This window comes from Phacochoerus africanus, chromosome 12, assembly GCF_016906955.1.
Source record: "Phacochoerus africanus isolate WHEZ1 chromosome 12, ROS_Pafr_v1, whole genome shotgun sequence".
NCBI classification, from domain to species: Eukaryota; Metazoa; Chordata; class Mammalia; order Artiodactyla; family Suidae; genus Phacochoerus; species Phacochoerus africanus.
Genome location: NC_062555.1, coordinates 70,038,703 through 70,321,154, shown reverse-complemented (window position 1 = coordinate 70,321,154; position 282,452 = coordinate 70,038,703). Strand labels below are relative to the sequence as shown.

Genomic DNA, 282,452 nt, shown 5'->3' with positions numbered 1-282,452 from the left:
TCCCACGTTGCTGTGGCTGTGGTGTAGGCTGGCAGCTGTAGCTCTGATTCGACCCCTAGTCTGGGAACTTCCATATGCTGTGGGTGTGGCCCTAAAAAGACAAAAATAAAAAATAAAAAAATGACAAATTCTTTTTAAGCATATATTTTAATGTATTCTTAAAAAGATTGTATATATTCCTTTTTAAATAGAATCAATGAATATATTCATTATAATCTAAGAATGTAATTCCAAGTACAGCATTTTATGTGGAAATTATTTAGTTGTAGTGATATTTTGAGAATCCTTTTAAAAAATCATTTTCTAGGAGTTCCTGTCACGGTGCAGCGGAAACGAATCCAACTAGGAACCATGAGGTTTCAGGTTCGATCCCTGGCCTTGCTCAGTGGGTCAAGGATCCGGCATTGCCGTGAGCTATGGTGTAGGTGGCAGACTCGGCTTGGATCCTGTGTTGCTGTGGCTCTGGCGTAGGCCGGCAGCTATAGCTCCAGTTGGACCCCTAGCCTGGGAACCTCCATAGGCTTCGGGTGCAGCCCTAAAAAGCAAAAAAAATTTAAAAAATTAAAAAATCATTTTCTAGTTTGCCAACAGTTTAACATTTGGGGTGGGTTGTTTTGACAAACTTTTGAGTAAAACATCAACCTTATTTCGTTGATTTCTAAACTCTGAGGTTGATGGCATTTCTTTCTGGCTGCGAGGGTATTAACAGCTTTTGAATTTTTCAGTGGCTTTTCAGTGGCTTTTTCGTTTTGGCTTCGCAGCAGCATTTCACGGAATGTTCATTTTGTCACAGTTAGGCTTGAAGGATGACATCATCTTTATAATATCTAGAAAAGACTCTCTTATGTCTAGTGACTAAAACTTTAGTTTCATGGTTTAATGCTGAGGAAGGATCTGGAACAACCATTTCACTGCGGAACAGTGGCTACTAACTGGTCAAACTACAAAATCAAGGCTGACATGCCATTTGGGGCTTTTAGGAAGGAGTGGTAAAAATGCCTAAAGATTAGAAAAAGAATAAAAACAAATTTCAGCAAGTGGCAGAGACGACCTTGCCATGAGTGCTGAAATACAGAAGTTCAGGCATTCGAACGTCTACGGCCAACATAAAGGAGTTTATCTGTGGGGAAGTGTGTCTGTATTTGAGGAGTACTTTCGAGAAGAACACAGTCCAGCATATATCATAAGAATTGCAAATCCGTCTAATTGGTTTGGGGGCTTTTTTTTCTTTCCAAAGTGGCTTTTGGTGACTTGGCCCCATGTCCTGTGTTGGGCTCTGGCCGCCCTGCTTCTGACCAAGCCTGCGGGCTGCTTTGGAAAGCAAAGGACACAGGCCTGGCTCAGTGGCCAAGTCCCATGGGGGTTGGGTTGCATCTGCAGCCCGGGAAGGGGGTCTTCCTTTGCGAGGGCGGCTGGGCCACTGGGATGCAGCCCTTTTGGGAGGGGGGGGTGGGGGGGCGAGGAGGAGGAAGGGACATCGTGTCCTGAGCCACTCACCTTGACCTTCTAAAATGTACCACAAGGAGGAGCACACACGCTCCACAGAGAAGCAGGGCGCACGGCGTGGAGACGGCCACTGGAAAGAGAGCAGAACTGAGCTGGCATCGCGCTCGAAGGCCCGGCCTTTCCGAGCCTCTGAAAGCTCTTTACACTTGACCCCCTGCAGAGGGACGCAGATGCCTTCCCACCAGCTCACAGCACCAACAGCCCCCGAGGCCACGCCGCCGAGTCTGTTCCACATCCGGGCAGCAAGCCCACTCCCTTCCCACCCCCGCGGCCAATCCAGGTCCCCGTTCAGGTCCTCCTCCTCCTCGTCCTTCCCGATCCGGTGACACGGGTGATGGGGCAGGGATGGGGTGAGGCAGGAGGATAGCAGCGGATACATCAAAGTCAGGACAACAGACAGGGCCCTCGCCAGGCGCCCCCTTTCCTTCACCTCACATGGTCCTGATTTAGAAACAGCTTGCGGTGCCATTTCAGTCCACTTTCCTCTTTGCGGGTTGTCTGCAACTTTGTGGGTCGCGGGGGGGGGGGGAGCGGAAAGAGCAGATGCTGCAGTGGGGAGAGAGTGTCGTAGTGGCTCAGGCAGACGGGGAACAGGTGTTTTGACTGAGTTGAAAGGACCAGCTTGGGGGTGGGGCCCAGCCACTCGGGCACTGGAGGCTATTAGGAGAGTAGGAGCCTCGTGTGGGCATAAGAAGGCTGAGCCCGAGGCAGGGAGACCTTCTGTCAGTCTTAAGCTCCAGGCAGATTTGGCCAGTTTGCCTTAAATTTAAAAAAATTCTTAGTTTTTATATGTATATATATATTTATTTATTTATTAATCTTTTTAGGTCCACTCCCGCGGCATATGGAGGTTCCCAGGCTAGAGGGCTAATCAGAGCTTTAGCTGCCGGCTTGCACCAGAGCCACAGCAACGCCAGATCCGAGCCGCATCTGTGACCTATACCACAGCTCATGGCAATGCCGGATCCTTAACCCACTGAGCAATGCCAGGGACCGAACCCGAAACCTCATGGTTCCTAGTCGGATTCATTTCCACTGCGCCACGACTGGAACTCCAAACATTCTTAATTTTTAAAGTATAATTGACTTACAGTATTGTATCAATTTCTGCTATACAGCATAGTGACTCAGTCATAACTATATATACATTTTTTTTTTCTCATACTATCTTCCATCATGGTCTATCTCAAGAGACTGGATATAGTTCCCAGTGCTGTGCAGCAGGACCTCATTGCTTCTCCATTCTAAATGTCACAGTTTGCATCTATAACCCCAAACTCTCCGTCCGTCCCACTCCCGCCCCCTCCCCTTTGGCAACCAAAGTCTGATTTTTATCTGTGCGTCTGTTTCTTTTCTGTTGATAGGTTCATCTGTGCTGTATTTTAGAGTCCACATATAAGTGGTATCATATGGTATTTGTCTTTCTCTGCCCTAAATTAAAAAAAAAAACAAATTTAAAAAATTGAAATAAAAATAAAAAATGGAGACACAGTTAAAGGTTAAGGTAAATTAAAAAATCAAAACGTTTTTACGTTTAAAAATTAAAATTTAAGAAATACTGTGAGGTCTCCCTGCAAAAATCACCTACAGGCCATGACCATCTGGGGACCCAGGCGTCTCTCTGTGGACCAGGAGGCACCTCCATCTCCTGGACCGTTAAGCTCTTTGGATCTGCACCTACACGACAGCACGCAGCCCGTGCACAAGGATGCGTCACCCATGGCTCGGCCTTCAGATACTGCTCGACCGGAAATTATAAGGAGGAGAGGAAGCACCTGGATTCCCTGCAGGTGGAGAGGAGACCGTCCAGTTTTGCCTCCAGGGCAGCTGTTAACATGTAACGGAAGCGGTAGAGAAGACACCTCTTTGTCGCTCTGATGCCACTGCTAGAAATGGATTCTAAGGAAATGGGAACTATGTCAACAGGAGTATTCCCTGAACCACTGTTGGAAATAACTTTTCAAATGTTAATCAAAATCTGATCAGTAGAAAATTAGTTGGACAAAATGTGGCACACCCCTACACTGGAATAGTCTCCAGCCTTTTAAAGCTATGAAATCTGGAAACAGTGGAAACAAATCTGACTAGGAACCATGAGGTTGCAGGTTCGATCCCTGGCCTCACTCAGTGGGTTGAGGATCTGGCGTTGCCGTGGCTGCGGTTGGAGCTCTGATTGGACCCCTCGCCTTGGGAACCTCCATATGCTGCGGGTGCAGCCCTAAAAAAGACCAGAAACAAAAGCAAAAAAGAACAACCATGGAATTGGAGTTTGTTAACATAGAAAGATGTCTATAATAGAAGTGGAAAAAGCTGATTGAGAGAAACGAATCAAAAAATAATTTCCCATCATGGCTCAGTGGAAAGGAGCCTGAGGACATGAATATCCCGTTGTGGCTCTGACGGTTAAGAACCCGACCAGTATCCATGAGAACACAGGTTTGACCCTTGGCCTGGCTCAGCGGGGTAAGGACCCAGCGTTGCCGTGAACTGTGGTGTATGTAGGTCGCAGACGCGGCTTGAATCCTGCGTTGCTGTGGCTGTGGTGGAGACCAGCAGCTGTAGCTCCGATTCGCCCCTCCTAGCCTGGGAACTTCCATATGCCATGGCTTCGGCCCTAATAAAAGGCCAAACATACAAAAACAAAGTCTGAGTTTTTCTTCCCCTGCTATCTTCGCAATGATCCTACTCATCAGAAGAGAAACTAAAGTTACGAAAACAAACCACCCACTGAAAATAAGCCTAGAAGAGTCACTCCGAAAGAAACAACAGAAAACAGGGGACTATGAAAGTTCTTTTCCGACTTAGCATTAGCCATCGTTAGGAGCAAGAGACAAGGTTTCAGTGGCGAGGTTGTCCCCTCGTGGTGGACGAACCGCGTGGCCCGCATTTACTGTACACGGAGGGGTTTATTGGAAAAGGCGAGCTGATGTTAACTGCAGTTCCACTTTCACAGTGCGGCTTCCTGTCTCTAATTAATGTGAATAAAAGCGGCAGACGCGAACGCAGTGAGACGGGGGCTCCTGGAGCCAATGTGAGAACAAAGCACTTGGAAGTCAACCTCTCGCAGCCAAACCCCCGACCTGCTCCCCGGTTATATCCTGGCACATTTGGTAAAGCAATTGAAACCAGAATCACCAAGGCCATGGATGAGGAGAGCAACCGCCACACCCCCCAGCCTTTTCTGTTTCCCGAGGGGTCCATGGGTTGGAGAAAAAGGAAAAGGATTTGGTGAAACAGAGAGGAAGTGTGTGGGGGGAGGGGGGGTGGCGGCCCAGGAGAGGGAGGAAGGAGGGTTATTGTGCTCAGGAGGCCACCGTGACTGCAACCTGCAGCCATGTGTCTGCGGTGGAGGGGTGACAAGGTGGCCAGGGGCCGCTGGTCTCTGTGGCTGATGCAGGGTCCTTTGGGACGGCAGGGAGGGGCCTCACGACCTCAGCCCGGCCATCATCACAAAGGCCACAACTAACAAACGCAGGAGAGGGTGTGGAGAAAAGGGAGCCCTCCGACACGGCTGGTAGGAATGGAAATTGGTGCAGCCCCTGGGGCACATACTATGGAGGTTCCTCGGAAAACTCAAAAGAGAGCTACCGTAGGATCCAGCAGTCCCACTCCTGGGCATGTGTTGGGAAAAAAAAAACCAGAAATAACTAATTTGAAAAGATGCACGGCAACGTCCATAGCAGCCCTGTTTACAATCAGCCAGGACAGGGAAGCAGTCCGAGTGTCCACTGAGGGATGAATGAAGGGGTGTGTGTGTGTGTGTGTGTGTGTGTGAGAGAGATATCAGTCATAAAGAATGAAATAATGCCATTTGCAGCAGCAGGGGTGGAGCTCGAGATTATCATACTAGGTGAAGTAAGTCAAACAGAAAGACAGCTATCTTATACCACTTATATGTGGAATCTAAATAAAAAAATCACAAATGAATACATAGGGGGAACAGAAACAAGATCACAGATACAGAAAGCAAACTTGTGTTTACCAAAGGAGAGAGGAAGGGGGATGCATACATTAGGAGCATGGGATTAACAGATACAAAGTACTACATATGAAATAGATAAGCAGCAAGGACCTACTCTTTAGCACCCGGAATTGTAACCACTATCTTGCACTAATGTTCAGGCATATGATCTCCAAAAACACTGCATCACTATGCTGTATACCTGAAATGAACATAACATTGTAAATCAGCTATACTTCAGGTTTTATGTAGTTTTTTTTCGGGCCACACCCTCGGCTTATAGAAGTTCCCAGGCCAGGGGTCGAATTGGAGCTGCAGCTGCCGGCCTACTTCACAGCCACAGCAACGAGGGATCTGAGCCACGTCTGCAACCTACACCACAGCTCACGGCAACGCCGGATCCTCAACCCACTGAGCAAGGCCAGGGACCGAACCCGTGACCTCATGGTTCCTAGTCGGATTCGTTAACCTCTGAGCCATGACAGGAACTCCTGTTTTCATTTTTTTAAAAAAACTATATTTCCATGGTTCTTTGCACAGAAGTGTCTCTTTTGCTCAGTCTCTCCCTTTCCTGTCTTTCTTTCATTCGTATAAACACGCTTCCATTTTCCTCCCTACACTCGATGAAACTTTCTCTTCGCCCTAACGTGTGGGTCTTCTGTGACTTTTACGCTGAGAAACTCGAATTCTCGCTGCTGAGCGAATGGTACAAACTCTTGGTGAAAGATGAACATAGTTTATGGCAGAACCTCATTTAATGACGGCTGCTGCCACTTGTGGTTTTCTCATGGGTCCGGACAACAGTCTCGCCCCGCTTAGCAGAACTGAACAGCCGGACAGGGAGGCCCTTTCTCTAAGGCACCAACTCCGTTTTCCATGCCAGTAGCCTGGCAGTGAGAAGCTATCGACGTTAAGCAGTCAAGCCAGAATTCTGTAAACGGGGGACCGTGTAACTTAATCGTGACGGAGATGGCTTTGAGAGTGACAGAGGAAGATGCTGATGACCATGGGCTGGGACAGCAGGCACAGGCCAGGACTGCCCAGCACCCTGGCACCGGGGATCCCTGAGCGTAAACGCCACCAGGACAAAGGAAGATACTCACCGGCCACCACTGCTCTGGGACTGAGTCGTGCACCTGTAGAGAAGAGAATGCAGCGCAGTGATTGCTGTGGTCCCAGGCGCGCAGTTCTCACTAAGCAGGGGAGATCCTGGGCAATTTTGCTCCCGCCTTAAAGCCTGGAGAGATTCACGCTGGCAAAACCAACCTCGCTTTAGCACAGAATGGGGGGCATTTGTTTAATGCCAGGCCATGCTTCAGAATAGATGCGCCCTTACGGCTGATGCAGCTTGCTCACCCCCCAGCCCCCGCTGGCCCCTGCTCGCCCCCCGCACTTGTGACTCCAGGTTGCAGGAAGCTTTCTCTATATCCTCCTGTATCCGGAGGAGGCAAGCATCACTGGGACTCTCGGCAAAGGCTCTGCCATGCGGGTTAATACATGTGTTGGCAACAGGTTTTCTCTTCCGGCCGAGCCGAGCTGGGTGGAGCACAGACCAGAGACCAGAGTGAGGAGGCTGGGGCTGTGTCGCGTCCTCCTGACTTGGGTGCCATGCCCCGCCCCCGGCTCGCTCCAGACCCGCACCCGTCTCAGAAGCAGCCCCCGGGAGCTGCCCTCGCCACAAGCAGGCAAAGCCAGCACTAACCAGCGTGTTCCGGGGCCATGGCTGTTGTCTGAGACGGGGCTTGGGGGGGCGCGTTACTGACTACGCCTGTGGTTCCTGCGGGAGGAGGTTTTGACGGCATCAGCCTGGAGCCTGGTCCAGGAGTAGACACTGTGGGGTCTGACTTGGAAGTCAAAGCTGGCTCTGCAGGGAAGGGCAAGACACGGTCAAGGAGAATGGTGAGAACAGGGCCTCAGCCTGGGGCGGAGGGCGGCCCTAACTAGCACCTGCTCGGCCCAGCCTGCCCCGCCCCCGCCCCCACGTTGCTCCAGGCTCTTGGGGAAAATCCCTTGCGTGGGTGACATCATCATCCTTCTGGAACACTCGAGGATTTAGGATTCTTCATCACGGGGCACATAACCTAAAGATCCCAAGGGTCTGAGCAGAAGCCGGCACCAGAAGGTACAGACTGAAAAAGGCACGTGGCACACCTGAGAGCCGGCTCTGCTGGACGAGTGGACCCGCGCCTGCCAGAGACCCCCGGGATGCTGGTTTTCGTTCATTTCTCACACGTTTGGGCAAAACGTCTGAAATAAGGGGAACCTGAGATTCGGCCCACCTTACCTTTAGACAGAGACTGGGAGTGGAGGGCGAGTCCTGGCTCGGCCCCCATCTCGGGGAGGGTGGGTGGCCTGCCTTGCATTTTAGGTCTTAGCTTCCCTGTCCCTAACTGGCCGAGAGCCATCCCAAACTGTAAGGTGCGGTGGTGCAACTCTGCTGTCCTCTTTCCTTGCAAAATGGGTGAGCGAGCGTGGCTGTGACCCGCATCCTGGGCTGTCCTGCCACACGTCCCGGGCGCCTCCCCGCGCGCCTCAGTCCCTTTCACCCTTGTTGGGATCTTGCAGGGCCCAGGAGCTCTGCAGATATGCCCCCTGCAGAGCGCGCCCACCCGGAGAGGGCCCTTGAACCAGGTGTGACTGGGATCAAAGGGGCTTCTGGGATTACCCCACACGTACACGTGGCCAGTGGCCCAGCCCCTCCTGTCTGCCGCCGGCATGGTAACCGGGAGTCAACGCTGCTCTGGCCTCTCCGTCCGCCCTTCTGCACTGGTTCCCAGCCTTGGCCACCCAAGCATCCTCAGGCCACCCAGAGCTCCCAGGAGATCCCAGTGAGCCTGCACTGTTAAGAACCAGCTGGGGAGGGGGGGCGGCCTGAGCAGGCTCATGCACACAGCAGGGTGGCTCCGCCTGGCGGGGAAGGGAGGGATGGGGACTGGGAAGGGCCCCACACGGGGTAAGGGGGTAATGGGCCACAGGAAATCAAGAGTCGAGAGAGGGCATCTGAGGATACAGGGCACGTTGTCTCAGGATACTGAGCATCCAGGAGCTCAGATTTTCTTCACTTCAGGATGGTGCTGGGGAAGTTGGGGTAGAGTTTGCTTTTTTCTCTTTTTTTGGCTGCCCTGCGGCATATAGAGTCCTGGGCCGGGATCAGATCTGAGCCATAGTTGTGACCTAAGCTGCAGATGTGGCAACACCAGATCCTTAACCCACTGAGCCAGGCGGGTAATCGAGCCTGCGTTCCAGCACTCCCAAGATGCCACCGATCCCGCTGCGCCACAGTGGGAACTCTAGGGTAGAGTTTACTTAAGAAACGCAGAACCCTGGCAGCTTCACGCCTGCGTCTGTACTGATGCAGTCGCAGTGGGGGCTGCTGGGAGCCAGCTCGGCACGGGGCCCTCCCAGTTGGGCATCCAGCAGAGGCACTGTCTTTTCAAGGCTGCTCAGACAGGGCCTGCCCCCCCCCCCCCGCCCCCGGAACACAGGGCAGATGTGTTCACGCCAGCAGTGAAACACTCAGCTTCCCTGCACAGGCTTCCCCCTCAGCGACGTGCACTGCCTGTACCAGCATCTGTTTAGGTCTGTTTAAGGGGCGTGGGGACTGGGGACGTGGCGAAAGATGCCGATGGTCCTGCTGCCTGCTGTGCCGGGTGAGAATGTCCTCCATCTGTGATCCAGGAGGGTCATTTTTCTGCCAGCGCCCACGAGACGCAGGAAGGCTCATGTTGAAGGCAGGCCAAACCTCAGACCCTCCCCGGTTCTTGAGGCTGTATGTCTACAGCAGTATGTGATCTGGCTTATTTAGAGTGGCGTTGAAACCGTTATTAATTATGCACACATGCAGCGCGCCTATCAGGAAACTTTGGTCTAAAAGGGAAAATGAGGTGTTCCTGTTGTGGCTCAGCGGGTTAAGAACTCAGCTAGTATCCGTGAGGATGCCGGTTCGGTCCCTGGCCTTGCTCAGTGGGTTAAGGATCTGGCATGGCTGTGGCTGCGGGGTAGGCCGGCAGCTGTGGCCCCGATTTGACCCCCTATCCCGGGAACGTCCATATGCCACGGGTGTGGCCCTAAAAAAGCCCAAAAGAGACGGGGGAATGAAACTAGCATCCAGTCTCATTCTTGGCTTGAAGAAGAGCTGCATGTTCTTCCTGAAGTCTGCGGTGGGACTCGGGCAGGGGTCCACGAAGCTGAAGCCTCTCTGGGGACCTAGCGGCAGCAGGGACAGGGGTCCTGAGAACGTCTCCCACATTCCTACCTTTTCCAGAAGGGGTGGGGCTCTCCGGCTCTGGGGCCACCCCTGCCGGGGATGCCGGGGATGCCGTGGAGGCTGGCCTTTGGCGAGTCAGGGCGGGGTCTCCTGGAGAGAGGACAACCACACAGCATTTACGATCCCGAGGGTGGGAGCTGGGGTGGCTTCAGAACTGGATGTAGATAAAACACAAACAGGCAAATGGAGAATGGACATGGCCGGCTTCTCGGGCGGGGCCGGAAGCACAAGACGTAAAGAGTGTGTCTCTGTTTTCCACTCCGCAATTCCCACGCGCGCGCAAACAAACCGCCAGCAGTTGCTCTCTAGGCTTTTGGAGAAGTGACGTCTTTCCATTTTGGGCTGGAATGATAGTGACATCAGCCCAGCTTTACAACGCCGGCTGTGGCCCAGGAAAGTAGCTGATCACTCGGTGGACTGCTCTTGGCCCCAGAGGTCGGGGGAGTGAGGGAGGCGGTTGGTGGTGGTAAGAGGTGGGGTCTTGGGGGCATGAGACCTAAAGCTCCCCCCACCACCGCCGTGTTGAGTCCTAAAGCCTCTGATTCTGGGCCCCGCCCCCTTCTTTCCTCTTCCATCCCCCACAACCTGCCCCATTCCGTTCAGAGCCTGAAGCTCTTCTCTGTCCTCGAGTCACTCACCCAAAGGAACTGGAATTTGAAGGGACAGTCAGGTTCCCAATGGTGGAGAGCCTCTATTTTTGCCCCTGGATGACAGGTTCTGGGGGGGAGTCCTCCGTACTCATCCCTGTCCTCACCCCGCAGTTACTGCTCATACCTGTGCTCACCTGGCTCATCCCTGCAACGGCACGGGATGCCCTGTCACCCTGTTCCCAGCCGAGAGACGCCTCTGCACAGGCGCAGGGCCGCCCGACCTCTGATGGTGCATGATGGCCAGGCAGGGGGAGGGCAAGGGGCAGGGGGCATCCAGCCCGACAGAGACCATGGGAGAATCTGGCTTTTCAAGGAGTCCACAGCCGCGAGTTTGCTGTTGAACGGCCTTGTTGGTTGGCCTTCCCAGAGAGGACCTGTGACAAAGTATCACAGGTGGACACACACCACGTGTGCAGTAAATGTTTGCTAAGTCATAATTCTTGTGAAAGACGGTGGGTCAGTCTCTCTCTTTTGTAGAGTAAGGGGCTTCGTGTGCCTGAAAAATAGCACGATCCGCTTCCACTCGAGATTGTTTGGTGTCTGGCGAGATTATCCGGTTATGGATGGTTAAAGAAAAATGGGAGTTCCTATTGCTGTGGCTGTGGTGTAGGCCAGCAGCTGCAGCTCCAACTGGACCCCTGGCCTGGGAACTTCCATATGCCGCAGGTGTGGACCTGAAAGGCAATAACGATAATAATAATAATAAAAAAAAGAAAAGAAAGAAAAATGGACTCTGATGACTTTCCCTCACACTTGGTCTGAGGTGCTGGCTGGACCCCAGATGCAATAACTGGGCCAAAGGGGTCTCTGCTCTGTGCGTCTCCGCAGCCCTCCCCAAGCCGGGTACCACTGGCCAAGCTGGGTGTGATTTCCCTGCAGCCTGTCTGCCAGGGAGGAGTTGGGAAAGCTCTCTGGGAATCAGGCATGCTGGGAGCACATGCTTTTTTTTCTTTTCTTTTCTTTCTTTTTTTTTGTTTGTTTGTTTGCTTTTTAGGCATATGGAGGTTCCCAGGCTAGGGGTCGAATTGGAGCTACAGCTGCCGGCCTACACCACAGCCACAGCAACACCAGATCCTTTACCCACCGAGCAAGGCCAGGGGTTGAACCTGCAACCTCATGGTTCCTAGCTGGATTCGTTTCTGCTGAGCCACAACGGGAGCTCCAGAGAGCATATACTTTTGTCTGTGGCTGAATTCTTGCTACTATGGTCTTAAAGCATTGTTGCTAATGCTAGTTAATACGTACCAGATTTCGCTTAATCCTCCTACAACCCACAGGGTTGGCATCAGGTCCAGTTTTTATATGAGGACCCAAGGGTTCCGAGATGTTAAGGCCCTCGCCCGAGATCTCATGGAGGGTAGGTGGCAGAGTCAGGATTTGAACCTGGAACTGTGTGTGACCCCAATGCCCATGCATCCCCCTTCCCAGAGGTGGTGTTTAGAGGCACACTGGTTTACTGGGCCTCAGACCTCAACCCGGATCTCGAGGCCCCTCACACTGCAGCTGCGCACACTGCAGTTCTGCTCTCTGCATGGCCGTGGCGAAGGGGACAGTGGGACAGTGCAGGGACAGCTACTCACTGATGCACTTGAGGTTGGGAGTGGTCCAGTGGGCCACGTTCATGGTCTCGTTGAACACGCACTCCGTCAGGCTGGACGTCCCCGCTTTCCGCTTGAACCCAGCGTTGCAAACATACCGCTCCCTGGAGTTGAGGGTGTAACTCTTGACCCGGATGTCTGCATGCTCCACGGACGTGGGAGGCGGGCACGTGACGCCTGCAAAAGTGCGAGTAACAGGGGAGTGGCCGACGGCTTCAGCCCGCTCGCGGGGGGCCAGAGTCTGGCTTATCCCAGGGGTCTTGGGGGTGCCCCCAGATTCTAAGCCCATAGAAGGTGTTGAATATGAGCGCTCGCCGTTAGAAGCTCTCCAGGAGCTTTGCCTTAAGTGCCAGCCATCCAGCTTACCTAAAGACCGGGGGTCACCAGGGAGGACCCCCTCGCCCCCTACTCCCATCAGTCTCCAACCCCCGCCAACGTCTCTTGCCTGAACAACAATAGCCCACGATTCCTCTCCCTACCAGCCTTTAATCCATGTCCACCAGGCAGCCAGCATCCTCTTGAGAGATGCATAGTCGTGACATAACTCTTCCCAGCTGCCCGCTGCTCTTAGATTAAGAGGTGCAATCCTGAAGAAGTCTTATTATTATTACTATTATTACTGTTTGTTTTTCAGGGCCACACCTGTGGCATAGGGAGGTTCCCAGGCCAGGGGTCGAATCGGAGCTGCAGCTGCCGGCCTACAGCACAGTCACAGCAACGCCAGATCCTCAACCCACTGAGCGAGGCCCGGGATCGAACCCCCATGTTCATGGACACTAGTCGGGTTCATAACCCCCTGAACCACAACGGGAACTCCCTGCAGAAGCTTGAAGGCTCCACTGGGCCTGGCCCTGCTTCTCTAGCCAGCCTCTGCCCCACTGGCCTTGGTCCCCCGACGCCTCCCCCAACCCCACACTTGGCTGGCCACCTCCTGCCACCCTTCCCAGCTTGGCTCAATGTCACAGCCTCAGGAGAGCCCTCCCTCACCCCCACAGTGGGCAGGGTCTCAGATTTCCACGTCCTTTCCTCTGCAGTTGCTGTCACAGTTGTATTTACGATGTTGAGGCAAGATATTGAACGTACGTCTCACCATCTGCATGGCACGCTTGGGTGGGCGGCCCGAGCCCAGCACCTGGCAGGTGCTCACCAACCTCTTGTTCAAAGAGTGAAGGTTGACCTCTCTTCCTCAACAGCAGGCTTCAGTCTGACCTTCTCGTATAAGCGAGTTCAGCCTGCTTCCTGGGTACACGTGTAATCAGCTTATCTAATGCCCCATAGGCCTCGGCTTTTGTGACAGCTGGAGTTGGACTCAGACTCTAAAACTTCAGCTAAAATCCTGGCCGTGGGGCTCCGAGCTGCGCAAGCGGCAGGTTTCACACGTCAGCCTCCGGGGCGCACTGGCCTCAGAAGAAAAGGAGGGACTGAGAGGCTGGCCGTTTCCATTTCAAGGGCCCGTGTTTGTTATTGACTTTTTCTTGTTGTTAAGTTTTGCTGATCATTTCGCTTTCCTGTATAAAGGCGTGTGACATAAATATTAAAGCAGCTCGCCTTCAGTGAATTGAAAGAGTACTTGGGACTTCCTCCCTACGTGATATAAGCACAAAACTTGCAAAAAAGAAAAGCTTTTTGCTTTGCTAGGCAAAAATGAAATTGGTATTATTTGTCATGCAAAATGCTCTGGATCCCAGGAAAGCATCTATTCATAAGGCCTTGATAGTAGTTGAAATAATATCCTCCTGGGCACCAATTTTGTAGACTGGGGTTCTAGAAAGAAACCCCCAGAGGGTCTTTAGTTCATAAAAGGGGCATACCCAGCCCGTGTATTGCTTTATAGGTTTCCTCCAAACTATAGCCTTGGTTAAGAAGGGGTCTCATCTAAAGCCGGAAACAAAGGGTCTCTTGCCCCTCAAGTTAACAAGCAAGGTTTTCTTTAGCTACTTGAAACAGTCGTGTGATTTTCTGATGCTCTTTTTCGTATTAACTCAGTATATGGGTGGGGAGGGCCAGGAGCTGGTTTCTAGGCCAGGCCTTGCATGAGGCAGTGGAGGGAGCTGAGAGTGGGCTGTGATGGACAGAAACTCCTGTGGAGGGAAGTTCCCCAGCAGCACTTCCCATTGTCCTGGAGCTTGAAGGGATGTCGAGAAAATGCTGCCCCCCCCATCCCCCCCCCCCCGCCGCTCCATGGTTGTAGAGTGTGTGTCTGTGCTGAGCGGCTCACTGGCCGGGTGCTTGGCTGCCCACCACTGCGTGAGGCGCGGGCTTCGGGGTTCCAGGTCGGGAAACCTGCCTAAGTCTCTGGGGAGCACAGCTGGGACATCAAGAAGGTTGGTGATAAGCAAAGTGAGTCAGGGGGAAACTGAATATAGTGGCCGTTTTATTCCCAGACTAGAGGAGAAAGGCCCCCTCGTTACCTCTGTGCCAGGGGTCAGCAAACTAGGACCCAGGCACCAAATCCGGCCCGCCATCTACTTCTGTCAATAAAGTTTTATTGGCACACAGCCTTACTCATTCATCTAGGTATCGCTCTCTTAAAGTAGCTGCTTTCAGCCTGCAGTGGTAGAGCTGAGTTGTTGCAAGGGAGATCTAAATTATTTACTCTCTGACCTGTTACCGGAACAGCTTGCCCTGTGCTATGTGGCCCTGAGACGAGCCACTGCCCTTCTTTCCAGGACCTGTTGCCCGGTGAGTCAGCGCAGAACCAGTGCAGCCCTCAGGGTAATTGAGGTTGACAAAAGTATCACACCCTTTTAAAAAAGTCACATGAAGAGAAAAACCTTTCTACCTGGCAAAACTCAAAAGTCAAAAGGCAGATGACAAAATGACAAACAAACAAACAAAAACAAACAAAACAAAACAAAAAAACAAAGACACCTCCTATCATATAGGACTAAAATCTCCCATGTGAAGAGCTCCTGAAAATCAATGAAAAGACACCAAAACCCTGGAAAAACAGGAAAAGGATAGGCAAGGGCAGCTCACAAAAAAAGGAAGTACAAGTGGCTCTTAAATAGAGAACAAGATACCCAGCCTCATCCACGATGAAGGAAATGGGAGCTACGACTACACGGGCAGCACGGTGAGCTCCCGAGCTGGAAAAGAGCCACGAGCTGGTCAGTAGGCCATGGCTTCCCTGTCGCTCACACAGCCCCTGGGGAGGGCATATTTGCATCTAAGTCCACATGCTTTTTGACCCCGCAGTTCCGCTTCTAGGGTCTATCCCACAGCTCTCTCAGCATTTCCTTGAAAGGCCGTTACAACACACACCTTTAAGCCCAGCAACTGCACTTCTAAGGACTTGCCTCCTGGCAAATTCATGATGTCAGTGTGTGTACAGTTATCTGTTGCAACAGCCAGTATCTGCCAGTCACCTTGTAGGAGTCGAAGCAAGTTCCAGTATAAATTTCAGCACGGACGCACAATGAGGTACTACCCAGCTCTTTACAGCAGGCACAGAAAGCTCTTTATATGCTGATGCGGAGAGAGCCCAAGACACTGTCAGGTCCAGAAGAAGAGGAACAGACCACTCGGCGTTACATGCTACCCTCAGTGAAAAAAGAAGCAATACCTGTAACCCAACTTTTCTATTCCTACACGTACAATCTCCCAAAGCATACATGAGAAACTCTTGAGAGACAAGGTGGGAGAGACGGCCACTGGATGCCTTTTTATACTTTCTTCAGTTTTTGGCCACCCCACGGCACATGGCGTTCCCAGGTCAGGCATCACATCCGAGCCACAGTTGCAACGTACGACGCACCTGCGGCGTGAAGCAATGCCAGCACCTTAACCCACTGTGCTGCGGCTGGGATCGAACCTGCGTCCCAGCGCTCCAGAGGCGCCGTCAACCTGTGGCACCACAGTGGCAGCTCCTGTTCTAATACTTTTCCATGGGATCTGATGCCCCCACTTCCATCTCAGAAATGGGGTGTGTATGTGTGTGTTTGCCTTGGCAGCACCACACTGCAAAATCTTAAATTAAATCTTAAAAACGTTGCTACCCACCTCTTCAGTCTTCCTCGGTGGTGCTTTGCTCTATGTTAACAAAGCTGGGAAAATCCTTCGAGGTGGAGGGGGCGGCGGAGTGGAGAGGAACGACCATAAAACTCAATTCTGGACACATCTGACGGTAGACCAGAATGAATAGTCCCATAAAATACTAGACTCTGCTCGAGAATAACAGGTTCCTTCCTTCCGAGGGAGCCTGAGTCAACCTTGGACCTTTGGACCTCTCAGGTGACACCCCTGGTGACTGGACACTCTCCACCCAGCCGCACGCCAGGAACTCCAGAGATCAAGAGGCGTGGGGACCCCAGGGGAGGAGGCTAGGCAGAGACTGGGTTTAGTGGGTAGGAGAGTATCTAACCGGTGTCTCCTCGCCTTCCCCCTCCTTCCTCCCACCACGTCCGCTCTTTGGACTTAAGAGCATCCTTGTCTTGGGCCTGGAGGAGCTTGTGAGACCATAGCATCAAGTGCTGAACCTCTGCGGGGCGGATGGCATCTGTCACGCGTTATCCTGAAACCTCACAAGGAGGGTCCTTAACCCACTGTGCCGGGCTGGGGAGCGAACCAGCATCCCAGCGCTCCGGAGACCACTCACACAGTGATTCACAGGACCAGTCCATCTCCTTGGGATCGAAAAGACAGCTTGCTCAAAGCTACTTTTGTCTTTTTGTGACTGATTTATTTCACGCAGCGTAACGTTCTTAGCGGACTCCATATCATAGCACGTCGCAAAATCTCCTTTTTAAAAAGCTGAATAATAGTCAGTGTATGTTCATACCACATTTTGATGATCTGTTCACACTTGGATGGCCTCCAGGTTTTAGTTGTTGTTGAATAATGCTGCTCTGAACATGGGTGTACAAATATCTTTTTGAGATCCTGCTTTGAATTCTTTGGGGTATGTAGCTAGAGTGGACTTGCTGGAACATATGGCAAGTCTATTGTTATTTATTTATTTATTTTTTTTTTAGGAACTGCCAGACTGTTTTCCACAGTGAATGTGCAAACTTACACTCCCATCAACAGTGCACAAGGGTTCCAATTTTCTATATCCTTGTAAACACTTTCTTTATGTATTTATTGCTTTTCAGGGCCGCACCCGCAGCATATGGAAGTTCCCAGGCTAGGGGTCAAATCCAAGCTACTGCTGCTGGCCTATATCACAGCCACAGCAACCCTGGATCCGAGCCATGTCTGCAACCTATACCACAGCTCACAGTAACACCGGCTCCTTAACCCACTGAGCCAGGCCAGGGATCGAACCCACATCCTCATGGATACTAGTCGGATTTGTTTCCCATGAGCCACAACAGGAACTCCAACTCTTTTTTTTCATAATAGTAATCCTAATAGGTAAGAGATGTATCTCACTGAAATTCTGATTTGCCTTTTCCTAATGGTTAGTGGTGCTGAGAATCTTTTCACGTGCTCATTGGCCATTTTTATATCTTCTTTGGAAAAATGTATATTCAAGTCCTTTACCAGTTTTTGAATAGGGCTGTTTGTTTCTTTGTTGTTGAGTTTTAGGAAACTACATATCCTAGATATTAACCCCTCATCATATATTTGATATGCAAATATTTTCTCCCATTTTGTGGGTTAATCTTTTCCTCTCTTGATAGGGCCTTTAATGCAAAAAATTTTGAAATGTTCATAAGGTCCAATTTATCTATTTTTTCTTTTATTACCTGTGCCTTCGGTGTCAAAGCCAAGAAATCATTGCCAAATCCAGTGTCATGAAGTTTTGTCCTATGGTTTCTTTTTCTTTTTTTTTTGTCTTTTTGCCTTTTCTAGGGGCCACGCCCGTGGCATATGGAGATTCCCAGGCTAGGGGTCTAACTGAAGCTGTAGCCACTGGCCTACACCAGAGCCACAGCAACGTGGGATCCGAGCCGCATCTGCAACCTACACCACAGCTCCCTCAATACTGGATCCTTAACCCACTGAGCAAGGGCAGGGACCGAACCCGCAACCTCATGGTTCCTAGTCGGATTTGTCAACCACTGCGCCACGAAGGGAACTCCTGTCCTATGGTTTCTTAATTTTAAGAATTCCATTATTTTAGATCTTATTGATCCAATTGGAGTTAATTTTTGTGTATGGTGTGAAGTAAGGGTCCAGCTTCATTCTTTGGCATACGGATGTCCAGTTTTCCCAGCATCGCTTGATTAAAAAACTCTCCTTTTCCCAATTGAATAATCTTGGCATCCTTGTCAAAGATCACTTGGCAGTATATGCAGTGGTTTGCTTCTAGGCTATTCTATTCCACTGGCCTGTCTTTATCAGCATGACGCCGTTTTGATTACTGTTGCGTTATAGTAAGCTTTAAAATCAGGAAGTGTGTCTTCCAGTTTCCTTTTTCCAGATTGTTTTGACTATTCAGGGCCCCTTGAGATTCCATGTGAATTTTAAGATGGGTTTTTTTCTATTTCCACAAAAAAATCATTAGGATTTTGAAAGGGAATATATTGAATCTGCAGATCACTTTGGGTAGTGTCAACATTTTAACAATCTTAATTCTTTCAATCCATGAATATGGGATGTGTTTGCATCTATTTATATCTTCTTCAGTTTCTTTCAGCATATTTTGTAGTTTTCACTGTACAGTTCTCTCACTTCCTTAAGTTTATCTCTAAGTATTTTATTCTTTTTGATGCTACTGTAAATGGAATTGTTTTTGTAATTTCCTCTTCAAATTGTTGTTAGAATATAGGAATGCAACTGATTTTCATGTGTTTACTTTGTATTCTGCTACTTTGCTGAGTCCATTTATTACTTCAAACATTTTAATGTGGGTGCGTGTATAACCTTTAGAGTTTTCTGCATATAAGATTGTACCTTTTGCGAATAGAGATAATTTTATTTCTTCCCAACGTGGATGCCTTTTATTTGTTTTCCTTGACTAACTGTTCTAATACTGTTGAGTAGAAGTAGTGAAAGCCGGCATCCTTTCCTTGCTCCTGACCTTAGAGGAAAAGCTTTCAGTCTTTCACCATTGAGTATAATGTTCCTTGTGGGTTTTCATATATAGCTTTTATTATATTGAGGTGGTTTTATTCTATTCCTAGTATTTTGAGTGTTTTATTATGAAAGGGCAGTGAATTTTGTCAGATTCTTTTTCTGCATCAGTCGATATGATAATGTGGTGTTTTCCCTTTTTTCTGTTAATGCGGTATATTGCGTTATCAATTTTCATATGTTGAACCATTCTTGCATTCCAGGAATAAACCCACCTGGTCATGGTTTATAATGTTTTTTGACATATGCCAAATTCAGTTTGTTAGGATTTTGTTAAGAATTTTCACATCAATGTCCACAAGGGATATTGGTATGTGCTTTTCTTTCTTTATTCCGTCCTTGTCTGACTTTGGTATCAGGGAAATCCTGGACTCAGGGCTAGGAAGTGTTCACTCTTCAACTTTTTGGAAAAAATTTGAGAAGGATGGATAATAGATCTTCTTTTTTTTTTTTTTTTTTGTCTTTTTGCCATTTCTTGGGCCGCTCCCGTGGCATATGGAGGTTCCCAGGCTAGGGGTCTAATCGGAGCCATAGCTGCCAGCCTAAGCCAGAGCCACAGCAACGTGGGATCCGAGCCGTGTCTGTGACCTACACCACAGCTCACAGCAACACTGGATCCTTAACCCACTGAGCAAGGCCAGGGATTGAACCTGCAACCTCATGGTTCCTAGTCGGATTCGTTAACCACTGCGCCACCACGGGAACTCCTAGATCTTTAATGTTGAATAGAATTCACTAGTGAAGCCACTGGGCCCAGGGCTTTTCATGAGATTTTCCTTTATTATTGACTCACTCTCCTTGCTAGTTACAGGTTTATTCAAATGTTCTATTTCTTCATAATTTAGTCTTGAGGAGTTCCCGTCGTGGCGCAGTGGTTAACGAATCCGACTAGGAACCATGAGGTTGCAGGTTCGATCCCTGGCCTTGCTCAGTGGGTTAACGATCTGGCGTTGCCATGAGCTGTGGTGTAGGTTGCAGACGTGGCTCGGATCCCGTGTTGCTGTGGCTCTGGCATAGGCTGGTGGCTACAGCTCCGATTAGACCCCTAGCCTGGGAACCTCCATATGCCACAGGAGCGACCCAAGAAATAGCAAAAAGACAAAAAAAAAAATTAGTTTTGGTAGGTTTTGGATTTCTAGGAATTTGTCAGTTTCATTTCAGTTATCCAATTTGTTGTCATACAATTATCTATTATATTCTCTCACTCCTTTTTATTTCTGTAAAATTGACAGTAATGTGTCCACTTTCTTCTCTGACTTTAGAATTTGAGTTGGCTGGTTTTTAATTAGCCCATCTATCTAAAGGTTAGTCCTTTTGTTGATCTTTTCAAAGAACTAACTTTTGATTTCACTGATTTTCTGTATTTTACTATTCTCTATTTCATTTATCTCTGCTCTGATCTTTACTATTTTTTTCCTCTGCCAGCATTGGAATTATTTTGTTCTTTTTCTAGTTCCTTGAGGCATAAACTTAGGTTGTTGATTTGAAATCTTTCTTTCTCTTCTCTCTCTCTCTTTTTTTTTTTTTTGGCCACCCCTAGGCATATGGAAGTTCCCAGGCTAGGAGTCAAACTGGAGCTTCAGCTGCCAGCCTAGGCCACAGCCACAGCAATGCCAGATCCAAGCCGTGTCTGTGACCTACATCACAGCTCATGGCAACACTGGATCCTTAACCCACTGAGAGGGCCAGGGATCGAACCTGCAACCTCACAGATACTAGTTGAATTTGTTCCCACTGAGCCGCAATGGGAACAGATCGTTGTTCATTTTCCCTTTTTTCTGCCTGCTTTTGGATTGATTATTATTATTATTCCATTTTATCATGACTATTGGCTTATCGTATGTACCACCTTCAGTTATCTTTAGTGGTTTCCAAGAAGTTTAAAACATACATTTTTATTTTATCATGGGCTACCTTCAGATAATATTATAGCAGCTCACATTTATTTGAGAAACGTACCAACGCATACTTACACTTTCTCCCTATCTCTTTCTGTCATACACTTTACGTTCATGTATTCTATAAGCCCACAATACTTTGCTACTATTTTTGCTTTAAACAATTAAGTATCTTTTAGAGTGATGAAAAGGAACAAATATATTTTATTTACCTCCATTTTCACCATCTTCAGCGTTTTCTCTTTGTAGATCCAAAGTTTCTGTTTAGGATTATATTCCTTTTACCTAAAGAAATTCCTCTGAGGTTTCTTGTAACACAAGTCTGCTAGCCGTGAATCATTTCATCTTTTGTTTGTTAGAGAAAATCTTTATTTTGCTTTCATTTTTGAAAGTTACTTTTCCTGGTTATTAGAATTCTGGCTTTACAGTTTTTGTTTGTTTTGTTTTGTTTTGACACTGTAAAGATGCCACTTCATTCTTTTAATGTCTTGCAGCGTTTCTGATGAGAGGTCTATGTAATTCTTATCTTTGTTCCTCTGTGTATAATTTATCTTTATTCTGTATCATTATTTTCTCTTTATCTTTGCTTTTCAGCAGTTTGAATCTGATTTGTGTAGGAATGAGTTTTTGGCAGTTTTGTTTTGTTTTGTAGGGATGGCATTTATCATGCTTGGTGTTTTCTGAGCTTCCTGCATCTGTGACTGAATACCTTTTATAAAATTGGGGAAATTCCCAACTATATCTCCTCAAATATTTCTTCTGCCCCATTCTTTTTCGTTTCTGTAATTCTGATTACACATATATTAGTCTCCTTTCTATTGTACCACAGGTCTTGGATATTCTGTTTTATGGGGATTTTTTCTCTCTCATTTTTTTATCTTTGTGTTTCTGTTACAGCAATTTGTATATATATGTATTTACCGCATCACAGCTTAGCTTCGTGTGAAATTGCACCACTTCACGTATATAGTGTATGAACTTTAAACAATACGCTTTCATTTCTCTCCTCCCAACTTTTGTACTATTGTCATACATTTTATTTCTACATATATTATAAACACAACACATGATTATTATTTTTGCCATAAATAATTAATTACATATTTTATTTGCTATGGGTTTTAAAAGACGTTTGCTGTATTATTAAGCATGTCTAGATTTTTTTTTTTTTTCCCCAGCAGGAGAGTTTTTCAGAATATCTATGCTGTCATTTTGCTGAAAAAGGAAGTCTATTCCCCGTTGTGATCAGTCCTCAAAGGTAGATGAATCCATGGATACTTGGGATGTGAACGCCTAAGGGTATATCAATATACAGCAGCCAACCCAATCGGCCACGTGATGGCTAGTAACCAACTTTACAAAGCCAGACCCTCTCACGAGTGCACTGGAGACAATACGTTTGCGTGTATCAAGAACTTTTCAGTTTAGAGGCCTTAACCACATCTTTTGCTACTTCAGTTATAATCTCTCTCTTCTTTCGGAACGTGGGTCCCTAGATAGTCAGCGTAGGCGAGTCTCAACTTGGTTACAACACTGTCACCTCCTGAAGGTGGGAACAGATCTCTCTGGTGCTTTCTCCACACTAAGTCCACTATGTGATGGGTGTTTCCTGAAGTTAGCCAGTGGCTTATGAATCTCTAGAGCGGAATGCATGAAGCAATGGAATTGGGAGAAAAATGTAAGATTCTGGGATTTTCAAAACTCTTAAGTGGCCAACAAATACACCTAACAAGTCCTAACAGTCATTTAAATGAAGTCACCAAAATAGTTGTTAGGGCCACACCCCTTTCTGTTCTCCAGAGCCTATGAATCACACTTTTTTTTTTTTTTTGTCTTTTTGCTATTTCTTTGGGCCGCTCCAGCGGCATATGGAGGTTCCCAGGCTAGGGGTCGAATCGGAGCTGTAGCCACCGGCCTATGCCAGAGCCACAGCAACACGGGATCTGAGCCGCATCTGCAACCTACACCACAGCTCATGGCAATGCCAGATCCTTAACCCACTGAGCAAGGGCAGGGACCGAACCCGCAACCTCATGGTTCCTAGTCGGATTCATTAACCACTGCGCCACAACGGGAACTCCACTTTTTTTTTTTTTTTAATCAAGTCCGTATGCACAGTCTAATATGAGTAAGCAGTCCTGGCCTAGTTTCGTATCCAGAGTTCAGAAGTTATCCAGTTAGCAGGCCCCACCCATTCTTTAAAGAAAGTCAGAATCCATTCCAGTATTTTCTTTCTCTTATTCTACCATCTGAACACCTACAGCATGCTGAATGTGGTAGGATACAAAGAAATACAGGATATAATTTCTGCCCTCAAGAAGCTCATTATGTAGCCAAGACATGGAAGCAACCTAAAGGTCCATTGACAGAAGGCTAGATAAAGATGTGGTGCATATATACAATGGAATACTACTCATCCATAAAGAAGAATGAAGTAATGCCATTTGCAGCAACATGGAAGGACCTAGAGATTAGAATACTAAGTAAGTCATTCAGAGAAAGACAAATATCCTATGATATTCCTTATATGTGGGATCTAAAAAAGGATAGAAATTAACTTATTTGTAAGAAAGAGACTCACAGACATAGAAATCAAACTTTTGGTTACCAAAGGGGAAAAGGTGGGAGGAATAAATTAGGAGTTTGGGATTAACAGATACAAACTCCTATATATAAAATTGATAAATAAGAAGGGCCTACTGTACAGCACGGGGTGCTATAGTCAATATCTTGTAATAACCTACAATGAAAAAGAATATGAAAAAGATACATATATATGAGTCACCATGATATACACCAGCAACTAACACAACATTGTATATCAACTAAATTTTTTTCCAAGTAAAAAAAAAAAGCAGCTCATTGCAACACTGGTGCATCAAAAACGCAAGGGCCTCTCTGTGTTTGCTTTAATCCACTTTCCCTGATTACCTTTCTAGCTGCAGTGCCCATCACACCAACACGTTTCCTTTTGGTACTCGGTGTAGATACCAGCCATAACCAGGTCACTGTCCCTAACTCATCACGCCTATGTTTTCTCTCTGAGGCTCATGAACTGAGCTTCCCAGCCCACCTTTCACATAGAAGTAGGTGGAGTCATCATAGTTCAAATTCTTTTATGACTTTTGAAGGCTTTGGAAGCCTTGAGTGGCTCTAGGTGAAAGAGCAAACAAAAGGGAAAAAATGAAACACACTCTTCTTGTCGGGCTCAAGAGGAAATCTGTCCCCTCCTATCTCCCTCACCGACACTGCCTTGGTTCAGGATTTCATCACCATTTACTGGAACAACTGCAAAAGCCTCCAACTTAGCTTCCTGCCTCCTCTTGACTGCAGAATACTCTACACCGTCTTTCCAAGAGTAGCTTTCCGCCCTGCAGCTCCAACAGGGTCTTCTCTGCCAGCCAGAGCCCTTAATGTGCTTCCCACCAGGAAGAAGGAAATGGAGTCTTTCCAAGTAGAAAAAAACACTCACATAACACCAATCATGTATAATGGGCAACATGGATATGACTCCAAGAGTTTATACTAGGGGCTTTATACTTTTTTTTTGGCCACCCTGAGGCATATGGAATTCCTGGGCCAGGGATCAGATCCTAGCCACAGTTGCGACCCAAGCTGCAGCTATGGCAACGCCGGATCTTTAATCCACTGTGCAGGGGCCAGGGATGGAACCCACATCCCAGAGCTTCTGGATCCCATTGTGCCACAGCGGGAGCTCCTACATTTCTTTACCCAGTTCCATACTCATTGGTAAAATAAATTTGAATAGAGTGATTTAGCCAATACAATCTAGTGGAAGTGATGATTTGATTGAAAAAGAATATCCTCAAACATTTCTGCCATTTTTATTTTATTTACTTATTTTTTGTCTTTTTGTCCTTTTAGGACCATACCCGCGGCGTATGGACGTTCCCAGGCTAGGGGTCTAATTGCAGTTGCAGCCACCAGCCTCCACCACAGCCACAGCAACGCCAGATCCGAGCGGCGTCTGCGACCTACACCACAGCTCGTGGCAATGCCAGATCCTTAACCCACTGAGCGCGGCCAGGGATCAAATCCGAATCCTCATGGACACTCACTGGGTTTGTTGCTGCTGAGCCACAGCGGGAACTCCTAGAACGTCAGACATCTTGAAACAATCTACATATCCAACCACTGGGAGGTAACTAATGCCTACAAAACAGCACCAGCAATAAGGAATTGCTTAAACAGATTTTTAAAGGATTTATAAACTGTATGTATAGAAGGGGAAAATGTTACATGCCGTGAGCCCCATTGGAACAATTTGCAAAATTTATAAAGCCACAAAAACATTGTGAAACAAGATCAGCCATAATTAACTAAAAAGTGAATTTGAAAAAAAGCTCCAAAATTCTATATCTTTTCTGCATTGTTTCCTGTGTAGTTTTATTTATTTATTTATTTATTTATTGCTATTTCTTTGGGCCGCTTCTGCGGCATATGGAGGTTCCCAGGCTAGGGGTTGAATCGGAGCTGTAGCCACCGGCCTACGCCAGAGCCACAGCAACGCGGGATCCGAGCCGCGTCTGCAACCCACACCACAGCTCACGGCAACGCCGGATCGTTAACCCACTGAGCAAGGGCAGGGACCGAACCTGCAACCTCATGGTTCCTAGTCGGATTCGTTAACCACTGCGCCACGACGGGAACTCCCCTGTGTAGTTTTATTTATTTACTTTTATTACAAAAGCAATTCAAATCATAACAGAAAAAATTTAAATATTAGGCAGAGAACTACACACAAACACACACATGACATATAATATCTCTACTCATTGACAACTACTTCTAGATCTTCTAGTAAAAACTGAATCATATAATTGAAAGCTGCCAATTTTATTTATGCATTCCTCCACGGTTGGACATTTGAGTTGATTTCAGCAATCCCAAGTCTGTACATTTAACTTTCTATCACTTTTTCACTATCAGCAGCAGCACAAAGCAATAACTAGATAAAAATGACTTGAAAAAGAAAGATTTTGGCAAAACTCCCCAGAATTCTGGAAAACGGTTTAAAAAAAAAAAACAGTTAAAGACACAGGTTTTACAACCACCCCCAAGTACTCTAGCGCCCTGCTCCACAAAACCCAGCTGGTGAGCAGGGACCTGTATCTTCAAACAAATCATCACCTTCTCTGCTGCTTTGGACAGAACACCTGCAGCCTTTCAGGGTCTGAGGATCTTTAAGAAGCAAATGACTTCCTCTCCAAGATGGTAGGGTTCCCCTCCGAGGCAGGCCTTTAGAATAAGGACGAATGACACCTTGCTGTGCCTGGGAGAGCTGGAAGCCAGGAGGAACAGACCCGAGACTGTATTACTGACGCAGCTAGTCATAAGGAAGGTGCTGCCGTCTGTAACTCCTGACCAGGACCATCCTCCCAGCTGGCAGGTCCAGAAGTCTCTGTCCACTTTCCCTCCAAGCGCCCCGAGAAACACCAGGCGCCCTCTGCTCTGTCAGCTCTCTGTTCGTCTTTACACTAGGACCGCCACGCTGATGGCTGTAATTTTATACGTGTCAAAGTCAGAGGCCCTCATCCTCCAGCTCAGTTCCTTTTCAAAGTTGTCTTGGCTCTACCAGGGCGTTTTCATCTCCATGTGCATTTTGGAGCCCATCTGTCAATTTCTGTAAGAAAGCCTATTGGCATTTTTTTCTAATTTGAAAAAGTTTTTATTGAAATCCAGTTGATTTAAAATGTGGTGTTCGTTTCAGGTGTACGGCAAAGTGATTCAGTTATGTGTATTTGCATATATATTCTTTTTTCATTCTCTGCCATTATAGGTTATGATAGGATATTGAGTATGGTTCGTTCCCTGAGCTGTACAGGAGGTCCTTGCTGGTTATCTGTTTTATATACGGTAGTGTGTATACGTTAATCCCAAACTCCTAATTTATCCCTCTCCTCGCCTCCATAAATTTGGTCACCATAAGTTTATTTTCTATGTCTGTGAGTCTATTTGCATTAATTAATTAATTTATTTTTGGCACACCCGTGGCATGCAGAAGTTCTCAGGCCAGGGATCAAACCCACACCACAGCTGTAGCCAGAGCCACCAGTGACAATGCCAGGTCTTTAACCCCCTGAGCTAGGAGGGAACTCCCTATTTGTTTTCTAAACAAGTTTATTTGTATCCTTTTTTTCAGATTCCACATATAAGCGATATCATATGATATGTGTCTTTCTATGGCTTATTTCACTTAGTATGAGAATCTCTATGTCCATCCCTGTGGCTGCAAATGGCATTATTTTGTTCTTTTCTATGGCTGAGTAGTATTCCATTGTATACATGTACCACATCTTTTTTATTCATTCATCTATTGACGGACGCTTAGATTGCTTCCATGTCTTGGCTATTGTAAATGATGCTGCTAGGAACACCGGAGTGCACGTATCTTTTCAAATTATTGTTTTTCTCTGGATGTATGCCCAGGAGTGGGCTTGCAGGATCACATGGTAGCTTTATGGGAGAACTGACACCTTGACAATATTGCTTTGTCCAGTCCATAAACACGATATATATCCATTTATTTAGACTGTCTTAAATTTCTCTCAGCAGTGGTTTGTGGTTTTCAGTGTATAGATCTTTCTCATCTTTTGCCAGACTCACCCCTAAGTATCTCATAGTTTTTGATGCTATTGAAAATGATACTGCTTTTAAAAATTTTTTCAATTTCCAATTGCTCAGTGCTCATGAATAGAAATATAATTGATTTTCATGTACTGACATTTTGTCTACAACACAGATCATATTTCCAACCAATTGTGCTAGAACAGGTGGTTAGCCACGGGCAATAAAATCCAAAAGCAAATCAGTACAAGACCTTCAGCCCATACTTCCCATTATATGAAAAGTTAACTCAGAATGAATCACAGACCTCAACATAAAACCTAAGCAACACACCTTCTAGAAGTAAACATAGAAGAAAACCTTTACGAGTTTAAGTAAAGATTTCTTAAATATGACACTGAAAGCACAATACACAAAAGAGCAAAGTAATAAGCTGAACATCATCAAAACTAAAATTTTATGCTCTTTATCAGACACTTATGAGAATGAAAAGACAAGCTACATACTCTGAGAAAATATTTGCAAATCACATATCTGACAAAAGACTTTTATCTAGGATGTATACACAACTCTCAAAATTCAATAATAATTCAACAACTCAATTTTTTAAAGGGCACAATGGTTAAGCAGACATTTTACCAAATAATTTTTTTTTTTTTTTTTTGCTTTTTAGGGCTGCACCCACGGCAAATGGGCATATGGAACCTCCCAGCCTAGGGGTCAAATAAAAGCTGCAGCTGCCCGCCTACACCATAGCCACGGCAATGCTAGATCTGAGCTGCATCTGCATCTGGCAACACCAGGTCCTCAACGCACTGAGCGAGGCCAGGGATTGAACCCGCATCCTCATGGATACTAGTCGGATTCATTTCTGCTGCGCCACCACGGGAACTCCCCATAGAAGATATATTGATGGCAAATAAGCACCAGAAGAGATGCTCAACATCCTTAGTTACTCGGAAAATGCCAAGTAAAACTATGAGAGGTCACTACACATCTATTAGAATGGAAGCAATTAAAAAGACAGACCAACCACACACACACACACACACACACACACACTGTTTTTGGTAACTGTGAGACGGTGAATGGGCTAATAATCTTACGGTGATAATCGTTTCAGGGTATGTGCAACCATCAAATCATCACCTGTATACTTAAACCTGCACAATGTTATATGTCAATTACACAGATCTCAGCAAAGCTGGAAAAAAATTAAAATTTTAAAAGGTTGAAGAAAATAAGACTGACCATACCCAGTGCTGTTGCCAGTGTGGTGACGGAACTCACACAGGGCTCGCGGGAATGCCAGACAATACCGTTACTTCGGAAGAAGTGTGGACACTTTCTTTAAAAATTGAACATACACCCGTCATGTGACCCAGCCATTCCATCTCTATCCATTTTCTCCGTGCAAGAGAAACAAAGATCTATGTCCACATGAAAACCTCTCTGCGAATGTTCAGGAAGCCGTCATTGGAAGCGTCAACCCAAAGAAATGTCCTTTAAGTGAATGGATGAAAAAACTGCGGTATCCATGCAGCGGAACGACAGAGAAGAATGGACTGCTGATGCAAGTTACAAGGCCAGAGACGTCTCCAAATAATTATGAGTGAAAGGAGCCAGACAAGGAAGAGTGCACACTGCATGATTCTGTTTATATAAAATTCTAGGGGACGCAACAAATCAACAGTGACAGAAAGCAGATGGTGGCTGCCTGGGAGACAGGGCTGGGTGGGAGGTCAGGATAAGGCTGCACATAGGGAAGCTTTTGGTGGCGAACGCATGTTTACTCTCTTGATCTTGACGATGGTTTGGTGACTGTACCCATTTTCCTCTAAACTTATCAAGTCGTGCAATTTAAATGTGTACGGTTTACTATCTGTCAATCACACCGCAGTGGAGCCGTTGAAGAAAAACTAACATGAGGAACTAAAGCATGGCAGCAATGCCTTCGTGAGGTCAAAGAGCCGAGCTGTGGTTGATGAGTTTTAGAAGGCGTCCTGCACCTTGAAGCAGAGGGCTCATCTTTTGCCAGGTTCCGGCTAAAGCTGCATTTCACTTTCACATTGTTCAGGAGCTTGCCCCAGGGCTCTGGCTGGCTGGCCTTCTCCCCTGGGGTCATGTGTGACACTGGCTAGCCAGCAGGAAAGAAGTGACCAGCTCACAATGGTAACTCAGATTCTCAGATAAGAGGTGGAGCCTGCCTTGGGCGGGCGGGCAGCGCTGGGGTGGGGTGGGATTCAGATATAACCTCAGGAAAATAAAACTTCACGGAAAGCCTGTAGTGCTATGGGGTTCACAGCAGGCCAGCCAGTCACAGCTGTGGATGGATGGCTCTGATGGAGTAATGAGCAGACTGGCCGGATGGGTGTACGTTGTTAGGAGTCTTGCCTTAAACACACACGCGCACACACACACACACACACAGATCATGGGATCACGTATCCCTCAGAGAGTCACAGATGGTCTCTGGGATCCCTAGCCCCAAAATTATATGCAACTTTTCCAAGTACGTGCATTCATGATTTTTTTCTGGGGAGAGGGTTCGTAGCTTTCTTCAGACCCTCTGAAAACTCCCCAACTGCAAAACGATGAAGGCGCGCCAATGCGGATAAAGCCATACCCACCTCTTCTCTCTCCTCCCTCTTGTCTGGCTCCGGGAGGAAAACCTACGACGTAGGGGCAGACATTCAAGTCTTGCGGTTGAAATGATATCCATGCGACCTCATGTTCTTCCCAAACACACCCAGCCGTCGCCAGCCTCATTCTCCGTCCCCACGCCCCGCGCGCCCTCACGGTTTCCGAAGGCTGAAGACGTGGGGGTTGTTGTCAGGTCCGCCAGGTATGCAACCTGCCCGACCCGTTTGCTCTCCCCGGGGAGCAGGCGGTGAGCACCCCGTGCCACCACCCACCCGTAAAACTCGCTTGGGTCTGAGGGTAGAGACTGACCATTTTCCTCGGACCCCGTGGAAACAGTTTAACGCGCGCACGGCTTTCGTCTCGGGGTTCAAGCGTTTCTCGGAATTGCTGTAAAACTCCCAACTCCCAGCCCGTATTGCAATCCTGGTTTCTTCCCTTTGCCTCCGAAACTGGGGAAAACGTAGAATGAAAGAAATCCTGGCCACTCGCTCCTTGCTTTGCTTGACCAGACGAGTCGGGGCGCGGGACCCCGGGCCGACGGTCCCCGCGTCCCTCCACGTGTCCCCGGCGCGCGGGCGCAGCCCCGTGTCCTCGGGGCCGCCCCCTGCGCGCCCCCCGCCAGCCGCGCACTCCCCACCTGGTGTCGCCGGCGACCGGGGCAGCTGCAGCAGCAGCAGCAGCAGCAGCAGCAGCGGCACGGGGAGCGCGCCGGCCCCGCAGCCCCGGAGCGGCCCGGCCATGGCCCGACCTTGGCTGCGCCCCCGCCGGCCGCCTCCCGGGCTCGCCCGGGCCGGGACGTCCCGCCGCCAGCGCGCGCAGATGCCGACTCCCCGGAGGAGGCGGCGGGCGCAACTCTGGGACCCGCCGTCCCGCGAGCCGCATTTGCTTTCGCTTTTGCTTTAGCCCCCGACAGCTGGAGAGAGGTGAGAAGCAGTGACAGATCCGTGACTCAGCATCCCCACCCCCTCCCCTGGAAAAAGCCCCGGCGGCGCCTTGACCCCCGCGCCGCCGCCTGGGTCCCCGCTGCGTCGCCGGCGCGCGGGGCGTGGTCCCGGTCTGTGCCCTGCGGAGGCCCGGGTCCTCCCCGAGCTTTGCCCTCCTCGCCGCTGGTGACCGCAGCAGCCCTTTTCGTCCCGTGTCCCCGCGCGGAGGGAGTGGGCGAAGCTCCGGGGGAGCAAACTCGTTCCGTAAAGGGCTGCTGAGCTTCGCTGCCTTCGGCTCCACGCGGTCACCCCCCCGCGCCCCCCCCCACTCCTACCTCGTCCCCCCCCACCCCTACCTCGTCCCCTCCTGTGGCTCTGATTTCGACTGTCCTGGACTAAGGGCTGGCGGGCAAGAGGCCCTGAGCTCTGCCTTTCCAGGCTGGTGACTGTGAGTGACAGCGGGGGTGTCCCCGCGGCGCGGCTGGTCTGGTCACCTGCCCAGAGCGCAGACCTGGCCTCCTGCCTCAACCTTCACCGGCTCCCGGCACTGCCACTTTCCTCACTCACTGCATCTTTCTTCTCCAAGAAAATTTAAAATATTTGAAGGGGGAGCGGTAGGGAGGACCCGACAAATTTCACCTCCGTGCCTTAGTGTCTTTCTTGCCTTAGAGGAGTCTGCCCGGTCTGCCTGCCATCCTACTGGTTGGCAGGTGGCTCTTTTTCTTTCTTGGGGGTCTCCAATTAAGGCTGAGGTGGTTGAGAACCGGGTGTGTAGTGAGAAAACTCCAGGGGCACGATTAGAAATCCCCAGCTCTAGGGGTGAAATTAGGCAAGACAGGGCGTCTCTGGGCCACAAGTAACATCCTGCCTAACTGGAAGGACAGTAGCACAACCAGGAAATGTCACTGATGCAACCCAGGCGTCACTCAGATTCTGTCCGTTTTCCATGCATTCATTGCACTGTGTCTGTTTAGTTCTGGGCACTTCCGTCACCATGGAGATGTCTGTGACCCCCACTGTCAAGATGGGGGACATTTCTGTCCCCAGGATCCCTCCAGCTACTAGTCTTTTAGAGCCACACCCACCGTCAGCTCTCACCGTCTCCCTAAGCCCTGGCCACCACGCCTCTTTCTCCATCTCTGTGCACCTGCCATCTGGGTGTTATTTAGATGGGATGGTGCAGTGTGTGACCTCTGGAGGTCACAGCTTTTTACACTGTCTCACTCTCTTGCCATCCAGTCCAGTTGCTTGCTGTGTGTCCGTGGTTTGTTCCTTTTTTCCGGGCAGTGCTGATGGTTTCTTTTTGAAAACACGTGGGTCTCAGACAACCCTGTGCTTTCGTAATGGCTGTGAGTTTCCTAGAGCTGCCATTACAGAGGACCAAGAATTAGGCGGCTTTCGGCAGAGGAGTTGATTCTCTCGCTGTTCTGGAGGCCAGGAGTCCGGGATCGGGGTGTCACACTGCTCTCTCCCAAGGCCCTTGGGGAAGATCCTTGCCTCTTCCATCTTCCGGTGTTTGCCAGCAATTCCTAGTGTCTCTGGGCTTGCAGGTGCATCACTGCAGTCACGTGGCCGGCTTCTCCCTGGGCTGCCCTCTGAGCCTGTCTGTGTGCAAACGTCTCCTTTTTATATGGACACCAGTCATACCCTGTTCAGACCTCGTTTTCCCTTGATGAACCTAAGGTCACTTTCTGAGTTGCGCAGGATTAGGGCTTCCATATACGTTTTTAGGGTGACACACTTCCACCTGTGACAATACGGCCTCTTTATTTCTGAGAACAAGAAATTTCCAAGACCCGTTTTCTCAGGCCGAATGGCCTGGCTGCAGAACAGCTGGATTCCCAGGGTACAGTGTCCATGCCTCAGGGGTGACTCGGGTCGGGTTCTCTCGAAGGCTCCAAATCAGAGGGCCCATGTGGGGTCTTCAGCCTTAGGCTGTGCTCTGGTGGGGGGTGGACAGGGGACCCTAGGGACCCTCAGGGCCACCGAGAAGGGGAGGCTGAGGATCGAAGCTAATGGATTATTCTCCACCCCCTCTTCCTCCTCCTTGCTATGGGATCTTAACTTTTTAAAGTAAGATATAATTCATATAACAGCACATTCACCTTTATTTATTCATTCATTTATCTATCTATCTTTTTTTTTTTTTGTCTTTTTGCCTTTTCTAGGGCCGCTCCCGCGGCACATGGAGGTTACCAGGCTAAGGGGCCAATCAGAGCTGTAGCCACCGGCCTACACCACAGCCACAGCAACGTGGGATCCAAGCCTTGTCTGCGACCTACACCACAGCTCACGGCAACGCCGGATCCTTAACCCACGGAGCAAGGCTGGGGACCGAACCCACAACCTCATGGTTCCTAGTCAGATTCGTTAACCACCACACCACGACGGGAACTTTGTCATTTATCTATCTTTTGAGGGCCGCACCTGCAGCATATGGAAGCTCCCCACCTAGGGGTCGAATCAGTGGGACAGCCTCCAGCCTAGGCCCCAGCCACAGCCACCCCAGATCCGAGCCTTGTCTGCAACCTGCGCGGCATCCGAGTAGGATTCGTGATTGCTAAGCCACAGCAGGAACTCCAATTCAGCACTTTAGCGTGTGTACTGCAGTGGTTTTCATTGACAGTATTGTACAGCCACCACCACCGTCGAAGTCCAGAATACTGCCATCGCCCCTGAAAGAAACCCAGCATCTGTTGGGAGTCACCCTCAACTTCCCCTCTTCTTAGTCCCTGGTAACTTCTAATCTCCTTTCCTTCCCCATGGATTTGCCCTTTCCATTGTATATATATATACCACATCTTCTTAATCCATTCATCTGTCGATGGGCATTTAGGTTGTTTCCATGTCTTGGCTATTGCGAATAGTGCTGCAATGAACGTATGGGTGCATGTATCTTTTTCGAGGAAAGTTTTATCCGGATATATGCCCAGGAGTGGGATTGCTGGGTCATATGGGTAGTTCCGTATTTAGTTTTCTGGGGTACCTCATACTGTTTGGAACATTTGCTTTTTATTTGTATTGCAGTAACACGATTTAGAGCATGGCGTAAGTTTCATTTATAAAACTTCACATTTCTACTGCTGTCTACCCGACAGCATGCTCCCCACTACAAATTTAGTTCCTATTCGTTACCAAATAGTTGATGCCTTGATGCATTTGACCCTCCCCCATCCCTTCTGCTCTGGGAACCGCTGTTCTGTTTTCTGGTTCTACATGTCTGTTTGTGTTTGATTTGGAACAAACTTTGTTCCAAACTTTGATGTTTTAATTGACTTTGAAGCCACGTTCGCTCCAGTTCTGCATATATGGGAATAATAGGGCCCACGCCTTAGGGTGGTTGTGAAAATTAAAAGAGTTCCTGAAAGCATTTTGAGCAGTGTCCGGCCTGTAACAAATGCCCCATACGTGTTACATGTATGAGACACATTTTGTGATATTTAATATATTGTCCTTTGTAAACTGCCTAGGATCAATGTAGAGCGTTGTCAGCTAAAAATGTTAAGTCGAAGTTAAGGGTGGAGGAAGAATTGGGAGGAATATTATCTGTGATGCTAACCCAGCCATCTGCCAAGGCAAGGTGCCAGATGTGGTGAGAAGCCGAGCTGGCATCATGGATTAAGAACATGCAGATTATGGGCGCTCCTGTTGTGGCTCAGGGGGTTATGAACCCAACTAGTATCCACGAGGATGCGGGTTCAGTCCCTGGCCTCACTCAGTGGGTAAAGTATCCAGCATTGCCTCGAGCTGTGGTGCAGGTTGCAGATGCAGCTTGGATCTGGCGTTGCTGTGGCTGTGGTGTAGGCCGGCAGCTACAGCTCTGATTCGACCCCTAGCTTGGGACTCTCCATGTGCCATGAGTGCAGCCCTAAAAAGGCAAAAAGCAAAAAAAAAAAAGAGAGAGAGAGTATGCAGATTATGACCTGTGGAGTGAGGTGCACCGGCCCTGGGTGGGTGGGCAGGTGGCTCGTTCCGCATCCTGGCTCCTACTCTTGGCGGGGTTGGGGGGGGGTGGGGGGGGCATGGGGTCGTTTTGATCGAAGGCCAGGTTTCCATATACTCCCATCAAGGAAGTGGAGTCGCAGGTGTATTACTACTTACAGATCGCAGAAGCCAGCGGGCGCCACGAGCCCGGGGAAGGACAGCCCTCCGTCCCAGGTGGCCGCGAGCAGGAGAGGGACAGCAGGGCAGCGGGCAGCCGTTCCTCATGGGGTGGTCAGGCGGAGGTCACTAGCTTATGACAGCCTTGAGTGCAAGAGCTTATTTTAAAAGGTTCCCCAGGCAAAGCAAAGGCAAAGCTCATACTTGTGGCAGCACCCTCAGTTCAGGCCCTCATCTAAATGTCCAGAGGCGGTGGCGGCGGCGGGAGAAGGGGTGTCATTCAGGCAGCGGCCCAGGAAGTGAAGTTGTTTGTCTCAAGTTTCTTTCCCTCATTGCACCAAACCACCAGGAAGATGGATGGAGGGGCTGCAGGAACAGATGGCGAGGTTGGAAACTCCACCCTGGGTGGAGGGCCCACAGCTGGGACCCAGGTTCCCACTTCTGCTGTCACCTCGCATGCAAGGCGACAGCCAACTCCGAGGATGGGCTTGAAAAGCAAACCGCCCCAAGATGAATCAGCTTTAGTGCCACTTTCAGTTACAGCATGACCATCCCCCACTGACCTCTGTTCAGCAGGAGCCCAGCTTGGCCTGTCACCCTGGGGACGCTTCTTTCATTTTCTCAATATACATCTGTTCCCTCTTCTGCCCCCAGCCTGCCTCCACCACCCTTCTCTCAGTTCCTGGTGAGAGAGGCTTGGAAGGGCTCTCATGAGCCTCCTGCTTTGTCCCTAAGTGACTCAGGATGAAACCAAGGAAGAAAGGGGCAGAAGCTTAGGGTTTTAGCAATGCAAACCCAAGACTGATCTGGGAATCTCAAAGCCAGAAGTGCCTAAGGGCCAGATGGCGGGGTTAGTGGGCAGAGAGGAAGAGGTGGGAGCTCTTGATGACTAAGGGGGTGGCCTGTGTCCAGTGCCCCTGGACTTTTAATTTGTGAAGAAATATTGAAAATATAGGTCCTTGTGTGGTATCTCCTGCTTTGAAAAGTGTGACTATGGGAGTTCCCGTTGTGGCTCAGTGGGTTACCAGCCCAACTAGTATCCATGAGGATGTGGGCTCCATCCTGGCCTCATTCAGTGGGTCAAGGATCTGGCATTGCCATGAGCTGTGGTGTAGGTTGCAAATGCAACTCGGATCCCCCGTTGCTGTGGCTGTGGTGCAGGCTGGCAGCTGCAGTTCCAATTTGACCCCTAGCCTGGGAACTTCCATATGCCACAGATGCGGCCCAAAAAAAGAAAAGGAAAAGAAAATAGTGATTATTGTGGTTTTTTTTTTTTAAGGGCCACACCCATGGCATATGGAAGTTCCCATACACCCCAGCTCATGGCAATGCCAGATCCTTAACCCACTGAGCGAGGCCAGAGATCAAACCCTCATCCTCATGGATACTAGTCAGGTTCATTTCTGCTGAGCCACAACAGGAATTCCTGCAATTTTTTTTGGTCGTAAGAACTTACAGATTCTGAGTTGTTAGGATGCATCCTAATAGTTGTGAAGATAGGAAGTAACCCAAGTGGCCATCAGTAGGAAGCAGTTGTATAATTTAACATGCATCCAAGAGAATATAATGCAGTTACAAAAAAAATCTTTTTCTATGAATGTGTAAAAGATCTCCATATTAAGACAGCAAATAGCCAAACCGCAGGCAAAGCTGTGCATAGTATATGCTGCCTCTTAGGTGAGGAAGGAAAAAATAAGGCTATGTTTACATTTGCTTGTGGGTTTTTTGTTTTTTGTTTTTTTGCCTTTTCTAGGGCCACACCCGTGGCATATGGAGGTTCTCTGGCTAGGGGTCTAATTGGAGCTGTAGACACCGGCCTACACCACAGCCACAGCAATGTCAGGTCTGAGCAGCGTCTTCGACCTACACCACAGCTCCCGGCCATGCCAGATCCTTAACCCACTGAGCGAGGCCAGGGATCACACCCGGAACCTCATGGTTCCTAGTTGGATTCGTTAACCACTGAGCCACGACGGGAACTCCGCATTTGCTTGTGTTCGCCCCCTTGTTCAGTAACACCCTGGAAAAGCACACGAGAAAGCAAGAAATGTGCTTCCCTATGGGGTTGGTACCTGGGGATCCTTCAGTCTATACCTTTATTTATTCAATTATTTATTTTGCTTTTTAGGACCCTACCTGCTGCACATGGAGGTTCCCAGGCTAGGGATCAAATTGGAGCTACAGCTGCCAGCCTACCCAACAGCCACAGCTGTATGGATTCTGAGGCGCATCTGCGACTTACACCAGAGCTTATGGCAACACCGGATCCTTAACCCACTGAGCGAGGCCAGGGATCGAACCCACAACCTCATGGTTCAGAGTCATTAACCACTGAGCCATGACAGGAACCTTCTCATGAAGACTTTAAATATCTGCTAAGTACGAGGGGGCAGTGAATTTTGGGTTCCAAACACCTACTTCCTTCCAGAGAAACTTTGGATTCATAAACCACTGGAAGGGAATCCTGGAAGGGAATCCCACACAGGGACTTCCACAGGCAGAGTCTTCTTGAGGAGAACACGGTTTGACCTCACGTCAAGACTGAAGCATGTTCTTGCCTCTTGAACCAAATAAAAACATTGTTTGACCATTAAGAAAGGACTCTGACCTTGGGCGAGTTCGTTAAGAACCGTGGGGCAATATTCCTGTTGGACCAGAATTGTATTTGGAAAATAACTAATGTGCTTTTCTCTCTTGTGCTTCTGAGACCGCAGAAGGGTCTGGGAAGTCCACGTGTTTTGGGGGGCGCGGGGAGATGGGAATTTGGGTTGTTATGGGAGAAACGCTAAGGAAGGACTGAGCTACCAAAGGTCAGCGATTCTAAAACTTACTTTTGCCCCATGTTTTTAACATTTCTAAAGCGTATACATTTTACAGCCTGCAGGGTGTCACGGGTTCAGCGGTAGTTCCTTCCTTCCTTCCTTCCTTCCTCTCTCTTTCTTTTGTTTTTGGCTTTTTAGGACTGCACCTGCAACGTACGAAAGTTCCCAGATAAGGGTCAAATCAGAGGTGCAGCTGCCAGCCTACGCCACAGCCACAGCAATGTCAGATCCGAGCTGCAGCTGCGACCCACACCACAGCTCACGGCAACGCCAGATCCTTAACCCACTGAGCAAGGCCAGGGATCAAACCCGCAACCTCATGGTTCCTAGTCGGATTCGTTAACAACTGCTGTGGCTTCTTTTGCTCATCATGTTTTTTTGAGGTTTTTTTCTTTGTATATCAGTAGTTCATTCCTTTTTCATTGCTGGGTAGGATTCCATTGTTGGAATATATAATTCGTTCTTTCTCCTGCTGGTACACAGGCTGTTTGCAGTTTTGGGTAATTATTAATAAAGCTTCTGTGAACATTTTTTTTTCTTACAAATATTGTGTACCTGTGTGCATATATAGGTATTTTGTGCATATATAAAATTACATTTAGGAGTTCCAGTCGTGGCTCAGCAGAAACAAATCTGACTAGTATCCATGAGGACACAGGTTCGATCCCTGGCCCTGCTCAATGGGTTAAGGATGTGGCGTTGCCATGAGCTATGGTGTAGGTCACAGACAAGGCTTGTATCTGGCGTGGCTGTGGCTGTGGCTGTAGCCAGCAGCTATAGCTCTGATTCGACCCCTAGCCTGGGAACCTCCATATGCCACGGGTACGGCCCTAAAAATATGAAAAACAACAACAACATGCAATTATACAATTATATATGTATTATTCGTGTATACATTTATAGTATCTATATTAAATTATATATGTATACATATTACATATTGCATATGCATATTTAATACATACATATACATATGCATATACATTTACGCATATGTGTAAATTTATAGGTATATAGTAAATTTCTCTTTCTAGGAGTAGAATTGCTAAGCTACATGGTAGGATATGTTTAAAATAGGTTTTTCTTTGCTTTTAAATGACTGATCATTATCCTAAGACTGGAGATAATGTTTGTTTTGTTTTGTTTTTTTCTGGCCGCACCTGCAGCATGTGGAAGTTCCCAGGTCAGGGATTGAATCCAAGCCGCAGCTGCAACCTTCGCCACAGCTGCAGCCATGCTGAGTTTAAATTAACCCACTTGCACCGGACCAGGGATCGAACCCGTGCTTCTGAGAGTGACCCAAGCTACTGCAGTGGGATTCTTAATCCACTGTGTCACAGTGGAAACTCCCTGATGGTCACGTTTATAGGCACCGTGAGTTGAACTCTTTCTAGGTGTCCAAGGTGTTAATATTTTCATGCTAACCTTTCGCTCAAACAGCAAAGGAACCAGGAGTTCCCATTGTAGTGCAGTGGTTAACGAATTTGACTAGGAACCGTGAGGTGACGGGTTCGATCCCTGGCCTTGCTCAGTGGGTTAAGAATCGGGCATTGCCGTGAGCTGTGGTGTAGGTTGCAGACGCGGCTCGGATCCCGCATTGCTGTGGCTCTGGCGTAGGCCGGCGGCTACAGCTCTGATTGCACCCCTAGCCTGGGAACCTCCATATGCCGCGGGAGCGGCCCTAGAAAAGGCAAAAAGACCAAAACAAAACAAAACAAAACCAGCAAAGGAACCAATACACGCATTTTACCAGCTCAGACTTGGAGGATCGGGAGGTTAGGTAAGATTTCCAAGGCCACACAGCTAGCCGGTGACAGGGGACGGTTTGACCTCACCAGCATCGCACGAAACACTTTCTAGTGTGCTTCATGAACTATCCCACGGTAGGATTTCTAAGCCGAGGAATAAAGAGATAGGCTTGAGGTCAGATTACGGTCTGGAGAAAGGATGCTGCCTTTGATGCCGCCTCTAGCATAGCAAGTGTGACGTTTGGTGGCTGTAGCTTCTGAGAGTTTTACATACAAGGAATTAGGGGGACTGTGGGCCCGGTCTTGCCCAGGAGATGTGATATGGCAGATAGGGAGGCAGGTGCAGGACAGGGTCAGGTGTGTGGAAGAGCTGAAGGGCCACTGCCTTCTTCAGCCGGGACTTGGCTAAGACGTGCCTCTTGATGTCCCTCCACCGGCAGATGCTCAGCCAGTGTTTCCCCCCCCCCCCCCCCCCCCCCCCCCCAGCTGCGGTGTGTCCAGGAGCAGAGAGGCCCTGCATGCTTGCGGCCCAGTGCATAGCTTCCAGTCTGGCCAGGGAGCTTTCCAGCAGGCTGACAGTGGTGAGGGGAGGTGCCTGCATGGGTTCCATGGTCACAGGACCCCCAGAATGGGCTATGAGTCTGGTAGGAGCCAAGAGGGGTCTGGGTCTGCAGGGAAGAGCCAGCGGGGGTGGTAACTGGACCTCGAGAGACCAGGTCACTGTTTATGCCTGATGCAGCCTCGGCTGAGAAGTCCAGCTGGACAGCTGGCCTCAGGGTCTGGAGAAAGTGAAGGACCAGGCTCTTGCCAGGGCCCCGAAGTCCAGAGCCTCTTCCTCTGCCCACACTACCTGGAACCATCTAGGGCAAGACGCAGAGGGAGGGAGAGGATATTTCAGAAACTGAGCGTCATTCATTCATTCGTTCATTTATTTTTGGCCACACCTCCTGCATGCAGAAGTTCCCAGGCCAGGGATCGAACCCGAGCCGCAACACCGAGCCGCAACAGTCAGAACACTAAATCCTTAACCGCTAGACCACCAGGAAACTCCTGAACCTTTTTGTTTAGGAAAAACTGAACTGCTCACAGGGATTATTTCAATCGGACAGGACATTTTGTTTGCTTAGTTTTTTTTCCTGCCCACAAGTGGGTGAGGCCTGATTCATTGTAGATTAAACGGAAGCTGCAATCTCCGTGCATCTCTGAGTGGCAGTGTATGGGTCAGAATCGGCCAAGCTGGGCTCAGTGACACACAGCCCCCACATACTAGTGGCTTATAGCGTGCACGTTCGTTTCCTTTTGGAGCTACATTTTATCCCAGTTTGTGCTGAGATCTGAAGCAACTCACACAGCCAGGCCTGAGTGCGAAAAGGGTGGTTCTGCACGGGGTTGGGGAGCCCGCTGAGAGCTCGTGAGCCCTTGTACCCATTAGAGGTGTCGTGTGCCCCCTGTACTTACGGCTTATTTATTCTCTAATATCATTGCCTCTGAGGAGCCCAGCACAGGTTTGTCAGCTTGCAGTGACTGAGACATCTCTCTGGAGGGTGCTATTGGGGGGAGGAGAGGAAGAGCCTGCACACCCCTCCGGTGTAGTTTGGGGAGTGAAGCTGCCATCTGATTCCTCCAGGGAAAGCGAGCAGACAGCCACCCTCGCAGGACCCGGGGGGCAGAAGCCTTGCAGATTCGTGACCTTACTTTCTGACTCAGCCTCTGACCTGCCCGGTGCCCTGGGTCCCATCTCGGCCACTCCCTGCCTTTCCTCCGTCCATGCCAGTAAGCTCTCCATCGCCAATTCCATCAGAGTTTAGTTTAAAATTCCTCCCAGGATTCTACTGCCTTTTTCCTCCTTGGGAGCTCAGGCAGCTGGGATTCTCAGGGTGGGGGTGGGGGGTTGTTGAGGGGGGTGTTACAATTGGCCACACACAGGAGGGGGCGTCCCACCCTGAATCGGAAGTCCCCAGGTGCTGAGTGGGGACTCCCTGTTCCAGGCCCAGCAGCTGGCAACCTGCAAGCCTGTGGGTGCCAATGGGTCCTGGCCTTGGCTCCCTCCCTGCGCCCAGTCTCCTTCCTTGCTGAAGCCTGGCGAGTGTGCCCATCTGTCCTCGCCTGCAGTCCACCCCTCACACCCACGTGGACACCTGGGGACATTTGGGTCCTGTTCAGGGCACATTCGCCCTGGGGGAGCTCAGAGCTTAGACCATCTGTGGTAACTCTCCCTGGCTTTTCCCTTGATGGTGCAGGATTTGTGTTTGGCTGCTGTTCTCAAAATATCTAGACTCTCCTAGGCTCTTAAAAAAAAAAAAAAAAAGGCTTTATTTATTCATTTTTAGTTTAGTTGTTTTTTTTTGGGGGGGGGTGCCAGAGCCGGGGATCAAACCCATGTCACAGTGGCGACCCAAGCCACTGCAGTGAAACGCCTGATCTTTCACCTGCTGAGTCACGGGAGAACTCCAGAAACAGCTTGATTGAGGTATCTTTGATGTATAAAAATTACATACACTGAAGATGTCCAATTTGATGTTTTGATACATGCACATGTCACGAAAAGCTTCCCGGGATCACTCTGACGAATGTCTCTGTCACGCTATGTAGCTGCCCAGGTTCTCGGGTCTCGATTTAATGGGGTGCTTGGATCAGAACCTGCTCCCTCTGCAGAGCCCTGGGCAGGGGAAGGGGGAGGCACTGAGCTAGACACCCCTCCCCCTTTTCCCTGACACCAAGGCTGGCAGGGCTGAGCTGGCGGGGCTGGTGGGGCTGGCGGGGAGACTGGGCATCGGGAGGGAAGCCAGTTCTCCTGGCCAGGTCTCCCACCTTCTTTGTCCCGCACCTGGTGGATGCTCTTTGAACCAGCAGATTAGCATCCGGTGACTTTGTTTTCCTGAGTCCAAGCGTAGGTGGTTGTAGGGACTCAGAACACGGTTTGGTGTCTGACTTTCTCACTTCCCCAGGGGTAATACTTTATGTGTCAGCGTCTCACATGGCCCTGAAGTCTGCTGTTTGCAGGTGTTCCCTAGAGAGTGGTGCTGCCGATTTGTGAAGTGAGAATGTGGGGAGCTTAACGTCCAGGGACCCCGGCACAAGTTTCATGCCATCTTCTGAATCTGCACAGACGGGAAGTCCTGCTCACCTGGCTTCACTGCTGGAGTTCACACCTCTCTGGGCGAGTCAGGTGAACCCTTCGGGCCCTGGCTGTGAGTGAGAACTTGATGCTAAGACGAGCTGGAGGTCTGAGCGGAGGATGCAGGGTTCACGGAGGATGCAGTGAGAGTCTAGGGCACGTGGAACTTGTTTTAGTGCAAATGCCGTTCTGCCAGCTGGCTGCTGGAGACTCCCAAAGGTATCTGAGTGAGCTAGTGTGTGTGTGTGTGTGTGTGTGTGTGTGTGTCTGTGAGTGTGTGCAGGACTGAAATTCTACACTATCAGGTGGGGCAAGAAACAAGGAACTATGGGTTATTACCAACAGCGTGGTCCCACCAGAACCTACTGGCTGGTGAGACCAGAAGACATTTCAGTCAGAGACCAGTCCCCTAAAACACCTGCAATCCAGCCAGGAATTTTAAAAAGAGGTGAACTTTTTAGAAAATTTTGTGTGTGGGGGGTTAATTGGTGTACAGCACATGTTTGAAGGGCACAACTGCTAAGTTTTGACGTGTCTGCCCCTGTAGAACCACAGCCATACAGTGCCCCTTGGTAATCCTCTCTCTGCCCCTGCCTGTCCCTCCCCTGACCGTCTGCTTTCTGTCACTGTACATTAGTTTGCATTTTATAGGAATTTACATAAAGTAAATGGAATCAAACAGTAAGTACTTTAAAAAATTGTGGTAGGAAGTTATAACACAAAATCTACCGTTTTAACCCTTTTTGAATTCCTGGCCTTAAGCCTGTCCATCTTCAGAACTCCCTTCATCTTGCAGAATTGAAATGCTGTAGCCATGAAACAATGACTCACCATCCCCCAGCCCCTGCAGCCCTGACAGCCCCCATTCCACCTTCTGTCTATGATTTTGCTCCTCCAAATACCTCATGTTCGTAGAATCAGACAGCGGTTGTCTTTTCGTGATTGGCTTATTTCATTAGCACAATGTCGTCAAGATTCATCCATGTTGTTGCATATTGCAAAATTTCCTCCCTTTCTAAGTCTGGAAACTATTCCACTGTGTATAAAGACCACATCTTATTTATCCATTCATCTGCGGATGCACACTGGGGTTGCTTCCATGTTTTAGCTGTTATGAATAATGCTGCCATGAACATGGGTGTACAGATAGCTTTTTGAGACCCTGATTTTTATTCTTTGGGGTATATACTCAGAAGTGGAATCACCAAATCATAGGGTAGCTCTTTTTTTAGTTTTTTGAGCAACAGTGGCTACACCATTTTACATTCCTACTAATGGTCTACCAGGCTTTCAATTTCTCCACTTCTTTGCCACCGCTTGTTATTTTCTGTGTGTTTGTTTTTGTCTTGTGTCTTTTTTAGAGCTACACCCATGGCATATGGAGGTTCCCAGGCCAGGGGTCTACTCGGAGCTGTTGCTACCGGCCTACGCCAGAGCCACAGCCACACCAGATCTGAGCTGCATCTGCAACCTACACCACAGCTCACGGCAATGCCAGATCCTTAACTCACTGATCAAGGCCAGGGATTGAACCCACAACCTCATGGTTCCTAGTTGGATTGTTTCTACTGTGCCACAATGGGAACTCCTATTTCTGTTTTTTGATAGCAGCCATCCTGATGGGTGTGAGGTAGCATCTCATTGTACTGTTGATTTGCATTTCCCTAAGATGTTGACTCTCTTTTCACGTGCGAGGGCTTTTTTGTTTTGTTTTGTTTTGTTTTGTTTTGTCTTTTCCCCCTTTATGTTTTATTTTGCATACATGGTTTCTTTTTAATCTTTTCCGGAAGTCACAGATATTTTTTTTCCCAAGTCTTTTATTCTCCTCTGTGTTTTACTTTGGTTGGTTTCTATTGCTGTCTCTTCAAGTTCACTAATCTTTTCTTCTGCAGTGTTTAATCTGCTGTTAATCCCTATCTAGTGGATTTTTAGTCTGAGATTTAAAGTTTCATATGTAGAAATTTGATTTGGGTCTTTTAAAAAAATATCTTCCATGTCTCCACTTAACATGTATTATCTTTCCTCTAGCTTTTTAAACACATGGAATAAAGTTTTTGTTGCTGTTTTAATGTGCTTGGCTAATTCTAACCTTTCTCTCAGTTCCACTTTGGTTTTGATTGACCGTTACTCCTTGTGAGTCATACAGGTTCCTGCTTATTTGCATAGCTGTATATCTTGACTGGATCATAGATTTTATCTGGCTGGCTGCTGGGTATTTTTTACTTTCCTGTAAGCATTCTCGAGCTTAGTTCCGGGGTACAGTTAATTGCTTGGATACGCTTTGATCCTTTTGGGTCTTGCTTTGAAGCTGTGTCAGGCAGGATTTGCAGTCTAGGGGTGGCCCCTCTGAGCCCTCCCATGAATAATGGGATTAGGTGTTGCTTCAGGCTGGCTGGTCGAAACAGGCATTACTGTTGACGCCCATGTGAGCTGTGTGTTTTTCCTCCAGTTCTTTAGGGCAGCTCTTTTCCTGGCCTGAGTAGTTTCCTCTCATGCACTGGATGGTCAGCACTCTGCTGAAATGAAGAACACTAAAGCAGTCTTTCCAGAACCTGCAGGTTTCATGTTCACTCCCGGTACTGCTCTTTCCTCAGTGTCCTTGCTGTGACTGGTCTGGGTCTCCCTGGACACTCAGCCCCCTCTCCAAATCATCGCGTTTGCTGGTCTCTGAGGGGGTCCCTTCTCCCTGCCCCACACCTGAGACTTCCTCAGGGCGGCAAGCCAGGGCCAGCATAGGCTCACCTCATTTGCTTCTCATTCCTTAGGGATTAATGTCCTTCACTGCCTCACATTCAATGTCTTGAAAAGTGTTATCTCATCCCCCCCCCCCCCATTTTTTAGTTGTTTTGGGAATGGGGACTAAACTTAGTCCCTATTCCTCCATCTTGGCCAGAAATGGGAACCTAAGCGACACATTTTATACAGGGATCTGGTTACAGAGTGTCCAAAGGGCTAAAGTAGCAAAACGGAAAAGGTTTGTATTGCAGGAAGCCAGGTCTGGAAGAACCAGGGGAGGAGGTGATGTTACTTGAGACCAGGAGTATTCTTAGGGCTGACCCTGGAGGAAACTCGGCTGCCCCTGAAATCGGTGCTGCGGGAACCACATATATTTTTGGACCCTGTAATGGCAGCCAACTGCTGCTCTCCTTACCGGGGCTGCTGAGCCCACAGCCATCTCTGGCTGATGGAGATGCCACTAGACGCAGACAGGAAGGAGTATGGCTTCTCTTTTTTCATCTGTCCTCCAAACTCTTTCTAGAACTTCCCATTAACCACCTTAGCCTGCGGCTGGGACAAGAGCATCTGGGAAGTGTCGTTGGCAAAGATTCAGCCCCTAACAGTAGAGAACAGGGCATGGAAAGACAGGGAGGTGCCAGCACATCTCCTGCTGCATCTTCTACTCTTTACGGATTAATGGTACTGCTTCCTCGTTCACCACTTTGCTCTAAAGCATTTACTCCGCTGACGATTTCAAACACTATATAACTTCTCTCTTAGGTTCTGTTCCTTTGAGGTAGTCTAAAGTGCTGAAGCTAAACTTTCCCTTCCAAGCCAAGTAGTGGAAAGCCCTTAGCCATCCACCTTACCTGACTGCATGAAGGCAGTTCTTAGCCTGTTTTTCCACATGGAATAGCCTCTGATCCCACCCTCAAATCAGTAGAATAACTCATATATGAAGGATAACTTATTATAGATGAAGAGGACACGGGTTTGCACTGCACTCCTTCAAAAGAGGAATGAAATAACAAAGAGATTGGCAGTGAACATTTCAGCAGCTCTCTCTTTCTGATTCCTGACTTAACCTGAAATCCCCACCTGCCAGAAGCATCCCCATCTGAGCCCACACTCTTGGAAAAGCCTTCAGGGACATTGCAAATGAACTACACTCATTCTCTAAAGATGAGTAAGGAAGTTGTCCAATTAGTACAGAGAATCGATGCCGTTTCCTCAGATATACTTGTTTGCCTTCTAGAGGGAAACATTTTTAGGTGATGTTTATGGAACAGAAAACGTGTATTTACTTGGAAGCCTGCTTACATGTTGAATGCTAATTCTTGTCCTATTTTCCATTGAAAATATTTTGACACCGATATGACTGTATGAGCCAAATTCGAGGGAGGGGCACGAGTATGTCTGATGTCGGTGGGGGTGGATGATGGCTGTGGGATGCTGGTACAGATGTGCTCTAAGGAGGGCAGAGGCACAGCACCTAAAGGGAGGGTATCTGTGTCTTAGGTGCAGAGCAAGAGTCAGCAGCCCTGGTGTGGTCTCTCCTTGGTGCTCAACATCCAGACTCCTTTGGTTTTATTTTCCCATCAAACTTAACTTGTAGTTTCTCTCTCACTGGTGGTTCTAACTCCCAGCACCAAGGCCACCTGTCAGCCGTGGCAGAGGTGAAGAAGGGGCAGGCACACCTCTTCTCTTCAAGGGCACATTCTGGAAACCGCTCACTTTACGACACTCCTGTCCCATTGGTCAAATTGGTCACGTGGTCACACTTAGCTGCAAGGGAGCCTGGCAAACATAATCCTTAGCTGTGTTCCACTAAAACCAGGGGCTTTTGTGACCAATGGAAGGGTGGATTTAGGGGGGCATGGCAGTCTGTCAGGATGGCTTGTTGTCCGTGGTTGTTTTAAATTCTCCATCTGATCATCCCAACATCTCTGCCATTTCTTTTTCTCCTTTTGGCTTTTTAGGGCTGCACCCATGGCATATGGAAGTTCCCAGGCTAGGCGTCGAATTGGTGCAGCAGCTGCTGGCCTGCACCACAGCCACAGCAACATGAGATCTGAGCCTCGTCCACAACCTACACCACAGCTCATGGCAATGCCATATCTCCACCCCACTGGGCAAGGTCAGGGATCGAACCTGTGTCCTCATGGATGCTAGTGGGATTCATTTCCACTGTGCCACAGCTGGAACTCCCTGTTTCTGCCACTTCCGGATTTGGTTCTGATGCTGGCTCTGTCTCTTCAAACTGCATTTTCAGCCTTTTAGTATGCCTTGTAATTTGTGGTTGAAAGCTGGACAGATACACTAGATAAAAGTCACTGAAATCAGCTGACCTTTGGTGTGGGGCTTTGTGTTTATCTGCGTAAGAATGAGGTTGTGTTTGGTGTTTGCTGTATGTGGTGTCAGAGGCTGGAATCACCTCTCTGGTGGTGTTTCTATCTCTGCGGTTTCCCTGGATTTTCTCTGGAGACTTTTTTTTTTTTTTTTTGGTTGTGCTCATTGGTATGTGGAACTTCCTGGGCCAGGGATCAAACTCATACCACAGCAGGGGCCTGAGCCCCTGCAGTGACAACACCAGATCCTTAACCCACTGAACCACAAGGGAACTCCTAGACTTTTTCTTAAATAGGGTCTGAGAGGTGTGGTTCTCTGTTATCACACAGGAGCCCGGCCGATGTGGTGAGGCACTGGGACGTTGTTCTCTCCTGCGATGACGGGTCAGGCTTGGTGTTTTCGTGAGCCTGTGGCTGTGCCTCTCTGCCCCACCCCTCAGGTGGGACGTGGGGTGGGGGCAGAGTTGTTATTTCCTTACCCCATGTGCAAGGCCAGAGCTGGTGTTAGTTGGGCGTCTCCCTTCCCCTGGTGGATTAGGTTCTCTTAAAATCCAGGATAACTAGGAAAGCCGTGTCTCCCGAGGCCAAGCCTTGTTAAGGACCACCGAGCATCCAGTGTGTCTCAATAGTGGCTCCCCCGCCCCCACCCCCACTGCAAGCAGGGGGGGGGGTTTCTTTGACTTTCACCATGAGCACCTGGCACCTCCTGGAGGTAAAACTCATGGACCACGTGTAGGGGCTCCTGTGACTGGACCCCTGGAGTTTTTGCACCCAGGTGCATCCACGCTGAGCTGCCAGCAGTCACAGGATTAGGTCTCCCTGAGCAGGGGCTGGTTCTGGGCATCCGCTCCAGGAAAAAGCTGTGATTCTCTGTGTCCACCTGCCTGTCACTTCAACTTGGGGCAGAGGTTTGCCCTGTGACTTCAGTGTTCTCACGGACCTGGGAAGGGTCATTGATGTGCAGTTTGTTTAGGGTTTTTTTCTCATTAAGAAGGGAGTTATGGCTTCTTTATGTCAGACTGGACACTGACAATCATAATGAGTATCTGTAAACAGAAACACATTCATCCCAAATCACCTAGTTATTTGGGAGTTCCTGTTGTGGCTCAGAGGGTTAAAAACCTGACTAGTATCCATGAGGATGCGGGTTCGATCCCTGGCCCCACTCAGTCGGTTATGGATCCAGCATTGCCACAAACTGTCGCATAGGTCACAGACGCGCTCGGATCTGGCGTTGCTGTGTAGGCTGAAAATGTGTCTCGGATCCTGCGTTGCTGTGGCTAGGGTACAGGCCAGTGGCTGCAGCTCCAATTTGACTCCTAGCCTGGGAATTTCCACATACGGCAGATGCGTCCCCAACAACCTAGTGATTTGAAAAGTCTGGCCAACAGCATCACTGATGCCGAGATCAATGGCTGCCCATTGTGGAGAAGTAGGAAAACCCGCAGCCAGTCGAATGGAACGTGATGACTGCATGTTGGGGGCCGTCGGACACAGCCCCGATATGAAAAGGACTGACAGTCATCTATAAGTTAGCCGAGCGAGTGCCAGCCATTAAAAACCGAAACCAACTCAAGGCAGTTCTAGTAACTTATCAATAGCAGCCTTCTTCCTGGAAGCTATGCAAATTTCATAGTTCTCAGTAGAATCCTGAATTTGAGTCTTGAGTAGACCTTAGCAATATGTTAAAATATGTTAATTTTGGTTTTTGAAAAAAATTATTCGGAGTCTCATACTAACTGACCTAACAGAAGACTCGAAAGCACGTCACCATGGAAACGTCGGGAAGACCCGAGTCCTCCACCGTGAGCTCTGGGGACCCTTCTTTGAGAGTCGAGACGGGAACCAGCTGTGCTCAGATAGTTACTCTCAGGACCTCTTTTTCTGTCTTAATTGGGGTGAAATTCACCGAACATACAATTAGCCGTCATAACCAGTTCAGTGGCATCTGGCATATTCACAACACTGCTGTGCTTCCCCCCCTCATCTTTAAAATCTGTACTGGAGTTCCCGTCACGGCGCAGCGGAAATGAATCCCACTAGGAACCAAGAGGTTGCAGGTTCAATCCCTGGCCTCGCTCCGTGGGTTAAGGCTCCAGTGTTGCCATGAACTGCGGTGTAGGTCACAGATGCAGCTCGGCTCTGGTGTGGCTGTGGTGTAGACCAGCAGCTGTAGCTCCGATTTGACCCCTAGCCTGGAAACCTCCATATTTCGCAGGTGTGGCCCTAAAAAGCAAAAATAAACAAATACCAATAAAAATAAAATCTTTATTGAAGTGTGTAGTTAATGTACAAGGTTGTGATTCCCTTCTGCTGCACAACAGAGTGATTCCGTGACACGCGTACACACAGCCATTCTCTTTCAGATTCTTTTCCCACACAGATTATCACTGTTTTTTTTTTGTTTTTTTGTTTTTTTTTAATCTCAGAAGATCAGGTGGAGTTCTCTGTGCTAGGCAGCAGGCCCCTGGTGGCCAGTCATTCAGAAAAACACCCTGTACCCATAAAGGGCCACTCGCCCCCGCCCCGGTGATCACTCACTTGCTTTTTGTCTCTTTGGAGCTGCCTGTTCTGGACACTTGGCATAGAAGGAATTGTACAACATGTGACCTGTGTGGCGGCTTCTTTCACTTTGCTTCATGGTTCTTAGCTTGTGGACGCCATAGGCTTTCTCGGGACTCATTCTTTTCATGGCAGACTCATATCGCCGTGTGCGGAGACCACCGTTGGCTCATCCATTTACCCACTGGTGGGCATTCGGGTGGTTTCCATTTCCTGGCTATTTGGCCATAATGCCGTTATAAACCGACACGTACAATTCCCGTGTGGACGTGGGTTGTCTTCTTTCCTGGGCGACATACCCAGGAGTGGAATCGCTGGGTCACGTGGCAATTCCGTGTTTAACTTTTTGAGGAAGGACCACCACAGTGGCTGCACCGTTTTGCATTCCCACCCGCAACGCGCCAGGGTTTCTGTTCCGCCACATTCATGTCAACCGTGTTATTTCCCTTGTCCCCTTATTGTCACCTTCGTGGGTATGAAGTGGTATCTCACCATGGTTTTGATTTATTTGTGAAATGACCGACGATGAGTGCTTGTTTGCTTTTTTTTTTTTACCTTATTAAAAAGTATTGGGGTCGCCCCACGCTTTTGTTTATGTAGTTCTGTCTAGTGACGTTTACTATATTTACACCAAGAAATTTAAAAAATCCTATTCATTGATTTGTGTATAAACAACAGTAGTAAACTCCTATCTTAACACTGGAGTGGCGACATCATCCCTGGAGCTTCTGGAAACCCCACCATACACGTGTCCGAGAAGGAGAGACCCTTGAACAACATGGGGCCATGTGAGCCCCTCCCTCCGTGCAGTAAAAATCCAGATGTAAGTTGTAGTTGGCCCTCTGTATCCACGGGCTCTGTGTGCCTGTGGTCCCTCTGTATCGATGATTCTGCATCTGTGGATTCAACCAACCACGGATGGTGTAGAACTGTAGTATTTACTGAGAAAAACATCTGCTTATGCGGGGACCCTTGAAGTTCAGACCCAAGTTGTTCAAGGGTCAACCGTCTTAGGAGAACACTTTTATCTCATAGACCTCCCTCTCCTAAAGTGAGGAATGATGATCCAACTGTACTCAAGTAAAATAAGTAAGATTAAGATTTGTGGTTCGGGTCTGAGATTCCTCTCAACGTGAGTTTACCCAGAAAACATGCACGGGGGACGGGGTGGGGGTGGGGTGGCCTTGGCATCTCATTGTACTTGGTTGGTCACAGAGGACAGAAAATGGTTCTTGAATCTGGAGATGGACCTGCAGACACCTGCCTGTTTTTTTCATAACACTTTCCTGCCTTTAGAAATGAAAACTGGCTGCTGGTTAAATTTTTCATTAGTCTCCTTAATTGTTCAACCAGGACAGCTGAGTCAACTGATTGGCGACCTGGGATCTCACACGAGAGGTTGGTCTCAGCACCTGAGGCCGATTTTTACCGTGGGCGTTGGGGGTGGGCTGCAGAGAGGTCTAACCCGTGCTTCTCAAAGCCTGGCCCCCGGACCAGCAGCACCTGCAGCATCACCTGCAACCCGTTAGAAATGTAAGTTCTCGGGCCCGACCCCAGACCTGCGGACTCAGGACCGGGACGTGGGCCCAGCCTTCTGGGGTTGAACGAGGCCTCTGGGTGATCTGGATTCACTCCATGTTTTGGTGACAGTGTGAGGACGGCTGGGGTGACCTCTTCCACAGCCACTCTGTTCTCCCCCCCACCCCAACTGCTTCTTTTTTTCTTTCCCTCCACAAACATTGAAAGCGTTGCTCCTTTATCGGTGTTTTCATGACACTTCTTTGGAAATGTACACATTTGCACATCGTGTGTCTGTCTGTAAACATTAAATTTGTGCAGGCCAAAGGCAGCGTCTCATTTTCAGCAATCCCAAAGAATCCCAGCTCTTACTAAAGAGGCCCATCAGTTACTCAGAGCTGAGGCTGTTTGACTGGAATAACCCATTTCCTGGGACCTCGCTGCTGCTGCTTCTCCTGACATTAACTCCAGGGAAGTCCTTTCAAAGAGCGAAGCCCTGCATTTCCAAGGGCTGGGCTGCCCTCTTTTGGTCTTTACCCAAAGCTTATCTCACCAAGGCCTCTGCTCTTTAGAAACTCAAAATTGAAGGCTCAGTGGAAGGGGGCTGGTTCAGAGGACTAAGCTAGGGACAAATGGGTTCCTCGTTGCCAGTCCAGGGGTCTTTGAGGGCTCTCATTAAAGGATGTGAGTAGGAGAATGAGCCAGTCAGCCAGAGGCTGGGAAAGGATCCATGTGGCTCAAGGGACAAGGTCCAGTTGCACAGGGTGGAGAGCGTGCGTGTCTATTCGTCTTAGTGCCAGGGCTGTCCTTGCCATTTCTAACCTGAGAAATCGGGATGAACTTAGCGGGAAGCTGCTCCTCTCTGTGCCGTACGTGGTGTGGACAGCATTCCATGCCGGTCCTGCTTTAATGAGCCCATATAGGTGAAAACAGGGCCAAGAATTGTGGTTGTTCCTCCGTGTTCCTCCAGCGATCTTAGACTTGCTGCCTGGACACAGGTCCCGCTCACGCACTGATGCTCCAGCGCTGGTGTCACGATGGGGTTGCAGTTGCCGAGGTTTTCGGGATGTGACTGCAGAGCTGCCCCAGACCCACGGGACCAGGAGATGCTTCTTGGATGAGTGTTTCGCTTCGTTGATTTTGACTGTGGGTCGTGACCTCTGCGGGCTGCTCTTGGCTTCTTACTGCCCTTGGTTTTCTAGATGGTCCTTCTGTTCTTCTTCCTGCAGTGATATCACCAAGTCAGAGTCAAGAAAGATGATGTGGTGGAGCATTCAGCGTCCGCCCCCACAGCCCTGCTAACTTTATTCATCCTTTTCTTTCTTTCTTTTTTTTTTTCTTTTTAGGGTCACACCCGGGGCATATAGAAGTTCCCGGGCTAGGGGTCCAATCGGAGCTGCAGCTGCCGGCCTACGCCACAGCCACAGCCACAGCCACACCAGATCCAAGCTGCATCTGCAACCTACACCACAGCTCAGGGCAACGCCAGATGCTTAACCTGCTGAGCGAGGCCAGGGATGGAACCTGCGTCCTCATGGATATGAGTCGGGTTCTTCACCCGCTGAGCCACAGCGGACACTCCCGACCCGCTAACTTTAAATGCCACCTAGGATACTGTGATCTTCCCGCATGCCGACCTCACGGCCCTTCCACCCCTCCAGCGGCCAAGACTGGTCCTCACGGCACCGCGATCGGAGCGGGGGGCAGTGAGTGGAGCTGAGAAAGAGCCTGAGACCCGCACAGTTTCGTGGGTGGAGGCCAAGGGGGTCTCAGGGTTGAGTCTAGGGTGGGCTGTGCTCGGGGCGGGGGTGCTCCCTCCTCCACCCACACTTTGCAATTCATCCTAGTTGTGCTGACTGTGGTCCCCCCCCCCTCTAAAACCTGGCGTCATCCCGGGTCAGCCAGGTCAGCCGTCTTCCTTAACCCCCACTTCCAATCAGCCACCACCCCCTGACTCTTGTATTTCTCTGTTCTTTTCTTCCTTTTAAACCTATGCCTCCGACTCAGTCCATGCTCTCCCCGCCCCCTGCCTGTATTTATTCCATCGCAACACAATCAAGCTGCCACCACCATTACCCGTTACCCGCCTTAAATCCAGCCTCAGTTGTGGCTGGACCATTCAAAGGGCCAGTGCTACCACGTCCTGTAAGTGAGCTTCTGGGGCTCCACGATGCCTCGGGACAGGGTCCAAGCTCCTCCCTCTGGCCAGACCTCCCATGACTTGGTGCCCAGCCAGCTCTGCCTGCAGCATCGCTTTACGCCCTCGTGTTCAGAGCAGCTCGACCCCCCAAACATGACAGTGCCCTTTGCCCCGCCTTCCTGTCCCTCCTGCCCCCTGCTTCCCCCCGCCCCACGCAGGTGCAGCAGGCATTGCCAGCCCGGAAAGCCTTCTGGGCACCTGCGTGTAGGATCAGTGTCCTCTCTCTCTGCTCCAGTAACACCTCGATCTTAGGCTTTAATAAATCATATTTGAAGTTTCTATTTAGTTTTCTCTTCTCCTCCACGAGTCTGTAGGCTTCTGAGAGCAGGGGCCATGTGTATGGATTGTTAGGCCCTGGCGGTAAGTGCCTGGTTCGTAGGAGACACTCTCATGGCAGCCTTTAAATTGAGATACAGCTGACATGGAAAGGGGTGGAAGTTTAAGGTGTAGGGGTGTCGATTTGATACATTTATCTGTTGCAACGTAATTGCCACCCCCTGGGTTATGGCATCAGATGATTCTTGCTTCTTTTTGGGGGTGACCACTTCAGAGGCGTCTCCTAGCAGCTTTAGGGAATATATGATTGGGCTCAATCATAGTCACCTATGCTGCGCACCCGATCCCCAGAATTAGTCATCTTCGAACTGAAAGTTTGTACCTTCTGACCAACAGCTATATTAATATTTCTGTAAAAATTTTAGAACGATACAGAAGCCGAGAGTTGCAGAAAAGGAATAATAATAGTAACTCTCTGCGCTACGGGATTTTCATGAATTGGAAGCTCCTAATTTCTAGCCAGTGCTGTACCGTAAGACCTTCCTGTGATGCGTGGGGATGTTTCCTGTGTTTGTCCAATAAGGGAGCCACGTGTGGCTAGCAAACACCTGAAATGGGGTTATTCCGTGAATAAGCTGAATTTTTAATTGTATTTAATTTAGTTAAGTTTATTTTTTTAGGTGATTTTTAAAAGTTTATTTCTTTTTTTTTTTTTTTGCTTTTTAGGGCGGCATATGGAGGTTCCCAGGCTAGGGGTGGAATCGGGGCTACAGCTGCCGGCCTACACCACAGCCACAGCAATGCAGGATCTGAGCCGCATCCGTGACCTACACCACAGCTCATGGCAACGCCAGATCCTTAACCCACTGAGCGAGGCCGGGGGTGGAACCTGCATCCTCATGGATCCTAGTTGGGTTCATTAGCCACTGAGCCACGAAGGGAACTCCTAATTTATTTAAGTTTAAACCTAAATATCCACATGTGGCCAGTAGCGACCATATGGGACAGTGAGTCCTAAACTTCCCCAGCTCTTATTTGGCTCATAGGAAGGTCTGATCCCCTCCTACCTTGCCCACAGCACCCCTGGCACTTGCTGGTGTGTTGGTAAATGTTTAACAACCAGCTCCCTGAAAAAGTCGGCCCTTTTCCCTGGTGTAAATATCCCCACTCTTCCCAGTTTCAGGCCACCAATCCCTGAATACAGAGTTGGAGCGAGATGTGCAGCTTAAAACTGTCATATATGGTGTTTCCTCGATACACACAGGCAGATAGAAATCACCCTGAGAGCAAAGAATGTAGTAAAATACTTAGAAAATGATTAATTTTGAGTACTTATGAACTTTGTTTTTAATATAATTTATTTCATTGTAAGTTTATGTACTTTAATTTTTTTAGGGCCACACCCATAGCATATGGAGGTTCCCCAGCTAGGGGTCCAATCGGAGCTGCAGCTAGCTACTGGCCTACACCACAGCCACAGCAACACCACATCCGAGCTGCTTCTGTGACCTGCACCACAGCTCATGGCAACACCAGATCCTTAACACACTGAGCAAGGCCAGGGATCGAACCTGCAACCTCACAGTTCCTAGTCGGATTCGTTTCTGCTGCACCACAACGGGAACTCCTATATACTTTATTATTATTATTATTATTTTGGTCTTTTTGCCTTTTTTAGGGCCGCTCTCATGGCATATGGAGGTTCCCGGGCTAGGGGTCTAATTGGAGCTGTAGCCACCGGCCTATGCCAGAGCCACAGCAATGTGGGATCCGAGCCGAGTCTGCATCCTACACCACAGCTCATGGCAATGCCGGATACTTATCCCACTGAGCGAGGCCAGGGATGGAGCCCTCAACCTCATGGTTTCTAGTTGGATTCGTTAACCACTGAGCCACAACGGGAACTCCTGTACTTTAATTTTTAATGACGGCTATGCTTAAAAACTGTTCACAAAAATCTGAAAAATCTAACTTTTAGCTCTCAGGAGTCATTGTAAGGCAGCCAACTCTAGCTCATCATGGATTCCTAGTAATTGCTAGAGGGAGTTCCCATCGGGGCTCAGTGGGTTAAGGATCCAGCTTTGCCATGAGCTGTGGTGCAGGTGCAGAGGTGGCTTGGATCTGGCGTTGCTGTGGCTGTGGTGTGGGCTGGCAGCTGCAGCTCCAGTTGGGCCCCTAGCCTGGGAACCTCCATATGCCGTGGCGGTGCAGCCCTAAAAAGACAAAAAAAGAAAAAAAGAAAGAGTAAGATTTCTGTTTGGCCACTAGAGGGCACCATCAGATGAAACTGGATCCTAGGAAGGATTTGGGGACCAGCTCTCTGACCAGGGTTCAGTTTGAGGTGTGTACCCTCTGCTGCTGTGGCCGTGTTGCAATTCCGGGAGATCTTGTGGGAACTCATCTAGTTTCAGGCAGTTCTTTGTTTCACCTTATCAACGCCAAACCTTTACTGCTCCCAAATAGCTCCAGCCCTCTATGTGTGTGAAGGCTCTGGGTCTTTTTTTTTTTTTGCTTTTTCCTTTTTAGGGCTGCAATCCTATGCTAGGGGTCCAACTGGAGCTGTAGCTGCCAGCCTACACCACAGCCACAGCAATGCCAGATCCAAGCCTCCACTGCAACCTACACCACAGCTCACGGCAACGCCGGATCCTTAATCCACTGAGAGAGGCCAAGGATCCAACCCGCAACCTCACGGTTCCTGGTTGGATTCGTTTCCGCTGCACCACGACAGGAACGCCAAGGCTCTGGGTCTTTAAGCTACCACATAAAAAGACCCTTGGCAGGTATTAAGTGTTGGCAGCTGGGAAAGCAGGGGGTCTCTGACTGAGTACTGACATCTCGGGCCCTTTATGTGCAGCGTCTCAGGGAATCCTGCAGCAACCCCGCAGCAGAGAGAATATTCCATGCGAACAAATCCTAGTACTATAACACTAGAGGGCTGCTTCTTTGCATTGCAGTCGTTGGTTTCCCTCTGGCTAGGCGAGCTGTAGGGTCAAAGGGCTTTGGGTTTGGGGGAGTGAATTTCTGTCATTTGGGGGTCCTCCTGGGGGTTGATATCAGGGTTGGCCGAGTACATCCTTGGGCGGACGTCTCCTTGGGGATGGGTTCTCTAAAGGAGGGCGAGACTGGCTGTGTGTGTGTGTGTGTGTGTGTGTGAGAGAGAGAGAGAGAGAGAAATGATTTAATGATTTCACTCTTGCTTCTGAACACTTACTGTGTGTGGTCCTCCGAGCTGGGTCCTGGACCAGCAGGACCACTGTCACCTGGGAACTTGGGTTAGACATGTACATTCTCAGGTCCTGCTGGACCTGCTGACTCAGACTCTGGGGGTGGGCCCCCAGGCTCTGCTTGCACAAGCCCACTGGGACATTCTGACTCACTCAAGCAACAGAACCGTGGGCCCAGCATGGGTTGTGTAAACTGGATGGATGTGTAGTAGATGCATCTGAGGGGCTTTCAAAGGATACACGGAAGGTCACACAGGGTATGTGTCCACCTACGTGGAATGTCCAGAGCAGGCAAAGCCGTGGAGAGGGACAGTGGATCGTGGGGGCCGGGGCATGGGGGACGCAGGGAATTGGCAAGTGGGGGCTTTTTTTGGGGGGCGATGGAAATGTCCCGGAATTAGACAGTGGTGGTGTCTACACTGCGTTGCTAAAAACCACTGCATAGTGCACTTTAAAATGGTTAAAATGAAGAATTTTATCTCAATTGGGAAAAAAACAAAGTACTATTGTCTGGGGCCCACCCAAGTAAGTAGTGGCGTTTTTTAAAATAAAATCTCTCCAGGTTGTTCTCCTCTGAGGGTGAAAGTTGAATTAAGCAAATAAGGCCACAGCTGGGCCGGGTTGGGGGGCTCAGGTGTGAGCGTCTGCTGCGGGGGGTGGGGAGCGTGGGGGGAGGTTCAGGGTGGTCCTGGGCCCTGGAGAGAGGTTGCAGTTGGGCCTCTGCTGTGCAACTTCTCCGCGATGCTTATCCTGCCTAAGCTGTTGCTATTCCAAAGATGTCAGGTGGCAATAATGTTGAGAAGATAAGCATCCAGCCCGCATACAGTAGGTGCTCAGTGGATGTTTGTTTCCTTGGCTCTCCCATTTCCCCGCAGCGTTAATTCTGTGGGTTCATCTGGGAATGCGGGGGGGGGGTCGAGAGGCGAGGGGTGGGCTGGGGGTGCTTTCCGGCGCCGCGCCCCCCTCCCCCCACCATGGGCGGGGCTTCCTTCAACACCCGGGACTCACCATCTCCGCTGCCAGGTGAGGCCGCTCAGGAGGAGGATGCTGAGGAGCAGGAGGACGCAGCCGGCCACTGTCGACGGGGAGGAAGGTCAGGGGAGGCGCCCCGGGCTGAGAAAGCTCACCCCCTAACCCCAACCTTGAGCAAAGGGCTCCCTGGGCGGGGAGCGCAGGGTCTCTGTCCCCCCCCCCCGCCCCCCCCCCCGCCCCTTTGCAGCGTGTTGCTCCCGCCCCGCAGGGCTTCCCGGAGGCTCCAGGGCCCCCAGCCTGGGCCTGTGGACGGAAAGGGCACAAGCTTTTCCTTCGGGGGCTCCACGCTTTCGGGGGGAGCAGCTGATGGGCACCCTCTTTAGAAAGGCTCAGAGACCAGGCCTGAAAGAGGCCGTGTGTGAGGCCCGGCATGGGGAAAAGAAGTGCTGAAATATAAAGGTAAATGATAAACATTTGGCATCTCCCCAGAGGGTTCCTATTTCCCAGATGCCGCTTTTCTTGTGGTCCTACTTTATCCGTCGTGCGTCTGCCTTAGACGCGCCTCCAAGCCCCGCCCCCCCTTATGCAATAGGATTGGCTTGGAAGGTTGTGTAAGTTTCAAGTGACACACTTGTGTGGTGCAGATCCAACACCTCCCTCCAGCCGTGTAATTGCTGTTGCTTTTTCTGTGCCAAGAAGATTTAAGATTTACTCTCTGAGCCACTGTCGAGTCTGCAATGCGCTGTCGTTAACGCAAATCACCACACTTTACCTTCAGTCTCCAGCATTTACCCATCTTCTGGCTGGACGTTTGTGGCCTTTGACCAGCATCTTCGCATTTGGCCCCGGCCCCAGCCCCAGCCCCTGGTGACCTGTTTTATGGGCTGAATTTGTTTTTCTCTCCAAGCCCACTTTCATCTCCTACCAGCAAACAACTGGAATGTTTACAGAGGGGGGTTTCTCTCTCCTTCCCTGGTGATACCATGTCCTTCCCCCCAGGCTTTGCCCCTCCTCACAGGGACCCCGAATACTTTGTCCCCTGGCATCCTCTCAGGAGGCACCAGTTGAGGCTGGTTTGAGAGCTCACTCAGACCTCTCTGCAGCCGATCCCTGCGATTGTGAGTTATGTTGGTCTCTGGGTTAGTCTTTTACTCTTGGAAACATTACATAGTGTAGAGTTAGGGTTTTTTTTTTGTCTTTTCTAGGGCTGCACCCGTGGCATATGGAGGTTCCCAGGCTAGGGGTCCAATCAGAGCTGTAACCGCTGGCCTACACCACACAGACACAGCAACTCAGAATTCGAGCCACATCTGTGACCTACACCACAGCTCACAGCAGTGCCGGATCCTTAACTCACTGAGCGAGGTCAGGGATCGAACCCACAACCTCATGGTTCCTAGTCGGATTCGTTAACCACTGAGCCATGACGGGAACTCCAAGAGTTAGTTTAAACTAACCAACCCACCAACCCACCAAGCAGATGTGCCCCTCTGTGTGTGTTTTGTCACCACCCACCTGCTAGCTGATACTGTGTTGTAAATATGATCGGCTGCATGGTTGTAGGCACTTCCGTGAGGTTTTGGAAATCTGTGCAAAAGAGAGGGCAAGATGCTGGTTCATGCCGGTTATGGGAATTCGTGGGGCTGGAGAGGGTCCGGGCTCCCCAGGGTTCTGGAGGCTCGGAGGTGATGGGACAGCTGGGAGAGATGGGGCGGTGGGGAGAGGGGGTGGCCCTGGGCAAGCGTTTCCTTCTTCCACCTCTAGGCGCCGCCCTCTGTCTTGTTTCCTCGGACCCCGGCCGTGTTTGAGGATGGGGAGGTTGGATGCAGACGTGCGATCCTAACACCCACGGGCAACCCTGACCCCTCTGCTGCAAGTGTGGGGGGGGGGCTGTGCTGCACTAGACGGCCTTCTCCCCTGTCCTGCATCATGGTTTAGCTGCCAAGCTTTTATCTTCCAAGAAACTCTAGCCTTACCTGTGGTACCTTTGGTCCTGGTTGGTAAGGAAGTTTTAGTCGTGGGAGGAGCAGCAGTGCTCATCTGAGGCTCTTCATCACGTGGAAGAGAGAATAAGGATGCGCATGAGCAGAAGGTGGGGGAGGAGCATCCCTCCCTCCCCTCCCCGCCCCCGGACCCCACTGACCCCAGGTGCACTAGCTGAGGTGTGAGTCTGGGGCCGCTACATACCCACACCCCTACCCATCAGGGTGGCAGGGAAGGGGGTCAGTGGCCCCAGCAGGGCAGGAGGGAGGGGACTGTGACCCTGATCCCAGCTCTCCATGCAGCTCCAAGCAGCTCTCTCTCAGGCTTCCTACTCAGCCCTGGCTTCCTTCCGCGGCTCAGAAATGGGTCATCGTAAGACAAATACCATCGAACCATCAGATGAAATGGAAATGTGCAAAAGCATAGCTTTTCTCTGATGGGTCCCCCACGGCTCGTGGACACGCCTGATGGGCAGCGTGGCTCGTGGGGGACAGGCCATGGGAAGGAACACAGCATCCCCAGAGGATCCAGGAGGGAGACGTGAGGTCTGGAAAACCGGGGTGGGGTGGAGGGAGCAGAAATCACTAACACAGGAGTTCCCGTCGTGGCGCAGTGGTTAACGAATCCGACTAGGAACCATGAGGTTGCGGGTTCGGTCCCTGCCCTTGCTCAGTGGGTTGGTGATCCGGTGTTGCCGTGAGCTGTGGTGAAGGTTGCAGACGCGGCTCGGATCCCGCGTTGCTGTGGCTCTGATTGGACCCTGGCCTGGGAACCTCCATATGCTGCAGAAGCAGCCCAAGAAATAGCAAAAAGACAAAAAAAAAAATCACTAACACTGAGGGTCAAACGGAAGGGACTTTTTTGCTTGTAGCGATAAACAGCAATACCACTTTAGAAGGAAAATAGCAGAAGACCTCAACGGAGGTGGCGTGTGTGTGTGTGTGTGTGTGTGTGTGTTTGTGCCTGGAAAGTCCCATCCCTGCACACTGCGCTCTGTTGAAGCTCAGACGGGGATCACGCGGGGGCAGGGAGTGTGTGATGGTGCGACACTGCACAAATAATGGAGTCACACTCTGTGACAGCAAGTGGGCTTTCCCTTGTGAAGAAGGAAGTCTTGGGAGCTTTCGAGGAAGAAGTTTGGGGATCCGCTACAAAAGGGGGCAGCACCAGGGCAGTGAGGTGGCACCCGGCTCCTTGGGAAGCCTTTCTCCCTCATCTCTCTCCTGCTGTTTGTCCCCCTTCAGGGTTCAGGGGACGTCAGGTGATGGAGACCTTGGAGTATATCTAGTCTACTTTCTAGAACGAGAAAAACAGAGGCCAGCGAGAGAGAGGAAGCGCTTGCCCGGGGTCCCACGGCGGGTGGGTCAGGAGCCCCAGCCCAGTCCGCCCGAGGGAGCAGCCAGGTGAGCCCGGCGGGCGCTGCATACCTGGGAAGGAGCCGTTCTCCTTTTCACTCTTGCACTTGAGCTTGGGCTGCGTCCACCTCATGACCTCCTGGTCCTCCTGCTTTTTGCAGACACTCTGGGCAGAATTGTTCTGGGCAGACCCATCCCTGAACCCCGGGAGGCACTGGTACTGAACCGTCTGCCCCTCCATGAAGTGGTAAACTCGCTTCAAAGATTCGTGCTCCCACGGCGGGGGCTCCTCGCAGTGACCTGCGGAAGGAGAGGACGTTCCGGGACAAGTGAGGAGGCGCTCAGCCTGAGTGCAAGTCACCTCTTCCTAGAGACTTGACCTTGGTTCTTTGTGGTTTTTTTTCTTTTTCTTTCTTTTTTTTTTTTTCTGGGCTGCACCTGCGGCATATGGACGTTCCCAGGCCAGGGGTTGAATCGGAGCTGCAGCCCCTGGCCTTCACCACAGCCACAGCAATGCCAGCTCTGCGTCATGTCTGTGACCTACACCACAGCTCACAGCAAGGTCGGATCCTTAATCCACAGAGCTAGGCCAGGGATCAAACCCGAATCCTCATGGTTACTAGTGGGGTTCGTTTCTGCTGAGCCACAGCGGGAACGCCTTGACTGTGGTTCTTACTCTTTCCTTTGTCCTCCCTGCCTCCCCTCCTTCCTTGCAGCCAATAAGTGTTGGTAACATTTATGTGTCAGGACCTCTGCTAGGCACTCTGTGAAAAGGCACAGAGACACAGTCCCCCCGCAAGGCGCTGAGGCTACTGGGTACGGAAGCACATGCAGGCAGAACACCGTGAGGGTGACAGCGGAGGCAGAGACCTTGCTCTGGGAATGGAGAGGAAGGAGCAGTCGCTTCTGAAGATGGTGCGGGGCTTTGATAAGAGGACGGGTGTGGAAAGACTAGTCTCCCCCGAGGGCTAAGGGCAGGCTGGAACCAATGTGGGCTGATGAGATGCGGGCTCCACAGGGATCTCCACGACCAAGTGAGGAGGCACGTGCTCGAGTTGCAGGTGGTGGTCATCCCGGGCTCATGGCGGAAGGGCTGGGGGCCAATCCAAAGCCAGGAGGATGGGAGTACCAAGACATCCTGGAGAAATGGAGCCTGAACCCTGATCAAGCCATGCCTGAAGCTGGATCCAGACAAGCCCTTTTAAGACCTCTGAAAAGTCCCCAGACCCAGTATGTTACACTCACTCAACAAAACCCCCAAACCTGGTTGACCTTTAACCCCAGAGATCATTTCCTGCTCTGATTTGATCCCAGAACCACCCCCACTCCCCATCCGGTACCACATGTCCCCCTAACCCCAGAAATTTGAAGCTGCATGTACGTTCTGACCTTCCACAGCACCAGGGACCCAATGTAACCTCCCCCAGTACCCTGTACAACCCCATGCAGCAGGAAGCTGAGGGCTCTGCTCTACGCAGTGTCTTTACAGGCAGTCAAATTCATCACCATCTGAACCTGCTTGAATTCGGCTTTGCTTCCGTGGAGTGAAAACCTCCATATTAAAACAATCTGTGAAGCATCCCTTCGCCAGAGCCTGCTGGCCATCTCTTGGGTAAGGACAGCAAACACCGACCCCATGAGAAAACTTTTAATAATTGTGGAGGCAAGAAGCAGAGGAAAACAAACAAGTGGGTTTTGAAACCTCGTTCTGGCACGTAGTTGGAGTGAAAAGGGCTGGAAGCGGCATGTTGCACCATAGTCCCTGGATGAGTCACAGTGTTGTGTTTTGTTCTTATGATTAATAGAAGAACATAAATTCGAACTGGTTTCAATTATCAGCAAGATCCCTCATCTCATTCAGGAGACCTGAGGTCTTTAGCCAAGTCTTTAAATGTCTCCATGTCTCCATTTCTTCAGTAAATTGAAGTCTTATTTCCTGTTCCTGACTCTCTGGGTTGTGAGATTCCAAGGAGGTTATAACATTGTAAAGTTCTCTCTAAGGGTGTAAAATTAGCATAGGACCAGAGGTTCTTGTAAGGTCAGCAGGTCCCCCCAAAGCTCAGGGTTCCCCAACAGCCTCTATTTCTCCCTGACATTGTGGCTTGATTTCAGTGTTATTTATGTTGGGAATTTAGGGCAGCAGCTGGGTAACACGGCCCTGTCTTGCCCACAGCCCCTTAGCTCGGAGATGTTTTGTCTGCAGCTTCAAGTCTCGCCCAACCCTGTCCTGTAAGAAACATCTGGAAGGAAATTGCTCTGCTTGGAGTTCAGTGTCTTGTATGTAAGGAGACAGCACAGAGTCTCTCCTTGAGGGCGGGGCCACTGTCTGGTCAGGCCTGCATCCCCTGGCCGCAGGTAGTCCCCAGATGTGCTTGGTGAAGTGAAGTGAGTTGAGTTGGATTGAATGGAGTTGAATTCTGTTTGGCTGGTTCCCAAACCCAGAGGAAGCCCTGAACCCAGGTTGGCTGCTGTCAGAGTGGCTTGATGTGCTGAGTGATCAGCCTGCAAACATGCTTCTTGTCCACACGGCATCCTTAGGAAAGAGGACAGACGCCTCCTGAGGGCAGCATCTCCCCTCCTGCAGGGGGATGGTTTGCCTCTTACCTGGAAGATTAGCTTGGTTCGGGGGCTGCATCTGGCCCTGAGTTTCTGTGGTTTTTCGTTCCTTCTGTTCTTCAGGTCTAGGAGTAACTTGTTTTACGGGGATCCTCGGGGAGGCTAGGGAGTAGGGGTGAAATGAAGAAAATAACTTCACAAATGTATACAAGAGAAAATGCCCCTCGTGTATTCATTCAAAAAGAAGGTGTTTTTAGAGCCCACGACCTGCCAGCCAATATTGGGGTACTGGGGTCATAAAGATAAGCACTTGGGGGGGCTCTTGGTTGTGCCTGTTCATGGTCAGCCCAGCGCCAGCCTGTCAGTCGGGCTTCCTGTCCAGATGACCATGGCCTCCGATGTATTTCTCAACTGAGATTTTCTGGTGGAATTTGTGTATGAGTCTCCCCCAGAGGGACTCCATTCTGGCCGTCCGCCTGACGGCATCACACACGGCGGGAGTGCGACCATGAATGATGAGCCCCATCAGCTCAGCAGCCTGCCCACTCCTTTGTGTCCGGAAGGCAATTCATTTAAAAGTCGGAGCAGGAGTTCCCGTCGTGGCGCAGTGGTTAACGAATCCGACTAGGAACCATGAGGTTGCGGGTTCGGTCCCTGCCCTTGCTCAGTGGGTTAACGATCCAGCGTTGCCGTGAGCTGTGGTGTAGGTTGCAGATGCGGCTCAGATCCAGCGTTGCTGTGGCTCTGGTGTAGGCTGGTGGCTGCAGCTCCGATTCGACCCCTAGCCTGGGAACCTCCATATGCCGCAGGAGCGGCCCAAGAAATAGCAAAAAAAGATCAAAAAAAAAAAAAAAAGTCGGAGCAAAGCCTTCTTAAAGCAGCAACAGTGGTGCCGCCGCTATGGAGAACAGGATGGAGGCGCCTTAAAAAACAAAAAATAGAACTGCATGTGACCTAGCAACCCCACTCCTGGGCATCTATCCAGAAAAGATGAAAACCCTAATTTGGAAAGATATGTGCACCCGAGTGTTTGTAGCAGAACCATTCGCAATAGCCAAGACATGGAAGCAACCTAAGTGTCCATCAACAGATGAATAAAGAAGACGTGGTACATACGTACAATGGACTATTACTCAGCCATAAAAAAGAACGAAATAATGCCATTCGCAACAACATGGATGGACTGAGAGATTATCATACTAAGTGAAGAAAGTCAGATAAAGACAAATGTATCACTTATATGTGGAATCTAAAAAATAATACAAATGAACTTTATAAAACATAAACAGACTCACAGACAGAGAACAAACTTATGGTTGTCAAAGGGCAAAATGGGGGAGGGACAAGTTAGGAATTTGGAATTAACAGATACATACTACTGTATATAAAATGAACAACAAAGTCCTACTGTATAGCCCAGGGAACTATATTCAATATCTTGTAATAACCTATAGTGGAGAAGAGTCTAGAAAAGAATATATACACACATCATATGTCTGTATATATATATTTATATATATATATATATAAAATCAGAATCAATTTTTTCTACACCTGCAACAAATAACATTGTTAATCAACTATAGTTCAATTAAAAATTGTGCTAAAATATACATAACATAATTTTTACCATATTACCCTCTTTTTTTTTTTTTTGCCTTTTTAGGGCTGCACCCATAGCACATGGAGGTTCCCAGGCTGGGGGTTGAATCAGAGCTACAGCTGCCGGTCTACACCACAGCCACAGAAACACCAGATCCAAGCCTTGTCTGCGACCTATACCACAGCTCACGGCAACGCCAGATCCTTAACCCACTGAGTGAGGCCAGGGATCGAACCTGCATCCTCATGGATAGTAGTCAGATTCATTTTCCCCTGAGCCCCAGTGGGAACTCCTGTTTGGTATTTACTGGTGTGATATCTGTCCTTCCCCCTGGAGCCTAGGTTCCTCGAGGGCTGAGTCCCCAGTGTCTAGAACAGTCCTCGGAACTAGGAGACGCTGGTTGAATATTTGCTTAGTGAACCGCAGGCATTTGTTTTCTCGTGGGTGGGGCTGGCAGACTTTTGTCTGCAGGGCTGAGTGAGTAAAAGCTGAAACCCCCCCTCCCTCTTTGCTGCAGTTTTTCTTTCCCTCAGGCGGGGGGCAGTTATAAAAGCGGCACTTACAGGTGGGCATGCACTGGCACTTGTTTTCCCAGAAGGAGTGGCTGGAGTTTCCCCTGCAGATCATGTAGGGCCCGCTGCTGGGGTCTCTGCGGAAACCTCTCTGGCAGTCACAGTTTAACGTGGTGCCCACCTTGTACCCGAGGATCTTGAACGTGGCGTTTCTGAGGCTCGGCGGCTGCTGAACGCAAGCCCCTGTTAAGACAGAAAAAAACCGTCTCGGGGGTTCAGGAGCTTCCAAACACTGGCACATGCGATCAGCCATGCCAAGATGTAACTGGTCTAATCCCACATTTCTCCCCTTGACTTGAGGGTTCCGTACGTGCTCTGCTTTTTCCTAGGAAGAAACTAAGGCTGTTGTCACTGTTCTTTAGAAACCTTTGCATCAGAGACAGTTCAAAGTGAAGGGCAGCCAAGTTCATCTCCAAACTGTGTTTCAAATGAAATGAATAGAAATGCGTGAGATTTTATTTTGAATATGCCTCTTGCCGAGCAAGTACAGAAAGAGGGAGAAATAAGGATAGGAGGAAAGGAAAGCCGTGTGGATTTAAGTTAGGGACAAAATGTGTCCGAAAGAGAGACTTTTCAGGAAATAAAGATGGTCTGACTTCCCGTAATTAATGATTGTATGATTTTTGGTTTCGGAAGAAATATATGTAGCGTGCTTCACTCCGTGTCTGGCGAGTGGGAGTTGTGTGTTTCTCACACACCTACCCACCTGTGAGTTTACAAAATTCCATCTCACACCACAAAGATCTGACCTTCCTTTGGCCCAAAAAGTGGTCACTAGTTACCCACTAAAGACACTCAAAGGAGTGGCTGAACGGAGTTCCCCTTGTGGCTCTGTGGGTTAAGAACAGGACTAGTTTCCATGAGGATGTGGGTTCAATCCCTGGCCTCATTTAGTGGGTTAAAGATCTGGTGTTGCCACAAGCTGCTGCATAGGTCACAGATGTGGCTCGGATCTGGCGTGCTGTGGCATCGGTGGGCAGCTGCAGCTCTGATTCGCCCCCTAGCCCAGAAACTTCCATATGCCACAGGTGTGGCCATAAAAAGAAAAATATTAAAAAATGTATAAAATGTTCTTTAAAAAAAGTGGCTGTACGTCCAGCTTTTAAGGGGGAAAACTTGTTGTGTATCTCAAGACAAGCCCTCCTGGTTCAGGAAGTGAGATTTTTTCAGGAAGAAGTCCTGGACTGGATAAAGGAAGTGAACAGGAAGGACCACAGGAAACGGGAAAGTGAGCCAGTAGGGCCTGGAGCAGCCGGCCTCTCCACCCGGGGAACAGGTACCAGCCCGGGCGGGCCGCTGCAGTCACTGCTGGCAGAGGGCCGTTTGCTGATGACTAATCACTCAGGTTAGCTGAGCCCTCACACTCTGCCCAGCGTCTTGTCATCCTGGAGACCAGCCCCGTCCACGATGTAGGACCTTCCTGACACCTCCAGGAACAGAAGGCGAGGAGGACATGGACAGCTCGCCTCCCTTCTAACCAAGAAAGGACTGAATGGAAGCAACTTGAATGGCCGAGTGGGTCAGCAGTTGCAGAGGAACGGGTAACATAAGCACTCAGTTAAAGCTGGTAGTTACAGTAATCATAAAAACGCAAGAAACACAGCATGGAGGAAAGAGGATAAAGATGGGGTTCTAAATTCTAGCTCTGCAAGCTTACTAGCTATATAGCTTTATTATTTTTACTCGTTTAAGGCTTGGCTTCCTTTTCTGTACAATGGCTATAATAATTATTTTACTGAGTTGCCTTAAATATTACATGAAATAACATATTAAGGTAACTCGCAGAGCACCTGGCACACAATAGAATAGATGCTAGTTCTGCTCTGTGTTTTCTCTGTCCAGCAAAAGACTATCCAGATAGAAACTGAGCTGCAGTTTACCTTAACCCATAACTCCTGCAAAAGGTCCTCTCTCCTTACAGCCATAGCATTAGTACCATTCACTGGCACTTAGCAAATGTCAATACCAACCAATTTGATCTAAGTAGCAGAAGGTAAGTCTGTTGCTGAACGAAGATATGCATAGTGACCAGAAAAGACAAATGAAGGAACAAGGTAAGGATATTCCCTCTTGCCACCGCTTCTCAGCATCATCCCGGGAGTCCTAGCTGATGCAATCGGAAGAGAAAAAATGAAAAGTATCCAGGTGGGGATTGAAGAAATAAAACCGCCTTTGTCTGCAGATATGATGACGGCCTAAGGAGAAAATCTGAAAGAGGAGACCAAAAATAAAACCTCCCAGCAACTACATTACAAGATACAAAGCTCATACACACACGTTAACCACTTTGCTCATACCAGCAATGAACAAGAGGAAACTGGAATTAAAAGCACAGTGCTATTTACATTAGCACACCAGAAGTGAAGAACTTGGGTATAAATTTTTAAAAATATGTACAGTATCTGCATGAGGGCAACTATAAAACCCTGATGAAGGAAATTAAAGAAGAGTTAAATAATGGGTAGATATTCCATATTCACGGATGGGAAGATTCAATACTGTCAGTAGGTTAGTTCTTCTCAAATGATCTAGAGATTCAATGCAATCCCGATAAAAGCCCAGTCTCTTCTTTGGTGGATCTCGGCAAACTGATTCTAAGTTTATATGAAGAGGCAAAAGACCCAGAATAGCTAACACAACATTGACAGAAAGGACAGTGCTACCTGATTTTAAAACCTCCTGTAAAGTTACAGTAATCAAGACAATGTGATATTGGTGAAAAGAATGGAGAAATAGATGAGTGCAACAGAACAGAGTCTAGAAATTGACCAGCTGATCTTTGACAAAGGGGAAAAGGTGATACAATTGAGCAAGGACGGTCTTTTCAACAGATGGTGCCGAACAACAGGACGACCACATGCAAAAAAAAAAAAAATCTAGACACAGGTTTCAAGTTTCTCACAAAAATTAACTCAAAATGCATCATAGACCTAAAACAAAACACAAAACTTTAAAACGCTTTAGAGATAACGTAGGAAAAAGTCTAGATGACCTTGGGTTTGGTGACAACTTTTTAGATGCAGCACCAAAGGCATGCTCCATGGGAAAAAAAAAAAAAAGAATTGAGAAGCTGCACCATATTAAAGTAAAAAATCTGTTCTTAAAAGACACTATCAAGAGACTGAAAATACAACCCACACACCTACAGTCAACTCATCTATGACAAAGGAGGCAAGAAAATACAATGGAGAAAGGACAGCTTGTTCAATAAGTGGTGCTGGGAAAACCGGACAGCCACGTGGAAAAGAATGAAATTAGAACACTCCCCAACACCATACACAAAAATAAGCTCAAAATGGATCAAAGACCTAGATATAAGACCAGATACTATAAAACTCTTAGAGGAAAACGTAGGCCAAACACTCTCCGACATAAACCACAGCAGCATCCTCTCAGATCCACCTCTTAGAGCAATGACAGTAAAAACAAAAATAAACAAATGGGACTTAAGTAAACTTAAGAGTTTCTGCACAGCAAAGGAAACCCTAAACAAAACAAAAAGACAACCCACAGAATGGGAGAACATCTCTGCAAATGAATCAACTGACAAGGGATTCATCTCCAAAATTTATAAACACCTCCTATTGCTCAATACCAAAAAACAAAAAAAACAAAAAAACCCCACCCCATCAAAAAATGGGCATAAGATCTAAACAGACAATTCTCCAAAGAAGACATACGGATGGCCAAAAACCACATGAAAAGATGTCCAACATCACTCATTATTAGAGAAACGCAAATCAAACCCACGATGAGGTACCACCTTACACCAGCCAGAATGGCCATCATCCAAAAGTCTACAAACAATAAATGCTGGAGAGCGTGTGGAGAAAAAGGAACCCTATGACACTGCTGGTGGGACTGTAAATGTGTGCAACCACTGTGGAAAACAGTGTGGAGATTCCTCAGAAAACTAAACATAGAACTCCCATTTGATCCAGCAATCCCACTCCTGGGCATCTATCCAGAGAAAACCATGACTCGCAAAGACACGTGTACTCCAGCGTTCACTGCAGCACTCTTTGCAGTAGCCAAGACATGGAAACAACCTAAATGTCCATCGACAGAGGAGTGGATCAAGAAGAGGTGGTCCATATACACAATGGGATATTACTCGGCCATTAAAAGGAACAAAATACCGGCATTTTTAGCGACATAGATGGACCTAGAAATTACCATGCTAAGTGAAGTCAGTCAGACAAAGAGACACCAACATCAAATGCTTTCACTGACATGTGGAATCTGAAGAAAGGACACAATGAACTTCTTAGCAGAGCAGATACTGACTCACAGACATTGAAAAACTTACGGTTTCCAAAGGAGACAAGTTGGGGGGTAGGGGGATGTGCTGGGGGTTTGGGATGGAAATCCTATAAAACTGGATTGTGATGATCATTGTACAACTATAAATGTAATAAATTCATTGAGTAATTTAAAAAAAAGAAAATGAAAATACAAACCACAGACTGGGAGAAAATGACAAAGGGCTCTTATCCAAAGTATTCAAAGAACTCTTAAAACTCAACAATAAGAACTATAATTGAAAAAATGAGCCAAAGACCTGAACAGACACCTCACCAGAGAAGAGATGCAGATGGCAAATAAGCATATTAAAAGATGCTCCGTACCACATGTCATCAGGGAAATGCAAATTAAAACAACAGTAAGATGCTACTACACAGCTTTAGAATGACTCAAATCCGGAACACCAGATGCTAGTGAGGACATTGTGCAACAAAACCCCTCAGACATCGATGCAGGGGGGAGCAAAATGGTGCAGCCACTTTGGAAGACACTTTTGGCAGTTTCTAACAAAAACTAAACATGTTCTCAATGTACCATCCAGCCATCATGCGTCTTGGCATTTATCCCAAGGAGTCGAAAAGCTACCTCCACACAAAACCCTGCACACAGATGTTTCTAGCAGGTTTCTTAAAAATTGCCAAACTTTGGAAGCAATCTTAAATGTCCTTCAGTAGACGAGTGGATAAACTGTGCTACATTCAGACAATGGAGTATTATTCAGTGCTAAACAGAAATGAATTATCAAGCCATGAAAAGATGTAGAGGAAACTTCAATGCACATTCCTAAATGAAAGAAGACAATCTGAAAAGGCTACACACCGTATGATTCCAACTCTCTGACATTCTGGAAAAGGAAAAACTCTAAAGGCATTAAGAAAAACTGCCAGGGGTTAGGGAAGAGGGAGGAAAAAATGTGTGGAGCGTAGAGGATGTTTAGAGCAGTGAAACGACTCTGCGTGATACCGTAATGTTGAATACATGTCACTATGCACTTGTCCAAACCCACAGAAGATACACCACCAGGAGTGAACCCTAAGGTAAACCATGGACTTTGCATGATGATGACCTGTCAGTGTAGGTTTATCAGTTGTAACAAGTGTACCATCTGGTGAGGGTTGTTGATAATGCGATGATGGGGAAGGCTATGCATGTGTGCTGTCAGGAGTAAATGGAAAATCTTGGCACCCTTCTGCTTGACTTTGCTGTGAACCTAAAACTGTTCTAAAAAAGTAAAGCCTGTTTAAAAAGAACAACTCATAAGCACACAATGGACATTCCCTGGGCTAGATGAAATAATTGAAGGGAAAAAAATTAACCAACAAAGACTTCTGCTTCCAGCCATGACAAAGTTTTGGTACCAAAACTTATCTTCCTACTGAAAAATTTAAAACCAGAAAAAAAAAAGCGTGTATGAAAAAAAGTATTTTCAGACAATTAGCAACAGGCTTAATGCATTATTTGAGAGGAAGGAAATGCCTGAAGCGAGCCTTCTATTGCCACGGCCTTCCTCCTGGGGCACTGTCCTACCAGGTAGCACCGAAGTGGAGCCCGCAGGGTGGTGGTCTCACCGACCTAAGGAGGGAAATGATCACAGCCCAAGGCTGCTGGCATGGCTAGAATTTGTGGGGTGGGGCTCTGGAGAGGAGGGCGCCACACAGAGGCCCCAGAAGTATATGCAAGGGTACCCCTCAGATTCTTAGCCAGGAGCTGGGCAGAATATGGGCAAGGCACCACTTGTCTGCTCTGAAGACTGAGAGAAGAATGGTTATGCCAAATTTGATTTACAAAACAGGCGTCTGACCTAAAGGCTGTAGTTTGTTCCAGAGGAAGAGACAACCCTGGGACAAATTTCAAACCCATAATGGATGCACTCTCAGAAAGGGTAAAACCAAACCTGATGGGCAAGAGGATATGAAGTGATTTAAGCACCTGTAAGGACAAAATTCAGTACCTCTTAAAGGAAATCAAAATAATCCAGACTCAGAGTCTCTATTGTGGTGCAGAGGAAACAAATCCTAGTAGTATCCATGAGGACGCTGGTTCGATCCCTGGCCTCGCTCAGTGGTTTGGGGATCTGGTGTTACTGCAAACTGGTATGTGGCTTGGATCCAGCATTGCTGTGGCTGTGGCAGAGGCTGGCACCTGTAGCTCCAATTAGATTCCTAGCCTGGGAACTTCCATATGCCGTGGATGTGGCCCTTAAAAAAAAAATCCAGACTCTTTAAAATGTATAACTCATGATATCCAGAAAGTTTTTAAAAATTCTGGAAATAGAAAATGTGACCCATTAAAGAAAGCAGCAAATTGAAATAGACTTCTAAAAAATTTTATTGAGGTATAATCAATTTATAGAAACAGACTTTAAAATGATCCAGATTTTGGAATTAGAAGATAAGGAGTTTAAAGCAATTATAATATACATACTGATTAACTTAAAGCAGAGGTCAGCAAACTATGGCCTGTGGGTTGACTGCCATTTATTTTCATAAATAAAGTTTTATCAGAGCAAAGTCACACCCATTCATTCACACTTTGTTTATGGCTGCTTTTGTGCTGTAATGCCAGAGTTGAGTATTTGCAACAGAGAGCTTTATGGCCTGGTGGCCAAAAAATTTACTCTCTTGCCCTTTAAGAAAAAAATTGTCAACTAACCACTAATTTAAAGGGAACGTGACCATAATGAGTGAAGCAGTAGGATGTCTCATAAGATATATGAAACATATAATCCTAAGAATAAAAATTACTATATTTGAAATGAGCTTAACCACTGCTTGAAGACAAATCAATAGAAATAATCCAAACTCACGAGCATGGAGAAAAAATTTTTGAAATGAACAAACTTTCAGTGTCGTGTAGGATAATAGTCAATAATCTATCAAATGTAATTCAAGTCCCAGAGCAAGAGGAGAGTAATAATGGAGCAGAAAAGGGATTGGAAGAAATAACGGCCCGTTGGAATTTGATAACAAACATTGACTTGCAGATCCAAGATGCTCGGTGAACTCCAAGCAGGATAAGTGTAAAGAAAACTTCACTGAGATGCCTCATAACCACGTTGTGAAAACCACACACAATGAGAAAAGTTTTCAAGTGGCAGAGAAAAAGGACATTTTACACACGGGAAACAATAGTGGATGACAACCGACTTTCCAACAGAAACAATGGAAGACAGAAAATAATGGTAAAATATATTCAAAGTTTTAAAAGAAAAAAAAAAAAAATCCTGCCAGCCTAGAATTCTACCTAGAGAAGACAGCTTTCAAAAATGAGAATGAAATTAATATATTTTCAGATAAATGAAAGCTTGTAGAATTTGGATAATGCACACCTGCATATAAGAAATAATGCTAAAGGAAATTCTTTGGGCTCTGTGGAAATTGCACCAGCTAGAAACACTGATCTACAGGAAAGAATGAGGGTTGCTGGTAAATATGTCCGTAAATGAAAAGACCACCTTCTTGGAGTTCCCGTCGTGGCGCAGTGGTTAACGAATCCGACTAGGAACCATGAGGTGGCGGGTTCGGTCCCTGCCCTTGCTCAGTGGGTTAAGGATCCAGCGTTGCCGTGAGCTGTGGTGTAGGTCGCAGACGCGGCTCGGATCCCGCGTTGCTGTGGCTCTGGTGTAGGCCGGTGGCTACAGCTCCAATCTGACCCCTAGCTTGGGAACCTCCATATGCCGCGGGAGCGGCCCAAAGAAATAGCAAAAAAAAAAAAAAAACCCCAAAAACCTTCTTTTAATTTTTGTGAAAGAGAATGGTTTAAAATAAAAATAACAACATTTTGTGGTGGGTTTTATTCCATTATAGTAAATGTAAAACATGTAACTGTAGTGTAAGGTTTGGGTGAGTGGAATTTTTCTATTATAAGGTTCTTATGCATGAAATGGTACAACATTAACTCTAAGTAGATTGTGATGAGTTAAGGATGCCTACCTGAAAGCCTAGAGAAACTGTCAAATAATAATTAAAGAGTGCAGCTAAAGTGGCAATAGGAGAAATAATATCGAGTATTAAACTATGTTTTGGTTAGCCAAAGTTAAGAGAGAAAAGGAAGAATAGATTAATTAAAAAAAACACATGGGATAACTAGGAGAAAGGGAGGAAGTAGACTGAAAGCCCATTTCAGTAATTACATGAAACATACTTTAAATTAAAAAGATAGAATCTTCCAGACTGGATAAAATGGCAGAGCCCAACTCTATGCTGTCTCTAAGAGAACACACTTTAAATACCACAAAAATGATAGGTTGAAAGTAAAATACAAAAAGACACATTATGCAAAGGTACACATAAGAAGGCTGGTATAGCTATATTTATATCAGAAAGTAGATTTCAGAATAAGAAACCTTACTCACAGATGACCTGGTTGGCTACATGAAAGCTAAGAAATATCCAAAATAACTATGAGAATTTAGTAATCTCAAAATACAAAAATCACTTGTGATTACTTCTAAATACTGGGGGCAACCAATTAGAAAATTAAAAGAATTTAAACAAATCTATTTACCATAGTATCTAAAGACATAAAATACTTATGAATAAGTTTGCTAAAAACTCTCTGGGTCTTTAAACTGAAAACTCTGAGACACTCCTAACATAAAGAATTATATAAATGGAGAAAAGCACAATGGTTGGGAGTTTTTTTTAAGATGTCAAAATCTGAAAGATGTAGAAATTTGGAAGATCCACGTCATCAATGTCAAGACTTTCTATGGCGCTTCCGTGACCAACACAGTACATAGTGGTGAAAGGATGGACAAAAAGACCAGTGGAACAGCAGAGGAAATCCAGAAAGAGACTGACGTATGTACATCCTGTTGATTTTTTACAAACACACCGTGGCAATTCGATGAGGAAAGGACAGATCTCAACAAATCCTTCTGGGGAAAAAGAACTTTGCTCCACACACACAAATTAATTTTATTATATATCTACACATAAAAGATCCACCCATACACCACATCCATACATTATAGACGTAAATATACAAGGCAAAATTCTTAAGCTTCTAAAAGAAAATAAAGGCAAATGGCTTTGCAAGTTAGGGAGAGGCACACACATCCTAAAGAAGGCACAAAAAGCACTAAACATAAAAGAAGAGTAGATTTAAAACTTCTTCTGTCCTAAGACATTAAGAAAATGAAAAAATGAACGATAGAGGTAGACTGGGAGAAATCTTCGCAACACATATATCGGACAAAAAGTCTCGTATCCACATTATACAAAGAACTACAAATCAATACTGAAAGTCAAACAACCCAATAAATGAATGGGTAGATAATTGAATGGTGACTTCTCCGAAGAAGATATACGATTACCAATAAGCACCTGAAAAGATGTTCGCTATCATTAGACATCAAGAAAAAGCAAACTGGGGAGTTCCCATTGTGGCTCAGCAGAAACCAATCTGACTAGCATCCATGAGGATGCATGTTGGATCCTTGGCCTCGCTCAGTGGGTTAAGGATCTGGTGTTGCTGTGGCTGTGGTGCAGGCCGGCAGCTACAGCTCTGAATTGACCCCTAGCCTGGGAACCTCCATATGCCACAGGAGTAGCTCTAAAAAAAAAGAAAGAAAAAAAAAGAAAAGCAAATTGGAAACCACCATGAAATGAGTAAAATGGATAAAAGACTGACAACACCAAATGTTGAGGAGGAGCTACTGGAACTCATGTTACTGGTGGGAGCGTAAAATAATGCCATTACTTTGGAAAACTCAAAGTTTGTTTATTTGCTTTTTAACGAAGTTAGTATATACCTGCCCTATAATATAGCTGTTCCACTCCTTGGTATTTATCTAGGAGGAGTGAAAGCCTACGTCTACAAAAAGACTTTAAGTACTTATAGTCGCACTGAATAATCTCAAAAGCATGATGTTGAACAAAAGAAGATAGACATAAAATACACACACCGTTTGATTCCATTTATATGAAGCTCAAGAAGGGACAAAACTAGGAGACAGAAAGAAATCAAGGTAGTGGTTGCTTGTGGTGCATGGGGATGGACCAGAGGAAGGCAGTGAGGGGTGGAAACTGGCTACATGCGTCAACATCTTTGCTGTGATGACGGATTGAGATTATACTCCCGGTGCAGACATACAAAAATGAGAGGGAACGCCGTTGAGCACCTGGTGTCGGAACTTGAATTTTCTCTGAACTGCATCCAGCTCAAGGACACCACTAGCCGTTTGCAAAATGATGTCTGCTGGCAGCTGCAACTTTATGGTCTCAAGGCCTCCCCTTGTAAATATGCAACCATTTCAGGCCCCAACCAATCTTTGCTTAACGAGCACTCTTCTTGCCAGTAACCGCCAATTATAATTCTTATAACTCATGTTACTAAGTGTAACCTTACCTTTTTTTTTTTTTTTGCCTTTATAAGCCACCTCTATTTTGTAGCTGGGGGGTAGGGGGCGGGAGACATGATTGAAAGGCTTCTTGATCTGTGTCTCTTGAGCGGTCCTAACAAATCCCAAATAAATACCTTTTTATTTCAATGGGGTCTCCGTTTCTGAAATTTTGTTTAACAGCCCAAATTCATCAAATTGTACACTTCAGAACTGTGCATTTTCCCTACAAGTAATTTTACTTAAAAAAAATCAATAAAGGAGTTCCCATTGTGGCTCAGCAGGTTAAGGATCCAGCATTGCCGTGAGCTGTGATATAAGTCACAGACGTGGCTCGGATCCCATGTTGCTGTGACTGTGGTGTGTGCCAGCAGCTGCAGCTCTGATTAGATCCTTAGCCTGGGAACTTCCATATGCTGCAGCTGCAGCCCTAAAAAGCAAAAAAAAAAAAAAAAAAATCAATAAAAAGTATATTGAGCAACTCGGGATTATCCATTAGCATAAACAATCAAGATGGATCGACCTCAGATGCATTTGGAATCTAACGACTCAATTACAAACCGAGAAAATTTCTAAACACAGAAATTTGAAAAGAGGGCAAATTGCCTTTGCTGTCAGTTTGTGTCCTTAAAAACTGGTTATGTGATGATATGTTTTTATAAATAAAGCCATGGAAATTTCCAGGATCATCATAAATTAGCCTGAGCCTCTGAAGAGGTCATGTGGGGAAAAGGGAAAATTCCAGAACTTCTTACTCCCACAGGCTTTCTTTTCATAAAAGTATCTTTCCTGGAATTTGAAAACACTGAAACCAGCTCTGTCTAGTGCTATGAACCAGTAGAGTATAACCCTTTCCCTGGAACCATGCCAAGGGGGGTCCAAATACCATCTGAAGGAAGTGGGGGCTGGCTCATCATTCTGGAAAGGTAGCCTGGGGATGGGGGTGGGGGTGGGGCGTCTTTTTAATCTAATTGGAGTAACTCTGAAAATTAAAAAAAAATCCTTTTCAGCATGATGTCATCAAAGAAACAGCAGTAAACATCTTTCAAAAAGGATGGAAAACACTTTATCTCCCCTGGAAATCTTGCAGAGGAGCATGGGAGGCCAATTCTGTTGATTTTTTATTTTTAGTTTTTACTTTTTGGCTTTTTAGGGCTGCACCCAAGGCATATGGAAGTTCCCAGGCTAGGGGTCGAATTGGAGCTGTAGCCACAGGCCTACACCCCAGCTACAGCAACTTGGAATCCAAGCCACATCTGCAACCTACACCACAGCTCGCCGCAATGCGGGATCCTTAACCCACTGAGGGAGAGCAGGGATCGAACCTGCATCCTCGTGGATACCAGCGGGCCCGTTACCACTGAGCCACAACAGAACTCCCAATTGTGTTTCTACGCCTCAGCAAGATGTCTCTACATCCTTCTTCCCTATGTTATCACTTAGAGATTCTCTTCCCACGCAGCGCAGCAGCTGCCTTTGCTGTACTCACCAAAAGCTCCGAAAATTCTCCACCCTCAGCGAGCAGGGGCTTTTTTCCACCTTTACTCTGGCACCCACCCTTCCAGATCAATGTCTTGCTTCCGCCGGTGGCTCTGTCCCTTTTAAGGATTGGTCCATTTCTGTTGTCATTTTCTGAGGATACTTCAAGTGGGCGCTGCTAGCAGGGCGGAGGGCAACTTCAGGGTGCCAGCCTCGCTCGTGTGGGGCCCGGGGCTAAGAGCTCGGAGCTCGGACGCAGCACCCGGGGCGGGATCCTGCCTCAGGCTCGGAGGAACGTGGTGGTGGTCTTGCCGCCTGCCTTTCGTGCGGGGGGCTGGGGCAGGCAGCCGGGCTTTATCATCAACCCTGGACATGGCAGGGGCTTCCGCTCCCACTGGGAGCGAGTTAAATTGAGCTCTTTTGATGTTGAAAGTGCTTCCTGTCCTATTTCGGATTTTTGCTGCGAATGGTCATTGGAAAGACACAGGCGGAACCCCGCCGCCGCGCGTCACCCCACCTCCATCAGCATCACTGAAACTCTGGGGACAGGTGTGGGCTTGCTGTCACCGGGAATTTCCACTGAAGTGTGGGACTCCCTGGCTGCTTGTGGCGTCTCTGACCACCATGAGCAACAGTCATTGAGAGCTGCCTTGCTCTGGGCTGTGTCCCCACCCAGGTCTGGGAGGAAGATGGGGGAGGGGAGGGACCAGGGACCCGCTCCCCTTTTTTTCTCTGTCGCTTTGTCTTTGTTTTCCCTCCAGCGGGTTTCTGGAGACTCATCTTTTCCATGTCACCATGCCCTTGCTGAGGAGGGCAGGGATTCAGACCAGTCTCTCCATCTCCCAGGCACCTGACGTCCACCTGCCGCCATTCCCAGAAGGACAGTTGCGCAGCTTTTACCGCTGGGGTTTCCAATAAGAGATGAGAAGCTTGGTGCGGTGAGGGACTTTTCTCCAAGTGGCCCGTCACACAGGAAGAGCCCAGGGCTCCCTCATCAGACCCGGAGCCTCGGCACCCATCTGCGCTCAGGCCTGTCCACTCCCCTAACATAAAGCTGCCCTGTGTGTGTGCTGTTTGATCTGAGAAGGGACTGGAGCTCAGTGAGTTCGGGGCTGAGATGTTTAGTTTCCGAGTCAGCCAGAGTCGCAGAGGCCGCCTGTGCTCTGAGCGGGAAGGCGGATTCTCTGCAGCCTCCAGGACTCCGCATCACTGTTCACAGCCGCTCTTCTCAGACTTTAATGCGCAGACACACGGCCTGGGGGTCTGGGTAACATGCACGTTTTGGGCGAGTGTTGAGCTAAGACGATGTCTCAGTGGCTTGCGATCCCCCTGAGGCTGCTGGGCTGAAGCCGCACTCAGCAGAGGCAGTGGCTGCCTTGTCTTCCTGCCCGCCCTCCCTGTGGCCCCTTCCCCACCGCACAGCCCCCAGGGGGCCAGAGAGAGGCCCTCAGGCACGGCCCAACATGCTCCCAGAGCATGTGGTTCCCCAGCAGAGCATCTAAGGCAGGTGCAGCGAGAGCTCCCTGGAGGAAAGGTGGGTGAGTGAGAACGATTGTGGGCTAGGTGAGTACATTTTATTCTTTTCTGATGTTGTTCAAAATGAGAGAGCCCCCATCTGGCCCCTGTGGTCCAGTGACTAACGTGGAAGATGAGGGAAGGGAAGGGGCTTCGAAAGGATGCGGGCTGGGTCTGAGATAAGGCGCTTTGCTCTGAGGGTGACTCAAGGTCAAGGTACTCGACTCCATCTTTGGGCCCCTCCCCCTGCCATCCGTACACTAGAGATTGGGAATGACCATTAGAATAACTCCCGAAACACAGAAACTTCTAGACAATGATGTACTAAGCTTTAGGCAAGGGACATAGGGCACGTGATAGAGAAATGATCTGGTTCTTGAGCTCAAGGCATTCATCTTCTCTGTCAGATCCAAGAAGAATCCCACGATATACCTCGTATCAACGAGTCTCGAAAATTCCTTGGGAAACCCAACCAGCCCTCCGAGCCTTACGGAAACGAGGTGTCTTGGGTGCACAAGAAAACATCACAGGGCATGTTGACGGCTCTTCTCCAAAGGATCCTACGATAATGTAGGTTAGTTTCCCCTTTTGTTGAGGAGGACAATGAGACTGTGTCATCCTGGCATTGTGGCGAGCCTGGGGACAGGACGACCCCTGGGTCCCGTCCAGTGCCTTCACATCGCAAAGAAACATTATCTCCAGGAACCAGTGTGCTCTTCCCCCTCTAGCTAGGAGGTGGATCCACTTCTAAACTATCTGGGTCAAGGGGAGGTGTTTGCGAAGTGTTGTGGTTTAATTCAGATCATTATCTTTGAAGACGTCAGTGAGCTCAGGTCCTCCGAGTGTGGCTCTTTATATAATAGTACCTGTGGTATCTGAGCCCTGCCTGCGTGCTGCTCCTCTGTACAGATCACCTTCAAGGCTCACTACGACCCCAAAAGGTAGATACTGTCACCCCACCTTACACAACAGGAGACCAGGGTTCAGAGAGATTCGGTCAGTTGCCCGAGTCACACAGCTCAAGGCTGATGGGACAGCAATCCCAAGAAAGCCCACTCTTGCTCCCCTTGTGTCTACCTTAAAAAAAAAAAATCCCACTTTTACTCTGAAGAAATTCTTTCCAATAGCTCACTTAAATGTGTCAGGAAGAAGCAAAGATGACGAGGATGGAAGTGGGCAGAACAGGTTGGCCTTGACCACGGGTCACCATCAAAGCTCAGACTTTTTTAAAAAAACTTATTTGCAGAACAGAAACAGACTCACAGACTTTGAAAAACGTATGGTTACCAAAGGGGACAGGTTGGGGAGGGGGAGGGAGGGACTGGGTGCTTGGGATGGAAATATTCTAAAAGTAGGTTGTGATGATGGTTGTTTAACTATAAATATTAAAAAATTCATCAAATTAAAAGATAATTAAAAAAAAGAATGAATGAGGAGTTCCCGTCGTGGCGCAGTGGTTAACGAATCCGACTAGGAACCATGAGGTGGCGGGTTCGGTCCCTGCCCTTGCTCAGTGGGTTAACGATCCGGCGTTGCCGTGAGCTGTGGTGTAGGTTGCAGACGCGGCTCGGATCCCGCATTGCTGTGGCTCTGGCGTAGGCTGGTGGCTACAGTTCCGATTCAACCCCTAGCCTGGGAACCTCCATATGCCGAGGGAGCGGCCCAAGAAATAACAACAACAACAACAAAAAAAAAAAAAGACAAAAAAGACAAAAAAAAAAGAATGAATGAACTTTTGTGTAGGGAACTGCATGGATGCATCTCATGAGCCAAATGTTGAGCAAAAGTGAGACATCAAAGCAACGTCCTCACTGTATGACATGATTTCAGCTTCAAGCTCGAAACCCAGGCAAATTATTAATCAATAGTGTTAACAGCCAAGGGTGCAAGCTACCTTCTGGTTTTGATCTGAGAGCTGTTGCACAGAGGTGTTCACTCCATGAAAATGCATCACGCTCTGCCTTATGGTTCATGTGCTTTTCTGTATATAGACTCTGACAATAACCCTTCAAGAATAAAACTGAAAAAAAAAAAAAAAGGCTCAGACAACGATGCCATTGGTTTCTCTCTAGGAGTGAGATTCGACGTTTTGAACAAACAGGAGAGCAGGGTCAGGAACCAACGTGAAGGATGCCAGTGGAGGATGAAGCAGGGGCTCCAGGAGCCCCCGTGTGCCACATATTAACCCTTCGGTTGCTGGCATATGTGAGGGGCCAGGGAATGAGTACAGTGGGGTCACATGAGAGGCTGAAGGCAGCAGACGTTTACCAAGCTTGGAAGTACTTCAGTTCTTTAATAACCAGTATGACAGGAGTTCCCATCATGGCACAGTGGAAACGAATCTGACTAGGAACCATGAGGTTGCGGGTTCGATCCCTGGCCTCACTCAGTGGGTTAAGGATCCGGTGTTGCCGTGATCTGTGGTGTAGGCCACAGATGTGACTCAGATACCACATTGCTGTGGTTCTGGCCTAGGCTGGCAGCTACAGCTCTGATTAGACCCCTAGCCTGGGAACCTCCGTATGCCACAGGTGCGGCCCTAAAAAGACAAAACCAAAAAATCAATATGACCAAGGCAGTGGTTCTTGAAGCTTTTGGTACAAGGACCCTTTTACATGAGGACTCTCCCAAAAAAACCTTTTGTTTTCATGGCTCATACCCGTCATGGTTTGTCATATCAGAAATGAAAATTGAGGCAGTTCGAAATCACACATTTATTAATTCATTTTAAAGTAACACTAACCAGCCCTTCACACATATGAACAGATTTAATTCCGACAACAGCACTATGAAGTAGATATTCTCATTATTACGACCATTTTACAATTGAGACATTGAGGCACAGCGAGGTTTGAAGAACTGCCTGAGGTCACCCAGGGAGGTCACCGAGCTAGTGCCCCACACTAATGGGGATGGAGGCTTGTTTAGGCTTCAGAGCCCTGATGACAAGGATGCTGTGCAGCCCCTCCCAGCTCCATACCTGTAGCCCTGAGCTGACCTTGAGTCTCGATTTAAGGCTGCCCCCCCTTCCTCTGGTACTTCAACCCTGTTCAACACTCCTAGGTAACGACACCTGCTATTTCTTCTTCCACTCAACATTGCCTCTGGACTGTTAGAGCTCATCCATGAATTTGGCAAAGTCGCAGGATACAAAATTAATATATAGAAATTGACGGCATTTCTATATACTAACAATGAGAGATCAGAAAGAGAAATTAGGGAAGCAATCCCATTTACCTTCATATCCAAAACAATAAAATACCTAGGAGTAAATCTACCTAAAGAGACAAAAGACCTGTACTCTGAAAACCATAAGACACTGATGAAAGAAATCAAAGACTACACAAATAGATGGAAAGACATACCATGCTCTTGGATGGGAAGAGTCAATATTATCAAAATGACTACACTACCCAAGGCAATCTACAGATTCAATGCAATCCCTATCAAATTACCAAGGACATTTTCCACAGAACTCGAACAAAATATTTTAAAGTTTGTTTGGAAGCACAAAAGACCCAGAATAGCCAAAGACATCCTGAAAAAGAAAAATGGAGGTGGAGGAATCAGGCTCCCAGACTTCAGACTATACTACAAAGCAACAGTCATCAAAGCCGTATGGTACTGGCACAAAGACAGAAATATAGATCAGTGGAACAGGATAGAAAGCCCAGAATTAAACCCACACACCTACAGTCAACTATTCTATGACAAAGGAGGCAAGAATATACAATGGAGAAAAGACAGCCTGTTCAATAAGTGGTGCTGGGAAAACCGGACAGCCACATGGAAAAGAATGAAATTAGAACACTCCCCAACACCATACACAAAAATAAGCTCAAAATGGATCAAAGACCTAGATATAAGACCAGATACTATAAAACTCTTAGAGGAAAACGTAGGCCAAACACTCTCTGACATAAACCACAGCAGCATCCTCTCAGATCCACCTCTTAGAGCAATGACAGTAGAAACAAAAATAAACAAATGGGACTTAAGTAAACTTAAGAGTTTCTGCACAGCAAAGGAAACCCTAAACAAAACAAAAAGACAACCCACAGAATGGGAGAACATCTCTGCAAATGAATCAACTGACAAGGGATTCATCTCCAAAATTTATAAACACCTCCTATTGCTCAATACCAAAAAAAAAAACAAACCACCCCATCAAAAAATGGGCATAAGATCTAAACAGACAATTCTCCAAAGAAGACATACGGATGGCCAAAAACCACATGAAAAGATGTCCAACATCACTCATTATTAGAGAAACGCAAATCAAACCCACGATGAGGTACCACCTTACACCAGCCAGAATGGCCATCATCCAAAAGTCTACAAACAATAAATGCTGGAGAGGGTGTGGAGAAAAAGGAACCCTATGACACTGCTGGTGGGACTGTAAATGTGTGCAACCACTGTGGAAAACAGTGTGGAGATTCCTCAGAAAACTAAACATAGAACTCCCATTTGATCCAGCAATCCCACTCCTGGGCATCTATCCAGAGAAAACCATGACTCGCAAAGACACGTGTACTCCAGCGTTCACTGCAGCACTCTTTGCAACAGCCAAGACATGGAAACAACCTAAATGTCCATCGACAGAGGAGTGGATCAAGAAGAGGTGGTCCATATACACAATGGGATATTACTCGGCCATTAAAAGGAACAAAATACCGGCATTTTTAGCGACATGGATGGACCTAGAAATTACCGTGCTAAGTGAAGTCAGTCAGACAAAGAGACACCAACATCAAATGCTTTCACTGACATGTGGAATCTGAAGAAAGGACACAATGAACTTCTTAGCAGAGCAGATACTGACTCACAGACATTGAAAAACTTATGGTTTCCAAAGGAGACAAGTTGGGGGATGGAAATCCTATAAAACTGGATTGTGATGATCATTGTACAACTATAAATGTAATAAGTTCATTGAGTAATAAACAAACCCAACATTGCCGCTGGCGTTTAGTCCATATGCAGTCAGATGAAAGGATGTAGAGGATGAGCACTGGAGAGAGAAGAAATAACGCTCCCCTGTTTGCAGATTACGTGATAGTGTATGCAGCAAACCCAAGAGAATCAATGGTGGACGTGATAAAATAATGAAATAGTTTTAAAAGATAGCAATCAATAGTGAGACTAGGAGCTCCCTGGTGGCCCGGCAGTTAAGAATTCAGCATTGTCACTGCCGTGGCATGGGTTCAATCCCTAGCCTGAGAACTTCAACATCCCTGGGCACAGCTGAAAAAAAACCAATAGTGATATAGTAAGGAGGTGTGGAGTGGGTGGGGGAGGGGAGGAAGCCTTTTTTCCAGGACAATGCCAGCTAAGGAATTCAGAAAGCTGGATCCTAAGGGAATTATGTGCAGAAGGATGGATTGTGCAGGAATTGTGTTGAGTGATAAAAGCCAATTTCAAAGGTTACTGTTGTGTGGTTCCATTTAGATGGCAGTCTTAAAGTGACAAAATTAGTGGAGGAGCAGCTCAGTCGCTGCCCGGGATGAGGAGGGAAGCAGCCGTGTGTCTGTGGCTACCACAGGGCAGCAGGAGGGATCCGGGATCAGAACCGCTGTGTATCTTGGCCATGGTGGTGGCCATGGCCAGGTCTGTACCCGTGGGAAAGCTGCCTAGAACTAATGACACACATGCACTGATGAGAGCATGTAAAATCGTGAGAGCTGAAGGAGACAGGTTGTAGCCACATCGATTTCCTGGTTGTGATCGCTGCTATAATTGGGGGGGAAACTGAACTAAGGCCATGTCGGATTTCTCTATGTTATTATTTCCAACTCCACACGAGTCTATGGCCATCTCAAAATAAAAAGTTAAAAGCGTGCGCGCACGCACACACACACGATCCTCCGTTCTTATCTCTCTCTGTGACCCTCGTATCCCCGTGATGTGGCATGTCAGCCTCCCTGGTAAATTCCACTCTCCTTTGCATCATGGCAAATTCCTGCCCAGGGTCATTACTTGGACTCTGTGGATCTCCTGCACCCACCCACCCACCCCTTATCTCTGGCATCCCCCAACCCCAGCGCCTGCAGCCCTCCCAACTGCAGACCTGCCAGAGCAGTAGCACCTTAGCAGTCCCCTCTACCCCCCAATATATCTTTAAAATACTGTCAAGTCAAGCATCCTGGGTTCCTAGAGCACAGACTGGATTCACTAGTGATGCAGTAAATGGCTGGAGGTGGGTTATTCTCCATCTCCAGGAACCACCTGTCCTCTTCCCTTGGCTCCAGGAAGTGGCTTTGTCCAACACGGACTGTTTCTGTGGGGAGAGACTGACAGTCTTTCTCTGCTTTACTCTGGGGATCGAGTCTGCCAATCAAATAGCAGATGGCAGATGTCTCAGAACCGTTAAGGATCTTGTGACCGTGGGAGCATCTTAGATCCTCCAGGTCGCTGTCTGGTCCATGCGTGGTCCTCTGGCCTCCTGACGTGGTTCCTCTGATGGGGGGTCTTTCCTGCCATGAGCCAGGTAAGGGGGAGGGCTGCTCGTGACTGCACCACATTCGAAGGCTGAATAGAGGTCGCCCTGATCAAAGGGATGTTGTGTTCAGAGGACCGGGAGCGGGATGGACCGGGAGCGGGATGGCCCGGAAGTGGGATGGACCGGAAGCGGGATGGCCCGGAAGTGGGGTGTTTGGCTGGAGCGTGCATTACAAGGATGTGAATGACAGCAGTGCCGTGAAATGCATTACAAGGATGTGAATGACAGCAGTGCCGCAGTGAAAATGCCGTGAGTGAAAGGATCTCGGTGTCTGTGAAACGTCCCACGAGTCCTGATTGTTGCTCTCATCTCGCGAGCAGTGTTGTCTTTAGAACCAAATGATAAAATACGTAAGGTTCCTTTGTGCACTGGATAAGAATACTTAAAATGGAAATTCCTTAAAGCTTGATTGTGTCAGAACAAGGAAATGGAGTTACCCTTGGATTCATCTTCCAAGAGCTATTTATGAGAGTTCTTTTTTTTTCTTTTTGGCTGCCCCCAGGCATGTGAAGTTCCCGGGCCAGGGATCAGATCCAAGCCCCGGTTCCCACCGGTGCTGCAGCTGCGGCAACACCGGATCTTTAACCTGCTGTGCCAGGCCACGAACCTGCATCCCAGCGCTCCAGAGATGCCACCAATCCCATTGGGCCACAGCGCGAACTCCTATTTATGAGAATTCTGCATCCTCTTCCCTCCTCTCACCTATATCCACATGCACTTGAAATGGACTTCACATCTCTTAAAATACAGTCACCTGCCTGACACTGACAGCTGGCTCACCACTGCTTAGTTTGGAAACTTCTGGTCATTTCTGGTCGTTGTTGGCTGTCCAGGTCAATGACTCTTTATTTAAACCATTTCCTCAACCTGGGCGGTCGTGGGCACTGAATGCATGCTGGGTGTACTGGTAACCACGTGGATGCTCTCGGCTTGAATTCACTCATTCAAACACACGTCTACGTTCGATCAGCACGAATGCCGCGGGGAACGTGGCCAAGTGGTGTTTGGTGTTACAGGGCTGCAGGGTTAAAGGAAAGTAATGCCATCAAAGAAAAGGCACCTGATTAACCTGATGGAGGGAGGCGTGGGGGGGTGCCCACTAGGCCCTGGAGGAGAAGCTCCCACTGCAGCCGGGCACTCTGGGCAGTAACTAGCCCCCATCCTCTGTGCCTTCTCTGTATTGTCTGATCCACAGTCTCTGAGGCCCGGCTGGGCCTCGCCGGCCAAAGAGTCAGAGTTTCCACAACCTAAGAACGGGTGACTCACAGGGTAAGACCCTTCTGGAAACACCTTGTGCCTTAATTGTTACCAAGAAAAAAGGGGGTGGGGGGTGGGTAGGAAGCCAGCACTTTTCTTTTCACCTTGGAAGGGAAAAAGGAGGCTGGGGACCAAAATCATGCCTCCCAGCAGCTGCCCCTCCGTCAAAACTGTCACGTTTCAGAGTCTCAAGCACTTCTGTGGGGTGGCTGTGTTTTGCCCTGGGGAGGCTTAGTTGATAACAAATCTCCGTACGTGAAAGAGTTAACCACACGATTACCGCAGAATGTCAACCCAATGCAAATGCAAGGTTGTCAGATAAGAAAAACAAGGAGGGCAGAAAATACACTAGCGTTCTTTCTCTGAAATCTAAAAGCCGTTTTCCTTCAAATCTCTGAAACCCGTTTCTTGGGATGGAATATTATTTTTAACAGAAAGAACGCTTACGGCGGTGCATCTCACCCACCGTCTCCCCCAAGGAGAGTCTTCTGAGAAATCAGACCATGAACCGAGGAGAGCTTTCAAATGGACAGTCACGGAATTTCCACTGAGGTTTTAAAAAATGCCAGGTAGGAAAGCGGGATGCTGAGGTGACACTTAAGACCCGAAGGGAAACGCGGGAAAGAAAGACAAAGTCACGCAAAATGATGGAAACTTTGGGAGCGAAGAGTTTCCCCTCAGAACGGTTGCCCTGGCACATCGATATGGGCCCCAGGTGGGTCAGGCCCCCCTCCCACACGTGTTCAGAGCCTGGGAAGACCCGAGTCGGGTCGCCAGCAGCCAGCCTCACCTGGCACCGCCACCTGACTCTCTTCCTCCTGCCTGCTCTCCAGCGCCACCTTCAGTTTTAAGCAAATCACACGTGTGCTGATTGGATTAAATGTTTGAGCCCCCCGCGCCCCCTCCCAATTCAGACTTTACTGCCCAGTATGATGCTGGTAGGAGGTGGGGCCTTGGGAGGAGATGAGGCCATGAGGATGGAGCCCCTATAAGGGTTGGGGCTGGGTTCGAGCCCCTATGAGACTCAGGAGAGAGCCACTTCCGTCCTGCTCTCAGCCACGTGGGGAGATTGAGATCTCGTCCCCCAGACCCCACCAGGCCGCCCCCTGCTTCCCGGCCTCCAGGGCTGTGAGGAGTAACAGTGTGTGGTTATCAGCCCCCCATCCTGGGTGATCGCTCCGACCCACACCGCGCATTTGTGACAGGGCCGGAACCCTGCCGTGGAGAACTTGGGTGCAGACATGGGAATGGAGGCCCCAGACTGCCTGGCAGGAAGTGCTGATTTAGCTCTGGGGTCCTTGCTGCTTCAGAGGCAGCCCCCATCTGCTTGTCTATTGTGACTCGCTTAACTGGGGTTCAGGCTGGACAGGTTCAGTGTAGACAAACGGCACCCTGAACGAAGCCCCCAGATCTGCGTGGTGGCAGGCTCTATCTACCCCAGGGACAGAAGGAAGATAAGGACGTTTCAGCGTGAGCGGGTGATGGGATGGGTGGCACAGGCGAGGAGGAGGGATGGGAGGATGCTTGAGTTGGGCTTTAGGCACCATTCCTGCCTGATGTAAATTCTGAGGTAGCATTCGGAGCCATGGTCTCCGATCAGTGCAGTAGGCGGGTGCTGTTCCTTTTAAGAGACTCAGACTCAGCTCGTATGACCACAGGTGACGGTCCTGCAAGGGACACTCAGGTCTGGTTTCTTGCAGAAGTTAAATGCTCTGGCTGCATCTTCCGGAGCTTAAGCTCTCTTACCAGGATTCACTGGGAATTGCTTTGTGCTAAAAAGGACAAATGGGGCAGGTCAAGGATGTGACAATTACAGCATGAACTAGATAGGCTTCCTTCCTTGGCACAAACCCGTATCTTCGGTCCTACTCGTGAACCCACCGAGGCAGGTAGGGGAGCTCGCCTCCCACGGGGGGAGGGGGGCAAGTGGCTCAGGCAGCACGGGTTCAAGAGGTGACTTTTCACTCACTACAGGGTGTTTATTAAGCCATAGAATGTCAGGACTGAAAGGGGCTCTGAGACCCTCTCTATCAATCTCCTTGCATGCATAGTGTGCCCGCTTTGTCCAAGGAGACGAGTCATTGCCTGGCAGGCACTGTGCAGGTTCCCATGGACCCATCCTGTCCTCAAGCCGCCTCTGAAGTAGGCTGTTGGGACTATTCATGACAGGTCATTAATGGTTATTCTATAGTATATTATTATAATTTAAAAAGTAAACATGATAAATGAAGATATATAAAAATGATAGAATGAGTAATATAATTATCAATGAGTCCCTTAAATATCATTAATTACAAGATAGTAGTTCTTATTGGCCCCGTGTTATCAATGATGGTCCCACTGGCGGTGAGACCCCGCCGGGGTCAGCTTCCCAGTCACACAGCCAGTCCATGTGAAGTGACCCTTTGGACCGGCAACCTCACAGGTGTGGGTGTTCATGGCCCCTGCACCCCTGCCTTTCCTCCTGTTGACTTAAAAAACATGCACCAGGTGGAGTTCCACCGTGGCTCAGCGGTAACGAACCCCACTAGTATCCATAAGGATGTGGGTTCAATCCCTGGCCCCACTCAGTGGGTTGAGGATCTAGCATTGCCGTGAGCTGTGGCGTAGGTTGCAGATACAGCTCAGATCCCACATGGCTGTGGCTGTGGTGTAGGCTGGCAGCTGTAGCTCCGATTCACCCCCTAGCCTGGGAACCTCCATATGCTGCAGGTGTGGCCCTAAAAAAGAAAAGAAAAAGAAAGCACAACCTAAAAGTTGAGAGTTAAGTTTTATTTGGGACTGTAGCCTGGGAAGCAGCATTTCAGAGAGCTCTGAAAAAGTGCTCTCAAGAGGCAGGCGGAAGGTCAGTACGTATGTGCTTTTGGTGAGGGGGGGTGGTCCATGCAGCTGTGCACACATTTTATAGACGTTTGCTGCTGGTCTCCTGAAGGTTGCTGCTAGTCATGAGGAGCGGGTGTTGCCCTGAAGGATCTTAGTGCTTTTTTGGATACGAGGAGATGCAAGAATTGGGTTCATAAAATCTTCTCCTGAAAATACCTAACTATCTGAAAACCTGTTCTGCCAGTTTTCCTAGAGCCCAGAGTGCCCTTGCCCCTGGTCTCCACCCTGAACTCCTTTCAGGGGGTTTTGAGCGTCCGGCAGCTGCAGTGGCTCGTGATTCAGTCCCTGTAGAGGCAGATGGCCAGTGTCCACCTCCATTCATACCCCCTGTGTCTCCACTGGGTCCTGTGCCTGTGGCCACCATAGTCTCTGACCTCCACGGCCCTGTCCCACCTGCATCCTGCACAGTGGAAAGGCTACCATGGGAATCTGGGGGGAGGTTGGTGAGCCAGAGCTCGGAGAATGGATGCCGATGTGCAGAGGAGGTGCAGAGAGACTAGGGCTGACTTGGGTGTGCAGGGCCAGGGAAGGGAAGAAAGGAGGGTTCTGCCCAGCTTTCCTGGGCAGTTGGGTGGATGCTGGCGTCTTTCACTAAAGCAGGAAATAGAGGAGAAACAGCAGGCCTGGGGCCAGTTCTGGAAAAGGGCTCGGGGCCTTGGCTGTGCAGACGGCGGGGGTGCAGAGAGCCACTTTATTGCGCACCTACTATATCCTGGGTTCCGTAGGCAGGCTGCGTGGTCCCACTTTATACCCACAGCAACTGAGGCCCACGGAGGTTTAAGACCCTGGCCACCACCAGTGCTCACCTAGCTTTCTTGGCACCCTCGGGGTCTGCAGCCCTTCCCCCATCCTGCCTGCTCTCAATCATACGCGACGCCAGTGCCAACGCTGGGTCTAAAGCCCAGACTGTGTCCTTCCCCTGCCTAAGACCACTCCGTGTATCCACTCCTCCCAGGATAAAGTCTGGGCCCCCGTACTTGGCAAAGCTCTGCGGCCCAGCTCCCACCCAGCCTCCAAAACCTCTGCTCCCGGCGGCCGCCACTCTGTCTTTTGTCCTTACCCTGGCTCGTGATTTAGCTTCCACCTTGACCGCTGCATGCCCCACACGCCTCCCTGGCTGCCATTTCCCTGAGAAGCCTCCTGGACCCTGCCCTTGGGTTGGGCATTCCTCTTTGCTCCCAGGCCACCTGCCATTTCTTTGCACGGTGCTCACCACACCACGCCCATCTGATGCCACCACCCTGCTGGTGCCCGCAGAGAACGGCATCCAAGGACAGTTTTAAAGGAAAGTAGTCACACCGGGTCAAGCCAGGATCTAAATTCGAGCTTGTAGAGTCCCAAGTTCACGAGCCCTTTCTGCTCTCCCAGATGCTCTCCAGCTGGGAAGAATTCCAGGCAGACAGACGAAACACGGGAGGTTACAGGAGGGAGGATGCTCCCAGGCCCTAAGCTTTGAAATCGCAGGTGAGCAGGTGCATTTGCAGGACAGGAGGAGACTGGTGGGCTGGGGTGCCTGGAGCTGGGGGCCCCCCCGAGCAGGGGACGTGCGATGGCCTAGGTTAGAAAGAATACAGGGTGCCAGGCTGAGGAAGTGTACCCCACAGGCAGCAGGGGATGATTTGAGCTCTTTGATCAGGGAAGAGTCATCATGAAAGCTGCGTTCAGGGGAATTCATTTGAGGATGGATCGAAGAGGGACCTAAAGTGAGAGACAGGAGGCTTGTCTGACAAGTCCACGGGAATTGATGAGACCTGTCGGCTGCTTACTTCCTTTGTATGAGGATGGAGCAGGTAGCCTGGCTCCATCACGACTTCAGCTCCCCCATCTGTAAAATGGGGGTGGTCATAGTGGACCCGACTCAGGGTCATTGTGAGACAACAGGTGCAGGGCGCCGGGCTTGGTGTCTGGCTGGTCCGGGAGGAGGAGGAGGAGGTGAGGGAGGCTGAGGTGGCCTGGCCGCTCTGCTCCCAGCCCCTCCGCATAAGCCCACTGCAAACTCAGGCCAGAGGAGTGAGATGAAAGAAGCCGTGGGAGAGGGAAAGTGAAACTTGATGGCCTGGTGAGTGAAAGGCGTTGAAAGCCAAAAGTGAAAAAAACGCCCGTTCGCATCGCGGCCCAGCTGCTCACGCTTTGCGGTCCCGGGCTCTCCTGGCGTCAGCAGGATGTCTGAGGAAACTGCCCTTGTATTTCAAAAAGGTTTTGGGGTTTGTCATTTCTTTCTTTTTCTTTTTCTTTTTCTTTTTTCTTTTAAGTTGCTTGTTTTGCTTTCCACTTAAAATAAGGAGTTCTTTCTTCACAAAGGTCCTTTTATTCTAAATCAGGCTCCGAACAGAGGTGTCACTACCACAGGGGCCGGAAACAGATACCACACTCAGCTGGGTCTGCAGGCTCTGCTGGGTCTCATCCGCCGGGGAAGCCGCGCCAGCCCTGGCCGCAGCCAGGAAAGGTGTCAGAAGCGCGGCCTCCCCCGAAACTCCCGGGAAACTCACAGAGCCCCGCGCAGGAAGAGGCTGACGTCAACCTGGGCTTCGGGGATTTCAGGCAAAACTCTTAGAAATGATTCCTCCGCCCTTTACTTGGTATCATGATCTTTCACGAAGGAGATGGACCAGTTTGCTCCAGGGTCTTTGTTTCATGAAATTATACGTGTACATAGCATGCTATGCATAGTTTTGTATACAGGCATGTGCACACATATATACACATCTATACACTATGTATGTGGTGTGTGTGTATGTGAATATTTTAAGGAAGCACCGTTGGCTTGCTTTTAAGTGCTCTGCCCACTCATTCTATTTTTTTAAATTTTCGTTTTAATTGGAATTTCCCAGGCTAGGGGTCAAATTGGAGCTGCAGCTGCCGGCTCACGCCACAGCCACAGCCACGCCAGATCTGAGCCACATCTGCGGCCTCTGCTGCAGCCTGTGGCAGTGCTGGATCCTTAACCCCCTGTTCGAGGCCAAGGATTGAACCCACATCCTCATGGACACTACGTCGTGTTCTTAACCTGCTGAGCCACAAAGAGAACCCTCACTCACTCTTTCTTTGTATTTGCATTTAGATCGTAGCTTATGTTGGCACTATCTGTGCTGTCCATTTTTCTCCTGCTGGAGGGTGGGTTCTTGGAGGCCAAGGGCTAGGTTGCATTCACCTCCTGATCCTGTATCTGACACATACTAGTTGCTCAACAAATATTTGCCGAATGAATGAACAAAGGAATGAAGCCGTGACTGAAAGTGATGCCACAGGCAAGACTGTCCCCAGCCACCCTCCTGCAACCCTCCTCCACCTGTCACAGCCATCCTCTCTGTCAACACCACCTTGGTAGCAGTGTTTTCACTCCAAGAAATGTCACAGCAGAGAAAAACCCCACCATCACATTTGGAGGTGCACCTGTTCTCGCCTTGTTTTTTTATTGCTGAGGATACAAGAAGCAGCGAGGCTTCTGAAGGAGGTACCTATTTTGGGCCCAAACAGAAAAGAGTGGGTGATGCTGTGGGCAGAGATTCCTGAACATGGTCAGGGGGTGACTCATGCCCGGAGGTGCTCAGAATTTCCTCTGCCTTGTGGGCGGCTGGGGCAGACTCGGCTTGGCTCAAGGGCTTTCTTTGAAGCACAGTCAAATGCAGGAAAGACACTCTGAGCTGCTGTTTGGGGCATAGAAGGAGGGGGAGAGCAGGATTCAGAGAATTTGACTTCAAGGGCTTGCGGGGGTCAGCCACTCAGCAGCCTGAGGGCAGCTCTTGGAGGACCGGGTGTGTTAATTTAGGCACAACCACGGGAGCAGTGGGACATCCTCAGAGCGGACTTTCTTCAACTTTTAAAAATGTGAAAATCCACCTCTTAACAACAGTGTAGGAGAATAGTCAAGCATGCAGGCTCCCTCAAAGAAGCTGTGGTCCGTATACACAATGGACTATTACTCAGCCATTAAAAGGAACGAAATACCGGCATCTACAGCCACACGGATGGACCTAGAAATGATCCTGCCCAGTGAGGTCAGTCAGACGGTGAGACGCCAACATCAGATGCTCTCACTGACATGTGGAATCTGCAAAAAGCACACGATGACCTTCTTTGCAGAACAGATACTGACTCACAGACTTTGAAAAACTGAAATTTTCCAAAAGAGACAGGTGGGGGGGTGAGGGTTTGGGATGGAAATGCTATAAAATCAGGCTGTGATGATCGGCGTACAACTATAAATGGAATAAAATTCATGGAGTAATTACAAGAAATAATTAAAAAAAAAAAAAAAAGAATGCGCGCTCCCTCCTTTGTGTGCCGCTGGGCACCGTGCTGAGCTCTGCGAGCCTCTGTCGCAGGCACAAAGTGGGACCAGCCAAAGGCCCACCTGATTTTGATCTTGACCATCAACTGCAGTCACACTGCGTTCTCACAGGATGCCTGTGAGGTGGCAGGTAGGCTGTGAGGATTGGCTCCTGTCCTTATCGTTCGTGCTTAAAATGTTTCTTGGAACAAGGCTGAAGGCAGCTAAGCCTCGAAGGAACGAGTGGGTGTGGGCTTCGGTGCCGGGGTGGGGCCGGCCCTGACCAGCCGTCTGTCCTCCCGTTCACGGCTCAGCCTCATCTCTCCTGAGGGTAAAGGAGCCGGTGGCCTCTTGTAGCACTTACTCTTTTATGTTTTTTGTGGCTGCATCCCCAGCACATGGAGGTTCCCAGGCTAGGGGTTAAACCAGAGCTCCAGCCGCCAGTCTACACCACAGCCACAGCAACACCAGATCCGAGCGGCGCCTGCCACCTACACCACAGCTCATGGCAACGCCGGATCCTTAACCCACTGAGTGAGGCCAGGGATCGAACCTGTGCCCTCATGGATGCTACTCAGGTTTGTAACCTCTGAGCCACAACAGGAACCCCCTTAGCACTTACTTTTTATTCTTTAGAAACCTGCTTCTCTTTCTTCTTCTTTTGGGAAAAAAAGTATTTCATTGCTCCTAGGCTCCTGAGACCAGCCCGCCCTTTCCCTGTGTCCAGAATGAGGGGTGGGGACGCGTGGAAAAGGGGAGAAAGCAGCCCAGGATGTGGGTCTGTCTCGCCTGACTCATGCTGTCCATTTACCTCTTGCCTTGTGACCTTCTGGTCCCCTCACCTTGGAGCCTAAGAGTTTCCTCCTGGGGGCCTGGCACTGGCTGGAGAGCCGCAGGCGCAGGGGCTGATGGGAAGTTGCGTGAAGTTTAGGGTCACGGGGGGCGGTCGGGATGGAGGCCCCGGGGCTCTGGGCTTGTGGTGTGCGGTTGGCGGGGGCTCAGGCAGAGGCAGAGGCAGAATTTGGATGTAGGGAAATAAGACCCCAGACTTCTTGACCATGTGACCCGGACGTGTCACGTGGTCCCAGGGATGCTGGTCCCGTTACCCCCGTGCGCGTGAGGTCTAGCAGACACCAGGGATGCGCCGAGACACGAGAGCATCCAAATGAGGGGGGACCTCGGAGGTGTGACCTCGGGGGCTTTGGGTCGGAGCAGAAGTACTCATTTTAATCAGACAATCCCGAGGCCAGCGGAGCCTCATTTTGCTCCGCGCACACACGGAAGGTATTGGAAATACGGGTGGTTGGTTTCGTTGCCTTAGTTAACGCCTCCGCCTTCGGTTTGTTCCTCCACAAGGAGCCAGATCCACGTGCACAACGTTAGCAAAATCATTAGCCATCCCCCCCCCACCGCCCCCTCCAGCCTTGTCCGGCTCTTCACAAGCACAAGTCCAGGGCCGCCTTCTCGAGAGGCCTTCCTGAACGCGCCAGGAAGCCTCTCACCCCCCTGCCCTGGTCACCAGTCACCGTGGCTCGAATCAGCTTGGCCGCAGACGGCTCTGCAATGTTTCCTCTTGAATCTTTCCCAGCCCGCGCTTCCCATTTTAGTGGCAAATTCCGTGTGGGCGGTATAGACACAACACTAATTTTTTCTCTCCCATGACAGGCTCGCTGCGCAACATGGGGTCCAGGTCCCAGCCACAGGGGCTGCACAGAGGGGCCTGTGGGAACCAGAAGATCAGCCCCACCCTGGACATCCCGAACCAGAACCGGGCTGACAACAAGCTCCGGGCGATTTGTAAATACACGAAACTTTAGGAGGTTCCACACAAGGGCACCTAGTGAGTAGAAATAAAATAGTGAAAACCAACCAACCATGGAATCACCATTCTGAGGATTTTAATCCTAACCGCATCTTCTTCTTTTTTTTTTTTTTCTTCCTCTTTTTTTAGGGCCGCACCTGCAGCATTTGGAAGTTCCCAGGCTAGGGGTCAAATTGGAGCTGCACCTGCAGGCCTACGCCATGGCCACAGCAATGCCAGATCCCAGCTGCCTCTGCAACCTATGCTGCAGCTTGTAGCAACGCCGGATCCTTAACCCGCTGAGCGAGGCCAGGGATGGAACGTGTGTCCTCATGGATACTACGTCAGGTTCTTAACCTGCTGAGCTGCAACGGGAACTCCCTAACTGCATCTTGAATCATTTGAGGAGCTTAAAAATAATATTATGATGTCCAGCTCTCATCCTCAGGGAGTCCTAATTGGTGTTGACTTGGACGTCATTTTTTTGTTTCCCAGAGACACCCTTTACATGCCATGCATGCGGGAAACCACTAGTGTAAACACACTTCCCAGTAGGCTGTGTGTTTTCTCATGGATGGAGGCTGATCCCGGAGTCACCTCCAAACAAGTAAAACCGCCAAAACTTCCTGAGTAATCTTAGAGTGGAAAATACCTAAAATGCCTCCAGACAGTTCTATTATTTCCCCCTAAATGGGTGACTTATTTGAAAGCCTGGGGGGGCTTTGGTGACGGGCTGTTGACTCATCGGCAGGTGCTGCTGCTCCCTTGGCAGATCTTCGGGGTAGGAGCTGCTCAGCAGATGTTCTGGCTCCAGCCTCAGGCCAGGAGCAGTTTGAGAGCCAAGACTGAGCCCTATTCCGACTCGGTGATCCCGTCATGTGAATGGAGGGACAGATCGGCCAGTGACACTGAGAGTCAGTTTGACGACGTGACGGGAATTCTAGGCTGAAATTCAGGAGGCCTGGACTCCACTGAAGGATCTCCACTTTTTTTGCTTGCGTGGTGGCCTGCACCACAGCGGTGATTCCAGGCCTTTTCTTTTTTTCTTTGGCCCCTTTGATGCTGCCTGGGGGAGCGGCTGACTCCTGCTAAGCAGAATGTCCTAAAGAAATTTCTAGAAAGGATGGGCACGGAGACCAGGGAGCTCATTAAGCGTCTCCAATCCCTCCTCCCCAATACCTGCCTGATGTGGAACGATGAGAGAGGAGGGTCTCAGGAGCTCAGAGACCCCCAGTAGCTTCAGAGGGACTGTTGAGGGGGCATGACCCATGGCAGGGTGACACGCGTTGTCAGCCCAGAGAGCAGTCCAAGGTTCTCGGTCCAAAGGGAGCTCTGACTGTCCCGTCAGCCTCCTGCTCACTTTGGGAAATCTCTACACCATTTTTGACAAATTTTCAGCCGAGCTCTGCCTAAATACTTCCAGAGAAAGGGAGCCAGGACTTTGCGGAGAGGAAAAGGGTGTTGGGGTTCTTTATTCCCCATGTTTGGCTACCCGGTGCTCACTAAGCACGAAAAACTGAAGAAACTGCTGCAGTCGGAGTCTTTTGTTTGTTTGTTTGTTTTGGTTTTTAGGGCCTCACCCGAAGCACATGGAGGTTCCTAGGCTTGGGGTGGAATTGGAGCTGCAGCTGCCGGTCTACACCACAGTCTCAGCAAAGTGGGATCTGAGCTGCACCTGCAACCTTTACCCCAGCTCACAGCAACGCCCGATCCTTAACCCACTGAGTGAGGCCAGTGATCAAATCCCCATCCTCAATGATACTAGTCAGGTTCATTACCGCTGAGCCACGACGAGAACTCCCTGCATTTGGATTCTTAACCCACAGCATCACAGCAGGAACCCTGGGCCATTTCTCCCCCTTGAAGCTACCTGGGGCAGAGGCCAATCCCAGCTGAGAAGGAAAAGGGTGGACGAACTCTGTGCTCGGAACACCTGGCCACTGAGTGTTCACTAAGCACAAAGAAACCCATGGGTCCGTCTCCACCTTCCAGGGACGTCCCCTCACCCCAGCCTCTGTCACCTTCCCTCTTGATTCTCCTTCCTTTTCCGCTTCTCGCTGCTGCCCAAAGTCTGGGGCTGGGGCACAGGCGGGTGCCTGAAAGCCAAGAAGCTCTCCTGAAGCCAGGAAGCCACACGGGCGGGCATGTGAGCTGAGTGCCCTCGCATTTGAAACGCATCAAAGTCACACATATTCCCTAACGTCACTTTCTAGGAGGAAACATCAACAAGAAGAGTTTGGAGGGTGCCAGAGAAGAACCAGGGTCCCAGCTCGGCCACCCTCCCAGCCAGCTGGGCGTCCTCCGTGTCCTCCCATGGGGTGACCGGACGGCCTCTGTCTGACCACTTCCAGGGATGAAGGGCTAGGAGCTTTCGGACACAATCGAATTCAGATCCTCTATCCCTTGCTCACAGAGGATGGCCTGGGACGAAGCGAAGAGAAACAGGTCCCCACTCACAAAAGACCACCCCTGTGAGAGGCAAGGGCCAAACTTCCCAAAAAGCAAATAGCACGAGCAACCCCAGGAGAGAGTGGGGTTTCTGCCTCGACAGTTCTGCCCGACAGCCACCTGTTCTGCCCGACAAGATCCCGCCCAGCGCGGCGCAGTCGCCCTCAGGAGCTGGAGATACCCCGTGAGAGGTCAGCCTCGGCGCGGCCCTCAAAGGCCTCTTACCCCAGACCCTGCTGTGTGTGTCTTTGGTTTGGAAACGTTTTCATCCCAAGGTATGCCGGCTTGAGAAGGCCTTTAAACAGAGCTGATTTTATTTCCTGTTCAGAATTTTTGGCAGACTAAAGCGAGAGGGCCTCAGGCGACAGGCCCCACTTCCGAAGGGAACTCTACTCAGTAAGGTTTCTCCTAATCATCGGGCCATAAGGAGGGCAGGAAATGGCCTTGAACGGCCACCGTGTTGAGGGCTAGCCTGACATTAGGGGACTCTAGCTGTCACAGGAATGACTTCAACTGGAGATGCCATGGAAGTATCCCGCCTCCTCAAGGCTTTGGCCAAGGAAGCCTAGAACAAGAAGACTTCTCACCAAGGTGAGTGGACTTAAGGGCTGGCGTCACAGAGCTCATCAGCCACTCTTTGGTAGAACCCTTAGCTGAGCAGGAGTGAAGTCAACCCTTCCTGCTGCCTCAGTTTGCTAGGATCTAAAAAGGAGCAGATGGACAGGTGATAAACAGCATTGTCTATTTCAGACACACTGTTTTTAAAGAAAAAGTAGCAACTGTTCTATGAGGTGCCCCTTAAGTTTATCAAGACCCCGTGTGTGTGTGTGTGTGTGTGTGTGTGTGTGTGTGTAGAGGGAGAATTAGCATTCTGAAAGTGATATGCTTCTATTTTATACACTCATATACATATGAAATATTGAAATATATATGAAATATACATTTAAAAATATATTTTACATATATATATACATACACACACCCTTTCTCCAAGGTGTATCTTAAAGATGAGCGAGGAAACAGTGGTGACCGCATTTTGAGATCTAGACAAATTGAATGATTAGATGTGAAGAGGTAAACAGTCTACGTTTTAATGACAAACGTGAAGATGGAAATTCCAGTGGGGGCAGGCGACTTTACAAGAAGGGACAATTAGACGAAAATATCATCTGAATGGGTTTCTGCACTGTGTTGGTTTGTATTTTTCTTTTGAGTCTAGGGGATAAAGATTTGATCACAGAATTCCTAGAATGAAAGACTGATTATCAAGGCCTAGATAAACCCTCAGAATTTCCACAGTTCTGAGAAAGGCACCCTCAGTAACGTGCTTATTGGCAACAGCAGGAGAATTCTCTTTTTAACCACATCCCAGGACCCAGTAATAGAGAGACTAAAAACAGGCACTTTGACTAATACATCCCCTGCAACCCATCACAATTTTAAATGATGGTTTTGGAAATTTTCAAAATGAAAATCTTCCTTATGAATCAGCTAGAAATTGCATCTGTTGACAGTCTGATTGATTTCGTTAGCGACCTCGCTCTTCGGAGGAATAAAACGATTTGTTTATTTTAAGACTGGGATCCTCTTGGAGGAACGTGTGTGAGATGAGATTCTTTCCTTCCCTGGAGCAGTTCCTAAGCCACATGTTGACCGCAGAAACTCAGCCCATTTCACTGGCTTTGGCTCCCAAATCCTCACTTGCCTCTGGATGGCACCGTTTCTAGAGCCTCGCACCCTGTCTGTGCACCTCATCTCTCTCCACTCGATGCCACCTCCGCACAGCTTGCACCTTGTCTGCCATGAACAGAAAGAGCACAAGCCAGGGAGAACCAGGTGTGTATCTGACTCTGTCACTGCCTCTGTGGCCTCTGAGCTCAGGGTTCTTTCCATCTCGTGGGCTTGTGACCTCCACGTTGCAAGGGGGGGGGGGGGGCGATGAAGGCCTCCTCTGTGCCTCCGTCTGGCACAGAGGAGGCCTCTATGAATGGGCATTTTCACTTTCTCCTGGTCTTTTAGGGCCGCCCCGGTGGCCCATGGAAGAAGAATCGGAGCTGCAGCTGCCGACCTACACCACAGCTCACCGTGACGCCGGATCCTTAACCACTGAGCGGGGCCAGGGATCAAACCCGCATCCTCATGGATACTAGTTGGGTTCTTTAACGCTGAGCCACAATGGGAACTCCTGAAGTTTTTCAACTTGCTACAAAGGCCTTGGGCCATTCACTTAACCCCATCCTACGTTTCCAGTCTTAACTGCCATCATCTCCACATCCCCAAGTGAGGCTGGGAGCCAGGGCCGGATGCCTGCTGTTCCTGGGTGCTCTGCTCCCATCCCCGCCCCCCATCTGGAATCTTCCTGGGGACACTCGCCGCTCCCTCAGGGCTCTGTGGCGTTCTGCTTCCTTGAAGCCTTCTCTGGTAGCCCCACCAGTGAATTTTACCACTGTCCACCCATACTGCTGTTAGGATGTCTGTACCTTTCTTCCCCTGACGAGGCTTCGCAGTATCTTAAGGTGTGGGGCTATGTCCGGCTCATTTTTGTATTTCTGACGGTGTTGAAAAGGGGAATAAGCGGTATTGGATAGATTTTTGGAGAACCGAGTGGATGAAAGTGCTCTGTGCGCCGCCAAGAGCGGTCACATCTTCAAATAAGTCACACACACACACACACACACACACACACACACACACACACACACCCGCTGGCAGTAACACAGGCGCACTTGTAATGCATTTCCCGGCGATGGGGCCTGATTAACTGTCAAGCCTTTCCTGTTCAGGCTTTGGGCTGACCTCCCGCTTTGCAAAGACTCTGCGGAGGGAGGCAGAAGTCACGCCATAAGCCTCCCTAAAACCAAGCCCACGTTCACTCTCAGGGGAAGGAGATCCTACAGCTAGGCCAGGTCACAGCCCAGTGACTTGGTCACTTCCCCTAAACAAGCCCCCAAACCTCCTTATATGCATCAGCCTGTTTCCTTTCTCAACACATCCTTCTGTGGCCACCGAATATTATTCTACATCTAGAAACGAAGGATATGCAATTATAGATATTGCTATCTTATCTGTCTTCCTGTATAACCAAGGGGAAGAAGTTATTATAAAATTCACACTCAGGAAGGAGGTTTGAGGTAGAAGTTGACTTATTTAAAAAAAAAAATGGACAAAACCCTTTTGAAAGAATGAATGAAATTCAGCGCTTTTGCATATGTACAACAAACACCTACCTGCATATATACACATAAGAATATTAAGTTCTGCAATTGATATGCTCGTACTTTCTAAAACGTCTATAAAGCTACACGTGCAAGGAGCTTCCTAGGTATTATTTCCCAAGGCAGGAAAAACCAGCTATACATCCTTGAAGCTAAACTTCTCTGAGATCTTAAATTATCCCCATGTTTCATATATTTATAAGTTACTGACACCTCAGGCACATCAACCTGGTCTTAGATTCCCGGGGGATTTTCAGCACTATCTTACAGCTGGTGAGATCAGTGGAAATCTTGATCCAATGGAAAATGTCTTGAGGAATTTCATTCCTGCTCATTAAGCATCCTGTTAACACTCAAATGTCACGCCACTCTATTCTTCCCCGAGTCACCTGTGACAGGCTTTGAGTGACAGGAGAGCCCTGTTGTTCCAAGTTCTCTTTATGGGTCGCCGATGGTCGGGGAGTAAAATGGGACCCCCAAGGGTCATGGACAAAGGGGTAGAAGCCAGGATCCAACCCCCTTCCCTATGCTGTCTACTCAGGTGCCCTCTCTGATTCTGTGCCCGGGAGAGTCGGTCGACATCCTTAGCCCCCCCCCCCCACAAGACTCCAAGGGCCCCTGTGACCCCTTACCTGCCATGCAGCCGGGTATCATGGTGAATGTGAAGAATCCCCACATCAGCAAGCTTGGCTCCATCCTCCTGGTCCTTGCTGCCAGCTACGACCTGGGGCCAGGAGGAGGGGTGTTTCTCTGTCGGATGCCGGGCCCTGTCAGCCTCTGGCTAGCATCTCGCCGAGAGGCTGGGGATGAGGACTCCCTCCGCTCAGGCTGTCATCCTCGCCCGCCCGTCCAGGCTCTGGGGCTGTCTGCACTGGCTCTGCGTCTAAGTAACAGCCCGGCCGGTTCAGTCAGGAAATAGTGCCTATAGCACTCTCTTCTCTAGTTTCAAATATAGGAAGTGGTTTTAACCAGGTTTTTTTCAAGTTCAGTTGCTGGGAGGTGTGGGCTGGGGTTGGTGAGGAGCACTGGGGTTCATTTATGAATCCTTTCTTCAGCTTCCCCCCCAAAAAGGAGAGGGAGATTCCCTCTGCCGTTGAAGGAGGGTGAGCAAGCACTTCTTGGCAGTGGGCTCATCTAGGGTTTCACAGACTGATGTCACCGTGAAACTGCTGAGGTCCTTCCCCAGACTTGCAGCTCCCAGAGGAGTCAGCAGGACATGGGGACACGGCCATGCCAAGAGTGTGGAAGAGCAGTCTTGGCCAGAAGTGGGAATTTCCTAAAGCTGTCTGCCTGGATCTCTTTAAAAAATGTGCAGCAATCTGGAGGGACCTGGAGATGACCACACTAAGCGAAGTAAGTCAGAGAAGGACACATACCATGTGATACCACTTCCACGTGGAATCTAAAATATGACACAAATGAACTTATCGAGGAAACAGACACGGACTTGCAGACCTAGAGAACAGACTTGTGGTTGCCGAGGGGGAGAGGGGAGGGGAGGGATGGATCAGGAGTTTGGGATTAGCAGATGCCAACTAGTGCATACAGATGGATAAATGCCCAGGTCCTACTGTAGAGCACAGGGAGCTATGTTCAGTATCGTGATAAACCATGATGGAGAAGGACTATGAAAAAGAATATATACATATATACTTTTCATTGTGTTTTCCATGTTATATATATATATATATCTTTTCTTTCACAGTCTTATATATGACTAGCTATATAGTCTTTTCTTTCATAGCCTTTTCCATTATATATATATGTGTGTGTGTATGTATTCAAATCACTTTGCTATATGGCAGAAATTAACACAACATTGTAGATGAACTAAATTTCAATAAAATTTTTTCAAAGTCTAGTGGGCGTCAGGATGGGGTCTCCGATATTCAGGTCATTGAAAAGGAAGCAGCAAACTGATCCATACTCAGAATTCACGAATAATATGCAAAGATTTATAGCCAATACTAGCCATGATTATTTTACCATGATATCCTAAGTTCCCGAATATGAATTGCCATTTTATAAGATATTCTGCCACCAGATTTGTCTTCCTCTTAAAGGGTCATTACTAAAAGTAGATTTGGGTTTTAAATGTTGGACTTTTTTCTTTTCTTTCCTTTTCGCAAAATTGAGTCTCGTTTCCCTGTTTAACAGTCAGAGCTGTCTTCTGATTTTCACGAAACAGTTGACCATGCTTCGCCATCTGGAAATTCATGTTCATTAACAACCATCTAGTTAGAGTAAAATACAATTTTAAAATGTTAGAAAGCAAGCAAAAACATGGACAAAAGGAAGGCCATCCAGGCAAGCCAAAGCAATTCATGTTTCCAGTATGTTTTACCTGACACTCTCAGAAAGGCAACTTCCGCCTTTGAAAAGAAACTTGGGGAGTTCCCACTGTGGCACAGCGGAAATGAATCTGACCAGGAACCATGAAGTTGCGGGTTTGATCCCTGGCTTTGATTAGTGGGTTAAGGATCCGGTGTTGCTGTGAGCTGTGGTGTAGGTCACAGATGCAGCTTGGATCCTGCATTGCTATGGCTGTGGTGTTCTGGCAGCTGCCCCTCTGATTCAACCCCTAGCCTGGGAACATCCATGTGCTGCGGGTGTGGCCCTAAAAAAAAGAAAGAAAAAAGTGGTTTCCAGGCTAAGTACCAGACTTTGCAGAGAAAAACGTGAACTGATCTCTTTCTGGGAGTAAAATAATTACCAAAATGTGACAAGACCATCTTTTCAGCTTCCAGAACAGGCTTAGGCTCATTGCTAGAGACAAAGAAACATTCTCAAGCATGAAGAGGAAAGCATTGTTATCTCCAGGGCTCTCCCAGTTATGAAGGTGGAGCTTCTTGCTGGCTGCCGTTACCCTCTATAATTTTGAAACAAACTTACAGAAAAATTGGAAACATAGTACAAATAACATTCCCCCCAAAGCATTGAAGGGTAGCTGCCAATGCGAGGTCACTGTCCCTAGTCCCTAATACAGAATAGATGATGTTCGCTTTGATCTAGGGGGTGCCTCCCACGGGGCCCCGTTTTCCAGTCACTGTCTTTCTCTGTAATAGACGTGGATTTGGTGATAAGGTGTAAATATCACATTGCACATCAAGCTTTCAATTTATTCATTTACATATTTTACATCTGTACGGACTCACAATTGTCTGTTTTGGTCACTGGTTATAATCGATCACTATCACTTATTTTGTGTGTTTCTTGGTTTGTTTGATTTGGGTTGGGTTTTGGCTGCACCTGAGGCATAAGGAAGTTCCCAGGCCAGGGATCAAACACATGCCATGGCCGTGACTGAAGCTCACAGCAGTGACAATGCTGGGTCCTTAACCCACTGAGCCACCAGGGAACTCTGACTAGCACTTCCTTCAGTGCTCAAATGGTCTCCTGCTTGTCCATTGGGCATCTGTTCCAGTGAGCTTCCGTGTCCTTTTGACCTGTCCCCCTTTTACTTTCTGTACTTCTTTGCTTTGGGAGCATAAGGAGACTTTCCAGGTTCATCTTGTACTTTCTCTGTGCCAGCCCTGGAATCTGCCATTAATTCAGAGCCTTGGTTCCTTTAAGGAAAAGTCTTTAGAAGCCAAGATGTGCTCACTGCTGTTATGGTGGCACTACTCCTGGGCTCTCCTAATGGACCGAGCTTAGAGAATACGTGTGTACACACACACACACATCTGTACACCTGTATTTCTACATCCATCTGTATACACTGCAAGCCATGAGTTCACACTGATACATCCCCACATCCCAATTCCAAGTGAATACCAAAGGCTTGAATTCTGGTTTTTCCTTTTCTGTATGTGTTTGAACCTCCCCTGACATTGGGAACTCTGGCTTCTGTTAGCCCTGTTTACATTTAATCACCACCCCCCACCGCCGTGTGTTACAGTCTCAAGTCTCTGCTACCATCCTCTTCCTCCACTCAGGCTCCAATCCCTGTTCTGAGCCCACCCCCAGTCTCGGAGGAAGGGCCGCCTTGCCCTGAACAGGCTCTGACACCGCTCGCCACGTCGCCTCCACACCCTGTGAATGTCCTTCTGACCCTGCTTGGCTGCTGCACCCCATCCCTGGGTGTTCCCCTTGGGGGTGACCTCCGCCCCTAATTTGAGCTCTGACATTCTGGCTACCAGCCCCAGGCATGAGCCCCCTCCCCACCCCGCGAGGGCTCAGATAGTATCTGCTGGTGGCCCCCTCTCACCCTGACCAGGTTCTGACCATCACACACACACACCGCCCCCCGCCGCCCCAAGTGCCACCAGGCTGCTCCCTGTGGGGACCCTGCTCCACTCTGCTTGGCTCCTGACTCCCCACCCTAGAGGGTCTCGCCATAAAGACCCCCTCCTCACCCCCTGTATCCACAGCATATGGAAGTTCCCAGGCTAGGGGTCCACTCCGAGCTGTAGCTTCCAGCGTACACCACAGCCATAGCAATGAGGGATCCGAGCTGCCTCTGTGACCTACACCGTGGCTCACCACAACACCAGATCCTTAACCCACTGAGCAAGGACAGGAATCAAACCTGCATCCTCACGGATATTAGGCAGTTTCGTTACCACTGAGCCATAATGGGAGCTCCACACCAAGCCACATTCTTGTTGGGTCTTTTGTTACAGCAGCTTAGCTTACACTGACTAATAATAACTGGTTCCAATAGATCAAACATCACGTATTCCTGTATCCATGACTCCTCTTGGGGCAGCAGGCTTGCTTGGGAAGGACTCAACAATTCTCAAATCCCATAAGAACAACCATCATAACAGGTTCAGTCTGACTCATCCTAAATTTAAAAAAACCCCAGCATTTTGTGAGCTTCTACCCCAAAATGTTTTACATTACCTTTTCACAATGTGGGGCTCTAAAGACTACATCTGGCTAAATGATCTCCTGTTTGACATGCTATTCAAAGTTCTTCCTGATATTAAAGTTTCACACAAACATATCTTGACCTTTGAACCAAGACGTTGCTGAAGTTCACCTAGCTAAACTCCCAGTCCACTTGTAAAGCAGCAGAAAAAATACCTTCAAGTATTTGATCATCATAATAAAATATTCAAATTAATAATGAAATATTTAAATTCATATTAATCAAAAACTTTAAAAATATCACATCCCAGAGCACTGTCCTGACAAAATAAGAGGACCAGTTCTTGGAGCCACGATGGATTCATCTAAGACAAATAACTTGGCTAACTCTGACAGTTTGCACTGAGCTGAACTCTCAGTCTTAGTCTCCTGACCTGGAGCCTTCCCTCTGAAGGCTCACAGCACCATGTCAAGGCAGGGACGGGGGAGAGGAGAAGAAAGCAGATCCATTTGTCATGAATTGTGTATTATCTGGCACCAAGGCTCCACGAGCAAAGTTGCTGCCCTTAGTGGATTTACAATTGAGAAGGAAAGATGCTTGCTTGAGTCTCAGTTCCTCCAGGAAGCCTTTCCTAATCCCTCAGACTTGAAACTCTGGGTTAAATCCATTTCGCCTTCCCCAATCAAGGGTGTTTTAAGACTTGCAGGTGCTCTAGGCGGCAGGTATCCTGAGCAGTTAAGATGTTCGCCCAAGTTGTCTTCTGGGAACTTGAAGTCAGCTGTGTCCAGTTCAAGCTGAGCTGGTTAAGACTAGATGGCACCGACGACCCTTCAACCCAGCAGGTGAGAGGGTCCCCGTGACCTTGAGGATGTGCTGAGGCTCGTGGCTTAGTTACGCTTGCGCAGAACAATGGTTATCACACCTTTTCCCAATCACCTTTCCCTGTGCTCCCCACGTGTAGACCACCCTGCTTTTTTTTGTTTTCTTCCCATAAGTACCCGGAGCTCCTCGCCTGTGGGGAGCTGGGCCTGAGGTTGGTTTTTCTGTCTCCTTGCCTGGCTGCTTGGTGAGTAACCCTTGCTGCTTCAAGCCCCAGCTTCTTAGTTTGCTGTATCCCGGCAAGATCAATCTGGTTCAGTAACAGAGTCTCTTTGTCACAGCACTTGCTATGCTGTATTGTCACCCACTATGCACACGCCTCTTCTCCCTTTAGCCTCGTGGTTAACCTTTTGGAGGGTGGGTGGTCCCTTTGAGGACCAGAGATTGAAGATCTTCATGCCAAAGGATGGACCTCTGGGAAGCTGAACTCGTGTGACCCAACACAGCATGTAGCACATGGGTGTCCAACTGCTATTTGTGAATTACATGCTTATAAAAGTACAACTGGCATCTATCAAAGCAACGCCACACAAAAGTTTGTTGCGCGCGTCGTACCAGGAGGTGAGGTCCAATCAGTCCAGGTCAAAGATTTCCTTTGTGGTAAAGGTTCTTTTCAGAAGAAAAGGTGGCTAGATAACATTGAGAGGTGAAGTTCAAGAGGGGACCCTTTGGTTAAAGGTAGCTAAGTTCCTCCCAGGAGAGATGGTCACCGTGCAAACCGAGGCTCAGTTTATCAGGAAATTGCTCAACTTTATGAGCAGAAGTGCTTGGTACTTCCCAGAAGAGACTGTTCAACACATCAGACGACACATTTCTGCCCCAGACTGCCTTATCTCGGCTTTCAGACAATTCAGTAGCAGTGAGAGGTGGAGTAGAAACTCAGTTGGATCTAGAGCGAGGGGGGACCTCCAAGGACAGGATGAGATGTCTGGACGTCAGCCCCTGACGACGTCTACACGGGGACAGCGTGTCCTCCAAGCCGTGTCGTAATTAGCCTGCGTGGGTTCAGAAGACCCTAAGAGTGGAGGGGGAGGCGGGAGGGACAGATGCTGGGATGCCCTTCAGGCGTGAAATCGTGAGGACTGGATGAGGTGATGCAAATGGAATTGGCAGAAGGATTGAAGTCAAGGATACCTTGCAAAGGAAACATGCAGATTTTTGTTTCTTTTCTGTCCTGTTTAGGGCCGCACCTGCAGCATGTGGAAGTTCCCAGGTTTGGGGTCAAATTGGAGCTGCAGCTGCCGGCCTACGCCACAGCCACAGCGCCCACAGATTGAGCCGCGTCTTTGACCTACACCACAGCTCATGGCAACACTGGATCCTTAACCCACTGATCGAGGCCGGGGATCGAACCTGCATCCTCATGGATACCAGTCAGATTTGTTTCCACTGTGCCATGATGGGAACGCCCAAAAAGTGCAGTTTTTAACACCTGGCATTTGGAGGCGAGAGGTAGAGATTGGGAGTTTGGAGCTTTGGCAGAGGTGGAATCCATGGGTTTGAGCTGCTCCTTCTCCTTCCCTTGAGCAGGGCCATGAAGGTACTTGTCAAGGTGAAATCAAGAGCGGGGAGAGGGTGGGGGTGGAGGGAGAAGGAAGACGACCTAGGTGATTAAATCCAGGTGTGTGAGGCTGTGGTTGGGTGGGTGGCGAAAAGGCGGGTGAGAGGATAGGGGCTAGGAAATGACAGCGTTCTCTCACTTCCACTGTCTCGTCTGGTCCTGGCAGACGGGACCTTGGTTTGCCATTCGGACCATCCTTGTTGTAGGCGCTCCCGCTTCTCTGTCTACCTCACTAATAAATAGCTTAGAACAAGCCGTTTCTACTCATCAGCATCCCAAACAACCCACCAGGGAGGAGCGGGTAAAGGCGTAGCAGGTGAAAAGGAAGAGGTGGTGAATAATCTGTCCCCTTCTTTCATTTTCTCCTGACTTGTCATTACGGCTCATCAGCGGTCACTCCGACAATGCCTCTGGTCCCAAGGGGCACAGGTTCACCTATGAAAGAGGAAAGAAATGGATGGGGGCAGGGCGGAGACGGCGAGAGAGAGGATGAAGAGAAAGGATGGATAAGGAAGAGATAGGACGTGAACGCGGTGAGCGGTGGTCCCACCTGGGGATGCTAACCCCGGATCAAGCGGACTGGGGCCCTGCTGGAGCCCAGGGGGGTTAAGTGAGCTCACGACTGAATCCACTTGTTACTGTGTCCAGGTATCAAACCGCTTGTTCTCCAAGGCAAGCTTGAAAGGATGGTCTGAGGAAGCACAATAGGGAAGCCAAGGGCAAGAAAAATTGAAAAAGAAAAAATTGACAGGACAAGAAACAGCCGGAGTTCCCATCATGGCTCAGCGGAGACATATCCAACTAGGATCCATGAGGTTGCAGGTTCCATGCCTGGCCTCGCTCAGTGGGTTAAGGATCCAGCGTTGCCGTGAGCTGTGGTGTAGGTTGCAGACAGAGCCTGGATCTGGCGTGGCTGTGGCTGTGGTGGAAGCCAGCAGCTGTAGCTCCGATTTGACCCCTAGCCTGGGAACCTCCATATGCCACAGGTGCAGCCCTAAAAAGCAAAACAAAAAACAGCCGGCAAAGGGGAAGTAGGGTCGAGAGAGTGACCGAGAAGGGGTTAGGATAGAGTGGAAAAAAGTAATGGGAACTTAAAACCTTTGGTAGAGAATGGTGTGCAATTTGCTTCACGCTCTTCATCCTTCCCCCCAGTATTCCACAAAAAATCTTGAATGACCCCCCCTTTCTTGCTCGTGCCTTTTGGGGTTGGAGTTACTCCGAAGATGAGTTAAAGAGCTGAGCACAGCTTTGTGAGGTGGGCACAGGGTGCAGCCTGTTCTGGCTCAGAGCCACACGGTTTCTCCCCCTCCTCTGCCCTTCTTAGCATCTCGTTCTATTCTGGTACCCTCAAGGGACATCTGAGGAGGAGCAAAGGTGAGGCTTGGATCAAAGGGTTTCACCTGTCAAGCCCTCCATCACCAAACATTGATGAGTACCTCCAGTTCAACAAGTGCCGGACTGGGATCTGGGGACCCTAGGAGGTGTGGACCCAGTCCCTGCTCTGAGGACACATGTGACCCCCTCGGGGGGGGGGGGGAGTGACAGGCCCTCATTAAGGGTCCTTCACACCCCAGCCCGCCCTGCCTCACTCAGCTGCACCACATGAAAGCCGCCCTGCCCTCCCATCTCACACCCCCTCTGTAGCAAAGCAACGTGCGAAGCTGTGGTCTCCGAGTCAGAATCCAAGGCAAGAGAGCCTCGCCTTCTTGGACGGCATCAGTGTAACGGGCAGAGATGGGGCGGAGAGCCTGCGGTTTACGGAGTCGACAGGCCGCACTTCGTTCAATGAGAGGTGGTTTTCGCAGGCCTGTGGTCGTCGAGGCGTTTCTGCCCCTTATGTCTTAGATATGACCCTGAGATCTCCAGCTGAGGTCCCTCAATTTCCTTTTTTTCATAGTTCATGTGCTCTGGGGAGCATTCTTTCGTGCATTCATTCCATGAATCCTGGGAGATGCCAAAAGAAACTTCAAAGCATCCCTGCCCTCCAAGAGCCCGCAATCTAATTACGGGGGGTGGGGGTCCGAAACGCCCCAGCTAATTGCAAACACACCCGTCAAATCGACAGTCCCCCAAACAGCCCATCGACTAACACCAGAGAGGCGGGAGCGCAGAGGTGCTTGTGAGGTGGGGGGGTGGCATCCACGTGCGTGACGGCCGCCGTCACTGAGAACGCGGGATCCTGTTCGAGTTTGCCCCATCCACGCTGTGAAAACAGTCTTAGTTCTCTCACACTGGTGTGCAGGCCGCGCTGCTGCACGTTCTATGAAATCGACAGGTGCATCCTGTTATTGCGAGGAGGAGTTGATTTTCTGTCGCTTGTAATTTCCACCCGATCTCACTAGTAGAAGGGCATCTCGGACACCGTGAATCACGCGCCTCGCCCCAGCTCGCGTGTCTCGTTTCCAAGGAGCTCTTTGACCGCTATGAATTGCCCCACCCAGTAAGATCCTGGGAGAGAACCGACGTCGGTCTGTATGAATCAAAAACCGAGTCGTCCGTCTCTAGCGGTTAAAAATGGACCTGGCTATTAATTGTTTTGCAGTTAATGGTGACTAGTCCTGTTGGATGTTGCAGAGGTTATCAGAAAGTTAGAGCTCTTTGTATGTGAGAGCAGGATGGGTTTGCAAGGTGTTACTCAAGAAAAGCCCTTGTCTCTCTTTTTTTATTTTTTTATTTTATTTATTTATTTAGTCTTTTGTCTTTTTAAGGCTGCACGTGTGGCATATGGAGGTTCCCAGGCTAGGGGTCTAATTGGAGCTGTAGCCGCTGGCCTACACCACAGACACAGCAATGTCAGATCCGAGCCGTGTCTGTGACCTACACCACAGCAGATCCTTAACCCACTGAGCGAGGCCAGGGATCGAACCTGCAACCTCATGGTTCCTAGTTGGATTCGTCCCCGCTATGCCACAATGGGAACTCCAAAAGCCCCTCGTGTCTTGCATTGTGGCGCTCGTTCAAGGATGGATAATGAGACATTTCATCTCTCAGGCAGTGCTGATCCGTTGCCAGTGGCTGCCTGGAGCAGATTCTGGGGCTCCATCCGAGCTCACTGGGCTGAGAGGTCTGGAGAGGGTGCGCAGGAATATGCGTCACTTTTTGTCCTCTCTCTAGCTTTGCAAGTGGCTTCTCTGACCAGGATGCTTGTCTCCCCTCCCCCACAACTGTCATCCATTCCTTTCAGTTTAATCTTTCTGAAGAACGTCGTGATCCCCACCCGCCCCCCACTTAGTCCAGAACTCCGAATCTCAGGAGTGTCCTTTGCAGTCTTTGAAATTAAGCCCAGATTCCTTCCTGGGTGTTCAAAGTCCTTCATCTGGTTGGAAGAGCGAACCAATCTCTTCAACGTGAATTCTCCACCCTTCTCCTTCACGCTGTCCTGGCTACAGAAAAAAGAGAGAACAAAGCAAAAATCAATCAACTGCTCACTCACTTCCTCCAGCACCGTCCCCCTGTTCTTGGTTCTCTCCGCCAAATCCCCAAGTCCAAATCTAACTCTTTTTTTTTTTTTAATGGCCTCACCCCGCAGGAGTTGAATGCCAGATCCTTTAATTCACTGCGCCTGGCCGGCGATCCAACCTGTGCCTCAATGGTGAGCCAAGCTGTTGCAGTCAGGTTCTTAACCCACTGCGCCAAAGCGGGAACTCCCTAACTCATTAAGATCCAAGTCACGTGCTACCTCCCAAAAGGAGTCTCACTTCGTCCCCCCCTCCCTGTGGAAGGGCCCCCTCTTCCCCACGTCTCAGTAACAGTGATAATCACCCACACTGCTGAAAGGCACACTCGGTGGGCAGGTGCTGGGCTAAGCCTTTCGAAGGTCTCACGGACTCCTCACAGAAACTGGACGAGGTTGTGCATGACCACAATTTCCACGTTGCACACGAGGATGTCGAATCTCCCTGTGGCTGTGAAACCCACACTCACAGTTAGTTAGGGGTGAGGTCCTGTCTGGATCCCAAGGTCAGCCTTTCTCCTAGAGAATGCCTCCACCCCGTCACCCTCAGGGCACCCCCCCACCATGTGTAACTGTGTCTCAGGCCTCTGGGGACATAGCCCATCCTTCTTAGGGGACTCCACGCTCTCTTTCATCCCCAGTGCTTGGTCGGTGCAGACCCAGCCCAGAACAGATGGTAAGTCTGTTGACCGACTGACAGATGGGGGACCCTTTCAGAGCCCTGGTTTGGGGAGATAAGGTTCACATGGCATATCCTTCTTAACTGGTTGTCATCAGGCTCTTACTTGGTGGGATGGGGTTTGAGAAGATGTCATTCAGTTGCGGCCTGAGACCACACTTACACCAAGGGTTTCAATTATACTCACACATTCAGTTTCAGGATGCAGGAAGGCCCGTATTTTCAACCAGGGGTCCAGAAAATTGTGTGCATCTGACTGGCTGAAAAAAGGAGCTGCGTGTGTAACTCCTGGTGTCTGGACTTGGCCTCTTAAGAGCAGATGGGCCTCCAAGGTCTGAGCTGGGGGCTTCGTCTTCTGAGTCAGGGGGGTCGAGGGGGACCAGGCAAGGAGGGAGGGGGAGATCATAGCGCTTATTTAGGTTCTGAGCGACGCTGCTTCTCTATTAAAAACTCATGGTTTTCCCCCCAATTCTTTCCAGCAACTTCTAGTTTCAGAGCTTAAGAAAACAAAATGAAACAAGACAAAAATTTAAAAAAACACACCAAAAACAGGGACTTTTGGGGTAATGAGGCCAGAAGATTTTTTTCATAATAAGCAAATTTTTGTGACACTTAGAGGATTAAAATAGAACAAAGGAGCCCATCTGAAGCATCTAGAAGTGACATTAGCTCGTGGTTAAATTCATGGAATCCGAGTATCTGTTTCATCAGTCACGACCAGATGGGGTATTAAGAGTACCTCGAACTGACAAAATGACTTTTTTTCTGAGAAGTGCATGACTTTTTTGAGTAACCTTGTATTTTTCCTCCCCAAACGACTGTGACATATTCTGTTTCTTGTTTGAGAAATGAGAAGTTTGAGATCTGTGGAGATTAGGTTAATTTCATGGGGGGGGGGGACGAATTTCTAATTTACTCATCGGCTTGTCTTCTTCTGAAAAACCCCGGGCTGTCCTATTGTTCCCCCACTTCCCACCTTGGTGCCTGGGGTGCTTCAAACAAAGAAGGGAATTCGTCCTTTTCTGCTGAGTCCATTCCTGGGCGCCTTTGCCGTTATCACTGCTATGTGGTCAGTACTTACTCTTTGCCGGGCACAGAGCGCCCACATTTGTGATGAGAAGAGACAGCATCCTTGCCTGTGTTATGGAGCTTAAGTTCTGGCGAGGCAGACAGACAAGGAACAAATAAAGGAATCTGGTAATGATCCCTGGTGATCAGCATTGCAAAGGGAACCATGCAGTCCTTAAAGCAGGAGAGGATGGGGCAGGAGAGGAGAGCCTTCCTTCGGTCCAGAAAAGCCCTGCAGAGGAGGTGATACGTGGCCAGAGACCTGGGTGACATGAGGGAACAAGGCGTGTCACTCGATGGGGGAAAAGCCAAACAGGAGCTCAACCACCTGGGAACCCAAAGAGAGGTGGTGGGAGCGATCGGATGAGCTGGAAGACGGGGGATGCATTTGAGACAGTCGGGGGTGGGGGTGGCTCATGTCAGGGTCTGTGGACGAGGTCAGGAGGTGGGGATTTTGTTTTAAGTTGATGGGAAACCACAGGGAGGCCGAGAGCAGAGGAGGAAGGCGGTCGGGTGACCACCAGTGTCCAAGCCAGATGATGGCGGCTGGGTCTGGAGGTGGTGAGACGTGCCCTCTTTGAGGATCTTTTTTTTTTTTTGGTCTTTTTAGGGCTGCACCTGCAGCATATGGAGGTTCCCAGGCTAGGGGTCTAATTGGAGCTGTAGCCACCGGCCCATGCCAGAGCCGCAGCAACTCGGGATCCGAGCCGCGTCTGCGACCTAACACCACAGCTCACAGCAATGCCGGATCCTCAATGCACTGAGAAAGGCCAGGGATAGAACCCGCAACCTCAGGGCTCCTAGTCGGATTCGTGACTCAGATCTTTGACTTCAGTACTTGTTCACTTGTCACTAGACGTTTGTACCGTTTGACCAGCATCTCCCTGTTTCCCCCACCAGCCCCGGCTACCCACGCTCTGCTCTGCTTCTGTGAGTTTGGTTGTTTTAGAGGCCACACACAGCTCAGGGAGCTCGTACTGCATTTGCCTTTCTCTGTCTGACTTCCCTTGGCACGATGCCCTCGAGGTCCGTGCATGTTGTCCCAAATGTCCACAGCAAGCTGGCAATCTTGGAAAGTAGGTGTGGTCTGCAGAGCTGGCCTCCTTGGCTGGACTCCTGGATGGAGTCCAAGAACAGCCAGATGACATCTAAATTTGGGGTAAATCTGAAGCTGTGGTCGCCAATCCTTGTGTCAGTACTAATGCTGACCTTCGGATACCCATAAGTCCTTTTGCTTTTTTAAATTCTTTGTGTTCGTTGTAAACCAAGGAGGGAAAGAGGAGATTATTATTTATTGTCTAGGGATTGTCCAAAACTCCAGCTCCCTTCTGGATGGAAGGCTCCTTGAGATCCTGTGCATCTTTGAATCTGAACTGCTAGCCCAAGTCATGGCACCTGGCAGAGGCTCTGGAAATGTTTATTAAACACAGTATAAGCTTACTGTCTGTCACATTGAAATGCACAGATCTTAAAAGTACAGCTTGATGAATTTTAACTCACATGCACACCCTCGTAGCCATCATCCCAACCAAGGTGCCAAAGGTTCCCACCCCTGCCCCCAGAAAGTGTCCCCATCCTTCTTTCCAATCAGGATCTCCTTCCTGCCAGAGAGAACCTCTTGTCTGATGTCTGGTTTTGCTTGTTCTTTTACTTCACATAACTGGAATCCTTTGGTATTTTTTTTGGTTTGTTTTTTGTTTATTTTTTTTTTTTAGGAGGGGGCGCAGGGGGTCTGCTTCTTGCACTCAGCATCATGTTTGAGATTTATACAATGTCATTCCATATATCTGTAGGTTTTTTTCTCTCTTTTTTATTGCTATGTAGTATTCCACTGTATAAATACACCAAAATTGTTTACCCATTTTTCTATTGGTGGACATTTGGGTTATTTGCAAATAGGGTGGGTGCAGCCCTAAAAAGGAAAAAAAAAAAGAGCTGTAAAAAATTGTTTTGGGAAGCAAAGTCTTTTAAAGAGAAGAATTCTTAATCTGTCTCTTTTTGAAAAAAAAAGGATATTTCTATGCCTGATTATCTTTTTTTTTTTTTTTTTTGCTTTTTTGCTTTTTTTTAGGGCCACACCCACGGCATATGGAAATTCCCAGGCTACAGGTTGAATGGGAGCTGCAGCTGCTGGTCTACACCACAGCCACAGCAACGCCAGATCCGAGCCACGTCTGCAACCTACACCATAGCTCATAGCAACACCAGATCCTCAATCCACTGAGTGAGGCCAGGGATCGAACCTGAAACCTCATGGATCCTTGTCAGGTTCGTTAACTGTTGAGACAGGAAGGGCACTCCTCTGGTTATCTCAAAGTGGAATTTATTGCTAGACAAAGTTTATGGTGAGAGTGAACTTCATCACAGGCTAGATAAGTTGGTGGAACAGCGGTTATTGCCACTCTCCAGTGGTTTTCAGCCTTGGCTGATTCTTAGAATTGTCTGGGAAGCCTGAAAATCATTTTTACATCAAGGCTCTGCACCTGGAGTGTGAGTCCATCTGTGCAGGAGTGGCTGGGGCTTTGGCTGGTTTTATAAAACTTCCAGGTAACTTTCAGCTGTAGCCTGGGTTTGGAAAGCATGGTTTAAGTTGTTCCTGAGATATAAGATTAAGTGTTTCAGCGGTACTCTCAAACACTTAATTTTAAATCTCAGGAACCACTTAAAAATCAAAAATCATGGTGTGATTTTTTTTTTCTTAGAGTAACTCTTGGGGCTAATAAATAAACCTTTTCAAAGACAGAGTGGAATAAAATAAACCTTCTCAAAGACAAGAGTGGAACATTTAATTGCAGTTAACAGAAATCCATTCAACATGAAGAAAAAGAGGAGAGAGAACAGGAAGAGAGAGAATTTATGGAGAGATATGGGATATATCACAGAATCCAAGGAAATGAACAACCAGACCTCGAGGAGCCATTGGTAGCTTTGGCGTCTTTGTGAGAAAGGATGTTGATCTGATGAACCAGGGTTAGATGACTACCCTTGATTCTCTTACTGTCTATCAAGTCACATCTTCAACGGAGCACCTGACTGGCTGGAGGCAGCTAATGACTTGAATCTCCCTAAGACCGAGGGCCAATCCTGGTCCAAGAACTGTCCCAGGGGTGATGGTCAGTGTGGTGATGGCTCTAGCACCCATCCCTGTGTGTGCACACGCACGTGTGTGTGTCATCCCTGTGTGTGCAGGTGCAGGTGTGTGTATGTGTATGTGCCATCCCTGTGTGTGTGTGCAGGTGCAGGTGTGTGTGTGTGAGCACACGGGTGTGTGCACGCATGCGTGTTCTCAAAGATGGTGAGTTTGGACTGAGTAGGCACCCAAAGGAGAAGAAGGCTAACTCAGCAATATAAAAGATAGTATATGGATTGAATAAATCGAATAATTAGAATATGTGGCATTATCAACAACACTTGATTCTATAGCTGATGACATTTTACAGCAATTTTAAATCTCAGCTCGGCTTCTTTCTGTCTCCAAGCACACTTCTTTAAGATTGCAGTCAAAGGCACAGCGGAAGTGAATCTGACAGCATCTAGGAGGATGCAGGTTCAATCCCTGGCCTTGCTCCGGGGGTTAAGGATCCGGCATTGCCGTGAGCTGTAGTGTAAATCGCAGATGTGTCTCGGATCTGGCACTGCTGTGGTTCTGGTGCAGGCTGGCAGCTGCAGCTCTGATTCGATTTGACCCATAGACTGGGAACCACCATATGCCTTGGGTACAGCTCTAAAAAGATTAAAAAAAAAAAAGATTGCAGTCAACAGCTTGGGCAGAAAAAATTCAAACGAACTGAATAAGCGTAATAAAAACGCAGGAGTGAAAACTCCTGCAAACAATACATACACCAAAACCCCACCAGCCTTGATAAATGAGTTGTTTTCTGTTCTATATTTCTTGTTCCCCAGTTTGTTTACACACACACACTCCTTCCTCATTCCAGCCCCACCAGTGAGAAGTTATGAGACTTTTGTTGGTGCCATTCCCACATTCCCACGTGTAAACTGCTTAGGAACTGTGCAGGGAAGTTCGCAAGAAGAGAATGGACGTGGATTAGTCATGGGGACTGGGATTAACTTGGGGTCACAGTCCAAAAGATGTTTACTGGGATAAATAATTGGAATAAGTGTTTACTGGAAAGATTACCTCCTGGAGTGGGACGCCGAGGGCTGAGAGGGAGGCTAGTGACATCCGTTTTGCTGTGTGGCTGTCCGTGCGGGACTGTAGGTCAAGGATGCCGTTGATAGGGTGCTGACTGATTAGCAATGATGGGCGTGGCTGGCCAGGCTCACTCCAGGCAGCGGGTACCTGTCCCATCTCTGAGCCCAGCCCAAGCCTCTCTAGACTGATACATATTCCAATTACTTAACTCAGAGTTTTTCAAACATGTTTTAAACCACGACAACTTTTTGCTTCTTAAAAAAAAATTAAGAGAAAGTTCCCATCGTGGCGCAGTGATTGACGAATCTGATTGGGAACCATGAGGTTGCGGGTTCGGTCCCTGCCGTTGCTCAGTGGGTTAATGATCCGGCGTTGCCGTGAGCTGTGGTGTAGGTTGCAGACGTGGCTCGGATCCCACGTTGCTGTGGCTCTGGCATAGGCCGGTGGCTACGGCTCCGATTAGACCCCTAGCCTGGGAACCTCCATATGCCGCGGGAGCGGCCCAAGAAATAGCAAAAAGATAAAAAAAAAAAAAAAATTAAGAGCAATCCCGGTGTGGCTCAGTGGTAATGAACCCAGCTAGTATCCATGAGGACATGGGTTCCATCCCCGGCCTCGCTCAGTGGGTCAAGGATTTGGCACTGCTGTGAGATGTGGTGTAGGTCACAGACATGGCTCAGTTCCTGAGTTGCTGTGCTGTAGGCTGGCAGCTGCAGCTCCAATTCCACCCTTAGCCTGGGAACCTCCATGTGCTGTGGGTGCGGCCCTAAAGAGACAAAAAAAAAAAAAAAAAAGAAAAATTAAACACGGAAACCCAATGTGCAAATCAACAAATCAGCATCACTCAGTTGAAGCAGGGGTGGGGGACCCAAAGCTCTCCCACCCAGGCTTTCCCTGGCCCCTCTGGTGAGTCCAGGATGTCGTCACAGAACTCTGGGCATAGTAGGACAGTTTGAAAAATCTGCCATAGCTGGTTCACTCGGTGAAGAAGCAGCTACTTGAAGATCAACTGAGAGACACTGAAAATTAGAATATATATATATACATATATAATACACACCCCCCAGCATATGGAGGTTCCCAGGCTAGGGGTCTAATCGGAGCTGTAGCTGCCAGCCTACACCACAGCCACAGCAAAGCCAGATCCAAGCCACATCTGTGACCTACACCACAGCTCATGGCAATGCTGGATCCTTAACCCACTGAGCAAGGCTAGGGATCAAACTGGCAACCTCATGGTTCCTGGCAGATTCATTTCCGCTGTGCCACATTGATCCTAGTTGATAGAATATAAATTGAAAGCGCAGGCCCAGTTCCAAGGAGCAGGCTTGTTAGAAGCTGAGATGTTTTACAGTATGTCAAGGAGATAGGTATCTGGGTGAAACGTGTTTGCCCTGAAAAGAAAAGGGCCAGGAAATTTGGATGAGGATTAAAAGCTACCTTCCTAACATAAACTGCAGAACCTAGACGCTCGCTACATCGGGCAAAGGAATGTCTTTTACAATTTTCATTATTCAAAAAAAATGTTAATGAGATGAATGATGTAATTGCTGTCCTCTAGTCGGTTCTCAAACCTCAGAAGGCGTCAGAGCCACTTGGAGAGGTTGTGAAAGCGCCGTTGATGGGCCCCACCCCCCGTTTCTGGTGCAGCTTTTGTTGGATCAGAGAATTCACATTTCTGATTTCCAGGTGCTCCTGAGGCTACTGGCCTGGGAAGGAATTTGGAGACACACTGCTTTACATGATTCTAACAGAGAAGGAAAAAGTGGGTAATGGCAAAAGTCCCAGGACTCTGGGGGAAAGTTAGACTTTTCAATAACCACAGAGGGAAAGGCTGGAAACAATCAGACATGTCCATTTACCTTTAGGAAGGAATGTTGCCAAATGTTTATTAAGAGGCAGGCAGGGTCAGATGGCGTAAGACGTGGAGAGGAAGGTCGGTACTGGAGAGCTGAAAAGCTGAAATACTGCATTTCTGATGGTACCTTTGTGGTTTGTTTGTTCATTTAGGGCCGCACCCGCAGCATGTGGAGGTTCCCAGGCCAGGGGTCAAATCGGAGCTGCAGCTGCCGGCCTACAGCACAGCCACAGCCACGCCAGATCCGAGCCATGTCTACACCACAGCTCACGGCAACACCGGATCCTTAACCCACTGAGCGAGGCCAGGGATCGAACCCGCGTCCTCGTGGATGCTAGTCGGGTTCGTTTCTGCAGAGCCTCAACAGGAAACCCTGATGATACCCAACAAGGATGCCCAAGGAGGAAATGACTAAATAAGGAATTACAATTTCAGAAGGACATGATAGAAGAAAAACCAAACTGATGAGTATAAGGTGAGGCGCAAGTCTGTAGCATAATGGACTAGAGCTAAAATCCAAACTGAGCTGAGGTTTGACAGATGAAAAGACAGTCCAAACAGCTTTGGAATGGATAGTTAACGGTACAGAAAAGACAACGTGTCTAATTTTCTTCTTGCCTTTTTTTTTTTTTTTTTGGTCAAGGAAAATTGTTACTGTATTTTTAAGAAGAAATAGCACCCAATATCTCTTAATGAGGTAAAATCTTCTGAGCTATAGCAAGAACTAGTAAATACAATTTTAAAATAGTAGCGCCAATCTTGAATCACGAATGTTTCTCTAGCAGTATACTATCATGTGTAGATTAAAATAATTGTCTTATTTCCAAGATTTATCCCATTTATTTCATTTTCTTGTCTTACCACTTAGAATGTCCCAAAATAATATTTAATGACAGTGATGAAAGTAGACACCCCTGTCCAACTCCTGAATTTTGTTGAGAGATTTTAATGTGATATTTTATTATTTAGTTTTCATTACGTATTTGTTCTTTCCTATTTTCATTATATTTAGAAGACTTTTTAGTATATTATTGTCCTTTATAAATGAAGGTGATTTTTTTTTTTTGGTCTTTTTAGGGCCACACCTGTGGCATATGGAGGTTCCCAGGCTAGGAGTCGAATCAGAGCTGTAGCCGCTGGCCTACACCACAGCCCAAGCAATGCCTGATCCTTAACCCACTGAGCGAGGCCAGGGATCAAACCTGCGTCCTCATGGATACCAGTCAGATCTGTCTACTGCTGAGCCACGACAGAAATTCCAAAATGAAGGTGATTTTTATTTTTTGTCTTTTTTTTTTTTTAGGGCTATATCCACAGCATATGGATGGTCCCAGGCTAGGGGTCTAAGTGGAGCTACAGCTGCCGGCCTACACCAGAGCCACAGCAACTTGGGATCCAAGATGAGTCTGTGACCCACACCACAGCTCACAGCAATGCTGGATCCTTAACTCACTGAGGGAAGCCAGGGATCGAACATGCAACCTCATGGTTCGTAGTTGGATTCGTTTCCGCCATGCCACGACAGGAACTCCTAAAGGTGATTTTAAAAACGTATTTATTTTATTTTTAGGGCTGCATCTGTAGCATATGAATGTTCCTAGGCTAGGGGTTGAATTGGGGTTGCAGCTGCTGGCCTGCACAACAGCCGCAGCAATGCAGGATCCGTGCTGTGTCTTTGACTTACATCACAGCTCACCGCAACGTCGGATCCTTAACCCACGGAGCAAGACCAGGGATCAAACCTGTGTCCTCATGGATACTAGTCGGGTTCGTTACTGCTGAGCCACCACAGGAACCCCCTATGTGAGGTTCTTCACCAGCTAAGCCATAATGGAACTCCAGTGATTTTTTTTTTTTAATATAGCCCTCGCAATATTACCTAATAAGCAGACCTAGATGGTGAATGAACCAAAAGCTTTTCATTTGAGCCTTTACAGATGGTCAACTAAGAGAAGACGGCTATGACACTGTCAGAAAAGTATACGTCAAAGCTTTTTAAGGGCTGTTATGTAGCAGAGGAATTGGTCTCATTCTATAAAGCCCCTCCTCCATCTCCAATAGAACAGGTGCTGCAGAGCAGAAGCTGCAGCAACATGGATTTGGGGTCCTCATAAGGAATTCCCTAGAAATCACGACTCTCCAGTGATGGGCCGGGTCTGGATAACCAGGTTCCACCTCCTGAAATTGTTGGTTAGAAACTGCTGCCTTCTCTCCCCCTCTCACTGCCTTTCCCCCCAAAGGGGCATGATTATCTGATCGTGACCCCACAAGGGCCCAGGGGTCGTCGTCCATGGTCTGTTTCTGTCATCTACACGGTCCTGTGTGTCAGGGGTTGTCTTCGACCTTGAAAGAGCACGAGGCAGGCCACGCCCACAGGGGTGGGGGAGGGCACGCGTCCCCCCCCCACCCCCGCCCGCCCCCCATCGAAAGGCCCAGGCTTGGCTTCAGTCTCAGATCTCCCAGTCTCTCCATCCTAGAGCTTGACCATCATCAGAGCTACTATTTTGATCCTTGTGTTCCTCCCCATTTGTATTCTGATGGTTAGTTCCCTCCGGGCGGGGACTCGCGGGGGGGGGGGGGGGTTCTCTGTACCCGGCGCAGTTCTCGAGTGCCCTGGGTGTGTTACAGTTCAGCTCAGTGCTGACACTAGTTAGCCAGAGGCATAGAGTCAGATCGCTCAGGTTAGGGTTCGTGGCTACAAGACTGCACGCCTCCCCTCAGACACCAGCCACAAGTCCACATTGTTACCTGTACTTCTGACCGGCTGGCTGCAGATCAGAAGTGCCAGAGACCCCCTCACCGGGCTGGATCAACTTGCTAAAGTGGCTCACGGAGCGAGGTCACTGGTTTACGGTAGGGAGATAGAACCCAGGAGCAGGCAGATGGGAGAGCTGCTTAGGGCAGGTGTGGGACTTCCATGCTCTCCAGGTACCATTCTCTGCATTGTGCTCACCAACCCAGAAGCTCTCTGAAGCCCCGTCATTTTGAATTTTTTTTTTTTTTTTTTGCCTTTTCTAGGGCCGTTCTTGCAGCATGTGGAGGTTCCCAGGCTAGGGGTCTAATCGGAGCTGTTAGCCGCTGGCCTACACCAGAGCCACAACAACGCCAGATCCGAGCCACGTTTGCGACCTACACCACAGTTCATGGCAATGCCAAATCCTTAACCCACTGAGCCAGGCCAGGAATCGAACCCACCACCTCATGGTTCCTACTCAGATTCGTTAACCACTGAGCCGTGACGGGAACTCCCATTTTGAATTTTTATGGAGCCTTCACTATGTAGGCACAGTTGATTAGGTCATTGGCCATGGATGGTTGAACTTAATCTCCAGCCCCCTCCCTGGCCTCCCCTCTCCTCCCTGCAGGTGGGAGGGGGCAGGGTGGGAGCGGGGATGGGACTGAAGGTTCCAACCTTCACGTCACGTGCTTGGTTCTTCTGATCCCCAATCTCCATCCGTAGATGCCTTCCAAAAGTCACCCCATTAATACAAGAAAAGACCCTTTTACCATTCTCATCATGTAGGCAATGTCAAGGGTTTTAGGGCTCTGTGCCCAAAACGGGGACAAAAACCAAATGCTTACTTCTTATTATAAATCCCTGTATCACCCTCCTCCTTTCCTTCCCGACAGGTTCGGAGCTCAGAGGGGAGAGGGATGAAATTAGCACTGAAGTCTCATCCTTGCAGGTGCAATAGAAAAGATGTTTGCCATGAGTAGGAAGACGGGGCCTGTGGTCCCTTTCAGCCCCGTGACGACAGGGCTCTGTAACGACTGTTCAATTCCATCCCCTTCTCTCACTCAAGAAAACGTGGCGGCGGGCAAGTCCCTTTATGGCCTTTGGCAAGAGGGTGACCCCAATCGGTCTCGAGAAGAAGGGGTTTCAGATTTGCCTCCTCTTCTGGTTCAGATGTTCAGACAAAATGGCTTTTCTTAGAGCAGGGAAAACTGCAAGAGGAAAACAAACGGATGGAAAGAAATGAGATTCTGTTTTTCAGTTTTTATGTGTGAGAGAAACTATGCTTTTGCTTCAGGAAGACGTCTTCGCTTTAAACGAAATGAAGGAAGGATACTTGTGAAAAACACTTCACACGCACTTCTTGTTCTGCTTCTTTGAAGGTCACAATTGCAGATATTTTGATAAAGACATCCTCTTTAATGCCTGTGGTCTTTTCACTTGATGGGGGAGATACAGCTGTTTAGTCACAGAGCTGCCACCTTACCTTGAAAGATGGTAGAAGGTAGGAGGTGGGGGAGACAGAAGAAAAGCTTTGTTCGTTTCCCCCAAGGTCGTTTCATTGTTTTCTAACTGTATAAGCATAGCTATGATCCCTATTCCCACGTTCCCAGTTCGGAATCATCCCCTTGGTTTCTGAATGTGTGTTTGGAATGTGAGAGTGGACTCTTGTTATTTGGAATTCTCAAACTAGAAAAAGAATTTGAAAGGCATCCTGCGTTGAGGTAAGACCACAGATAAACCATCGACTAAATCCGCAATCCATCGTTGCATCTGTAGCTGAATCAAGAGGTGGTCAGGTTTTCCTGGGATCTTTATCACCAAAGATATTTTCATATAAGATACTAAAGACTGTGCATGTAGTCAGAACACGAAACCCTCGAGCTTAGAAATAAACTACCTTCTGAGATAAAATTTAACAGCGAATGTAAGCCCTCCCAGTGGAAGGAAAATCAGAAATTATTGCCACAGAGTTCTTGTCGTGGCTCAGTGGTGAATGCATCCGACTAGGAACCATGAGGTTGCAGGTTCGATCCCTGGCCTTGCTCAGTGAGTTAAGGATCTGGCGTTGCCGTGAGCTGTGGTGTAGGTCTCAGACGTGGCTCGGGTCCTGTGTTGCTGTGGCTCTGGCGTAGGCCGGTGGCTACGGTTTCGATTCAACCCCTAGCCTGGGAACCTCCATATGCTGTGGGTGCAGTGCTAAAAAAAAAAAAAAAAAAAAAAAAGGTCATTGCCATGTATGTCTGGGAAAGTCTGGGAACATGTGTCTATTGAGGGTAACGTGTATATAAGAAGTAGGCAGAGCTGGGATTTGAATGTCATTTTTAAAAACTTAAATCTGATAAATCGTTGATTGCCTATTGAAAGAATGGGCTAATGGAAGAAAGCTTGTTTGAAGAATTTCTGAAAAGAGCCCAAAGAGCCAGCTTGGCTTGTCCAAGGGGAGGGTGCCCCTCTGCCCAGCACGTGCCCTCCTTTGTAGACGAGGGTAAACAGGTATTGTAGGAATCGCCAACAATTGGCTTTACCTCATCTTCCTAGGTGTCTCTGTTCTAGATTCTCCTTAAGTTTCCTGTCCCTTTAAAGGAAATCAGAAATAGAGTCGCAGAAGTAGAAAGGATTTTTTTTTTTGTCTTTTTTAGGGCCGCACCCACGGCATAGGGAGTTTCCCAGGCTAGGGAGTGGAATCAGAGCTACAGCTGCCAGCCTACACCACAGCAACACCAGATCTGAGCCACGTATGCAAGCTACACCACAGCTCATGGCAAAGCCAGATCCTTAACCCACTGAGGGAGGCCAGGGATGGAACCTGCATCCTCGTGGATACTAGTTGGGTTCGTTACCACTGTGCCATGATAGGAACTCCAAAGTAGAAAGGATTTTAAGGCCATTTAGCCATGCTTTGAAAGGGTTGTATCTTGACACACTGACACATTGGTGGGTCTTCGCCTGGTGAGGAATGTGGCAGGTTCTTAGTTACAAAATCCCAGCCTGGTGACTGTTTCACAAACTAGAACTTCATTCTGACTGATCTGTGTATGGCTACTCTTTTGAGAGAAGAGTGACTGAAATGGCAGCTGGCACCCTTTTCGTGGAAATCTCTCTGGGTTTGTTTTGGTGTATTTCACGGGTGTTGTGACATATCCACTTCAGTGACTCACTTGAGGTTCCCCCAGCCCATGGTCTCCTCTGTGCACCTCATACCCCTTTGTGAGTTTCCTCTCTGTACTCAGCCCAGAGCTGAGTATATGCACAGAGCAAATGGGTCAGTGCTGATGATAAGGAAATCCGGGAAATTTGGAATGTGCACACGTGTGTCTTAAAAGGGCCATAGCAGAGAAGCCCGTTTCAATGGCATCAGAAGCAATTGAAAGACTACTTGTCTGCTCACCAAGAGAGCTCAAAGAGAGCTCAGCTGTATTCCGCTTGTTTCTAAATATTTCCAACACCTCAACCTTTGAAGTTCTAAAAATTAGATCAAAAGTCTTCCAACTCGATGTTGTCTATAAGAAACCCACTTTAAATAGAAAGATGCATGTAGATAAAAGTAAATGGATGAAGAAAAACAACACTGGCAACTAGTCCAAAGAAAGCAGGAAGAGCTGTATTAATTTCAGACAGAGCAGACTTCAAAGTCTTCAAAGTAAGGAAAGTCGCTAGGGATAAAGAAAGGCATTACGTAAGATGAAGGGGTCAATCCTTCAAGAAGACATAACAAGTCTTCGTGTATGTGCACCAAACAATGGTATGAGACCACATGAGGCAAAAACTGATAGAACTGCAAGGACAAATAGATGAATCCACTGTCATAATTGGAGACCCTCTCTCGGAAATGGACAGATTCAGCACGCAGAAAGCCAGTAAGGACATAGCTGAACTTAACACCTTCAGTCCACTGGATATAATGGGTTTGTAGACCACCTCAGACAACAACAGCACAATGCCCATTCTTCTCAAGCCCATATGAACCATATGTGTTTTATGGCCCTGCATTCTGGGCCATAAAACACACCTTAGCAAATGCAAGAGATTAGAAACCATACAATGCATGCTCTCAGACTACAGTGGAGTGAAACTAGAAATCAATAACAAAGATAATTGGACGTTCCTCCAAACATGCGAAGATTAAACAATAGACTTCTGAATAGCATGTGGTAAAAAAAAAAAAATCTCGAGAAATTAAAAAATATTTTGAGCTAAATGAAAATGAAAGCACAATTTGTGGAATGAAAACTTGTGAGGTGCAGAGAAAGCTGTGCTTGGAGGGAAATTTATAGCATTGAATTAATCTATTAGAAAAGAAGGAAAATCTAGAATCAATCACCTAAGTTTCCACTTGAGGAACCTAAAGAAAGAGCAAATTAAGCCTAAAGTAAGCAGAAGAAAAGAAATAAGAATTGAGTAGAAACCAATGAAATTGAAAACAGGAAATTAATTGAGAAGATCAGTGAAACCAAGAGTTCTTTTAAAAAGCTGAAAAAAAAATCAATAGGCCTCTAGCAGACTAAGGGAAAAAAGAGACGAAGACAATATTAATACCAGAAATGAAAAAAGTGCATCACTGCCGATCCCATGGACATTAAAAGGGTAATAAAGGAATGCAGGGAGCAACTCTATGCCTGTACGTTTTACTGCCTAGATAAAATGGACCACTTCCTTGAAAGACACAATCTGCCAAAACCTAGAACACTAAACACACTCTTAGCATGTAATCTAGCAGTTGCATTCCTTAGTATTTACACCCAAATCTTGGAACACTACGTCGACACAAAAAACCTGTGCATGAATGTTGATAGCAGTTTTATTCACACTTGCCAAGACTTGGAAGCAACCAAGATGTCCTGTGTGAGGCGAATGAATAAATTTGGATGTGGTCCATCCAGGTAATAGAATATGATTCAGCGCTAAAAAGAAATGAGCTATTAAGCCATAAAAAGACACGGGGGAAGCTTAAGTGCGCATCACTAAATGAAGGAAGCCAATCTGAAAAGGCTACAGACTGTGTGATTACAACTGTGTGCCTTCTGGAAAAGGCAAAATGATGAAGACAATAAAAAATCAGGGGTTGCCAAGGGTTGGCAGGGCTGCTGGATGAACAGGTGGAGCACAGAGGATTTTTAGGTCGTTGAAACAACTCTGCCTGAAACTAAAATGATGGGTATATGTCCTCACACATTTTTGTCCAAACCCACAGGATACTCCAGGGTATTTTTAGGGTTTATCTCCCACTCTTTGTGGGTCACGTGTCTTATGAGGGCTTCCAACAGGCCAGCCGTTTCTTGCTCTCGTGGCCTGATGAGCAAAGTATCAGCGTGGTGCTCTGTGGGATGTCTGGACCGTGCTGGTCCTTCAAGTGCTGTGACAGAGGGCAGGAGAGTTAACATAGCCCTGGGGCAAAACCGTCCGTGTAGATTATTGTCTTTTGCACCTGGTTCTGCTTGAAATCAAAGAGAACTCATTGGCCACACCGTGATGCCACGTGTTATATACTTGAGGCTGAATTAATCTGCTCTGGCAAAAATCCCATATTTGCTGTGAGGGTTGCCATTAGGGCTTCTCCTTGGTTGACTTTATGGTAATCTACTGTTAAATTTTAGGTTCTGTCTGATGTTTTCCAAGGACAGAATGGTGAATTTAATAGAAGCATGAGGGAGACTGCCACTCTGCCTCAAGTAGATTCGGGGGTCCACAAACGATGGCCCATGGGCCAAATCCAGCCCACGGCCTATATGTGTACAACCTGTGAGCCCATGACTGGGAAAAAAATCAAAAGAAGAAGAATATCTTGTGATATATGAAAATTATATAAAACTAAAATTGCAGTGTTCATAAGTTATATTCAACCTCAGAAATGTATTTTATTTATATATTATACTATTTACAGTGGCTTTGGGGCCACTACAGCAAAACTAAATGGTTGCCCTAGAGACTATGGCCTGCAATACCTAAAATACTTAGCAGTTCTTGCTTTAGACCCTTTGGTGGCGGGGGGCGGGCATTAATCTTTGCCAGTCTTCCCATTCCGTGGAGCATGGTATTAGTTTTGATTTTTGATCTTGGGAGGGCAGAGCTTCAGAAACCACTCCTGGTTTTTCCCACTATAAGAGCCCTCACCCCCAGGCCAAGTGTCCAAGTGTGTCCACCTCAATGACACATTCAGAAACGAGGGCCGTGGGCCACCAGCTGAGTCCATGTCAGCTGGACCTTGACCGGGACTTGATTTATGATGTGTCCTCTTGTACCCCAGCTTAGACCAGGGCGCCATGATAACCCTGCAGGTCTCCAGGTACCAGTGTCAACAGTAATTCTCACAATATTTTGTTCTTTCTCTCTCCCCAGTCCGGTTGTCTGAGTAAAGGACTGGGGGAATTAGCGTGAATCCTTGCAGGGGTGTTGCAGGAGGAAACCAGCCCCCTCTTTTGTCCATGGATTTGGGTCCGATAACCGTCTCAGATCAGGAAGTTGGGCGTGGGGTCATGACTTTGTCTTAGGATGACTTTTCTCGGTCTCCTGGTGGACTCTTCTTCATTTCTTCTGAGGGTACAAGCTGAGCAGTACCCTTGTTACCGGCCCAGCTAGGCTCACTGATAGAAATGGGGCTGACTCCCCTGTAATAGAGGCTCGAGCCAGCTCTTAATCACCAGAAGACAGGGGGTGGAGCTGGAACGAGGGGGTGCAGTTATACAGGGCAGGTTGTTGGAGTGGCAGCCCACAGGCCTGACCTGCAGAGGTACAAGGCAGGCTTTGGAAGGTGCATCCATAAGCTGCGTTACACTGGTTCTCAACGCCAGCTAGAGTTCAAAGCCGTGGGGGAGAGGGGAGTAGGGAGAGGGTTCCGTCTTGTGGAGAAAAGGTCTTTGCACTTTCTTAAAACAAGGGGAAGGCTGGCTGGGCATGGCTGTCCGTGCTCTCTGCCCTCCCGCTTACTCAGGAGATGAGAGAGACTCTTTGTAAGCTTCTAGGGAATGTCTCTGGCTTTCAGTCACTTGTTAAATACTCTGAGCGCTTCCTTTTTGTTAAACACCAGTGGAACCTGGACAGCACCTGCTATGGCCTGAATGTTTGGTGCCTCCCCCATTCATATATTAGAACCCTGACTCCCAAAATTGATGGTGGTAGAGGGTGGGGCCTTTAGGAGATGATCAAGTCATTAGAGCCCTAATCTGAGACCCTGGAGAGCATTCTGGCCCCTTCCTCCTGGGTGAAGACACAGCAAGAAGGTGGTAGTCATGGACCAGCAGGAGGGTCCTCACTGATGCTGAATCAGCCGACAGCGTGGTCTTGGACTTGCCACCTCCGGACCTGGGAGGTGGAGTCTGTTTCTGTTGCTGATGACCTACCCAGTGTCTGGGATTCGGTTACAGTCACACATTAACCTCAGACAGATCTGTGTTCCCATCAGGGTCCAGTCATTCAGCAAACGACTTGACCTCTGGGAGCCTCAGTTCCTGTCCATTGTGGCCCCAGCCTCACTGGGTGTTTAGGAATAAGTGAGATGATTTACATTAAGATTCCCAGCAGGCAGTGGGCACCAGGTCTCCCCTGCCCTCCTCTGAGCATCGTACCCCTGTGCTCATCTGTGATCACTGCTCTCTGCAGTGCTTTTGCTCCACCAGGCAGAGTGTAACTTGAAAGGGTTACTAATCCCTCGAAACCCTCTGATCACAGATAAACTCATTTCCCGATCCTGCCACGTAAGTCACTGCTCCGGCTTTGATGGCCCGACCACACGGCAAGGACCACATGAAGGCTGCCACTCAAAGCGGTACTCCTCATCAAAGTTCTGGAGCAAGACGTGCGTCTGCCCACGCACCCAGGGATGGCACCAGCCGTCGAGATGGAGAAGATAACAGACCCCCATGGGGCACCGCTCACAGACCAAGCTGTTGGTCTCACTGCTCAGAGTGGGAACCTCACGGCTGCAAAGTGGGAGAGACATCTGCAGCTTCTTTGCCCACTTGGCGGTGTGCTTGTGTGAACTCAGCTTCTAAAAAATATCCATGTTACAGTCATAAAACATGAACAAAAATCACATTTAAGAAAAAAAAAATAAAGGGAATTTCTGGGAGTTCCCATTGTAGCTCAGTGGTAAGGAACCCGACTGGTATCCATGAGGACACAGGTTCGATCTCTGGCCTCACTCAGTGGGTTAAGGATCTGGCATTGCTGTGAGCTTTGGTGTAGGTCATAGATGCGGTTCAGATCCCGAGTTGCCATGGCCACGGTGCAGGCCAGCAGCTACAGCCCTGATTCAACCCCTAGCCTGGGAACTTCCATATGCTGCAGGTGTGACCCTAAAAAGCAAAAAAAAAAAAAAAAAAAAAAGTAAATTTCTTTTAGAGGGATTAGTTTTCACCAATCGAAGTAATTAAAAAGTTATGGGGAGTTCCCGTCGTGGCACTGCAGAAACGAATCTGACTAGAAACTATGGGATTGCGGGTTCGATCCCTGGCCTTGCTCAGTGGGTTAAGGATCTGGCCTTGCTCTGGCTGTGGTGTAGGTTGCTGACTCGGCTCAGATCTGGTGTTGCTGTGGCTCTGGTGTAGGCCAGCAGCTACAGCTCCAATTTGACCCCTAGCCTGGGAACCTCCCTATGCCGTGGGTGTGGCCCTAAAAACAAAAGTTATGGAAAATCTTGTCAAACAAAGCAGATGTCAACTGATAGACAATGAATTAAAGCTTTTTTTAGGAGTTCCCGCCGTGGCGCAGTGGTTAATGAATCCGACTAGGAACCATGAGGTTGCGGGTTCGGTCCCTGCCCTTGCTCAGTGGGCTAACGATCCGGCGTTGCCGTGAGCTGTGGTGTAGGTTGCAGACGCGGCTCGGATCCTGCATTGCTGTGCCTCTGGTGTAGGCCGGTGGCTACAGCTCTGATTAGACCCCTAGCCTGATTTAGAAAATTGTAGCTACTTAAACAAATTTTACTGGGGGGAAAAAAGTCGACAAAGAACCTCTATAATTCCACCTCTGGAGAAAATCATATGGGTAAATATCCATTAGATAATTTCTCCGTATGTATTTCCGTATTTTTCTTTTATTTGTTTATTTATTGTCTTTTTGCCTCTTCTTGAGCCGCTCCCACGGCATATGGAGATTCCCAGGCTAGGGGTTGGATCGAAGCTATAGCCACCGGCCTATGCCAGAGCCATAGCAACGCAGGATCCGAGCCGCATCTGCGACCTACACCACAGCTCATAGCAACGCCGGATTGTTGACCCACTGAGCAAGGCCAGGGACCGAACCCGCAACCTCATGGTTCCTAGTCAGATTCGTTAACCACTGAGCCACGACAGGAGATCTGTATTTCCGTATTTTTAAAACGAAGCTGGGATTCTTCCTAAGAAATTGCCACCCAGCATATTTGAATTTCACTGTCTTTATTATTGGGCAGCTTTTTTTTTTTTGGCTGTGCCAGAGGCATGTGAAAATTCCCAAGCTCCTCCCAGGCTTCCTCTTTTTCTGGAACGTCTGCCTTGTTAATTTTTAGCTTTTTTGTTTTGTTCTTATGGCCACACCCTCAGCATGTGGAAGTTCCTGGGCCAGGGATTGAATCTGAGCCACAGCAGCGGCAACGCCAAATGCTTTAACCCACTGCTCGGGGCTGGGGATCCAACCAGGGAATTGAACCCTCAGCTTTGTAGTGGCGGGAGCGCTGCAGTCAGATTCTTAACCCACTGTGCTAGGGGGGAATGCCCAATTTCTAGTTTTTGATGAATTCTACCCTCAACTTGCTGCCCTCTTCCCTCCAGGCTGCAAAGCCCTGTTGGAGAAAAACACACCTTTTTTTTCCCTTGGCATCGCTAGGTAAGTTCTCCCCTTGCTGGACCCACCCTCCACCCCCTCTCCTGCCTCCTCCACGGTTTGCTCATCCTGCCTGCTGACCTCAAGGCCTGGGTAACGCCCTTCCATCTCATTAAGACTCAGAGTCTCAGTTTGTGAAATTAGGGAGTGGACTCTGGAGTGATGCTTCAGGTGTACTCAGAGATGAGGGAGAAATAAAGAGCTCCTGAGAATTAAGCTTGAAAAATGCCCAATGGAGGCGATTGCAGCTGGAATCTGGAAACCCCAAAGCTGCCTGTAAACCTGTGACAGATTTGGAAACGCTCAAGAGCACAAAGCTCCCACCAGACAGAAAGGTGGGGGAGGAAATAGTAAACAGCTTGCGAACTGGAGCCGCGGGTGAGGGATGCCTGGGGGCAGCCGACTCCACCTGGCCATCCCTCCCTTCGGCCCTGCCTCGGAAGCGGGCAGGTGCACACCCAACCCCCTGTGCCTCCCTCAGGGGGTGGGGAACAGCCGGGCTGGACACCTACTGTATCTTCTCCTGGCCCTTTTCCTTCAGGGCTTGGAGGAGAGGATGCACTCAGCAAATGCTTTTTCTTTTTCTTTTTTTCTTTTTTGCTTTTTACGGCCGCACCTGAGGTTCCCAGGCTAGGGGTCCGATCAGAGCTGCAGCCACCAGCCTATATCACAGCCACAGCAATGCAGGATCCGAGCCACATCTGCGACCTACCCCACAGCTCACGGCAATGCCGGATCCCTAACCCACGGAGCGAGGCCAGGGATGGAACCCACATCCTCACCAACATTCTGTCAGGTTCTTAACCTGCTGAGCCACACCAGGAACTCCTGCATTCCATTTCTTAAATGCTCGAGGGACAGATCCTATTGCAAGAACAATTCCTGCTCCTTCCCATCCAGCCGGCCTGGCTGCATAGGGCCCACCCCCACCCCCTCCCCCTGCTGCACCTGCTGAGACAGCCCTCGTGGCACTCAGGTGTGTGGCCACCTCCCGGCTGTGCCACCCGCCAGCCAAGCCCGTGAGAAGGTCATTTCGCCTCCTGAGGCGTCACCTGTAAAATGAGGACAAGACGGCAACCCGCAGAGCTGTTCCGAGTGACCCCAATAAATGCAAGCTCCTCCCCTCCCCCGCCGGTCTATGTGTGAGGCAGCAGGGCCAACGGACCCTGCTCTGGAAATTTTGAACAACACAAAAAGAAAAAGTAGGTTATTTGCCTGGCTGCCTTTTAAGGGCACGTTGTAGCTTTTTCACTGTTTCACGCAGACAGGGTCCTCAGACTCCAGTGTGGACGGCTCTCCCTGTCCCGGTGTCGCCAGAGAGAAAAGGCAAAACTACTCTTCTCTCTGCCGACCTGCTCTGGGCCCTGTCCCCCTTCTGGAAGTCTCCCAGAGCCCCTATCTGCCCCCCTCCCCCAGACGTCAGGACAGAGAGAAGGGTCCAGGCAGCCAGCGCTTCCCACTTCTCCCCCAGCCCCTCACAGGGAAGCATCCAGAAGCACCCAGAGCCCTTGAGGAGTGCGGGTCTTCTCTCTCTCATGTCTGCATGTGTGTCATCCCCCCCCCCCCCACCGCCCAGCAACTTCACAGGCTGGAGCCCTAACACCCCATATGATGCTCTTGGGAGGAGGGGTCTTCGGGAGGTGATCAGGTTTAGATGAGGGGTGGAGATGGGGTCCCCACGGTGGGGTTAGAAAGGGACCAGAGCTCCCTCCCCATCGCATGTGCACCTCGGGAGAGCGGCCGCCTGCCAGCCAGGAAGCTGCCTCACCAAGAACCTCATCTGCCCGCCCTTTGCCCTTAAACTTCCAGCCTCCAGAACTGGGGGAGAATCCGTGCGTGGTGTTTAAGCCACAAAGTCTGTGCTTTTTCGTAACAGCAGCTGGGCTGCTTAAGACAGGCACGCTGCCTTTTCTTTTTCTCAACGTCTACAGGGACTTTCAGATGAACATCGTCTCCACCACATTACGTGGGGATTACGGGGGGGTGATGTAAGTGAAATGCCAGTAACAGACGTACCCCGTAAGCCCGCCACGACCAGGGCTCTGAATCACCGGTTGTGTGCTCGTCAAAGGACCAGCAGCGTTGCTTTCCCAGAGCCGCCCATTGAACAGTCTGTTTCCTTTGGAGGAACCTGCTCTCTCGGGTGCGGTGGCTGCTGGCTTGATGCTTGTAGGAGATGGGGTGGAAGATTCCTGCCCTCATTTCCAGGCCCCTCGGGCTGCAGATCCATCCCTCTCATTGAGTCTTTTTTTTTTGTCTTTTTGTCTTTTTGCCCTTTCTAGGGCCACTCCCACAGCATATGGAGGTTCCCAGGCTAGGGGTCGAATCAGAGCTGTGGCTGCCAGCCTGCGCCACAGCCACAGCAATGCCAGATCCGAGCCACATCTGCAACCTGCACCACAGCTCACAGCAACGCTGGATCCTTCACCCACTGAGCGAGGCCAGGAATCGAACCCGCAACCTCATGATTCCTAGTCGGATTCGTTCACGACTGCGCCACGAGGGGAACTCCTCATCAAGTCTTTATCAGATAATCTCCGCACGGTTTGCTTCTTCGAACATATTCTGCAAGATGCCAGGTGCTACAGACTGGATACTCCTGTCCTCCAAATTCCTATGTTGAATCCAAATCCCCACTGTGATGGGGAAAGAAAGAAAGAGAAAAAGGAAAGCAGAGAGAGGCTGGCTGGCGGGCTGCATGAATAGGTGTGTGGACCATCAAGGGCCCGGCTGGGGGTCTCGTCCCGAAATTCACCCAGCGCGGGGCAGACAAATTCATTCACATCTATTCCATCCATCCACTGAGCGTCTGGACCGCGGAGATGAGTGCCTCCTCAGGCCTGGTCTTCTCACCTCCTGCCGTAGGCTGGCGAGAGGGGCAGCCGGGGCCTGAGCTGCTGGGTCCTTTTCCACGGAGACCTTGGTCTCCTGCTGGGCTGAGCCACTGCCTGTGTGTCTGGGACACAGTTCTTCCACGAGACCTCGGCCTCCCCACTCCCTAGTGTCTGCGCCTCTCCCTGCCCCTGGCTCCCTCGTCTTGTACGCGCCCTCTGTTCACGCCCTGCCCACCTCTTCCTGGTGTGACCGAGCGAGTGGGGCCCTGTGGGGCTCCTGGGCACACAAGCCTTCCTTTTCTTGCTTTTAGGAGATGGGCCTCGTTCAGCCTCCAGGGCCTTCCCTGAGTTCAGACAGTTGCTGGAGGGAAGGGCGCGGATTCAGAGACAGGGGAGGAACCGTCAAACAGAGACAGCACAGCCTTGGGGCAGGATCCTGGTTCCCTCTCAAGGGAGGCACATAATGACCAGGCATCTTACACCCCTAAGAGAAAAGTTACATTCCTTGTGCTTCTTTTAGACATGAAGGGTTGGAGTTCCCATCGTGGTGCAGCAGAAACAAATCCACCTAGGAACCATGAGGTTGCAGGTTCGATCCCTGGCCTCGCTCAGTGGGTTAAGGATCCTGTGTTGCTGTGGCTGTGGTGTAGGCCAGTGGCTACAGCTCCAATTCAACCCCTAGCCTGGGAACCTCCATATGCCGAGGGTGCGGCCCTAAAAAGAAAAAAAAAAAAAAAGAAATGAAGAGTTTAGACATTGAATAGCTGGGAGCCCCTCCTTGTGCTTCTCCGTGGCTTAATCGCACCCGAAACACAACCACCTGTGAGCTAAAGACTGGGCAGCCTGAGCACAAGTGCCCGTGGGTTAAAGATGACTAGCACGTGATGTTTTTTCAGGAAACGTCCCAGTTTTTTTCTGATCTATATGCCCTTTTCACAAGTGCTGTTATTCGAGGCAATAACCCAGAAGACCGCCACCAGGATCATGCCAAGGTCTTCGGACGCCAGCTTCGATGACCAAGAACTCCCCAGAGAAAGAAGGATGCATGTCTGCCCCAACCCCGATTCTTACCTGAAACCCAGTTTTTCTCTGTTTAGACTATAAAACTCTCCGTAATTCTTCCCCAAAGGAGGGCACAGTCTTTAAGGCACTAACCTGCTGTGGCCTCCTTTGCCCGGCAAAGCAAAAAAAGCTAAGGTTGTTTTTTTTTTTCCTCTAAAACTCTGTCTTCACGTTCCTATTTGGCAGCGGTGGGCAGAGGCTGAGGTTCGGCCACCCTGGTTGTGTGTCCCTCTAGCAGCCTCTTCCATGTGCCCAGCCCTCTTTTCCCACCCCCTGCGCCCCCCCATGAAATGCCATGTGGTTGACCTCAGGCCTCCGAGGGCAGCGGTGCCCTTGAAGGAGGCTCTGGATCCTGAAGTCAGGTCTACGTGTGACTGTGATCCCAACCCTGACTGCCTTGGAACCTGCAACCTGGGTCTTCCACCAGGAATGACTCCCCAGCTTTGGGACTCTCCAGACTCTCACGTGGAGCTGAGCCCCACAAACTTAGGTCTCCACGCCAACCCCAGAAATAAAAGCATCCATTCCACCAGACCTGTGACCAAGCCCCCCCAGCCCTGAGCACATGGCCTTCCTTCCAGAACATTCCCCGTCTCATCCAGGGCCGGCCCCTGCTGCCCCAGGATGAGGGTTTCCCTTCTCATGCCATGCTAATATTTTATTTAGGATGTTTGCGTCGAGAGTCATGAGAATGGCTTACGGTTTTCTTTGGGCTATGTTTGTTGGGTAGGCTAGCTCCATACAAGAAACTGGAAGAAGAAGAAAAAAAGAAAAAAGAAAAAGAAACTGCAAGATTTCCTCTGTTTTAGAGGCTCTGGAACAGCAGAGGGAATTCATTGGCCCGGAGGTCTGGTGAAAGTCTCCTGTGGAAACATCTGGTAATTTGGAGAGTAGCCCTTTGCTCTTCCTCCATGATTCTCCTATGATAGTTGGTCTCTTTAAATTTTATAACGCATCTAAAGTCCATTTTGAGGAATTATATTGTCCTAAAAATTATCTCTTTCTTCCACATTTTGCCATAAATTTATTAAGTCTGAACGATGTCTCTAGAGTTAGTCCCCCCCTTATGCCGTATTTTGTATATTTGTGCTCTCCTCTCTTTCTTTTTTAGGGAACAGCTCACCTATTTATTTTTCAAAGAATAAGCACTTGGATTTATTTTTTAATTCTATATTTTTCTATTTTATACACCATCATTTTAGGTTTTTATCTTTATTAATTACAACTTTCTGCTTTTTTTTTTTTTTTTGTATTTTTAGGGCCACACCCATGGCATATGGAGGTTCCCAGGCTAGGGGTCGAATTGGAGCTATAGCTGCTGGCCTACACCACAGCCACAGCCATGCGGGATCTGAGCTATATCTTCAACCTACACCACAGCTCACGGCAACGCCAGATCCTTAATCCACTGAGCGAGGCCAGGGATCAAACCTGCGTCTTCATGAATGCTAATCGGGTGCATTAACTGCTCAGCCTCAACGGGAACTCCATATTTTGGTCTCTTTCTAACTTCTTGCATAGATGCTGAATTCTTTTGGTTTATTCTGACTTTTTAATTAATACTGTCATTTAAAACCACGCTTTCCTCTTAGCACTATTTTAGCTAAATCCCCTGGCTTCCGATATGCCATTTCCATATTCATATTTTTCTAGGCATCAGCCACATCATTGTTTTGCTTTTTGTTCCTAGTGTCATCTAAGATTTAAAAACTCCTATGGAATTAGGAATGTTTTATTTTCTGTTTCATCAGTAATTTCTGGTTTTAATGAATTTTGATCAAATAATATTATTCGTATGCTTCTACTTATTATTGGACTGTATTAAGATTTTCTCGGTGGCCTAAAATATGGCCAGTTGTAAATGTTCCAGGGGCCCTTGAAAGGATGTAATCTCTGGTTTACTGTTCAGAGTTTGATGTATTAAATCTACCATATTAATCATATTTTTAGGACTTCTCTTTCCTCATTTACCTCTGTGCCCTTAAGCTGGCAAAAACTACAACAGTTATTCCTGCCTATTCTCTTTATGTCTCCTACAGTGTTTCCTATGAGTTATGAAATTATGCTATTCACCGCATAGGTATTCCTTTTATTTGTTCATTGTGAATTGTAATTCTTATGGTTGTAAAATGCCCTCCTTAATTTCACCTAAGCTTTTTGCCCTGAAACCAACCCTGTATAATAAATAGTAAATTTGTGATCCCTTTTTTTTTTGTCTTTTTGTCTTTTTAGGGCCACACCCATGGCATATGGAGGTTCCCAGCCTGGGGGTCGAATCGGAGCTACAGCTGCCAGCCTACACTGCAGCCACAGCAACGCAGGATCCAAGCCATGTCTTTGACCTACACCACAACTCATGGCAACGCTGGATATTTAACCCACTGAACAAGGCCAGGGATCGAACCCACGCCCTCTTGGATACTAATCGGGTTTGTTAACCACTGAGCCACGACGGGAACTCTTTTTTTTTTTTTTTTTGATCCCTGCTTCATTTATGTTTGCATATCTTGGTATGTCTTTTCCATTTTGAGTTTTCAGTGTTTCAGTGTCACTCTATTTTGTGCATTTTCTTGTAGAAATGCAGAGCTGTGTTGTGCCGTGTGCGCCAATTGAAAGTTGTACTCTTTTAAACAAGTAAGTTGGCTCATCTACAGGTCTTCGTGTAAGATGTGTGGTCTTTGTCATGTTGTTTTGTTATGGCTTCTGTTCTGCAACTTTTTCAAATATTTCACTGGGTGATTTTTATATGCTGTAGTTGTGTGCATGTGTTTTGGATAATTTGAAAGGTCTGTATTTTAGTTTGGGTTACCATGATAATTAGAATTTACATGAAGCCTTTTTGTTTTTTGTCTTTTTTTTTTTTTTTTTTTTTTGCCATTTCTTGGGCCGCTCCCGCAGCATATGGAGGTTCCCAGGCTGGGGATCAAATTGGAACTGTAGCCGCTGGCCTATGCCAGAGCCACAGCAATGCAGGATCCGAGCCGTGTCTGCAACCTACACCACAGCTCACCACAATGCTGGCTCCTTAACTCACTGAGCAAGGCCAGGGATCGAACCCACAACCTCATGGTTCCTAGTGGGATTTGTTAACCACTGAGCCACGATGGGAACTCCAGGAATTTACATGAAGCCTTTAGCCAGCTCTTTCTTCAGATTGTCTACTGATTCCCTTTAAGATTTTTTTCTTTTGCCCCTTTTCCTAATCATCAGAATTTAGTTAATTATATCCTTTCTTCATATGTTCCTTTGTACTAAGATATATATTTATTTTCCTTATTATTTTTTGCCGTACAGCACCCTATCTATCTATCTATGTACCTACTTATCTATCTTTGCTTCAGCCAAGCCTGTGGCACGTAGAAGTTCCTAGGCTAGAGATCAAACCTGTGCCACAGCAGTGACCTGAGCCGCTGCAGTGACGATGCTGGATCCTTAACCTGCTGCATCATAAGGGAACTCCCTAAGATGTGTATTTATATGTAGACCATTTGATTTATCAGCTTGAAATGTTTAACCCCCATGTATGTTGCAGAACTGAACTTGGGTCGGCTTTGCCTGCAGGCAGTGAAGCTGATCTACTGACACCAAGTGGTGGTGAAGGAAACTACAGCCTCGATCGCTGTGCACCCCGCCAGGGGAATGAGCAGCGCGCCCCGCTCCAAAGACCTGAACTCTGCCAAGGCTTTCCGGGAAGGGTTAAAAGGCAGTGCCGGGAGGGGGCTGCTGGGTGTGGGGTCAGCTCGAGCACAGTTCTTGGATTGGTGAGCATCAAGGGGGAGGGTCAAGCATCATCAGCCTTCTGAGGTCTCCGTGCTTGTGTCAGCAGTTTTCATCTGGGGAGGGGGGGGGGTCTGCTTCCGGTAGGAACAAGTCAGGCATGTGTGTCATGCCTTTATCTCTGTCTTTCAGGGTACAGGGAGTTTGGTAGGTCTACTCTGTGCAGATTTATAGTCCAAATTGTTACCAGTTTCTTGGCCCAATAGCTCTTCTTTGTTTCTGCGTCTTCACATTGTCAGCTTAAAAAAATACACATTTGTCGACTCAAAAAAAAAAAAAAAAAAAGAAAGAAAGCTGAGAATTAAGTTTTATTTGGGGCAAAATTCGGACCTAAGTCCAGGAGACAGCATCTCAGGTAGTCCTGAGAAACTGCTCCAAGACGGTGAAGAAGGAGCTAGGATATACGGGAGTCTTTTTGCAGCAAAGGGCCGGGAGCAGGAACAAAAGAGTCCTGGGCTCACAGATCATTCCTTTGATATGCACCTCTGCTGTCAGGGCCTGTATCCTGAGTTTTCCCAGCCTGCAGGACTCAACCGCTCTCACCCTGGGAGGTGACTGCATTCATGGATGACCCTGACATTCTTTGTTTTATCCTTAACTACAGCCCGAGTGGTGGTATTTCAGGTAGCTCTGCAATGCTGCTCCAAAGTGGAAAGGGGGATATCAGAATAGAATAAAGAGGAAAGGGGGATACCAGAATACGATAAAGGGGAGGGGAGGTGCATGCAGCACACACCCATTTTGCAAAATTTGTTGCTCTCTCCTGAAGGTCACAAGGAGCAGACATCCCCATGAAGGATTTTAGTGCTTTTTTACATATGAAGATTTGCAAGAATTGGGCACATAAAATCTTCTCCTAAAAATATCTATCTGAAGAGCTGTGCTTGCAGTTTTCCCAAAGCACAGAGTGCCTCACTCTGATTTTCACCCTGAGTTCTGCTCAGGGGGTGCCGTGGGTTGGCAGGTGCGGTGGCTCATGATTTAATCCATGTAGAGGCTGATGGCAAGTGCCAAACTCCAGTTCACACAAGCATTACCTTTTGAGCCAGCCTTTTGTGTGTGTGTGTGTCTTTTTGCCATTTCTAGGGCCGCTCCCGCGGCATATGGAGGTTCCCAGGCTAGGGGTCTTAGGAACTGTAGCCACCGGCCTACGCCAGAGCCACAGCAACGCGGGATCCGAGCCGCATCTGCAACCTACACCACAGCTCACGGCAACGCCAGATCCTTAACCCACTGAGCAAGGCCAGGGATCAAACCCGCAACCTCATGGTTCCTAGTGGGATTCGTTAACCACTGAGCCACAACGGGAGTTCCCTGAACCAGCCTTTTGAGACTTAGGGAAGGCAAAGCCTTTTATTTCAAAGGACGGGGACACAAGGCCTTGCCTACGGTTTTGAACGCAGATGTGAGCATCATATTTACACAGAACTCCACCTTCTTTTTCCTCCCAGCTTCTGTTATGTCGTTTTTAAACTTTGAGGCTTTAGAACATCCACACCCTCCCTGTGTTTCCTTAGTCCTACACTTACTTCAGCGTTTTGGGCCATTTCTTCTGAAGCCCTTCGTTTTCCCATTCACCTCTCCTATTGTCATTTATTTTCAGCTTTCCCAAACGGCGGGATGATTTCGCAGCCCTGCACCAGTCGTCCTCCTCCCTATGGCGGGGAGTGGGAGGGGGTGTCACTGAAATGTGGCAACCTTGCGACACCGCGACATCTTTTGGCGGGAGAGAGGGACGCGGGCGCGGTGGCGGTGCGATGAGGTCCTCCCGCGGACAGGGGGCGCGCGGCGGGGCGGGCGTCCTCGGCGCAGGCGCAGCGTGCCTCTCTCCCAGCCGCACACGCCGTGACCCCGCGCAGCCGCGCGGCCCGCGGACTCTGCGTAGGGGTTGGCGCCGGAGCGGTCCGGCCGTCGGGGGCTGACGCCGAGCGCTCTGCCCGCCGTCTCCGCGGCGCGTCGGCCCCGGTGCGTGGCCGCCCGGGAGCGTCGGCCGGGCGGACCGGGTAAGTGGCGCCCGGGGCAGGGGGCGGGCGCCTCCCGGGCGGCGCTGGACGCGAGGCCGCCGCTTTCGGCCGCGCCGTGAGGGCCGGGGGTCCCAGGCCGTCCCCAAGCCGCCATCCCCTCGCCTCAGGCGGCCTGGCCCCGGCCGACTCTCCGCGTCTCCCTTCGCGCCCCGCCGCCCCTTTCCCTTATTTGCCCGGGTTATCGGGCCCGGTCTCCTCTCGCGGATTCTCATTTTCCGTCTGTGTGTCCTCGTCTCTTCTGGCCCCGCGGGCGTGTTTGGGGAAAGTTGCCGGGTCCGTGACCTGGTGGGCAGGCCTGGGTCACCTGTGGCCCCGAACGCTTGCACCCCTCCCGGTTGGAGGGTGCAGAGGAAGGAAGCTGTTTCCTCCCCCGGCCGCAGAGCGGGGAATCCAGGTGTGGACATCTCTCGGAGACCCGGGTTCACCTGGCCGCGCGGGAAGACGGGACTCCGGCTCTAGCGCTGCCCTCGTCCGTGCAAAGCGGCGTTGTAGCTCTCACGCCCAATCGCCAAGCTTCTTTTGAACATCTCCCTTTACCCAGACCGTATGTCAGGAACGAACAGTGGCTGCAAGATAAATAAGCCTCTGTCCTTACAGTCTGGAAGATTGGTCTTTCGGGAAACAAGCATAAAGGCATGGGTTGATCTGAGGGACTGGAGGGGGGTCTGGAAAGGCTTCCAAGAGGGAATGAGGCTTATAACTGAACCTTGGAGGTCTTTGGTTCGATGTGCAAGATGGGGGAACGGTTTCCTGCAGAAAAAATAAGTGCGAGGGTGGCAGAGGCCGAGCGTCTTAGCGCGTTTCGGAAACTGCGGCAAAGGCAGAGAGGCTTGAAGAGGGCAGGTCAGGTCAGGTCAAGAAGGTGGGAGAAGTCAGTAAGGGAGAGCCGTGGAAGGGATTTATTGCTAGAGGCAGGGGATGGGTGGGAAGTAGGACATTCTGGACGAGGGCGAAACGCAACATCCTCAAGTAGGTGAGGACTGTGTCTCCTCCAACAGAGTTTTTAAAGAGTGCTACTCAATTTCCAGTTTTATGGGGTAAAGGACACAGACGTTTTGATTATAAAACACAAAGACATTTTGGGAGTGCAGGATATTAGTAACTTAAACTGAGGGTGTTTTCTTTTTAGAACCTTATCAAGAGATGGATGCAGTGCAGTTTAGAACAGTGAGTAGGCGGTGAGCCGGCCGGAGAGGTGTGGGCACTGAGGAGCTGACCGTGGGGCTCTCTGATGGCTGCGGACAGACTTTACAGAAAACAGGAATCTGGAGAATTGTCTTGTGTTTCCAAATGCAACTTTGTAAAGTGGGTGTCTCTTTACCTGGCTTGTTTTTTTGTTTTGCTTTTGTTTTTGCCATTTAGAGCCACACCTGTAGCACATGGAGGTTCCCAGGCCAGGGGTCCAATCGGAGCTGCAGCTGCCGGCCTACACCACAGCCATAGCAACACCAGATTCTTAACCCACTGAACCGAGGCCAGGGATCGAATCCGCAGCCTCATGGTTGTTAGTTGGATTCCTTTCTGCCGGGCCACAGTGGGAGCTCCTACCTGGCTTGTTTTAAATTACATTCAAGGAGCAGACAGTCAGGGCTGGTATTCCTTTCCCAAGTCTTCCGTACTAGTGGATAGTGAAGGATGCTCTCTTACACACCTGAGTTACAGGTGACTCACGGACACTCCAGCCTATGTACTTGGGCAGTTATAGCGTCTATGAGAATGAATGGAAGTACTAAACTGTGACAAGGGGTCAGAGCTGGAGGTACGGGGGAACATTTAAAAATTCTTTAGGAAGTCACACATCTTACACGTGAAGTGATGCCTCTTATTACCTGTCTTTTTTGTTGGCATCAGCATGCACCACCCTCGTGGCCTTTCCTGTTGCTTTGTGTCCATGTGTCTAGCACTTGGCGTGTCCTTTAGGATTCGTTTTTGATTTTTGATACATGAATGTCTATTTAGTGATAAAAGGTCTTTTCTTACCATGTCCACTTCTTTAGGTGCTCAGAGCTCAAACTTTGACTCATTATTAGTTGTATGGTGAGGGTAGTTTCTCTCCCATGAATTATGGTGTAAAACTTACGGTGCTTCTATGGGCGAAGACAGAACAGGCCTTACCTTTAAAGGGCTGATGATATAGCGAGAGACACATGTGTTCAGGGACAGTTGCTTTTATGTGGGGGGTTGTCACAGAGGCTTCAGAGACGCACTTGAAAGGCAAGTGAGTGGAATGCTTCTGAGAAGATGTCTGTATTCTTTTTCTGCCAGTTGCACATGTAGTAAAAAATACTTTGGCAGCTTAGGTAGAATCTTGAAAAATCCTCATTCTTCTGGCAGAACCATGTTTACCGTGTTTCTTTTTAAGGGGAAAAAAAGCATACCTGGAGGTTTTTTTTTTTGGCTGCACCTGCAGCATGTTGACGTTTCTGGATCAGGGATTGAACCTGCACTGCAGTTGTGACCTGCGCCACAGTTGTGGCCATGCTGGATCCTGAACCCGCTGTGCCACACAGAGACTTCCTGGAAGATGTGTTAACCAAAGAATGGTGTTTAGAAGTAAATAGTTAGAAGGTTTCTTAAAGACATTATACAAATCAGCTGTTGGTATTTGATCCTGACTTTTTAAAGTATATCCAAATGTTAGAAAGTGCTGCATTTTTATTACCTGACACCAGACTTCATGAAATAAGTGCTATATTATCTGAAAGCCGTCACAGCATTAATTAATTTCAGGCCTAACGGCCTTGTCTGTGCACCTGTTACATTTCAGTGTTTGCGCTGGAGTGAGTGAATTGTGTATGATATATTTACACGTGCTTAAGGCAGCTGAATTAAAGACATACCCACCTTCTAAGGAATTGATGCAATAAAGCTTTGTAAACAAAATTATACAAAAGGAGGGAAGCAAGGAATTAACAGAGCGGGGCTCAAGTTGCTCACCCCTGGGCCGGGGGGATCACTTGAACGGGGTGCGGGCCCTGGGGGTTGAGTGATGTCTTATCCAGACCATGTCTCTTCTTTTGGGTGGTGAGTCCTCGGCTTGTAGCGTTGTGGTAATTAATTAAAGCAGGTCGTAAGTGTGCAATAACGAGGGTGCCGTTGCTGTGATTAATCCAGTTCTGTGAATTTGAAGATAAATGAAAAGGAGAAAAGGGAGGAAAGCACTTCTGCGTTTACCGTGATGCGGAGATCTGATTAATAAGCCCCGGGTTACAGAAAAGCCAGCGGATGCTGCGAGGGTGACATCCGTTTCACGTGTTTGTGTTTTTAAAGCGTTTGAGAACAGGAACGGGGAACTTTAAGTGAACCGAAGGTACAGCTGTATAATAACTTCCAAAGCTTGCAGAGCGCGGCAGGTCCCATGGAGTTGTTGACGGATGAGCTTCCGTGTGGAGTGGAGCTAGAGGAAGTACGGTCTTGTGGACGCTTGTCACTGGATCTAGGCTCTCGTGGCGTTTGTGATGGCCTGGATTAAAACAGTGGCTTCTGGGGTGGACCCGGGGCGTTCCCTGTGAAACCTGGAAGATGGGGTGGGATTTCAGCCGTGCTTAGGTCACGGGCCGCACTCGGACGCGCTCGTTCTTGACGTAGCCTCAGTGGCTCCCGCGTGGCTCGCGCTTAGAGCTCACGAGACCCGGTTTGTTCGGCACTGAAGGCAAACCGAGGGCACTCCCTGCGGGACACACTCTAGGGGATGGTTGGCACTGTTGTCAGCCGAGCAGGTGGGCTGTCACCCGGGCCTGAAGGAGGAGGCTGCGTAGGCCTTGCGCTAGTGCAGGTGAGTTATGGAGCCGCCGAGGGCTCTGCTGCTCCTCGCCTCCTCCTGTGCTGCCGTGGGCCTTTCATGTCCAAGTCTCAGCTCAGGGCTTTTAGGCAGCCTGAGGGTTCAGACATCCGGGAAGGGGGAAGACTCAACGGTGCTGGCACGCGGGCAGAGAGCTGCGCGGAGGGAGTGGGTCACCGCTGCTCCTTCGGCCCGGGGCGCCTGGGAGAATGGAGGAGCTTTGCCCAGGGTCAGACAGTACGACCCGGGAAATTAAATGTTTCCCTTCTTGACTCTGTGACCTTCCCTCCCCGAGACACACACGAGCACAGGAGTTGTGTGGCGTGATTTCAGTGCAGGATGCGGTCCGAGCCTGGGAACTGACAGACTTGGAATGTGTCCGTGGTCAGAAACTACCTGGGTTAAGAATGTCTGCAATTTAGAGATTTCAGTCAAAGTTTTCTTCTCTTTCCATCTGCAAGGAAGAGATTGATTTTTTTTTGTCTTTTTTTTTTTTTTTTTTTTGCTATTTCTTGGGCCGCTCCCGCGGCATATGAAGGTTCCCAGGCTAGGGGTCCATTTGGAGCTGTAGCCACCAGCCTACGCCAGAGCCACAGCAACTCGGGATCCGAGCCGCGTCTGCAACCTACACCACAGCTCACGGCAACGCCGGATCCTCAACCCACTGAGCAAGGGCAGGGACCGAACCCACAACCTCATGGTTCCTAGTCGGATTCGTTAACCACTGCGCCACGACGGGAACTCCTGATTTCTTATTTTGAGAAGTGGGACGTGTGGTTTCGAATGTCAAGGTTTTTTAAGGGTGGCAGAGAGATTTACCAGAACAAGCTGTGTTCTGACCGGCTCTGACCTGGGCAGATTTATCTCCAGGGTCCCTGGTCCCCCTTCTAGGTGCCCTCGGCTTTCGTGGTCCTGAGCCTCTGTAGCAGGTGCTGCTCTTCGTCCACTCCAGTGGGACGAGGCTTCCTAAGTGCCGGCTCTCGTCCTTCTGATGTCGTCGTCCTCTTGTTCCTCTGTCTGCTGGGGTGGCAGGTATTGGTCGCTCACATGTAGATTGTTGGCTGTCTCTTTGTAGTCACCGCCGTCGAAGACTAAGATTCTTCTTGGTGGATACAAGGAGGTCTGGGTGTTAAAATGATCTAACCCTGGGGACTGGCCTGGTGGCCTGGTGGTTGGGATTCAGTGTTTTCACTGCCGTGGCCTGGGGTCAGTCCCTAGTCTGGGAACTGAGACCCCACATCAAGCTGCTGCATGCAGCAGCCAAAACTTTTTTTAAGAAAGAAGAAATCTAACTCGCTTCCGTCACATCTGTGAGATCATTTCTATTTTTTTTTTAATTTCAAGCGTATATTTAAACTTTTCTCTTTTTTTTTTCTTTTTTTGTCTTTTTCCCTTTTCTAGGGCCGCTCCTGTGGCATGTGGAGGTTCCCAGACTAGGGGTGGAATCAGAGCTGTAGCCACTGGCCTACACCAGAGCCACAGCAACGTGGGATCTGAGCCACGTCTGCGACCTACACCACAGCTCACGGCAATGCCAGATCCTTCACCCACTGAGCGAGGGCAGGGATGGAACCCTCAACCTCATGGTTCCTAGTCGGATTTGTTAACCACTGCGCCACGACAGGAACTCCTAAATTTTTCTTTAATAAAAGGGTAGCTTCCTCCCCAAAGGGAATTTTGTTTTTTGTTTTTTGGGGGGTTTTTGTTGTTGTTTTTTGTTTTTTTTTTTTGCTTTTTAGGGCATGTGGAGGTTCCCCGGCAAGGGGTCTAATCAGAGTTACAGCTACCAGCCTCCACCACAGCCACATCAGATCTGAGCCATGTCTGTGACCTACACCACTGATCACGGCAATGCCGGATCCTTAACTCACTGAGCGAGGCCAGGGATCAACCCTGCATCCTCATGCTTCCTAGTTGTATTCGTTTCTGCTGTGCCACTATGGTAACTCCGGTATTTGCTGTTTTTGTAAGGCTTCTACTTTCTGCTGTTGACACAGCTCGAACTTTTAAGAAATTGGATATATGGGATTACTAATGCCCGAATCTAGAACTTCCGTCTTTCCTAAGTCTGTGCTATAGAACAGAACAATTGCACTCATGAATTACTTGATTGCAAGACCGTATACATAGGACAGTCCATTCTGGAGGGTTTTTTTAAAATAATACCTGGGTGTAACTTTGCGTATTAGCAAGGATGTTGCTTGGTGAAGCCCAGTGTCTTGGCCTCTGTCCCTGAATGTTCCTGGACCTGGTGATCTTGTCACCTACCTCCTACCTCGCAAATTCCATGGTGCTGCATCATGTCGTCGCGGAGTGACTGGAACTCTTTCCCCTTGAGCAGCCTTCTGAAAACCCGACCCCCTTGTCTTCCAGCATCAAGCTGAGACCATGTCCCTGTACGATGACCTGGGGGTGGAGACCAGCGACTCAAAGACGGAAGGCTGGTCCAAGAACTTCAAGCTCCTGCAGTCGCAGCTGCAGGTGAAGAAGGCAGCCCTCACGCAGGCCAAGGTAGGAGTGGCCCCGCGCGGGAGCAGGGTTGACAGGAGCGGGCTCAGCCCCCTCCTCCACCCCTCTCCCGACCTCGGGGCCCAGCCATTCGGCAGGAGGAGGACGTGAGGTGGTTTCGTCGCTCTGCCTCCTGGGCACAGAGCTGCTGCGGGGAGCCCAACGGAGAGAAAGCAGCGCTCTTGGTTTCTAGTTCTCAGGCTTGTGTGTGTCAGATTGAGAATTTGCGTAAAATGCTATGTAATGCCTTCACGGCTCAGCGGTAACGAACCTGATGAGGAACCGTGATGACGCATGTTCGAACCCTGGCCTTGCTCAGTGGGCGAAGGATCCCGGATTGCCGTGAGCTGTGGTGTAGGTCGCAGACGTGGCTCGGATCCTGCATTGCTGTGGCTGTGGTGTCGGCCGGCAGCCGCAACTCCTATCCAGCCCCTAGCCTGGGAACCTCCATATGCCAAGGGTGCAGCCCTACAAAGCTTAAAAAAAAAAGGCTATGTAATACCTGTTACTCTGGTAAATATGGGCTCTGGTTGGGGCTTGGGGAGCCTGCATTTTTAGGGAGCAGCCTGCTGTTTGTTGTAGGTGGTTCGGAAGCAGCACTTTGGGACCGAAGCTGTGGTAATTCCCGAGCTGTCATAATGTGTGTGTGTTACCACGCGGCTCAGGTTGGTTACGAGTGTGTCGAGGTTCACAGTCTGGGGTAATGGTTTTGTTTCTGTTGTGTCGTGATGGGGGTTGGCACCATCCTCGAAATCGTTCACCACGTAAAACATTAAGGACAGTGGTCTGCTGGATGTTTGATACTAAAATGTTGCTAATAAATGCGTAGGAGGAGTTCCCATCGTGGCACAGCGGAAACGAATCCGACTAAGAACCACGAGGCTGTGGGTTACCCCTGGCCTCGCTCGGTGGGTGAAGGATCCGGCGTTGCTGTGAGCTGTGGTGTGGGTCACCTATAGCTCCGATTTGACCCCTAGCCTGGAAACTTCCATATGTTGCAGGTTTGGCCCTGAAAAGAAAAAAAGAAAAAAACCCAAGGAATGAGAGCGGTGTTGGGGTTGGCTCATTGTTGCGGAGCGTGCACCTCCGGTAGAAGCTCTACCCCCCACGTGCCGCAGCTATGTGTCCTAAGGGGGGAAAAAGCCTTGCTCTTCCTGTGTGTAAAGCAGAGCTTCCCGTAAAGGACCTGAGCAAGTCGGCGTGTGTGTGGTGTTACAGTTTCAGGGTTGGAGGAAAAATGTATGCAAAGCTTCCTTGAAGGAGGAGGCAGTGACGGAAAAAGGAGTTGACCCAAACTGCTTCAGAGATAACATGTTGAAATATTTACTGATGAAATGGTATAATTTCTGAGATTTCCCTTAAATGCTCCAGTCTAGGGCAGGGAGGTAGGGATGTACGTGGAATAAAATCCGCTGTGAGTTGATAGCTGCTGGAGTCGGGTGGAGACCTGCGACTTCATTAATTGTTCTCCTTGATTTAATGTTTGAAAATTTCCAAAATACATTTTTTTTTCAAGTTCGCTTTTTTTTTCCCCTTCAGTGCCAGCATCGTTAATGTTGAATCGCTTACGTTTGATGCCTTGGGTATTGGAAAAGGTTTTCAGGATTAGGATACACCGAGTAACACTGACTTTAAATTTGTCTTGTTGGTTCTGTTGATCAGGGTTTTACCTTTTTATATATCATTATCAGATTTAAATTTTTCAATACCAGTACTACCTCATGTTCAAGAGATACAGTTTTGTCTTTTTAAGACAAACCTTCATTCCATGTGAAAGGAAGATGGTCCTATTTGTTTGTTTGTTTGTTTTTTAAATGGCACACCTGCAGCATGTGGAAGTTCCTGGGCTGGGGACTGAATCCGAGCTGCAGCTGCAGCAATACCGGATGCTTTAACCCACTGCGCCAGGCCGCAGATCGCCAGGCCGCAGGCCGAACCTGTGCCTCCGAGGTAACCCGAGCCCCACCACAGTCAGGTTCTTAACCTGCTGTGCTACAGCAAGAACTCTTAACAAGTCTCATTTTTCATTTTAATTTTTTTAAGTTAATTTAAATCTTGGAAAGTTTCATGCACTTTTTGTTTTGCATGTAAGGTATGTAAATACAGCTTTATATTCTAATGCTAATACCATTTTGTGCATTTTATTCTTGAAGGACTCATCTTCTCTCCTTTGTGTGTGTGTCTTTTTTGTCTTTTTAGGGCTGCACCCGTGGCCTAGGGAGGTGCCCAGGCTAGGGGTCTAATTGGTGCTGCAGCTGCCGGCCTACACCACAGCCACAGCAACTCCAGATCCGAGACACGTCTTCGACCTACACCACAGCTCATGGCAACGTCGGATCCTTAACCCACTGAGCAAGGCCAGGGATCAAACCTGCAACCTCATGGTTCCTAGTTGGATTCATTTCTGCTGCGCCACGATGGGAACTCCCTCATCTTCTCTTTTGTAAAGTGACTGGCTTCAAGGAACAGTTCTGTTCTGTTATGAAGTATCATAACATAAACTCAATTAGACTAAAAGTGGGCATAATTATACAAGTATATGCCCACGCTATAAAAGCATGCCCGTCTCTTGTGAAGGATCCACGCTAGCTAGAGTGTAAGGTGCTGTGACACATTTGCTCTCCTGGGGTCCCAGGGCAAATCAAGTGAAGGGCTTTGTTCCTGCATTATTTCATATGCATATTTAAATAAAAGTGATATGCGTATTTAAATAAAAGTGATAAGGCTTTCTGTAAACTTTTTACAAAAATGGAGGAAATTTACCTTGTTAAAAAAAAAAAGGCAGGAATTCCCTTCATGGCTCAGTAGCTAATGAACCTGACTAGGATCCATGAGGATGCAGGTTTGATCCCTGGCCTCACTCAGTGGGTTAAGGATCCCCCATTGCTGTGGCTATGGTGTAGGCTGGCAGCTGTAGCTCTGATTCAACCTAGCCTGGGAATTTAATATGCCACGGGTACAGCCCTGAAACAGCAAAAAAAAAAAAAAAAAAGTCTAAAGAAACCAGTATATGGTTATTTTAATAACTGAATTAGAAACTAGTTATTTTAAGATTGCTTTTCTCATATCTGAAAGATTTGTTACAGAGGGAACCCCTCCCAAAAAAATCTTTGTTACAAATAGAATGGATTTTAATGGGAAGCCTCAAGTACACTTTTCTCGTTTTTCATTGATTTTAGAGCCAGAGGACAAAACAGAGCACAGTCCTTGCCCCAGTCATCGATCTGAAGCGGGGCGGCTCCTCGGACGAGCGCCAGGTAGTGGACACCCCGCCGCACGTGGCCGCCGGCCTCAAGGTAACCGCACTCGCGCCCGGCCCTTGGCAGCCTCGTCCCTGGGCCTTGGCAGTTGGGCTCATTTTCAGCTTAAGTTTGTCTTTCGTTTTACTAAGTTGGAAACATTGATATGTTTAAAATAAAATTGTGAATAGAAAAATCAGAAATTGGAGACATGCCAAGAGAAAAACACAGGACTTCAGTCCTACCCCGCACATTTAAAAGCTTCGTGTTCTGGAGTCGCTTTCCGTCCTCGGCCTCCCCCCGCCGCTCCCTGACTGGCTTTCTCACTCGACGTGTCGGGACTTCGGTCTGGGTCCGAAAGCGCAGGGCCACACGCGCATGTGCGTGGCGGCCCTGCATCCCCTGTGCGGGTGAACCCGATTCCGTTTGCTAGTGACGGACACACGGGTCATTTGTAATTTTTGTTCTTATGAGGAATTTTAGTGCTCATTGTTTTATTGTGAGTTAAAATTGAGAATTTTAAAAAATAGTTCTACCACCTCAGGCTTCATTATCCCAGTGGTTTCACGTAGGTTTCAAAACAAGAAGCAGATGTGGTCAGCTCCAAAAATGGGGTAGCGAGGATGAGAAGGATACGGAAAAGGTAACTCGGAATCATAGTTAAAACTGTACAGAGTGGAGGACAAGTGGATCCAACACAGACTGTGGTTAAAATTACACCTGCCCGGGAGTTCCCGTCAGGGCGCAGCGGAAACGGATCTGACTAGCATCCATGAGGATGTGAGTTCGGTCCCTGGTCTCCCAGTGGGTTAAGGATCTGGCGTTGCTGTGGCTGTGGTGTAGGTCACAGATGTGGCTGGGATCTGGCGTTGCTGTAGCTGTGGTGTAGGCCAGCAGCTGTAGCTCTGATTTGACCCCTAGCCTGGGAACCTCCATATGCCGCCGGTGTGGCCCTACAAAAAAAAATAAAATTACACCCACCCTATGATATACTTTTAGCCTTCCCCAGATGGCGTTCACATAATACAAAGAATAATAAAGAGCACCATGCAGACACATTGCTTAATGAAAAATGACTGAATGGCTAATAATAGATAGAATATTCTATTATTGCTGTTTGTCAGCAAGGTTCTCTTCCCAGCCCACCCCCACCCCAGGCACGCTGAGACAGTCCCTGCCACGTGCCCCTTCTTCTTTATTTAGTGTGTCCTCACAGTGTGGACTGTTCTGGGTTGGAATCCGCCTGCCCCCCACCTTGCTCTGGTTCCGTGACCGGCAGGGCCTCTGGTTTCTTGGCCGGAGGACCTGGTGCTGCTCCGGCAGCTGACAGTCCGTCAGGAGGGAGAGGCACCCCCAGGGGAAGGTTTTTGAGGATTCTGTCTTTTAACATTTCCCCCACCTCATTCTTTCTTGCTTTATCTAGTTCAAGACTGGTTAGTCATCTTCTTTTGCTGAGTACTGGTTCTAGAACCTGTCACATGACGCCCCCTCCCCATTAATCAGTGAGCATTTTCCTTCCTGTTAGGTAGTTTCCATAACCAGTTTCCAGCTGTGAAGCAGTCCCATCAGGTGAGGGTGTGCTGCTTGGCCCAGGTATTCTAGTTATAGAGCCGTCTGGGTCTGCCTTCCTGTGTCACCGCGAGTAACACTAAGGCACACCTCTACAGGGAGCCTTCTGTGCGCTTTATGTTGTCTTCTTCAGATGCACGTCCTGAGGTGGCAGGAGGCGATGAGTCACTTCTACGGCCAGTTTGTTGCAGTGCCAGCTTGTTTCCAGCGTGTGGTCTCAGTAAACGGTGTCGCCTGCAGTACATGAGCTTGGGGCCTCTCCCACCCTCGCCAGCATTCGGGTTTTACGCAAGCTGCTCTCATCGCTGGAGCAGAGAATGCTGGTCCATCGTTGAACTTAGTAGCAGGTTTATACAGTGAAAGCTGTCTGCTGTCAGATTTTGACATGACAGAATTGACCTTCATGCTGACAGTGTGTCGTTTTGTATTGTTTTGTTTTTTCAAAACAGTTGGATTGAATTAGTCATTTTTATTTATTTATTTTATTATTTTTATTTTTTTTTGGCCTTGCCCGTGGCATGTTGACAATTCCTGGAGCAGGGATCGAACCCCAGCCACAGCAGTGACAACACCAAATCCCCAACTCTGCTAGGCCACCAGGAAACTCCCATGCTGACAGTCTGTTCGAGGTGGAAGCTTTGTGATGGCAACGCTACGTAAATCGGGTGGCTGATGGTTTAGCCTCTCCTATCTTAAAACTGAAAGGAAATCTTGTTCCTTTGTGGGTTGTTTTTTAAATAAGAACCTACTTTTATTTATTTATTTATTTTTTGTATAGTTGGTTTACAAAGTTGTGATAATTTCTGCTGTACAGCAGAGTGATTCAGTTATACACACAACATACCCGTTCTTTTTCAGATTCTTTTCCCGTATGAGTAATCACAGAATGTTAAGTCGAGTTCCTTGTCTTTCACAGGATTACAGATTTATTTGAGAGCCCTGTGGTAAACAGATTTGTGTGAATTTTCCAGAGATCAGGCCTGGGACAGGATTATAGTTATTTTTTAAACTTCTTTTATTCACCAGGTCAAAGTGTTATTGTAATTTTGTAATTGGAAGGAACCCATGAAGTATTTGTTTACAGGGAGAAACGTCAAACTGAACCGTGCAGCCCAGGAATTGTTAGGTTTAGATCTGTTGCCTTTAAACATAAGCTCCCGTTGTCACATCAGTTTCGTGTTCAAATACCAGTTACATTTTATGAACACCCTGCCTGCCCTGGGCAGAGGAAGCAGACCGGGCGCTCAGGGATGCCAGCCTGGGCTTGTCCAGGGCCTTGGCAGAGACCAGTGGAGGCAGAGTGAGGCGGAGTCGTGCTCAGAAAACGAACAGGAGAGCGTGCGGCCGTGTAGGAAGGCGAGGCCTCGTGTGGGTAGGTCAGGGCCGACGAGAGCCGCTGGGATGGAGGCCGCCAGCCTGGGGCCAGGCCCGCTTCTGTAGGCTGGGCCTTGTCCGCCACTGGCTTCTCTGATTTCCTGAAGGCTACTCCCTCTTTCTCAACTAGCAGCCCGGTTTCTAGGTGTATAGAAGGGAAGCGGGGCCGTCATCGGGCTGATCCTAGTGGGCCTTGGAGAAAGGAGTGATGATGTGCAGAGAGCCCCCACCTGGCGGACTTGGGGTCTGCCCAGCCCGCCCGCGAGGGGATACAGGCCCAGAGGAGGGCACGACGCCCGAGGGGATGCTCCGTGCTTTTTTAAAGTCTTGCTGTGTCACGTCTCCATGTGATCAGAGTCTGACGTTTTTCCAGGAGGTGACCACAGGCATGGTTGTATTCTTGAGTGGTTTTGTTGTTTTCCTTCCATGGATGTACATAACAAGAGAAGCGTGCAGTGTTCACTAAAAGCCAATGCCAGTGTTAGGGGGTCGCAGCTCCTCGAGGACTCCTGGGGAACTGGTACAGGTGTTGATGGACCGAATCCTGACCTGGGCGGGTTCCTTGCCGTCTTCTGCTCCTGAGCTAGATGTGCAGCCACGTCAGATCACTGAACCTCCTCTGGCGTCTGTTCCCTCATCTGGACGACGGGCAGACAGGGTCCTCAGGGCCCCTCTGACCCTCCGGTTCCTTGACCGGAATCTTTGAGTAAGATTCCGGGACGGAGGCTGGAGCTCACTCTGGCCTTTTCCCTTCCTCAGGACCCTGTTCCCAGTGGGTTTTCCGCAGGAGAAGTTCTGATCCCCTTGGCCGATGAGTATGACCCCATGTTTCCTAACGATTACGAGAAGGTGGTGAAGCGGCAGCGAGAGGAGCGGCAGCGACAACGGGAGCTGGAGAGACAGAAGGAAATAGAAGAGAGAGAGAAGTAAGGCCCCGTGTGGACGTGGGTGTTCTTTGTTCGAAATACCGTGACCCATCTGAGCAGGCAGCAGGAGGGCGGGGGCTGGCTGTGTACATCCCTGCGTGAAGACAGAATCGGAGCCACTTTCAGGCACAGATGCAGGATCATTTGGGTGTGTTCTTAAAACAGTAACTTAGGAACTCGCTGTTGAGTAATAGTTTTTTGCTTATGCTGTGACTCTGCTAGAATCCTAACTCTTTAAAATACTGAAAATGTTACTCTTACTGATTTTGAGCCAGACAGTTTTAAAATTCATATACATCTTTTATGTTTTTTGAAAGTACGTATAACGAGGATTTATTTCCTTTTAAAAACTTGAATATCAATCATCAAATAGTTATGTAAATATTAACCTACTATTTCTCATTGTTGAATCACTTTGTGACGTGAAAGCATGTTCTAGAGCAGCAGCCCTTTTCTTAACTGTTAGCTCTCTTGGTATGCTTTAAAAGTGAGAGAGGGAAATATCAAAGAAATTTTTTTCTTTTCTCTCTCTCTCTCTCTCTTTTGTCGTTTTAGGGCATATGGAGGTTCCCAGGCTAGGGGTCCAATTGTAGTGGTAGTAGCCCTGGCCTACACCACTGCCACAGCAACACGGGATCCAGTCCTCATCTGTGACCTACACCACAGCTCACGGCAACACCGGATCCTTAGCCCACTGACCCTTAACCCAGGGATCGAACCTGCATCCTCATGGATGCCAGTCGGATTCGTTGAGTGCTGAGCCACACTGGGAACTCCAAGGAAATGTTTTTCTTGCTGCTGTGCTTGTACTTACCAGATTTGCTCCATCTATCTTCTGGATTGTTCTCCTCATACTTTTGCTACTTTAGTCTTCAGCCAGCTGTTGGCACGTGCGCATGCACACACACACCAACCCTTTAGTGTGGGGGGAAGGTCACGTGACTTCCTTGGGTTTGTGTCTCTAAATTGGCTCCTCTGTGATGAGTGTCGCTTCCTTTGTTGTCACAGGAGGCGTAAGGACAGACATGAGGCCAGTGGCTTTTCACGGCGGCCGGATCCAGATTCGGACGAAGATGAAGATTACGAGCGAGAGAGGAGGAAGCGAAGTAGGATGGGAGCGCGCGGCCGGGGCGCTTTAGCCGCGGGCTCTCCCTCTGGCCTTTCACGTTCGGTTCGATAAGTCGTTGAGTTGGCGCTGACTTGGGGGATCCTCTGCGGATCCCCGCAACCCACGTGAGCGTCGGAGCTCTAACACCCGCCGTGTCTGAGCCACGTCCTTGGTGCCACGGGGTCGCTGGGCCCCGACCCTTCTCGAGCGTGCCCTGTCCAACGCTGGGATTTCCTGGGTTTAGTCGCCCACTGGTTGACGGCGATTTGCTTGAGAATTTCAGATCTGCTCTCTGGGCCGCCCAGCGTGGTTCTCAGCACGATTTAGGTTGTGTCCTTTACCCCACACAGCCCGGGGGCGGCTCCACGATTCCTTCTCGCCTGGAAGGGGGAAGCAGTGAGGCCTGCTTCACCAAGTTTAATCCTGGATTCCAGTTCTGAGTCCCTGGGCTTTGGTGAGAGGGGCGGAGCCACGTCCCTCCATCCTTCCTCCTCTGGGGGAGGTGTGACGCAGCAGGCAGCAATGTCACATCCTTGAGACTCTGACTCTGAAGCGATCTCCCGCCTTTGATCAGCGGAATTTATGTTTTTGCAGGTATGGGCGGCGCTGCCATCGCCCCCCCCACGTCTCTTGTGGAGAAGGACAAAGAGCGTACGTACCTCTCTCTCCCCTCCTTCTGTCCAGACGTGCATCTGCAGCCCAGTCGGGGGACGTCCTGGCCGCAGCCAGCTGGGCTTCCCGAGGGCAGGGCAGTGGCCGGAACCGTCCCGCTCCAGCCCTCGGCCTGGTCCTCCCTTCCACCCCTTCTGCCTTTGCCAGTTTATGTGCCAGTCTCTGAGGCGTGGGTTCTTCTACAGGGGGATGCCTTTTTGGTTTGTTTCTAAAAACAACTTGTTTTGTTTTCTCCGATATTTCACATTCGGGGTTAGGTTAAAACAGCTCGGTTTAGAATTTTTGTGCCCAGTAATTTACAGGCTGGTAAGCACGTGACCCTCCACAAGGTGGCAGCACTTCCCTGGGTCGGATGTTTTGGTGCCCGGGTTGTGTGCGTTCACTCAGGTCGCCCAAACCGCCTTCTCCCGGTTCTCCCTCTAGAATTTGGGGTTGGAATTGGCCCTGACAGGTCATCTGGGCTGGACCCCACGCAGACCTCCCAAGAAAATGTCCTCCTCCCTGGTGCTTTCCACCTCTGTGGCCCTGTGCGCGTCACGTCTGTTTATAAAGAAGGGAGGTCGGGGAATGTCAGGTGCCTTTTGTGTGGAAACACCCGACGACCAGAAAGCCAGCCCAGCTGAAACCTGTCTCAGAGTGCGGCCCCCACATCCGGGTCTCTGGGAAGCTGCCTGTTGAGTCTGCCACCCCCACCTCGGAGACCGTTCTTGCCGCCAGGCTCACGTGGGTGTGAGACTCGCGAGACTGTAGGACAGGTGCACAGGATGCCGTGGGAGCCACAGGGGTTGATGGCGTCTGCTGGAGCCTGCAGAAGACTCAAGTGCAGCTCAGAATTGTTTTGTAGCATGTTGATAAACTGGCTTTGTTTTCCTCCACCAGTGCCCCGAGACTTCCCTTACGAAGAGGACTCGAGACCCCGTTCACAGTCTTCCAAAGCTGCTATCCCTCCCCCGGTGTACGAGGAACAGGACAGACCCAGATCCCCGACCGGCCCGGGCAACTCCTTCCTCGCCAACATGGGGTAACCGTGCAGCTGCAGGGAGGCCTTGGCCCTTTGGGTAGATGAGTGAGTCTGGAGGTGAGGGTGTCCGGGGTGGGGGGCATGGGGTGTGCGTCACACCGCCTCCCCCAGGAGGAGCAGTGCTCCCGCCACAGGCGCGTGTCCGGCAGGACACGCCTCTGTTCTGTGCGAAACGCGAGGCCTTCTCATGGGAGTTTGAGTGATTTAGACGCTGGACACTGTGTTCTCCAGGTAGGAACCATTTCCGGTCACTGCTGATACTGAGTTTTGTGACATGAATGAGCAAATAAAGTAGCTCCTGAGAATTAGAGTTGACTTACGCTGTGTCCACAGGGTGGATGAGATCTGTTTTTTCCTTTTCTTTTTTTTTTCCTTGATAAAATGACCTTTACTTTAAAATCATGGTTCTGAACCTTTGGTCTAAAAGCTCTTAGTCATTCTAATGATAATTAGAAATTTGTTTGCCAGCATATGAAAATAGTTTTAATGTTTATTTTCAGGTGGGGCTCCGGGATTTTTTTTTTAAGCCTCACTGGATTTGGCATGCATTTTGGTTCAGAGGGTGTTTTATGTTTAGTCTGTTTCTCTCGTGCTGTGCGGGGCTATGAAATGAAGCAGTGTTGCATTGCACTGAGGCCTTTGTCCTGTGTTCTCTGGAAGGACACTGCCTGTGGCACAAGCGCTGGACTGTTGTCATCACACGCTGTGTGCGTGGGCACGGTGCTTAGTGCCCTCGTCCGCGGGCCAGTCAGAATTGCAGAGATGCCTGGGGTTTGCACCCTGCCAGAGGATTTGAGTCTTTCTCTCTCTCTCTTTTTCTTTTTTTAAGGGCCGCACCCGCGGTTTATGGAGGGTCCCAGGTTAGGGGTCAAATGGGAGCTACAGCCGCTGGCCTACGCCACAGCCACAACAATGCTGGATCCTTAACTGGCTGAGCAGGGCTAGGGATTGAACCCGCGTCCTCATGGATGCTGGTCAGATTCATTTCCGCCAAGCCACGATGAGAACTCCTAGACGTGGCAGATCTTTATCCGTAAGGAAGGTGCAGTGTAGGACAGTCCAGCAGTTTTCGGTCTTTCCAGCCCTAGGACAGCTTGTTCAGATGAAATGTTTGAGGAAATTACACACGTGAAGTGCTGTAGGTACAGTTGCGGGTTGAAGCAGGGCTCTGTGCTTCAAGCCCTCAGGAGTAGTGGTCTCTGGGGGCACCTGTGAGACCCCTGAGGCCCCTGGCGGTGCAGGGGAAAAGACTGGACAGGGCAGTGGACGGGAGATCAGAGTGGCGGGCTCCTGTCGGTTTCCCCGTGGACATTGTCGGGGGTCTTGCTGGGCTCATCGCCCATTTGGGTCTCGGTTTCTTCACTTCCATGTATTTAAATAGATGGTCGCTAAGTGTCTTCTCACTGATCAAGTCGGTTGTTTGGAAAGTTGCAGTCATCTTCGCTCTCTGAACCATACGTAATTTTTGACGGGCTCCCTTTTAAACGACCTGGTCAGGAGCCCCGTAGCTGCGCCGCGTGGGGCACCCAGGACGTCCAGTGTCCTCTCACAGGCCTTGGGGTCTCCCTGGGGACCAGCGTTTCCCTCACCTCGGAGACGGGTGCCCCACTTCAGGGTTGGCGGCTTCGCTTTCTCCTGAACCTCCCACGGCTTCCTGGCTAACGGCTCCTTGAGAATGACATGTGACCTCATCAAAGGCCTTGTGGGGTGCAGGCTCTCTCTTTCCTCAAGGAGGTGCTTGTGACGTAAGCCGAGATGCCAGGTCTCTCTCTCCCTCTCTGTCCTCGCAGTGGCACCGTAGCACATAAAATCATGCAGAAGTACGGCTTCCGGGAAGGCCAGGGCCTCGGGAAGCACGAGCAGGGGCTGAGCACGGCGCTGTCGGTGGAGAAGACCAGCAAGCGGGGAGGCAAGATCATCGTGGGCGACGCCACCGAGAAAGGTGCGCTCCCCTGCAGGCCCGGCCGGCCGGCCTGCACCAGCGTCCCTGGCCCTGACGCGTCCCTGCTCTGCCTGGGGCCCTGGGGAAGCCTGAGGCTCGCTTTACAAACAGTTGAGGACAGATGGCGAGATGGAAAAGGAGGACGTCTGCGGACGTGAGCAGGCCCCCAGACGATCACGTCGTGCCCGCTCCCGCCAGGCAGAGCCGTGTTCCGTTGCTAGAGCCGTGGTTATGTTTTTAGGGCGAGAGGGGCAGGGCCGTGTGCAGGATGGCAGCGATTCCGTCTGCTCGCGCTCCGTCCTCCAAGGCTCCTCTGCTTTTCCCTTTGTCCCCCCCTCTCGTTCCGAGTGTGGGCGCTCGTTTTCCTGCGGGTGACTGCCGCGGGAGTAGTGTTCCCTCGCAGTCTTTGGCGGGTGATGCCCACTTCTGTCCTGTCCTCCCTGGACTGGTACAGTCTGTTCTGTAGTGTGGGCGTGTTGGGATGAGGCAGACGTGACTTAGCATTCAAGCCGCAGAACGGAGTTCGTGTTGAGTCAGCTTAGCGGAACGCCTTTACCTGCAGAGGGAAGAGACGTTTTCTGGCCGCCCCGGCCGCGCACAGCTGCCGGAAGCGGCAGCGAGCCTCTCCGGCTGGTTCCGGAAGCCAGCAGATGCCCGACCTGTGGGGGTGTCTGAAATTGGCCCGCTGGTGGCAGGCTAACGAACCGCTGGTCACACGGGCTGAGGCCTTTCGCCACTTCCAGGCCAAGGCTCACCTGGAGGCTTGTGAGCACACTGCCCCGTCAGCCCTTTAGGAGCTGGACTCGGCGGAAATGCAGAAGTCAGGGAGTCTGGTGAAACCAGGAGTCCTGGTGAAAATGTATGGCAAAGCAGTGATGCTTCCGCCCAGCCCAGCTGCAGTTTAGCTCAGAGACTGTGTAGCTGCTTTAGACGTGGGACCCAAACCGTGGAGGTGGCTGTTGCATTCAAATTCTTCTCTGTAGCTTAGGCGCGGGGCTAACACGTCTGTGTCTGATGATGTCTTCTCACAGATGCAGCCAAGAAGTCGGACTCAAATCCACTGACTGAAATACTTAAGTGTCCTACGAAGGTGGTCCTGCTAAGGGTAAGGAGGGGAGGCCTGTCTGCCCTCCCTGAAGAAAACGGAAACGATGCTTTGGGGCAGGTGCCACGTGAGACTGGTTTTCGCATTCCACTGCTAGGTCTCTGCTAAACACAGGGTTGAGGACTCCAGTGAGTAATTATTCGAAAATGTTTGAAATTGGTAGAAGTTCAGCTTGGTTTATACATTTTGATGCTTGCAGAGTTGCTCACGTGGCTCTTTAGGAAGCTTACTGTATGTTTTTATTTTCTTTAAAGAAATACCATCTTTGGGGTGCTTTTGGGATGAGCGTTTTCTTTGTGTCACCTGGGTTTGGGAACACCCGCTGTCATGAGAGGTATCTGTACGTGTCTTTCATGTGGGAGCCAGTTCTGCTCAGGACTGGACCGTCTGTGTGTGTTTGTGTCTCTAGAACATGGTCGGCGCGGGGGAGGTCGATGAAGACCTGGAGGTGGAAACCAAGGAAGAGTGTGAGAAGTACGGCAAAGTCGGAAAATGTGTGATATTTGAAGTAAGAGGGCTTTCTTTTGATGTTTATAACCCAGACTATAAGTGGCAGTCACCACATACTGTCTACGAATAGGGACGGGGTGTGCGGTGCCGTGTGGGACACCTTGTCGTGCTGTCGAAGGCACTTGGAACAGTTTCAGACATAAGCGCGGGGAGGACCTCAGTTTAGGTGGTGAAGAAACGTCTGGTTTTGTGACTGAGGTGTGCTCCGTGGCTCAGGGACTGGGATGTGCCTGGGTGTCATTCATTTGGCAAGTGTGTGTCTGGGGCCCCCCACAGCCCGACAGCACGTTGAGAGCGTTGGGGATGGGGAAGCCTGTCCGTGCCCTCGGCGATGCGCTCAAGAGAAGAAACACAGACAAACGGTGACATGAGATGCTTCGTCCCCAGACTCAGAGGGGACAGCAAGCGCAGGACTCGGTCAGCACAGAACAGAGACGGCCTTGGGAGCAGTGTCGGATGCGAGCAGGGCCCTGAGTCGCGTGGGTGGGATTCCGGGGGAGGGCACGGGCCCCCAGACTGGGCTCAGGCCTGCAAGACTGAGGACAGCCCCCCTGGGGAGTGCCTGGGGGTGTGGGGCTCCACCGGAGCTGCGTCCACACAGCTGCAGCGGGGCCCGCAGTGGCCCTCAAAGCCCCACGGGAGCTCAGGCCAGGGTGAGAGACAGACTGCAGGTCCTGCGAGCGTGGTGTCCGCTCCTGCTGCAGCTTCTCCCCTGCATCGAGTCGCTGTGCGACGGCGGCATGATCACGTGTCTGCGTGTCCGAGGCACAGGACCTCCAAAGGGCAGAGCCGTCCTGCTGAGCCGTGTGTTCCCAGCGCTTAAGGCAGGGCCTGTCAGAGAGAGACGTTGGGCACATTTCCACGAGGCACGGAGGACGGATCCCCTTGCGATTTGACGGGTCTGTGTGTGGCGATAATTGGGAAACTTACTCTGACAAAAATCATCTGTGGAAGAAAACTCAGGTTCGGTGAATTCGCAGGTGATCACGTGACCTGTTACACGTTCCCTTCCAGATCCCGGGGGCCCCTGATGATGAGGCAGTACGCATATTTTTAGAGTTTGAGAGGGTCGAATCAGCAATTAAAGGTGAGTTGTACAGCCGACTGTGAAGAACTGAAGCGTCGCGTTTGAGTTCTTAATCTTGACGATGAAAACGTGCTCTGTGATGTCTCACAGACCCTGTCCTAACGGCGTGTCTCTCTGCTTGCCTTCTAGCTGTTGTCGATCTGAATGGGAGGTATTTTGGTGGACGGGTGGTCAAAGCATGTTTCTACAACTTGGATAAATTCAGGGTCTTGGATTTGGCAGAACAAGTTTGATTTTAAGAACTAGAGCCCACGTCATCTCCAAAGATCCTTTGATGAACTGCACGCTGAGAAGAGAAAAATGCGCCAGCCAGCCCGCTCGGCTGTGGCACAGAGACTCCAGGAGGACTCTGACACTTACCTTGACTGATCCCTTTTTTATTTTGTGGAGTTTTTTAATATAGTATAAAAAATCCTTAAAAAGAAAAAAAAAAAACCACACACACAAAGCAAAACAAAAAACCAATCTGTGTGCCTCTCTGGTTGTTCCCCTTTTCTTACCACTTCGGAGGTGATCACCCTTTTGCTAGGATTTCACGATAATTCTCAAGTGCTTCAGTGATACGTATTTCTTGCACTAAAAAATCTAGACAGTTTTGGGATGTGGGGTTGTTACCCTTTGCTTTTCTTTCTTTCCTTTTTTGACTCATTTTAATAAAACCTGCCAGTTACTAAACTGTAGCTTCATAAATTCTATAATAAAGTCTCATCTTGGCATTCTGCCCAAGGTGAAAAGCTCAGCTTTCTCTAACAGAGAAATTCTTCTGGCTCCAGTCGTAGAAACCTCTTTACGGCCTGAATGAAGGTTGAAGAATTGTGAACCTTCCCTGACCTGTTTGGATGAAGCTCTTTTCAGTTAAGCCAAGTCAGCTTATAGTTTGTGATGGATTTAGGGGTATTTGGGTGTAGAAATCATAAACATAGCATTTGTGTTCAGAGCGTCAAGCCTAGTCTTTAGACCAGATGGACAGATTAGCTCAGCGCCTCCTAGGGACACTGAATGGGCCCAGTTCTGTTGTGGAAATGCTGTTTCCTTGGGGTCACGTGTCTGCTGGCAAAACTTGCAGTAGTGTCAGTTCTCATACCTAATTTTAAGATTTATAAAATTGAGCCACGTCACCTGCCTGACTTGTACTGCCCACCAGTACGAGTCTGGAATTGTGGATGATGGTACGGTCAAGTGCAAACACTGAGCAGGACGCAAAGCAGACACCAGATAAAAATACTTGGCGCCGCGAATCCTTGCCGGAGCAGGAAGTGCTTCCCGAAGGGTCGTGTCCGGTGTTCTGTTCCTCGCCTGCCCCAGCGCTGCATGTGACTTACCCGCGGCGGCACCTGCCGGTCGTGCCCCGTGGTCTCGCGGTCACCACGACGGCACAAGAGCGCGCTGTGACCCTGCGGGGGAAGACGCGCTCGGCATTTCTTTGCATCCATGGACCTTGTTTGGAGACATAAGGAATATTCTGACCCTTTTTAAAAAAGGATTTTCTCATGTTTTTATTTAACATAAATAAAAGAGTAATGTTTTCTCTTGTGGTAGCATTTTACTGAGTAAAATTAAGACTCCGCTTTTGAGGCAAAAGTGCATGTATTCTGTGAAATAAATTTGGATTAAAGAGTGTAAGGTGAAAGAATTCGCTAATTGGACATTTGTAGGACGTGAGAATCAACAGCCTGAGGCTTGAGCGGGGCCACCTGCGGACTGCGCCTGCGCATCAGCGAGGACGCCACTCCTGGGCTCGCAAGTGCCTAAATGTGCTCGTGCTGAGGATGTATTATTACGGCTTCGTGTAATTTGTGTGAACCCTGATGTTTTAAAGGGTAACCCCCTTTGATGGCTGCACTAGTATTGTTCGTGCTTTATCATAACGTCATGGTTGATGTGCATTTGGGTGGCTCTCCCCAGTGTTCTCATGAGCAACAAGCAGGGAAACGCAGGCGACTGCGCCAATCTTCATAGAGCGGGCACCGCTTAGGGAGTACAGTTCTCAGTCTCCAATGACTAACTTTCTAAGTTTTCCATGATTGTGGTGATTATTTAGTGCATTATTTGCCATCAATTTCTGATACTGGAATAATATAAACATTTCTTGCAATGTAGTTTTAAAATTAATTTTGCTAGTAACTAAAATTCGAATCAGCCTCAATGTAAGAATTTCATTGTAAATTGAAAATCCATGAAGCTGCAAAAATGTAACTAGAAAGGCCCCGTGGGCCTGAACCTGTCATCCTGGGCCTGCCTGTGAGCTGAAAGCCCTTCCTCTGGGTGTGTGGGTGTGTGTAAGGGGGCGGAGGGGGGTCCTGCGTTCACCCCACTGTGTGCAACTTGGGAGTTTCTTTACGGAAAGCCTTGAAGCCTGACTGGGCCCAATCTGGAGAGTCGGTTTGCTGTCTAGGTTTGTTTCGGATTTTTTGGCAAATGCCTTTTCTGTTTCGATAAGGTAGTGTGAGTTCTCTCATCTGCACCCAGGACACTATAGGTTGGTTCCTGGGATTGCAAGTGATAGAGCCTAGAAATGGGGCACGGGGCCTGCTGTCCTGGGTTAGCTGGTGAGAGATTGGTGAACCTAGTTATTGGGCAATGAAACACTTTCAGGTCCAGCCCGGACTGAGGGTGGCCTGCTGACCACTGGTCATCTCTGAGGCAGCGGTGCTCTGGGGCTGGGCCGAGTGGGGTCAAACCCTGGTTCCGGTGCTGACTGTGGAACCAGCTGCCTCCACTGAAAGCAGGAGGGCCAGTCCTGCATGCTCAGAGCTGAAGCGGCTGCAGGTGGGCGGCAGCATCGCAGGTGGATCCCGGCGGCTACCCGGGGAGGGCCCCAAGGCCAGATGCAGGTGGCCCACTGGAGAGCAGGGCCAGGGCGGTGCGGCCTCGCCTGCAGGGGCTTCCTCTGCTGCAGCCGCGGCCTGAATGCTTGAGAGCCCACTGGTTCCAGAAAACCCACCATCACTGACTCACCGAGAGGCCCGTGGCAGCCGCAGCAGGCATTTACACTGGAGGTGGTGCCTTAACCGTGTTGCTGCCTGCCTTCAAGTCACCCCAGGACAGTGGCCACTAAGGCACGGGAGGGGCCCGACAGCCAGCCCAGTGCTCCACGTGCTCAGACTGAAGACTGTCCAGGTAAGGGCCTTGCTCAGCAGGCGGGTCCCCTGCCCTTCCCGGCCGTGCAGTGTGAGGTCTGCTGCTGGCCGTGCAGCATGGGGGGGGGGCGGGCTGGGGGCCACGGCTGCACCTGCGGCAGAAGCGGCAGCTCAGCCGGACTCTGCTGGAGTCGTCTGCCTCAGGTCGGGGTGAGTGCTTTTAAGGTGTATGGACTAGAGGGTTGACGTAGAGTTTGGGGAGCCACAAGGGCAACCGGCAGGCACTGCCTGGCCCAACACCTGTCCCCACGCTCCTTTCATCCGTAGGCCTCTATTTACAGGCTGGAAACATTAACTTCTCACCTGGAACTCAGGGCGGCTATGTGTGCGACCCACAAGCTGTAAGTGGCAATCGTAGCTTTAGAAATGCTTTTCACTTTTCCAGTTAAGCCAAGGCGGCCGTTTGGTGAGCTTGGGTCCAGCATGCCAAGCAGGATGAGGAGGGGTGTCCTGGGTGATGCTGCCACCGCCCTGGGTGCAGCTCTTGTGCAGGAAAACCGTGGACCCGTGGTTTCCATTGCTGTAAAGCAGATTCACCTCTTGTGATTGTCCGCTTCCCAAAATGTGTGTAATGTATTCAAAAGCTGGGGAGGGGGAGGAAATAATTTGCAGATAATTTGAAAATCACCTGTTAGTATTGAAGCTGCAGATTGTTTTCTCGCAGTTTGCGTCCCTAAGCTGAAGGAGAATTCAGTTCGCTTCAACAGGCATTTCTTTGTGAATTGCTATGTATGTATATGGGTATTGGGTTTTGCACGGGGGTGAAAAAAATGAACACGGTAGTAATCCTTGCTTTCAAAGAGCTCGTAGTTTATTTCAGAGAGAAAGGAGTTCCTGCTGTGGCTCAGCAAGTTAAGAACCCAACTAGTACCCATGAGGATGGGGGTTCGATCCCCGGCCTCGCTCAGTTAGGGATCCAGTGTTGCCATGAGCTGTGGTGTAAGTCGCAGATGCAACTCGAATCCCACATTGCTGTGATGGTGGTTCTGAGGTGACCCGTAGCCCAGGGGACTTGCATGTGCCACAGGTGCAGCCCTAAAAAAAAAAGACAAAAGCAAAAACAATGCCAGGTGCAATCCTGTGATTGATGCGTGGGGGCTGTTTCTCTTCGGCAGCCCCCATAGCCCGGTCACTGATACATGGCTCTTCCTGCCAGTACATTGGGTCTTGGTGTTTGGCATAATAATACAGTGGTTCTTAATCTCTTGGAAAATAAAGGCTCTCTAGAAAACTTTATAGAAGTTAAAAGCCATCTTAACAGAAACCTAAAATCTCATTTTCTTCAAAACAAACCGGAAAAAAAAAAAAAGCTCAAATAGACATTCCTAAGTAATGGTCAGAACAGTTCAAGAGAAGGACTTAAATTTTGATGCGCTTGCTCATCCCTTGGATCGCGTTAAAATGCAGGTGTAGACTCCTGATCTGGGGGGGGCTGGCAAGTCTGCTCTAGTAAACTCCCAGAGGTGCTGGCAATCAGGACTAGCCTTGACATAGATGCACTCTTTGCAAGTATTAGGGATGATACAAATAAATGTGCTGATATCTAAAACCAAACCAAAACAAAACAAAAAAGCAATGCCAGGTGAAACTTGATTGCATAAGAGATGTCCCTTGACCTTTCTTTGGGGTTCGTGACCCTTTTTATCTGTAGTCCTAGCCTCCAGCTCGTACCTGGCACACAATAAACTGGCAGTAAATTTGCTGTGTGTGAAGTACTGAGGCCATCGGGGTCTGAGCAGGTCTGTGCGGTGCAGCGAGGTCTGAGGAGGCATTAAGGAGAGGGGTCGTGTGCTGGGGCTCGAAGGAGGGGGACCATTGCCGTCTGGGACGGGGAGGGGGCTTTGCAGGCGGAGCTGTGTGGGGCGGGCAGAGGAGTGATGCTGCCTGTGGCCTTCTGACCTTGGACGGGTTCCCATTCCACCCCCTGCTCTATGAGTTACCCCGCTCCAATGTCTTTAATTTACTTAATTTTATTTTTGGCAGAGCCTGTAGCAGGTGGAGGCTCCCAGGCCAGAGATCAAACCCGCCCCGCAGCAGTGACCTGAGCTGCAGTCGTGACGACACCAGATCCTTAACCACTAGGCCACCAAGGAACTCCTCTCCCCTATTTTTAGAAGCAACTTTTATTACAGATGTAGAGACGGCTGTGACGGTAGTGCAGAGTCCTCGCATCCACTGCCAGCTCCCCTCTTCCTGATCCTCCATTCGCTTGGTGCCTCTGCCACGGCTGATGAACCAGTGCGGCCGCATGATTCAAACCTTTAGAATAGATGTTATTCACGTACATTGTGCTCCATTCCGCGCTCTCTAGGTGAGAGCTGAAGTCCTTCTTCTGCCCTAGGAGCCCGATTGGGACCCTGCTTCCCACTGAGTGAGTCTTGTCTCTTCTCAGGCTCCTCTTGGTTGTGACTCTTTCTCAGACCTGCCTTGTTGGGGGATGACCGTGGCGGTTTCGAGCACCGCTCAGTGTTTTGTCATCACCCCTCAGCCGGGAATTGCCGGCTGTCTTTGCCACGGTTGGACGGGGGCGGACTTTCCGGGCGAGCAGAACCACAGAAGTGCAGTGTGTTCCCGCCACCTCGCACCAAGCGTGCGCACGCAGAGCACAGCTGGTTACTGTTGACCTTGACCCGGTGGCCTGGCAGAGGTCGGGTTGGCCAGGCCTCTCCCCTGGGAGGTGACGCCTTCTTCTCCCTGTCCACACTCTGCTCTTTGGAAGAGCGTCGCTGTGCAGAGCCCACACTTGAGGAGGAGGAGTTGTGTTCCACCTCCTTAGGGTGGAGGAGCCACAGAAAGTGTTGGAAATTCAGTTCTTCCCCCACGTGTTTATGGATTCAGCCATTTGTACCAGTTTGAACACGTAGCTCTTTATCTTACGCTTGGCGTTATAATCCAGTCTCATTTTGTGCTGCTGCTCGCCTTGCTCCAGCTCTGGCTGTTGGAAGCTTCTGCCCTTGGCCCACATATCCCTCTAGCTTTCAACATCCCATCATGGTGTGGTGTTACCACACTTCCTTACTCTCGGGAACCACAAGATGCCCCGGGCTCACCCTGTCTTTCCTGCCCCCGTCCCAGAATCAGCCACTTCTCCAAGGAGCCAGGCATGGCTCCTTGTACGGGAGGATGGTATTAGAAACTCAGATCTGGGCGGCAGGTATGCTCGTTGCCGTTGGGGTGTCATTGGGTCCAGGCCGCCTCAGCTGATGGAGCAAGGAAATGCATGGGTGCAGAAAGGGACCCATCTGTATAGTAAGGTAAGCCCAGGTCGTGCTCATGTCCCCAACTCTGCTCCGATCTTTCTCGCCTCCCCCACCCGCTCGACGGTAACTTCCCACTGCAGCAGGGAGAAGCCCCCCCTGCCACCTGCTTCATTGCTCGGTCCCAGGGTCCCGACGAGCCCTTTGGGGGTTGTCAATCCACCCAGTGGACCCCAGTCCTTTCCGGAGCTACTTAGCTTGACTCTTCATCCCCCACCCCAGCCCTCAGGGATCCTGTTTTATGTGTTTGTGATGCATTTCAATGTATTTGCCGCATTCTACGTGTCATCCTGGGATCCAGCAACATTCTGAATGAGTTTTTCAAAACCTATGTACATCAAGGCTCATTCTTTGGCAGTGAAGTGTTACGGGCTTTGGCAAAGGCTTAATGTTTTGTAGTCACATGAGACTACCCTACAGAACGGTTTCACCCCTCTGCCCTAAAAGCCACCCTGTGCCACCCGTATTCACCCTGTGCCTGGCAGCCCCTGCTGTTTACTATCTCTGCCGTTTTGCCTTTTCTGGATCACATAGTGCAATCATACATTATGCAGCCTTTTCAGTCTGGCCTCCTTCACTTAGCATCGTGCATTTTCAAGTCGTCTGTACCTCTTTGTGGCTGGACAGCTCGTTTTTTATCCTGTTATCTGGAGGCAACCGTTTCTTTATCCATTTCCCTACTGAGGGACAGCTTGGCCACTTCTGGGCTTTGGTGACTATGAATAAAGCTGCTATGAACATTTATGCACAGGCGCAGTTTTTTTTTTTTTTTTTTTGTGGACATAAGTGTGTCCATTCATTGGGTGAATGGGGAGTGGGATTGCTGGATTGCAGGGCAGGGCTGTTTAGTTTCGTCTCTCCCGTGTTTTCAGACTCGCTGTACTGATGGCTTTTCTCCCGTCTCTGTCTTCCTTGGGGGAAACGTCCACCCCTGGAATGTTAACCCACTCGGCTGTTCCCCATGGGCCCTCCTGTTCTTCCTCCCGGGCCGGGCTCTCAGAGAGCCGCCCCCTCTCCTGCCTCCTCTTAGTCTGTTCAGCCCACACCCAGGGAACGGGGTTGCAATGACTGCGGGGTCGACCCTCCTCCCCGCTGGCTTAAGTCACTGTGCCCAACCTCCTGGGCTCAATCCCGTGCTCTTCCTTGACGTCGATGGCATCTGCCACGGCTAACCCCACCCTTCTTGAGGCCCGTGACCCCTCCTCCTGTCACTGCTGCCCTTTATCTCTGACCTTCACCCTCTTCCTAGGAGTTTTCTCTACTCCCCTGCTTTCTGTCTGCTGTGGCCAAGACACATCCTGTCTCAACCAGTCCTCGTTACAGAACTTCAGATCTGTACCCAGCTGCCAGTTAGATGACACTTCTCATCCCAAACACGTCCCCAGCATCTCAGCTTTCCCCCTTCGAACCTGCCAAGTCCTCTGATTTGGTACCTTCCTAGGCTCCTCCCTTCCTTGTATCCACCAGATAGCTAATCAAGACCCCCCCCTTTTTTTTTTTTGCCCTTTTAGGGCTGCACCTGAGGCATATGGAGGTCCCCAGGCTAGGGGTCTAATTGGAGCTGCAGCTGCCGGCCTACACCACAGCCACAGCGATGCAGGATCCAAGCCGTGTCTGTGACCTACACCACAGCTCACGGCAACGCCAGATCCTAAACCCACTGAGCGAGGCCAGGGATCAAACCTGCGTCCTCATGGATGCTAGTCAGATTCGTTTCTGCTGAGCCACGACGGAAACTCCTCTAGACCCTTTGATGTTATTCCTTTTCTGCCTTTCGTGTTAACCGGGGGGAGCGCCTTGACCTCAGACCCGCATCCTTTCTTGCTGGTAACAGACCGTGTGGCCTCCGGCTGGACTCCCTGCTCTAATCTCACCCTCCTCTGAGCTGCCACAGTGGTGCCCAGCTATTCAGGTGACCCAAATGGTAGTCTCTCAACCCTTCTCTGCAGCCACGTCTAGACTCCATAAGCGAGGAAGCTGGGGACACCTTCTGCCCAGGCCCTGCTTCTCCCCTCTAACGCTCGCCTCCTGTTCCGGCAGCAGGAGCTCAGGCAGGGATTTGCCCACGTTCTGCCCCCCAGAGAGCTCGCCCTTCCCGCTCTTCTCCCAGCAGCAGTCTTGCCCTGGGCAGCTGCTCAAGTGACATGGACGAGCCCATGGGCCTTGCAGGGGAAGCCACAGGCCTCTGCTCCCTGCCACCTGCAGCAGCTCCTGTCACTCTTTCAGCTGGTTGCTTCTGGTCTCTGCCTCCTTGTTTCCAAACACAGCCTCTATGGAGTTCCTGTGTGGTGCAGAAGAAATGAATCGACTAGGAACCATGAGGCCATGGGTTCGATCCCTGGCCTCGCTTAGTGGGTGAAGGATCCGGCGTTGCCGTGAGCTGTGGTGCAGGCTGGCAGCTGTAGCTCCTATTCATCCCCTAGCCTGGGAACCTCCATATGCCACAGGTGCGGCCCTAAAAATGAAACAAAACCATCAAAACCAAATACGGCCTCCTGAGGCTGCGTCCCCTCCTCTGTCCCCTTCTGAGCAGGTGTTCCGTCTGAACGCAGTCGCCTTACTTCCCACTCGAGCTTCAGGCCGCTGCCGCACAGGGAGTAAATCTGGAGACGAGGACACTGGCTCAGGGACGCGGAGACCCGGCCTGTGGGGGGAGTCATGCCCAAGGCCACGGACGGGAATCTTGGTCCAGTGGCCGTGACCTGCAGAGGCCTGGAGGTCTCAGTCCACACGGAGCAGGGCTCCAAGGGGGGAACGCAGTTCCAAGGCTCCAAGGGAGCCGACGCAGTTCCAAGGAAAACTTGACTCAGTTAATTCCAGGAAAAGTTGTGTAATAAGGAAAATGCATCACCACACACAATTGGCTCTGCTGAGAAATTATACAGAATGTCCTAAAAATACAAATACAGATTTGTTTTTAATGTTGTTTATAAAAAACTTGAAAGAATGAACAGAGTTAAGTGTTTGAAGGCAGGACTCTTCCATTTTCTAGGAAGTCAATGGATTATGAAAGCTCTGTCTCCTCCACATTAGATCCTTTGTCCTCAGTTCCCTGATTTCCTCCTTTTTTTTGGTCTTTTTAGGGCTACAACGGCAGCATTTGGAGGTTCCCAGGCTAGGGCTCGAATTGGAGCTGCAGTTGCCGGTCTACACCACAGCCACAGCAACACAGGATCCGAGATGCATTTCAACCTATACCTCAGCTCAGGGCAACACCGGATCCTTGACCCACTGAGCGAGGCCAGGGATCGAACCTGTGTCCTCATGGATGCGAGTCAGGTTTGTTGCCACTGAGACACAGCAGGAACATCTCCTGTTTTTGGTGGAGCTTCTCTTCTGAGAAAAGAGACTTGGAAGGTGTGTTTTCTGAAGCTTTGCCTCTGAGCAGTCTGAATTCTGTCATCATACTTAATTGATGCTCAGACTTAGTATGGACTTCTTGGTTAAATTCCATTTTCCCTCAGGATTCTGAAGGCATTGCTGCACTGTTCTCTTCCTCTCTTTCTGTTGAGGGAATCGGTATCATCTTCTATGATATGTTTTCTTCTCTTTTGGAGCCACCGTTGTCAAGTGCTGTGACTGTGTGTCTTGATGCGCCCCCCCTCCACCCTCTGCTGGGCGTTTGAGACAGACTCTCCGTCTGGCAGTTCATGCCCTTTGAATCCCTGTCCTGGAAATTTCCATGGAAACTTGCTTTGATAATTCCCTCCCCTTCCTTCATGGTGCCTCTTTCTGGAGCTTGCGTGAGTTGATGTGTTTCTGGATTGGTCTTTCTACTTTTCTCTCTTGTGTGCTGGCCTCTGATCTAAAGCAATAAGACACAGAACTGCTCGAGTCCTGGACCAGAAGCTTGAGTCTAGATGGATCTAAATTATGGAGCTGCCTGTGGTCGTTTTGCTTTTTTAAGGCAAGAGAGTCTAATGACGTCTAGATCTTTTGAAGAATAATGAATTTTAAAATGACGTTTTACGTAAATACACATACATTGACAATATGGGAAAGTGAGCAGTTCTAGAAGTAGATGCCTCACACTCAGTACTCAGTCGTTAAGCCACAGACATTATTTACTGAATGAAGAGCAACACACAGACCCTATACCGTGAAACGCTGTTTGGTAAGTCTCCTTTGTTTGGGTATCAGCCAGACATTCACAAAATGGATTTCCCTTTTAAAAAGTCATTTAAAACTTAGAGAAAATAACTAAAAACTTTTTTAAAGGGAGATTATTTCACACCTAGAGTGCCTTGGGTTCATACAACTATGACAACAGGGAAAGATAGTGTTACGTTATTGTCCCCGTAAAAGTTACAGATTTGCAAATATTTTAAAATGTTGCAGGACACCAGCAACTTCCGGCTTTGGTAACAGCTGGGTCTTTTTCTTTAGCAACCACATTTTTTCCTCCTCTGCATTCTCACATGGTATTAAAAATATCTCATTAAAGCTCTCCTATTATCTGCTTCCTGCCCTTTTCTCCTGCTGCGTAAGTGTCCTGTCTAAGCCGTGAACACGTGAAGTCCTCACAGTTCTGCTAAGCCAGGCACTGTCCCCGTGGGCAGGCCGGGAACACGTGGGTTGGGAGCCTGGGAGCGTCTGTGTCTCACTGAAGCCAGAGCTCGTGATGGGGGGGGAAATGAGTTGACAAATTGCTAAGGGAATTTCATTACTGATTTATCTCAGAAAACAGAAGGAACAAGTGAAATCAAAGCCTGATAACTTGGCAAAAAATCCTGAAGTAGCAAAGACACACTTTGCAGTTTCTTGCAATTTTGTTCTTAGGGTCAGAGTCAAGAACTAAGAAATAAAATCATGATGCGGTTTCACTTCAGAAGTAAGTGGAGTTCCCGTTGTGGCTCAGAGGGTTAAGAATCCTTCTTGTATCCAATTGGACGCGGGTTCAATGCCTGGCCTTGCTTGCTCCGTGGGTTAAGGATCCAGCGTTGCCATAAGCTGTAGCATAGGTCACAGATGAGGCTCGAATCTGGCGTTGCTGTGCCTGTGGTGTAGACCGGCAGCTGTAGCTCCGATTGGACCCCTAGTCTGGGAACCTCCAAATGCCGCAGGTGTGGCCCTAAAAAGACAAATAAAATAAAACGGATAGCAAGTGAGTAAACCGCCTTAGAGACGGGGTGGATCTGGGTCACTTACAAAGGACCAACTGCACTGAGTCACTCTGAATAGAATTACTACCAAAATTTGGGTTGGAAAGTAAATTCAGGGCTGTTTGTTATTCCTACGGTCGGTTTTTAATTTTTGTCAATATATGCACATCATTAAAAATCATCAGTGCTCAAGGACTTACAGCCGCTTAGACCAGCCCCCGTCCGCCAGTCCTCTTCCCCAAAGGAAATCACTCAGCTCTTATCGCTATCTTTTCACGGGCATTTATTTCCCTGGTTCTAACTCATTTGCTGAAAATGCTGTTTCTCGACGTTATTTTCAGACAGTGCTCTGCTGACCCTCTGCTGTGCAAGAGGAAGAAGCAGCTCTCCTCCTCCCTCCCGTGTCCCCAGCCTTCATCCCAGGTCTTCTCTCATTTTCTATCCAAAGTCTGTCAGAGCAGCGGTCACTGCTGACTTACGAGGACGCGAGTGTGAGTCACTCGGGGGCTGGGAGGTAAACTGCAATCATTTTCTGATGTGGCTTGTGCGTCTCCCGACAGTTAATGACAATTGCCTCGTTTGAAAACATCGTTTCGTGTGTGTGCTTAAGTCTTCCCCCCCCCCAAGTTCTCCCACGGGCTCTTACCTGCCATTGGATCGTTCTGCCCCTGGTCAGTTACACCACGTCATCGAGCAGTTCCGTGCTGATCTTTCCCACGCGCGTTTCCAGCACCCAGGTAACTGTCTGTACACAGGAGCTGCTCAGGAAGTAGTTGCGATAGTAAAACAAAGGAAACTCATTGCTGTCCTCAAAGAGGTAAAGAAGCAGGGACGAGGAAAGAGGAGAAGACTAAAAAAAAGAGAGAGGAAGAAAACATATCAAAATCACATTTTAATACGCGTTTGATTCATTGGAGTTTCAGAAAGAACAGAACAGTAAACGATGAAGCGACAAATGCTACGTGCTACAGATGAATTCCCCAGGCTTTAGAGACACAAGTTTCTAGATGGAAAAGGCCGTGTCGTGACATTTCTCAACACGGTGCATGAAGAAAACCGCCTCAGTGTTTTCAGAGACAAAAGGACGTCCTATTTAAAGACAGATCAGATAGAACGCAGTATTGTCGCTACAATTCTCAACCTTTAACATTTTTTATCAGCAAAGGTTTGTGATTTTTAAGGGAATTAATAACACGTATCAATGAACTCAAGGGAAACTTTCGATTTTTTTTTTTTTTGCAGTCTCTGTTCTCACCTCTGCCATCAGTAGGCTTCTGGAGTTCCCGTCATGACCCAGTGGAAATGAATCTGACTGGGAACCATGAGGTTGCGGGTTCGATCCCTGGCCTCGCTCAGGGAGTTAAGGGTCTGGCGTTGCTGTGAGCTGTGGTGTAGGTCGCTGACACAGCTCAGATCTGGCGTGGCTGTGACTGTGGTGTAGGCTGGCAGCTGCAGCTCTGATTTGACCGCTGGCCTGGGAACCTCCACATGACGCCAGTGCGGCCCTAAAAAGACCAAAAAAAAAAAAAAAAGGCTTCTGTACCTGGGGGGACACTTGAAGTGTGGCAGTGACGCATCAGGGCGTTGATGCTTGTGAAAACAGAGGTGCGTGGAGTCGTCCGGTGTTGGAAAAAGACTCGCTGCGCACCCTTGCGGGTCACTGTTGCTGCAGCCGGGGGCAATGACAGATCAGACTGGCGCCAAGGGCTGCACCTGCTCATCAGTTTGGCACTTGCTCCATGGCACAAGGAAGCCAAGAGCAGGAATATCGCAGGTGGCACTGACAGCACCTGGTACGTGGCCATTACCCAACTCAAACACTGCTTGTGACTGTTTTCTTTCCAGAGTTAGGGCAGCCGTGTATCTGAACTGTGGGTGGAAGCCCTTCTTACCCAGCTGCTTTCCATGGGCCTGGGCACCTGCCAGCCAGCACGCTGCAGGGGTTCCTGGGATGGCCTGGAGGTTCCCAGCCCTGAATGGATGGGTCAGCGGGTTGGAGAGGAGTGGGGATTAGGGTGAGCTCTGAGTGGTCGCCTTTTTTTTTTTTTTTTGGCTTTTTAAGGGTGCACTCACGGCATATGGAGGTTCCCAGGCTAGGGGTCGAATCAGAGCTACAGCTGCCAGCCTACACCACAGCCACAGCCACACAGGATCTGAGCCACGTCTGCAACCTACACCACAGCTCATGGTAACGCCGGCTCCTTCAACCACTGAGCGAGGCCAGGGATCAAACCCACAACCTTATGGTTCCTGGTCAGATTTGTTTCCACTGCGCCACGATGGGAACTCCTCTGAGTGGTTGGCTTAACCAGTCAGCTTTTCTGCTCTGCCCTCCTTAGCCGTGGGTCACCTCTCATTATCCGAGGGGGACTGGCTCCAGGTCACCCCCCTCCCCACCGGGGATATGAAATTTGCGGACCCTTGAGTCCCGATGTAAATGGCTTAGTATTTGCACGGAACCTACGCACATCCCCGTATGCCTTCAATGATCTCCAGCGTGTTCAGTATCCAATAACGCAAGTGCTGTGTCAAGTAGTTGCTGGCGCGGGGCAAATTCAAGTTTGGCTTTGTGGAAATTCCCGGCAACACTTCTTTCTCCTATTTTTGATGCACAGCAGGTTGAATCTGCAGGTAGGGGACCCATGGATACAAAGAGCTGCGTGGCATTTTTTATCAGTTATGCAGAAAGGCGCACAGACAGCCCCGCTGAGTCGCGGTGGGAGGTGCAGGGAGGGGTCTGGGGACACTTAAGAGGGGGGCTGGTGATAAAACTTTAATTGCCTAGAAATCAGCGGACGTCACGAGCCATTTGCCAGCAGCATTTCCCGTTCCTGAGTGAGGGTAGCGTCCAGCAGAAAAAGCAGTGGTTCTGCAGGGTTCGTACAGAGGGCGAGGCTAGGCCTCCTGCAACCAAGACAGGCCACACGGGAGCAGCGTCCTGGGGCTGCCCTAACAAATTATCACAGACTGGGGGCGCGGCGGGGAGAGGGGACTGAAAGCAACAGAAAATGACTGTCTCACAGTTCTGGAAGCTACCGGTCCAAAATCGCGGTGTTGGCAGGGCTGGGCCCCTCTGAAGACCATGGGAGGGCCCTCCCTGGCCCCTTCCTGCCTCTGGGGGTTGCCGGCCATCCTGGGCACTTTCAGGCCTTTAGACCTGTCACCCTCATCTCCATCACATGGCTCTGTCTCCGAGTCTCACCACCAGTGAGGCAGCAGTCACCTTGCATCTAGGGTCACCCTATTCCATGTGACCTCCCCTGACTGACTGCAGCTGCAAAGACACGATTTCAAAGAGGGCCACATTCTGAGCTTATAGAAAGGACATAAATTGGGGAGCATTATTCAGCCCCCTACAGTAGCTTAAATAAGAGAATGTGTTTGTCTTTCACAGAAAAGTTCCAAGATAAGCAGTCCCAGGTGGCCAGGTGCTGCCTATCTAATTGCTCTGCTGTCCTTAGCACGTGCCTTCCGCTTCGTGGTCTGCAAAGGCTGCTTAAGTTCCAGCCATCACATCTGCTTTCCACCTGCAAGAAGCGGGGGAGGGGAGAAGAGTTTATGGAGGAAGCTGCCAGCTGTTCTTTAATCACCCAGTCCAGTTCTTTGCTGGAACTCGGTCAAATGCATGGGGACGTAGCCTTTTTCCAGACAGCTTCGTGTCCTGCTAAACCTTAGAAGTTCTCTTTCTGAGAAAAAGAGGGTGAGTGGGCATTAGAGAGGCAGCCAGTGATCTTCCACAGTCAGGGTGGCTGTCTTATTTCCTCTCGGTATGTATAGGAAGCAGTTTCTTAAATGCAGCTCTGAAAGTTACTGTGCTGGTTAAATGATTTTCTAAATGTCCTGATAATCCATCCTCTTAAAAGGCGATGTATGGAGTTTCTACCACGGCCCAGTAGGTTGGTTAAGAACCTGACACAGTGTTCACGAGGATGCCGGTTTGATCCCTAGCCTTGCTCAGTGGGTTAAGGATCAGGCATTGCTGTGCTGTGGCGTAGTTCACAGCTGTGGCTCAGATTTGACCCCTCAGCCCAGGAACTTCCATATGCTGCAGGTGCAGCCGGAAAAAGAAAAAGAAAAATAGTGATCTATGGGTGCAGGAACCAGAGAGGGTGGAAGAACCCCAAAAAGGACTCCTTTCAATGAAATGCAGGCTGCTGGGTGGCTGTGGGGGCTCGAGGGCCGTGGTGCTCCCCCGCTCTCTGAGGCGTGGCTCTGCGGCTGAGCCCCCGCCACCAGCCCAGGAGCCCCGCATCCCGCGTCACCCGTCTCTGGGCGCCCTTGCCCTCTGGTGCGGTCTCCCCTGCTCCTTCCTACGCGGTGTTTTCTGAGCACCAAGCAGTTAGAGGTTCTTACAGCAGTCAAGCCTGGCCTTGGTCCGAGAAAACAAAAGGGAAGCTGGAAGTTCTCTAAGATAAGAGCGGGGCGCTCCATAGGAGGTCTGAAGGCGGCTGGGACAGGAGGGGGATTTTCTGGCTTCTGTTGTCACCTCCCCTCTCCCTGGTCCTGTGAGTCGCCACCTTCGTGCAGACTCACAGTCCTGACTCACTGTGGTCAGTCGCTCCTCACACTCCCGCTCGGGGGAGCTTCCTGTCTGCAAAGCGCTGGCTCCTCTCTGGGTCTTCCTCACGCTTGTCTCTCTAGCCTTCCTGGCTCAGGTGTCCCAGCCCCCGAGTGACATTGCTGTGCACCTGTCCGGGACACGCAGGGAGGCCTTAGTCATCCTCCTTCCCTGAGCGTGCAGGGGCTGGGGGGCAGGGGGTGAGCGCCGGGCAGGGAGGCACCTGCTGCTGTTGCTTTGCTCCTGCCTGACCTGGTCATTCTCGCCTCTCGCAGAGTGACACCTGCTGGACGCAGGGCAGGGCCTGGCCTGGGCCGGCCTTCGCCTGAGAGCTTCCAGCCACGTAGGAGGGAATGAAGCCCAACCATTCCACTTTCGTAAAGACTCTCTGACTCTGTGGACCTCACAATGGCCAGTGGCTTGGACGCCGCGTGAACGAATCCCCCTTGGCCGTCGGTGTTGCTTTAAAGCTGAAAGGTGTACCGCTGACCGCTGTGCGGCTTCCACGTTGGCTCCACCTCGCCGGTTGTGCTCGTTTGTATGACAGCGACTCTGCAGGAATAAAGGCAACACGTTTCCCTCCAAGCGATCAGACACGTGCATTCTTTTCTGCCAAAAATAAACCTTCCTCCTGGCGTGTCCTCTGAGGTCCCCCGCCCCCCGTCACCCACACACCCCGTGTTCTGAAGAGCGAGTCACCGCCTACTGATGACAGTCCTGTGAACAGGCCCCAGCTTGTTCCCAAAGACTAAAGGAACATTGCCAGCGGGGTGGTGTCACCACCGCGCTATCTGATGGCCCTTGGTGAACTTCTTTGGGCTGAAACAGTTCATCTTCCCAGGGCTGAGTGACGAGGAGGCTGGAGTGCGATGCTGAACCTCTTTCTGAAACAAGTCAACGTGCAAATGTCGGGCAAGAGGGGAAGGTGGTTTAAATGGCTTTTTTTCCAGTGTTGAGACGCCATCTCTCTGCTTATCTGCAGAGAGGAATCGTTTCAGCCACTTGCGTAATTTATTTATCTACTGGGGTGGGTCGAAAAACACGCTCAGGGAAAGCATACATTTTCACACCAGTCAGCCACTGAAAACGTACGTGGGAAACGCGTGCCATTCTGTTAGGCACGGATACGCATCTAACATAGACGGTGATCGGCTCTCTCAAAATCACCTTGAAAAAAACATGGGTACAACTACGGTCCTGAAATATGTGGACAGTAACGCTAGGAAGCAGATAAAGGTATAACTGGCGTGAAACACACATTTAGCACTTAGAGAAAAGAGATTATTTTTCCTTTTCCTCGCTCTTGAGCCACCTTAAATCCCAGAGTTTCCTGGCGGCTTAGCTGGTTAAGGACCCAGCATCGGCACTGCTGTGGCTCTGGAACTTCCACGGCCGTGGGTGTGACTGAAAAAGAAAAAAAATCCTAAAGCACGAAGCCGCTGCTGGAATCACGGACGCTCTCGTCTACACGAGACTTCAGAGTTCCTTCTATCTTCCTTGAAAGGTGGGTTGACGCCTCCTGCCCAGCCAGACAAAAGCCTGGTTCCACGTCCTAAGCTGTTTTCAGTTCTCAGTCCCACAGCCTGAAACGGGCTCCTAGGCATCCTCGGGCAGGCGGCCACACCAACCCTGGACTTGACTGCGAGACGACGCGTCAGCTGTGAACTTGGTGCTCAGAGCTAATCCCGGGCATCTGAAACGGTTCACTTCCATTTTTTTTCTTTTGCTTTTTTAGGGCCACACCTGCAGCATATTGGAAGTTGTCACGCTAGGGGTCCAATCAGAGCCACAGCTGCTCTGCCTACACCACAGCCACACCAATGCCAGATCCAAGCCACATCTGCGGCCTACACCCCAGCTCACGGCAACACCGGATCCTTAACCTGCTGAGTAAGGTCAGGGATCGAACCTGCCACCTCATAGTTCCTGGTCAGATTCATTTCCGCTATGCCACGACGGGAACTCCCTGAAACAGTTCACTTTAGCAAAATGTTTTAAAATCCTTCGTCCAAGATTGGTGCTTGTCTAGAGCACTGCTTTGAGTGAGTTTTAAAGACCAGGCCAAGAGGAAGCCTGAATATCCCACAGAGAATAATTCTCCCAGCTGCTGTCAAACAGAACTGAAAGGCCTCCGAACGCCCCACTCTGGACAGAGCACCGCGGTCACAGGCCGACCCCAGCCCTCCCTTCCCAGCTGCCCTGTGCCAGGAAACACATCCTTTGCTTCCAGCAGCCGAGCCCTAAGTCTGTCTCAGGAGATGAAAGTAGCAACCCCGAGGCCTTGCAGAGCGCGCCCTTGCCTTCCAGCTAAGAGGGAAGGACGAGCTGGTGTCACCCTCCGTCCCCCTTCAAGCCTGAGCCACGTGGCCCTGGTGCCTGGAGAGGCAGCCATGGCTGGACGGTGGGCCGCAGGCCCTCTCGCCGTGGTCAGCAGAATAGAGCCGTGGCCTCCTCACCAGCCAGGGGGCACTCGCCTCAGGACATTTGCACCGGACAGAGAAGCCCTTTCTTGAGTCCCAGTAGACTGAGGGTCCCGTGACTTCGGGGCCGCAACATCCCTGACTGAGGCAGGACGAGGTCTCTGAAGATGAGTGGCTCCAGGGTTATTTTTTTTTAAGTAGAATTCATTTTTATCTTCTTACCATTTTACCTCTTTTGAACCGGAGCCTGAGCTGCAAGGTTTAATGAACTGAGACTGTAAACGTAAGTGTGTGTGTGTGTGTGTATACATATGTGCATGTTTGGATGAATTGCCATGACGTTTGCCACGTCTGGGCGCCCAAACTTGGAAAAAATAAAGACAATAAAGAATAAAATAAATAAATAAATAATAAAGAAATAAATTTAATTCAGAGCTTGGGAAGTACTGCGCACTTAACTGCATTTTAGCAAACATTTGCTGAGCACCGTCGGCACGCTGTGAGTTGTGCAAGCCACAAAGAGGACGAGGTGTGTCTGGAGTCCAAGCCGCCCGGACAGGAGTCCACACTCAGCTGGAAACCCGTAGCCTCCTCCCCTGCGGACTCGTTCTCGTAACTTCTGCTGTGCAGCTGCGGTGGCCCGGGCTCTTGGAGCCGAAGGTACAGAGGTCAATGTCATGGCCTGGGCTTTTAGGACCACCCCCCAGCATCCATCCTGCGTCCGTGCAGTAAGTGCTCACTGGGGACCTACTCTGTGCCAGGCAGGCTCGGAGCTCCTGTCTTGAGGGGGAAACACCAGTGACGAGGAGTACAGAGTCATCGGAGCCAGACGAGGGATTCAGGAAGGAGGGACCGGAGGGGCGAGGGACCCGGCCAGGGCACTTCCGGGCTCTGCCAGCCTGGGTGGTGGGGGTACAAGCCTCCTCCCACTTCTGTGTTTTGCATCTGCCCACAGCATCCCCAGACCCGTGTCCTTCCCTCTAAGCCCAGTTTCCTGCCGGGTGTCGGCCGTGGAATCTGCCTGCGCCTCCATCACGCTGCCCAGTGGTCTTGCTCCCTCTGCCGAGCGCCCGCATCTGCCTCTTGGCCCCTAACTGGGAGAACTGTAGCGTCAGGGCCGAGAAGCCCCCTTCCGGGTCTTGTCGTCACTTTAGCATTGGGGTAACTGAGGCGCAGAGAGAGGAAGGGGCCCGTCCGAGGTCAGCCAGTGTGCTGGTGGCCGCGGTCGGCACCAGATTCCGGGCCTCCTGATGCCAGGCCCTTCCCAGCAACCCGGCCGGGTCGGTAAGGTGCAGGGGGACGAGCTCACCCCTGCTCCTGCGACAGCAGCCCCTCCTCTTGGGAACCGCTCTCCCTCAGCTCTCTCCAGGACCTCCGAGACAGGGGATGGGGCCCTGGGAGCCACCGCCGCTGCCATCAGTTGTGTCCCCACCTGTGGGGGCATGGGGTGGGGGGCGCTGGTTCACCCTGAGACAAGGAGATGACTGGCGGGAAAAGGAATGGGAGCGGGCTGGGTCCTGGCTGGGTGCAGGAGTCCCTGCAGCAGATTGGCACCTGGTCCTGTGACTTGCACACTTGGCCTTTCACCCGGAGTAACCTCAGCATTCTTCCAGAAAACGGCCCTTTAGAAGAGCCAAGATGCCCGGGCCCCATGGCGCGGAGTCTGCGGCCTGCTTGTTCTGTGACCATCCGCTGCCCGCAGGCCCGTCCTTCCCTCTACACAACCCCGTGCACCAGGAAGCTCCGCCAAGGCCCTAGTCATGGTCCTGGATGCCTCTGGCACTTGACACTGTTTAAAAATTAATTCCCTGGCTAATTCTTGAAGCCGTCTTGAAGAAGGCAGCAAAGGCCTAGGAAGAGCTTAAAAGCCCTTCTCAAGTCCCATCCAGAAACTTCCCAGCAGCAGATCTATAGTTTAGCTTTCATTTCAAACATTTTTTGCAAAAATAATATTACCCACAGTTCAGAAGGCCAGGAAACCATTATTACGTTATGTATTTTTGGTATTTTTTTGTTTTTTGGGGTTTTTTTTTTTTTTTTCTCTCCTAGTTGGGGGTCTTTCTGGTCTTTAGGGAACTTGTCCCTCGGAACATGACTTTGACTGGCTGCTGACGACAACTGTTTATTGTCTTTTTAATCCTGAAAAAGGTTTCTAGGTAAGCAGATGAATGTGAGGCAAATGAAACTCAAACTTTTGAGAATTTGGGGTTAAGTTAGGTGATCTGTATCTATTTGGTATTTTAAGAGAGATGGCAATATTTTAAGAAAGTATTTAAGAAAGTGGCAAATTTGAGCATCGAATGGGGGAACCGTGTGCTTCCAGTTTAAACGATGTAATGGAGCAACAGGTGTAGACGTGTGGTTTGAGCTAACAGGGGCAATACATTGTCACAGTTGCAAGCAGTATAGAAACATTTAAGTGAACTTAAGATTCCCTGTATTCAATGGGTTAAGAAAGTGCTTGTGAGCAAACCGTGTATTCCAGAGTTAATTTCATATATGCAGGTATCAATTGTTAAGGCAGTTTAAATAACTGCATTTCTAAATGGGACCAGTCATCAGACTTTCCGTTAACAGGGACTGAAAGTTTACCACATTTTATAAAATAGCGTTATAAGCAGAACAACAGTCTTAGGTGAAACCTAAAAGCTTAACAAAGACCTAAAATGTTGAATTTGAATAAATTGAATATTAAGTACAAAGAATTCAAATTATATATATATAATATTATATATATATATATGCCACCTTCAGGAGTTCCCTTGTGGCTCAGCAGGTTAAGAACCCAACTGGTATCCATGAGGATGCAGGTTCGATCCCAGTGAGTTAAGGATCTGGCGTTGCTGTGGCTGTGGCATAAGCCAGCAGCTGTAGCTCCAATTTGACCCCAGCCTGGGAACTTCCATATGTTGCAGGTGCAGCTGTAAAAAGAAGACTAAAAGCCACCTTCAATTACAGTAAAATGTCCAACAGTAGAATTTTGATGTATCTTTTCCTTTAAGCCGTCATTCCCTCCTTCCTTTCAGCCCACAGCTCGTGTCCTCTGTGGTTGCAATGGGGAAACCGAGGCAGAGGAAGGAGGAAGTGGGCCCAGTGGCAGAACCAGAGCCAGTGCTGGTCTTGGTCACGTGTCCCCCGCCCGCTCCACACCCGCCTCGTCCACTGGTTGCTTTGCCTCTGGAGTGTCCTCATTCCAGGCAAAGTGAAATCCCACTGGGAAGATGTACCCTTTTTCTCCAGAAGCGATCATGGGGCTAATTTGAACTCACCGTGACTCTTCATTCTCGCCTTCGGAAGGCAGCGACGTATTCTCGGACCGTGATGGGGCTGGAAAGCCACCCCTCGGCCCGAGCAGCTTAGCCTGATTTCTGGGAAAGAGGCAGCCTGGCTCCTCAGCCATAAATAGGTTATTAGGGTGAAACGCACTGAGGCCGAATGGCCTGGGTTCCCGGCTAGGCTCGCCCTCAGAGGACTGTGACAGTGACCGCGGGAGAGAGCACAGCCCCCGGGAGGAGGGGTGTGGAGCCGGAACAGCGGCCTGGGTCCGGAGGCCGATCGGTGCTCTGCTCTGTCCTCGTCTGGCCCAGCCACTAGTCAGGCCACTGCCCCGCGGGCCAGCTTTGTCGTCCCCAGGACGGCTGAAGGCTGACCTCTGCTTGGATCAAAAACATATCAGGGCGCAGGGAGAAAACATGCGAGCCCTTTGTACCCTTAAAAAAGCCTGGTTGTACTGACCCGGGAGTGGCCGCCTAGGTCGGGCTGGCTACACTCGCGGTTGTTCAGGACTCTGATGTTTCAGTCGCTGGGGCCTCAACACAGTCCGTCCCTGGGCTTCAGAGGCTAGAGTGCGTTTCTGAGAACAGCTCTTCGAGGCCAACCCCCGACCTCATGTCAGCTACCCTTTCCTTCTGAAGAAAGGGGTGACTGTCCCCACGGAGCCAGGGCACACGTTCCCAGGGACGTGGATGGCTCAGTGCTCATCAAGGTACAGAGACAGCCAAACTAGGGCCACACAGGAGCTCTCCTTCCCTGGGGGCACTGATCCAGGTCTTGCAAAGGATCTGGCCCCTAGAGATGAAATCCTGGTTTCAGAACCCCGGCTGGAAGGAGGAGAGAGGTGATTGGCTCCGTTCCCTCGCGCAGTCAGGAGCTGAAACAGGAGGACTGCTGGAGGGGAAGGAGGCCCTTGCTGAGAATCGGCCCTGGCCAAGCGGGTCAGGCTGATCTGGGGGCCCTGGGGAGCCAGCACCCTCCCTCAGGGAGCCCAGCCCCATCCATGAAGCTGCTGCCCACCCATATCCACAGGCTTGGTTTAAGCAAGGACTCTGAGAGTTCCCGCTGTGGCACAGCGGGTTAAGACTCCAACTGCAGGAAGTTCCCTTGTGGTGCAGTGGGTTAAGGATCCTGAGTCGTCACTACCGTGGGGCGGGTTCAGCCTCTGACCTGAAAACTTCTGCACGCTGTGAATGTGGCCAAAAAAAAAAAAAAAAGAAAAAAGAAAAAGAAAAAGAAAGAAAGGGGGGGAAAGGAGAGAATCTTAAAAAAAAAAAAAAAGAATCTGACTGCAGCGGCTCAGGTTGCTGCAGAGGCAGGTTCAATCCCTGGATGGCATAGGAGGCTGAAGGACTTGGCGTTGCCACAGCGGCAGCTCGGATTTAGTCCCTGGCCAGAGAAAGGCCACAGGCCGCAGGGGCAGCCATTCAAAAACAAGAAAGAAAAGCATTGACTGTCTGAGGGGGCAGGATGCCCCCGAGATTCCTGGTGACACATCTCCCCAGTGAGTCCAGCAAACAGGACTCTAGGTACCGCCAAGAAGGGAATTTGCAGATGTGATTACAACCTGGGTCCGACGACCTTAAAGTGGGAGGTGGGGTGGGTGGGCCTGCATCCCTTAAGGCAGAGAGGTTTTTCCTGCTCATGCCCGGCTGACCTGACGGTGGAGGGGCCACGTGGCAAGAAGGCGGGGGCCTGTGGGAGCCGAGAGTGGGACAGCCCGTGGGAAACGGGGGCCGTGTGTCCACAGCCATGGGAACTGAATTCTGCCCCCGAGAAAGGGCTGACACGCAGGGTCCCTGCAGAGGCTCCTGATGAGCCCGGATGCCTTGAGTTCAGCCTCGGGAGTCTCCGAGTAGAGCCCGGTCCTGCTGCGAGAGCTCTGACCTCAAGTAAGCAGACGGTATTTACGTCACTGGTGATGCTCGGGCCACCTGGCAGGTGGGCGCTTCCGTCACTAAGGGGAATGAGCAGCTGCCTACGCCGCCAAGTCAGGTTGGGGGTTTTCTCATCTAGTGACCTTGCCGGCATCTCGAATTACTTTTTTAGGTCTGAAAACCTTTTCATTTTGAATTCAGTTAGATTTACAGCAACGCTGTAAACAGTACAAAGAGTTCCCATGGACTCTTCACTCCAATTCCCCGTTCCGTAAACCCAGCACAACTACCAAAATCTGGAAACAAACACTGGCACGGCCCTGCTCAAAGTTTCCCTCTCGGGTCCAGGACACGGTGTCGGATCACATGCCCAACTCAGCGTCACGTCTTTTTAACCCGCTTTGATCCGGAGCGGTCTATGGCTTTTGTAATCTTGACGTTTTTGAAGAGGTACTGGCTCGCTATTTTGAAGGATGCCCTTATTTTAAGTGTCTTTTGGCCCACACCCGGGAGCTGGGAAGCTTAAACCATCCCCAGGGACATGGCAGTGGGGGGCAGGGCGGCCAGGCAGTGCCGTGGGGGCCCAGCTGCCAAGTTCTTTAGGGGCCCTGCCGGTCCCTCCCAGGGCACCCTCCTCTTCCTTCCTCCTTCGCAAATACCACCCCCCCACCATTGTTCCTGACCCCATCAAAAGTTCCCAGCCTCCTTCTTTGGCCTGGAAACCCTTCACTGGGGACAAAGGCTTACATCCTAGGATGAGTGAGACAGGGCTTGAAAATGCAGTCCCCCAAGGGAATTCCTGCGGTGGCGCAGTGGAAACGAATCAGACCAGTATCCATGAGGATGCGGGCCTGGTCCCTGGCCTCGCTCAGTGGGTTGAGGATCCGGCGTGGCCTTGAGCTGTGGTGTAGGTCACAGACAGGACTCTGATCCCGCGTTGCTGTGCCTGGGGTGTAGACCGGCAGCTGTAGCTCCAATTCGACCCCTAGCCTAGGAACTTCCATATGCTGCGGGTGTGGCCCTAAAAAGCAAAAAGAGAAATCTGGGAGGCGGCCCTTCTCTTCCTGCAGCAGGAGCACCAGAGGCTGTGGCCCTGGGCACTTCCTGCCCCCAGAGCCTGGGCAGGGAGTGGCGCAGAGGGCAGCAATGCCAGGAGAAAGGTGGTTCATGTCCTGGGAAAGTGGAGCCCCGATTCTGCCTTGGCTCCCTGGGGCCCGCACCTCTCAGCTGAGTTTCACTTTCCTCTCCGAGCCTCCAAGTATCGTCTGGAAGCAGGAGGACCAGCAACATCCCTACCACCCGGGCACCGTGTGCCCCCAACCGTGGCCGGCCTTGATCGGAGACCAGGGCTGAGGCTCCACCATCGGTGTAACCAGCGCTCCAGCTTCCTCTCCCGCCTGCAAGAGGACCTCTGGCCTCAGGACATGAGGTGACCAGATTATGCTGCTGATGGCGACCACGCTATGCTGATGGTAAACCGGGGCCTGGAGGAGGCCTTGAGCCTGGCCAGGCAACCCCTGGCGTTTCCTCGTGGTTCTGGCAATTAGGCGAGGTTTCCCAAACACCGCTTTGATGCACCCAGAGCTTCTCAGGAGAAGAGCAGCGCTCAATCAATAGTCCACTAGACGGTGCAGAGAACTGTCAGCAGACGCCACTGACATTCGGCGAATACTGATGAAACGACTTGGTTCATGACTCGTGCTACATTGTTGACAGGGCCTGGGAATAAATTCTTTTCTTGCTTTCTTGCCTTCCAGGGCCACACCCGCGGCACATGGAGGTTCCCAGGCTAGGGGTCGAATCGGAGCTGAAGCCACCGGCCTAAGGCACAGCCACAGCAACTTGGATCCGAGCCGCATCTGCAACCTACACCACAGCTCACAGCAACACCGGGTCCTGAACCCACTGAGCGAGGTCAGGGATTGAACCTTCGTCCTCATGGATACTAGTCAGATTCATTTCCACTGAGCCACGATGGAAACTCCTAAATTCTCAACTTAAAATTGTTTCCAATCTTCCTCCACTTCTGAAAACCAGAGCGCCAAATCCCTCCCTCCTGCCCCCACCCTGCCCCGGCCTGGCTCCCGAGCCAGGGCTGGCGCGATGGGCCTGGTTCAGCCAGTCCTTGGCCATGAATGCTTATTGCTCGTGAACTTGCCAGGGCTGTTTCGCCCCTTCTGCAAGGGCCGAGCAGAAGCCCTCTTTATTCAATATTCTCATCAGTCCTTGCCGGCTGACTCTGAGTGGTGGTGAAAAGAACAAATGTTTTCAGGATCATTTATTTATTTATTTTATTTTTTCAGGATTGTTTACCAAGCAGCACACAAACCTGAAAGGGCGGCTCTCTGAAAGTGGAGTGGAGACCCAGACTAAGGGGTCCTGTGTCCTTTCCCCACAGGGTTAGACTCAAAGCCCAAAGATCGGGCGGCCTGAGTCTCCACCGCTTTGACTCACAGCCGTGTGCCTCCACGACGGCCGGTTAGCCACAGCCACCTCTCCAGCTCTGGACAGCCGCTGGGTGTCCTGCCCTCCAGCTCAGTTCTCAAACTTTCTGGCTCGAGCCCACACCCCAAGGTTTAGGGGCTCAGCCCCTCCTCAAGCGCCCATTGCAGGCACTTCCCAGGGTCCCCTTTTCTGTCCAATTTGGCTACAAAGTCTGGGGTCCCTCCAATCCCCTCCTTTTGGCTTCAGTTACTTGGTAGAACGGCTCACAGACCTCAGAGCAGTGCTCCACTCGCTGTTAGCAGTTTATTATCGAGGAGGCGAGTCAGGAGCAGCCCCAGGGAGGGGATGGGGAGACTGGGGGGAGGGAGTGAGAGGGAGAGGCACTCGGCACCTCTGTACCCTCTCTGGGTGCTCCCCCCTCCGGCACCTCCATGTGTCCGTCAACCCGGGAGCTCTCTCAGCCCCGTCCTGGTGGGGTTTTCAGGGAGACTTCATTTTGTAGCTGTGATTGATCAAATCATTAGCCTTTGGTGATTGAACTTCATCTCCAGCCCCTCTCCTCTCTTGGGGGGGCTGGAGGGGGTTGGCAGTGGGGTAAAAACTCCCAACCCTTTAATCATGCTTGGTCTTTCTGGCCACCGGCTGCCCATCCTGAATCTATCCAGGGCCCCCAGCTTACTGGTCATCTCATTAGCATAGAGATCGTTCCAGAGACGGCCAAGGTCTTAGGAGCCGTGTGCCAGGAGAGCAAACATGTGGTTCTCACTGTACCCCAATCAGCCATAGGAGTCCACAGGGCAGTAAAGGCGCCAACGGGGAGGACGAAAGGCCTGGCCATCTCAAAGTGCAGGTCCTCAGGCTCCAGCGTCACTCACAGCAGTCCAGAGCCCCTTATCTGGCCTCCGTGCCAGCTCAGTCCATGGAGTAAAGTGTGCGTGCACGGGGCACCTGGGTGTGGCAGGGAGGAGGGCAGAGCGAGCTGACCATCGCTCCCAGCATTCGATCCAGGACACCTCCCGCAGTCCCTGGCTTCCTGCTGCTCTCAGGCAGGTGGACGCCCACACTCATGGGGTCTCACCATCCGGATCTCCGGCTGCGTCCCCACAGCCGTGTCTGTCCAGGAGGCTCCCCCAGGGCCACGATCCCAAGCCAGCTGCCAAGATGCTATCAGACCCCCATGGCTACTTCCTTCTGCCTTCAAAAGAGGGTGGGGGCAGGTGGGACTATTAGCCATCAAAGATAGCACGCTAAGAAACTGACTCTGATGAAGAAAAGATGAAAAAACCCAAACCACTGGCTCTGACTGGATGGGGTTTTTTTTTTTTTTTCCCCCCACTATCCAGAAAGTGGGCCAATAGCTATTTGCATGGATACTTTTAAATGCTAGATCAGGAGATTGTCCTAAAATCATTGCTTCCCACTGCAACATGAAATAGCACTTTTCAAAGGAATTAACTCTTACCCAGTTAGAAGGGTGTCCTGCCTTCCAGATATCGGAACCCACCAAATGATAAACCATTTTCTCAGGTGCTGGTAGGCAAAATGAACAGTGAAGTAGGGGTGACCCCCTCCCCTGTTTCTCCGGGCTGTAGTTCCTCAAGTCCTAGCATCGTTATCTTTGGACATATGTATTGAGCTGTGTGCGTGGTTCTCCCTCCAGCCCTCATTTAATTTCAATTCAAGTCAAGCAGCCATTTGGACAGTCTCGTGCGCCAGAGGACAAAAAGATTAAAATGGGATAAACTTCCCCCAATACTTCCAGGGATGAAGTCCCCGAACCGCCCGAGGGCGTCGGAGAGAGCTGGCTTTCTCCCTAATAAGGCGCTTCCTTTCGGCTCCCCGGCGTCAGGAGAGGCAGGGCCACTCCGGTGCCCGCCGGGGTCTCGCCACTTCGGGGAGGCTGCGAGCGCGCGGGCCGGCCGGGAGCGCAGGGGTTAAGCGGTTTCCGCGAGGCCCGCCCCGGGGCCGCGCTTCCCGCTTCGCCGCGGTTCCTCCCTCCGCCGGTGACGCGCCGGCCTTTGCCCAAATATGTCCCTTTCCCCCTCCCTCGCCCAGCACCCGGCACCCGCAGACGTCCCCGAGCCGCGGGACTGGCACTCGGACGTCGCCCGGCCTCGGTGTGCAGGGCCGGCCCCGCTGGGAGCGCCCCTCCGCGATGCCCTTCCGGAAAGGTAGGCGGGGTCCCCGCGGAGCGAGCCCGGGAGGGGGCCGGGAGACCTGCGGGCCAGGTGCCCGCGCCGCGCGCGGGGCTGCGCCGGGGCCGGGGCCGGGGCCGGGGCCGGGGGCGGGCGGGAGGACACCGAGCCCGGGCGCCGCGGGGTCCCCGGCCGTGCCGCATGGCCCCTCTCCTTCCGCGTCGCCCCTATCACCCGGCATCACCCCCTTGGGCCGCTCAGCGGCGGGTCCCACGTGCGCGAGCCGGCGCGCAGCGCGGGCTGCGGTGGGCGGTGCGCGGAGCGCGGGCGCGGGTCGCGGTCCTGGGAAGGCGCCCGGCTCGCGCTGCAGCAAGTTCTGAGAATCAGGTGGAATCGCGTTCTGCCCAAGGACTGGCGATGTGGGCGGGGAGGGGGTTCGCAGCGTGGGTCCCGGCTCGGATGGTGGTCCGAGCCTCCGAGAGGGACTGGAGGGCGCGGGGTGGGGTCGGGGCGACGCCGGCCTGCGAGCTGATGAGAGCGCGAGTCCTGCCCCCGCCCTTTTCTACCTTCTGACTCTCGGGAAATCATTTAACCACAAGAGCCTGAGTTTCTTCATCCGCACGAGGACCGCTCTGTGCGGGCGGGTGAGACTGCGCAGGGCAGCAGGCGACGTGAAGTGGGCGGGCCTGCCAGGCAAGACCTTCCTCCCGGTGCCCACCGCCGCGCGGAGGGCCCCACCTGGCCCCCCGCAGGCCCGGCTTCCCTGCACCCGGAACGGGGCGCCCGGCCTGCCGGAAAGCCCCGGATGGCTGGATGCTCCCATGGCCCCGTTTTCCGGGCAGGGTGAGGGAGGCCCTGCTGCGCCCAGGGCGTTGCAGAGCTGGTGGGGGACCCGGTCACCCTCAAGTCGGAGCCCAGGATGGAGGGGATTCTTTTTACATTCCAATCCGAGCCGTCTGATTGACTCCTCTTGCTTTTTCTGTGTGTGTTGGAAGGGGCGTGGGCTAGGGGGACCCATTGTCACTGGGACCCAAGGCTTCCCCACCCCCGGCTGAGTACAAGTGCCCGGCGCAGACGGGGCGGCTGGGTACCGGCGTGGCTTCTCCGGCTGCCTCCAGCCCACCGTTCTGGCCACCTCTTTGTTCCTCTTCTGTCCAGATCCATCCTCAGGTGAATGCTACCTATTTCCCTCTTGGCCTCTGTCCCAGAAACGGAGGTTGCTAAGGGGTCACTAGGAGGCCCTGCTTGTGAAGGGGCAGAGGGGCACTCCCTGTGGGGAGGGCCAGAGAGAGGGACGGCTTCTGTCGGGTCCTCGGTCAGCTGTCTGGTCCCAAAGTCACCGTCCTGAATGGCTCCATTATCCCACACGTAACGGAGCCGCCTCGTCGCTGGACGTCTCCCAAATCCCCACCTGACCTCATTCAGCTGCAGTATGAATCGCCGTTTATCTGCTCCGTCCTTGTGGTCCCTGGAGGCAGACTCCTCCGGAGGCAACCTCTCTGGTTTGCTTGCCAGGGCGCTGGGGTGCCTCTTGCAGGAGCCAGGCTGAAGCGCCTGGGCGCTCATCGAACCTTGAGGTATGGAGGGTTCTCTCTGTGACAGAGACGTCACACCACTCGGGACAAAACGTCTGCCAGCAGCTGAGTGGGTTAAGCTTTGATTTTTTTTTTTTTTTTTCTGATCTGAACACTGCTGCCTGGAGAGGTAAATAAACCCTGCCCCTCCGTTCCATGAATGGTACTTCCTGAAGGGTCCAGGGTGTGAGAAATGGGCATTGTTGGGTTTTCTGGAAGCTTTGGTGTGTGAGCCAGGGCGGGGGGCTCTGGAGGGCTTCCAGCCCCAGGCAGAACTTCCGCCCTGCACTGAGTTGTGGCACCCTGTACAGAAGTACACACAGCAAGTGGGTGTTAGGCTGAGACCCGGTTTGTTCAATATGGTGATGAGGGGTCCTTTGGAGCTGCCTGGAGGTGGAGGGGGACACGGCGCCCCATCCCTGGAACTGTCCCATAGCTGGAGACTTAAGTATATACACACATGCGCGCGCGCACACACACTCTTTTATACTTTAAAAAATTTTTTTTGAATCATCCGAATATATTAACCATTCAAAAAAGTAATTTAAGGAGCTCTTTTGTGGTGCAGTGGGTTAAGGGTCCGGCATTGTCACTGCAGGGACGTGGGTCGCTGTCGTGGCGCAGGTTTGGTCCCCAGACCGGGAACTTTCACATGCTACTGGTGCAGCCAAAAAAAAAAAGGAAAAAAGATGGGAAATGAAAAGGCTTTGCTTCTCTCTCCCCACACGAAGAGAAGCCAGATGGAGAAGGATTCCTTGCAGCTAACGACTAGAAGGTTAAGGGCTGCGGCGTCCCTTCCCGGGCTGTGTCTCCATGTCTTGGGGCTCAGCTCGGTCAGCGCCTGGCAGGAAACAGGCGGCTCCTGTTGGGCAAGTTGAGAAGAGTTTGCTGAGGGTCTGTTACCAAGGTGCAGGCGGGAGAGAGGAAAACCACAGGGACGTTGCAAAAGCTGGGCGGCATCACCCTGGGCTTCCAGGCTTGAGGGCCAAGCTGTCACTGGGGCCGGTGGTCTGATCTGGGCTGACCCTCCCTAGAGGCCGCAGGTGGCTTGTGGCCCCGCAGAGACCTCTGACCCCAGGGCACGGGCAGAAGAGGGCCAGGGAGCCTGGGGTGTGCGTGCAGGGCCGCCCGCTGGGACCAGAGCTGGGTGGACTGGCCCTTAGTGGACGGCGGATCCGCAGGGACAGGCTGATCACCAGCCGACCTCTGGTGCCTGTGCTGCGCCTCGCCTGTGGGAGGGGCTCGATTGATGGAGCTGAATTTCATTAGGGCAGAGTTCAGTGATGGCACGTCATTCACTCATTCATTCTTGTCTTCATTCATTCATTCGTTCATTCTCGAGGTCGAGCACCTGCTCTGGGCCAGGCCCGCCCCAGGGTTTGGGTGAACGAGAGACTCTGCCGTTCCCTCCCTGCAGTTACACCTCCCCAGCTCAGCCCACGTGGCCTGAGGGGCGTGACGCTGGGGGTGGGATGCTGGGCAGTGCCCTTCTCCGTGGGGATGAGACGCGAGCACCGTGTCTGTGCTCACATGGGCACTGGCCTCTCTCCTGGGTGGTGCCAGGTGGTGGTGCTGGGCTGGGGAACAGAGTCGGACCCTTGGCTGAGTCACTGGCGTCTTGAGATGGGCTTGAGTAAGAAGTGGAACGTGAGGCCGTGTCCTGAGAACAAAGGGGGGGCGGGGAAACGTCGGCGGGACCCGGGGGAGGTCACGGACGGGCCGGTCACGGACGGGCCGGTCACCTCTGGAAAGCCGGGCACTTTTCTGTCTGGAGGACTTTCAGGGCAGGCTAGGCGGTGATTTTCCAGGGAGCTGGGGCTGCTCTGTTCAGAGCCTGGGGCCTTGGCCACATTCTCGAGGCCTCTTTCAAGTGGAGAAGCTGAAAAATGTGTCTTCAGATGGCAGGGTCCGCAGTCCCGCACATCCAGCCTGCAGAGGGGATGGGCGGGGGCCCGAGGTTACGATGACAGAGCAGTAAGGAACCAGCTCGCAGTCGGGACCCTCCCAAGTGCTGTGGTCAGTGCTTTGCTGTGACCCTTTATCCTCACAGTGTCCCCGGGGCTGTCACTGCCCCTGGGATGGTGGAGACAGTGAGGCCGAGAGATGTCCCGTGTACAGCTGTCTGCTTGTGCGCTGCGCAGAGCTGGACCGAGGCTCTGTCTTTGCAGGAACATCCGTGATGAGGGGGCGGGATGGGGCGGGGATGCTGAGTCTCAGGCTGAGACCCTGCAGTGCAGTGAGCCTGCTGGTGCCGTGAGCAGCGAGGCAGACTAGATGCCGGGCACTTCCGAGGCCAAGAGATGCGGGCAGAAGGATGGGCCTCCGTGGGGGCCGTTGCTGTCCCCCTCTGTCTGGCGGCCCAGCTGTCAGGTGCTGGGTTCATAACTCCATTCGGGTGTTGTGGAGATGACAGGCCAGCCAGACGTCAGGCCACAGCTGCATGGGGAGCTGCCCTGTCCCCAACCAGGCACGGAGGCCAAAACAAGTCCCACATGGCAGGGAGGCCGCACCTTGGGGGCTCCTGCGGGTGCCCATGGCAGCGGGGACACCCTTGATGTGAGGTTAGCATTTTTGAACGCATGCTGGGACCTCTCCTTCCTGTGTCCCCAGCAGGGGTGCAGAGAGCAGACGCTGGAAGCACTCTGCAGGAGGCCGGCTGGCCCTGGTCCTTCTGTCCCTCCCCCAGTTCCCGTGCTGTGCGGGCACCGTGGGCCCCACAGGCAGGCTGTGATCTGGGGCACCCTCTCCTCTCGGGGCCTGGCACCCTGCCAACCAGGCCCAGCCAGCCCGATCCCATCAGGATCCGGTGTCCAGGTTGCCCCTCTTCTGGGAATCCTGAGAGCCCCCTGCTGACAGCGGCTTCCCAGGCTAACAGTTTCCCGTGACTCCTTAACGTGCCTCCTCTGCCGTGGCCGGTGTCCTTAGGGTCCCATAGCGGCCCTGTGCTCTCACACCTGTGCTTCCCTCCCGCTCCCTCTCCCCCCAGGGCCCAGCCTCACGCGGCCAGGTGCCTGCCGGCCCTCTCGGTACATTCGCATACACGTGGAACACACACCTGCTTCCGGCCATTCCTCAGGCCCCGCTCAAGTTCAAGGCTTCTCTGCTCTGTGTTCCATCCAGTCTAGGCAGATGGGGCTCCCGCAGGAGCTCACTTGTCTTGCCCTTGGATTCTTCCTGGGTGTCCATTTGTCCTGATTTGGGGCTGGATCCGTGTCTCATCTTTCTGTCGGGCAGGTGGTGGCAGATGCTTCATAAATCCTTGTGCTTGGTTCGTTTGTCCCAAGCTCCACTGCCCTCTGCAGTGGGTAGTTGCCGAGCCAGAGCAAGAGGGTCAGGTCCCTGGTCACTGGGGGAGCATGTCATCCTGCCACAGGTCATTTAAGGTACAGACAAGACCAGGTCATCAGTGTGAGCCTGGCAGAGGCCTTTCTCATTGGTACGACAGTCACTATTCTCGTGCTTTGGGGGCAATATCAGGTTCTAAGCCACAGCAGTGGTAGCTGTGCTGTGAGCACACGGGGGTTGGGGGGGCGTTGGGTGGACCTGGGGGCCCTGCAGGCAGGGCGCTTCCTCTTGTAGAGCTGAGAATACCCGTGCCCAGGGGATGTGGGGGTGAAGCCTTCAAGCATCTCCCCCCTTCCACCCCCTGTGGCGAAAAGAATGTGCATCTCCTTTAACTTCACAGGACTCTCCGGCAGGGTCCCCACCTCCGTCCCGTGGGTGGCCTGCCCATTTCCTCCTTATCGGCAGCTGATGCCGGGAGGTGTGGGAGGCAGCACCAGGGCCCTGCGGGAGGCAGGACAGCTGTGCCTCCCCTTCCTTCCCAGGGGCCGTATTTAGATGAGAGCCGGCTAAAATGAACACTGGAAAGACATCACGGGGTCCCAGGAGAGGGAGTTCCCACTGTGGCTTAGTCCCTGACCTCACTCAGTGAGTTAAGGATCCGGCGTGGCTGTGGCTGTGGTGGGGGCCGGCAGCTGCAGTTTCAATTAGACCCCTAGCCTGGGAACCTCCATGGGCTGCAGGTGTTGCCCTGAAAAGACAAAAAACAAAGTCCAGGGAGAAACCCAGGAAGGGTGGGGGGAGGGCATAGGCCGTGGGGGAAGCAGTGGGAGCCCCCACCCACCCGCTGCTGGCAGGGCTTGAGGTCTGAGGTGTGTGAGGAGAGCCCCGGGTCTTCTGTAACATTGCACTGGGTGCAAAGGCCCCAGGCGACCACTGCGGAGATGCGACCACTCCTCCTGCAGGAGCCTGTCGGCACATGCAGATGCTGCTCGCCAGGTGTTGGTGCGCCCTTGTCGGGACCACTCCGAGCGCTCAGGCGGGTACCACAGGTGGCAGGAGTGACGTGGGAAGCATCTGAGGAGGGTGGGGACACGCTCTCACCAGGGCTCAGATGTGTGCCTGGAGGGGACAGCGCTGGCCGGGTGCCCGGAGACCAGGCAGGTGGCGGCAGATCCTCTGTGCCCACGACAACGGGCTGGGTCTCAAGGCTGCCTGGACAGCACTGGCCTCAGTTTACCCGTCTGGAAACGAAGAGGGTGAGCTGACATTCCCTCCAGCTCCAGCCCAGAGATGCTTGGGTCCCAGCTGCGGGGACACTGGTCCCACAGTGCCCGGGCCTCCCCTCCTGAGCTCCTTGGCTGACTGTCCCGGGCACCCTGCCTTGTCCCCGAGCAGCTCCAGGCGAGTGGTAGTGAAGGCATCCTGGGCCTGTGATCTGGGGTCTTTATGTCCCCCCCAGCTGTCCCCTCAGGACTGAAATTTGGGCCAGAAGGAGGTCAGTGTTAGAGCCCAGCTTCCATGAAAACACACGGTTCCCTTCTGTGGGTACCACGGTTGGGCCCTGCCCGTGATGTCAGGTCATCGTCATCCTGGGTGTGTGTCCTGCAGGGAGCTCACGGCCGCGTCCTCTTTGCGGGTCGCCCCAGAGTCTGCAGGCATCCTCCGTGGCAGGGCCTCCCGTGTGCAACTTCAGCAGAGTGACCGTGCCGTCCACTTTCACGGGCGGCCAAGGGGAGCGGCGTAATTCACGGATTTCAAAAACAGAAGCCCTGCAGAAATGAGCACGACAATGTACCTCAACCATACGTCAATCACACTTAAAAAACGAAGAGACAAAAAGACCACTCTAAAAGAAATTAAAAAAATAAAACTACCGTTGAATCATTAAAAAAACCCGGGAGTTCCCATTGTGGCTCAGCAGGTTAAGCAGCCGACTAGTATCCATGAGGACGAGGGTTCAGTCCCTGGCCTCGCTCAGTGGGTTAAGGATCCAGCATTGCCGTGAGCTGTGGCTCTGAATCCACTCCTAGCCTGGGAACCTCCCTGTGCTGCGGGTGTGGCCCTAAAAAGAAAAGAAAAAAAAAAAAAAAGGTGGGAGTTCCTGCTGTGGCACAATGGGATTGGTAGCGTCTCTGCAGCTCCGGGACTCAGCCCAGGGGGATAAAGGACCTGGGTAGGTCACAGCCATGGCTCAGATCTGATGGCTGGCCTGGGCCGTGGGGCGGCCAAAGAGAAAACAAAAAGGGAACAGAAACAAACCCTAGTGTTTCCCATGTACGTTCAATTGCAAGCAGCTTGGAAAATGGAAAATGCGGAAAACTGCAGAGGCGAACACAAAAGTTGCTCGTGGTGTCACACCTTCCAGGGAACAGTTCCGAAATTTCCTCCCGGTGACTTGGCTGGTGGAGGGACAACAGTAAGAGGGGACCCAGGGAGGCCGCCCCCGAATCCCATTGGCCTTGAACGGTGTGTCCGGCTCCTGGCTGCATCGGTGACCAGGGACTGAGCGGGGTGTCCGGCTCAGGGACCAGGCGGGCGATGGTGGTGTGACTTCTTTGGTGGTGTGACCGTCGGCTTGGCCTACTGCACCCCAGCGGTGGCTTCAGGCAGGCCTCCCCCGAGGCGGCTTCGTGTCACCCAGAGGCTAGTGATGTGCCCGGGGGGAGGGCGGGCTTTGAAGCAGGAAGGGAGGAGGAAGGTCCTGAGCGCAGAAAGATGCATCTTGATGCCCTTGTCGCCGCTCCCGTGACCCCTTGGCCCCGTGACCCCTTGACCCCATGCCTGCTGGGCTGGGATGGCTGGATGCTGGCCGGGAACAGAAGGCACCGGGGCACCGTTTCTTACTTCTGGCCGCACATTCGGGTTAACTGGGGAGCTTTGAAAAAAGTCTGATGCAACAGAAATTCTGACTTAATGGTTCTGGGTTGATGCCTGGACAGAACAGTTCATGAAACGATGCCCATCCTGAGCACCCGAGGGCAGCCGGACGTGTCCCGTCTATTCCATTTCATTTAAAGAGATTCTGGGAGTTCCCGTCGTGGCGCAGTGGTTAGCGAATCCGACTAGGAACCATGAGGTTGTGGGTTTGATCCCTGGCCTTGCTCAGTGGGTTAAGGATCCAGCGTTGCCGTGAGCTGTGGTGTAGGTCGCAGATGCGGCTCGGATCCTGCATTGCTGTGGCTGTGGCGCCGGCCGGCTTCTACAGCTCCGATTAGTCCCCTAGCCTGGGAACCTCCATATGCTGTGGGAGTAGCCCTAGAAAAGGCAAAAAGCCAAAAAAAAAAAAAAAAGATTCCGGGCAGGTTGCAATACACCCATTTCAAAGCCATGAGTGCGGAGGGAGCCACACTCCTGAAAACGCTGTTCTTGTAACTTCGAGGCCAGGCAGGCCTCACCTGCACCTCCCAGGCTCCCTGGCGGCTCAGCTTCTGGGTGTGACTGAGGGCAGGTGCAGTGTGGGGGTGGTTTCTGAGCCAGGCACTGTGGGAGGAAGCCGCGCATGTGCCTAAAAGGAGGGGGGCCCCCAACCGCAGCCATGTGCAGGGCCACTTTCTCTGGGGACATCATAAAATAAGCCTTTGGTGAATGTAGGAAAGGATGGGTTACGGCTAAGGGACTTGAGAAGAAACGGCGAGACCTCGGGGGCCGGCCCCCGCTGCCTCTGCCGACACCCCACCCCCCCGCCCCCGATGTGACTTCTGTTGCCTCCACAAGCCCTGCAACCTCGTGGCAAATGTCTGTTCTGCGCCGAGTGGGGCAGGGGTGGGGCCCGTGCTGAGGATGCAGATGGGAAGGAAACAGACGCCTGCCCTCGGGGGCGTCCATTCTGACGGGGAGACAGGCAGACAGGGGAGCAGGTGCAGTGCGTGTCCAGTGGGGACCCGTGGTACCAGTGCCAGGAGGAAGGTAACACAGCAAAGAAGGGGGCAGGGCTGCTTCAAGTAGGATGACAGGATTGTCACTGAGAGGTCCTCTGGGCCGAGACTGAAGGGAGTGGAGGTGGACCGTGCTGTGTCCTCAGCGTGTCTGGTGGCGGGTGGCGAGTGACCTGCGGCCACAGGGGCTGAGTGTGGAGGCCGGGGAGCTGGCCGGGAGTGAGTGTGGACCGTGGTTCAGAACGGGGGTTGGAGTTCTCATCGTGGCTCCGTGGTAATGAACGCGACTGGTGTCCCTAAGGATGCAGGTTCGATCCCTGGCCTTGCTCAGGGGGTTTAAAGCTCTGGTGTTGCCGTGAGCTGGGGTGTAGGTCCCAGATGTGGCTCGGATCCCGTGGTGCTGTGGCTGTGGTGTAGGCTGGGAGCTATAGCTCTGATTTGACCCCTAGCCTGGGAACCTCCATGTGCTGCAGGTGCAGCCCTAAAAAGCAAAAAATAATAAAAAAAAGGGACGTGGGGGTTGTGTGGGTCCTTGAGGCTGCCGGAAGGCCTCGAGATGAGGTGGGAGGGTTTGGCAGAGGCGAGGCACGAGTTTGCTTTATTTTATAAAACCCTCTGTACAGCACATGGCCAGGACGAGACTGCAGGGGCCAAGGGAGTGTGTGCAGGTGGTCCTGAGAGCGGTGGGGTCCAGGGGCACCATGCAGGGGGCTGGGGTGGTTGGTCTGAGTGTATAGACCGCGGGCTCCGTGGATGGACTGGATGCGGGTGAGAGAGAGACAGAGACAGAGAGACTGAGACACACATGTAGAGACAGAATGATACACAGAGAGAGACAGAGAGACACAGACTGAGACCGAGAGACAGACAGAGGCAGACACAGAGAGAGACCGAGAGAGACAGTCGGGGTGGCTCCGGACCTGCGCCCTGGCTGAGCTGTGACGATGCCGAGGACACCGACTGGCTCTTGAATAGCCCCACCACCGGTGCAGGACAGGTCACGGAGGGCCTGGGGGCTCTGTCGTGCTGAGTGACAACGAGAGGGGTCCAAAGCCCTGGGACTTGGCAGGTGGCCTCTGCAAAGATCTGTCCGGCTCTGGGCCAGTTGCCAGATAGATGCTTCTTGTAAGAAGAAACTGGCTTCCAGATCCAATCAGGCTTGACCCACACAGGGGACTCGTGGCTTCTGTGTGGCCCCAGGCACAAGAGTGTCCACACTGGAAGGGAAGCAGTCGGTAGGATTTCCACGCAGCCAGCGTTTCCGGATCAGTAGACCTGAAGCATCAATGAAATGTCTCTCAGCTCCTCAGTTTCCTGAGGCTGTGGAGGCCCCGCTGTGGGTGCAGAAGGAAAAGCCCACCCCGGGGAGCCTCCCTGAACACGCGCAGCCCACCGCCAGCCACCAAGCCAGCGTCCCAGCAGGGTGACCAGCACGCCCGCCGTCGCTGGGTCTTCCCCGGCTTAGCATTGACAGTCCTGAGCCACCTCCTCGCCCTAGGCAAACTGGGCCTTGGGTCACCCTCCAGCCAACTGTCATGCCCCAGGCTTGGCGACAGCTAGGTGGCCTCACTTCAGAGAAATACGTTTGAAAACCTCATTCATGTTTTAACAACAAATAGAATCCAAGTTAATTTTATGGCCATGGGGGAATTCCCGTAGTGGCTCAGCAAGTTAGGAACCCGGCTAGTTTCCGAGAGGACGTGGGTTCGATCCCTGACCCACATCCTCTCGGATACTAGTCCATCCGGCGTTGCTGTGAGCTATGGTGTAGGTCGCAGACGCGGCTCGGATCCTGCGTGGCCGTGGCTGTGACACAGGCCGGCAGCTGCAGCTCCAATTCAACCCCTAGCCTGGGAATCTCCTGTGGCCCTAAAAAGGAAAAGAAAAAAAAATTTATGGCCCTGGGATACAGGCTTGAAAGTACAGAAGATATGTTTCAAAGTGATTCTGCCAACAGACTTACTAGAAAATCCGAGTAAGCATTTTATCATCCACTTGCTGTAAGAACAGCAAAGGAATCCGAATCTGCACATCCAAAACTCAGATGTCATCCCTTTTTAGTGAAAATGTGTCAGCCAGCATCCGCCTCACCGTGACTCATGGTGGCTGTTATTATGTCACTTCCCAGCTATCAGTGGGGGGAAAAACCCGGAACCCACTTCCAGCTGCAGTCACATTGGGGGCGCATCCTGGATGACAGAGACGCCCTCATGTAAGTCACTTGCGTGCGACGAAAGGTCACGTGGCCACGCCTGCTTGAGAGGAAGTGGGCTTCTTAACCTTATAAAACTTTGACAAATTCATTTTTGGACGCTTCCCAATAAATAATACACGCCTGACGGTAAACACATCATCCACACTCCAGGAAACCAGCTGTGCCCAGCAAGGGGACGGGCCGGTGTGTGTCTGTGGCTGGCTTTCTGCCTCTGGCGCTTGTTAGAGAGAAGTAATGGCTGGTAAAAACCTTTTGAACATCAGGCAGCATGTGATGGAAAGAGAAAGGAAATGTTGCCTTTTCACTGCTCAGGGAAATGCAGGCAGTGATCACGGCAGAAGGAAGCTTCCGTTTTAAGCCTTCTTTGCTGGCGGACGTTGTGAGGTCCCAAGACGTTATCAAGTGCTGGGGAGACGTGGATCACAAGGGGGCGTGGCAATGGGTACCAGTGCCTGGGAGTTTCGCACCATTGTCCCGACAAGTTGAAAGGCAACACCCTGTAACCTGGTGTCACTCCTGGGTGTGTCACTGGGAGAAATGTCTGTGCAGATGGCATTCCTTAAAAATCTGCCTGGAATTCCTTGAAACAACCCAAAGCACAGGCACAGGAGAAGCGTGCGTTCACTCTTGGTGTAGTCGCCTCGTGGAATAGTCTCTCTGGCAATCTGGATGAGCTATGCGCTTAAGAGAGCTGCCCCCCAGGTTGTCCATGATTATTTAAAAAAAAAAAATCTTGGAATTCCTGTCGTGGCTCCGTGGGAACAATGTGACTAGCATCCATGAGGACGCAGGTTCAATTCCTGGCCCCTCTCAGTGGGTTAAGGATCTGGCGCTGCTGTGAGCTGTGGTGTAGGTCAGCAGCAGACAGCTCCGATGGACCCCTAGCCTGGGAACCTCCATATGCTGCAGGTGTGGCCCTGAACAAACAAGCCAACCTCCAAACATTGGATACAGTCAGATACTTTAAAAAAATAAAATTGAAACAACAAAAAGGAAACAATAGGCTTTTAAGGAATAAAATAGTATTTCCTTTATGAGTCACGAGAATGGTTGACTTCTCTGTGCGGGGAGGCAGAGACAGACAGACCTGATCAGAGTCGGTACTTCAGATGTTGATGGGCTGATGGATTCCTGGTTGTCTATTATTAATCATTTAAACAAACAAAGAAATACAGAAGGAAGCCATTCAGGGATCAGTGGTGAAAGCGTGAGATGAACCAAGGGTTAGGATTAACCCGGTTCTCCACACGGATGTCCCCAAATAGTAAAAGCAGCAAGAGGAATTTTCCTTCCTACTTGTTAAAAAAAAGATCAGCGGCTCCCAAGCTCTAAGATCAGCCGTTCCCAAGCTCCATGGTTTATAAAATCATTTGGGGGCAGTTGGACTGCCCTGCGTGTCTGCAGGAGGGCTTATTTTCTAAATGAAGTGGATGTGAGGCAGGAAGAGGATGCTAACCCAGGACCCAATGTCACCCTCCATCAAACAGGACATAGGGGCTCCCGCTGTGGCTCAGTGGGTTATGAACCCAGCTAGTATCCATGAGGATGCAGGTTTGATCCCTGGCCTCACTCAGTGGCTTAAGGATCTGGCGTTGCCATGAGCTTCGGTGTAGGTTGCAGACGTGGCTCCGATAACGTGTGGCTGTGACTGTGGCAGTGACTGTTGCAGTAGCTGCAGCTCTGATTTGACTCCTGGCCCGGGAACTTCCATATGCTGCAGGTTCAGCCCTAAAGAAAAACAAAAACAAAAACACCCCCAAAACCTAGAACATAAGGCCGGTTTAAAAATTCTAAATTCAGTTATATTTAAGTTTAAACAGTTATGTTGTCAGTTGTATTATTATCCGTTATTTTTGAGTTTTAACAGAGAAATGAAATTAACTTGGAGGGTCCATTTCAAGGAGTAGGTACTTTTGCGTATTGAGTTCTCAGAGGGACCCGATGAGAGACACGGTGGCGAATGTGGTGTGTGGTCCTGCCTGGGGTTGTAGACGTGACCGGGCCCATCCGCCGAGTTCATTTGGAGCCTGTACCGTACGTGAGTTAATTTCCTGCTTTGATGGTTCTCCTGGGTTATGCATGCAGGCCGTCATCTTTGCTTTTGGGTAATACCCGTAGCAGTGTTAAGGAGAAGTGGGGCAGATTTTACCCTCGGGGTTCAGGGGGGAACAAGTATGAATATTTAAAAATTTAAAAAAATACTATATATGGTATTTAGTATATCTAAAATATTAGTATTAAATAGTCATTAAATAGCAATGACGCCCCTGGACGGACAAAGCAGATGTGGCCAGGTGTTAACAACTCGCAGATCTGGGTGGAGGATACATGGACATTCCTTGTGCAACTTGCAGGTTTTCTGTGAGTCGAAAATTACGTCAAAATGAGAAGTTAAAACCAAAGTGAGAGGCGTGTGGTCACCTCTCCAGCCTCATCGCCGACCCCTGACGCTGGTTCCTCTTGCTCCTTCCTTCTGGCCTCACGGTGGGGCCTTTGCAGATGCGGTTCCCCTGCCCGGAACATCCCCCTGCCCCCCAGCTTCCCGCAGCTCCTCCCACCAAACCTCGGGGGCACCCCACCTGCCCCCCAGCCAAGAGCCCTCACCCCTCCCCGCCACCCTCCTTGGCCGCCCTCCCCTCACCTCCAGGGCTGCAGGCAAAGGCACTTTCTTTTTGCTCCACCCCGTGGCATAGGCAGCTCCTGGGCCAGGGATCAACCCAGGCTCTGGTAGTTGCCACCTTCGCCGTAGCTGTGGCAACGCCAGATCCTTAACCCACTGTGCCGGGCCAGAGATCGAACCCACCTCCCAGGGCTCCTAAGACACGGTGGATCCCTTTGCACCATAGCAGGAGCTCCTCAGGCACTTTATTTATTTTATATTATTATATATATATATATTTGATTTTTTTTTTTTTGCTTTTTAGGGCTGCACCTGCAGCATATGAAAGTTCCCAGGTTAGGGGTCTAATTGGAGCTACAGCGGCTGGCCTGCACCACAGCTACAGCAACACAGGATCCACGCCGTGTCTGTGACCTACACCCCAGCTCACAGCAATGCCAGATCCTTAAACCCACTGAGCAAGGCCAGGGATTGAACCCGCATCCTCATGAGTATGTGTTGGATTCTTAACTTGCTGAGCCACAGTGGGAACTCCCTTGGGCACTTTTTATACAAAGGCCTCACCACCCCTAGGACCCGGCAGTTCCACCCCTAGGAATGCGCCCCAGAAAAATGAAAAGATACACGTGTGTTCTCAGAGCAGAACTACTCACAGTCCCCTAAAAGAGCAACCACCCAGTGTCAGCGGACGGATGCGATAATGAAGAATGTGATGTATCCACACAGCAAACTTCCCTTCGGCAATAAAAAGAAATGAAACAGGCCACAGCCCAGATGAGCCTTGAAAAATACACTGAGTCGAGTTGTTCGCAAAAGATTGTGTGATATCACCATTACTTCCTGTCTGGAAAAGGCAAATCTATGGAGACAAAGTGGATTCGAGGTTGCCTAGAGGTTAGAGGAGGGGGAAGGGTGGCTGAGACAGCCAGAGGGTTCTTCCGGGGGGATGGAAAGTTCTAGAATCAAGATGTTTGCACAAGTCTGAATATACTAAGAAACACTGAACTGCATGGTTTTAAATGGGTGAGGGAGTTCCCGTCGTGGCTCAGCGGGTTAAGAACCTGACTATCCATGAGGTTGTGGGTTCGATCCCTGGCCTCGCTCACTGGGTTAGGATCCGGCATTGCCATGAGCTGTGGTGTAGGTCACAGACATGGGTTGGATCCTGTGTTGCTGTGGCTGTGGTGTAGACCGGCAGCTCAGATTCCACCCCTAGCCTGGGAACTTCTGTCTGCCACAAGTGTGGCCCTAAACAGTAAAATCAATAAATTAAAGGTAAATAAATAGGTGAATAATAGTTCAGGAGAGCAGGCCCAAAACCCAAAAAGAACTCATTGTCTCCGTGACAGCTGGTTTGTCAGCCTTTGAGAAACGAGGCTTAGTCTCCTCTTTCTGGGTGAGCAGGAAGGTGCAGCCTTCACAGTCCTTGTCGAGGTGACAGTGACCAGGAGGAACCTGGCTCCAGGCTCCATCTGGACTCCTGCCTGCCCAGCACACCCGTGTCCTTCTTCCCTGGGGACCAGCTGCGGGGCCGTGGGGACAAGGTCCCTGATCTGGGGGCTGCCCTGGGAGACCTCAGGGAACTTGGGCGAGCGTGCTGGGCGGGCGGGAGGGACCTGGGCTCCAGTCCTGTGATGTCTCTATCTGTCCTCTGATGTCACCCCCCCCCCGGGGCTTCGTTCTTTTGCTCATAAAATGAAGAGTTACCTGAATCATCTCTCCCAACGGGTCTCTCTGCGATTCCCGTGACCCTCTCATCTCTCAGGCTGTTGGATTGGTTGCTTTCTTTTTTTATTGTAGTTCCTTTACAATGTTGTGTTAATTCCTGCCAGAAAGTGATTCAGTTGGACATACACATTTTTAATATATTCTTTTCCACTATGATTTATCTCAGGATATTGAATATAGTTCCCTGAGCTGTAAGGAGGACCTCATTGCTTTTCCATCGCATACATAAACTTTGCACCTGCTAATCCCAAACTCCCAATCCACCCCTCCTCCACCCCCTCCGCCTTGGCAACCACATGTCTGTTCTTTTTGTCTGTGAGTCTAATTCTGTTTGGTAGGTAGGTTTATTTGTGTCATATTTTAGATCCACATATGGGATATCATATGGTTTTTGTCTTTCTCTGCCTGGCTGACTTCGTATGATAATCTCCATCTGTTTCTGCAAATGGCATTATTTCATTTTTTTCATGGCTGAGTAGTATTCCATATGTACCACATATTCTTAATCCACTTGTCTGTTGATGGACGTTTAGGTTGTTTCCACGTCTTGGCGATTGTGACGGGTGCTGCCGTGAACACAGGGGTGCATTATCTTTTCGAGTTATGGTTTTGTGAGGATAGCTGCCCCGGAGTGGGATCGCTGGATCCTATGGTAGTTCTATATGTAGTTTTCTGAGGAATCTCCTTGCTGTTTGCCACAGCGGCTGCACCAACTTGTATCCCTACCAACAGTGTAGGAAGGCTTCCTTTTCAATTTATTTATTTTTTAATTCAATGAAATTTATTGTATTTGCAGTTGGATGCCCACCACCACAACCTAATTTTAGAACATTTCCACCCCAGCCCCCCAGTTGACCCCTCTCTCCCCCCATCTGTCCCCTTTGGTTCCCATAAGTTTTTCAGAGACTGTGTCTGTTTCTGTTCTGCAGATAAGTTCATTTGTATCCTTTAAGATTCCGCATATAAGTGGTATCATGTTTGTCTCTCACTGTCTGACTTTCCTCACTTAGTATGATACTTTCTCGGTCCATCCATGTTGCTACAGATGCCATTATTTCATTCTTTTTTGTGGCTGAGTAATATTCCATTGTGTGTATGAATCACATCTTCTTGATCCACTCCTCTGTCAATGGACATTTAGGTTGTTTCCACGTCTTGGCTACTATTCATAGTGCTGCAATGAACATAGGGGTGCATGTATCTTTGTGAGAGTCCTGGTTTCCTCTGGATTCAATGTCTTTATTATTATTATTGTTATTTTGTCTTTTTAGGGCTGCACCTGCAGCCTATGGAGGTTCCCCAGCTAGGGGTCTAATCGGAGCTGTTGCTGTTGGCCTACGCGACAGCCACAGTCACACCAGATCTGAGCCGCTTCTGCAAACTATACCACAGCTCACATCAAAGCCGGATCTTTGACCCACTGAGCGAGGCCAGGGATCGAACCCGCAACCTCATGCTTCCTAGTTGGATTTGTTTCCACTGCGCCACGATGGGAACTCCCAATGTCTGTATTCTTGACTACAGTTTTACACTGCATTAGACTCTCCTCCCGTCCCTTACAGCGACAGCAGGGAAGGTATACTGTGGGGAGCCTGACTGCCGAGGAAGGAACAGAAGCCTGGAAGGTTGGCAACTTTTCCAGAGTCACTGGGCGTTGCAGCTGCCCGGCTTGGGAGCTCCCAGCTTCGAGGGCTCGGGTGTTGCTGACTCCGATGGCTCTAAACCAGCTCTGATGCCTTCTTTTGGGGTGTTGCCTCGAGGTTTGGTCTCCATTGCCTCGCTCCTTCATGGCTCACCTTCTAACAAGGCAAATGCTTCTTTTTCATTTCAACTGTTATTATTTTGTCTGTTTGGGGCCGTACCCAGAGCCCATGGAAGTTCCCAAGCCCACCACAGCTGGAGCAGTTTACATCACAGCTCATGGCAATGCTGGGTCCATAACCTCCTGAGCGAGGACAGGGATCCAACGCTCATCCTCATGGATCCTAGTCGGGTTCGTTACTCCTGAGCCACCAAGGGGACGCCTCCTCCTGAAAGTTGGAGAACCACTGCAGGGTCTGTGGGACGAACGGACAGGACAGGCCTTGCTGGCCTCCTGCGACAGAGGAGACACTAGATGCTTCAATGACAGCAGAACTGGCCAGAAGGAGGCCTAGGTTTCAAGAGACCTTTTCTGTGACTCACTGAACTTCCTCGTAACCAACGTCCACCGTGTTCTTTGATCCCCAACAGAAATGGCAGAATCTGCTCTCCTCAAAGTCAGTTATAAAGTGGCTCCTCTGGGAGTGCCCTTCGTGGCTCAGTGGGTTGAGAACCTGACTAGTATCCACGAAGATACAGATTCGATCCCTGGCCTCGTTCAGCGGGTAAAGGATCCTGTGTTGCCGTGGCTGTGCTATAGGCTGGCAGCTGCAGCTCCCATTCACCCCCTAGCCTGGGAACCTCCATATGCTGCAGGTGTGGCCCTCAAAAGACAAATAAAAATCATAAATCCACCCTTCCCTCTCTCCTTCCTGTCCAGGGCCGGAGAGCTATTCCTTTCCTTCCCCCCGTGCTATATTTATGGTGTCTCTGGGAATTAAAAAAAAAAAAAAATCTTGAATCTCCTTTATCCTGGTATGATTAATTTAGCAAACAAAGTCCCTCGGGATGACTGGTTCCCCACAAGCGATGGCAGTGCGTCGATCATAAATCCAGTGCACAACCGGGGGCTGATCCCACGTCTTCTGGGGCCTTAAAAAAAAACATCTGCACAGCTGGGGGTCCAGAGGAAACAAAATTAGCAAATACTTTATGTTCTTTCTGTATTTGCCAGTCGTTTCACAACGCGTGTATACGCCTTTGCAAATAACAAGGAGGGTTTTTGAAGGTAAACATTTGGGGCATGAGGTGTAGAACCCCCATGCCTGCCAGCTCCTCTGAGCAGCAGGCTTGTCCTCACCCCCAGTCACAGGAGCAGATAAGCCACAGGCAGCACCTAAAAAGGAGGAGAAAGGAAAAGAAAAAAAAAAATGTGAGGAAAACCAGCATCAGAAGAGAAACCGCAAGCGTAACACGTATGAACCATCAAGACACAGAGTGCGCAGTGGACACAGGACACAGAGTCAGACGTGTAGGGCTGATGAATGATCACAGCCAAGGTCAAAGTGTCATGAAGAGGCGGCAGCTGCAGCCTTGCTTCAGGGCGTGGTCCCCATGGCCCTGACCTAGGGGCTTGTTAGAGATGCAGACCACGCCTCACCCTGGAGTGACTAGAACAGAACCCCAGTTCCCCAAGATCCACAGGTGATGTGTTTACCCACTGACGTCCTTGGAGCGCTGAGCTGGAGCGCCTGGCGTCTGAAACTTGGACGGTTGGAAGAAAGAAAAAAGAAAGATTGGTGGACTGCACAGCAGACGTAGATTTAGCTGAACTGAGCTGAACCGGTGCCTTTTAGTGAGTCAACTACACGGGTGAGGGGGTCTCAGTGTTGCAGCTGAGCTCTCGGCAAAAGCAGACATTAGGAGAAAATGAAGAAATATTTTTCTCTTGGAATCCTGTACTTAGTATATAATCTGCCAGTGAAACGAGAGTAAAATGGATACCTTTAGGAGGGCAAAGATTCAGAAAAGTTACCACCCTGGAGCCTCGGGCAGGGAGGGGGCCTGGGAGTGAAGGGGGACCATGGATGAGGGAGGTTATCTGACAGAATAGCAGGAAGCCCAGAGGAAATAAAGAATTACCGTTATAAGATACAAGGAAGAGGAGTGAATAATGAAATAGAAAACCTAGATTAGTTTTCAGGAACTCCTGGTGTATAATTTTAAAATATTTATAACGACTATAAAATGTTTAGTTATAAATATTTAAAATACGTATAACATAATTTAAAATATTGTTTTAATTATTTAAGAGTTATGACTAACATCCTAGGTAATCTCAAAGCAGAAGGTGGCAGAGGGCAGTGACGACGGAGGAATAAAAGCCTATGTGGACTGGATGTCAACGTTTCCCACGTACAAACCGAAAGGAGAGGAAAGATGATTTTCCCTCTCCCCTTCTAGGTCTTAAACCCACAAAGATCCCTATCTGGGGACGTGAAAAGGCTGCCGGGCAGCTGAGGCTTATACACCCTCCTGAGCTAAGCACAGGGAAGGGGTCTGGGGCCTTCCCAGGGGAGGAAAGCAATTCACTAGAAGGTGACGGAGGAAAGGCGTCATTAACAATGTCTTGTGTCGACCCCGCCCTACAGCCAAGTCTCTAAGGTGAGGAACAGACTCCCTTTCTAATGTAAATTTCCCTTACAAAAGGGTAGCCTCTCTGTTTTCGAAGCTTCTCCCGCGTCCGCAGTTTCTCAAAAATAACCAGCTCAAAATAACCCTTATGCCAAGAGGCATATTATGGGGCGGCTACTCCGCCGCCCTGGACACACCTCCCGGCCCCTGACTCTGGGGATGGAGGTGGCCGGGGTCGTGGGATAAGGAGGGCCAGGCGGAGGGCAGGTCTCTGCGGCGTCTCCCAGCGGGGAGGCCCGGGAGGAGCCTGCAGGTGCTCGCCGCCCTGCCCCAGCCGCCAGCCACCGCCTCGCCCGCTGGGGGCTGCTGTTCGGCGCGAGTTCAGCTGCGCCGGGCCTCCGGGGAGAGGTCACTCCGGGACACGCGGCGGCGGCGGCGGCGGCCCAGGGGGGGCGGGGCCGGGCGGGCGGGCCGGCGCGCGGATTGGCTGCAGGCGCGGCGCACGGGCCGGTCAGCGCGCGCCCCGCCCCGCCCCACCGCGCTGCACGCTGCGTTCACGTGGCGCCACCCCAGCCTGCCCCGCGGCGCGGGTGCTGCACGTGGGCGCGGCGTGCATCCCGCGCTGCCGGCGGGCGCCCAGGGCTGGCTTCGCGTTTCCCCTCCCCGCGGCTTGGTTTCCCTTTCCGGCCAGGGGCTTTTTCCAAGAAGGCCTGGGAGCGGCCGTGGGTTGTCAGACCGCCCGAGGAAATAGGTCGGCAGGTGGCTCGCCGAATCCAGGGCGGGGCGGCATGCGCGCCGCAGAAAGGGAGGGGGAGCCGGGAGGCAGGCGAAAGAGTGGGAGGCTGCGTTAGCGCATGCTGTGTTTTTATCTAGCGGAGGTAAACAGTGCAAGTGCCTGGCGTTGTTTTTTCCTGCCTGGCAGAAAGAGGTACCAGACCCGCTGGTGCTGGACGTGATGTTCCCTTTAACAGTATGTAAACAACGCACACAGCCGCCCTGGAGAGACGCATCCCGAGGGTGTGTGTGGGGGGCGCTCAGTGGACCCCGGAAACCGCCGGCACCTCTTGCATGAAAGCTCTCACGGCCTCTAGGTTCCCTAGGTGCCGAGCTGCGAACTCCCCTTCCCTCCTCCAGGGGCTAGAATGCACCGGGATCCTGGCCATGCCTGGTCCTTCCTTAAGGGGGTATGGAGTTAACCTTCGGAGAGTGACTCAGCTAGTGGAGGGTCTGGAAACCACGTCATGTGAGGAGGAGTTGAAGAACTGGGGTGTTTAGCCTACTCAGGACAGGCCCCAGGGTCACCTGAGCCCAGATAGAAATATGTGAAGGGCTCTCAGGTGAACAAGAGATTGCGCTGGGCTCGTACTGCCAGAGGGGACAGAACAGAGAAGTTTACGAGAGGGGAATTTCAGGTCAATTACAGAGAAGGGGCACGAAGGAACGTTGTTGGAGTTTTCTCCAGGAATCTGGTACAGCGTGGCGTTTCCATATCAGAAGAAAAATGGTGGAGCCAAGATGCAGGCCCTGATCTGCCAGGCTCCCCTAGCCTTTGCCTTTTCATGATGCATCCGTTTTAGCAGAGTGGGGGTAATGACAGTGCCACAGAGCTTCTGCTCTGATAGGGTGCCCTGGACTAGAAGACTCATCAGGCCCTGTTAACTGTGTCACCTATTCTCTACCTCGGACGAAGGGGGAGGTTGTCCTGGGCTGGACAAGGATGCCAGGGCTCCCTGAGAAGGAGGCGGCTCACCAGCTTATCAGCAAGTCCGCTTTTCCAGCAGGGGCACACCTCTGATCCATTGTCCCGCCACACTTATTAAAACAGTCTTCACTTTGAGTCCAACACAGGCGATCACAGTATCCAACTGCCCCCACCCTTGTTCCTACTTCCTGCCCCTTTTGAAACCGACAGCACGGACGTCTGAATCCAGCCTAGACCCAGTTTGGGACTTAAACCCACAGTTTTAAATTAGAATCGCTCACCCCGTGTCTGGACTCACTGAGTTCAGGTTCCTCCTGTCCCCTCGCAGAAGGATTCAGCGAGAGACAAAGTGATGGGGAAGAAATAGATTATTAGGGTAGGACGCTTGTGAGAGATGCCAGCGGGCAGGCACGGAAGCTCTGCCCCGAGGATCTGGTGGGCTACAGCTTTATCCTTCAAGGGGCCTGGGGGTCGGAAAGGCCGGCCTCTTCCTTTCTGGGAGTGGCAGCTCCTCCTTGGTCTCCATAAGGTGTGTATTCAGATCCGCACAGGGTGGTCCTCAAACTCCCGCCCTTGGTCTGAGTCTGAATCCAGGCCTCATCCCATCCCCCACCCACGACCTGGGGCAGTTCTCACGCCTCCACTAGTCAAGCTAGCCTGCCTTGTGCGGATGGCTTTTTTTGAGCAATTTATTAACTTACAGTGATGTCCCAAAGTCCCTTAATAAGTTCCACATCAGGACCTCTACAACTACCTGTGCCCACTCTATCCCTGTTCCTTTTGTCACATCTGCCACTCTCTTATCTACTCCATGTGCTTAGACCTGGCTGTTAGTGGGAGCAACCAGGGAAGAGCTGGGGGCTGGGGGAGCGAGTGACTCTGACCTGAGTGCACACCAGCCTGCCAGGCTGCACCCTGAAAACTCAGGGGGAGGCACCTGCTGGGCTGGGAGGCTTCACTCTGTGGCCCTCAGTGCCTCGTGGTTCAGACTTTGAGCCTGTGGAGAAGATGCATAGAGGAGGTAGCCCTCCCTGAGGTCCCAGGTCCACTTTATGGATTCTTGATTTCATGCTTGCTTTCTTTCCTTTTTCTTTTCTTTTCTTTCTTTTTTTTTTTTTTTTTAATAGGGCCCCACCTGCAGCATGTAGAAGTTCCCAGGCTAGGGGTCGAATCAGAGCTTCAGGTGAGACCGACACCACAGCCACAGCAGTGCCGGATCTGAGCCATGTCTTCAGCCTACACCACAACTCATGGCAACGCTGGATCCTTAACCCGCTGAGCAAGGCCAGGGATCAAACCCACATCCTCATGGATCCTCATTGGCTTTGTTACTGCTGAGCCATGACGAGAACTCGGTTCATGCTTTCTGAAAAGACACGAGCACTTGAGTTGATGTTTGTCTCTGCTGCCTTTATTTATTTATTTATTTATCATCTTTTTGTCTTTTCTAGGGCCGCACCCACGGCATATGGAGGTTCCCAGGCTAGGGGTCTAACGCCACAGCCACAGCAACACGGGAGCCGAGCCGCATCTGCGACCTACACCACAGCTCACGGCAACGCCAGATCCTTCGCCCATTGAGCAAGGCCAGGGCTTGAACCTGCAACCTCATGGCTCCTCGTTGGATTCATTCATTAACCACTGAGCCACAACGGGAACTCCTCTGCTGCCTTTAAATTGTTCAGTGTGTCCTATTTTAGTATCTTTGGGAAGAAGGTAAAGATATGAAGTGTGTATAAAGGGGCTGTATCTTGTTTTTCTTGGATCTCCAGGGGACCTGGTTACAATTTTTAGTCAAAGATCCAGCCAGAAAATAACAAACTGAGCCCTCTTCTCCCAGAGGAATTTGCCTGAGGCAGTGTCTGCCCTGAACAGTTTTCTGGGCTCTGGAAGCTGTCTGTGGGGGTCCACGCTCCTTCTAGTAAGTCTCCTGACTTGGAGGTTAGGGAGCTGGTAGGACTCAGGCATCCTCAGTAGCTGCAGAATAGACCTGTGGTTTTGATTTTAATCTTAGGCCTTTGTGTCTGTTCCTCTGGCCACCAGGGGGAGGGGTGCCTGTGGGTGTGTTTGGGGGTTGTGGGTGTGCGCGCGTGCGTGCGAACTTGCCTCTGCTGGCTGGTGAGGGTAGGTGTGGGAGAGGAGCAGGGAGCAAACCCTCCTAAAATGTTGGCGTCCTTAAATGCACATGCCCCCGTGGGAAAGTGCCACAAAATTGGCCACAAAGACCAGAGACCCCAGGGAGGACTGGCCCCAGCCTGACTCCCAATTTCATGTTTTTATAAGGTTTTTGCTTTGTAGATGTGCATTCGCGTTTCCTTAAAGCTTCCCCAGCGCCTTTGAGGTCCTGGGTCTGTTTGCGGAGGTGGCTTCCTCTCTGGAAAAACTTGACTTTTCCTATCCCCTATTTGCATGAACCTTAAATTACTAACATTTTGGGAGTCTTTTTGGCACTGAGCTTCCTGGACTTGTGTTTGTGGTTATTTTGAAGTGGCGGGGACCCGGGGGATGGGGGACGTGCCCTGGGGGCCCACCCGCAGTTCTGTAAGGAGGAGACCCTGTTTACTGTCCGCCGGAGCTCCGGAAATAGACACCCACCCCAGATGGGAGGCGGCGGGCCCAGAAGCCATGACAAAACCTCCGTAGTTTGACTCTCATCTGATCGTGATCGACTTCTTGGGTTGTTTGTGGGTCTGAAGTCAGAGGGCGGATTTCTCTTACATCAAAAGAGAACCTTGTCTGCCAGCTTCCTCCCACCCTCCTCCACTCCCATTGAAGTTTCCCTTCCTGTTCCTCTAACAAATGAACCATGAGGTGGCGGGTTCGATCCCTGGCTCAGTGGGTGAAGGATCTGGCGTTGCTGTGAGCTGTGGCATAGGTCGCAGATGCAGCTCGGATCCCATGTTGCTGTGGCTGTGGTGTTAGACCCCTAGCCTGGGAACCTCCATATGCCGTGGGTTCGGCCCTAGAAAAGACAAAAAGACAAAAATAAATAAAATTTGAAAATAAAAGACGAACTAGAGGCTTTGAGCCACAAAAAGTCCCCGTGGGAAAATTAAGCGAGACCCCCAGGCTCTGCCCTGAGAGTTGCCCTCCCTTGATCCCGCGCTTGAGAAAGGCAGGTGCACCCCTGTCCTTCCTCAGCCCCCAAAGGATGACGCTTCTTTCTATGGAGCGTTGACCCATCCTTTTTCATTGCTCATTTCCACGTGAGGTCATGATACCCCAGTGCGGCTGCACAGCTCACAGAATTTACAGCCGAAGACACGTCTTCCTGGGAGGTAGCGGTTTCTGATCAGAAGAGTTGGGAGGCGGCTGCTCCAAGAACTGTTGACTCAGCTGGGAGAGCCGGGTGCTTCGCAAACTCCGAGTGCACGGGACTCACTGGCGGTGTTGCCAAAATGCAAATTCATGTCCCGTAGGTCCTGGCCAGAGCCTCCGATGGTGCGGTTGAGGGGCTGACTCAGAGGGAGTGACATGGGGTTTTTCCCCCCGTTTTGCCCCGAGTACTCCATTTGGTGTTTTAGTCATAAAGGGAAATTCAAAAGCCAGCGAGGGGCTGGGGGGGGCGGGGGCAGATGTCCTGGAGCCCCCTCCCCGAATGTCCCAGCCTTCCCCTCCCCCACCCCCGTGCTTCGGGAAGTCCCAGCATCCCTTCCCATCAGGGACGCGTCTGTGTCCTGGGCATGTGACTTTGCTTTGCTTCTTGGTGCAGATGCCCTGAGGGCCCCCTTCCCGGGGAGGGAAGGTGCTGGGTGTAGCGGGAGGAGGGGTGGTGGGTACACAGGGTCCCCTTCAAGCCGGCGTGGTGACTTGCCACACTCCTAGACAGGTGACACGGTGCCCACTGCTTCTGACATTCACTAGTGTTTGCAGAGCACATTGCAACACCACTGCTTAAAAAAAGACAGCTCCCCGGGCCCAGGATTTTTTTCTTCTTTTCTTTTTTGCTGCACCCGTGGCACATGGAAGCTCCCTGGCCAGGGGCTGAATCTGAGCCTCAGCTGTGACTTATGCTACAGCTGCAGCCACACTGGAACCCTGTCCCTTAACCCACTGTGTCAGGCCGGGAGTTGAACGGCCGTGGCCACAGAGACAAGCTGGATCATTAACCCGCTGTGCCACAGTAGGAACACAGGGCCAGGATTCCTTTTTTTTTTTTTTTTTCCTTTTTAGGGCAGAACTGGCAGCATATGAAAGTTTCCAGGCTAGGGGTCTAACCGGAGCTGTCGCCGACAGCCTACACCACAGCCACACCAGATCCAAGCCACATCTAAGACCTACACCACAGCTCACGGCAATGCTGGATCCTTAACCCACTGAGCAAGGCCAGGAACCGAACCTGCATCCTCATGGATACTAGTCGGGTTCATTATCACTGAGCCACATTGGGAACTCCGGGCCTAGTATTCTTTTCACCACTTCAGTGATGAGGAAACTGAGGCCTGAGTGGTCAAGTGCCCCCTCTGAGGTGACAGTGCTCTGCAGCACTCGGGCAGGGCGGGCTGTTCCCACTCATGCTTGCTGTCCCTTCTGTTCGAGTGCAAACTGCCTCTGTCTGGGAGCTGGTGAGGGCCAAGAGGCTTGAGTTTCTGAGGACCGAAGCTCTTGGTCATTCATCAGAAAGTGTCCAGGCCGTGTCCCGCCCTCAGAGTGCAGGATTCAGAGGGAGCCAGGGGGACCTTGGCCTTGAGGGAGACGGAGAAGCACACATGCACCTCCCAGGCTTTGTGGGGTGCCCTGATGGGGTCAGGTCACTGTGCTGCTGGGGGGTCCTGTGCACAGACGGTCACATGGGTGGGGGGTGTTGAGGCCGAGGCCTGAGGGTGACTCTCTCACAAAATAAAGGGCAGAGAGTGGCCACCAGCAGGAAGGTGGGTGGACGTGGGAATTTCGCCTCAACACCTTTGGCGCCGAAGGGACGGTAGTCAGTACATTCGAGGCTTAAAGCGGAGAATCCTGACAACTTAGGCTCAGTAATTGTTAGGTCCTCCTGCCGGATTGGCCCCTTTGATCCTTACGAAGCGTTCCTCTTGGCCGCTGCCCATACGGTTTGTTCTGAAACGTGCTTTGCTAGTGGTGTGGCGACTCCCTTTCCTGTTGCGCAGCGTTTGCAGGCTGCGTGTCTCCCCTCCTCTTATGTTTAAGGATCCAGGTCTTCGCATTTAACCTGGAGTTCTCATTCTTGGCCTTGTTCTTTTTATCCAGCGTGATCTGTCTTCTAAGTAGTGTTTAGACCAGTTAACACTTAGTGTAACCGTGCACCTCCAAGGCCCCTGTACCCCTCGGGGAGGGTTTTCTTCCAGTCTCTTCGGGGCCAGGGTCTGGATCGGGTCTGGCCTGCTGGCTTTAAAGATTTCTCCAGTAGTGGGCCCCAGAGCCTGCGACCTTGGGTCTGGAACCTGGGGAGCTTGGCGGTTTGGGAGGAGAACTGGCTCCAGCCCTCACACCCGCGTCTCCCCACTCCCTCCTCCTCCGGTCCCAGAAAGCTCGCTTACGAGGCGGCTCGTGCTTACGAGGGTGACAGCTGACCCGTGTACCCAGGGGCTTGCCTGTGGGATGCTCGCTCCACACCAGCCTCGTGAAGCCCTGGGGGCAGGGAGCGCACAGCACCAGAAGCATCTCTTGGCGAACAGAATTGCTCAGGCTTTCCCTGCAGCCTCCAGTGTCATGACCAGGCCGGGTTTGACACGTTCTGGAGGAGAAGGGTTGGCCCCGGGCCTGCGAGGGTGGACGTCCAGCCCTGTACCTGCTCATCCAAGGGCAAGGCCATTCTCCAGGTAAACACGCAAATGGCCTGTGGATGCCTCTGGTCACCACTCAGCAACCCCGCGGCTCAAACACTAATTCTCAGCCCCTGGGGGACCCTGCGGTGAGTGCGTCGGGAGACACGAGAGGCCCGGCTTCCTGGCCTTGCCTTGGAGCCGAAGGCGCAGGCTTCTGAGGCCCAGGGGCACCTGGCAGGTGATGGGTCCCCAGGATGTGACAGTGCGCGACCTAGAGACCTGGGCCCTGAGGACCAGAGGGAGTCACAGGCTTCCCAGGGCCGGATGCCGCGGGGGAAGAGGAGCACCGATGGGCCACCATCAGGAGCGCTGGGCACGTCCGCCTGTGTCTCCCCAGGGGTGGCCTCTCGGTGATGAGCCTGTGTCTTCCCGACCCTCTCAGTGGCACTAAGCCTCACGGCACCACCCCAGCCGCCACCCGCTGCATTATTCGGGCCTCCCCTGGACCCTCAGACCGTGTTCCTCCAGCCTGGGACGTCCTCCGAGGCCCTCACCTGACACCTTCAATCTCCGCTCGCACCGCTTCCTCCATGCAGCCTTCCTGGATTGCCTGGGGCAGAACTGAGTAATATTCTCGCTCCTGCCCCCGGCCCTTACGCGCTCCTGTAACAGTCGCTGCGTTCATCTCTGCTCTGCCAGCAGCCCCTGGAAGGTGGAGGTGGGATTCTGTAATCTCTGTTTTACCGGGGCCTAAACCGGAGAGCAAGCGAGTCAAAAAGCCTCTGCAGGAGCTCCCATTGTGGCTCAGTGGGTTAAGAACCCACCTAGCATCTATGAGGATGTGGGTTTGATCCCCGGCCCCGATCAGTGGGTTAAGGATCTGGTATTGTCAGGAGCTATGGCGTAGGTCGCAGATGCAGCTTGAATCCTGTGTTGCTGTGGCTGTGGTGTAGCTCGGCAGCTCCGATTCCACCCTTAGCCTGGGGACTTCCATGTGTTGCGGGTGTGGCCCGAAAAAAAAAAAAAAACAAAACCAAAACAAAAAAACTAACAAAAAACAAACCCCCCAAAAATCATCACCAACAAAACAGAGGCATTGATAAAGTCTCACCCAAGGGCAGGAAAAAGAAGCCCACGCGTGTTGTTGGTGTCTTTTGGGTGTCGAGTCAATCAGTGTATGTCTGCAGCACCCACATTCTGTGGGGACTGTGCTGCCCGCTGTGTTGGATATGGAGAGAATGTTCCAGCTCTGAACACACATGCACGGCACAGATCCACGCACGTGAGAAGGGTGTTTGACGCGGTACAAGAACACTGGTGTTTGATGCGGTACAAGAAATAAAAGCCTCCGGGCACAGCGAGGGCAGGATGCTGAAGGCCGCAGGGCACAGTAGGGCCTAGTCAGAGGAGGAGAGGGATTTCTGGAGGAGGAGCAGCGCCCTGTGGAAAAGCAGAGACAGGTGGGTGGTGGTGGTGGTGTTGGGGGGACGTCTTGGGGGGCAAGAAGCAGAAGGGAGGCCCGAGTGGAGGGGGCGGAAGGGGAGAAAGGCTGCCGGGAGCCTGCTGCCGAGGCCCTGCAGTGAAGACGGGGTTGGACGTGGTCTTGGGGAAGTAGGGAGCCAGTGATAGTCCCTGAGCAGGAAAGGAGCAGAGCTCAAGTCTGGTTTTAGGGGATGAGTGTGAGCGAGCGGTGTGTAGATTGCAGACTGGAGCAGGGAGCCGGGAAGTGGTGCCCTGGGGTCCAGGTGTGAAGTCTGAGGGCTCGCACCCGACTGCACACAGGAGGATGGGACAGAACACGTATTACTTGTTCCGTAAAATAGGTTTTGGTGACTCATCAGCCCGGGGTGTGGCAGGGACCTGGAGCATCACGTTACGGTCAGAGGAGGGTCGGGGATCAGCGGACGGGCCTCCTCTGAAGCCCCCATCTTGTCCTCTAAGCTCTCTGAGCCTCGGCGTCCGTGTCTGTGCCATTAGGGAGCCGAGCCCGGGGACTCGTCCCGGACTCAGACCCGCTGTTTACATCATTTCACTGTCCCAGGCCTGTTTACCAGAAGCCGGGGCCTCCCTGATGTCTGCCCAGCTGGCCGAGTCACCTCCTGTCCCCACCCAGCCAGCGTGGGGCTTCTTAGAAGTCCTGGCAGCCCCAGTAGCCGGCCGTCCAGGCGGGCCAGCCCCGTGTGCGGCTCAGGTTCCGAGGCGCGGGGGTGGCCCCAGCCCTGGCTGACCTCCCAGCCCAGCAGCCTGGACCTGCCAGCGGCCCCCGGTCAAGGAGGCCGGGACAGAGCCCAGCTGTCAGGACCGAGGGGACCACAGGGCCAGCCCAGGAGGGTGCGCCTCTCGTGTGGCGGGAGGAAGGGCGGGTGTGAGGCTCCGTCCTGGGCTGCGAGGTCTAATTCTGCAGCCTTTGCGGGCGATGCCTGGACGTGGGGCCTGGGGTTTGTTTTCGCTGAGATGCATGGTCCCCGTGACGCCCCTCAAACCCCGTGTCACCTCTTTTCTGGTTCCCATGACAAGGGACAGCTCCTTTTTCGGTGGAAAAGCAGGAGGCCGAGGTGAGGTGGTGCCAAGTTACCAACAGGTAGTGAAAGGTCTTCTCAGTCTCGCTCCGTGCCCTCTGCCCTCCTCCCTGCAGTTCTGGGCACTTTCTGGGACAGACTGCCAGGTGTCCGGGTAAACATCACAACTCACCAGCACTCATGACGGCATCCCCCCGGGGGATTCGCACACACTCGCTCGTTCGGGTTCACGGAGGGAGGTCCCAGGTCCTCACCCCCGTCTTCCAGATGATGTAGCTGGGGAGGGGCGGGGGGACCCCGAGTGACGGCCACCTCCTCACTCACGGGGGCTGGAACGTGACCCAGGAAGTCTGGCTCCAGAGCCCGTCCCCAAGACACGGTGTTCCTGTGTGTACAGATCCGTGAAGTCACCGTGGAGGAGGAGACAGAAGAACCAAGCAACCGAAAAGGGCTGAAGGCAGAGACCCAGCTGAACAGCTCAGGGCGCCAGCAAAGAAGGCATCCGAATGGCCCGGAAGCAACACCCAGCCACTGCACCTGCTCAGTCATCTACAGAATCAAATTAAAGCCAGAGTCAGGCCCTCGCACAATGTGGGGTTGGGGTGCCAACAGCTCCCCCCGCCAACGCACACCGTCAAAAATCCAAGTCCTGCCTCCCTCTGCCCCCAAAACAGAGGAATTGAGTTCCCACTGTGGCACAGTGGAAACGAATGCAACCAGCATCCGTGAGGGCGCGGGTTTGATCCCTGGCCTTGCTCCGTAGGTCAGGGATCTGGCATTGCCAGGAGCTGCGGTATAGGCCACAGGTGTGGCTCAGATCCCGAGTTGCCGTGAGCTCTGGTGTAGGCCGGCAGCTGTAGCTCCGATTCAACCCCTAGTCTGGAAAATTCCATAAGCCTCAGGTGTGGCCCTAAAACCCAAAAAAACAAACAACCCCCCCCCAACCCAGAGGAACTGATAAATGACACAGCCAAGGGCAGGAAGCTGATACCTAGAACAAATCAGGACTCAAACTCTTGTTCTTTGCCTTCCGCCTGCTGTGACCTCTCATCAAACACAAACTTCCCCCACACCTACTTCATTTAAGCATCTGGAGAATGAAAATACAAGTACTCTATTTATTGAAAAAAAAAAAATCTGGGAGTTCCTTTCGTGGCTCAGCGGTTAACGATCTGGACTAGTTAGTATCCACAAGGATGTGGGTTCAATCCCTGGGTTTGATCCCTGGGTTCGATCCCTGGCCTCGCTCTGTGGGTCAAGGATCCGGCGTTGCTATGAGCTGTGGTGTAGGTCGCAGATGTGGCTCAGATCTGGCGTGGCTGTGGCTGTGGTGCAGGCCAGCCGCTGCAGCTCCGATTCAACCCCTAGCCTGGGAACCTCCATATGCCTCAGGTGTGGCCCCTTCCCCCCCCCAAAAAAAAATCCGCATTTAAGTGGTTCCGTGATCAAACCCGTACTGTTCAAGGGTCGCCTGTATGTCCCTTCTCAGCCAGAGTGGCTAGAAAGAAAGAGACCGAGAGACCAAGTCCTGGGGACTCTGGAGTGACAAGAACTCTCTTGTGGAAGTGAAAATTGATCCCGTCCTGTGGGAAAAGTGTTTGGCAATGTTGCCTGAACCGTGATCTGGCGATTCCACTTCTCTGCGTAGACCCGCAGCAATGGTTCACGCCTTCTAGACGGGCTGGCACCTCCCCGGCAGCGCTCCTGGCTCCGGCCCCTCAGTGGAACGCGTCCCGGCGGCGCAGGGAGGGAAGCGGGGGCGAGGCAGCAAGGATGCCGAAGGGACCAGGGCTGCGAGAGGCCTCGTGGAAGAACCTCGGGGGCAGTGCTAAGTGGACAAAGCCAGATCCGGGGGAACAGAAATGCACCCCCCCTGATGAAACACTCCAACCAGAGACCAATCCATGTTGTTATAAGTTGAGGGGTGGTGACAGCGGGGCTCCTGGGGTCCCAGTAAGTGACCTGGTTCTTGCACTGGCTGCAGCTACTCGGAGCTTTATGGGGCAGTGCATGCTTGACCTATGTTACATCTCAACGACATGTTGACTTCAAAAGGGATTTGGGGTCAGGAAGCCTGGACTCTAGCTCCATTAACCTGTGTCTCAGGCCAGCCACCTCCCTCTCCACCCATTGTGCTGTGAAATCGGTGGCTTGGACTAGGTCGCAGTTTGCAAACGTCTCAGAGCCTCAGAACCACCCCTTCAAACAAAACCTCACCTGAGGGAGTTCTGTCATGGCTCAGTGGGTTGAGAACCCAGCCCTGTCTCTGTGAGGATGCAGGTTCGATCCCTCGCTCGGTGGGTTAAGGATCCGCTGTTGCTGCCAGCTGCCACTTAGGTCACAGGCATGGCTCAGATCCCGCGTTGCTGTGGCTGTGGCATCTGCAGCTCCAATTTGACCCGTAGCCAGGGAATTTCCATATGTAAAAAGAAAATGAAAGAAACCCCCTTCCAGAAAAACCCTCACCTGACGTCAGAGTACATGTGACATACGGAGCGATCTGATCTGGGAAGATACCAGGCATGAAACCAGGAGGGGGTGTGGCCAGGCTCCGGGAAGCAGGCGGGCGTGTGCTCTGCTGGGACTGCGGGGCTGGGGTGGCTTCTGGGGGCCTGTGACCCCCGCCTGCACAGAGCCACTCTAGCACTTCCTTGTTCTCTGGTGGCTTCTTACAGGCAGATGTCCCAGCTCTACAATCAGCTCCGGTAGGGAGGGCTTGACTCCTTTGCTCCATCTCCCAGTGGATGGAAATTCAGACACGACCTGGGGACTCAAATGCAGTCATTCACATCTTAGTATGAATTCCTCGCATCACATTTATCTCCCCCCCCCCACAAAAGAATTCAATAAAACCCAGTTAATGGGACGTGTGGGGTGCGGGGTTAGGGTGGGGATGGTTTGGGAAACGTGGACAATTGCTGGGAGGTGGAGTCTGGGCAGAGGGCTTTGGGCACCTGGTGATCGTGTGAGGTGGGGGCTGGCGTGAAGATGCTGGTATGGGGAGGGGCCGAGGTGCAGGTGAGGCTCGCACCTGACTAGGATGTAGCCTTGGTAGCTCATCCCGGGGACGTGGGGAGTCTAACATCAGTGGTGCTGGGTGGTCAGGCAGAGCCCCGTGGCCAGGTCTCCTTGCCTTGGGTCTCTGAGCCTGCGGGCACACGCCGACTGGCACAGCCATTGCCCGCCATCCACTCTGTGCCAGGCCTGGCTCTAGGTAGTGGCCATTCACTAGTGGCACAAAGATACCTCTCTGCCCTTGTGGGGGCGGCGAGACCGTAAACAGGTTAATAAAATACAGCGCTCTAGACGCGGGTACGTGCTTGGGGGAAAATGAAACAGGCAAGAGAGACGTGGAGCATCCAGGGTGGCTGTGCTAGATCTTAGATGGGGGGCCTCGCCAGGAGGCGGTGACCTCGCAGGGCAAGGAAGTGGGGGGTGGGGGGAGCGGGCAGGAACTGTTAGTGGGGGAGCATCTCCCTCCCTGGGGACCTTTTCAGAGTGCTCTGGAATGCAGTCGAGTGTTATTTCTCCTGGGGGCAGGGAGTGGGCATCTTTGCCTTGAATTTGTTTGCTAGATAAAGGGATTTATTGCTTTTGGTGCAATTCCAGCCCTGTGGGGCAGGTGGGGAAGTGTTGGAGCGCACACCCTGGGGCCCCAGCAGGCACCCTGCCCCAGTGGGGCACCCTTCTGCTTCTGCAAAGGCAGGATTGGGTCACTGGCACTGCCTTTGAAACAAACTGCCATGGGGGATGTTCTCTTTCCAGTTCCTCCTTGCTCCCCTGGGTGCCCCTGTGAAGGGCTTCCCACCACTCCGGTCTGAGGACAAGTTATTTAATCTCTCGGGGACTGCATGCTTATCTCCAGGATAGAATCGTTCCTACCCGGTCGAGTAGTTCCAAAGATGAGCGATCTTGTCTTTAACGTTCTTGAGATGATGTGCTTAACACGATGCCTTGTATGTTCAGTAAGAGGGAGCTAAGAATAAAAGTAGCTAATACTCCCTGGGCTCTGTTCTCTCCCCTTTTACCAGCCAAGAAACTGGGCGCAGAGAGGTGAAGTTCTTGCTCCAAGGTCACAGAACTGGCAGGTGGTGAATCTGAACCCAGGCAGCCTGGTTCCCCTCACGGAGGAGCAGCAGATGAAGGTGGCACAGGCGCAAGCTTGAACTTGTGGCGCGCTGTGTTGCGTTTGAGCTGTTTGGCGAAATCCCTCACTCTTTGCTGGAAACTTTCTGATCGTTTATCAGCTGTTTGTTCCCTTTGGTGCTGAAAACATGGGGTGTGGGGAGGGGACCCCCCAGCAGGAGGAATTTTCCTGCTCCTTCTTCTCTGCTCTGGGATATCGCCATTAGGGGGCCTGGCAAAGGTGGATACAGGAGGGATGGGGCGGGGGGTTGGCACAGAGATGTGAGCCAGACTCAGCCGAGGCTGTTGGTGGCCCGGGGCATGGTAGTGGCTGAAACCTGGTGTTCCTTCCCGTTTGGTGAGTGTGAGGTGACTGCTGAGCCCTCCTGAGGGACACCCCATCTTGCTCCAGACCGGAAGCGTCCATTAGCAGGTGCAGAGTGACACCCATCTAAATGACAGATACGACCTCGTGGAAATGATTGGACTCTCGGCACTCAGCCATTCAAAGTAACTAGTGTTTAGAAATGCCTGGAATTAGCCGTTTTGAATGATGGAATGACTGAGTGAACGATGCATACGCTAAGTCGGTGTGGATTCCGTGTCCACCGGCATGCGTGCCGAGGGATAGACACAGTTTTTGTCTGAGGGCGGCAGTTGTCCAGGCTTTTGCTGTAGAAAGGGCAGGAAAGGTCAAAGAAAGAAAGGCGCCCCCCCCGCCCCCCATAATTCCGTAGCACAGAGGTGGCTGCTGTCACCGCTTCCGAGAATTTCTGTCGAGTTTTATTTTTTCCAAAAGAGTTGATCATGTATGTACACAATTTGAATTTTGACTGCCTTACTTTTTGAAAAATATACTTTCTTTTTTCATACTCTTTCCCTTTATGGGTTATTGTAGGATGGTGAATATAGTTCCCTGTGCCAACTCCTGGTCCCCGCCCCCAGCCCTGCCCCCTTGGCAACCACAAGTCTGTTCTCCATGTCTGTGAGTCTGTTTCTGTTTCGTAGATAAGTTCACCTGTGTCCTATTTCAGATTCCACATTGAAGTGGTATCATATGGCATTTGTCTTTCTCTGACTTACCTACTTCACCTGGCAGGATAATCTCTCGGTCCATCTGTGCTGCTGCGAATGGCATTATTTCATTCTTTTTATGGCTGAGTGATATTCCATTGTGTCTCTGTCCCACATCTTCTCGATTCCCTCCTCTGGGGATGGACATTTAGGTTGTTTCCATGTCTTGACAGTTGTGAATAGTGCTCCTGTGAGCATAGGGGTGCATGGATCTGCCTTTTTTGACTTACAGTTGTGTCTGGATAGAGGCCCGGGGTGGGATTGCTGGATCCCATGGTAGTTCATGATTCAGTTTTCTGAGGACCCTCCTTGCTGTTTTCCACAGGGGCTGCACCAACTTACTGTGGTGAGGCCGGCAGCTACAGTTCCGATTCGACCTCTAGCCTGGGAACCTCCATATGCCGAGGGTGCGGCCCTAAAAAGTAAAAAACAAACAAATTGAGATGTTCTACTGGGTCTATTCATTCTCTGGAAAATAGCAATTTGTTGGATGTGTTCCTAAAACTAAGACGTATCTTAATCGTGTAATAGGAAGGCTGATCCTGACGCTTTTCAAGAAGAGTTTAGACGTGAAAGCAGAGGCCTGACACGTGTTTGTACAGCCACGCTCATGGCAGTGCTGTTCACAGCAGCCGCCAGGGGTCGGCAGCCCAGGTGCCCATCGGTGGATGAATGGAGACATCCGTGCAGTGGGGTATATTATGCAGCCTTGAAAAAGGAGGGCTTCTGACACATGTATGAACCCTGAAGACAACGTGCGCAGGAAAGAATGCAGCCACAAAAGGGCAAATGTATGATTCTACTGATAGAATCTGGAATTCTGAGTCAGGGAGTAGAATGGGTCACCAGGGGCTGGGGGGGGGCGGTACTTACTGTTGAGGGGGTGAGAGCTTCAGTTGGGAAGAGGGAAATTTCTGGAGGAGGAGGATGGCGATGGTTGTCCAGCCTGTGGATGTGCTCAGGGCCCCTGGCCTCATGCTTAGAAGTGGTTCAGTTGGTCAGTTTTAGGTTATGTCCATTTCACCAGGAGGAAACAAAGAAAGACATAAGAGTTTGAGCCTTGGAGCCTGGCTTCGGCCCTCGGGGCTCTGCTCCCTGCAGCTCCGGCTCTATCCCACCTGTGCCTCTGGGAAGCATGAGGCTGCACCTCTATCCCCGCAGCGGGAGGGCAAGGACAGGGAGCCCTACAGGAGCCCAGCTCACATGTGGGGTGCCCTTCAGTCCTGACACCACCTCGGGGGGAAGCAGAGCCTCCCTGGTCACAAGCCCCATGCCTTCCACCCTCTGCTTGGCTCTGCAGGGCAGCAGGCCTGGCAGAGCAGCGCACTTCTGCCTGGTGGCTGGGATGGGTAATGCCGCACCGACCGCACCCCCAGATCCCTGTCCTTCCCTTGGCTCCTGCCAGGCTGAAGACGTGGAGCCTGGGTTCAGGGGGCAGTGGGAGCCAGGGGAGGAGGCAGCAAGCTGGCCCCAGGCCCTCCCTGTCTCAGCTGGCTGATGCCCAAGTGGGTGAAGTTTACGGTCCATCCAGTGTCTGGGGCCGCAGTCAGGAGGGCAGAGGGACCGAGTCTCCGCCAGGCAGTGCAACACCATTGCCGTGCCCTGGGGACCCCACTCGCTCCGCGGCAGGTCAGCCGGGGTGTCTCTCTGTCCCCATGGCACCACCTTGGTGACCCCAGAAAGAGTATGTGGCCAAGCCTTGCAGGGTCCAGCAGCAGATCCCTGCGTACACATGTACACATGTAAACACACATACACACACACACACACGTGCACCCAGGCCCATCCCTGGGTGACTTAGTCCTTAAGTTCAGCTTAAGTTGCTTAGGTTAAGGCTTAAATTCTTGAGCCACACCTGCTGCTCTCACAGGGTGGGGGGCGGGGGTGGCATGAATCCCAGCGGGTCGCCTCTTCTCTGTTGGGAGAACCGACCGTGTGGATAAATGGCTTCTCGGGGGACTTTTTCAGCCTGGGGTGACAGGCAGGAGGGGATTTTTTTCCTGGGAACTACCCAGTAGTTTAGTATCCTGAGACTCTATCCCGCCTTCTTTCAGAAGGTCAACCCAGGTCTCAAAAGCAAACAAAACACACTGGACTAGGTTTCAGGGCGGCTCAGTGGCTGGTCATAAGCCCCGAGAAACAGGCTGCAGGAGCAGCAGAAACGCCAGCTCTGAGAGGCTCACTTTCTCCCCGTGGCTTGCTCTCGAATCTGCAAAACACCAACAAACCCCACGGCGATTTTGTGTGCCCCTTGCTTCCCAAGCGCGTACTCTTTGCGTCTGATCTTGGTAGGAGAATCTGTTCTCAGATCCCACCCCCTCGGGGCCGCCTGCAGCTCCCCACGGTGCAAGTTAGCGTCTTTATTTGACTAATGCGGGGCTCACTCGAGAGGCTTTTTAAAAAACTGCAAAGCTGAAACCCCAGGCAGCAGTTCTGATCGAATGGGTCTAGTGTGAGGTTTACATATCGGACGTTTTGAGAATGTTCTTGTGTGTCCCTGACGCTGAGAACCAGTGATCAGTAACGTGGTTCAGGTGAAGTGATCAGTTCCCCAAGTTCACTCTTCCCCCGCCCCCGATTATCCAGCCTATCAGCCTGGATATTTCTGTCCCGAAACTCAGGACATAAAAACACCTGATTGAAACAGCCAGGGGGCCAAGCCTTGCCTTATGTCAGGCTCCCGTGGATGAAATCCTCAGGTGACCAGGTCGTGCCTGGGGTTGCCTTGCATCTCTCATCGGCCACGAGGCCCCATCCTCATTTGATCTCCTGCTGCTTTGGGGGGATTGTGGAAAGGACTGGCTTTAGCCCTCAGAGCATCGCAGGCTGGGCTGCTCCTGCAGGGGCGTGCTATGTGGATGCCGTTGGAGGGGCCCCAGCTGCGGGGGCTGTGGCCTCTGCATGACTCCGAAATGCACGTGTGATACCCAGTTTTGGGTCATGAATGAGTGATTACAGTCTGCTGCTTGTCAGCTTATCGTTGTAGGCAAAGTCGTTCAAATTGGGCCATGTCTTCAGGGTCCCGGTGTCCCGCTGTGATGCGGGGCTGAGTGTCCTGTGTGCTGTCTCACGTGGAACGGGCTGAACTGGCACAGGGACCTCTCCCTGATGGAGAACTTTGGAAGAAGGCGCCTTTCTGTGTATGTGGTGTGTCGGCAGGTGTAACGCATTGCAGGGAGCGTGGGGACGACCCTATGCAGACGTGACCTTGCTCTGTCCCCGGCTGACCCACGGCGAAGGGATTTCTTATATATACTTGCTAATTTGCCAGCTGTCTGCTGCCTCCCGTTGTTTTTGCTGACTTAATAACCCACATTTGTATCAGAGGTCGGATGAGACAGGAGAGCCTTTATATTTTCTCCAGGAGAAGTTCAGGGCTAGCAAATAGGTGAGAAGGGGCCGGGGAGGTGGGGGCTGCCCACCTCAGGCTCCCTCCCCAGGGAGCTGAAACTTAGGTAGGGGCCTCTTCCTCTGGTTGACACGGCGGCTTCTGCCTGCCCCTCCTGCCCGAGGTTCCCTGGAAGACCCCCACCCCTGATCCAGTCTCCTCCGCCCCCCTTTTTTTGGCCCACTATTCGGATCCACACACACGTGTCTATTTCCTTCAAAAGGGTTTCGTTTCGGGGCCCCGTGGGCAGAGTGGTTAAGGGCGTGGACTTTCAGCTTAGCCGTCAGACAGCTGGATTCAAGCCCCACTTGTGTGGATTTCCTTCTCTGAAAACTAGTGACATCATTACTTACCTGATTGAGTTGTTGAGAAAATATATGTAAAGCTTGAGCCCAGGGCTTAGCCCAGATTCAGGGCTTGGGATAAATGGTAACTGTTTTAATAATGATTACTACTCTGATTATTGAATAGCTCTTATGGTATTGGGTTCTGGTTATTAGACAAACTTTTAAAATGTAGGAAGGCTTACACACAAAGTGACAATGAAAATCACCTATAATTCAACCGCCGAGATCCATCATTTCTGATGTGTAGAAACACCTACTGTTTTCTAGACAATTGAGATTCCACCAGCATTAGGTTTTTTTTTTTTTTTTTTTAGGGCTGCAGGTGTGGCACATGGAAGTTTCCAGGCTAGGGGTCAAATCAGAGCTGTAGCTGCCGGCCTGCACCACAGCCACAGCCACCCCAGATCTGAGCTGTGTCTGCGACCTACACCTCAGCTCACGGCAACGCCGGATCCTTAACCCACGGAGCGAGGCCAGGGATCAAACCCACACCCTCGTGGACACTCGTCAGGTTTTTTACCACTGAGCCACGACGGGAACTACACCAGCGTTAGTTAAAAAAATTTTTTATTCAAGTATAGTTGATTTACAGTGTTGTGTTAATTTCTGCCGTACAGCAGTGATTCAGTTATACATACATATATATATTCTTTTTCATATTCTTTTCATTGTAGTTTATCACAGGATATTGAGGGTAGTTCTCTGTGCCCTACAGTAGGATCTTCTTCTTTATTCTGTAGATACAAGTTTGCACCTGCCAATCCCAAATTTCCAACTGACCCCTCCCACACCCCCTTCCCCAGGTTTGTTCCCCGTGTTCCATCAGCATTACTTTTATCTGAAATTTCCTTTTTGCCGTGTTCTGCTATCAGCAGTGCACCTTATGCGTGGCTCATGGCATTGGTCAAAGAACACACTCGCCTTGGCAGTGACACCATCTGGGTCCCGTGACTTCTGTGTCTGTGGTTTTTATCTTTTTCCTTCTTATTTCTCGGTGATGAATTCCTTCTGTTTTATCTCCCCCCCCCCGTTTTTTATTATTAAAGTATAGTTGATTCACAATGTGTGCCGCTTTCTGCCGTACAGCAAAGGGACCCCGTCATACATATGCATATATTCCCTCTCTTATAGTATCTTCCAGCAGGTTCTATCCCAAGAACCTGTGCTCTACAGCAGGACCTCACTGGCCATCCTTTCTAAATGGAACAGTTTGCATCTACTAACCCCCAACCCCCAGTCCATCCCTCTCCCTCCCCCTCCCCCTTGTCAACCGCAAGTCTGTTCTGTATGCCCTTGAGTCTGTTTCTGTTCTGTAGGTAGGTTCATTTGTGCCATATTTTAGATTCCACATGTAAGTGATACCATATGGTATTTGTCCTTCTCTCTCTGACTGAGTGTGAGAATCTCTGGTTGCATCCATGTTGTTGCCAATGGCATTATTGTGTTCTTTTTTATGGCTGAGTAGTATTCCATTGCGTATTTGTACCACATGTTCTTAATCCATTTGTCTATGGTGGACATTTAGGTTGTTTCCATGTCTTGGCTCTTGTGACTCATGCTGCAGTGAACATAGGGTGCATGTCACTTTCTGAATTGTAGTTTCGTCGAATCTGTGACATGGTGCTGAGTTTCTGATGCCCTGCGGTGGGGGTGGGTCATCAGGTGGGGTCCTCTGCATTGGCGGCGTGGCTGTGGGGGTGCTTCCTGCTTGATTTGTGCACCCCAGGGACACCCTTGGAGCCGGTGCTCTGCCCCCCTCCTTTGGCACGGGCGGGGCTCTCTCCACATACCTCTATTCCCCGCCCACCCCCCGGGTGTCCTTCCAGCTCTGGAGGCAGCAATCTGGGGCAGCCCAGGCCAGGACACCGTGGCTGGGGCCAGTTTCCTAAAGACCAAAGTTTTAGGAAAGAGAACCCTGCCCCTGCCCCTGCCCCTGGCTCCAGAAGGCAGACAAGAAGGGGCTCATGGATCCCCCTGGACAAGACAGCCTCTGGGAGCAGCTGGAGACCACAAGCAGCCAGTCCCAGGCCCCCCACCTCGAGTGGGGCACCTTTGCTGAGTGCCTGATGTGCTGTCCCTTCAGCCCCCGTGTTCACTTAGGGTCAGGGACCGTGAGAAGGGCAGACTAGGCTGCAGATGGGATGGGAGGCAGCTTACCTGAAACTGGGGATTCCTGCCTCCCCCACCTGTCCCAGGAGGTGCAGTCAGTGGGGAGAAACATGGAAGGGGCTGGGAGGCAGACAACGGGCCATGGCAATGGAAGTAAATCTTCAGCTTTCTGTAGCTTACGGCTAACACATGGCATTTGATTTACTTTTGGAAGAGGAACATGAATTTTTGACAGGTGAGTTCAAGAACTGTGTTTTTAGGAGTTCCTGTTGTGGCTCAGCAGGTTAAGAACCCAACATAGCATCCATGAGGATGCGGCTTCCATCCCTGGCCTCGCTCAGGGGGTTAAGGATCCAGCGTTGCTGTGCGCGGCAGCAGAGGTCGCAGATGTGACTTGGGTCTGGCGTGGCTGTGACTGTGGTGTAGGCTGGCAGCTGCAGCTCCAACTTGACCTCTAGCCTGGGAACCTCCATATGACACAGGGGCGGCTCTAAGAAAAGAGAGAGGGAAAAAAAAGAAAAAAAAAGTGGCATTTTACAGGTGAGGGTTGGAGATTGAATCATTGGTCTTGTCTGAGTGCAAAGCTTAGTATCGTTCCCACTCTTTGTATAATAAAAGGCTCTGTCTCTCGAGGGGTGTTTGTTGAAAAGTTGCGCGTTTGGCAAAGGATGAGGCGGCAGAGACTGCTAGTGTTCCCCCAGTATCCATGCACCCCCCTTTCCCTGCTGAGCCACCAGGGAACTCCTTGGTGTACCTAACTTTGTACTGTTTAAATCATGTAATACATAGAACAAAGCTTAGGTTACACTGTTTCATAGACGGTGATGGCTATGACATGGCTTATGTTGCACCATTTAAAATATAGTAAGTGAGGAGAGAAGTTAGGCCACCCTTCTAGGCTGCTTCTCCACCCCAGCCCCGTTTCCCATATGGCAGGTGTTTTCTTGTCAGCAAATGAACAGTCAATTACATTTAATTGCCCCTTTACATTCTCTTTCAGCATTGGGTTTCGAAATACTACTGATGCCTTGATTTGTATCAGAGGTTTACAACTTCCAACCCCGAGGAAGAGCCTCTTGAGTGGAATGGGTAGAACTCCTACCATTTTGGGCACATCTGTGAACTGAGATGTTTTCACGTTTTAATTTTTTGTTTTGAAATAATTTCAGACTTACACGGAAGTTGCAAAAACTTAGTGCAAGGCATTCAGCCTTCCCCCTGGATTTTGCAAATGTTGACATTTACCCTATTAGCTTTCTGATTCTTTCCTCTCTCTTTTCCTTCCCTCTTTCCCTCACTCCTTCTCTGCTTCTCTTTCTCTCTCTCTCCCTCTCTCTCTCTCCATCCATCCATCCATCCACCCCACCCACCCTAGGAACACCACGTAAATGGAATCATACAGAATTTTTGTTTGTTTGTTTTTGGTAACTGGTTTGTTTCACTCAACATAACGTCCTCACGTTATGATCCCCATTGTAGCAGGTGTCAGAACTTCCTTTTTAATTTTATTTTTCTTCTTTTTAGGACTGCGCCTGTGGCATATGGAAGTGCCCAGGCTAGGGGTTGAATCAAAGCTACAGCTGCCGGCCTACACCATAGCCACAGCCACAGCCACACCAGATCCCTGGCGTGTCTGCGACCTATACCACAGCTCGTGGCAACGCTGGATCCTTAACCCACTGAGCGAGGCTAAGGATTGAACCCGCATGCTCATGAATGCCGGCCGGGTTTGTTACCACTGAGCCACAACAGGAACTCCTTCCTTCCTTTTTAAAGGCTGAGTAATATTCCTCGGGATGGACGGAACACACTCTGTTCATCCACTAGCCTGAGGATGGATGTTTGGGTGGCTTCCACCTCTTGGCTACCGTGAATGATGCTGTTTTGAACACAGGTGTGCAAAGATCTCCTCGGGACTCAGGCCATCGCTTTCTCAGACTAACCCTCCACTTGGGTTTGTTTGTTGCTTCTTGATGGTTGGGTCAGGGCTCTGCTTTTTGGGCAGGTGTCCCAGGGAGGAGGGCCGCGTCCTTGAAGCATCACATCTGGACACACAGATGTCCCCTTCCCGTGTTGCTCCCTTGTGCGGGATGGCATCTGCCAGCTTCCTCTGTGGTGAGGTTACTCTTCCTCCTTTGGGACTAACAAGTACTTGGGGACAGATACTCTGAGGCTTTGCAGCTATCCTGTTTCTTGTCAAACTTAGAGCTACCCGGTGACTCTGGTCTGAAATAATTACTACTGTGGTGATTCTCATGTGCCTTAGAGGTTCCATCATTCCTTCTTTATTTGTAGGAATTCTGAGTAAGGAGACGCTTTCTCATCTCTTGCACTCATTGCTTATCCATTTTATTACATTTGAATGGGTCCGGGGATTCTCTTTTTCCTCCGGGTTATAATTTTGTTGCTCAATTCATACCCGATCCGGCCAGGGGAACCCCTTAAAGCAGGCCCCTGTGTACTTGTGTTTTTTTCTTTTCTTTTTCAGCACATGGAAGTTCCTGGCTAGGGGGTGAATCGGAGCTGCAGCTGCCAGTCTACACCAGAGCCACAGCAACGCCAGATCCTTAACCTACGGAGTGAGGCCAGGGATCGAACCCACGTCCTCAGGGATGCTAGTTGGGTTCGTTACTGCTGGGCTTCAACAGGAACTCCCCTGTGTCTTTTTGGACATATTTTCTCATGCACTCACATGCCAGCCTCACGGTTTCTTGTGGTTCCCACCCTTACACAGTGATCAATACCAGGTACCCATGAACTGCTAAATAGCTGAGACTAAATCCATCTAATGCTGTAGTTGGCCAAACCCCTCAGAGCGCCTGCTGGTCATTTATCTGAGTGCTGAGCCAGCCAGGCGTCAGGCACCCTCTCGCTTTGCACCCTAAGTTCTGCCCTAACACTCGCATGGTCTTGAGTTCGTTTATTTAATTTATTTTTTTACGGCTGCACCCGTGCCATATGGAAGTTCCCGGGCCAGGGATTGAACTCAGCCTGAAGCTGCGGCAACCCCAGATCCTTGACACCCACTGCTCCAGGCTGGGGATTGAACCTGCGCCTCTGCAGCAACCTGAGCTGCTGCCATCAGATTCTTAACCCACTGTGCCACCGCGGGAACTCCTCAAGCTGTTTTATTTTAAAGGCAGGTGTGTTGGTTGGGTCCTCTGAGAAGTGGCCAGTAGGATGGAGCTGGAACTGCAAGAGGTTGACTGGGGGCCCGTTGCTCGTGAAAGATAAAGGAAGCAGATTGCAGGCCTGAACGTGGTGACCGAGTGGGAAGGAAGCTGGGTGGGTGGGGGGTGGGGGTGCCGTGGGAAGATGTAGGGCATCTCAGAGGTCTCCCTGGCCCCGGGGTGGGGGGAGCTCAGGTGCAAAGCTGGTCCATTGCGGGCAGAACCAGCCAGGCCCTGGTGCCCTGCTGGGTGCAGCCATGGCCCAGGAGCTGCTGAAAAGGGCCTGGGCTCGGAGGCCACCATGGACCCCAGCATGCTGCTGCTGGAGATGCCTTTACCTGCACTCCTCACAGCCAGGGAGCAAGTTCTCTCACAGGGAGACCGGAGCCAGAAGCCTCTCAAGTTGCCATAGGAAAGATAGGTAAAGGTCGTATTCACGGATTCAAAAATTAGAAGTTTGGAACAGAACTCTTTCCTAGTGGGGTGAGTGCCCCTGGGGACCCCTGAGGTTTTGATAATCTGAGGCAGTGCTGGGCTGGTGTCTTACTCTGTTTTCCTCTGGATTCCAAGCTAGAGTCTCTGGCTGAGTGGGGCCACCACTGAGGTCCCCCACGGCCCCAGCACGTGCCTTGAAAGAAGGAGCAGTCAGCCGGGTCGCCCCGGGGGCTGTCGCATTCCAGGGGGCTGGTCAAGGAGTGTCACACCCAGTCTGCGGCTCCCAGCCTCTCGGCCACCCCCAGGCTGCTTCAACGGGGAACGAGGTGCTGCGTCAGCAGCAGGACCCGGGGTCACGGAGGGTCCCAGTTCTAGACTCGAAGGCCTCCCAGCAGAAAAGGACCCCTGAGCTGGCCGGGTCATTCCACACCAGGGACGGGTCCTGCCCGGTGAGCTGGGCGGGGCTCCCCGGGGCAGGCCCTCGTCCCCAGTCTGTCCCGCCTCCGGCCACAATCTGGTTTCTGCTCACGATGCAAGTCCGCTCCCCCGGGTTTGTCCGGGGTTGTCATTTTATCTCCTCTTGCTCCTTATTGCCCGTCTAGCTCTGTCGCTGACCTCACGAGTCTCTTCCCATCCCTTCCAGGGCGCCGCCCAGCAAGGGGCCCGTGGGCCGTGTGGTCCGAGCCCAGGCGGTTACCGACCACCGCGCCCGGGGACGGAGCCTGTGCCATAGCCTGGCCTGGCTGCGGGGGGCGCTCCACCATGTCATCAGCGTTGTTTTCCAAAACCTGCCTTTAAACTCTTTCTGGCCCCGATCTTGATCTATTTTTAGAATGTTTTCCACCCAGAGAAGGAGGAAGTACAAGGGGAACAGAGCCGGGGAAAGGATGCCAGCCCTGATGGGGCAATCGCACCGCGGGGCCAGGCAGGTTTGCAACATGGCCCGTGCCCCACTCTCTCCACTGTGGTGGCTCCTGGCACGTCGCCCCCGCCGCGCGTGGCAGAGGGTGGGCCACTTGTCACTTTCTGTCCTGCCAGGGGCCTGGGCAGGGAACCTGGGTTGTTTTGACTTTGGCTCTTTGCTCTGTGTGTGTGTGTGTGTGTGTGTGTGTGTTTGGGGGCTCACTCTAATGACCTCATTTAACTAATTCCTCCTTTAAAGCCCCTGTGTCCAAATATAGCCAGAGTCTGAGGTCCTGGGGTCAGGGCTTCAATGCGGGGTTTCAGGGTCACACAGTTCAGTGCACAGTGGTCCTGTTTTCAGGTTTATCCACGTCGCCATGTGTGTCAGAACCTCTCGCCCTTTTCATGGCTGAGTAACATTCCACTGTGCGGCTCTACCTCCTTTTGTTTATCCTTCATCTGTCGATGGGCGCTTGGGCTTTTGGCTCTTGGGAAAATTCTGCTATATCCGCTGTCTTTTTACATGAAGAGGTTCCTGGAGTTCGCGTTGCGGCTCAGTGGGTTAAGAATCCGACTAGTGTCTATGAGGATGCGGGTTCAATCCCTGGCCTTGCTCAGTGGGTTAAGGATCCAGCGTTGCCGTGAGCTGTGGTGTAGGTCGCAGATGCAGCTTCTAGGAGATCAGCTGCTGGTCGGAATAGAACATTCAGATCTGCTCAGGGACGCGTTGTCTGTGAAGGAAGGATTCTGTGCCTGGTGGGGCAGAGAAACTGATACCTGAGTTTCTCAGCAAATTTCTCATTAATTGGTCCTTGTTCCAGGATCTGAGAGTCCCTTACCTCCTTGTCTACTATGGTTACAGGTCCCAATGTCCAGTAATGGGGTCCTCAGAGTTCCTGTGATGGCTCAGAGGGTAAAGGACCCAACACAGCATCTGTGAGGATGTGGGTTTGGTCCCTGGCCTCGCTGAGCAGGTTAAGGATCCGGCGTTGCCGCAGCTGCAGTGTAGATGCAGATGTGGCTCGGATCCCGTGTTGCTGTGGCTGTGGCGTAGCTGGGAGCTGCAGCTCCCATTCGCCCCCCGGCCCGGGAACGTCCCTGTGCCGCGGGTGCGGCCCTGAAAGGACAAAATAAATTAATAAAAGAATGAAGAGTGATGGATTCCAGCACCTGGCTCTTTTTCTGCCCCACCCCTGCCTCTTGTTTTCAAACCTTGGAGAGGAATTTTCCAGAATAAAGGTTTCTGGCTTGCGCTGCCCTTGTGGTTTTTGCAGGCTGAATGCGCTTCGGGGGAAGAGTGGAAGGGAAATGGGGAGCCAAGTCCTTTGAAACTCCTGCCATGCAGGGGCCTGTCTCTTGAGCTCTCCTCCCCGCCCCTGCCTTAGAAACCTCAGCCAGAGATTCTGGATGTCACTGTCACTGCAGGGTCCCAGGACCGTCGTCTGCGGGTTATATAACCCGTTCTTCCTACAGTAACCAGAGGCCGGTCTTTAAACAAACGTGCGTCTGTCAACCTGTGTGGCCGGGCACCTGCCACCCACCGGGCTGTTTCTGGCCCCTGTGATACAAACAGCCGTGAACACCAAGGTCCCTCCCGGCCCCTCGCTCATCCTTCTTGGGGCCTCTTGGTGCCTTTCTGGGATCAGGAGCCACGAGATGTGGCCTGACCAGTGTCCCCCCATTCTCCAGCCCTCTCCCCCTGCCTGGCTCTTCCCTGAACCCACATCCGGCGCCAGCGCCTTTGCTCATGTGTCCTCGGCTTGGTCGCCTCTTACTCCAGATACCTGGAAGGGCGACTGAAGAAGTAGGCTAAAAACCGGAATGCAGGCCATCTCGACAGCGTGTCACAGCGCAGCGTGTCGGAGGCAGAGCACTTGGGGTCTAGGAGGGTAACCAGAGCATGATCCTGCTGCTAGTTTCTCCCGCTTCTTGTCATGACTGGGAGACCTTAAGCCGTGGTTGTAGCTTCTATGGGAAGCCCTGTCCTGGAGTCTCGGCGATGTTGTGCTGTCCACAACGTGGCTGAGGCCGTCAACATGTATTATTACTTTTTTATTACTATTTTTTTAGGGCTGCACCTGCCGCATTCAGAAGTTCCCGGGCTAGGGTATGAATCAGAGTCGCCGCTGCACGTCTATACCACAGCCACAGCAACACCAGATCCGAGCCATGTCTGCAACCGACACCGAAGCTTGTGGCACTGCTGGGCCCTTAGCCCACTGAGTGAGGCCAGGGATCCAACCTGAGTCCTCAGGGATGCTGTGTCGGGTTCTTAACCCACTGAGCCACAACAGGAACTCCAAGACGTTTTTTTGTTTGTTTGCTTGCTTTTTAGGGCCGCACCCGTGGCATATGGAGGTTCCCAGACTAGGGGTCTAATCGGAGCTGCAGCTGCTGGCCTACATCACAGCCACAGCAACGTGGGAGCCGAGCCGTGTCTACGACCTACACCACAGCTCATGGCAATGCCGGATCCTTAACCCCCTGAGAGAGGCCAGGGATCGAACCCACAACCTCATGGTTACTGGTTGGATTTGCTTCTGCTGCACCACAATGGGAACTTCCCAAGATGTATTATTAACCATAGAAATGTGAGGTCTATCAGAGAATTTGATCTGTATCAGAGACAGAGGACTTTTTTTTTTTTACTACATGTTTTTACTAATAAATTTGGGCATCTCAAAACCTTTCGGAAGTGCACAGAAAGCCCAAGGCCGCCTCCATTTCCTTAATGCTGATACAGTTACAGCTCATAAAAGCCGTTATTCCTCCTTCCATTGGCTCTGCTGTGGCAGAGACCACGTGCCTTTTCTGCATCAGAAAGGCGGGCTGTCCAGGTGTGACAGCCGCAGCAGGAGGGCTGGGACTTTGGGGGGCTGGCTCCCCGTCCTCATTTCTAGGTAGCACTTTACCTTGTAGGTTCCTTTGGAAGTTTTAGTGTGTGTAGCAGTCGAAGATGGCCTTATGTGCATCTGCTCACCAAAGACTAAGTAATTCGGACCTTGGCGTCAAAACCACGTGGATCCAGGATTTGGTTGTTGGCCTTGTTGTTGGGAAGGGGGCCCAAGTAATGGAATTGGGAGCCGCCAGAAAGAAGACCAGCCTCGTCGGGGCTCTTGTTGGTTATTCCTTGGCTTATTAGCTATGTGATCACAGGGAAGTAATTCCATATTTCCGAGCCTCGGCTTTATCAGCTCTAAGGGAAAAACGTAGGGGTGTGTGTGTGTGTGTGTGTGTGTGTGTGTGTTAGGGACACGATGAAACTCAAAAATGAATTCATACTTCTGACAAGGACCACATCTCACTTGACTTTAGGGCCCCAGGACAGCTGGCTTGCCGTGACTTCTTGTTGGTTGTAGGAAGAGATGGGAGATGCTGGCTTTGCTTTCCCGTGTGCTCTTGTCTTTGGCAGAGACAAAGAACAATGAGATGGATGTGAAATTCCTAGTTGATCTGCCCCAATTACAGGCTGACTTTGCTTCCAGTCCCAGCATGGACTTGCCCTGAGCCTGCATCCCGCTTAATGGCACCTGACCTGACACCTCTCTTCTTGTTCCATGTGTTTGTTCTAACGTGGGTCCCTGTCCGCCTCTGGTCTGTGGGAGCACTTTCTCTCTCACACTCAGTGTGAGCCGGAGCTCAGGGCACCGAGATGACAGCTGCGTGATCACCGGCTCCTCTCCTTGGCTGGACTCTAGATTGTTGGGATTCCAGGTGCGACCTGTTCCCTGCAGTGTCAGATGCGCAAGCGACTGCCCGTGAGCATCTAATAAATGTACCAGAAGAGGATGGATGGTGAACGGCTCACCCCTGAGCCTCCTGTCCCTCCAGGAAACACAGGCTCAGCGTGGCTGTCTGCCATCCTCTGCTGAACTCTGCGTGTGTCTCCTCTTCAGTCTGCGTCGTGCATGCAAATTGGTGACCAAGACTACACACCCATGAAAGAAGATTTACGCAAAGCCCAGAAATAGCATCATCCGCCTCCCAGCGTAAAACACAGCTTGAGCTTGATTCTCTTTGCCCACAGGTGCAGGATTCGTGCAAATTCCGTTTGTATATGTGTATCATTTGCAAGAAGCAGAGGTGTTAGGAACACATGCAAATCACTGAAGAGTTCCTGGCTGCCTTTCTACCCCGTTCCCTTCTCCCTCAACGCCTGGATCTGCCCCATCTGAGCTTTCCTTTTTCTCCCTTGTGTTTCGTCTCAAATTTAAGCGAACGGAGCTAGCGCTGATTTTCAGTTTTTGGAGTTTTTGAAAAAAAACTTTTCGTTTTGAAATACAAGAACTTACAAAATAGCACACAGAGTCCCAGGAACCCTTCACCCAGCTTCCTCTAGTGGTGACATCTGACATGACTGTCGTCAAATAGCACAACCAGGAAACTGCTGTGGGTTCACGCCTGTTCACTAGCCCACAGGATATCTGATTTTTTTTTTTTTTTAAGCACAAGTATTTCGAGGTCCTAAAACAATAGGTTTACACACAAGGAACCTATGTGTTGATATTGGTGAGGTTGACAGGGGGTGTAAAATAGTCTCAGAGCAGGTGGGATGCTGGATGTGAGAACCAAGGGGTGGATTTAAGAGTGTGGTCCCGAGGTTGGGGGTGTGCCCTTGAAAAAGGAAAGGCTGACAGGAAGCGGGGTGACAAGGACGGAGCAGAGGGAGATGGAAGCGTGCTGGAGGGCTCAGTAGGGCTTCAGTTGCCACGGTTCCCCCACTATCAGGATGGGGCTGCATACAACTGTCCTTATAACCCTCATAATGAGATGGGTCGGTCCCCTTATTTGGAGAACAATGTATATGGTATTTGAAGAAAAATAGTGATTTTCCAAAATTTTTTTTTTTATTTTTTTTAGAGCACTTGTAGATTCACAGCAAAATTGAGCAGAAGGTACAGCATGCTCATACGCCCCACCAGGCACAGCCGCCCCCATCATCCACATCCCTCGCCAGATGGTACCTTTTTACTGAGAATGAACCTGCACTGACCCATCGTCATCACCCAGAGTCCATGGTTGTTTGTCATTTAGGGGTCCCTGTGGGTGGCGTATGTTCAGCGGGTTTGGACAGGTGCATGAGGTCACGTAACCATCCTTATAATGTTGTACGGAGCAGCTCTGCCCTAAACATCCTCTTTGCTCCACCTGTTCACCCCCCTTGCTCCCTAACCCCTGGGGACCGTTCATCTTTTCCCTCTAGTTGTGTCTTTTCCAGAACATCACAGACTTGGAATCGTACACTCTGGGGCCTCTTCGGCTTGGCACCTTTCACTTGGTCCCCTGTAGTTAATGTTCCCCTGTGTCTTTATCATGGCTGGACGGCTCATTTCTTTTGAACCCTGAATAAGATCCCATGGTCTGCAGGCATCTCAGTTTATTTATCCATCACTTGCGGAAGGACGTCTTGGCTGCTCCCACCTCTTAGCGATTATGAATACAGCTGCCATAAGCCTTCTGAACGGGCACTGTGTTCCCCCTCGTGGCTGCATGACAAGCATTTCATTAAAAAGAAGGAAGAGGCCGCCCTCTCCCCTGTCTTTGGGAGCTAAGGGCTTCTTTCCATCTTTTATTTGGCGTCTCTCTTCACTCAGACACGGGATGGTTCGCTGGCGCGAATGACGACACGTTGAGTCTAATTAGCAACTCTGATTGCCCGCAGCCTGCTGTGGCTTGTTCTGGCTCCTCTCTCTGGGGAGAAGGGGGCGGTTGCAGCCTGGTCCCGATGCTGAAATCTGCCTCACTGGCTCGGGACCATGGAAGTGGGGTTGCCTTTTGCTGTAGGTACAGAGAAGCAGGGCTCCATGACCTTGGCTGGCAGAGGGAACTGCGAAGAGGGCGGCTGGGTCGAAAACCCGCTCCCACGGGCCCTTCTGCGTCTAAACCTAGCCAGCGCATTCTCCTCGACCACTAGGCACCTCCACCAGGCACTGCTGGGAGAGAAGGCTTCCCTGCTGGCTCCTGCCATCTGCTCAGCTACTCTGGGTGAGACGGTCTGAGTAGAGGGGGCTCTTCCCTCCCCGGGACTCCACTCAGCATCCCAGCCGGGGTCTGACTGTGCCCATCCTAGGTCCCCAGGGAGCCATCAGCTGGTTCCTAACTGGTTGTGTTCCTTGACCTTTGGCCTCGTTCGTACCCCTCTAATCTCTAAACTTCCCTTTACTCATTTCGAGGATGACTGGATCCTCTGGAAGATTCCTTCCAGCCTTGATAACGCCCAGGACCATGGGTCGTAGAATCGGCCCCCCTCTGTCTAGTCCCTGGAGCTGTAGTCATCATTACGGTAGAGGAACTTCGACATTCTCTGCTGCCTTTTCTTTTTTTTTTTTTTTTTGTCTTTTTGCTATTTCTTGGGCCGCCACAATCGGAGCTGTGGCCGTCAGCCTACGCCAACGCAAGATCCGAGCCGTGTCTGTCACGGCAACGCCGGATCCTTAACCCACTGAGCAAGGGCAGGGACCGAACCCACAACCTCATGGTTCCTAGTCGGATTCGTTAACCACTGCGCCACGACGGGAACTCCCCTCTGCTGCCTTTTCTGAAGGACGGCGTGCCTGCTCGCCAGATTGGGGAGCTGGTCAAAGCCCTAGAGGTAGTTGGATACCCTGATGGAGTCATTAACAGAACTAGAGAAAGAAGTGGGTGTCTAAACGGGTCAGCTCTGAACCAGTGCACTCCTGGAGTTCAGATGCAGTTGGGTTGTTTGTAAAGGGCTTTGCAGTGAAGCAATTTATCTTCTACGAGGAAACCCCAGCGTATGCACTTCAGGGTCCCAAGGGCAGCACCACTTCTGGCTGCCCTGCCCCCAGGCTTTTTTAGGGCCACACCCGTGGCATATGGAAGTTCCCAGGCTAGGGGTCAAATCGGAGCTGCAGCTGCCAGCCGATACCACAGCCACAGCAATGCCAGCTCCCAGCCGAGTCTGTGACTTACACCACAGCTCCTGGCAACCCCAGATCCCCAACCCACTGAGCGAGGCAAGGGATCGAACTCGCATCCTCATGGATTCTATTCGGATTTGTTTCTGCTGTGCCACAATGGGAAGTTCTGTTTTAAAAGTGTGAATTCATCCTTGTCCCACACTCCCTCCCAGTTTGTTTGCACTTGGATATCTGAGGGGGGAGGGGGTGCAACTCGTGTTTGCTGGCCCATCAGGTGCAGGAGGAGGTCCGGGGAACTTGGCCTCTGCTCTGCAGAAGGGATGGCTGAAGCCCTGAGGTGTTATTGACACCCAGGCCGGGCAGGCGCCAGGGCTGGGTGTGGGGTGCGAATGCTTAGTTGGAAGCCCCAGGACGGCCAACTGCTTCAGAGCTGGGCCCTGGTCAGGTGCCATCAGGATTTGAAAGGTGTGCCTTTGCGGTATGGACTGCTCTCCCCCGAGCTGAAACCCACACTTGTTTGCCAGGTTGGAGGGTTGGAAGAATGCCACCCTGTCCTCTTGCCCTGCCACTCAGGGTGCAAAAAAGAATGAGTGGGAAAGTCGCAGGCAGGCAGGCGGGCACACTGGGTCCCGCCGAGAGCCAAGGTGTTCGAGCTTGCGGGGTGCAGCAGCCCCTTCCCCGACATCAGAGAGCTGGGGGCAGCAGGCAGGGCGACCGCTGGCTCGCTGCTCTTTCCCCCTTTGGGTCAGCCCACTCTTATTTCAAGAGTGGAGTGGGACTCCCTGGGGCTTTATAGGATGTCATCGCCGGCATTTGCTCCCGCTGCAGAAAAACAAGTCCAAATGCAATGCACTCAGGTTTCTGAACAGCTGCCGGAGCGCCAAAACCAGACAGTCAGCAAAGCTGTGGGAGGGAGAGCTGGGACTCCGGGGAGAGGGAGGCGGGGGTGGGGGTGGGCCTAGGGCGGGGGAGGGGCGGGGGGAGGGAGTCAAGGGCACCCTTTCGGTGGGCGACGCTCGCCCCTGGCCCTGGGGTGCGTCGAAACTGGGGGATGCTCGGGCGGGCAGGGTGCCCGGCGTGGGAATCGGGGCGCGGGGGCAGAGGGTCAAGCGTCCCCTCCCGGTGGGGGAGACACTGGGCTCTCTGGATCCCTGGGTGGGCTGGGGTGCGCGGAAAGTGAGGCCACTGGGCCGGGTGGGGTCCCCAGAGTGGAGGTCCCGGCTCGGGGAGGGGTCCCCACCCGGTGGGCAGCGCTGGGCGCTCTGCGACCCTGGGCGGGCTGGGGGAGGAGGGGTGCCTGGACTGGAGCTGGGGGTGCTTCGGGGCAGCGGCCGGGCGCTCCCGCCTCCGGGCGGGCTGGGGTGCGGGGAAGGGGGAGGCCCGGCGGGGCGGGGCGGGCGGGAGCAGCTTGCCCGCCGCCAGGGAGCGGGCGCCGTCCCAGCCGAGCCATGCGGTACGTGAGCGACGTGTGGTAGCCTCTGCGCAGACTGTTCCGCGGCGGCGGGGTGGGTTTCAGCGAGCGCCGCCTCCTTCCAATCACAGCGCAGCTCCAGCGCGAGGGATGCACCTCTGCCGGGCAGGGCCGCGCTCGGGCTGAGGCATCGCGTGCCAGAGTCACATCCCTGTAATGCTGCAGACCCCGCACAAGGCACCCCAGGTCTTCACGGGGCGGCCACTGGCCTGACTACACGACGGTCACAAGTCGCGAGCTGACTGATGCAAATCTGCGAGGACCGGGGAGGCAGAAGGGACACAGACACCACAAACGGGCGCGGAGGAGGTGCAATAGGGGCTGTGCAGGTTAAATGCCACGAATTTTAGGGGCTTGCACAATCAAGGCGCCGCCTCCCAATAATTACTCCGGGGCTTGCGGGCAGGTAATGAATTGCAGGTCGCAATAGGATCTAATTTTATTTACTCTTCTACTCGGGGAAATAAAGGTATATCGGAAATATTGCACATGTTGACCGTGAAAATCAAGGTGCTGCGTTCCATTTCGGTCCGGGCTCGGTCCGGATCTTTCCCGCCCCTATCTCCGTGGTGGATGTGACTCACAGGTATTATTAGGGAGCAGCTCCGGCAGGGAGTGACCGACCCCACAGAGGCTGTCAACATCCTCCCTCTGGCTTCCTTCTAGGGTGGCAGAGTCACCTCCCCCCCCCCCAGGCCCTCCTAACCTCTCTTCAGCCTTTAACCCGGGCCTTCACCTTGACTGTGCCTGACATGGACCGCGTGTTAAAAATGGAGAGTATTGGGGTCCCTTTCCCGGAGAGGCCGAGTCAGTAGGATGCATTTTAACCGGCGTCCCTGGGGATTCGGCTGCAGGGCCCCGCACACTGGCCTGGACGGAGCTTTTTCTTTCCTCCCAACACAGCCCAAGTGATTATTCTGGGAAGCCGTGCAGGTTGTTTTTAGGGGATAATAGGAGGAGACTGATTTGGGGCGTTATCTGAGGGACCTCCGTGGCCCGGCGCACCGCTGTCACCGGCCTGCAGGGGGCGCCAGCAGGCTGCCTCCAGGCTAGGCCACCCTCCTCCCACGTGAAAAGGGGCTGGAACCCGAGGAATGCGTCCCCGCCCCGGGGTTGACGTGTGCGTCGCTGCCGGCCCGAATTCTTAAAAGCCAGGGCGGAGCGCGAGGCATCTCAGAGGAGCCGGAGAGGAGGCGTGCGGGTGGGGACTGCGGCGCACTCGAGTCAGCGCACGGGGACCGCGGCTGTCACTGCGCTCCGAGCATCCCGGGGGCTTCCCGAGTGGACGAGCCCGGCCCTGCGGGAGTTGCGGGCACAGCCCCAGCCCCCCGTCCTCTCGCAGCGCTGGTGGAGCCTCACGCCCCGGGCGAGCGTTAGTGATTTAGCACAAAGCACGTTTCCAAAAAGCCGCGCTCTCGCGCACGCACCCTCTCCCCCCTTTGTTTCGGGGGTCGACCGGCCGCTCTCCTCCCCAAGTCTGAATTCTTCAGAAGGGGCGGAGGGCCGCCGAGTCTCGGCTGGGAAGATGCCCTTGGAACTGACTCAGAGCCGGGTGCAGAAGATCTGGATCCCGGTCGACCACCGCCCCTCGCTGCCTAGATGTGAGTGCAGACGCGCGCGGGGCCCCGCTGCCGGGGAGGGCGCGCCGCGGGGAGAGCCGGGCCATTGTGTGGCGGGCGCCGGCCGGGCGCTTTTGTGCCGGCTCCCCTCCGCCGGCGCGCTCGGGCCCGCTGGGCGCCGCCCTCCACGCCGTCCCCGCGCCGGCCCGGGCGCCCCCCGCTCCTCCCCGCCGGCCTCGCCGTGGGGCGGGGACCGCGGGCGCTGCGCCTCCCCGGGCCGGCGTCGGGGGCGCTGTGGCCCTGCGGCCGTCTCCGCGGGGCTCGGCTCGGCTCGGCTCGCGCCGGGAGAGCAGGGGGACCCGGAAACGGCGAGCGCGCCCGGGGCGCCGCGGAGAGCCTCGGTTTCGCGGACGCGCGGGAAGGGGTGCCGGCTGGTCCCCCGGCCCGGGCCGCCCCTCCTCGGGTCTCAACCCCCTTTCTCTGTCCATCGCCTCCTCCCCTCCTCTCTCCCGGTCCCTCCATCCGTCCTCTTTCGCTGTCGCCTCTCCCTTCCCTATATAGTTGTCTCACCTCTCCCCGGCTCTGTATTTCCACGCGCCTCACTGCATCCTCCTGTTTCTCTGTATATTCCCATCTTCTGTTTTTCTCTCTTCCTGTCTCATCTCCTCTCTCTAGTTCCTTTACACCTCTGTCTTCTCTCTTTCTCTCTACCCGCGGCTCCTGCCTCTAGCTCCTGTCCTGGGGGCGGCAAGAGAGCTGACTGGAACCAAGCCTTTGTGCAGTTTTTGGGGAGGGTCTGCGATCGGCGACTGCACAGTTGGCAGCATTTCCCACGAGGGCGCGCACGCGGGCACCGACACGCACTGAACTCAGGCTTTGCTGCGGTTCACCTCCCCACCCTGCCTGTCATGGCCCATAAATGCTTTGGAAAGGTTTACCTTGGGGCCCGTCCGCAGCCAGGGAGAGGGTGGTTCCAGTGGTTTGATGGCCACATCACTCCTCCGGGGACCCCGCCCAGGAGCCCAACAGGTGGATGGGCTGAGACCAGGCTGAGACCTTGGTGAGTGTTTTGCTCGAGGTCAGGTCAGGTTGGGGGAGAGGGAAACACCGGATCTCAGGTGCAAACCCTCCCGGTGGCTTCTTCTAGGCATCTTCGGCACCTGGGCGCTAGGTGGCCTGCTGGCCTCCTCTGCTGCCACATTTCTCAGGGGCTGGTCACCAAGGCTACCGGGACAGCTCTTGCTCCAGGCTCTGCCCAGGTGTGAGTCACCTCCTCATCCCAGACCTGGCCCAGGAGGTGGGGAGAGCTGACCCTGGGGTGCTTCTCCATCGGCCCAGGGATGAGGACAAGGCAAGGGGCTCCCCAGGCTGGGGGCCGCTCCGCCGTCAGCTTGATCCCTCAGGTCCAGTTGGCTGCAGGGGCCTGGAGGAGAACGAGGCTTCAGTGCAGTGTCGCTGAGGGCTGGGGCCCTTGCAGGTCTGTGTCTTGTTCTCCAGCCCTTTCAGTTATGCTCTTAAATAGCTTGCTAAGCCATGGTATGGGGCTGATCATATTTCTATAAAACCTACTAGGGGTGGGGAACGGAGCACCCTAAATTTGAGGGAGACGGCAAGATGCAGAAAGAGCCCTGACTTTTGAATAAAAGATATTTATGGAGTGCTTTGTAAACCGTAATGGGTCAAGCGAATGTAAGTTGGTTCTCTAAATGCCTGTATTTATACGTATGTGAGTATAGACGCGCACACACCCCCTGAGCTGTCCCCTGGGGCTCATGGTGGGGTGGGGACTGGGAGGTCCGGCTGGAGGGCACTGCGACGGGCTTGCATTGGCTCAGAGCGTGATCCTGCGACCCCAGTGTGCAGCCACACTTCCTCCAGGCTTCAGAGACCCATCCATTAGCTCCTATCAGTCTGCACGTCTCACACGCAGATGAGAGATTTGCCTAAAAATCCCTGTCAGAACAATTCAGAGCTGGGGAGAGGGGGTTTGCTAAAGCTGATGGATTAAGTTCTTGTCCCCGCCTATTCTTGGAATCCCTGTGTGTGGTTCTGGGGTTACACTTTTGTCTTATAAAAATATCTGCACCCTGGATATTTATTGCTTGCACGCCCTTATTTTAAGTAGTGCTGTCTTTCTCGGTTTATAGAGTCCCATTTGTCTCATCCAAGAGCGAAAAAAGAAGGTATTTCTTCTTGACGTCTTTCCTGATTCCCTGCCCCTTCCCCCTTTAATGGCATCGCAAACGCTGGATGGATCCCCCCCTCCCCCGCTGACCCTGGCAGCATCTTTCTCTGTGGTGTCCTAGTTGGGGTCTGCAGCAGACAGCTTGGGGATGTGTTAACTAAAATGTGGGTGTTCTCTCCAAAGAACAGTAAAACAGCCACAGAGAGCTCCAGCTTGATTCGTTTGGGGGTATTTCTGCTTCTGAAGCACGTCAGTTGGGTGCCCCGTTGCTAAGGCTTGGTGGCGGTAAATGCTGGTTCCAAAACCGGTGGCTTCTTTCAAGTGCAGACGGTAACACAGGATGCTTCCCCGGTGAGTGAATCAGCTGAATGCACAAGGAAGTGAATTATGGCCTGGCAGGAGCTGGCGATGCCTTCTCTTGATCCTCCCAGAAAGCTGAGAGATCTGTGTGCAGGTCCCAACTTAGCACTTCTCCACTCAAGCCAGTTTCCTCTTCTGCGAAGGTATTATGTCCTGTCTGCTGATAGAAAGGTTTCGTCTCAGCAGGGGCTCACCCCTGCGGGACGGTTTTCCCCTGACTCAAAGAGGGAAGATGGGGGTTCCAGAGAAATGGCGACCTCATCCTTGGGTGGCTGCTATAATTTACGGCAGTGATTCTCAGCCCCGGCTGCACAGTAGCGTCATCTAGAGGAGACTTTGGGGAAAAAGCCAGGCTGGTACCCACACCAAGTTGGAAGCGCTGCAGGTGGGGCCCGGGCAGAGTTTTTCAGAAGCTCCTTAGGTTGAGAACCGCTAACTGAGGAAGAAGTGCTTGAGGATTTCGGGAGTGAAGGACCTTAGAGAGGCCCAGGCCTGTCCACTGTCACTTGTGCAGTGGGACTTACTGTGGGAGGCCACAAAGGCGGCATCTCACGCATATTACCCTGAGGCTGAACCTCTCAGGAATGATGATGAAGCAGCCTTGCATTTCACCGAAAGGGGCAAAGGAGACGCCAGAGGTCAGGTAACTCATCCAAGGCCGGAGGAAGTACTGGGGCCCGGCTTTGAACTCTGTGGTTCTAGACCCTCTCAGCCACGTGCTATTGTACTGTCAACTGATGCGCTGAACGCCGGTCCTTCAGCGGCTGGCAGAGACTGCGGCTGTGTTGAGAGGGCGGTTCGCTGGGTAGAGATTAGGCAGAGTTAAAACGTGCTGGGAAGTAGTGGATGTAGGTGGCCTGCACCACATACAACAGAAGCACTTTTGAAAGAGGCTTTGCGGGGCCCGGGTTCTCCCGCCCGCAGACCCCAGCAACCCCTCCCCACCGCGACGAGCTCGCGTGAATGTGGCTTCTTATCACGGATGGATCGGACTCTTGGGCTGATGTGATCCCAGGAGAGGAGGCTTTGTGTCCAGCGGGCCACAGCCAAGCGTCCGCTGTCCCTTCCTGCCGTCCATTCTCCCAGGGCCAAGCACGTGGCCCTTGTTTCCCAGAGAGCCCTTCACGGATGCTGTCACCGCAGAGTCACAGCAAGGCTTTCTGAGCCGCGTGTGGTTTGCCCTTTCTGGGGGGGGGGGCAGGTCGCCATGGTTACTGCAGACGCGGCAGGGCCGTCTTGGGCACCGACCCCGCCCACACCCGCGGTTACGCCGGCACTATTTTCCATCCGCGCCCACCCCCACCCCAAACTCGCTGGAGCATAACTTAGCTACTCAGAAGAGAAGAGCATGCGTCACGTGGCATCTTTTTGAGGTTAGCATTTCAGAGCGCCTGCGGGTACAAAGCTTGGGGGCGCAGATCAGGGAGCATCAGCAGAGTGTCTTCCTTGGGTTTGTTTTACTTGCAGAGCCTGCGTTTGGAGTCCCTCAGTACCGCTGGCTGGGAGTCTGTGCTGCCTGCTTGAGGCAGTGGGTTCCAGCAGCCGGAGAGGTTGGCAGCTCAGTCAGGGAGCAGGGCTGGACCGCGAACCGCCCGTGCAGCCTCTGTCCCCGGGCTGCAGGCGGACGTCGGCTTCCTCACCCTCCGACTTCTGTGCGTCCCCTGCCCCACAAGTACTTTTTGGAAAACCTTGCGGTGAACTCCGTACTTGTCTTCTCTGATCCCTGTGCTGCTGGGGAGGAGGAGGAAGAGGCAGAGTTCCAGGGAGGAAGGTGTGACAGATGAGAGGGGGCGGAGGGGCTGCAGAGAAGAGGAAGCTGAGGGTCGGAGGGGAACCCAGGCAGGAGCAGGTGACTGGAGGACCACGAAGGTACTTGCCATGGGCTGTGAGTTTAAGGGGGGGGGGAGTAAGACCCGAGGGGTTCACTACAAAGTTTTGTGGCTTCTTTGCTCCCTTGGGGACCCCGGGTTGAGGGGCCCCGGCAGGCAAGTTTGACAGTCCCTCTGGCAGCTCCTTGAACCTCATGCAAGAAGCCCAAGGAAGGAGTTCCCGTCGTGGCTCAGTGGTTAGTGAATCCGACTAGGAACCATGAGGTTGTAGGTTTGATCCCTGGCCTTGCTCAGTGGGTTAAAAGATCCGGCGTGGCCGTGAGCTGTGGTGTAGGTCGCAGAGGCGGGCTCGGATCCTGCGTTGCTGTGGCTCTGGTGTAGGCCGGCGGCTACAGCTCCAATTCGACCCGTAGCCTGGGAACCTCCATATGCCCTGGGAGTGGCTCAAGAAAAGACAAAAAAAAAAAAAAAAGAAGCCCGAGGAAGAGGGGGGATGACTTCTTTGTCAGACAAGGAAGTGATGGTTTATTTGCGTTTGAGATTGAGTTTGTGTTTTTGGCTTAAGATGCTTGCCCTGCTGTATCTTTACGGTTTTTTTTTTTTTTCCCTCTCCAACTGTCTACTGCCAGAGGAGATTTGCCCCTGTGATTAGTGGGTATGGACATAATCCTCCACTTGATGAATCCGTCAGCCTCTGTCTCCACTTCCTTGGCACGAGTCCAACCAAAGCATTCCGCACCTGTGCACAGCTGAGAGTGTGTGTGTGTGTGTGTGTGTGTGTGTGTGTGCATCTCTGTGCGGGTCTGGCTGCTCCTGGGAGCAGGGGCCTAGTGAGGACATCAGATGAAACCAGGGGAGAGCTGGCGGCTTGGAGATGCATTAGCAGAATGAGTGCTGTTTCCAGGCACAAGGGAGGACACTTTCACTTTCTCGTGTGTCACCTGCCGCTGCCACATGGCTTACCGTGGGTGTGTCTTCTGTCCCCACGGGTTTACGTGGAGGCTGCCAGCCTTCTCTGCTTGCCCTTTGGGGACTCAGGAAAGCTCCCTACTGCTTCTTCGTCCCCTGGTGTGCCCGTGCGGGCAGGAAAAGGCCTCTCTTCTCTAGGAACTTGTTTGTTCCCGGCCACAGCAGCTGAGCCGTCCCAGCCCAGTGTCTCCTGGCCCTCCGATGGCCTTGCTCCTGGTCCTCAGGCTGCCTGGAGATGGTCCAGGAGCACCGAAGACGAAACAGCCCCCGCACGTTTGCATCTTCCACACCCCCCGCCTGCGGGTCCAGGGGGCAGACCCTGTGACTGCATGGCTGGTGTTTGGACATGTGACCTTGGTTTGGTCATCAGGGCCAACATGGGGCCGTGTTGGGGCTTCCACCTTAAGAGGAGGCATCTCCTTGGGCCTGTGCGGTCAGCGGCCTGGTGGCCACTCCTCCCTCCTGTCCGGCCCTCTCCCACTTACACGGAGAACCTCAGTTTTGAGGTGCAGCTGAGGGGCTTTGCCGGTACTGTGGCCAGAGCCGGGGGAGGGGGCTGCGGGGCTGGTGGGGAGCGAGCAGGTGGTGACCCCGGGCTCCTGAGCACTCTTGTCACCAGGGTGCCCGAGAGTCTCAGGGGCGAGACGCTGCCCCTGAAATGTCAGAATGGGGTTCTTTGGGCTGCCTTCCTGAAATCCAGTGCAAGCCTCCCTCCCCACTGTTTTATCTTGTCGAGGTGCCAAGGGACTTGGGAGCGAAGCCAGGAGGGGCTTCACAGGCAGTCCTGTGGGTTTTCCTGGCCCTGCCTGGGGCCCCTGTGACCTGGCATCAGTCAGAACTTCCAAGGGGCAGAGGTGGGCGGGAGAGTCTAGGTTTATGGGGGTCGTCCTTCTGGGCCCCTGCACCCGCTCCATTTGATAAACTCTTGTTAAACTTGCCTTTTAAAATTTTTTTTATTTTTATTTTTGCCTTTTCTAGGGCCGCTCCCATGGCATATGGAGGTTCCCAGGCTAGGGGTCTAATCGGAGCTGTAGCTGGCAACCTACACCACAGCCACAGCCATGCCGGATCCTCCACCCACTGAGCGAGGCCAGGGATCGAACCCGCCACCTCATCGTTCCTAGTTGGATTCGTTAACCACTGAGCCATGACGGGAACTCCTAAACTTGCCTTTTAAAGATGACTTTTTGTAGGAAGGCCACGCAGATCTCCTATGCGGAGGCTCAGAAATTGACAGTCGGCCTCTGTCTGTGCCCGGGCAGCTCCAACCTGCCACCTCGAGTTACAGCTTATGTTGCACTTGGAAAGGGCCTCTCCTACGGATGGCCTCGCCCTTGCTGGTGCCAGGGGTCCCTTCCTTCTTCCCCAGGGTGCTTTCCACTCTGGGCGTCCTGGCCAGTCCCCGGCTGGGCTTGGGGCCCTCGGCTGTCAGGCTGGGAATGCGGGGATAGGAGGTCCCTGCCGCTGGGACCTCAGAGCTGAGGGAGCGAGGGTTTGGGCCAGCAGGGCCCCGACCTGCGGGATTGTAAAATTCGGGGGCTTCGAGGTGGGAGCGAAGGACGCCCCGCTGGTGCTTCATCCCCGCCCCGTCTGTGTTGCTCTCCGCAGCCTGTGGGCCGAAGCTCGCCAACTCGCCCACGGTGATCGTCATGGTGGGCCTCCCTGCCCGCGGCAAGACCTACATCTCCAAGAAGCTGACCCGCTACCTCAACTGGATCGGCGTCCCCACGAAAGGTGAAACGCGGCCCCAGGCCAGGACTGGCCCCCTGAGGCGGCCATCCCGCTGGCCAAGACAGCCCCCCCCCAAAAAAAGGTTGACCTTTCCCTTTGCACCCAGTCTCTTCTCACCCGCTGCTCGGATCCCCACTGCCCCGCATCCTGCCCCCCACAGCCCTCACCTCCTCCAGGAAGCCTTCTCTGATCACCGCAATCTGGGCGGATCTTTTCCTTTAATTTTCTGCAGCAGCCCTTAGCTGTGAAATTCCCTCGCTGACTGTCACAAGATGACAGTCTGTGCTGGATGACATTTCTGCGAAGCTTCGTCTGGCCTCCCCAGCTACGGGGAGGAAGTCCTGAGCACCCTCCCGATCCGACCTCTCTTGATGGATTTTTCACACTTGCTGTCCCGCTGGGGCTCGTGCGGTGCTTCTTACACGAAGCCCCCACTTGGCACCCAGCGCCCACCCTCGGCTCGGGCTGCTGGACGGCAGAGTGGCTGCTGTGGACCCGGCCATGCGTGTGAGCGTCACTCGCTCCCAGCCCTATGGGCAGGAGTCATCGCCCCGATTTTCCCTAGATGTATGGCTGCCACCTGCTCTCGGGCTCAGCCTCCAGCTCTTCCTGGTCTGCGGGCTGGGCCCTAGGAGGCGGCCCAGAGAAGCCGGCCGCTGTGAGCAGTGCTGGGTCTGGGGGAGCCGGGCTGCCTTCCAGGCCAGTGATGGTTCTGGACGTGGAGCGGTCTGGTTTCCAGGGCTTCCTGGAATCTTGTGCAAGTCCTGTGCCGGCTTGGTTTCCTTTTTTGGAATGAGTGTTCCTGGCCGCGAGGGGCCCCCACCTGGTGGCCAGCATGGCAGGCTAAGGGCCCTTTCTTTTCCGTCCAGTGTTCAACGTCGGGGAATATCGGCGGGAGGCCGTCAAGCAGTACAGCTCCTACAATTTCTTCCGGCCAGACAACGAGGAGGCCATGAGAGTCCGCAAGTGAGGCCCGGGCTGCGGGGCGGGAGGTGGGGGTGGGCAGGGGGCTGTGTCACTTTGCTCCGTAGCCCCTGGTTGTGAGGGAGGCACTACCCCCCCCCCCCATGTAGCAGCCCCGGCCTCCGCGCCTTGGAGCCCCCCTGCCTTCCTCTGCTCCCAGATGGTCTGATTCCGCTGATGCAATGCAGACCACCAGTAACAGCTCATTCAGAACGAGCAAAATTGTTTTGCTGGAAAAATCGTCTGTTTGCGTTTGAAAAGGAGTTTTTTTAAGCCCAAGGGAACCTGCGTGTGGGGGCTGCACTTTAGAATCCCGTGGGAGCTCGGCGCCACCCCGATGCCATCCCTGCCTGGACGGGACCTGGGCGTCGTGCTCCGAAAGCTCCCAGGGTGGGGGGGCTCAGTGTGCAGCCCCCAGGAGACCAGCTCCCCAGGGCCGTGGCCGTGGGCAGGGCTCTGGTTGGGAGCCCGGATCCGGTGGTCCTGGCCCCCTGTGCAGTTTGGTGGTGGGATCCTGGTCACCCCGCTTGCTGGGGCAATCTGGGGGTGTCTGGCCTTCCCCTTGGATGGACTGGCTCTGAGGCACCCGTGCTCTTTCTGTGTCGCAGGCAGTGTGCGCTGGCTGCCCTGAGAGACGTGAAAAGTTACCTCACGAAGGAAGGGGGCCAAATTGCGGTAAGTCGGGGGAATAAGACGCCCTGTCGGGATCCCCGTAGTGCGATGGTACCCTGGAGAGCAGGAGTGTAGACAGAGCCGTGTGGGGACACCTCAAACGGGGGCAGGTGTCTCTGGCCCGAGTGCCGAGGGAAGCAGGTGGCAGGGGCAGCCCGGGGACCCAGGAAGAAGGCGGTGGGCACCGCCCTCGGGGACAGGCTGGGCCTGGGACTGCAGCCTTGGGGACCAGTGTCCCTTCCTCGTGCCCCCTCCCTGGCATGTGCTGCTTCTCAATTGCTTTAAGGACCGTTCCCACCCCGCTTGGGTCCCTGGGTGTGGGAGGCAGTGGGGGACGCTGAGGGGTGCCGTCTCTCGTGGAGCCCCAGAACGTGACAGGCGTGACTGACCTTTGGGGGTTTGGTAAACACCCATGAAGTCAAACCGGGCTCTCTTCACTGCCCCTCTTTCTCCCTGCCAGGTTTTTGATGCCACCAACACTACTAGAGAGAGGAGACACATGATCCTTCATTTTGCCAAAGAAAATGATTTCAAGGTGAGCCGGCTTCTTGTCCTGCCCGGAGCAATTCAGCAGCAAGGGAACCCCACAGGGTCGGCTGGTGCCTGGATCTGGAGCCCCTGTGCGCCGTGCTTGGGGACAGGGGTGTTCCCTCTCTGGGGGAGGGCCAAGGACTTGGGACTGAGCGGGACTTGTTCTTCTACCTGTATTTGGGGATTGATAAGTGGGGTCCTTCCAGCTCCCCCATGGTGGTGACATCACGTGATCCCAAAGTTGGCCCTTTTTGCGTTGGCCTGGATTTCGTGTTTCCTAACGTTTCTGACTTGCCTCCTCCCAGGTGTTTTTCATTGAGTCTGTGTGCGATGACCCTACAGTCGTGGCCTCAAACATCATGGTAAGAGCCCCCGCTGGTGTGGCAGCCTGAGAGAAGTGAGGGACCAGGTCGTCCCGGAGAAGTGCCTGGACCCTGAGAACACGCCGGCCCTCCCATCGGCTTGGTGGCTTTGTCCGAGAGGGACTCCGGGAGGTCAGAGGTGCAGGGTGCTGTTTAACTTCGAAGCACCTCCTCTGACCTGGACTGCCTTTATCAAGCTCCTTTCAGACAGTCAGCCGAAAGCAGTCTTTTGGGGATATGAGAGAGAAATTGGGGGACCTTGGACAGTTTCTGTGGATGGCAGTTTGGCTGCTTGGGGCAAAAGGCAGCTCGCTGGTCCCGATGGGAAAGGAGACAGGAGGCCATCTCCTTTGCTGTTAAGGTCCCTGGTAGATGAGAATGGTTGCAGAATGACAAAAGCCCCTGGGACTCAGCAGACGGAAGGCAGAATTCCCAGGATTGGGAAGTGTGGGGGGCGGTAGCGCCATCTTCCTGTTCCATTCCCCCCCCCACCCGGTCAGGGGAAGGCTGCCCAGGTAAATTGGGGGTAACCGGCAGCTTAATTTGATTAATTCTTTTTTTTTTTTTTTGGTCTTTTGTCCTTTTAGGGCCGCACCTGTGGCATATGGAGGTTCCCAGGCTGGGGGTCTAATCAGAGCTATTGCTGCTGATCTACACCACAGCCACAGCAACACGGGATCCAAGCTGCGTCTGTGACCTACACCATAGCTCACGGCAACGCCGGATCCTTAACCCACTGAGTGAGGCCAGGGATCGAACCCGCAACCTCACTGCTCCTCGTCGGATTCCTTGCCACTGCACCACGAATTAATTCTCAAATTTCACTTGCTGGCAGTAGATCATAGACAAATGGTTACTGTGAAGACTTTACCGCAAGTCACCTTCTCATATTGTAGATAATTTTCTTCTCAACTTAAATACATCAGGGTAAGATGTTACTTATAAAGAAAATCAGGTCTGGGAGTTCCCGTCACGGCTCAGTGGGTTAAGAACCTGACTAGCATCCATGAGGATGTGGGTTCGATCCCTGGCTTCGCTCCGTGGGTTAAGCATCCAGTGTTGCCATGAGCTGTGGTGTAGGTCACAGACGAGGCTTGGATCCGGAGTGGCTGTGGCTGTGGCGTGGACCCCTAGCCTGGGAACTTCCATATGCCACACGTGCAGCCTTAAAAAAAGAAAAAAATCAGACCTGACACTTGTACAGGGAACGCTAGAGCTTGGCCACTGCAGGCGTGCAGAGGGCTTCATTAGCTTCTGGGATCAGGCCTTTTCTCCAAGGAAGTGGGACTCTTTGCAAGCATTTCTCAGAAATGAGTTCATGTTTCAGGAAGGGCTATTGAAATGGTAGGAAATCAGTCCAGATTGGTTTCGGCAGCTCCAAAGCAAGAGGCTCAAAGGATGAGGAGACAGCCCTTGCCGTGCTCTCCACAAAGCGTTTGCTCTGTTTCTTTGGTTTGGTTCTACCATGTCCACTTGGGCGTGAAGCAAAGCGCAGCTGCAGAATAGTTCTCCCCCGATGAGCGGTTGACACTCGCTTGGCCAGGAGCTCACGACTTGTGTCCTTCTCTGTGACCTCACGGAGCCCTTTGCCTCAGCCCTCCGTGTTCAGAAATCTTACTCCGATGAAGCCCCAAGGCATCTTTGTCATTATTACGCCTTTCTGTTGTGCTTTTTATGCGGGAGGCCGTGCTGGAGAAAGGGCCCCGTGAACTTAGAGTTTGTTTCAAATCGTGCTAAAATATCCATGGTCGACCATTCTGACCATTTGGGAGCGTTGAATTCCGCAGGACTCAGCAAATTTCCTTTGCCATGCGGCCATCCCTCCCAGCCTCCTGGACCCAGGACTCTCGCAACTTCCCCAGCTGAAGCCATGCATCCGTGAAACGCTCCCTCCCCACTGGACTTGGGAGTTTTGCAGAGCACCTGCCTCTCTTTCATGGCCCTGGTCACTGCTGAGGACCCAAAGAGTCCATGCATTCAAAAATTCTGGGTTTCCCTGAAACCTGCCAGGTGCCTTAGGCCTATTATATAGTTGAGGGGATGGCAGGCCAGGGGCACCTGTCCTCCGTCCCCAGAGAGCAAGCCTTGGACAGGACTGGGCATGTGGTCCAGGCTGGGAAGCATCATTCGGGGACCAGTTACAAGCGTGTGCCGCCCCCGACTGTGGGCATTAGAGGAGGAATTCTGCCAGGCGCCCAGGGCACCTCTAGGGGCTCCTTTGCTTCCCGGCAACGTCCTCTTGGTGGGGGCAGCGCTGCAGATGCTCACGGGCAACTCAGTTGAACGGAGGGCTGGTTGTCTGCTGGTGACCTGGCTACTGGATGGATCCCGAGTCAGGGCCCATCAGAGGGGTCATTAGAATCCTCGTCCCCATCAGTGAGCCTGTCCACTGTGGGTGCCCTCGTGGGGAATTGTGGGGGTCCTGACTCCACGCCCAGGCTTCTCTCGCTCTTTTTCCTCCTGCGATGCTGGGTAGGGTCATTGGCGTCCTGCTCCTGTCCCTGCTTTTCCCCGTTTGCAAAAGCCCCAAATCCTGCTTCATGCTGAGCAGAAAGCCTTCCAGCGTGATTCATCAGCTGCCTCTTTGTGGTGTTACAGGAAGTGAAGCTCTCCAGCCCGGATTACAAAGACTGCAACTCAGCAGAAGCTATGGACGATTTCATGAAGAGAATTAATTGCTACGAAGCCAGCTACCAGCCCCTCGACCCTGATAAATGTGACAGGTAATTAATTCCTAGGAGGTCACTGTCTCAACCACCTACTGAAGGGCTTTGCATGTTTTCTTGATGTTCTCATGAACCATTAAGCTCCTGATTCCTTTATAAACCCTCTTTTAAAGTACCTTTTTTTTTTTAAGAAAATGCTTGATTCAGGTGTGTTGTAACTACTCGAGACACGGTGTCCAGGTGTGGAAGGTGGATATTTGAGCCCCATCCTGCTGCTGCCCTCTGATGTCTCCTTTCTTTTCCTTTCCTTCTCTTGTTTCTCTCCCGTCGCGGAGAGGCCAGCCCGCCTCTCCAGCACTCCTTCCGCCTGGGTCGTGCACACTCAGAGCCCCTGCGGCGCTGACGCCGCGGGTCAGCGGGGGGCTGTGTCTCCGCGGCGGGGTGAGGCGGTCAGTGCGTGCGATCGGCGGGGCTCTGACAGGCTGGTCGCCTTCCCGTGCAGGGACCTGTCCCTGATCAAGGTGATCGACGTGGGCCGGCGGTTCCTGGTGAACAGGGTGCAGGACCACATCCAGAGCCGCATCGTGTACTACCTGATGAACATCCACGTGCAGCCGCGCACCATCTACCTGTGCCGGCACGGCGAGAGCGAGCACAACCTCCAGGGCAAGATCGGAGGGGACTCGGGCCTGTCCAGCAGGGGCAGGAAGGTAGGAGGGGAGCGGGGTCGGGCGGGGAGCCGAGGGGTGGGGCTGTGTGTCCCTCTGTGTATGTATATATATGTGTGTGTTTATGTATGTCTGTGTGTATGTTTCTGTGTGTGCGTCTGAGTCTGTGTGTCCCTCTGTGCATGGAGGTATGTGTGTGTATGAATGTGTGCGTGTGTGTGAGCGCAGGCTCAGGGAGGGTGCGTGTGCACCGGCAGCACAGGTGGCTGGCAGAGCCGGCGGGGCCCAGTTCGGGGGGCGGAGCCTTACTCCCGCGTGTGCCCCTCGGCCCGCCCCCTCCCAGTTTGCCAGCGCCCTGAGCAAGTTCGTGGAGGAGCAGAACCTGAAGGACCTCAAGGTGTGGACCAGCCAGCTGAAGAGCACCATCCAGACGGCCGAGGCCCTGCAGCTGCCCTACGAGCAGTGGAAGGCGCTCAACGAGATCGACGCGGTGAGTCGGGGTCTGGCGCCGGGGCGGCGGGGCCCGGAGGGCAAGGGGGCCTCCGCCGGGATCTGCCGGATGCCCGGGAGCCCTCCACCCGCGGCCTGTGCCGTCACCCAAGTGACGCTGGGTGTTCCTGGCAGGGCGTCTGTGAGGAGATGACCTACGAGGAGATCAGGGACACGTACCCCGAGGAGTACGCGCTGCGGGAGCAGGACAAGTACTACTACCGCTATCCCACCGGGGAGGTGTGTGCCCGCCCCTCGGGCCCCGCGCGCGTGCGCACTCCAGCGGGCCAGCAGGCGTGCTATGGGGGAGGGGCCGGGGTGGACCTGAGACCCCATGTCCGGCTGGGGCGTGGGGGCTGCTGGGGCCCTGGGGACTCCAGCGGGGAAGGGCCCCTGCGTCTACCCTCCACCTCTGTCCCGATGCTCGTCCTGGCTGGCACTCCTGCCTTTGAATCCGGTCTTCCCGAGTTAATCCCTGTAAACAGCTCAGGGGACACACGGTGTATTTTCCTACGAGAGCCAGGCAGGCAGAGCTGTGTTTGTCTAATGACGTATGTAACGACTGGGGAAAGAAAAGCAGTCTTAGATGGTGATTCACTCTGCATGTGGGCTCCCTTGATTCCAGGCAACCTGGCAGACACGTCAGCAGGTCACTGGTACTGAGGCCCCGATGGTGGTGGAGGGCACCCTGGGCCATAAAGTCGTCCCCCCCCCCCCCCCCCCCCCCCGCCATGCGCGCCCTGCTGGGGCTGCGGGAGCAGCTGCCTGGGCCCTGGATGGAGTCCAGGTGCACGCGGTGCTCTGGAGGCCAAGGTTGGCCTGGGGACACCTATAGGGGAACCTTTCTGTCTGCGGCACTCACAGGCCTGCGGTTTGTCACACGTCAGTTCCTCAGAGCCCAGCATGCTGTCCCTGGTCTCTGCCACCCCTGGGACCTGGTTAGTGACAGAGGGTCCTGTCATAAAAGCCAGAGGCTTTCCCTTTCTTTTCCAGTTTCCTTTTATTGAGATAAAATTCTCATCAAGTGAGTCATCATTGTAGCCAGTTTAAACTACGCAGCTCAGTGGCTCTTGGTACATCCACAGTATTCTTCAGCCTTCACCACTAATTCTAAAATATTCCATGGCTCTACAAGAGAGACCGTTTAGCGGTCAGTTCCAGTGTCCCGTCCCCCCCCCCCCCCCCGCAACCTCGAGTCTACCTTCAGCCTCTGGAGTTGCACAGGTACTGGTACAGGGGGGCAGAACCCTGAGGCCTTTTTGCCAGGAAGCAGCATTTATTCCTGCCGGCACCGGCTCATCAGCAGATTCATATCCAAAGACTGAGCCCCGAACGCAGCAGGGGCGCTGTCTCACATACTCTCCGTTATTTTTTTCTTTTACACTTTGGCCCCTTTGGACCCCTCAGAAGGTAACATCCATTCTGTAATTTCTGAGTGGACAGTTCTAGATGCGCTTGACCCCTGGATTCAGGTTGTTGCATTGTTATAGAACTGCGCCTGTGCAGACCATTGTTGCAGAATTGCGCATGCGCGGACAGGTGCTGCGGTTGCACGTTGCCTTCTCTTTGTCCTAGGGGGGGGCCCTTCCCCTTCCCCACCCCCACTACACCTGTTCTGGACCTTTCACGTCAGTGGAATCACACACCCCGGGGCCTTTCACTCTGTGTATCTTGATCAGGGCTCCGTTGCCTGCTTCCGTGGTGACGGTCGAGGGTCGGAAAGGAGCAGTGAGAGGGCAGTTGGGGTGGCTCCTCCCAGGCCCCAGAAGGGGTGTGGCATCCACACACCGACCAGGGTTCATAGCGGATCAGTCGGGGTTTCTGATGGGGTTTGGGATGGGGGTGGTGGCCCTGGATGCCCAGGTTCTGCAGCAGCATGGCGCCCCTTCCCTCTGCCTTACAGTCCTACCAGGACCTGGTCCAGCGCTTGGAGCCGGTGATCATGGAGCTGGAGCGGCAGGAGAACGTGCTGGTTATCTGCCACCAGGCTGTGCTGCGCTGCCTCCTGGCCTACTTCCTGGACAAGAGCGCAGGTGCGGGAGGGGGAGGGGAGTTGTCGGGAGCCCTTCACAGCCCCCGAAGGCAGGGAGGGAAACTGGCCTTGGACTTGGGGGATCCGCACTGCCTGCCAAGCGTTCCAAAGGCTGCAGGGCCTCCCCCGCCCTGCTCAAGGGCAGTTTGACACTGGGTAGATTTAACAGCCTCAAGAACCAGCCTCTTGAAGCCTTGTACCCCCACCTCTCAGGGGCCTTGGGGGGTGGCCGGGGGGTGGGGGTGGGGGGGCGGGGGGGTGGGCAGCACACCTTTTCAGGAGCCCTCAGCCCAGAAAACTCTGTCCGTACTTTTAGAACTTAAGTGTGTGGTCTGCTCGAGGTTCAGCTGGATCCCAACACACCTAAATTGTGTGGGAAATGAATTTTGACTCCAATGCATTGTGGGAGGGTTTGGGTTTGCTTCAATGCTGCTCTTTAGGTGTCTTTGGTAGGGCCACCTGCCTCGAGCCGGAGGACCTGTGCCAGGCATACGGAGGACCTGCCCAGCCAGGTCTCTACAGGGCCCCACATGGCACGAGCTCTCACTGGGGCCTGGCAAGGTCTGTCCTCAAGGCTCCCATCTCATTGTGGGCCCTGCTCTCCTTTTCAGAGGAGATGCCATACCTGAAGTGCCCCCTTCACGCCGTCCTGAAGCTGACGCCCGTCGCATATGGTGAGTGTGGGGACACAGCCCTCTGAGACCTGTGCCCTGGCTGGGGTGGGGGTGGGGCTGTGAGTGCGGGTCCCCTCTGATATGATGCCACCCTCTTCCCCCTCCCCTGCCCCACCAGGTTGCCGCGTAGAATCCATCTACCTGAATGTGGAGTCGGTGAGCACACACCGGGAGAGGTCAGAGGTGAGTGTGAGCTCGCTGCCTGCATCTGGGGGTTGCCGCTGAGTGGTGGCACCAGGGGGCACCAACACTTGGGAGGCCCCCTCAGCTGTGTTGCTTGTAAGGGCTGACTGTGTCTGTCGGCGGATTGTCACCAACTCGTTTGGAATTGTGGCCCTCGTGACTGTCCCTCCCTTCCTCGCCATCTGTGCGCCTGTTTGGCGGCTTCCTGGCATCGTCTTCCTTTTCTTCCTTCCCACACTCCTTCCCCCGTTTCCACTTGACTTGAGAAGTGAGCATTGAGCAGGGAGACATTCTGCTCTTTTAAACGTAACTGTAGCACAGTCATCGCTGCCTTTTCCTCGGCGGCAGCTAAGCAGTTTCAAGTTCCAGAGTCACGGGTGGCACGGAACCCACAAATCCGCGGTCATCTGCCTGCACTTAGGACCTGAGTCACCACGAAGGTGCTAGAAGTGGAGAAGGAAGCGGGGCTGCGGGTTGGGAATCAGAGATGGGGGTGGTGGCGGATGGACCGTTTTTTCCGGAGACCCCGGTCCCTGGCTGCATCTGAGCCCGCCCGGGCGATCTGGGACTCGGTGGCCTGCCTGGCCGCGTCTCCCACGGGCAGCACAGATTTCTGCTCAGGCGTATGTTGGGAAAGAAAGTTTGTATTTGTACCGACTGTCAACTCCAGTGCTTTGCCCGCGTCACTCTGACCGTTTCTTTTACAAGTGTGGCATCCCTGTCCCTGTTCCCAAGGAGCTTGGCCAGCGGGTTTTGGCATGAAAACCCCAGCCTCCCTGGCCGGGTGACTGAAACGCAGGCAGCCGGCTCCCCTTGGCTCTCACGGCGCCCTTCTGCATGGGGCAGCGGGGTGTGCATTGCTTTCCCTCCAGGAACCGCAGCCTCCCCGCCGGACCCCCCCAGCACCGCGGTAGTTGGGTTTGGGCCCAAACTGGGCTGTGAGGGCCCCTGAACACTTCACGGTGCAGAGCAGGGCAGGGGCTTCATGGAGACAGACCCCCAACTTGGGTTCCTGGGCCCCAAGCTACAGAGTGACAGCCCCCGGGGACTGCAGGGGTCCCCACTCCAGTGGAGTTGCCCCTTGATCTGAAGGCTAGTGTTTGGCTCTGGCTGGTGGTTTCCCGCGTCTTCTGTCTGCTGGCTCCTGTTGAGGCTTCGTTTCCTGTCCTGTTCTGGTGGTAGTCACTTGGAGCGGGAGCTCTGGTCAGCGGGAGGGCGTCCAGCACGGACACCTTCTCCCCGACCCCTCCTGCCACTCCCAGCAGGTGCCTGAGCCTCCCATCCAGTTGTCCCCGCCCCCCCCCCCTGCCCTGCAATCTCGGAGGCTGGCTGCAAGGGTCTTTCCTGCAACGTCTTCTCTGCTGTGACTGCATCACTGTCTGGGCAGCACCGTCCTGCCCTCCTTCCCCTGCCTGCTTTGCAGATGTTGCGTTTGTCCGAGTGGGTGTCTTGGAATGATCGGGAAGGGGGCTTGGGAGGAGAGCGCATCCCTCGTTCTTGCCGACCGGGAGACCCACGACGAGCCAGCAGCCCCAGGGCCGTTCACTGTGGTTGCTCTTGCGGTCACAGCAAGATCCAGAAGCAGAGAAACGGGATTCATTTGGTTTTGGATTTTTTTTTTTTTTGGCTTATTTACTTCCCCTCCTTGTAACTGTCGCCTTCTCTCTTTTGTCTTTGTCTCGCTTAGGATGCAAAGAAGGGACCTAACCCGCTCATGCGACGCAATAGTGTCACCCCACTAGCCAGCCCCGAGCCCACCAAAAAGCCTCGCATCAACAGCTTTGAGGAGCATGTGGCTTCTACCTCCGCTGCCCTGCCCAACTGCCTACCCCCGGAGGCGCCCACGCAGCTGCCCGGACAAGTGCGTCACCCCCTTTTCCTTCCTGAGACTCGTGTCAGGGTGGGGAGGGTGTGCCTCGCGGGGCAGCGGTGTTGGGGTAGAGGACACGGACACCCCTCTGAGTGTGGGACCCCTGGATCCGTCCTTGAGACCATGGCTGTGTGTGCACACGCCCCTTCTGAGGCGGTGGCTTTCTCTGGTCACACCCAGGCCGAGTGGGGAATCATTCAAGTGGCTCTGACCCAGTCACAGTGCGTGAGTAGTTTCTCCTAAGCTCAAGGCCGCCCCTAGTTCAGGAGTCTCCGTTCAGCTCTGGGCCACTGGCTTCTCTGTGGCCTGGGGATGCCTCTTCTGTCCCCACGCTGAGTATTTGTCTTTAATTCCTCCCTCGCCCTCACTCTCCATCAGAGAAACGCTGTTGTCAGGTGCCCTTGTCATTCGGGGCCCTTGGAGCGTGTCTGGAGCCCACGTGGCTGGGCTCGAATCCAGGCCAGAGGACCTGGAATTAGCCACTCACTTCTATAACATAGTAAAACCCCCCAAGTGAAAAACCACTTAGATTTCATTCTTAGATTATTTCGTTTGCTGAGATGATGGAAGGCTGAAGGATACTGGCTGTTGGGTGCTAAGATGGGCTTTCAGAAAACCACTGTTTTTCTCAACAACTCCTGAAAATCTTTGCCAGCATGAGGAACTGTAGAAATCTCTGGGCACCAATTTGGGGTCCACCCAGGGGTTCTCCCCCACCTCCACCCATCATGCCTGGCCTCACGCACAGAAATCACGGGCTAAAGTTCCCGTTGGGTTTGTTAATGAGCTGGGCGCTGAAAGCCACAGAGCCTTCCAGCATTTCCCCTGAATCTCATTTAAACCTCGTGTTGTCTGGAAGTGTGCTGGGGGTGGGGGCAGGGAGTGCCACGCAGCCCTCTCCAGGCCTCAGTTTTCTCAGCTGTGGAATGGGGGAGCAGCGCCTATTGCTAGGAGCCTCTGATGCAATGGTGTCCACCCCAGCGCCGGCTGTGGGACCTTCCTGTCGGGTTCGGTCACCTCCCTGGCCTTCAGTCTCCTAAGTTTTTAAAATGAGGGGGGGTAGGAGTTCCTGTTGTGGCTTAACGGGTTAGGACCCTGACTGGTATCCGTGAGGATGTGGGTTTGGTCCCTGGCCTCGCTCAGCAAGGTAGGGATCCAGTGTTGCTGTGGCTGTGATGTGGGCCAGCAGCTGCAGCTCCGCTTCGAATCCTAGCCTGGCGACTTCCACGTGCCGCAGGTGTGGCCGTAAAAATTTAAAAAATAAATAAAACAAGGGAGGTAGACTGGGCGCTGTCTCATTGACGCGCCTTTCAGGTCTAAAGTCAGAGCTGTGTTTCATGAACACTGAGAACTGAAGCGTGGCTTCAGGGGACAGTCTGTGCGGGTGTAAACGGCGGGGTCACAGTTGGACGTGTAGATCACCTTTGCCCTGGGGACCGGCCGGGGCTGGGCTTGGGTGGTGTGTGGGGCCGTGCTGCCCTCAGGGGACGGGGACACGGGATGCTGGCCGGCCAGGGTTCCAGACCCAGGGTTCCAGACCCGGCTCCTGGGTGCGGCTGGAAGCCGCTGGCTGGCGGGGCTGGGAGGGCCCAGGGCTTCGCCCGGTGGAGGCTGCCTGCTTGTGGATGCCTGGGGCCTCACCCCGTCCCGGGACTGACTCTCTCCTGCCTTTTCTCTCTGCAGCCTTTGCTAGGGAAGGCCTGTTTGTAAGTATTTCTCGGGACCCTTGTGCTCTGGGTGCCTCTGCCGTCGCTGGCCACTCTGGCTTCTTGGCCGTTGAGAGTGTTGAGGATGCTTGACAGTTGCTGTGAAAGCTGGAGGAGGGACCTGGGATTCTTGAGCTTTCAGGAAAGGATGCAGGCAGTTGAGGGGGTTTGGGGGTGTCCTCCTGCCTCGAGGCTGTGCTCCCTTGTCCTCGCTCCCTCGTGGGGCCCGGGGTTACTGTTAGTATTTGCTGTGGTCAGTGGCTGGACGTCTGGGGGTCAACCTTTTCCCACGTAGGGTCAGATTTTGGCTCAGGGTTAAGGTCTGTGCCCTTTTATTTTAAAAGGGAAGTTTGCCCATAGCGTGGTGGAGGGTCTGAGCCCTCCTGTCCTGGCCGGGACCCCCCCCTCAAGGTACTTGGGAACCACTGTCCTGCCTCGGAACCTGCTTGGCCTTCACGGTCATGTTCAAGGTTGGGCGCGGCTTTCGCTCTGCAGGAAGTTTCTGGTTCAGGGTTAGCAGCTGCCAGATGACTTGGCCTTGCCTCTGCTCCCTGGTCTCTGGCCGCAGAAGCAGCCAAGGCCTTTATATCACAGAGTTTTAGTAACAGCCACCGTGAACTGTCACCCCCAACCCCTCGTCACCCCCCCCGCCCCCCACTGTCTGCCTTTTGGCTGGTCGGATTGCCTGGATGGATGCCCACAGACTCGTGGCAAATTGGAGTTGTTGGGCATCGTGCTTGGACCACGTGTCGAAAAATGCATTTCGTCACTTGACAGCTCGTGGAGAACATGCCTATATGTGTCCCAAGTCTTTGGTCCTTAGACTCACCCCAGGAGGTCTCAGGGCACTTCCTGTGTCCGTTTCCCAGTTGAAGGCGACTCTCGCCCATGGACGCCCAGCTGCTCCAAGGCACAACCAGCCCTTGAGCGGCTCTCCCAGTCCCGAGGGTCAGCTGCTTTCCCTGGGCTGTTTCCAGAACAGCCAGGGGCCCGTTCGCCTCCCTGTCCCTGGCACCTGACATTTGCCGCCTCTGAAAACGTCTGAGTCCCCTTCTCGTTGCTGCAGCCTCCCCTGCAGCTGCTTCCTGTGGCTGCGGTGTGTTTATTTTAATGGCCACCTGCCTGTCACGCTCAGTCTTTAAGAGTAGCAGACCCACGTCTTTTACCCCCACCCCACGCCCCGCAAGCCAGGCGTTTCCTGTGGGACGACCCAGGATCGAGTTCCCCTTCTGTGCAAACTAGCCTTTGGGTTTGGAAGCTTCCGGTTCTGCATCTGTGCGTGTTCCTTTTGAGCCACCGCCGATGTTGCCAGGAAAGCAAACTTTCTGCCAGGGCTGGGAGGGGGGGCTTGGGCACATCCCCCACCTTCCAAGGTTGACCCTGCCCATCTCTATGGCTGCAATAGTACCTTTGGCCAGAATTCCTCCAGGTCTGCAAAAATGTCTTCTCTGGACCCATCATACCTGCACTGCACTCTGGACCCAGCGTTGAGGTGTTTTGATGATGGCAACAGACACATAGCACTTGGCAGAACACCTGGCACGTGGTCAGCGTCGAGTAGACGATAGCGGTTCCCCCTGGGAGACAGGGTGCCCTGTGCCTTGGTGGCCACATCTGGCTCTTGGGTCTAGGCCAAGGGACTGACTGGGGCGTGGGGTGCCCCGGGCTCTTAGGACAGCAGCCCAAGCATGCTGGTGGTCCAGGTCTCGGGTCAAACAGGTGGGATGGATGCAGCGCCCGCCTTGCCGGCCACGCCCCAGGGGACTGCACTAGGCTCGGGGCCGGCGGACCATCTGACACTCACGAGGCCTCCTTGACTTTTTAGATTTCCAGTGCATGCTAAAAAGAGACTACTACTAAAGATGCTGTCTTCTGTTTTTCTTTCCCAACATGTTTCTTCCTCCCCTCCCCCACTATGCTTGAAAGACGAACTGTCTGTCATATTTTCTCAAAGTTTTCTCCCTACTAACCTTGGAAAGGTAAATGGCTCTCTGTGCATGCCCCACTCCACCGCCCCCCCCCCCCCCCAGTCCCCTCCACGTCTGTCCGGGTCCTGGCGTCCCGGGCCTCGTGAAGACTGGCCATTGTGAAGTCTGTGCTTCATACACCTCGTGCCCCGGCAGCTGTGTGTTTTATTAGAGCAGCACCACTGTCTCCATGTGTCCTGCGCACGGGGCGCCCTGAGTGAAGGGTCTGACGTGGCCTGTGCCTGTGGCCCCCCGTGTCATCATTGTATTGTCATCATTTGTGGGCGCACGGCCAGCCTTGGTGTGAGATGACCCAGGGTGGGTGGGAGCCAGCCCCTCTGTCTCTTGACCCCAAAGGGTGACAGGGTCCTTGCTGGCGAGCAGGCTGGGCGCCCTCCCCAGGAGACGCCCGCTCCCAGGGGTTGTCTGACGCGTGGTGGTCAGAGGCTCAGTCCCCTGGGCTCTCGAGGCCCGCGGAGAGCAGGCCTAGATTGGGCAGCGGCTTCACTGCAGCCAGCCCCGCAGTTCCGCTCCAATCTGTGCCGGAGGGACTGGCTGGCAGTGATGGCTGCGCTTCCTTCTCTCTGCCTGGGTTCCGCTCTCTCTGCTGCCCCTTTGAGACGGTCTTGGTGGAGACACTCAAGATGCAAGAGGACACTTTTAAAAATTGTCCTTCCCTTTGCAGCCGGGTGGATTAAAGAGGGTAGGTAAGGAGACCTCGGCTGCAGCCGTCCTCTGTCCCCGACTGATTGAGAAACCCTTTGTTAAAGGGGCTTCGGATACCAGCAAGCTCTTAGGATAGGACGGCTCTTGTTAGACCCGGGTGGGCCTGTTACTGACGCCTGCCCTCTCTGCCATGTCCAGCCTGCCCACCTGAGTTAGGCATCAGAGCTGTGTTCCTAGAATCCCAGTCCACAGGGGAGTGGTTCAGCTGTGTGTGGATGAGACTGGGAGGAGAATTCTGATGCTTCTCCAGCGGCCACCTGGCCACGAGTCCTCTGCCTGCGGGGCCAGCGAGAGTTAGGGGAGCAGCCTGCCGGTGGGGTTGGGGGGGGAGGCAGCCTGGGCTCTAGAGGGCCATGAGCCAGAGGGTCAGAACAGCTCTGACCCACAGGAGCTGCCCACCTTCCCCTTCTCACCCCCCACAGGCCAATGGCAGGGCCCCTCCAGGCCCTCCTCCAGTGTGAGCAGGGCTGAGCCCTCCAGCGCATTCCTGGGCCTCTGTATTTGGTGACGATGGTTGTTGTGGGGGGGGGGGGGACGCGTCTCGATTGCATGGCTCTTTGCTTTGGAAGCCCAGTCCACAGGAGTGGTAACCGGCTTCCCCCTCTTCTCTCCCGAAAGCAGAACGTGAAAGTCTCCCCCAGCAGCGCGGACGCCTCCAGGACGCACTGACGCAGCCCCGCTGTGCCTTCCATTCCTGCAGCTTTGCTCGAGCCCTTGCGCCTGCCCGAGGCCAGCGATCCCGAAGACTTCGATCCCGAAGACTTCTCCCCGAGCGGCGCGGGGCTGCGGGCGGCGCGGAGGAGGCGCTGTTGCGCCCGCACCCACCGGGCAGCATCGGGCACCCCCCCCCCCGCCCCCGCTGTGCTCCCCGCGCTTCCGGCTGTGTCCCCGCCCCTCGGAGGGACGATGCGCGGCGGAGGCGGCTTGTGGGCGCTTCGGTGCTGGGTGCTGGCTTGTTCATCTCGTTTCTGTTCGTTCCCCGCTGGGGAGATGGTAGTGGCCCCCCAAGTCCTAACCTTCCAGGGGGCCTAGATCCCAGCTGCAGAAGGTTAAGGGACGATGAAAGCTTTCAAGAGGCTTTTGGTGCATCTCAGCCTGGAGGTTGCCCGGGTTCCGGAAGAAGCTGGTCCCCGAGTTGGAGAGAGGAGCTGGGAGCTGGACCTACGGTCAGTCAAGCAGCCGGTGTCACCCACCTTTCCAGGTCCGTGTCCTGATGCGGAAGATGTGGGACATTCTGGCTGTGGAGGCGGGAGGAAATGCTTTGCGGAAATGGCACAGGCCCTCCCTTCCAGGGGAGGCCCCCGCCTGGATCTTGGTCTCCTGGCACACGGCTCCGCCCTGCACTTTCTTAGGGCAGAGCCCGCCACCGCAGAGTCACACCTGCTTCCGGAACTTAGATGTTTGGGTCTGTGCCCTTGGGGCTGGTGCCCTGGAAGGATGTGGGAGTCGTTCGGGACCTCAGAGAGACCCCCTCCTAAACGCCCAGGGAACACGTGTTAGAGTCATTGCAAGGCTGACCGGGGCGGTGGCGTGGGGGCTCGAGGCTCTGGTCTCCTGCTTCAGGACGTCTCTGCATCACCTCCCAGTGCTTCCCAGGAGGGGACAGTGGCTGGAGCCAGGCCTTGCTGATGGCCACTTCCTCCAAGAGGCTGTCCTCTGGTCTCTCCATCTGCGACGGGCACCTGCTGTATGTCCTGCGGGGGGCTGGGCTCCTTGGAGGACTCTGGAGAAGAGAATGTGCTTGCTTGCCTTTGTGGCCCCTGTGGCGTTTGGGGAAGAGGGGTTCAAGCAGAGCTTGTGGACTTGTGGTTCTAAACACCTGTAGTTTCTTCCTGCTGGTTTTCCCCTGTTGGCCCAGGAGAAACGATTTGGACTCAGCAGCAGACGTTGTCCAAGTGACCCTTTTTCAGGATCTCTAAAAGCCGGTGCCAAAGGTCACCTCTCCTTCCTGCCTTCTCCTTTGGGGCCCCACGTCCCTCTGCCTCTTAGCTTGTGAACAGTCCCTGGGGGTGGAGGGGGACGTTTAGACAGCTGGAGCTGGGGGCGGAGAGCTGTTTTTGTTTTTGTTTTGTTTGAAAGGAGCTTTTAGGAAGTGCACGTGTCTGTGTTTGGGATTCAGGGGGAAACACGGGTGCGAGGCATATGTCCTGTAACCAGGCTTCTGGGTTTCCCACCAAACCGCTCAAATCCCCGCTTCTCTTCATCCCTTCATTGGCCACCTGCCCAGGTGACACCTGTCTGTCCATCCCTGCGCAAGACTCGGGTCACTCTCCCCTTTTCCCGCTGTCTGGTTAGGCACTGCGTGTGTGTGTGTGTGTGTGTGTGTGTGTGCGTGTTCGTGTGTCTGTGTGTGTGTGTTGGATGTATTTTCAGACGGAGGGGCCCGCAGCTCTTGAGGAGAGCTCTTGTCATATTCTTGTCATTTGTCCCACTTTCTGGCTCCTCCTCTGGCCATTGGCACCGACTCTGAACTTTGGCTCTTGAGGCTGATCCAAGTGGGGGCCGAATGAAGGTGGGTTCGCCCTCGCCTCTGACGGCCCGCATCCATGCCCACACGGAGGAGGCCCGGCCTGACCCTGGTTTGGTTGGCAGGGACCTCGATGGGGAGGGGAGACGCGGAGAGAGCGGAAGGCTGCGGACTGGAGCCAGGACGGGGCTTGGGAGGAGGGCGGTGTAGACCGGCGGGGGGTGTCCGAGCCACGGTCGTGGGGCTTCCGCTGTGCTGGCCATTGACTCTCACTCCCCTGACCCTCGTCAAATGCTGGGACTGACATTGCTACCTTTGCCTGTTTGTTTTGGGTGGGCTCGCCGCCTTCCTTCCTCTGTCCTGAGACTGCGCGCCAAGATCTTCCTTTTGGGGGAAAAGAAAGACTGGACCACGCCAAGGACGTTTTCATTTCTAATACTTGAAGTTTATTTTTTTATTATTTTGATAGCAGATATGCTATTTATTTATTTAATATGTATAAGGGATCCTGAAAACGGAAAGCTGTATAGATGGGGTTTCGTTGTGGGTTGGCTGGGGGACCTTTTACGTGTGACTTCCGACTCTGTGTGTTCTGTATAAATTTGTCTGAATTAATTACCTGGGATGAAGCTGTGCCAGCTTTCAAACAGGGGATGCCTATTGGAAATTTGTATATTTTGCAGTTGCCAGAACAATAAAATTCCTGGTTGAAATACAGATGAATGCATCTTGGGCTCTTTTTTTGAGTTGGCGTGGGAGGGGGGAAGAGTTTAATTTCACTTGGGTCAATGCACCAACTTTCTACCAATCATCTTCCTTTAAACAAACATGCTTTAAATTGCCCAGTGGCTGTATTTGCAAAGCAGGAAGACTCCACCCCCCCCCCCCCCATGGCCACATCTATGGCACATGGAGGTTCCCAGGCTAGGGGTGCAATCAGAGCTGCAGCTGCCGGCCTACACCACAGCCACAGCAACACCAGATCCGAGCTCAGTCTACAACCTACACCACAGCTCACGGCAACACTGGATCCTAAACCCACTGAGCGAGGCCGGGGAATTGAACCCGAATCCTCACAAACACTATGTTGGGTTCTTAACCCGTTGAGCCACAATGGGAACTCCAAAGGAATAGACTGTTTTCGAGCAGTCTTAGGTTTAGAAGCATGTCTCTCCTATTATTGTCTTGCATTTATTTTATTTTTTACCTCATTTTTTTGTGTTTAGGGCCACACCTGTGGCATATGGAAGTTTCCAGGCCAGGGGTTGAATTGGAATTGCAGCTGCTGGCCTACACCACAGCCACAGGCACGCAGGATCCGAGCTGTGTCCGCGACTTGACACCACAGCTCACAGCAACACTGGATCCTTAACCCACATAGGCCAGGGAGCAAACCCATAACCTCGTGGATATTAGTCAGGTTCTTAACCTGCTGAGCCACGACGGGGACTCCCACATCTTGCATTTATGGTGCAAGTGTTGCAGTCGAGGAGCCAATATGGATGCATTATCACGGCCTCGAGCCTGCGGTTTCCCCTGGGGCTCACTCTTGCGGTTCTGTGGGTTTTGACAAATGCATCCTGGTGGGTATTCAGAATCCCATCAAGTTGTATTCCCCCAGGGCTGTATTGCAACCCCTTCAGCTGCAGGTGGCAGACGCACAGGCCGGCGTTTCCCCTTAGATTCTCGTGTCCCTTTCGGGTTCCCACCTTGCTGCCCGCACCCTCCCAGCCCCTCCGAGGTCCTGCTGGGAAGAAACTCAGTGCAGCTTCTAGGACCAGTCCTCCCCGACTTGAGCTCGTTGTTTGGCTCCAGCATCTTCATCTCTGCGATGAGGGCATGTCCTCAGGTGGGCACAGGGCAGGGTGCGGGCCGAGTGTGGTTACGAGGCAGGGATGGGCATCCCCACCAACTGTGGCCCTTGTCACCTGCGGGCTCTTGCCGGCTTTGTGACCACAGCCGCACAGCTCCACTCCAGAAACAGCTCTCACTCCCAAACTAGTCTTTCTCCTCCCTCAGGCCTTCCAGCCCTACCTCGTGAAGAGAGCAGGACTCTGCCGTTTGGCACTTCCACTGTGACGTGACTTTCGCAGTTGCCACCTGTCATCCGAGGAAGGGGGCAGAGCGCTCAGTATGCATCAGGGGCAGGCAGGGCTTAGAGAGGTGCCTTCACAGACGACATGGGTCCTTGTCCCCACCTTGGGGCCAGTCTTCGGATTAATCTACCAAGGAAATCGCAAGGCTCGCCCTAACAGGATGGCACCTACTTTGAAGTCCTGGGCCTGCTGGGAGAGGGGACTCCATGACAGTGCTGTGGCTTTGGGCAAAAGCTGAGAATTACCTGTGTGACGGTGGGGTGGTCAGGGGCCACTGTTCCTGAATAAATATTAGGGAATGAGTCACCAGGTGAACACAGCGGGGAGGGGGTGAAGGGGGCAGAGGGCTTGCAGGCAAGTGCCAGAAGGATGTCCTTACCAAGGTCCCAGGTGTGGGCCAGACCCTGTGGCTCTCTGTACCCGGAGAACCAGGTCAGGAATTCACCTGAAGCAGATAAAGTCATTCTATCAAGAGCCTGGCTGCAGTGCTGAGGCCCTCAGCTCGGCTCTTAGAGATCCTCCGAGGGCGCTGAGGGCGCGTCTGTTACCGTCAACCACAGAAAACTGGAGACTCACCAGAGGTAAGGAACCTGGCAGGTGAATTGCAGAGATTCAAATCCAAGTGTCTGGGACTCTAGGTCCTTGGTTTTAACTGTCATAAACCTTTTCCTGCATGTATACGCGGTCCCTCCAGGGGAATGTGAGTTAGCAGTGGGTCAGGTGAGGGGCAGGCCAGCGTGAAGCTGCTCGCCTGCTGGGGCTCGTCGCAAGCCCCCACCCCTGCCTTGCTCCCTGTGTGGCCAGTTGGTGGTCAGAAGGCCAGGGTCTTCAGGGACGTTCACAGCGGCCCATCGGGGGAAGGTGGGAGCCCTGGCCCGGATTCTGGAACCACCCCCCCACCCCGGGTAATATCCAGAATCCACGATGGGCTATCTTCCCCTCAAGATGTTCACTTTGAAGAGGCAGCAGCCAGCAGTGTGTCGCAGAGAGAGGGTGGCGAGTGGGGGCGGGGCGTGGGCACAGGTGCCAAGGTAGGATTTGCTGCAGCAAAGTGACTTCTGAGTCCACAGAGCTGGTGGCTTGAGGGCAGGGCTGTGCTGCATGCTTCACGCCAGGGGTTCCCACCTGCCGGCCCCGGGGCTGCCAGAGGAGCCTTTCAGCCAGACAGATTCTCATCTTGCGCTGCCCTTGTCTCACTTTCCACTTTTCCACCAGCATGGTTGAGACTTTCTTAACGTGCAATGACTTAATCAACTGTGCTGGGAGAAGTGGCCAGCTGCTGGGGATGAAAACGCTAATCAGATCAAGCATTGCACCGTCGAAGTGTTTAAAGAAAAATCAAACTATTAACAAAGGAGAAGAAAATGTTGGTGAATCTCTAGTTTGTGGTGGGACACAGACCAGGCTTAAAAGCCATGAAAGAAACTACAAAGGCAATACTGAGATTCCACAATGGACATCTTTTATGTTCAGGGTCATTGAAAACCTTGACCATGAGCCAAAGAAAAGCAACAGGCTAAGGGATATTTGCAACAAATTTGCCAGGTGCCCAAATTATCCTAAAACATAAGTTGGAAACTCATCCAGAGCGGGAGGTGAGACACGGGTCCTCTGCTAGGTCCCTGGACAAAGGCTTTTATTGAATCTTTACCGCAAAACATTGCAACCCTTTAAAGACTAAAGACGCGGCACCGGACGTTGGGTGGAGTTGGGTCCTAGCAGTTGAATTATCAACTTCAGCTGGAGCAATACCGTAGTGACTTTCAGGCTTTTTGTGAGAATTAACTCATAAATGAAGCGTGCTTGACTGTTCTCGGTACACAGTAAGCTTGGAAGTGGTAGTTATTAATCTAATAACCTGTGCCGGGTCTTGAAATGCAGCGTTGATGCTGTCAGCACCGCTTTACAGGTGTGGGTCTGAGCTGGGGGAGCTTCAGGAGCCTGCTTGATTCGCTCAGCCATCAAGGGGGGTGGGGGGTCAGCCCCAGGCGGCAGGCTGCCAAATCACACAGCCTAAAAGCCGCACAGCTGAGCCGGGCCCTGCTGGAGGTACAGGCGACCACAGGAAGGGGACTGAGTCATGTGCTAATTAGCTTTTGTGTCCCCTGGGTTGTGGAGAAGTCTGTCTGCATCCAAAAATGCATTCAGAAAATAAGATTTCTTTAAGGGGTCGTGCTTTGGGATGCTCGCAGAACCTCTGAGACCCAACGTCCTGTCCTTAAGAGACTGCCTTTTCCCTTCACACATCTTCAAACAGGGCCTTGGAGTTTCCTTTGTGGCGCAGTGGAAATGAACCCGACTGATATCCGGGAGGATGCGGGTTCAAACCCTGGCCCACTCAGTGGGTTAAGGATCCGATGTTGCCAAGAGCTGTGGTGTAGGCCGGCAGCTGCAGCTCTGATTCGACCCCTAGCCTGGGAACTTCCATATGCCACAGGTGCGGCCCCCACCAAAAAGACAAAACAACAACAACAACAACAACAAAAAAGCCCAGGGCCTTGAGCCTGTCTTTTGGGGTACCCCATTCCTGGAGTCCATGAGAGCTTTCTCAGGAGTTCACTGGTGTAGACAGTTTTAGGCAAACAGATTTCCAGAGCCTCAGCTTCCCCCTGCGCCTTTTCTAAAGTAGCCTGAGAAGTTAGCTCACATTTGCAAGCGTCTTTTCCTGGCTTTGCAAACAAAGCCTCCCCCACCCCAAAAGCAATCACTGCAGCGACTGCCCCCAGAGTGGAAACGCCACCCGGGCACCCGAGAAAGGGAAGCCTCTTTTAATGATCAACCCAGGCGCTGCATACACACCCCCGGGAGTTTCCTTCCCAAGCTTATCTTTCGGTTAAGCCTGGAACTCAGCTATTGTTGGAATGTTGTGAATTTAGAACAGGTAATGCAATACGGGTCGTGCAACAGGTCTCCAACTGTGCAGTTGTAAGACTCCTTTACACGCTTAGAAATTATTAAAGACACCAGAGAGCCCTTGTTTAAGTGGGTTATATCTGTCCATGTCTAATGCAGTTGAAATGGAAACTGCAAAATTAAAAAACCCATGTTTCAATAACTTATTTAAAAATAACAATAAGCTCTTTACATGTTATAAATAACCTATTTTATGCAAAATAATTTCCAAAATAGAAACTATGTAGGGAGAAAATGGCATTTATATTTTTTCCTAAATCTCTTTAATGGCAGATTCTCATATCTGATTCTGTATGCAGCCTATAGTGATGTGTCTCTTGGATTGAAATATGTAAAGAAAATCCAGCTTCACACAGAAATGTAGTTGAATGGAGTTCCCGTCGTGGCTCGGTGGTTAACGAATCCAACTAGGAACCATGAGGTGGTGGGTTCAATCCCTGGCCTTGCTCAGTGGGTTAAGGATCCGGCGTTGCCGGGAGCTGTGGTGTAGGTTGAAGATGTAGCTCAGATCCCACGTTGCTGTGGCTGTGGCGTAGGCCGGTGGCTGCAGCTCCGATTAGATGCCTGGCCTGGGAACCTCCATATGCCGCGACTGCAGCCCTGGAAAAGGACAAAAGCCAAAAAAAAAAAAAAAAGAAAAGAAAAGAAAAAAGCAATGTCGTTGAAAATGGGAGGCGGCATGTTAATAGCTTTTTCAGGTAATTGCTGTGTTCTTCTTTGATTCTAATGGACACAGTGCAGCTTCTTGAAGTTTCATTGCAGTGCCCAATCTGAAACCATATCAGTGAACGCTTCATACTTTGTTATGTAAAAATCCATTTGGCTGATCTTACTTTTTGGACTGATTTTTTTACCCACACACATGATTATGTAACATCCAGATTAGCTTTTAGCCATGTCAGCTTTTCTCTTTCACTGACTATATCTAGGGAAAAACCTGAATTTGATGGTTAGGTCATAGAATGGAGCTACTTCTCGTTTTTATTTTGTTTCTGTGTTATCTTTTAAAAACACAACTTAAAAAAAAATTATTTGTAGGAGTTCCCATTGTGGCTCAGCAGAAATGAACCCCACCAGCATCCATGAGGGTGCGGGTTCAATCCCTGGTCTCGCTCAGTGGGTTAAGGATCTGGCGTTGCTGTGAGCTGTGGTGTAGGCCAGCAACTGTAGCTCTGATTCGACCCCTAGCCTGGGAATTTCCATGCACTGCACCTGTGGCCCTAAAAAGAAAAAAAAATTAAAATGATGTGCCAGCTGCCAGACAGATTAAATTTTAGCCACATTAACTTTTCTCTTTCATTAACTATATCCAGGGAAAATCCGAATTTGACGGTTAGGGGATGGAACGGAGCTACTTCTTGTTTTTATTTTGTTTCTGTTTTATCTTTTTAATTTAATTTAATTTTTTTCACACTGTCAAGTTGGTATTTTTCCCTTTCCGTGTCTGATTTTTTTTGGAAATGAATCACGGTCCAGCTCACATTCAGGGGAAGCCCATTGGTTCCCTCTCAGAAGGGAGGCGTGTGTTAAAGAATCTGCGGATGAGTCTTAAAACCAGCCCAATCATTGATCCAGATTTCGGGGGAGATACTTTGAGGTTATACAAACATGCTGTTTCTTCTGGAAGCTTCGGCTTTGGGCGTTAGCATTCATTGTGTCTCTTCCTCGAGGGTGTTATGACCGTGGGGTCTAAGGGTAACTTTCCGAACCCCCCCCTTCCTTTGGCAATTACTGTTTGTAATTCTTCCCTAAGGGGACTCACTTCTCCCCCTTCGTTTCCTTATTCAGTCGTGTTTATTGACATCACGGTGGAGTCACGGATGCTCCTTCGCAGAGGCGTCCTGACATTTCTGACCTGCCTTCCACGACCTAGACTGTTTAGCCCCTGATATGCCCACCGGGGGCGGCGTGGTCACCTCAGTGGCCAGGTCAGCAGCATCCCCACTCAGGGCTTCCGGCTGTGCCTTAACTGCTATGGAAGATCTCTCTGGAGTGTGTGGGTGGAGCCTGCAGGATGAAAACATTCTCACTCTCATGCCCGGAAAACAGTCCCCCCCCCTTTTTTTTCAATTGAAAAATAGTTGGTTTACAGTGTTGTGTTAGTTTCAGGTGTACAGCAAAATGATTCAGTTCTGCATACATATATGTAAATCTGAAAAATACACACACACATATATATTCATATATATATATATGAGGTTTCAGGTTTTTTCCATTACAGGTTATTACGAGATATTGACTATACTTCCCTGTGCTCTATAGTAGGTCCCTGCTGTTTCTCTATTTGATATACAGTAGTGTGTCTGTTAATTCCAGACTCCCAACTTAACCTTCCCTCTTTAAAAAAATTGTTTAACAGCAGATTCAGTTACTGTGCAGTCTAGAGGGATCCATTCACTAGAACCTGAGGCTTTTCTGTGCACTTGGAAGGGGCTTATCCCACCCCCATCCTGACAGGTGTCGGTGGAAGGTGTGTTACGTGCAAGTGCTTGTTACAAGTATTAGAGACAGAAAAGTTTCAGGACTTGGTCGCACCGTTTCTGAGCCTGTGATCTAATCGATTTGCGGGGATGCCCAGGTCCTGAGAGTTCCAGGACAGCCGAGGCGCCCGTGTAGAGAAGGCAAGGGGTTCAAACTGCCCCATTAAAGAAGGAAACAGATCCCTTTACAAACCACATCCACAATTGGAAAGGGAGCGGCAGCTGGTCCCAGGACCACACATTCAGCATCCTTGGTCCAGCTCCGAGATGAGCAGGAAACCTGCTCGCCACTCTACTTAGTTATAAAATCCCTGCATGTCTCGGGGGTGAAGTTGGAGGAATGACGGGTATGGAGAGAGATAAGGAAGGAGAAGTCAAGGCGCTGTGACAGCTTCAGAAAAGCCCCCCTTCCCCCTGAAAGGGACAAGGACATGGCTTCTGCTCAGGCTGGCCTCTGGTTGCCGTCGCTCTGATCCCTCATCTGAGCCATAGCAGGGGCAGACATTCCCCCGGGCTTCTCCCTGGGGGCCCAGGGCACTTTCTTAGGGGGCCCATTCTTTTATTCTAGTTCACTTTGCACCTCCTCCGACAGAGTGGAAGAGGGGGTGTGAGGCAATTGCGATCCGTCCTTTTCTAACTGCAGGGCTTTGGAGTCAACTGCCTTAGCTCTGTTTCCTCAGCCATCGAGGGGACCACGTGGCCTCAGCTCTGCTGCTGGGGGCTTTCTGGGCCCCAAGTGCCAAATGAAGTGCATGAGAGCGCAGCACTTCCCAGGATAAGAAAGCCCGCACACAGGGGGTGAGAGTCAAGGGCATTTAGTGGCGGTCAGACTCTCAGTTCTTCATGGAAGCTGGACCACTGCAAGTCTGGTCAAGAGGCAGTGACTTTCTGGAGAGATCTGCTTGCTCAGGGTGTTTTTATTATTATCATTATTATTATATATTTTGGCCGTACCCACGGATATGGAAGTTCCCGGGCCAGGGATTGAATTCAAGCAGCAGCAGGGACCTCCACCACAGCCATGGCAGTGCCAGATCCTAAACCCACTGCGCTGGGCCAGGGATTGAATGGGCATTGCCACAGAGGCAAGCTGGGCTTTAACCCACCGTATCACAGCGGGAACTCCTATTATTGTTTTTAAGTGAAGTATAGTTGATGCACAATGTTGTGTTAATTTCAGGTGTACACAAAGTGGTTCAGTTATACCTACACACACATATGCATATACAGTCATTTTCAGGTGCTTTTACCATGTGGGTTATTACGAAATGTTGAGTTCCTTGTGCTGTACAGTGTCCTCGTTCTTCATTTTCTATCTATCAGTCCCAAATTCCTAATTTATTCCCCCCTTTTCACTTCGGTAACCATAAGTTTGTTCTCTATGTCTGTGAGTTGTTTCTGTTTTGTAAATAAGTTCATTTGCATCATTTTTAAGATTCCACGCATAAGTGATATCATTGGGTATTTGTCTTTCTCTGATTTAACTTCTCTTAGTATGAGCATCTTTAAGTCCATGTATGTTGCTGTAAATGGCATTATTTCATTTTTTATGGCTGAGTAGTATTTCACTGTATATATGTACCACAACTTCTTTATCCGTTCTGCGCACTGTGTGTTAGAAAGACTCTAACCAGGTCTGAGAGTGTAGGCGCCGTACCCCAAAAAAGCTGTGCTCAGCAGGGACTCTGGGTCAGAGGGGCCTCGGCCCCGTCAAGACTCTGGGCTTTCTGACATAAGAGTAAGTTAGTTTTGGAGTTCCTGTTGTGGCTCAGTGGTCACAAATCTGACTGGTATCCATGAGGACTCAGGTTTGATCCCTGGCCCCCCTCAGTGGGTTAAGGATCAGTGTTGCTGTGAGCTGTGGTGTGAATTGCTGACGTGGCTCGGATCTGGCCTTGCTGTGGCTGTGGTGTAGGCTGGCGGCTGCAGCTCTGATTCCACCCCTAGCCTGGGAACCTCCATATCTCACAGACAAAAAGACAATTAAAAAAAAAAAAAAGAAGAAGTTAGTTCTGTGGTAAGCAGATTACATCTGGAGAAGTTTTTTTTTCCCTCTGATTTGATACCTCTTCCATTTTATTTTATTATTTTAGTCTTTTGTCTTTTTAGGGCCTCACCCATAGCATATGGAGGTTCCTAGGCTAGGGGTGGAATCGGAGTTATAGCTGCTGGCCTACACCAAAGCCACAGCCATGCCAGATCCGAGCCGCGTCTGCGACCTGCACCACAGCTCACAGCAATGCCAGATCCTTAACCTACTAAGTGAGGCCAGGGATTGAACCCTCAACCTCATGGTTCCTAGTCGGATTCGTTTCCACTGTGCCACAGCGGAAACTCCAGATAACTCTTTCATTTTATATTTATTTTTTTAGACATGCTACATTTATTTTTTAAAAATAAGGAGTAGTTGCTTTACAATGTTGCATCAGCTTCTGTTGTACCGCAAAGTGACCCAGTCATATATATACAGACACATTTTTTTCTCATCCTGTCTT

The 282,452-nt window shown here is 51.5% G+C and overlaps 4 protein-coding genes, 1 long non-coding RNA gene and 1 other non-coding gene across 16 annotated transcripts in view; 4 read left to right on the top strand and 2 right to left on the bottom strand.

Annotated features, from left to right (window-relative positions):
* Positions 1–31,045, bottom strand: part of IL15RA (interleukin 15 receptor subunit alpha) — a 32,759-nt gene extending 1,714 nt beyond the window's left edge. For 3 of the 6 annotated variants that reach the window (XR_007131208.1, XR_007131209.1, XM_047755004.1), the window contains exons 1-5: positions 11,965–12,630; positions 9,723–9,824; positions 7,170–7,331; positions 6,571–6,603; positions 1,498–1,576 (exon numbers count right to left, since the gene is read on the bottom strand). Coding sequence is in view for 4 of the 6 variants with exons in the window: in XM_047755004.1 (XP_047610960.1) it covers positions 1,498–1,576; positions 6,571–6,603; positions 7,170–7,331; positions 9,723–9,824; positions 11,965–12,397 (809 nt within the window). In the remaining 2 variants the exon portion in view is untranslated. Of the gene's footprint in view, positions 1–1,497; positions 1,577–6,570; positions 6,604–7,169; positions 7,332–9,722; positions 9,825–11,964; positions 12,631–30,118; positions 30,726–30,768 lie in introns of those variants that run through there. The other 3 variants (XM_047755006.1, XM_047755005.1, XM_047755007.1) reach the window with 3 other exon arrangements.
* Positions 31,046–50,163: 19,118 nt separating this feature from the next.
* Positions 50,164–103,787, bottom strand: IL2RA (interleukin 2 receptor subunit alpha). 2 transcript variants are annotated; one of them, XM_047754862.1, is made up of 8 exons: positions 103,384–103,781; positions 66,725–66,916; positions 64,607–64,720; positions 62,075–62,302; positions 60,641–60,712; positions 60,180–60,251; positions 58,701–58,767; positions 50,164–53,212 (listed from the first exon to the last, which is right to left on the bottom strand). In XM_047754862.1, exons 1-8 carry the CDS (start codon positions 103,445–103,447, stop codon positions 53,188–53,190), a joined length of 834 nt encoding a protein of 277 aa, XP_047610818.1. In that variant the 5' UTR covers positions 103,448–103,781; the 3' UTR covers positions 50,164–53,187. The 2 variants fall into 2 exon arrangements, with proteins under 2 accessions (XP_047610818.1, XP_047610819.1); XM_047754863.1 differs by lacking the exon at positions 50,164–53,212 and adding an exon at positions 58,148–58,587 and having other exon boundaries at positions 103,384–103,787.
* A 39,512-nt stretch (positions 103,788–143,299) lies between these two features.
* RBM17 (RNA binding motif protein 17) lies at positions 143,300–165,032 on the top strand. Its single transcript, XM_047754745.1, has 12 exons — positions 143,300–143,430; positions 149,606–149,743; positions 152,920–153,036; positions 156,682–156,848; positions 157,857–157,954; positions 158,551–158,607; positions 159,508–159,649; positions 161,440–161,591; positions 162,623–162,696; positions 163,106–163,204; positions 164,221–164,293; positions 164,423–165,032. The coding sequence occupies exons 2-12, from the start codon at positions 149,621–149,623 to the stop codon at positions 164,524–164,526; spliced, it is 1,206 nt and encodes a 401-aa protein (XP_047610701.1). The 5' UTR covers positions 143,300–143,430; positions 149,606–149,620; the 3' UTR covers positions 164,527–165,032.
* Positions 165,033–168,487: 3,455 nt separating this feature from the next.
* Positions 168,488–168,576, top strand: LOC125113133 (small nucleolar RNA SNORA84). Its single transcript, XR_007131362.1, has one exon. It is a non-coding gene; the product is annotated as a small nucleolar RNA SNORA84 (small nucleolar RNA).
* A 23,658-nt stretch (positions 168,577–192,234) lies between these two features.
* Positions 192,235–273,185, top strand: PFKFB3 (6-phosphofructo-2-kinase/fructose-2,6-biphosphatase 3). Of its 5 annotated transcripts, XM_047755170.1 has the most exons (16): positions 247,249–247,460; positions 254,370–254,495; positions 255,362–255,458; positions 256,064–256,130; positions 256,588–256,662; positions 256,964–257,020; positions 259,619–259,743; positions 260,189–260,396; positions 260,698–260,844; positions 260,979–261,083; positions 262,747–262,876; positions 263,487–263,549; positions 263,668–263,732; positions 265,420–265,593; positions 267,286–267,308; positions 270,623–273,185. In XM_047755170.1, the coding sequence occupies exons 1-16, from the start codon at positions 247,385–247,387 to the stop codon at positions 270,627–270,629; spliced, it is 1,545 nt and encodes a 514-aa protein (XP_047611126.1). In that variant the 5' UTR covers positions 247,249–247,384; the 3' UTR covers positions 270,630–273,185. The 5 variants fall into 5 exon arrangements, with proteins under 5 accessions (XP_047611127.1, XP_047611129.1, XP_047611126.1 ...); XM_047755171.1 differs by lacking the exons at positions 247,249–247,460; positions 267,286–267,308 and adding an exon at positions 192,235–192,536; XM_047755173.1 differs by lacking the exon at positions 267,286–267,308 and having other exon boundaries at positions 247,026–247,460.
* On the top strand, positions 247,467–249,356 carry LOC125112767 (uncharacterized). Its single transcript, XR_007131244.1, has 2 exons — positions 247,467–248,478; positions 248,566–249,356. It is a non-coding gene; the product is annotated as an uncharacterized LOC125112767 (long non-coding RNA).
* Positions 273,186–282,452: the final 9,267 nt, after the last annotated feature.

What these genes read in the sequence shown, in the direction of transcription:
- IL2RA (XM_047754862.1), bottom strand. Translation starts at nt 103,447, where the DNA reads ATGGAGCCAAGCTTGCTGATGTGGGGATTCTTCACATTCACCATGATA. An exon ending in GGAGAACGGCTCCTTCCCAG is followed by an intron (nt 60,713 to 62,074) that starts GTATGCAGCGCC and finishes CACGTGATGAAG; the next exon opens with AGCCTCAGATGAGCACTGCT. An exon ending in AACACAGTATCAGCTAGCAG is followed by an intron (nt 58,768 to 60,179) that starts GTGGGTGGTGAC and finishes CCCCGTCGACAG; the next exon opens with TGGCCGGCTGCGTCCTCCTG.
- RBM17 (XM_047754745.1), top strand. Translation starts at nt 149,621, where the DNA reads ATGTCCCTGTACGATGACCTGGGGGTGGAGACCAGCGACTCAAAGACG. An exon ending in TGTGGAGAAGGACAAAGAGC is followed by an intron (nt 158,608 to 159,507) that starts GTACGTACCTCT and finishes TTCCTCCACCAG; the next exon opens with TGCCCCGAGACTTCCCTTAC. An exon ending in GGTCGAATCAGCAATTAAAG is followed by an intron (nt 164,294 to 164,422) that starts GTGAGTTGTACA and finishes CTTGCCTTCTAG; the next exon opens with CTGTTGTCGATCTGAATGGG.
- PFKFB3 (XM_047755173.1), top strand. Translation starts at nt 247,385, where the DNA reads ATGCCCTTGGAACTGACTCAGAGCCGGGTGCAGAAGATCTGGATCCCG. An exon ending in GATCGGCGTCCCCACGAAAG is followed by an intron (nt 254,496 to 255,361) that starts GTGAAACGCGGC and finishes TTTTCCGTCCAG; the next exon opens with TGTTCAACGTCGGGGAATAT. An exon ending in GACCCTGATAAATGTGACAG is followed by an intron (nt 259,744 to 260,188) that starts GTAATTAATTCC and finishes CTTCCCGTGCAG; the next exon opens with GGACCTGTCCCTGATCAAGG.